Below are 248,363 nucleotides of genomic sequence, written 5' to 3'. Positions count from 1 at the left end.
AAAAAAAAAAAAAAAAGAATATCCTAGCTGGAAAGGATCTTAAAAGTTCTCTAACTCAACCTTTCCCTTCACAGAGTCAGAAAACAAAACCCAAAGAGGAACAATTATCTACCTCAAATCACTTACTTGGGGAATGAACAGATCAATGGTCAAGGCTTCCTATTTTCTAATGCAGAGTACTTTCCACCACACCAAGCAGTGGACTTGCTAATCAACACTCTCTTATTTCATGTGTCCACCTCCTAATTGTACTACTATACTATCAAGGTGGGCAATCCTGTGGAAACCCCAAGTAGGACAGGAGAAGACTTCTTCCTTCTGACTCAGAAGCCAAAATTCTCTTGGGTGAATCTAGATAAACCTGCAGCTTTTTAGGTATGACATTGGTCATAATAAGCAAAAGACTCTAACAGAGAGTTCCAGAAAGTAGCTCTGGGGTCCAATGGGTGGGGGGCAGAGGTCCTCCATCATTCCTTACACACAGCAGTTGGCCCCCAAGAGAGCAAGAACTAGACCACATCAGGGGCCCATGACCCCATGAGCCTGACGTTCTATTTCTGGGTCTAACCCATTATGAATTCTGCTGTCCAAAATCACAATGAACGTGAAGTGCCGTAGATTATGGAATACCTACCAAGTACCCCATACTGGGATTTTACACTCTTTATTTCAAATCCTCGGGACCACCCTGCATGCTAGCTCTTATTAGCCCATTTTCCGGATGAGAAAATGAAGATCCAGAGAAGTTAAATAACTTTTCCAAGGTAATAAGTAGAGAAGGCAATATTGAAACTCGTCTATCCATCTAAAGCCAAGATTTAATGCAAGGCCATATACTTTACACGACACCAGACTGCTTGCCCCCAAATCTGTCCTAAATTATTTTAAGTTTGACCTCAACTAGCCCCCAAAGAAGTTACCCAGAAAAATATGAATTTGGCTACCGCCCATACGTACAGTTTTTCCCATCTGCCACTCCAGACCAGTCTCCCAGTGGACTCCTAACGTAGCCTACATTTGCAGCCTTTTTCTGCAAGAGCTCTCTGCCCTGACTTGTTCTATTTACTAACCATTATTAAGAACTAAAAACAATATGACTTCAAGGGTACCTTTAACTCATTCATTACTAACTGGGGAGCAGGTGGGCAGATGGGGGAAGGTCCTTTTTTCTTTTCTCCTCATTGAAGAAATAACAATAAACAAGTTATATTTTCCTGGATACTCACAGAAATGTATTTGTTTTCTGTTTTTAAATGCAGAGCACAATTTTTACATAAATGAATAATTTGTTTATTTTTTCAATTTACTGTAGTATAATTTACATAGAATAAAATACACTCTGTTAGGGTGCACAATTCTGTGAATTTTGATTATATGGTTGTTATTATGGACTAAATTGGGTACCCCCAAAATTATACGTTGAAATCCTAACCCTCAATATCACTGTATTTGGAGATAAGGTCTTTCAGGAGGAAATTAGACTTAAATGAGGTTACTCAGGTGGGACTCTAATCTAATAGCACTGCTGTTCTTATAATAAGAGGAAATGGTATCAGAAGTGTGCTCACACAGAGGAAAGGCCACGTGAGGTACACAGCAAGAAGGTGGCTATCTATAAGTTAGGAGAGAGGGCCTCAGAAGAAATCAACCCTGCCAACACCTTGATCTTGAACTTCTAGCCTCCAAGAACTAAGAGAAAATACATTTCTGTACCCACCCCCCATCTGTTGTATTTTATGGCAGCTCTAGCCAACGAATACAGTTGTGTAACCACCACCATAATTGAGATATAGACTATTTCCATCATTCCAAAAAGTCCTTTAATAGTCAACCCTCTTCCCCCACCTCCAGTCCCTGGCAACTACTAATCTGATTTTTGTTCCAATAGTTTTAACTTTTCCAAAATGTCATGTAAATGGATTCAAACACTGTAGCCTTTTGAGTCTGGCTTTTTTCACCTAGCCTTATGCTTTGAGATTCATTGACTTTGTTGCGTGGAAAATCACTGCTTTTTGATGAAGATGTTTTGACAGTGTCTGACCAAGAGAAAAGAGAGAGAAGGAAGAGAAATAGAACAATGGTTCTGAGGAGTATGGTGATGTTGATCAAGAATCAGGTATTTGAGAAATGGAATGCACTCAAAATATGATGCAAATAATTACTTTGGATTTTTCCAAAATCTAGTTTAGACAAATCTCTTTCCCTTTGCTCTCTCTCCTTGGCCTTAGGTCAGAGGTGAGATAACCATCTTTCTCAGTTCCTAATATCCTGTTATCCTTAGTCTATGTGAGGCCTCACTCCTGCTTAATTTTGTTATGTCTCACAATTTATTCTTTACACCACTGCTGTTCCTGTCCCCCCAGACTCTCCCTCTTGAAGGTGTTCACTATATATGCTTAGGTGTATACAGATCTTTAAAACATATATAGTGCTGGTTCGCATATTTATGTGTTAAATACACATAAATGGTATTGAGGTAGAGAGTCTGTACTGTCTGTCTTTCACTCAGCACTCTTTTAAAGATCCATGCATGATGCATTAATGTGTAGTCCTTTGTAAACTGTAAAGAACTCTACAAATATTTACTACTACTATCTCTAGAGTTAGTAATAATAATAGTAATTTGTTCAAGAAAACTTTTTGAGCACGTAGTATGTTCTATGTACTTGGTTAAACCCTGCACATAGAGACATGATTTTTTAAAAGACACAGTTCCCTGCAGGCAAATACAGTAAATGAATAAATTGCATAATTAACTATAAAAATGTGATCATAATAATCCTAAAGCTGTAAATAACTATGTGGTATGAGAGTTTCTAATAGGAGGTCCTAACTTTATCTTGAGACTCAGGGACAGCTTCTCTGAGACAGGGACACTTGAGCCAATTTTTTGTCCCGTATGCTCAGGCTCATGAAAGACCCATTAAAAACCACATATATTGTGTATATACCAAGTGGGTTTTCCATTTTTTTTCAAAAGGGGACATTTGAACCATAACAAAAACAACAAAAATCTAGGCCTGAGCTTTGGCACATTGGGTGCAAAGACTACTTTGGAGGGATGAGTCAAACCCAGATGAGCTGGAAGCAACAGAGCTACACAGATCATTTAAAACTGGAATCAACAGTGTGAGTCAACTTCTCATTCTACGCAAGTGGATGTCAGACAGCACCCCAGCACCATCAGAAAAAGTATGAATTGGGGCGCCTGGGTGGCTCAGTCGTTAAGCGTCTGCCTTCGGCTCAGGTCATGATCCCGGGGTCCTGGGATCGAGCCCCACATTGGGCTCCCTGCTTCATGGGAAGCCTGCTTCTCCTTCTCCCACTCCCCCTGCTTGTGTTCCCTCTCTCACTTTGTCTCTCTCTGTCAAATAAATAAATAAAAAATCTTTAAAAAAAAAAGAAAAAGTATGAATTAACCTCCTCTTGCCATGCCTTGTGACTGTGGACTGTTTGTCTGCTTGGAGGGAGGAGCAGTTAGAGATAGATACTAATGGCCAGACACAAGATTGAGTCATTCATTATCCTCAGCTTTGGTACTGATGGCACCAAGAGAAAAAAAAAAAAAAATCCAAGTTCAAAATACAGGACTAATGTCCTCAGACTGACTAAACGGTTTACATTGCATTAATTTCAACATAATATAACGTAAGAAAGAGGAACAAAAGAGAAAAATGCACAACCTGAAAACAGAGCACATATCCAAGTGTGGTCTTTCAGATAGCAGGAAAATCCCAATTCTATTCCCATTAGCATCAAGAGTGGGCGTTGCCCCGTGGGTTAATGGCATACGCAAATATTTTTCCCTTTGGTGAGAAAGCCAGATAAAGATCTTGAGAACTGTCAACAGGATTTTTTTTTTTTAATGCAAGCCTATGTAAATACGGTTCTTCATTTAGAGAACATTTATGTATTTTTCTAATAATGCAGACTTATTTGAAAACAGCCTGGTTGATCCTCTCCCAATCTCCTCCTACCCCATGAACTAATCTCTTCCACATCTGCATCCTTGTGTTGGAGGAATAATATTTCATTTTAACTGCTTACTGATTTGCACGTCCTCTGGCTGAGGAAGTCTGAAATTGCAAACTGCTACTTAGGAGTCACCAAAATGCTTGATGTTTAATGGTGCCTAAAAGATGAAAGATCATGGCCTATTTCAAATGCATTTTCAGCCTCTCAGTTTGCCCTTTTGATGTATTTACATGAGTGGGGAATTAATAGCAAAAATGGGTACAAAGTGATGAAATGTATTCTTAAGCCCCAAGGAGTACACTTACATAATTATTGTTTGGTCTCACCACCTTACAGTTTGAATAGGATCCACAGTAACAAATATTTATTAAGCTTTCCTACTATACTCAAGAGAGAAACAAAATTAACAAGACTACAGAGTCACAGCTCTTAACCTCCACTCCTTAAAGGGACTTCCAGTGATGGTTTAATAACCATATTGTTATTACATACCCATACCTATGAATCCATGTGGAGGAAAATAGGGCCCAAACCTCCCATCCAATTCTCCAAAGCATCTGTGGCTTCAGGAAAGCTCAGGATCACTATTCTAGATGTGGAATAAGTCATATCTAAATATTAAATGATAAATCATTAAAGGTGAAATGGTACTTCAAAGTCATATAGTCGGACTTAGCTTTCATATGCTTATAAATGAGAACACTGAGTCATGGCAAGGAAACATGACTTGATTCTTGTGCCAGAAAGAATCAAGGAATGGGCTGCACTCTTGTTGTGGAACTAACTCTGGATAGGTAGGGTAAGCTGATGAACAGAAAAGAAATATGGAAGAAAAGGGGGAAAATTACATTTGCTTGAGACGGTCAAAAAAGACCTGATGTGGGATGTGGCCTTTGAAATAGTCTCAAATAGTACACTTTGAGAGATCTGACTGGAAAGGCCAAGGTGAGAGTAGATGGAGTATAAGCATCATCTGGAGAAGAAACAGGGAAGTTAAGTTATGGATGTGGGAGTCCAGACGTGTGCACATGTGCCTCATACAGGACGAGAAGGAGACGGGACTGGAAAGATAGGTAGGTGGTGACTCTATTGTGAGTGGCGTCAGAGACCAGATGAGAACTTATGCTCCATGCACAACCCAAGTTAAAGAATCCACAAAGTAATTGGTAATTACTTTGGTAATTACCAAAGACTCCTTTAAATGCTCATATGTACTCAACTTTGGCAAACGCTCACAGAAATTACCAGTGGGGTTATATAAATCGGTACAACCTCTCAAGGGGGGATGGTTCAGGCATCAGCAGCTAAATGCTTTGAAAAGTGCATAGCTTTTGACTGGGCAATCTTTCTTCTAGGAATTTATTCTAAGTAAATAATATTGAATGTGCCCAGAGATCTCCCTCTAAGACTACCCATCACAGTGAGTAATTAGACATTACCTGATGTCCACACTTAGGGGATAAGTTAAGTACATTATGGGCCTTCTTCTAGCTAGAAAGAAAATGATCATTAAACATCATACTACGAAGAGTAGTTAGTGAGAAAATATTCATGATTACTTGTGAAGTTTTTAAATTTGTTTTTACTATTTTGCCTTCCCTATTCAATTTTTCTCAAACAAGAACCTAGAGGTTTTGAACTTGCCTGTGTGCCTTATCTACATAGAAGTCCCCTGACCCATTTTTAGAGAAATAAAGCAAGTTGCAAAGCAGTTAAATGTACTATCATCATGACTGTAAGAAGGTATATAAATATATTTCTATAGACTGAAAGGGGATTCATCAAAAAGCTAAGAGTGGTTATCCCCAATTGTGAAGTTAACATTTAAAAATTTTTTACTTTCTGTTTTCTAGGTTTAAAAAAAAAAAACAGCTGGTGATAATATTAAAAGCAAAACAATCAGTGTCATTTTTAAGGAGGATAATCCCTCCTTAAGAGGGAGGGATTGTTTATTTTTTAGTGATTTCTGACCCTAGCAGTTCTTTCTCTTCTGTAATGCATATCAAAATGCCACCAACACTCCCTTTCTCAGATCTTCCTATCTTAATTTATTTAATTAGGGGCTTCATTTACCTCTTAGTACTTCCCCCTTCTAGAGAGCATTTCTATAAAACAGCTTTTTTAATATGAATATTCCAAAGGCTCCTACCAAACACATATCCAACACCTGCTTCCTAGGAAAGTTACTTCTGGTTTTGTCAGAAGTTCCATTGCTGACCAGAGGACGCTGAGCGAAGAGGAAGTAGGCTTGGTTCTAATCTGTGCTGACGTCCTTCCAGCCTGACTTCTCTTTACACAGGGAACGGAATGGATTATACCAGACAGCAGATCCTCATGATACCATGCTGGCAAATATTTCCTAGAGAAATCAGGGCTCTGCTACTGATTTCTAAGTTTAGAGTTTTACTTTTTTTAGTTTTTAGTTTTACTATTAGTTTTATAGTTTTACTATTACTAAGTTTTAAATAAAATTTAAAAACCAACCTGGGGACCCCTACTGACATTCTCAAAGCAAGGACGCTTAGTTGGACAAGTACCGAACTTGCAGGAGACCTGTAAGGTAATTTATATGGTTTCAGGGCCTCTTCAGAGTGAAGGGAAGCAAGAAGGAGAGTGGAAAAACAGGAGTGACCTATATGCTTGGAGACCAAGTTCTGTGGCCTCAAATTCTGAGGAAGTGGCCAGCTAGGGTACTTGAGAAAGCAGGGTGGGTGACAGCATGGGAACACAGTCTCCCATTCCCAGCCATCGCACAGGAGACTGGGATCACTGAGCAACTTACTTTTTCTCTCCAAACTTCAGCTCAACCAACTACAAAAGGAGGATATCTGATCTCACTAACCATGACCTAATGGCTTTGTCCTCACTGGGGCTTTATGTTCAAGGAAACACATAAAGAGTTGGGGGAGTAGGGTGGGGCTGGTGGAGGCAGAGGAGAACTAAATACAGCAATGACTGACGGATGCATTTTTCTTCTTAGAAAGCAAACATTGCCAGGTCACTCTCAGGTCACCCAGAGGCAGGATATAGCTGAGTGATGACGAAGCCCACTTTCCAGAACAGGATGGCCACTATGTGAGCCGAGCACTTGGAGCCAGCAGAGCTGGAACCTTCTGGTCAGATGTTTCACAGCAAATTCTTTGTGCAGTTCAGCCCCGTTAAACAGCTGACTACTTGGTCCAGCCCGTCTCCCCTCTGGACAGTGTTAGTGATCTGGGGGCCAATGTCAGAGCTCCAACTTCTCCCTCCTGGGGGTTTTCCTTCCAGCATGACCATCTACCCCAGTCTACGACCAACTTTTCTCTGCTGTTTCTATACTCAAAACGGGGCTTGCACACATGCGTGTACAGTCTGAAGTCAACGGGCTACTTTCAAACTGGTAGTTTAACAGGATGCAGCAGGATTTTTACACTACAAGGACCCAGGCTGTGTTCTGGAGAACACCTCTACTCAAGGATCTTTATACAAATTCCTTGACAAAAGGATATATGGTCAGATGTGTCTGGGGAATGCTGGGTTTGTTGCAGTGTTTACTTTAGAACTTCTCAGAGCCTTTGATAGGCATTATGAATGTTCAAGAGGATCCAGAACTCTTACATCTTTTTTTGTAGGGAATTTCATAGTAATTTCTCAGGCCACCTAGTTTAGAAAAGCTGGCAAATTCATTCATTCAACAAATGTTTACGAAGTACCTACTATGTGTCAGGCACTGTTTCAGACACAGAGAGGAAGTCTCTTTCTCAAGGTCCTTTTCAAAACATGTTTATTCTAGTGGCAAGCGCGGCTAATAAACCAATAAACAAGATAGCTTCTGTATGTAGTAAGAAACAGAGAGAGAAATAGCCGGGGCCCACATTAAGTCTTCTCCGGAGAGCTATTTGAGCTGAAACTTGACCGTAAACATGCATCAGCCACAGGAAGAGCCATGAGGAAAGCATTCTAGGCAAACAGAAGAGTAAGTGCAAAGTCCCCAAAGGCAGGAAAGACCTTGGGCTACTCCAGGACGAGACCAACTTCTGACTAGGCTGGTGGTGCTGGAGGGTAGTGAGGGATGGAAATAGTGGTAGGAAATGAGGTTGGGGAAGATGCAAGTATTGGATCACATAGGGCCTTATGAGCAACAATCAGGAATTTGGATCTTAGTCTAAGGACAGTGAGAAGCCACTGGGGGCTTTAAGCAGTGAGGTGCTGCCGAGGGAGATGGGGGAAGTAGGTGGATTAAAAATGTGTCTTGGTGGGAATACTCTTGGCTGTAATTCCCCAGACTCCATACCCTTGAATTCTAATGCCTGTTTCCCAGGCCCTCATATTCCAGCACCTGAAACTGTAATGCCAAGCCCTTAGATCCAGTGTCTGATGCCTATGACCCTGATCCCTGATATACTGAGACCTGGTGCCCCAACACAGGAGCCCTAGCACCCAGCTGCCTTGATTCTCAGACCCCAGGCCCAGCCTAAGACTGCAGGTGGGCCCAGCCCAGTGTGTGGAGAGGCCTCAATACCCGAAAGTGGAAAGTTACCCTCTGAGCTCCAGACTTGTAATGCTAACTCTTATGGCGTATCAACTTGAAACACCCCTCCCTGCCCATAACAGAAGAAAACAAGCCTGTGGTGCTCACCACCTCCTCCAAAAGAGAAAAAGGAAGGGAAGAGAAGAGAAGAAAAAAGAAAAGAAGAGAAGAAAAAAGGAAAGAAAAGAAAAGAAAGAAAAGGAAAGGGGCGCTTCGGTGGCTCAGTCGTTAAGCATCTGCCTTCGGCTCAGGTCATGGTCCCAGGGTCCTGGGATCGAGCCCCACATCAGGCTCCCTGCTCGGCAGGAAGCCTGCTTCTCCCTCTCCCACTCCCCCGCTTGTGTTCCCTCTCTCGCTGTGTCTCTCTCTGTCAAATAAATAAATAAAATCTTTAAAAAAGAAAAAAAAGAGGGAAAGAAAAAAAACAAAGAAATGTGTTTTGGTGGGAGAACCCCTGGGACTCTCCAGTTTTACTGTCTGACTTACAGGTGCCTCAGCACATTATCTGTGCTATTCTCATGTTATCTTATTATTATTATTTTTTAGATTTTATTTATTTATTTGACAGAGAGAGAGACAGCAAGAGAGGGAACACAAGCAGGGGGAGCGGGAGAGGGAGAAGCAGGCTTTCCGCGGAGCAGGGAGCCCGATGCGGGGCTCGATCCCAGGACCCTGGGATCATGACCTGAGCCGAAGGCAGACACTTAACGACTGAGCCACCCAGGCGCCCCCTCATGTTATCTTAAAGAGGTTGTGAACTTCTGTCTCCTAGCTCAACTGCAAGTTCTCTCTCTCCAAGCTATAAACAGAAAGCAAAGATATCTGGGTATCAGAAGACCCAGGTACCAAGTCTGGGCTTACACCAAGCAGCTGTGAGAGTATAGACAAGTCACTTCCCCTCTCTGGACCTCAGGCACCTTATCTGTGGAGTGAAACCAAAGGACTAAGGGATCTACTTCGAACATTCAGAGATCTACATTCTGTGCCTCTCAAGACCAGAAAGGACATAACCAGACAAATAGAGGGAAGGGAGATGGGGATTTGCCCCGCATGAGAGATAGCAAGGAAGAAAAATAAAAGGTCAAAGATTAACCTTTATGTTGGGTTTGTCAATGATTTCTTGGATATTACTCCAAAAGCACAGCAACAAAAGCAAAATTAGATAAGGACTACATCAAACAAAAAAGCTTCTACACGGCAAAGGAAATAATCAACAGAGTGAAAAAGCAACCTATAGAATGGGAAAAAACATTTGTGAACCATATATCTGATAAAGAATTAATATCTTAAATATACAAGGAACTCCTATAACTCAGTAGAAAAAATAACATATAATCCAATTTAAAAATGAGCAAAGGACTCAAATAGACATTTCTCCGAAAAAGACATACGAATGGCCAACATATATATGAATAGATGCTCAACATCACTCATCATCAGGGAAATGCAAATCAAAACCGCAATGAGGTATCACCTCACACCTGTTAGAATGGCTTTTATTTTTTGAAAAAGAGAAGTATTAGCAAGGATGTGGAGAAATTGGAGCCCTTGCACACTGTTGGTGGGAATGCAAAATGGTGCAGCTGTTATGAAAAACAACACAGAGTTTCCTCAAATAATTGAAAATTAGGACTACCATATGATCCAGCAATCCCACTTCTGGGTATTCATCCAAAGTAATTGAAGTCAGGATCTCAAAGATATAGATGTTCTCCCTTGTTCGTTGCAACATTATTCACAATAACCAAGATATGAAAACACCCTAAGAGTCCACTGACCAATGAACAGATAAAGTGTGGTATGCATGTTCAATGGAATATTATTCAGCCTTGAAATAGAAGAAGATCTTGGGATTTATGACAACATGGATGAACCTAGAAGACATTATGCTAAGTGAATTAAACCAGTCACAGAAGGATAAATATTGTGTGATCCCACATATGTGAAATGTCTAAAATAGTCTAACTCCAAGAAGCAGTGAGTACAATGGTGGTGACCAGGAGCTGAGAGGAGAGGGAAATGGGGAATTGCTGTTCAACAGGTATAATCTTTTAGTTCTATAAGATTATTAAATTCTAGAGATCTGCAGAACATAGTGCCTACATTGAATAATATTGTATCATATACTGAAACATTTGTTAAGAGAGTAGATCTCAAGTTAAGTGTTCTTACCACACATACACAAAAAATGGGCCAGGAGAAAACTTCTGGAAGTGATGGATATGTTTATTACTTTGATTGTGGTGATGGTTTCACAGAGGTATGCACATGTTTAAACCCACTAATTGTATACATTAAATATGTGTAGTTTTTTATTTTACCTTTATTTTTTTTAAAGATTTTATTTATTTATTTGACAGAGAGAGACAAAGTGAGAGAGGGAACACAAGCAGGGGGAGTGGGAGAGGGAGAAGCAGGCTTCCTGCTGAGCGGAGAGCCTGATGTGGGGCTCGATCCCAGGACCCTGGGACCATGACCTGAGCCGAAGGCAGACGCTTAACGACTGAGCCACCCAGGCGCCCCTGTGTAATTTTTTTAGAGTCAAAGATTAGATATTGTATTAGTTTCCTGCAGCTGATGTTACAAATGACCACAGACTGAGTGTCTTAGAACAACAGAAATGTATTCTTGCACATTCTGGAAACCAGAAGTCTCAAACCAAGGTGTTGGCAGGGCCGTTCCCTCCAAAGGCTCTAGAGGAGAATCCTTCCTTGTCTCCGTCAGCTTCTGGCATCTTGAGGAGGCCTTGGCTTGTGGCCATCTCATTCCAATGTCTGCCTCCCTCTGTTGTCATTTTTCCACCTCCTCTTCTGTCTCAAAACTCCCTCTGCTTCTTTCTTATAAAGATATTTGCGATCGCATTTGGAGCCCATCTGGAAAATCTAGGCTAAGCTCCTACTCTCAAGAGCCTTAACTCAATCATGTCTTTTGCCATATAAAACAATTCAGGGGCACCTGGGTGGCTCAGTCAGTTAAGAAATATGTGCTTCAGGGGCGCCTGGGTGGCTCAGTCGTTAAGCGTCTGCCTTCGGCTCAGGTCATGATTCCAGGTCCTGGGATCGAGCCCCACATCGGGCTCCCTGCTCCGCGGGAAGCCTGCTTCTCCCTCTCCCACTCCCCCTGCTTGTGTTCCCTCTCTCGCTGTCTCTCTGTCAAATAAATAAATAAAAAAAAATCTTTAAAAAAAAAAAAAAGAAAGAAATATGTGCTTCAAAGGATCCCGAGAAAGAACATATACAGTGGTATGGTCGCACACATTCTGAGTATACTGAACGTCTTCCCTTCTTTTTTCTTTTTTGGAGGAGGTGGTGAGTACCACAGGCTTGTTTTCTTCTGTTATGGGCAGGGAGGGGTGTACTGAATGTCACCAAACTGTTCACTTAAAAATGGTTAAGATGGTGAAATTGATGCCATGTATATTTCACTACAATTAAAAAAAAAAAAAAAAAGATTTGGAAACTGTGAGGTTAACTACCCCAAACCACACAGCTCTTATAAGGGGAAGCCAGGGTTTGAAACTATGTCTGACATGGAACAAATTACCATGTGGAGAAAAAAAATCAGTAGATAATGATAAAACTGATCTTCAGACAAAGCAGAAACTGCAACTGAATTAACAGTAGCTTTTGGCTCCCTGCTCAGGGGGGAGCCTGCATCTCCCTCTCCCTTGGCCTGCCATTCCCCCTGGCGTGTACGCACGTTCTCTCTCTCTCTGTCAAATAAATAGATAAAATCTTTAAAAAAATAAAAAATAAAGCGACATTCAATCTTTTACCACATAAAGTAATATTCACAGTTTCTGGGGATTCAGACATGGATGTATATTTTGGGGAGACCATCATTAAGCCTGCTACAGATATCAATTACCACTCCACCCCAAATATGCCCTCATGCTGTTTTCAGATATTCATTCTTCCTCTCCGGAATCCCCATGCCGACATGACTTCTGTCTCTTTCATTTCTCCTTCATAGAGCCCCATAAAAGACTGCATAGGGTAGGTCGTCTTATAATGAGTGCTGCTCCCACACAGAAACTTCTAGAAACCCTTCAGTAAGAGTATCCTGGGCACTTCCCTTACAACTCAAAGATTGGAAAATCAGCTAGACATCAGCTGATTTGCAAAGCAACAGAAGAATGTACTCAGCTCGGCATGAAATGATCAGGCTTTTAGTCCCTACTCTGTACCAGTCTGTTTTATGACCCTAGAGAGGCGAGTCTCTCCAGCTGTCTGGGCATTGGCTTTCTAAAGAGAGGGGCCTAGCATAGCTGGCTTCTAGAAGCTCTTATTTCTAGGGGAGGGAAAACAAATATTTTTCTCTATTCATCTCAGGTTCACTGGCTGGGGCCCTGAAAAATGGAGTGGCAAAGACAGATTAACAAGAAAAAAACATACAGCCATTTATTAGCTGTATCACACATACACTTAGGAGTACACAATGATAAGTAGCTTAAAGGGGTTGGTTAGAATTTGGCCTTATATAGGGGCACCTGGGTGGCTCAGTCGGTTAAATGTCTGCCTTTGGCTCAGGTCATGATCTCAGGGTCCTGGGATCGAGCCCCACATCGGGCTCTCCACTCAGTGGCAAGTCTGCTTCTCCCTCTCCCTCTGTGATCTCTCTTGCTTTTGCCCTCTCTCAAATAAATAAATAAAATATTTTTAAAAAAGAATTTGGGCTTATATAGCATTTAACAAAAGAACACTAAATTTGTATTGAAGTGACAAGACAAAGGAAAAGAACTTTGCGTTTTTAGGGTGGCAAATTGTAGGAAGGTAAACATGTGAGGAGAATATAAGGACTAGTTAGTAAAATTTGTTAGGTAGACTCCGCTGGTGCCGACTGGGAGCTGAGAAGAGCTTGTAGAGTTGTCTCCAGCGGCTGAGAATCATCCTGCCCTTTCCAGTAGAGGGGGAGGGCAGAAAGTTTTCCTTGTGTCTGGCTTTTCTTTTTTTTTTTTTTTTTTTTTTTTAAGATTTTATTTATTTATGTATTAGAGAGCAAGAGAGAGAGAAACAGCATGAGAGGGGAGAAGGTCAGAGGGAGAAGCAGGCTCGCCGCCGAGCTGGGAGCCCAACGTGGGACTCGATCCCAGGACTCCAGGATCATGACCTGAGCTGAAGGCAGTCACCTAACCGACTGAGCCACCCAGGCGCCCGTGTCTGGCTTTTCTTAATTACCTGCAGCTCAAAATAATCCTCACGTCAGAGTGGCATATTTTGGAGTGGCATACTCTGAATACCCTTCAAATTCAAGATTAAATATGTTCTTTCTTGGGATCCTTTGAAGCACATATTTCTTCTAAGTTACAGAAGAAAAGCATAGCCCTTTGCCCCCTCCTACCACAATTTGGAGGAAAGCATCTGCCCTAGAAAAAAGAAAAGAATTGAAGCGAGATAAAAATCTTCATTTTCCAGTCCTGATAGCCCAGATCTGAACACTTGAGGCTTTTGCAATAAGGAGGGTCAAGTTTCAAAGATCACTATCTCTGTAGTAAGCTCTATTGCTGTTTTGGAAAAAGTTAACAAGTCCTTCAGCTCACAAATGTTCTTAGGCTTAGCAGCTGTAACTGACTAGATGACTGTTTCTGTCTTCCTCCCTCATTCTGTCCTTCATGCCCCCTTCCCACATCCCAGCATATCCGAAGGAAAAGTTCTTCCCATAAGTCATTTAAAGAGGCAAGCCATCAATTAGAGACATGGTAACAGAGAATCAGAAAAGGCACAAGAAAAAAATTATCCTGTCCTCCCCATCACACTCCCTTGTGTAAATTCTAAAGGAAATAAATGAACTTCTGTAACCAGAAGAAAGTAACATTAACTAAGCACCTACTATGTATCAGACTTCCTGGTTATCTTATCCTCACAACAAGACTGTGGAATAGCTATTATCATCCCCTTTAAAAAATATGGACACGGGGCGCCTGGGTGGCTCAGTCGTTAAGCGTCTGCCTTCAGCTCAGGTCATGATCCCAGAGTCCTGGGATCGAGCCCCACATCGGGCTCCCTGCTCAGCGGGGAGCCTGCTTCTCCCTCTCCCTCGCTCCCCCTGCTTGTGTTCCTGCTCTCGCTCTCTCTCTGTCAAATAAATAAATAAAATCTTTAAAAACAAAAACAAAAACAAACAAAAAAATATGGACACAACAGCCCAAAGGGGGAAAACAACCTAAATGCCCATTGCCAGATGAGTGGATAAGCATGATGTGGTATACACACACACTGGAATATTACTGAGCCTTAAAAATGAATGAATTCTGATCTGTGATACAACATGGATGAAACATGTAGACATTATGCCTAAGACATTATGCTAAGTGAATTGAATCAGACACAAAGGGACAAATATATGATTCCACTTACACGAGGTACCTAGAATAGGCAAATTCACAGAAGGTAGAATAAAGGTTACCAAGGGCTGAGGGGAGGGTAGAATAGGGGTTATTGTTTAATGGGTATAGACTTTCTGTTTGGGATGATGAAAAAGTTCTGGAAATAGATAGTGGTATGGTCGCACACACTGTGAGTGTACTGAATGTCACCGAACTGTTCACTTAAAAATGGTTAAGATGGTGAAATTGATGCCATGTATATTTCACTACAATTAAAAAAAAAAAAAAAAAGATTTGGAAACTGTGAGGTTAACTACCCCAAACCACACAGCTCTTATAAGGGGAAGCCAGGGTTTGAAACTATGTCGGACATGTAACAAATTATCATGTGGAGAAAAAAAAATCAGTAGATAATGAGAAAACCGATCTTCAGACAAAGCAGAAACTGCAACTGAATTAACAGTAGCTTTTCAGGTCTACTCCAAGCTAATTTCCCGAGCTGCAGTTGTGTTTTTTTGGACGACCGAGTGAATGGAAAGAATGTTAACACATCACCCTTTGAATATTACCTAACCACATCCTCATTAAGTCTCTGCTGTGGATGGCCTCCTTTGTTGTGTTAGCCCCTGGTTCTACCTCTGTTTGAACTTGGAGAATAATTAAAGAATGAAAAGAAAAACAAATATGGCTCAGAAAGCCTACAAATAATGGTCTTAAGGAGAGTAAATATGGTGATTCCCTTTAGCCAGTGTCCGAGCATTTTGAGACGTCACTAAACTGTAGCTCTTAAGCTCATGTTTGTCTCCCATCCCAGGTAGCTGACACAATATCTGGCCAAGAGCAAGATTTTGAAATGTTTTTAATTAATTGAATTGAAATTTCAACCCCAAACCTGCCAGGAGACACTCTATAGGACCAGCCTAGATACTCAGTAATCCAAAGTCTCTTATGGAAATCAGTGATCTAAATTCTTTGGTGGTGGTTTTACCCCCTCTACCACCACCACCACAACAAACAGAGAATAATTCTCCTTTTTGGAACCGTGTCCTGGGAGTGTTTACCAAAGGACCACTGGAGCAGTTTTAAGTACTGTATCCTTTCCTGGTAATAATAATAGCTAATGTTGACAGCCTGACATGACGTACCTACTGAAATGATACAATATGGAATATCCAACATAACCTATGATGCATTGTATTTTTGCCTAAAATATGTATCCTGAATCTAATGAGGCCTTTAGACTTAGTTTCCAATTTATGGGAAATATACAAGGCAGAGGAATATGTTAAAATAACACCACAAAGAATTAGATAATGACAGAACGTAAGACACCCTTCAAGACAATTGGCCTTACTTTAAAACATTAGTGTCATAGAAAGTAAGAAGGGGAGGGGACTGCGGTTCTAGATTGTAAGAGACTAAAGAGAAATAAAACCAAAATACATGTGTGAGCCTTCAATGGACTCTGGTTAAAAAAAAAAAAAAAAAAAGGTATAAAATGGGCAATTAAAAATATCTGATTATGGACTGGAAGTTAGGTATTAGAGAATTATTGCCCATTTTCTTATGTGTGATCCTTCTTTTTATGGCATGCATGCTGAGGTATGTAGGGCTGGAGCATCATGATGTCAACACTTATTTTCAAAAGGTTTCACAAAAAAATATACACACAGGCACACACATGCCTATGTGTAAGCAAAACAAATATGACAAAATGTTAACAGCTGTTAGATCTGGATATTCAGTATTTGGGTGATCATTGTACTATTTTCTCAAGTTTTCCGTATATTTGAACATTTTCAAATTAAAATTTATTTTAAAAAATAAACATCAAAATTAGGGGGAAAGTTAGTGTTTATTGAGTGTGTGCTATGTGTCCAGCAATGTTCTAAGACTTTATAGTAACAGCTCATTTCATCTTCATAACAACTCTATGAGACAGGTACTAATATTCTTCTCACTTTGGTGATGAGGAAAATATTCACTTATATGGTACAAATCTCACAAGGAAAGAACATGGGGCTGTTTCAAGGCCATTTCCCAACAGGGCTGAAGTGAATTATTTCACTTACAATAAATGCCAAAAAAAAAAGACAAGAGGCAAACTTGGAATGAAAGCCCTCACATGGAATTCCAGATTATTGAGTGCTTTCCTGACCTGGGAAACTCGTGTCTTCTTCTTTTTTTTTGAATCCCTTAAATATTCATTAATGCAGCTACTGATATTGCTTCAAGCTCCATCTTTTAGGAAGTTGTGTAATAACATGACCTCAATCCTGCCAGAATTTTGTTCAGTTTTTAATTTAGGGGTTAACTCGTTCAGTTTTGAAAGCAGGAAACAGAAGCAGCCAAGCCAAGGCTGTGGCCATTTGTTTCACCGCGGCCTCAAATGGCTGTGGGTTCCTGGGCCCCTCTCTTGTGAAATGAAGAGTTTGGCCACAGAAAGCATGAGATCCTTTCCAACTGAGACTTGCTGTCACCAGAGCTTAGAATAATCAGTGTCACAACCGGTTTTATTTTGTTCAATTAGGGAATTTTTTTTAAAGAAAGTTTCTTACAGCGGGGTACATTACTTCCCTTCTACAGTTTTATGGTTCTATTTTAAAAGTGTCCCCTGTGGCCACTCCCTGACCTCTTTTTCATCCCACCAGTCCATTTATCTGATCCCCCCCTTGTGAGCTGAGGCAGGAGATTCAACGTTAAGCAGTGGGGCGTGGGATGGGTGGGGGACAGGAAGCATTTTAAATTACAAGTCTGTCCCTCTGGTTAGAAATGGTCTGGCATGCTAAGTTCAAGTCTCAATCTTCTTTACCTCCTCAACTTCATATTCCACTGAAGCGTACTACGTAACATAAACCTTCAATTACCTACAAGTTAGGAATAGTCAGATTGGTAGGTGGGTGTACAGGAATTCTGCTACAATCTGTTCAGTCTCCAAAACTCGATCAGCCAAATAGCCTATCCGTCTTCAAGTCAGAAAGAATGACCAAGCCCAACTCTTCCAAGTGGTTACAGGGAACAGGATTTTAATCTTGTAACTGAATTGTTGAAAATGGGCCCTGGGTTTGATTTCTGCAAGTTTCACGCAGGTCTCTGATGATCCTATATTGCAGTTGGAAACCTCAAGGCAAACTGCAAGGCATCTGACCTTGCCAGAACTGGGCCGTGAGAAGGACATCAAAGCAGGAGGCTAACTCCCACCCACCCTGCCCACCCTCCATCCATCCTCCTGCCACCAGCCCCACCCCAGCTCCCCGACAGAGCAGTCCCTCAACATTTTCTTACTTAGGAAAAGGTTTTTAGCAGAAATAACTTTGCGTTGTGATTGATTTTTCACCTTTATTTCACACAAACACTTTGAAAAACACTTTTTTTTTTTTTTTTTTTTAGATTTTATGTATTTATTTGACAGAGAGAGAGAGCACAAGCAGGGGGAGTGGCAGGCAGAGGGACAAACAGGCTCCCCGCTGAGCAGGGAGCCCCACGCGGGGCTTGATCCCAGGACCCCGGGATCATGACCTGAGCCGAAGGCAGACGCTTAACCGACTGAGCCCCCCAGGTGCCCCTCAAAAGCACTTTTAAATGGAGGCATTTCAAACTTTCTTTGGAAGGGATTTCAATTTAAGGTTGTCAGTTGTCTGTCCTTACTTTTTAAAATATATAGTGTATCCATCAACTTCAAGATGTAGCACTAAACCCAAGAAGCTCTCCAGGATGGAAGGAGGGCCTTCACCATCGTGTCTCACAGCCGTGGGAAACAGACCTTGCTCATTGCCAAGCACGGGTGGGAACATGGAAAGGCCTTGTTCCCCTTTGATAGTGCCATCCTTCCTCAGAGGCTGACCCCCCTCCCTTTCGCCAGAACATCCGGCACCGTATTTCTAAATCAGGACCAAAGGCAACAAAGTGTAAACTCTACATTCCATTCCTTCTGTAGGAAAGCTCTGTGAAAGTTCCCTTCTTGGAAAGGGGGAAGGTGGAGGAGTGTGCGGGCAACTGTCCCAGGAACATGTTTTCAGGGCAAATTCTCCTATCCTCCCATGGAAAGAGACTTCAAAAGGCAGCCGGTTAGAGTAATGAGCGTTGTGTCCCAAAATGGGATCCCATGTACATTCTGCTACAAAACAATTCCATTTTTAATTGACGTTGGGGGGAAATGCCTATTAATAACTCTCTTGGAGATTCACACTGTGCATTGGCATGTTAAAGCCTACTGTAAGGAAACCTATTTCTGTTTAATAATGCAAGATCTCCGAAAGCTATTTGACCATAGAGTCTTTTTTTAAATCTCCTGTATGGAACACCTATTAACATCTGTTCTGAGGAGTACAAATTGGGAAATGCTGATTTAATGGAAAATCGTGAACTTTTGTGGCAGCAAATCTAAATGGGAATCACTATCATTCCCTTGCTGTGGGGCCCTGGGAAATTTACTCGACTTCTCTGAGTCTCTGTTTGGCCATCTTTCAAAATAAGCAAATAATTCCAACCTTACAACGGTACTGAGGACGAAATAAGCAAACGTATTGCTTGGCACCTGATGGGAGCCCTAATGACACCCTGTGGAATGCAGGTTGTGGGGCACTTTCCAGATCCCCTTCTGGAATAAAGGAAAGACTTGCTTTCCCCAGTTGCTGGGAATGCTACCAGAAGACAGCTCTCAGCTCTCAGGCCCCTTCAGGAATTGTCTTGGCTGAAGAGAACCATCTGCCCAAGGACATGTCCCATCCTCAGGCAAGCTGGGCGGGGGTTCCAAAGGTCTGACTCTCTTGCCCAATTTTGGGGACCAGTCTGAAGGGCTGTGTCAGCTTCAGAGTTTCCCCCATTGGGTTGGCTAAGGCCTCCCTTGAGACTACACTGCAGTCTATCTTCTCCTTCTCCCCTCATCCTACTTCCATTTCCTCCTCTCTCCCCTCCCTTCCCCTTCACTCTTCTCCCTTCTACAGGTGTTAATCCAAGAGCACTCCCTAATAAAACTTCTGCACACAAATTTCCACCTCACAGTCCCTTTCCTGGGGACCCAGTCAGCACCACTGTGATTCCAACAGCCCACCTTCCATCAGGACTTTGATGGCAGGAAAGAGAGGCGTGCATGGCACAGAGGGCCTCAGCAGGACCCAGATTCATGCATCTAAATAAGCTCCTTAAAAGAAATGCATCTCGTGCCAAGAAAATGTCCTTTCCATAAATGACTCTGACAGGCTCCCTCAGGAAGCCAGGGGCAGATAGTAAATATTTTAGGCTTGGCAGGCCATATAGGTTATGTCGTAACTACTCAACTCTGCCACTGTAGCATGAACGCAGCCACAGACAATATGTGAGACAAATGACCATGGCTGAATTCCAATAAAAATTTACTTACAGAAACAGCGGGCTGGATATGGCCAGAGGCCATGCTTTGCCAACCCTTGCCCTAGACTCTTGCTATTCAAGGCGAGTTGGTCCTAGGATCATCAACATCACCTTGAATCCTGCTAAAAAAAACAAAAACAAAAACAAAAAAAAAACGTTGAATCTCAGGCCCAGGCTCAGAATTTCTGAATCAGAATCTGTAATTTAGCTAGAAGATCAGATGATCTCTAATATGTTTGAGTTTGAGCAGCAATGCTAGATAGTGCCCAGTACGGCAAGGTCACAGATGAGTATCACCCTGAACTGGTTAGTTTCTCTCTGTTTCATAATTACAGGGGAAAGACTGGAATCCAGCCTATACGGCCGATCTTGCCAAAGTATGTCACCTAGAGCAGGTTGGCTCCATGCACCCCTTTACTGGGCAAACCAAGTAAGTTCTGACTTTCTAACTGGAGGCCGGCAGTTAATTAATATGAAGGACACCTATTTATCAAAAGATATAATCAAGCTTATACAGAGAGAGGGGGAGTAAGAGGAAGAAACCTTCTTATCTTTGAGGGAAAGCTGAGTGAAGGAGATCATCTTGACTGTCAGACCCAAGAGCTCATCCTCCTGATTCATGCAGTCCTGTTTTTCCAGTAGAGACTCTGAAATACTGCATTAGTCAAATGATTCTGCAACATCATTTAAATGACATAAAATGTCTGCTTGTGCCTGAGCATGATTCTGAGGGCGGACTTGTGCCAGCCCATCTGTTTCTCTGGAGAATATATCCAGAATTAATTCTATTAGAAACAACAGGCTCGTTCTGGCAGGAGAGCTCTGGAAAGTGGATATAAAAGGCCTGTGTGCTAGAAGAACTGTCCTCATAAGGGACATCACCAGTATAAAGGCAGATATATCTTCTCATCCCCTCCATTTGTGCTCTGACAAACGCCCAGAGATGCTTTCTCGGCTGAACTTCACACTGTAACCTCTATAGCAGGGGTTGGCAAACTTCGTCTGTAAAGGGCCGGATAGTAAATATTTTAGGCTTTGTCAGCTCTAAGGTCTCTGTTACAACTGCTTGATTCTGCCATTGTGCACAAAAGTAGTCACAGACAATATGTAAATAAATGGGGGCGGTTTGTTTAATAAAACTGTATTTACAAAAACAAGGAAGTGAGCTGGATTTGACGTACAGATTTTAGCTGGCTGATTCCTGCTCGAGCATCTGGTCTAGATCACCACTTCTTAAATTTGAATGTGCGTGGGAATCACCAGGGTCATTTTGCTAAAATGCAGAGTCTGATTCAATAGATGGATGGACCCTTACCTTTTTAACCAGCTCCCACATAACAATGATGGTGGTGGTCTAGAACCACACTCTGAGTTGCAAGGATTGAATATAGACCAATAGTTCCCAACCTTGGATGTACCCTGGCATCACCTAGAGCACTTCCTATCTCACTCCCCCCACCCCCAAATTCTGATTTCATTGATGTGGGCTATGGCTTGAGCATCAGGATTTTTAAAAGCTCCTCAGGTAATTTTGATATGCAGCTCAAATTAAGAATAGTGCATAGCAGGTGAATGAACTGCTCAGCAGTTTCTTTGATAAACATTAAATTCACTACTCAAATTTCTTTTTTATTTATTTATTTATTTATTTATTTATTTATTTATCTATCTATTTATCTATCTATCTGAGAGAGAGGATGGGAGACAGAGAGCATAAGAGGGGGAGGATCAGAGGGAGATGCAGACTCCCCGCTGAGCAGGGAGCCTGATGTGGGACTCGATCCCGGGACTCCAGGATCATGACCTGAGCCGAAGGCAGTTGCTTAACCAACTGAGCCACCCAGGCGCCCCTCACTACTCAAATTTCTAAAAAGGCACATTTGTTCAGAGTGAAGTTATCCCTTGAGGAAAGAAAATATTTCTACCCAAGAGGAACGACACTATTATGTGTAAAGCAAACAAGTCCCCAAATTAGCTAAAAAGGATTCAATTTAGAGTCCAAATGGATGGATAAGCCTTATAGAAAGAACAAGCCCCTTTCTCTCAGATTGGGGCAAGAAGGAAAACACAAGATTTTGTGAGGGTGGAGTCTAAAAATTAGGGCATTCATGTTAACTGTTTTTTTTTTTTTTTTTAAAGATTTTATTTATTTATTTGAGAGAGAGAGAATGAGAGAGAGCACATGAGAGCGGGGAGGGTCAGAGGGAGAAGCAGACTCCCTGCCGAGCAGGGAGCCCGATGTGGGACTCGATCCAGGGGCTCCAGGATCATGACCTGAGCCGAACGCAGTCGCTTAACCAACTGAGCCACCCAGGCGCCCCATGTTAACTGTTTTATAGAAGGAGAAATAATCACCCAGCAAACACTTTCTGAGCACTTAGAGTGTCCCAGGGAAGGTCATCTGCTGAGTGTGGGGAATGGTGAGAAGGACCTGAATACTACGAAATCTCAGAATAGTTTCTAAGAACATTAGAAGAGAGGGACACCTCGGTGGCTCAGTCAGTTAAGCGTCTGCCTTTGGCTCAGGTCATGATCCCAGGGTCCTGGGATTGAGACCCTCATCGGGCTCCTTGCTCCACGGGAAGCCTGCTTCTCCCTCTCCCTCTGCTTCTGCCGCTCCCCCTGCTTGTGCTGTCTCTCTGACAAATAAATAAATAAAATCTTAAAAAAGAAAAAAGAGAACATTAGGAGAGAATGCAGAGCAGGGGACAAATAGACTTCTCAGCATTGTAATAGGCCAGCTGCGGTTAGAGACATTTTTCAGTTGAATGAAAGGAAGAATTTGCTGACAGTAAAACTGTCCAAAGTTGTCATTGGTTCCCATCAGAAATGGTGAACTCCTAGTCACTGGATGATTTCAACCACCGGCAAAATCAGCACTTTCGTCCACAAAACCTATGGATCAAGAACAACCGAGCAGGGTGTTACAAGTAATTTTGGTATTAGCTGTTAAACTGCCAACCTTTGCCAATGAATGACTTTAAAAGTACACTGTAGGATATAATCACATCTGTCTCTGTAATAACATCTGTCTTAATTATTTGCATCACCGATTCCCCTGGAATGGGAGGAAAAGGTGTGGCACAAAGTTGGCGTGCCAGGAATTGCACACAACCCACAAACGGTCTTACCTCACTGGCAGAAGTAATGTATCTCGCATGTGAGCATTATCCCTCAAGCGTGGGGCGGTGGAAAAAAAAGGGGGGGGGGGCTGCGAACTGCTTGCGACAGATGGTAACATAGCTGGCAGAGCCAAGAATTGAATTCAGGGAGGGGATGTTGAACGGAGCAACAGTTAAAAGTCCTTCCAGCTCTAAAAACTCGGTGATTCTAAGAAAACACCCAGGCTTCCATTTGTTCTTTTGGTTTGGAAAGTGAAAGTTCCATATGAGAGGGAGAATGAGTCACTGCATAAATTATTCAGGGACTGAAGTCCTTTGGGGAATTGCTCTCTGGTCTTCGAGGCAGGGATCTTCCCCCCGTATCCCAAGTCTGGGTCAAGGTTGCATTTTGATCTCTCGGATGCAGAGAAAGCCCACATATAAATAAATAGGCTTCCTCCATCTCGTATCTTCATGATTATCAAAAGCGTCACCTCGTACGTAGCTTGCAATACATTAATTTCCTTTGAGCCCAGAATTGTTGTTGCTAGTGGGAGGCAGTCAGGTATCAGCTTTCCCATGTTCCAGGTGGCGACCTTAGATAAATTGCTTTCTGCTCAGTGCCAGCCTCATCATAAGTAAAATGAGGACAATGATGTCTACCTCAGAGGGTTATTATAAGGATGTAATACGTGTCGGTTACTTAGATTAGCACCTGGCAAGTACAAAGGTTAGTACTCAGGCTATGTTAGATATTACAGAATTCCTGCCTTCTAGGAGCTGGAAGAAAGATCCATTTACATGGACACACTTTAACAACACATGCAGCCAACAAAAGAAGAACATAAAACAAAATCAAAAATGGATAGCAGGTATTTTATTACCTCTCTTTTAGAGGTTCTACCTGTTTATAAAGTAAAGAACCAACTTTTTAGCTCAGCATCAAAGTCCTTCATGATTTGATGCCAACATTTCTACACATGTAACACATTCTTCTCATTAAGTCAACAACTTACACTTGAACCAAACCAGACCACTAACTGTGGTCCCCATTGGTTCTATATCTTCCTGTCTCTGAAAACTTACTCATAATATTTACTCAACCCAGGGGCACCTGGGTAGCTGAGTCGGTTAAGCGTCTGCCTTCGGCTCAGGTCATGGTCCCAGGGTCCTGGGGTCAAGCCCCGCATTGGGCTCCCTGCTCAGTGGGGAGCCTGCTTCTCCTTCTCCCTCTGCCTGCAGCTCCCTCTGCTTGTGCTCGCTCTCTCTCTCTGTCAAATAAATGAATAAAAGCTTAAAAAAAATATTTACTCAACTTTTTATTCACCTTTGCTGGTCAGTATCTTCCCATCCTTCATCATCCAGGCTAAATACTTTCTCCATGAAAACTTTCTTTAAAACCTCCACAGACAGAATGTGTCTATCCCTCTCTGTGGTGTCTTAATGCTTTATGGCTCCATTATCATATTGGCTTAGAATTATTTTGGGATGCCCACCAGATTTTAAGTGTCTGAAAAGACAGAAATTGCTCCTTATTCATCTTTATATCCCACTCTCTGACCCAACCCCACCATTACCACCTTTGCAATATGCACCATGTGGGCCACGGTACCTTACATAATGTAGGCATTTGATGAAAGTGGTCCGGCTATGTGAATCTCTGGGATGTACGAAAGCATATACACGGAATGGAGATTGGGAAGAATTCCTAACTAGTCCAAGTGGGGCAAGAAAAAGGAGATGGCTATAACTCAGGGGCTGGGAGCACTTATTACATTTAGATGCTTAATGTCTGAGAACAAATTCTTGCATCCACTTCGTACTGTTTTTTCAGGTGCTGGCCACACCCATCCTCACTTCCAAAAGAACTGCCCCCCCACCTCACAGTCTCTGATGAAATGGTTGGTGAGTCAATTGTGTCTGTTCTACCATAGTCCATCCTCCAGCCTGTGCTGATTGGATCAAGGCAGCCAATTCATAGAAAGCCTGTTTACCTATGGTCTTAGGAGACAAATCGAGCTCAGCTAATGGCTCTTTCCACTGAGAATTTCAAACTGGGACTTGGAAATACTCAGCCAGGAGCTATAAACACCGGAGTTGCTATAATAACAACATAGCTGTATTTACTGAGCATGTACTATATGTCATCACTACGCTGGGTATTTAAGGACATTATCTTACTTCTCACAATATCCTATAAGGTTGAGGCCCCTATTTTCGAGATGAGGAAACTGGAACCAGAGAAGTTAAGTGGTGATTCAGGAGTCAAACTCCAGCAATCTGTCTCAAGAGTCTGTGCCCTTAATCTCTGTGCCAAAATGTTTGTTTCTCTAGGGCAGGGCAGGGCAGGGCAGGATGAAATGTCCTGAAGACACAGTTGGGGCATCCCTTTGAAGGTCCCAGACAAGATAAGGAGTAAGCTGAGGAAGTCAGTCTAAGGAGGAAAACACAATAAGGACAGGAGGACCAGCAAAGAGAGCTACATAAATGAAAGATCACGAAGCCACAGAAAGACCTCATTTCCTGTCAGCTGTAAAATTCCCAGGAGCTTGGCAATATTGTGTTTCCTGCCTTAGGATTTCACAAACCCAACTGCTTATGTTAAATTGACCTTTGCGTGAGCTCAATCAAGTGGGGCCTCTGTGCAATGAACAGAACCCCGTGCACTTGTTCAAAGTCTGTGTCACCCTATTGAATGTTCAGCCTGTGGACTCAGAGGTCACATTCATCGCATGGTCCCCCACCTAGCTCAGCTGCAACTCTGCAGACCCTCTTGCTCAGGGAAGAATTCCTTGCTCAGAGTCAGATTTGGTCAATAAAAATACAGGACACCCAGTTAAACTTGAATCTCAGTTAACAACGAATAATTTTTTAGCTCTGCCACCTCGATAAGGGTGTGACCTTGAACTGCTCCTTGATGTGTTTAAATCTCAACAGCTTCCTTTATTTAAAAAAATGGGTGTGGGGGAAGGGGCTGCCAATAACAAAACATTTGTCCTGCCTCCTACTTCCAGCCAAGAGTGTGGCTGCAGTTTACCTAAGATAGAGTAGGTGAAAAGGCTGTGCAAACAGGGAGCATATTTTTTTAAAGCCTGGCGTTGCTTAGGGCTTGTGTGTAAACCCTGGCTTTTATCAGTGGTGCTTCATCGGGCAGTAAAGAGAAAGGTACCTTTATCACCATGGCGTTTCTCTCACTCGTGTCTCTGTTTACAAAGTCACAGGTATTGCCAGAAAAATACATTCTTTTTTTTTCCTCGCTGTTAAAAAACAAAATTCAACTGAGGAAATTTGAAGATCAAATTGGCTTTATTATTCACGAATCGGCCAGCGTCCCATCTAGCAAATAGAAAGGAGCTCCACCAAGCTGGAGAAAAGGAAAGGCTTTTAAATGTGGAAAGGGGCCCCCAAAAGGCAATTATCAGCAAAGGATGAATTGTTTCAGGCACGGTGGCCTTCCTAAGGGGGGAATGGAAAGGGTCTATCAGCTGGTTATCTCACTCCTGCTGACCAGGTAACTCCACGTTGACTGGTTAAAGGTTACATTCCTGGAGGGTTAAAACTGCAATTAGGTTAGGTATTAAGTCTTGTTTTGCTGCAGTGGGGTTTAGCATAAATGACTCCATTTTGGGTCGGCTGCCTCCTTTTAACATCACTAATGAGTCAGCTCTGGAAGCACCAGTCTCTTTACCAGTAAGAGATCTATTTTTCCGTGGCTCTGTTTACTCATCTGCAGAGACGCTCTCCTGGGCCGGCCCCCCACAGTCTCAGCTCTGCGTCTTTCCATGTTTCTCTGCTTTGCCAAACCTTATCTTCTCTGCCAGCTTGGGCCTAGATGGCCCCCTACCCAACCCCTCAACAAGGATTGTGATTCCTCTTCAGGGGATGCTTAACTATTTGTTTGGGGAGAAACTTGCATAGCAATAAAGAGATGGGCCAGATGAATGTTAGCTTGAGAGTCCGGGCAACTGTGAGACTCCCTGAGAGAGTTAAGTTTACCAGACACAGAGGGGTTTTAAATATAGTTTAATTTTTTTTTTTTTTTTTTTTTTGGTGGATTTGTTTGTAAATGAACCATGTCTCCCTCATAAATATTACTTTGTGGGGTTTTCCCAACTTCAGAAAGGCTTAGTGTCTCATCAAAACCACAAAACTCACTAAACCATGGTCTTCCTATCTTGCAATTCATGGAGACATGACCAACATTTCCTACAAAGAAATTATGAGATAGTTGATGCTTTTGTTTTATGAAGTTATGGGGAGTGGGAAGGACCCTGGGGGGGGGGGGGAATCCTGAGATAGGGTTGCCAGATAAAATACAGAATGCTGAGCTGAATTTGAATTTCAGATAAATAATGAATAAACAACCAATATCGCATGGGACAGACTCATACTACAAAATTAGTTGTTGTTAACTGAAATCCAAATTTAACTGAACACCTTGTATTCTTATCTCCTAGATCTGACAACCCTACCCAGTTCTGGCTCTTACAACGGGTAACATTTAAATTCTCCGGTCCTCAGAATCCTCTGTAAAATGAGAAGGCTGAACAAGACGAACTCCGCCACTCAATAATTATGTGATCCTATGACTCAAATACTAATGAACAACCAAATGTGATCCTGGGTGAATTATTTCATCTCTAGGAGGGTCAATTTCCTCATCTTCAAAATGAGGATGATAAAGCCCATGTTAGAAAGACACATGCAACGGGCTCCTGCCTGTGTTAAGGACAGACAAAGCCCAACATTAGCTGAAGTGGTGAAAACAGATTTTATGCAGTAACTAATGACTAACTGATGACAGTAGGGGAAAGAGCTGAGTTCCATTCGGATTTGCAGAGGTGGCTGGGCATTTAAAGGCAGAATGTGGGGGCGGGGGGTGAGGGCCGAGGAGCCATGAAGGCTCCAGTGGAGTCAGGAAAGTGAAAAATTACCAAGGGTTGCTTAGTGTAAATGCGATTAAGCCAGCTGTGTCTGCAAGCTGGCAATTACTGGAGCGAGGATTCTATCCTCCCACAGAGACTGGGAGACAGAGGCCTTATCCTTCCTGATGATTACATTTCAAAGAAATGGCTTTCAGGTCTGGGAGAAAGACTCTCCTGAGTGTAGGAGATACCTATACATCTCAAAGGGACAGAGGACGGATTTACAATTGTAAATTTTTTTTAAGTAAATGCTCTAAGAAAGAGAGGTCAGGGGCCTGTTGTCAGGTGTCGGCTAGAACAAACAGCCAATTATTTTGACAGCCCTGAATTTTCCAGATAGGAACTCAAAAGGGGACTGGGTAGTCCCAGGGATAAGGCCTTTTAGGCTGCTAGGAGCCTTTAGAGGGTTGGTCAATCCTCTTAGTGCAGAGGTTTGAGATGACGTCTGTAGGCAGGCAAAGTTCTCTGCAATTCTCACCTTCAAAAGCACCTGGCGTAGGAACGTGTGCTTAACAAATAATCATTCATTTACTTATTCAAAATACCATAAGATCATTTGTAATCAAAATGTAGCCAACCAGAATTTCTTTTTTTACAATTTACAAAGTTTTAGTGTAGAAAAAGGAATAGGAAACTTGCTTAAAGTCTAAGGCAATTGTTGGCAGACAATAGACATGCTGCAGTTTATTTTTAAATTTTTTTAAAGATTTTATTTATTTATTTGAGAGAGAGAGAGAGAGAGAGAGAGAGCGCACAAGCGGGGGGGAGGGGTAGAGGGAGAAGCAGGCTCCCTGCAGAGCAGGGAGCTCGACATGGGGCTCAATCCCAGGGCCCCGGGATCATGACCTGAGCTAAAGGCAGATGCTTAACTGACTGAGCCACCCAGGTGCCCCTTTGCTGTACTTTAAAATGAATTTTACTTTTTCATGTCTCTTAAGACTTGTCACCAGTGTCTTTTGTTGACATGGAGTCGGCGATCTACAAGCACAAAATACACAGATTTAAATTATTCTAGAACTTAACTTGTACTGTATGTTAGCTCTCAGCTTGCCCCCCTTCGTTTAGTCCCAAACTAAGATTTCTCAGCTTCTGAATAGGTCAGGGTACTATACTGATTTAATTATATCTATAGTGCAGTAGATCTCAGCTGGGTCTGGGGAAGAGTATATGTCCTATTTTTGTTTCTCTTTTGCTCATTAGATTTCTATTTTTAAATGGTACTGAATTGTGAGTTTAATGTAATGTTCACAGAAGCAGTCATGGATGAAATTGTATTCCTCTCTGAGTTTTCAGAGTTCCTCTTTCTACAAAGAACCCTTCCGTCCTTCTTAGATGTGTTCCTTTCTCTCCACCCCCGTTGGCATGGCCTCAGTTCTGTCCTTCAATACTTCCTGCTGCATTATTCTAATCCTGTTTTAACCGGTCACTTTACTTCCAGCTTTACTCAGTGTTGGCTAGGATAACTTATATATGACAGAAGTGCAAAATTAGAGTATAAATGAGATGGAAATTCATCCCTCTTGCACTTAAAATTCTGCCTGGCATGGCAGCTCTGGACCAACGCCATCGAGGCCCAGCCTCCTAGCTTACTGCTCTGCTATGCCACATAGTCCAAATGCCTCTTTCGTGTCCACACTTCAGCCTGTGGAGACCGGGAAATTGGTAAGGGGATGGCACAGTGTACCTTTAAATGAGTAACCCAGAAATTGTACTTTCAGCTCACATCCCATTGCCTGGAACTTAGTCATATGACCCACACTTTGCTATGAGGCAAGCTAGAAAATGCAGTCTTTACTCTGGGCAGCCATGTGCCCAGCTTATAAATTGGGGTTTCCATGAGTCCAGATAAAGAGGAGGATAATCAGACTGTAGCAGCTAGACTTGTGGTGAGCGCAGCATACTGTATAGAGAAGCTGAATCCCTATGTTGTACACCTGAAACTAATGCAACATTGTGTCAACTCTATTGCAATAAAAAAATTTCTAAAATAAATAACAAAATCTTAAAAAGAAAGAGAGAGAGGGGTGCCTGGGTGGCTCAGCCGTTAAGCGTCTGCCTTCAGCTCAGGTCACGATACCAGGGTCCTGGGATCAAGCCCCACATCGGGCTCCCTGCTCGGCGGGAAGCCTGCTTCTCCCTCTCCCACTCCCCCTGCTTGTGTTCCCTCTCTCGCTGTGTCTCTCTCTGTCACATAAATAAATAAAATCTTTAAAAAAAAAGAGAGAGAAAGAAAGAGAGAGAGAGGAGAAGGCTATCTAGTGGCACTGTCCAATATGGTAGCCACTAGCCATATGTGGGGCTACTTAAATTTAAATAAATGACCATGAAATGAGAGTAAAAATGCAGTTCCTCAGATGCCCTGGCTACATTTCAAGTGCTCAACAGCCTAAGTGGCTAGCTGTTATGGTATTGGGTAGCGCAGACATAGAACACTTTTATCGTCATTGCAAATTCTCCTGGATAGAACAGATATAGACAACCATCATTCTCAGCCATACCCCTCCAAACAAATTTTATCATGAGATCTTCCTAAATATAACACTCATCACCTCATTTGTTTAAAGTTTTTCAGTGGGTCTCTACTGCTTACAGTATAAACCCCAAATCTCCTTGGCTTAGCATAACAGCACTTTATTTAATCCGAACACTTCTTGCCCCTCAACCTCTGTCTATACTTCCCCACAAATGCCTTCCACTTGTATCATGTGGAATTGCAAGTCTTCCAACATGGAATGCTTTTGCATTTGCTGTTCTCTCTCTCCTTTGAATATCAACATCTTTATTGCTTAGCTTACTTACTCTCTCTCATCTAATCACTGGGTACTAAGTCCTAGTGTCATCTCTTCTTAAACCGCCCCCCGCCCCCCGTGCACCCAGCTTCAATATCATTAGAGATTTTTATTATGTGTCCCTAAGTAATCATAAACAATATTCCATCACAGCACTTAACACAGTGAATAGTGATTTAAGATCAATTATTTTTCTTTCCCACTACCTAGAGGTTCTTTGAGGCTAGGGCATATCATACAATTTTGTATTGGCACCTCATTAGACTTTCAATAAGTGTGTGATAAATAAACATAATAACTTATTCATTATTTTCAAGTCCTTCCCTTTCCGTATCTTTTAAAGAAGGTAGATCTCCATGAAGACCCTTCGTTTTGCTTCTGTGGAGTGACTGTTGGGGTTGCTAATGACAGAAGCCAAAAAAGAAAGACCTAATTTCTTTGCATGAGAAAATGTACAGACGGACCTTCTGGGGGTGGAGGTTTTTCCCCACTGGTGTGGACAAAAATATGGTGGATGGGAAAATGGGGATGTTTGGGAGAAAAAGAAATGGCAGCTCCCATAGGATGTAGGGCATGGGAGAAACAGATGTTTAAGAGTGATACACAATGGGGGGGCACCTGGGTGGCTCAGTCATGATCCCAGGGTCCTGGGTTCGAGCCCTGAGTCCGGTTCCCTGCTCAGTGGGGATCCTGCTTCTCCCTCTCCCCCTGTCCCCCCCCAGCTTGTGCTCTTTCTCTCACTCTATCTCAAGTAAATAAATAAAATCTTAAAAAAAAAAGAGTGATACACAATGTAATTCCCTTTTCTGGATTCACAAAAACTTTAGTAACAGTCTGTGCTTTTAGAGAATCATTCAGGTTTGTGTTCCTTCCAAGTAGAAGAAATTTATACAGCAGGTGCAAGGGCTTGTCCAAGGAGGCCCAGTTGCTCTTAGTTGACAAATAAATTAATGACACTAGGTCTGGACACAATCCAATAGCAGGTGAAGTTTCAGAGCATCATCTTTCAGTGTGTGCAAGTTTAGAAATGTTCACGGGTATTCACACCAGCATACTCTGCTTTTCTCTCTTGAAGAGAAGTCATGATTCTTCATCAGCACTTTCTATCTGTCATGAACAAATAGAATACTGTGATGAGGCTCGAGCGAAAAGGAACGCTCATGGGGTCAGAAAAACTGGGCTCAAATCGTGACTTTTTCACTTACACTTACAAAATTAAGTAACTCACAAAGCCCCTCTAAGCTTTTGCTGCTTTATAAAATAGATATGACATTATCTCCCTCACAGGATGGTCTTAAGGGTAAAATGAGCTGGTACCTGTAATAGTTCTAGGACCACATTAGGCACTCAGAAAGTTGAATCTGTGTAACCATTGTACACCCTCCTTCCATGTGATCCAGTCTCTGAAAGATATCACTTTCAAATAAATACAATACAGCAGCTGAGAATAATTTTTAAAAAAGGGAGGGAGATCCTAAACTTTACTTGTTGGAAAATGTTAGAGTAACCAACTCATACTTTTAGCAAAACTTTTCACAATCCCTTTCCTGTTCTTCTCATATCCCACAATTCTCTGAACCCTCTCACTTAGCTAAACCCCTCCCCACCTCACAAAATACCTTTACCAATATTCTGCCGATGAGGGAATATTTTTCCCTCACTCAGCTTCATCATGTAAATCAATATAGCTTGTCTTCCTAAATCCTTTCTTTCTCCTGGATCTCTCTTTCTTCCTTTGTTTTCTTCAATTGTTTTCATCATGGAAGTCCAGGAGCTGGGCATAAAAGGGACAGGTATTCCTCAAAGGTCAGGTGTCTTTTGTCAATTTGGGCTGCTACCAAATATCATAGACTGGGTGGCTTATACACAATAGAAAACTTTTTTTGCCTCTAGGTCTGGAGGCTGGAAGTCCAAGATCAGAACTGCCAATATGTTTGGGTTCTGATGGGAGCTCTCTTCCAGTTGTAGACTGCCGAGTTCTCCCTGTGTCCTCACATGGTGGATGGAGCCAGGGAACTCCCTCAGGCCTCTTTTTTAAGAGACCATTAATCTCATTCATGAGGGTGTTGGTTAACCTAATCACCTCCCAGAGGCCCCATCTCCTAATACCATCACCTGGAGCATTAGGATTTCAAAAGATCAATTTGGGGGCCGGGAGGGGTCCACAAATATTCAGACCATGGCATCAGGGAATGTGGACAAAAGACTAAGTAGGAAAAGACAGCATTCCTCTCTTTGGAAAAGGCTAGGAGCATTGACATTTTAGTAATTGCTTTACTTTGTCATATTGGTAAAGAGACAGATTGGAAGCCATCACAAAATAAGACTTGAACTCAGAAGTTCAGCAACCCTCCTGAGCATCTGCTGAAATCACTGTCTTGAGCAGTTGCTACTTTCTGGTTGGGCAACAGCAGCCAGAGGACTGGGTTCCAGGTGCTTCTTAGTATGGTCAGCATCCTGTCCAGAAACTTGGTGCCCCTCAGCAAGCAGAGCAGGTGTTCTCCCAAGAGATTCCTCTGTAGCTGGCGCCCGGTCCATCACAAATTATTTCTTCTAGGCACAGGCCGTGCCCATGCAAATGTGGACCCACCATTTTGCAGAAAGAACTATGTCTTTGAGCTCAACAAGTCTCTAAAGCAGTAATTCTGCTAATGCAGAAAAACTTCCCATTTTCTTCCCCTCCCATAACACTAATCTCTTAAGTTGAATCCAGTACCTCTTTTGCAAACATATTTGGGATTTGTCCTCAGAACCAGATCCAAATGGACACCTTACTTTAAAAAAAAATGTGGCAGGTGTTTACATAATTAATTCAAAGCTGTTTCTTGTGATTTATTTTTCTAAAGATTTTATTTATTTATTTATTAGAGAGAGCAGGAGAACACAGAGGGAAAGTGAGAGGGAGAAGCAGACTCCCTGCTGAGCGGTATACGTTAACCGACTAAGCCACCCAGGCGTCCCGTCTTGTATTTTATTTTTATCTTTTGAGGATTGCTTTTACTTTTGGGGACGAGTTTTACCAACAATGAGTCTGATTTAAATTTGTGATCATATTGTTTAAATAAGCCACTTTCAGTTAATATTCCTGCATTTCTGTCGAAGAGACACTGTAGGTCAAGGATTTTATTCTATCGATTTAATCTGATTTTCATCTCACTCATTTTTTTCTCTTGGGTAAATACCATTCACATTGGTCTTTCTAAATCCAGGTGTCCTCCCACAAATTTCCCCCATACTAACCACTTCACATCTTTCAAGCCATTCTCCCCTTATAAAAGGCTGTGCCAAGTCATGCCCATCATCTCTTTCAAAATCCATCTCCAGACTTCCTTCTCTTCTGCACCATTTTCCCTAATTAGCCCCACCACATTCTGAGAGCCTCTTTTCTTTGTATATTCCTAAGTCATTGATAGAAGGTGACCTAGCATCCATTGATTCGTTGTTTTTTTAAACCTTCTTATATTATTTCATATTATTATTTTTAATCTATTTTTATTAGTTATTTCCTTTGTAACCTTTCCCACTGTCACCTGTTTATTTGCCCAGGAGCCGACAGAACAGATTAGTAAACTTTCAATCCATGCCCATATTTCTCACTTGGTGTAGAAAAAAAGTTTTTGTTTTTGTTTTAAAGAGACTTACTACTTAAAAATCCTACGGAGAGGGTACCAGTCGGTTAAACGCCTGCTTTTGGCTCAGGTCATGATCCCAGGGTGCTGTGATCCAGCCCCACACCAGGCTCAGCGAGTAGTCGGCTTCTCCTTCTGCTCCTCTGCTCCTCACCCCCACCTCGCGCGCGCGCGCGCGCGCGCATGCAAAAATAAATAAATAAAATATTTTAAAATCCTAGGGACAGGCAGTGTGTTGTACCAAATGATTGGAAGCTTTAATGTTAGACAAAGCTGAGTACAAATCCTAGATTTGCCTTTGGCAAGTTTTTAAACTTCTCAGCTTCCTTATCTGTGAAATGAGTAAGATAATGCCTGTCTCCTGGAGTTCCTGGGGAAATTAATGAAATAACCATGGAAAGCTCCTCGCAGTTGGGAGATGTTCAAGGAAAAGGAATTAGAATTCTGGTTGAAAGAATTTCCAGCTTTTCAATGCTCCACTGCATGCAGAGTGAACACTCCTAATAAGCCGGCCTAATAGCCCCTTGAGAGTCACCAGTTTGGGATGGGGGAGGATGGGTGTGGACAGTCTACCTGGAGGGGAGCACACCTAAATTCCAGGAGTGATAAGGGAAAGGATCAAGAAGCCACCCATCATTCACTTTTCTTTGAACGTCTCTTCCAGCAAGCCCTCAGGGTTTAAGTTTAGGAACAGGACCCGATTACCGATTCACCGCTACTGTTAGGTTTATTTGGAAGCTGCCTAGATAAAAAAAAAAAGGGGGGGTTGCCTGGGTGGCTCAGTCTTTAGGCGTCTGCCTTCGGCTCAGGTCATGATCCCAGGACCCTGGGATCCAGCCCCGCATTGCGCTCCCTGCTCAGCGGGAAGCCTGCTCCTCCCTCTCCCACTCCCCCTGCTTGTGTTCCCTCTCTCGCTGTGTCTCTGTCAAATAAACAAAACCTTAAAAAAAAAAAAAAGAATTGGAGGGTACAGCAATAAACAGATCCCTGTGGAGGATACCCCCATTTGTAGTTCTCATTGAATCTCAGAGTTTCTTAGTGATACCAACCTTCTCATGTGGCAGACAAGGAAAGGTTTTTAAAACTGCCCTGGAGCCTCGCACAATAGCCTAGGCGGAGCTGGCCCTCAAAATGGTGAAGGAATAAATGAACGGAGCTATGAAGAAATGAATGGTGAAGAATGAAGGAATGCCACACAGCCAGGACTAGAACGCAGACAGTTCTTCACAATTGTTCTTAAGATTCTTGGCCTATCTCCTCCTTTGCAATTTCTCTTCCTCTGGCCTCTGCCTCTTCAGTTTCCACCGTCCAACTCCACCCCTTCTAGGAGTGCTCCGCCCTCCCAGCCCTCCTCCTCTCTCATAGCCCCGCCCCATCCAACACGAGGCTCCGCCCCCTTCTCCCGGGTTCTGCGGCATGAATGGCAGCGTTGCCGCCGCGCCGCTCGGGGTGCTGATTGGCCGCCCATCTCGTGACGCGCTGGCGGCCGTGGGCGCACGCAGGCGGGCGGAGCTGGGAGGGGTGGAGCCGGACCCCGGGGCGGGGCGCGGGCGCCAGTGGGCGGAGGAGCCGGAGGCGGGAGGCGGGAGGAGCCGGGAGGCGGGAGGCGGGAGGCGCCGGGGCCGTTTAAGCGGCCTCCCTCCCGCCCCCAGCCGCCCGGTCTGGCCCCCGCCCTGTCCCGACCCCCGGCCTGGCCCACTCAACCTTGCCCCGCCGAGCGGTCCGCCGGGTACGCGGGCGGCCTCCGGAGCAGCCCAAGCCGATGAGGGCCGCGCGCCCTGCGGCCGGCGCTGACGAGACGGAGCTCCCGGCCCTCGAGGAGGAGCGGAGGATCAATGCGGTTCAAGAATCGATTCCAGCGGTGAGAGAGGGATGGCGCCCCTGCCCCACCGCCCCTGCCGGCAGCGGGTCCCAGATCCCGCTGTCCGGCGTGGATCCCGGCTCCTCACCTGGTTCCATCCCCCCCGCGGATCCCGCGCCTTGGCCCGGGACCGGCTCCCGGGGGATTCCCCGCCCTGCGGTCCCTGGGCGATCCCCCTCCTCCGAGGACCGGGATCTCGTGCGTGACCCCGCTTCCCAGACCCCGAACCCCGGGCCTGCCCTGCTTCCAGGGGATCCCATTGCTCACCCGACTTCATCCTACCGACCCCCATCCCAGCAGGGCTCGTGCCTTGCTCTGAGGACAGGAACCCCAGCCCCAGACGCCGACCCCGGTTACTCCAACCCTGGCTTTGGCCTCCACCCGTTATCCCCAGCTTGGGGGGCTCCCGGGGCGCGCGGAACAGGGGCCGAACAGCTTCTGCGCCCTGCAGCGAGATTTGTCGTAAAAGGGGGTGCTGGGCGTTTTAGTGCTTTGTGTGTGATCGGCCCTAGCAACAGGGAAACTGAGGCATGCTCCGCTGGTTTAGCCTTGCCTGGCCAGGTCCGGGCCTTGCCAGTTCTCTAAGATTGCTGGTTTAGCGTCCAAGGGCGGTGCTGTGTTGGGCACTGCGAAGGGACAAGTTAGCATTCGGGTGGTGAGAGCTGCTGTTGAGGCGCCTGTGTTAGGAAATGAGGAGGAGGAACCGAGGAGGTGCGACCGGAAGGTTGGCCGGCAGCTCATTCACGGGAGAGTGGTGGGAACGCCAGCCTAGGGAGGCACGGTGGCCTTAATCCCCTCTCGGGTCTCTGACATTTAGCAATGGATGGAGGCTGGCCCATGGTTCTGAGAGGAAGCTCTGGGCTTCCCCCCCCCCCCATTCTTCTTCGTTTAAGTGGGTGAAAGTTCATCTCCCCTGTTTAACTCTCCATCCTTTGTCTGAATCTGTCAGCCATGGCCCCATTCCCAGACCTTCACTAGCAGGCAAGCTTGGTGTGCAGTGATGGGGAATTTGAAAGAAGAAAAGGAATGCATGAAAATCTTCCAAGGAGGTTATTGTTGAGTTTTTAAACATTGCCTTTTATTTCAGAATTTCAAACTGCACTTTTTTTTCCCCTTTCCAACCCCCTAAGCCTTACGATGCCCGCTCCCCCGTTATGCTTCTCTCATTCCTCCCCCAGTCCCAAAGGGTAAAGGAGCCAAAAATGCATAGGAAGAGTTGGGGTGGGCCATGCCATTTAGAAGGGTGATGAGTTTGAAGATTTGGATTAACTTATGAATATTGCTTATCACTCAGGGTGTTGAATGCCTGGCACTCGTCTCTTGGTGGGAACATCATATCAGTGCTTCTGAAGGCAAAAAGGAACCATGATGTCTGGCTTTAGAACATGAAGTCAGGAATGAAGGTTGGAGGGGCTTTAAGGGAGAAAGTAACATACATTCAAGTATGACTGGTAAAGCCCTGTGCATGTGATTTGTTTGATTTGGTTTTACTTCTTTGAACATCTGTGCGCTTCCTGTTTTCAGAGAACAGTGGCAATATTCTGTGAAATTACCCTTCCTTGTTTGATTGAATTTGTATTTCTTTCCTATCCTTTGAATTCTCCTCTAGAAAGAAAGAAAAAAAAAAAGCCTTTTTTTTTTTTTTTTTTTGCACAAACATTAGAACAATGTTAAGAGAAGTGGAGAAAAGAAGAAACCCTTCATTTCAGATCCTACCATCTCAGCTGACTGAACTACTTTTGCTGGATGCTAATCTACCCAGTCCTTATTATCAGTGTAGTAATGTGATTTTGTATTCTACTTCATTCATTTAAAGGTGAAAAATAGAGGCATTTCTTTTGGTGTGGCACAGACTTTGTAATTTTCTCAGTGACTACACAGTATCAATGGATATTTAACATTTATTTTCTTGATGGCATCTCCACCTACCCCTGATTTTCTTTGAAGATTGAATGATCACATAATTTCTTGTTTTTCTATTACATACGGAATTGGAAAGCTATTTCTCAGGGTAAATTTGAACTTGGACATAAAGCCTGCAAATACAAATTAACTTAACAAAAAAAGTTTTTTTTGTGTATTGTACAACATAAAATGTTGGGAGTACTATTCATCTTCTCTTCAAGGCGTGTTCCTTATTTATCTTTTGAGCATTCAGAAAAGTTATAGGTAGGTAAATTACAGAGAAACCGGAGGGAGGGACATACTCTCTTTGAATGCATGTGCTACTTCTCCTGATAGATTTATCAAGACCCCCTTGAAGAGCATTTGATTGCAGTAAAAACATTTCATTAGGCCATAGTTTGTGGCTATGTCTAAATTACAAGAAATGAACACCTTGCTGGTTTGTTCATAATGGAAGTGTGGTCATTGAGGCTTTGGATAAACTTCCAGAGTTCTGCCATTTCTGCAGAGGAAGGCTGTGAAGAAATTTAGCCCATTGTCCTAAGTGGAGGGCTCTATGCATACATGGCTTCTCAAAAAGTTTAGGATGTGAAAAATGCACCTGGGACACAGAGCATATTTTCTCTTGCTTTATCTTTTCCACATCTGAGTCTCCCCCCACACCCTCCTCTCCCAGAGTCATTTTCTCCTTATCACAGCATCCCTGACTGATCAGAATAATTGCTAACATTTATTGAGTGCTTATTTGTGCCAGGCAGTGGCTGGGTATTTGTGTATTACTCATCTCATTCTTAGCTCTAACCCTGGAAGACAAATTTTTATACCCGTTTAATAGATGAGCAAATAGGGTTAGAGAATAAAAGGGAATGTGCCACAGTCACATGGCTAGGAAAGGGTAGACCCGTTTCAATTCAATTTCCTGTTCCTCGACACGGATGGAACTGGAGGGTGTTATGCTGAGCGAAATAAGTCAATCAGAGAAAGACATGTATCATATGCCCTCACTGATATGAGGAATTCTTAATCTCAGGAAACAAACTGAGGGTTGCTGGAGTGTGGGGTGGGTGGGATGGGGTGGCTGGGTGATAGACATTGGGGAGGGTATGTGCTATGGTGGGCGCTGTGAATTGTGCAAGACTGTTGAATCACAGATTTGTACCTCTGAAACAAATAATGCAATATATGTTAAGAAAAAAAAAAAAAGAAGATAGCAGGAGGGGAAGTATGAAGGTGGGCAAATCGGAGGAGAGACGATGGACTCTGAAAAACAAACTGAGGGTTCTAGAGGGGAGGGGGTGGGAGGATGGGTTAGCCTGGTGATGGGTATTAGGAGGGCACATTCTGCATGGAGCACTGGGTGTTATGCACAAACAATGAATCATGGATCACTACATCAAAAACTAATGATGTAATGTATGGTGATTAACATAACAATAAAAAAAAAAAATTTCCTGTTCCTCTCCACCACCCACGCTGCCAGTTCACCTTTGTCTGTCTCCCTGCTTACACAATATCATGTGTACAGCGCTGAGGCCGGGGACCCACAGAGCTTCTACTGTATGGTGTCGGTGCATTCTCATTTCTCCAGCCTTGCCACCTAAAATCCAAGGAAAAGGATGCTCCTTGCTTCAGCTCCAGCCCTGTGACCACTGGTTAGCTTCACACTGATTATGTGATAAAGCACCTTATTCACAAGCGTTAGGAAGTCTTCCAGGACTGCCTGTTGCCTTTTTTTTTAACATGTTCTTAGAGCATTGAATTACAGGCATGGGGGATCTTATATATATGCCTTCCCCCTTATTTGATAATTAAGTTAAATGCCGTCCACCAGTATCACCAGCTCTGGTAATGGACACTTTTCCTGAACACTATGCTCACTCATAAATTGGCTAATAATAAGGTGCTGTGTATAGGGGTTGGCTTATGTTGCTCCATCAAGTGCTGTTGAAAGAGCCCTTGGGAGGTGCCTGGGTGGCTCAGGCGTTAAGTGTCTGCCTTCAGCTCAGGTCATGATCCTAGGGTCCTGGGATCGAGCCCCGCATCGGGCTCCCTGCTTAGCGGGAAGCCTGCTTCTCCCTCTCCCACTCCCCCTGCTTGTGTTCCTTCTCTCGCTGTCTCTCTCTCTGTCAAATAAATAAAAATCTTTAAAAAAAAAAAAAAGAAAGAAAGAGCCCTTGGAATAACCATGGTCTTAGCCTTTAAGAATTTTCTTTCATGAGACTCAAGGTTCTTTTGGCCCTAAGATTGCCTATTTCTCTTTGTTACATACAGAACCTGTTGGATCCCGAGGGGAACTGATTGACAACCAGATATCTCTCGGTTAAGATAAAATAGTTAAGCAACAGGCAGAATTTCTATCTTTCTATTCATTCATTCATTCATTCATTCATTCAACACTTACTTATTAAGTTCCAGCAATAAGCTGGGTATTGTGCTTTGGATTGGAAATGAGATGGTGGACAAGAAGGCCTTTGCGGAATTCACATTACAGTAGGGAAAGATGAAATAAAAAAATACACATGTTGAAAAAAACCAGTTTTTACTAATTCTGATAAGGGCTCTGGTAGGGTGGGGAGGGCTGAAATGATATTTTAGGTAGGATGGTCAGGAAAACCTCTGAGGAGGTGATATTTGAGCTGAGCTTGACAGGTGAGGAGAGTTGAACCTCTGGAGAAGAATATTCTAGGCAGAAGTAAACAGCAAACACAAATGCCCGGAGCCAGATGAGACCTTGGTGGTTTGAGGAGCAGAAAGGAGGTGTTGTAGCTGGAGGGTGGAGAGTGAGAGGAAGGTGGCTCCCTGAGGTTGCAGAAGCGGTGGGGCCCAGCTTGTGGGCTACTTTGGGAAGCCAAAGGCAGGTTTTAAGCCAGAGTTGGGATGTGTGCTGTGATCTGGTTTTCATAGACTATTGTGGCTGCTGAATGAAGAAAAGAGTCTATATGGGGACAATCAGGGAGACCGACTGAGATTTGTATTTGTAGAGACTAGAGATGTCAATGTCTTGATGTGATGTGTAAGGTAGGGTCTGTGGAACCGTAGAGAACTAGGCTGATCTGGAATATATTTGGAAGTAGTATTGACAACACTTGTATTTAGAGAATGGGGAAGACATAGGAATCAAGGCAACTTCTGGGATTTGACCTTGGGCCTCAGAGATATGCTGGTGGGTCATAGATTTACTTTCAGAAGGCACAGTGCTTTGGGCTATCTGTTCTTTCTCTCCAGCGTTTTGAAATTTTGTCATGGGGGGTTGGGGTTTAAGAATGCTGGGTAAGGGGCGCCTGGGTGGCTCAGTCGTTAAGCGTCTGCCTTCGGCTCAGGTCATGATTCCAGGTCCTGGGATCAAGCCCCGCATCGGGCTCCCTGCTCCGCGGGAAGCCTGCTTCTCCCTCTCCCACTCCCCCTGCTTGTGTTCCCTCTCTCGCTGTGTCTCTCTCTCTGTCAAATAAATAAATAAAATCTTTAAAAAAAAAAAAGAATGCTGGGTAAGAGGGAAGCAAGAGAGAGTGTTGAAAGAGAAAGCGAGGAAATGAGTGAACAAACCTGACTAAATAATAGTTTTATTAGGGGTGCCTGGTGGCTCAGTTGGTTAGGCATTAGAGTCTTGATTTTGGCTCAGGTCATGAGATTGAGCCAGCTTCTGGCTCAGCGATGTGCATGGAGCCTGCTTAAGATTCTCTCTCCCTCTGCCCTTCCCCCATCAAAAAAATTAAATAATAGCTTTATTAAAGTGTGTTTCCCATATCCAGGACTAAATTACCTTCCCTCAAACCCTGAGAAACCTGATGGATACTCTCTTCTAGCATTGGATTACCGTTAGGGTTACTCCTTCTTAGGTAGAGGCAGCTTCCATAAATGAGTGCCGTTTTCTGTAACACTTGAGAACCTTTCTCATTCTTTTTGGGAGAAGAGAATAGAATAGGTTCATCGTGTGGAAGTAAATTTGCATTTTACTTCTGCTTTTCCATTTAGGTTTTAGGAATGATTTCTTCAGGAGGCTATGTTGGAGGCTTGATTGCATTGTAAATTTCTCAACAGAACATGTTGTGCAGTGGTTTTCACTGAGCCCCAGACGGTGATGGGCTCCTCTCAGTCTTGCTCTTCCCTTGCCTTATTGTGCAAATCTGGCTCAGGCCGTAAGAGACTACCTTAAGTCACGTAGGTGGGATATTTTTCTCTACAACTTAAGAGTTTATTTTTACTCTCAGTGATTCCAGGTGGGCAGGGACGAAGCTGTCACAAACATGGCCACCCAGCTTCTTTGCTTTTAGGAGAAAATGTGAAAGTCTATCTCTGTTGCTGTGTAATGGCTTGACTATTTTTAGATTGGGCTGCCAGAGATACAAATTGCTATTTTAGTCTTCAGCCTGGTGGTGGGTAGACAAACCCTACTTACTGCGCCCTAAACAGAACACTCTCAATTTAATCTACCCTCTACCATCTTGGAGCCTTCCTCTTTACCCTTTAAAATTCCTGATAGGGTATGCTACTAATAAGTCTGTTGTTATGTCTGGGAGTGATGAGGTAGATCCTTGAATTCTTGGGATGCTTTTAAAGGATTCTTCTCAAGAGTGCAATTATTTTCCTTTTTACTAATAAGAGCTATGTAGCAACACTCTTGTCCCTTAGGAAATTAGTAAAGTTACTTAAAGGATTAGCAGGGGAGAAAAGATTTATTTTATCTATGTGCGAGAATAGCTTGGATAAATTCTGAAGCTGTTAACTGTACGTTTCTCTTGAACAGTTTTCAAACCATCTGGCAAATTCCATTCAATAATATACATTCTGCACACTAGTTAGATAACTAACCCATTGATGGTCCAAGTGAAATATCATCACTGTCCCAAATTCATTCCCCATTGGATTTACCACCTAAACTCTGTGTATTGGGTTGACAGGAACTGCCATTTTCTCTTTATTTATTTGCTCTAAGGATAACAGACCCTTTTAATTCAGGGAGAAAATGCTAGTCTTTTGTTCCTTAGCTGGGCATTGTTTAGGATGGCTTGACCATGTTCTTCAGACCTGGCTCTGCCATTTGGTTCAGCCTGGTACCATTTTTCATCATGGTAATTAATAAGGTGTGACTGGTCAGAACTCGTTAATGGCAGATGACAAAATCTCCCCCTTTTCCCACCATCTTAAAGTAGCTCAAGCAAAAGGATAATTTATAGCACAAAGCCTGCTGACGTCTTGCACAGGAATGCAGCGGGGCCTCGGAAACCTGAGTGCTGTGGGGGCCCTTTTACCTGTTTCTCTGCATCTGCTTCTTCCGGGCAGCTGCTTTTTTATCTTCCTGGATTTACATCTCCCCTTTTCCAGAGAACAGACTAAACCAGCATCCCTCATGAAACATGGCATGGGTGTGGGTTGGGTTTTGGAGGATCCTCACCTCCCTACCAAAGTGGAAGAATGCTGTTCATATCTTCAGGTCCCATGGTATTCATGGTTTTCACTGTATTGCTATTTCCACAAAGTTGGCCCAAAGGGAAGTATGGAATATGGGTATGTGTCTATATGTATAACCGATTTTGATATTTAGATACATACACACATTTGTATGTATGTATGAATTTTATAGCCAGGGTACCAGGTACTATATATTTGGGTTTGAAAGCAAACTGTTTTAACTCAGGAAGAATCCAGGTAAAAACATACCTCTAGTTTAGGTGGCCTAGAGGCAACCAGGTATCATTTATTTAAGCTGTCTGGTGCTGGAACAGGTAATGCAATATAGGGAAACTAGTTGGACGGGCCTGCTAATTGTGGAATGTAGGGTGTAAAGATCTCCATGTATAAAGCTTTATAAATTTTGAAAGAGAAAATTGAAACCTTGCATTGTATCCCTGGCAGTTACTGGCATTTGTAAAGTTTAGAAAGATTCCCTTGCCTTTTGTCCCTGAGATTTAAGATTTGGTTGTGCCTTTTTTTATTCATATGTATTTTTTTTTTAGCATGGGGGAGTATGAGTTGAAGGGGGTGGATATGATTGATTTCTGTTTGATTTTGGTTGGTAGAGGTTTCTCTTTTGAATAAACTGAAAGAATACTTAATCCTATAAACTAGGGCATTTGCTTTTGGATCATGGCTTTTGGCTCAGTTTACACCTGTTCAGTGGCTTTGGTCTTGTTTCCGTAACTAGGTATTTCCAGCAGCTGCCTCTTCCATTAGAATAGACTAAACAATATTGGCAGCCTTCCCCATTGTTCTTTACATGCTTTGAGCTTGTCTCACGTGATGTCTTTTTGTTTGTCCAGGTTCATGAACCACCGGGCCCCAGCCAATGGCCGCTATAAACCAACCTGTTACGAACATGCTGCTAACTGTTACACACATGCAGTGAGTACGAATTTTCTGCCCTTTGTGTCCTTCCCAGAGGGCTCTGCTGGGAGGAGGGGCTGTTATCTCTAGTACCCTCGGCCCAGTTAGTTGGATATACCTAGCTCTGTGACCTCACCCACCGGGGCATCAGTGTTGGGTCATGATACCAGAAGCTGTGTGAGCACATCAAACCCTTGGAGTGCTCGGCCAGCTCTGTCCATCCTAAACTGACTTTCTCTGACAAGATCTTCTGTAGAAGAATAATAGTTAAGTACCCTAGTTATAGGAAAACCAAAAAGACAACTATTTATGAGGACTGTCACCTCTGCGATGAAGTGAATCACCTTTTCAAGACAGTCAGCTGTGTTCACGTGGCAAGGAGAGTCCACGGTGTTGTTGAAAAAGGTGTTTTTTCTTACCAACTGATCCCTTGAAAAAGGTAGCCACCCTGTCCCCACCTCCACAGCATCCACTGCTTTTCAGAGCAGATGTTATTCCACATTGTTGAAGAAAAAGCTGATTTGATCCCTAAATTCTTAGTGAACTTTTTTCTTCCTTATAAAAGCAAAACATGCTCATTATAAGAAATTTAGAAAATACTGAAGAATATATAAGAAAAACAAAACTACCCAGAAATAAATTAACGCTTTGGTGCATTTCTTCTATTTGCGTGCTGTGTTCATGAATATGTATTTTCATAGTTTTCCTATTAAGGTCGTATTATTGACATTTTCTTGTGTCATTATGAATGTCCCTTTATCTCTGGTTTCATTATTCCCTTTGAAAGTTGCATTTAGTGAGACTTAGGAGGGAAAGGAGGTAGCTGCTACATAGCTGAAGATAAGAAAAAGAGAAGGAGGCCAACTTAATCCTTTCATGAAGAGTGTTTAGCACAGGCTAATGTAATTATTTTAGACAGTACAAAACAGTGTTAGTACATATGTCATCATAATAAAATTTGTTTGAATTCTAGTTGTGCCTTTTCATGTCTTTAATCCTCTTCCCCAAAGAATAGTTACAGTGTTTTCTATAAAGAAACAATGATGCCAAATAAACCCAAATAAACTGGTTTCTAGTAGAATCCTTTATAATCTAATAGAACAATGCCATTTGGTCAGTCCTTAGCATAAATCAAACTTTATGAAGCATCTCTTTTATGTATTGTAATGGTGGACCTCAGATAATACTTATTAATACTGAAATATCATCCTAATTTATCACTGGATGTCCTTTTGTCTTGGGTGCTAAAAAGACTTTTATTTAAATAATTAATATGCTGGAATCTTGCTAAAGGGAAAAATTAGTACCTGACGTGCCTGCCCTGGATTACGTAAAAGAGCTTCAGTAATGAAATTTGGAGTAACCTCTCTAGTGGACAGTCTCCCTGGACCCATGGCTTAGATTCTGGGGACAGGAAGGATTTAGTGGAATTCTTTAGACTTGAGCTGACCCCTGTCTTTGCCTTAGTGACACACTTATGTGGAGTGAGCTTTGACCAGAGGGTCAAAATGTTTAGAGTACCAACTTGGACTAAAGAATGCATGGCCTAATTTGATTGTCTTCGATACCTATCAGAATTTCCATCTTTTATTCTGGAGCAAATATTTGATGAATTTAACAGCTAAAAGTAAAATTATTTCCAAAGATAATTGTACAGGCCCATAAGAAAAAGTTTTGTGTTTGTATGTGTATATTTAAGTCTAGGGCAGGATTAGGATATAAGGAATATAAAAGTTTGAATAATTATTTGACTTCTTCCTTCACTCATTGCTCCAATATACATCCATTATTTTTTCTATTTACCAACTACAAAACACTCATGAAAGTTACAGGTCCAGTGCCATGATAGTTTCCGTGCCACTGACCAATGAAAGTAATCAATGAAGTGTTCATTACTTAGCATTATATTGAGCACTTAAATATAATAGTTTGGCTATTGAGATGCACAGCTCACCTTTAGGAATATTATTTGCTGGAGATGGACTTGAGTGATCCCTTAATCTCTTCTGGGTATGTCATAAGTTAAGGAATACTTGTAAAAAACAAAGTTAAGGGAGAAACTGACGAAACCTCTGTGTTAATTTTTTAGAACAGAAAATGTCATCTTACTAAACTGTATCCCTGATTTTTGACTTTCAGAGAGCAGTAAAGTTTCTAAAACAGACAAAACAAAACAAAAACACTTCGAAGCATCGTCATCATTTCATTAAAGAGAGGATGCTTTAACATGAGAAAGTAGAAAGGACATAATCTCAAAATAATTAAGTTTTGTCTTACGAAAAACTTATTTTATTGTCATTAATTTTCTCATATCGTCTGGGCCAATGAAGACTTCAGCATTTGAAAATTCAATGCTGATCTTATCTAGAGATATTATATTTTATTGCAAGAGGGCAAAAGTAGGTATCGGGGAAAAAAGATAAGATTGCTAAAGTTTGCATTCTTTACCAGGTGTGCTTATTCTAATATCTAATAAAGTACTTTATTTTTCCTGAGGATGTTTATTATTATAAAATGTTTACTACTCTTCAATTTTACTGTGAACCAAAAACGTCTCTAAAAAGGTGACGTCTTCAAAAAAAAGTTTGGTAGTGGTACTCATACTCATACGACGGACATTGAAATTTGTGTCCATGTCGAGTATAAACTATGGTACAGAAAGCAAAATTCTCTGTAAGATTATGGTCTCTTAAAATTACTTGAGTAGGTGAGAATGGATTACCCTTGCTTACTTGAAAGGTGCTATTAAAAATAAATAACCCAAAAATGCTTTCACTTGGCACTAGCTCCCAAATTGGTGGAATGTATGGATCCATACTAACAATCAGAACATGGCTTGTACAGTTGATTTTTGCATATGTGGTGTATATTTTAAGTACCCACTTTAAATCACATTAGAGAAGAGGATGAAATACATTCTTACGTAATGAAATTAGGATAAAAGACATCCGCTTTGCCACAGTTGGGTCATGTTGCATCCATTACCACTTACTCGGGTACCCAGGGGTGGGCGTGCGTCCCGGGCCCTGAACAGCACTCACTGTCGCCCGTGCTGTCGCCGACCGCCGCATCCACTAGAGGCAAATGTTTAAAATGATCTTTCTAAAACTGTCCCTGGGAAACCTGTGTATTTTGAACAGAGGTCTCAGTTTCGCCAAACCCAGGGTATTTACTGTTCTTTGCCTTTCCCTCAGTTCCTCATCGTTCCGGCCATCGTGGGCAGTGCCCTCCTGCATCGGCTATCGGACGACTGCTGGGAAAAGATCACCGCGTGGATTTACGGGATGGGCCTCTGCGCCCTCTTCATCGTTTCCACAGTATTTCACATTGTGTCGTGGAAGAAGAGCCACTTAAGGTACCGTGGATGGCACGCTAGTTCACCAGATCAGAGTAGCAGACTCAGGGTAGCCTCCCCTACTGGCATGTTTCAGTCAGGTTGAAGCTACAGAGTAGATAGACATTTTCTTGCCTCATAGACTATAATGCTATGCCATTATTCAGGAAATTTCCAATGGATTGGACAGACTTAGAGGACCCCCATATGTATCTAAGAAAGCAGGCCTTTCTCAGAAGCCACCAACAAAACCACACTGCTTCCCCATGACTTATACATCATAAAATCCCGAGACCTGTCCTTTAATGTCAAGCGTAGCACACGTAAGAGCGTGGCGGCTGTGGGGAAGGGACAGAGTACGCTGAACTTGGAGTCAGCCCGGCCCTGCCACTCAGCATTATGTAAGTCACCTGACCCCATGGAGCCTCAGTTTCTTCATCACTAAAACGGGAATAATAATGCCTGACTCCCAGGGTACTGTGATAGGTGGATAAGATAATGCCTGCCAAAATGATTTGAAAATTATAAATGACCAGGACTTTGTCATGTAAGCAGGTTTGCTACAGTTTGGGTTTACTGTTTTGCAAAGTTCAGCTTTCAGAATTAGGACCTGTGTATCTATTCAAACAATTCACATATTAGCTGTCAGGTACTTTCCAACCCAAAGCAGGCCCGCTAGCCTCCCAATAAGGACATAAAAGCATTCCTCCTTTGAGTGAAAGATTAATTTGGGGGCATACAAAGGGAGAAGCACACCATTTAGTTGCTTATGGAATACATTCTGTACAACCCAAAAGCACAAAATTTCTTTTCGTAAAAGGAGGATTCAGAGCAGACTTAGAGTGTTTTAAAATAATAGAATATAGCTTTTGAGTTTACAGAATGCCCAAAAAAATCTCAAACAATTCAAACAATCTAATATTAAAAAGATGTGTTATTTAAGAACAGGGTTTGGGATTCATGAGAAGATTACTGGTCTCCTTATAAGTGGAATCATAGTTTTAGAGCAGAAAGGATCCTTCGAAGTCATCTAATTCAAACCCCTTGATTTTCACCTGGGGAAACTGAAGCTCAGATCAGTGAGACTAGCAGAGTCTGATCATTCTAAGACCTCTAACTCCCAGTCCTAGGGGTTTTTCATCCACACCCTTCTCAATACTGCTTATAGTTCCCAGCCTGCTACCTGTGCCTAGAAAGTGACTGTTCCTTGGGCCTAAAATAAAACCACAGCATTGGATCATGAGGGCTTGCTGGGGCATATTCACAAGAGAGCCTCAAAAGTACCTGTCTCCCCAGCACACACTGTCACAGAGACCAGAGGCCAGAGTACTTCATTATCTTCCTGGCACAATCCAACGCTTGTGGTTGCCTCGGCTGACTTGGCTTTGATGTCTAGATTTCTGAATCAATAAAGAGTTGTAGATGAGTCCTTCGGTATTGAGGGCCTCCCTCCCAGGGGCTGAAGAAGGTGTAATAGAAACAGGCTCTCTTGAACTTTGAAATAGCATTGCTAGAATCAAGCCACATGTGGATTTTTGCTCTGGATTAATTTTTTTTTTATATATATATATATATTTTTAAGATTTTATTTATTTATCAGAGAGAAAGAGAGACAGAGGCAGGCAGAGGGAGAAGCAGGCTCCTTGCTGAGCAAGGAGCCCGATGTGGGACTTGATCCCAGGACCCTGGGATCATGACCTGAGCCAAAGGCAGACCCTTAACCGACTGAGCCACCCAGGCATCCCTGGATTAATTTTTTTTAATATCCAAATATAGCCTTATTTAGAAGCAAGGAAATGAGCATTTATTGAGTGCCTACTGTGTGCTAGATGCTGTGCTAATGAACACATGCTCTACGTGATCTCATTGAATGCTCACACATACTGTATGATAGAATTGTTGTCATTTCTATTTCCCCTGTGAGGAAAGTGAGGGTCAGAGAAGCCGGGGTGGATTCTGAATAAAATTATAGGTCTGACTTTACCTGCTGTAACAAGTGCATAGCAGTCTAGAAAGCTGAATTAGAAAGGCTCCAGACCTGGCTAGAATTACAATCACCCAAAGAGTTAAAAAAAAAAATAAAAGATTCTCCTCTTCCCTCCACCCTGTACCCCATGTTCTAGCCATTTTAAAAATTACAATCTTCTGGATTAGAGTTTATGGCTATATTTTATAAGCTTCCCAGGTGATTGTGATATGCAGTCAAGTTTGAGAAGCATTAATCTAGTGTTTGCTTTTTTATTTTATTTTATTTTTAAAGATTTTATTTATTTATCTGAGAGAGAGAGAATGAGAGACAGCACTAGAGGGAAGGGGATCAGAAGGAGAAGCAGACCCCCCGCTGAGCAGGGAGCCCGATGTGGGACTCGATCCCAGGACTCCAGGATCATGACCTGAGCTGAAGGCAGTCGCTTAACCAACTGAGCCACCCAGGCGCCCTGTTTGCTTTTTTAGACCTGTGACCTAAATTATTTTCACGTCACTAACATATAACTAACAATAACTGTCACGAAAACATCCTTAGCTTGCTTTGGTTGACACTGTGTATGTGGTGAGGCAAAATCTAACACTAGCCCTAAACCAAACCGCAGCTATCACCCTTGAATGCTGAAAATGGATTCAAGACCTTGCAATGCATTCATACTTTTAAATCACCTCAGTAAAGGGCAGATTCTATCTAATCCGTTGGGTGACTAGACCTCAGTGAGCCAGATCTTTGTACACCTCCTGAATTTTCAGTTTTGGAAGGAGGAACCCACTTAGAAATCCAGGTGGCTACCTGCTTGCAGCAAATGCGTTTTTTTTTTTTTGGTTTTGGTTATTGCTGTTCCTAAATTAGTTTCTGAATTTCCTTTATTATAACTTATTGTATACACTAAGATATTTGAAGTGAGAGCTTCTCTGAAGACATTCTAGAAAGATGAAGAACTACTTCCTGCCCTGCATAGTGATAGGGGTTGAGGGGTGGTCTGCCCTCAAGAAATTTTCATTTTTCTATTACATAGGATCTAAAAAAAATGGAAAACATCAGCCAGACAGATTTTGTTTATTTTAACCAAAATAAATTCAGAGCTCCTGATTACTGTGGGGTTCTGCCCCTGTATCTCATACAGGGTGACTATCGTATGTGCAAGCTTAAAAATAATGTAAAGCTTTTACATGTGGCTTTGTATTATTAAAAATGGCTGTGTAAAGATTAATGGATAAAGAAGATGTGGTTTGTATATACAATGGAATATTACTCAGTCATCAGAAAAGATGAATACCTACCATTTACATTGACGTGGATGGAACTGGAGGGGATTATGCTAAGTGAAATAAGACAAGCAGAGAAAGACACTTATCATATGGTTTCACTCAAACGTGGAACATAAAGAATAGCACAGAGGACCACAGGGGAAGGGAGGGAAAACTGAACGGGAAGAAATCAGAGAGGGAGACAAACCATGAGACACTCTGGACTCCAGGAAACAAACTGAGGGTTATAGAAGGAAGAGGGGTGGGGAGAAGGGGTAGCCGGGGGATGGGTATTAAGGGGGGGCACGTGATGTGATGAGCACTGGCTGTTATATGCAACTAATGAATCATTGAACATTATATAAAAAATTAATGATGTACTACATGTTGGCTAATTGAATTTAAATAAAAAAAAATAGCTGTGTGACTTTGAAAGCCAAGTTATAACTTCCACAAGAAACTAGAACAGGAGTGGAAATTACAACATGGTGGAGTGATAACCCATGCTGCCAGTCTGAAACTTTTCTAAAGACTTTGCCTAACATGTTTTTCCCCCCACTAGGACAGTGGAGCATTGTTTTCACATGTGTGATAGAATGGTTATTTATTTCTTCATTGCTGCTTCTTACGCTCCATGGTAAGATACTGCCTTTCTATTTTTGAAGGTAGTGTGTTTTGGGATAGAATTTCTGTCCTCCTTCCTTCCCTTCCTCCTTTCCCTGCCCCATGCATATACCCCACCCCCCTCCCTCCAACACATGCATACATGTTTGTTTGTTTTTTTACTTGGGCCAGACTGCAGATTTTAAGGGAAGAATGTCACTGCTGTTCAGAATATATATCTGGCATTGGATTGTTGAAGAGGAAGTGCCAGGAACTTGTGTGTAGGTAGCACCCTCATTTTGAAATATGTCACCTTTGCCTTCCATGTTCTTTCTATATACTGCGGCTGTTCAGAATACTTGGACGTCTGACATTTAAGTGGAAATGCTGTAAATATGTGTGAGGAAAACAGGCTCACTTGGGAAATTTATCCTATTTGTCTACAATTCACCCCACAGCACAGTAGCTACTATATATGGAGTGCACTTCTCATTTCTTTAGCCGTACAAGTAAGAGAACTAATTAGTTAGCTATTTAAAACACCTAGTATTCTGGCTCAGTGGGTGGAGCCTGCAACTCTTGATCTCGGGGGGGGGGGGGGGCGCGGAGGAGGGGGTCGTGAATTTGAGCCCCATGTTGGGTGTAGAGATTACTTAAAAAAAAATGAAATACTAAAAAAAATAAAATACCTAGTATTCTATTCAATTTTTGCTCTTTCTGCCCTTTGGGTATAGGTCAGATAGAATCTTTTGTTGCCTGGAAACCTATGATTAAAGGAACATTAGATTCCCTCTATCAAGACATGGTCCAGTTTTAAACACTCAGAAATTCATTTTGTGAATTTCAACTGCAGTAGTCACTAGAAACAGCAGGCCTCTACTTTCTAACTTATGCAGCATCAGTCATTAAAAAGAAACCTAATTATCTGTTGGAGTAAAAAAGTGTCTTCTCTCCCTAATACTTGTCACTAAATTATAGCTCTGCATCATATTGGAGCAGGAACACTTACAGACTTTTGGGAAGTATTCCCTGACTTAAAATAAGGAAATAAAATTTTTAAAAGCTGAGGGATCAAATATTACAGTAAGCAACCCGTTCACATGTTGTTTTCAATAGGTAGGTGGTGCCTTTTCTGTTTGGAAATAATAATTTTGTAGTCATAGCCAATCAGAATAACATTTGGGTTTTTTTTATCATAGCTATTCTTATTATGAAATGAGTACAAATGAATTTGCAGCATCTTAAAATTCAAGCTTTACAAGAGCCCACAGTTAAATTCTGACAAAATGTCTTTCATAACATATGTTGAGCTAACTCTTCTCATGTTCTCCCTTGGCAGAGATATTGGGAATGGAGATACTTGGTCTATGTATTAGGTATCTGCTGTGGGTATGGGATCCTGATTGAGGATTCTGTTCAGGGTACTCATTAAGCTTTGTAAGCAATCTGCTCCCAAATATATTATCAGAATTAAGCTGATTTGACAGCAGTCTGCCTAATAAGGAAAGTCGGGCATCACAGGTGTGGTGGGACTCACTTCTGCATATCTCCTTTTAGCTAGTTCTATTTTTAAACCACGTTGGAACTAATTCTAAGTCTTAAAGGTCAACTAACAATTTTATCTTTGAATTATTAATTTTACCTAAATTGCCTGAATACCTCCATGGCATGTTGAATGCCTTTTCATCCTGGTTTTATGCTAGCACTTGCTTGCCCAGTTTTCAAGCCTAGAGGAAAACACAGGTCCTGTGAATTCCCTTCATTTATCACTTCTGTTCTTTTTTGTCATGTTTACATTTTTTTAGGTTAAATCTCCGTGAACTTGGACCCCTGGCATCTCATATGCGTTGGTTTATCTGGCTCATGGCAGCTGGAGGAACCATTTATGTATTTCTCTACCATGAAAAGTAAGAGAAAATAATTTACATTTGATAGTTTTAAAATTAACTACCTAAATTTTGTTGATGTTACGACACAGTTTGCTTTATATTTACACTTCAGAATAGTAGAAATACATAAATAGAATATATATTGCTTTTAACAAATCTTTGAAGCCATTTGGTGTTCATTATTAGTAGACAGATTGCTGTGGGAAGAACTAAATGGCACATGTGTGATAGGATGCATTTGAGGGACAGACCGACTGCCATTTTAGTCAGTCGGATATCACTTCACATCCTCAGGCGACTGGCCTTATCAGCAAACTAGCCTTTTCCTCTGTGATCCATACTTATCACATGAGAATAAAAACTGCTTTTTGAGCTTTCAGTGAAGATTGAAGATAATAGATAAGCACCGGAACAACACTTAACCTAGATAGGAACCCAGAAGATGTTCCAAACTAGGATTCCCTGAGAAAGGGGATATTTGGAAGAGCATCTGAACTCTTTTTTTTTTTTTTTTTTTTTTTTAAAAGATTTTATTTATTTATTTGACAGAGAGATAGAGAGAGAACAAGTAGGCAGAGAGGCAGGCAGAGGGAGAGGGAGAAGTAGGCTTCCTGCGGAGCAGGGAGCCCGATGCGGGGCTCAATCCCAGGACCCCAGGATCATGACCTGAGCCGAAGGCAGCCGCTTAACCAACTGAGCCACCCAGGCGCCCCAGAGCATCTGAACTCTTAATATCCTAACCATGGGGCACATTTTTTAACCCATTATTTATAGTCCATAGTCATAAGTATTAAGCATTATAAAAAGGAAAGCTTATTGAAATTGAGCATCACGGCTCTAGAGGAGACCTTCAAAGTCATCTATTCCAGCTTCATGCTTAAAAAAATGAGACCATTTAAGATGTGCATCAAATTAGTGATTCATCTAGAATTAGGACCCAAGAGTCCTAGTTCTTACCCCATGGCTCTTTTCATTATTTCACATGCCTGAATTTGAGAAACTCACAAGCATGAAATCATTGTCCTTGAGTACAGTTTATTAGCTTATCTATTCTCATTGGCAGAATGGCTCTAAGAATTGAACATAATTTGTGTTTATCACAAAGTATTGTTTCCTCTTTTCAGAAGAAAATGGCAGTTTTCACTAACTTATGACTTTGAAATTCACTTAAGTTGCATTCTTGACCACAATTAGCTATTCTGAGTGGTGTTACATAGTATATATATAAATCCGAGGGAACAGTTTGCTTCTTGGGCTCAAACCCCTAACTTATAGAAAGTAAAGTAAAATAGCTATCTTTTCTCCTATTCCAGGCCTCCTTTTACACCAAACCCACAAACCCATTCTTCCCCAGTTCCCTGATAAGATTACTTCATAGTGGACTCTGAGTATAAAACATGGAGAGTGAGATGTGAATGGCCCCTGGCCATTTGGTTGGGCAGTATTAGGGAGGGCCTAAATCATGCCAGGTACTATGCTAGGCCTTGCAGATACGAACATAAATGAAACTTGGCCCCTGCCTCCAAGGAACTTAGAGCCCACTTTGATTAGGCAGAAATGTGAGCTGAATCTTAGTACAGTGTATTTCTTAGCATTTTCAGACATTCTATAGCCTAATGCGATGAGCCTTTCAAGTTGGAGTTTGTGCAGATGCAAAATAAAGAGACAAACAAAACTACATGCCCTTCATTCCTTAGGGCTAACATCCCTTTGCCACTGATAAACCCGGCCCCACGCAGCATCCCTGTCTGTCTTCATAATTTCAGTTTTTTTTTTTTATCAAAGATTTTATTTATTTATTTGAGAGAGAGACAATGAGAGAGAGCACATGAGAAGGGTTAGGGTCAGAGGGAGAAGCAGACTCCCTGCCGAGCAGGGAGCCCGATGCGGGACTCGATCCAGGGACTCCAGGATCATGACCTGAGCCGAAGGCAGTGGCTTAACCAACTGAGCCACCCAGGCGCCCCCATAATTTCAGTTTCTTATAGCTGTGGATTGGAGTGGTGAGGAGGGCAAACACTCTGGAATTGGGAGGAGGAAAATGCATGGTGGATTGGATGCAGTAATAACACTTTTGGTAGCAAACATTTTCCAAGTCGCATGTGGTGTTTGATGCCATTTCAATCCTGTAAGAAATGCTAGTTCATTGTGACCCAACTATAGTATTTTAATTAGAGGCCTAGTGGTCTCCTGGGAAAATATATTCATTGGAATAGTTTAAGAGTTTGCATTTCTTTTTCAAAAAAAAAAGGTGGGGGGAGCTGGAATGGAAATTGTCATAAGTATTGTAGGAATAGATACAATTAACTGCCTTTCTATCCTGCAGGTATAAGGTGGTTGAGCTCTTTTTCTATCTCACAATGGGGTTTTCTCCAGCTTTGGTGGTGACATCAATGGTAAGAAATGGCTTCATAATTTTAACTATTTCACCTTATTTCCTTTTAAATTGCTGGGACTCTTCATTGGTCCATAGATATGATATGTAGCTTTTCTTTCTGAAGTTATGACATCTCCATTAACTCCAAAGAAAAAGTATATAAATAACAAAGTGCCTGCAATCGTTACTAGCTCCTGGTTGTAGTTTGGAGAAGTTATATACTAAGTGTATTTCTTTCCATATGATAATCTTCTCTATGTGTTGCTTTTGGATAGCCATTCTGTTCACCCCACCCCTACCCCACCCTTCTCCCAAAGAGGCATGAGGTCACCTGCAGATAAGTATTTTTGCCTGACTTGTTTAGTGTCTTAACTATAGATCCATGGAGGAGGGTAAATTTTTTTTGATGTCTTACAATGAAAAAAAAAAAAAAAACCCTATAAATTATTGACTTCTTAAATCTTAAAAATTAGAAGGACCACAAGAGGTCAGTTGTGTCAACATTTTATTTAGTATTTCCCAAAAGTCTTCACTCTTACTTTTCTTTCACTTGCTTTTAAGTCATATATATTATTTCTCTTTCTCAGGAAAGTGCTTTTTTTTTTTTTTTTTTTTTTTTTTTTTTTTTACTTTGCTTGAAAATTTCTTTTGAGGACTTTCATGGGTGGAAGTAACATTACCTATAGTAGGCAGTCAGTGTGTATGTTTTGAACTGCCTTTCAAATTGAATTGCTGTTGAGAAATCTGTGTGTATCTATCAGTGAATTTGAAAGAAAAGCATATCACTATAGCCTTGTGATCCACCCAACTGGTTACTTTGTCCCATTAGCGTATGTAGGGCCATTAGCTCCAATGTCTTAGTTCTGCATTTTTTTGGCATTAGCCACTATATTAATTAAGGAACTCATAATGTGTCTAGTTTGAATTCTTTTCTCAGTCTACAAAGGTCAGAAGAATTGTACTTATAATTTCACTCCTGTGCCTATGAGCTAAGAATGTATATAGACCCTACCTGGTCACAAAAATACCTGTAAAATGTTTAAAAGTTATAGGTTTGCTTGTTTTTTTCAGAGGCTAGGTCTTATGAGAATGTGTCAAAATATGTTTCTTTAAGGTAAGAGCTTTATGATAGCTTTAATAATTACCTAGCACCAAAAATAAATTATAGTTTAGTTGGTAAAGGCAACAGGGAAGAATGAAGGGAAGGAGGTGAATGATGGAAACAAGAAAATCTGCCGTGAAGGCCGTATAGTTAGAGGGCAATTCAGGACACCCAAAGCAACATAAGCAAGGTTTGTGTGTGTAGGTTACTAATCATTACAGTAGAACATCAAATAAATTCCCTTGGAGTATCAAAAGAGCAGGTTTATCCAGTGTTTTTACTAGCCTAAATCTTGGCATTTTCACAAGTCATACAATAGTCGGTGACTAACGTTTATGATAGTCAAAACAGGATGATCCTCACATCCTCCCCCCCCCCCGCCCCGTAGAACTTAGCACCAAGCAGGAACCTACAATTCATTTTAAATAAGAAACTATCATAAAGTTTTATAATGTCTTCGATTGGGAAAAACATAGGCTGCTATGGGAGCACATGACCCAAGCACAAAGGAAACGTTCAAGCTGATTCATAAAGACAGAAAAGAGCCTAGGGATAGGAGGGATGATGCAAGCTGTATAGGAAAGAATATAGCATGAAGGAAGGCCTGGAGAGGGGGAAAGCACTAGCACCTTTGAGAATTGAAAATAGTTCATTGTTTGGAACATGAATGTGTGTACCTGTTTGAGTATGCCTCTATGCTTGAGGTGGGTAATTACACAGATAGCATAGTCTTGTAATAAAGCTGGAGAGCTAGACAGAGACCAGATCAAAAAGAACCTCATAAGCCATCTGAACTAACAGTGTGACTTGGACACTCAAAGCTTTGATTCTGGTTGGGATATTGGGCTATCAGAGACTTATTCTTCTGCCATAAAGAATGATAAAAACTGGCAAAGTATTGGAAACAACTGTTTCTTGGCATTGGACCACAGACACAGGACTGTGTCCCTTGAGGGAATAGAAACCAAAAGATGAGCTTCAAATTGCCCCAGTTTTCTCGCTGGGGATGCTTTCCAAACTGCGACAAAATAAAGTGGAGCCAGAGAGCAGCAGTCAGGGTGGAGGAAACAGAAATCAGTATTTTAGCTACTGAGCCTGCTGCAGTTTTGGGGGAGGATTCTGGAGAAGAGGGAGCTTCACAGAGAAGTGTCTCCAGAAATCTACAAAGGGGTTTCCCTGAGTCCTTGCCCAAATACCACACTGCATCTGTGCAGGGCAAGTCTCTGCATGCCCTGGCCAAGAGTGGCTGTGGGACAGCTGTGGGATAATGGAAAGTCCAGAGGTGCCTGGTGCTGGAAGATATCAGAGGCCAACCAGCCACAGTGGAGACACCATGCTGAGCAACTCAGGTGTTCAACTGAACCTAGCAAGTCGACCTCCACACTTAGGAGAACTACTCCAGCTCTCGAGTGAGGACTACCCTGGAACTGCCATAACAAAGCCCAGAAACAAACCGGGAAAGGATAAAATTGATCCTCTGTACATAAACTGCCTACCAGAACAAAACTCAACATTATTGAAAGGAAGACAACAAAATCTATACTCTCACAGCTTGGCATCCATTTATCCAAACAAATATTACTAGATAAGCAAGAAGCAAGAAAATGTGACACTACACACCTAAGGAAACACAAGTCAATAGGAACAGATCCAAAGATGACAGAGATGTTGAAATTAGCATACAAGGCCTTTAAAACGTAATGAGTAAACAAATGCAGAATCTCAGAAAAGAAATGGAACTACAAAAAAGGAACTGAGTGGAAATTCTAGACCTGAAAACAGTATGATAACAAAAATTTTTTGAAGGGGTTAACAACAGATTGGGTACTACAGAAGAAAAGATCAATGAACTTGAAAATGCGTAGACATGCTACAGAGAGGGAGAAAATACTTGCCTTCTCTGTATGTATCTGACAAAGGACATGTATATGGACTATATAAAATACTTCAAATGAGTAATAAAGAGTCAATCCTATAAAAATGGGTAAAACACTTGAACAGACACTTCACAAAGAAAGGTACACACATATCCAATAGGCCCTTGAAAGAGCCCTCAACATCATTAGTCATCAGGAAATGAAAATCAAAACCTCAATGTGCTACCAGAATACCCTGGAGAATTATTAAAATTAAGACGGACAACACCGAATTCTGGCAAAGATGTGAAATAACTGGAACCCCAACTCATTCTTGGGGGTAGTATAATATGGCAGAACTATTTTGGAAAATTATTTAGCCATTTATTATAAAATTAAACATAAATTTATGACTCAACAGGTACTACCCAACAGAAATGAAAACATATCTACAAAAAGACCTCCATAAGCCCCAGATGGAAAGAACTGATAAATTATATTAAATAAATCAAGGGAATGCTAAGTAACAAAAAGGAATGATTGATATAGCTAAGACATGTAGGGATCTCAGAAGTATTATATTGAGCAAAAAAAGAAGCCAGGGGCGCCTGGGTGGCTCAGATGGTTAAGCGTCTGCCTTCAGCTCAGGTTGTGATACCAGGTTCCTGGGATTGAGTCCCACATCAGGCTCCCTACTCAGTGGGGAGTCTGCTTCCCCCCTCTCCCTCTGCCTCTCCCCCTGCTTGTGCACTCTCTCCCTCTCTCTCTCTCAAATGAATAAAATCTTTAAAAAAAAAAAAAACAGATACAAAAATAGACATACAGTATAATTCCATTTATGTGAGGTTCTAAAGCAGACTTAGTGTGTGGTAATAGCAGCAGTAAGAACAATGGTTGCTTTGATGGAAGAGATTGTCCAGGATTGGGAGGGGGTGTTGGGGTAGTGGTCTCTCTTGATCGGGGTATGGGTTAGATAGATGTATGCATTTATCAAGACCCATGGTGTTCACTTAATATTTATGCATTACACTCTGTAAAGTAATCATCAATTAAAAAAATGACCCATTTCCCCTCTTCCCTCCCCCTCCCCCAAAGAAGAATGTAAGTTCAGGAACCAGACCGCCTTGGTTCAAATCCTGATTCTGACACTTAAACACTATGTGGCCTTGAGCAAATTATGTAATCTCTCTGTTTAGTGTTCTCATCTATAAAGTTGGGATACTAACAGTACCTAATTTAGGGTTGTGAAGATTAAGTGAGTAAACGTATGGGTACACTTCAAACAGTGCCTGGGGATAGAATAAAAGCGTAATGACACAGGTAATGAAGAAAACAGGTTTTGTTTTAGGATTAACTATAGTCTGGTTCCCCGAAAGTTGATAAGTTAAAAGTGGTGTCTTGAGGAACTATCTGTTACCAGAATGTATATCAGAACCAACCTCTATACGTGGCTTGGTCTCTTGCTTATTGTTTTAGTGGAAAGAAAAAAAGAGTGGTATCTTTTGGGCAGTGACCAGCTCTATGGCTTTGTTCAGGTTACTTCATTCCTCTGGTTCTACTCTCTTCATCTCTAAGATAAGGAAGTTGTATTACGTTAGATGAGTGACTTTTTACCGTTTTGGGAATTATATGCCCCTTTGAGAATCTGATGAAGACCTTCTAGAAAAATGTCCCTAATGCACATACACAGAGAATTTTGTATAATAATAGATACCAGTTGTTTTGTAACCTTAAAGTAATAATAAATGTGTGGTATTTGGGGGTTTTTTGTTTGTTTTTGATAAAAGTCAGTCTGGCTGACTTTACATCTTACAAAGGTTAATAAGAAACCTGTTATCAGTTGATCTGGGTTGGCTCCTTCCCCGTCTTTTGATCTTACAAAAACCGTGGGGACTTATGTGAACTTTGAAGAAAGGACTAATCCCCACCTGTGGCCCTAGATCCTCACGCCTGGTTCTTAGCTCGTGGTTGTCTGTTGCTGCCACTGTCTAGGTGCATGGGGCTTTAAGTTGGTGGCTGCATAAGAGCTTTCCCATGCTCCCGGCTGGACCTGGCCGCAGTCCAAGGCTCCACGGCTCATGAGCGTGCAGTCGTCAGTGCCCAGGCCTCTGAGACACCCACACATGCATCCCCTTCCAAGTCCTTGCCACAGTCTGGCTTAGGTTTTCATCACCCTGCAGAACCTGAGACCTTTCTATTCCTAGTCCTCAGGAATCCGGGGGACTGACTTGTTCATCAGCCTCCTAAGCCCTGTCTCTGTTCTCTTCCCCTCATTCATACAGCCCAGTTTAATTTTGAAGATGGGTCTAGGTCTTGGAAAACCAAGAGCAGCCTAAAAATTCTCCTTTTTGTGTTAAAGCACACGTGACTTTTAACTTCCTGCTGAGCTCAGAAACGCCTAGGCGCACAGACCTAAAGGCCTGGCAACATCTAGAAGGTCAGGAAGTATGTTATCCTAACGTGCTGTCTGATCTCCGAGGTCACTTGGAGCTGTGATTTGCCCGTGTCAGCCATAAGGAGGCCATTAGCTCACACGGGCAGGGGAAGTCTCAGAAACGCAATCAGCGTAGAACAGTCGGAGGAGGATAGGCCGAGATGTCAATTATAAATGCGGTGGTGTGGGCGCGCCTTAGGATGGAAGAAAGCTCTTAAAGGAGAAGGTGAAAGCCAAAGATTGTACTTTCTTAACCTGAACTCCCGTGTCTGGGTGTGATGCAGTCGGCTTCAGCATGCCATAGATGAGCGGAGGGTGCTGCTTTTCACCGTGGGGCCTGTAACCCGACTGCTCGCGCCGGTCAAGACCGCCAACCCCCAAGGGTAATCCAGCCTGACGGATGAGAGACTTTTCAGTTTAGTTCATGTTTACAGAGCAGGATGCTGTCTGTGCGGCTCCTTCATTGTCTAGAAGATCAGCAGGCTTCGGGGGAGTTGCAATGATCTCTTTAGTTTGTCACATCGAGAGTAACATCACAACCTCTTTCTTTTTTTCCTCTGTTGACAGAATAACACTGATGGACTTCATGAACTTGCCTGTGGGGGCTTAATTTATTGCCTGGGAGTTGTGTTCTTCAAGAGTGATGGCATCATTCCCTTTGCCCATGCCATCTGGCACCTGTTTGTGGCCACGGCAGCTGCAGTGCATTACTATGCCATTTGGAAATACCTTTATCGAAGTCCTACAGACTTTATGCGGCATTTATGACCAATCTGTACTAGGTCTCGAAACCAGTATTATTTCAATTATGGCACTTGGGAGTGGGGTAAGAGCTGAAAATTGCACAGAGGAAAAAAAAAAAAAGACAACTGCACTGACTTTCTTTATATCTTTTGAATATAATTACTGTGAAAGTATAAAAGCTGTGTTCTGGAATGTTCCCCTTCACAGCAGGTAAATAAGGTAGTGAATTAATTATTCATTCCATTCCACTATCATGAAGGACTCCGGATAGACTTGGCCAACTGATGTTTACAAAACAGAATTTTGTATTTTAATTTTACAGATTTTACTACATGATTTTTCTAAATTACTAGGTCAGATTGTAAGTCAGTGCAACAACAAAGCTTCCTTTTTAAGAGAAAATTGTTTCTATCACTTTCCCATTAACTGTGTGAAGAATCATGGACAGAACTTACACTACTTTTACCATGTTTCATCTTGGCATAACATGGTTATTTTTTAAATAGAAATTTTCATTTTTTGTAAATTTTTAAAGACAACTTCATTGAAGCGCATCTCTGCGGTTCCTCATTCACGTGAATTTTGCAGCAAGCTGTCAACATTCCATAAACGAACAAACATTATACCTCTTCTGATAGTTTTCTTAAGCATAGAGAAATTGCCAATTTTTAAAAATTGCGGTTTTCCAAACTTTTCTGCCAACCTCTGACTCAACTCCATGCTGCTTTGGGCCATATACTTGACCTAGTTTGGTTTACCAGTGATGGAAAAGTATTTTGATATCATTAACTTTTTCAAAAGATGCAACTTTTTCTCTATGCCTTTGCCATGTTTTCTTCAGGATCTCTTTCAACAGTGGATGAGTATTCACATCTGTATTGTGATGGTGTTGTTGGAGTGGTCATCCACTGAAGACTCCTGAAGAGTGTTATGAATTACAGTGAACAGTATTGCCTGTCTGATGCCCCTCGGTTAAGTCATTGTCACTTAGCTTAATATTATCAGTTTGATACTCATTTTCAATTGTGGAATTAGATGCACAAATTCACATTCCTATCTTTCCCCTGTACCTCCTGATAGAGTTTTTTCTTTTCCGTAGAAGAATATTTAAAGCGTTGTTTGGCAGATAGAAACATGTATCTGTAGTTCATGGGTTGTATCCTGGCTCAGTGGAGTGGTATTTAATATATTATTTTTGGTTTTCCTTCAGTGTCTTATATTAAGATTAACATTAGTTGTTTTGTTTATTAATCTCCTACTGGTGTTTTAATAAATGAAATAACCTTGCCTTTAGATCCCTGCTGATACCGACTGCTAGATTTGGGTTTGATCAGTGGAATAGTTGGCTTGACGACACATTTAGGCTTATTCATTGAAATTTTGTACCGTTGTGGCTTTGAAAGAGGGTTTATTTTGGGTGTGCATATTTAGAACTCCCTGATTTGGGTGAATTACATGGGTATAAAGAACAGAAGAACTGGTATTTGCTGGTAAATTCTTAAATAGGCAAGGTGCCCAGTGATCACACCAACCAGAGCACCCCTATCTGCATGATTCTGAACATCCTGATGCCTGTTGTTTTGTGTATATTCTGTTTTTAATATATTAACTTTTGTGGATTCATTTAAAGTCTGCTCAAAAGTAACACTGTCGAAACCACTAAAATGTATGTAAAAAATTGTGCTGTAGACTAGAATAAAATTGTTACTTGGATTTGTTCCACTGTCTCTAAATTAGATGATTGTGAAGATGATAATGCATGTCTGAGAGCTTGAGCTCATCTAGCATTGTAATTTGTATACTAGCCTTTTTTTTCTTTTTTGGAAAGTCAGGACAGAAAGAGAAACAAATGCGCCCTGTCATCTAGAACTTTCTAGTCCACTTTTAAATAATTGAAATGTCAGAGCCAGCTCAGACATTAAAATCAGCACACGTTTTCAGTTTAAAATATGCTAGTTGGGGCCTAAAGATTGTAAATTTTATAAATGATGTATCTTTACCAAGAGAATCCTTTTGATTTAGTTTATAGACTATACCGTAGGACTGAGGTTACACAATTTTCTATTAGCAGCCAGACACACATCATATTGCAAACGAAGTGAATGTTCGATGCCTTTCTCCCCCTTTCTACAGAACAGGAAGCAGAGTCGGAGAGATCTGACTCCTTCCTCCAGAGTCAGGGAGCTGGGACAGGAGAGCAGGTCTCCATATACACAACTGCATTTTCAAAGTCAGCAATAACAAACCAATCAAACTTGAACTGAAAATTCATTTAGCATGGACGGCATTTAGAGCCTCAGTAAACCCTCAGGCAACCCTCCATCAAACCTAATTTTGAAGACCGAGTGTCTTAAAGCATTATTATTCCCTATAATTCTGTCCTCTAGTCCACCAGGGTAACCTCATCTATTTCTAGAGCATCCGCCCACTCCTGTGCTCTCACCTTCCTGATCAATATCTTCAACCTAAAACTATCTTCTAAAGACCAGACCTCTCATCAACTGCCCAGATGCCCCTTGGCACATTTCACCAGCCTGTCCCAGATTGAGTTCATTATCTTCTCTTCTTCCCCCACCACCAAGCTCATTTCTCTGAAGTTCCCTGTCTCAGTTCAGGCCATGGCCAGAGCCTCCCATCCATCCTTGATTTGTGTCACACTCAGATCCAAGCAGTCAGCCAGAGCTGTCCCCTCTGCCTCAATCACAACTTCCTGATCTGCTTGCTCACCACCCCCTCCCTCTGCAAGGCCCTGCCAAGCCCTCGCGAGCAGCCCTCAGACTGCTGTAGCCACCTCCGCTGTACCCCTGCCCCGGGTACACCCCCGGCACGAGCGCGGCCACCACACTGCAACCAGCATTATCATCCCAAAGTAGAGTCAAGCATGGCTCTCCCCTGCTTTAAAACGTCCACTGACTCTTAGCCTCTGCGACTCAGGCCAGCCCCCCGGTGTCTTCATGTGCCAACTCTCATCCTCCCTCCCAGACCAAAGCCCCACAGTGAGTTTCACAACCTCCCCCCCAACACTGTGCCCTCCTGGTGCTTTTGCAGCTGCTGTTCCTCAGCCTGGGATGCCCTTCCGCAGCCTTTCTCCTACCCTGGCCAACATTTCCTCATTCCCAACCGCCATCAGCGGCCCTCCCCTTTGACTGTATGGCACTGATAGGATGGCCCCTGTCACACTGCGTTGGGATTGAGTTTGCTACTCTGCTCCCAGGGCTGACCTCCTTCAAGGCAGGAGTGAGTCTCCTCCACCTCTGTCCTCAGCCTGTGGCAGAGCAGTGGGCTCACCGTACGAGAGGGAAGAGGGCAGGTTGGAGGAGAGAGACTGACAACGAAGTGGTCTGGACCGAGCACCTCTTGTCTGTCATGAATACTGTAGCAGGCTCTAACTGCCTGCCGGGAGCCTACTTCTAGCTTCCTTGGCCTTCCTGGCTTCCCTGACCGAGGGTCAGCTAGAACGTTCACGGCAACCACAGGAATTGTCATGGAAATCCTAGATAGTGTATCCTAAATAAGGGAAAACACCAGCCTTATTTATTGAAGCTTCCAGAGAACCAACTATCAATGATTTATAAGCCTGGAAAATTACCTACCTTACTTGCCTCGGGTCCTCTTTTTCTGAACATATTAGTAAAATAAAAAAAATAACACTCAGTTCTGCAACCCTTGAGCCTTAGTGTAGATTACACTCAAAAAGCGGCAACTTTAACATAAGGTTTAAATACTATTTTGTATATCTTTACTCCGAAAATATATAAAACACTTGGGAAAATAGAGCACAGAAAAATTTTAAATCACCCAGAGTTCATTCATCCTAATACATTTTCATGTATTTCCTGTAGATATGCCATATATGTGATTTTGTATACTGCTTTTTTCCCCCACTTATTTTATAAACATTTACAAAATATTATTACATAGTTTTCATAGCCAGAATTTTCAGTGGCTCCACCTTTTTTTCTGGACTGGAGATATGCAGCCTATTTTGCTTAATCGTTCACTTAGTTTTGGATTTTTAGGTTGCGATACCAGTGCATAGCTTTGTCCATATTTATGATTGGGTCCGTAAGGTAATGATAGTAAACAATGGAGGGCTTCCCATGTATTGGGGACTGTGCTGGTTTGTATGGATTATCTCATTAGACCTTTACAAAAATCCTTATGGGTAGATAATTTTATTATCCCCATTTTACAGATGAGAAAACACAGATGAATGAGTTTCCTTGTCCAAGGTAAGTGGCAGAACTGGATCGAACCCAGGAAGCCTGGAGTCTGTTTTCATTCTCAGGAGTGCAGTTCCTGATTAAAGGTTTATTGATGGGTCTACCCAAAGGAAGACCTCTTAAAAATAAAACTTGTACTCCAAACCTCCGCATTTTGAGTGGGTGTCTTTGGGTTGTGTCTACTCTTCTCCTATGGCAGTTAGAGGAAGAGTAGAATAGGAGTATCTCCAGATGAAACTGACCACGAAGAAGCTGGTTCCCCTCCCTCCTTGTGAAGCAAAATAAAGTTTCCCAAGAGGGCCCAAGGAATGTTTTTAGTTTAACAAGGTTAGAATGACTGTGTTCATGTTTTTCTGCTGCTTCTGCTATTTTAAACTGATAGTGCCAACATGTTCTTACGTTCTGTGCCATTCCCACCTACATCCCTGCGATGGATTGGTGATGTTATTTTTCCCAGAAACAGTGCCACTGTGTACTCCAACCACTTCGCAAGGGGAGTTAAGCTATTCTCATCAGGGGCCTGTTCAACACAACAGAACACTCTCCTTCTACACAGCTCATTATCACTCAGACTTTCACTGCAGTCAGAAGGCTTAAGCCGAAATAGACTGACCAGGCTTACTGGGGCCTTGGGAAAATATGCTTTGGAGGCTTACCTCATCTCCTCGGAGCGGTCACAGGTCTTCTTGTCATTCTGTGCCAGGCCAAACTTGGTACGCCCAATCAAATGTGTCCGTTACTGAAAAAGTCAGGAAAATGTATTGATCAAGAGGATTTGCTTCCGTTAAAATCACAAGTGTTTTCTGAAGCCCATCTGTGAGCTGTGTGTTGAGTTGGCGTGGAATCTCAGCCAGCCTATGACAGATTGGGTGAGCTTAGGCAAGTTACGGGTTACCTCTGAGCCTCAATTCCTATCTGCAAAAGGGGTATAGCACTTCCCTCATAGTGCAGTTATGAGGATTGAATAACAAACCAAAAGTGTCTAGTTTATTGCATTCTGGCATATGATTGGCACCAGATAAATGTTAGCTTCCTTCCCATATGGCCAAGCTTTTAAAATTATGGTTATAGCCCACCTGCAGAGATGTTTCATGCAAAAACAACCTGAAGGAACAGTGTAGTAGCACTCAAAAAAAAAATCTTGTGCATCTTTTAACCGTTAAAAATGGTCCCGGATCAACCTCTGGCCAAGGCTATACTAGATGTGGTCACCACAGGCTTTCTAATGATTTTGTGCCCTTTGTAGCAAATGTTCTTTAAATATTCACAGAATTTCCTGAGACAGAGGCTGAATACTGCATGGAAAATGGTGGAAAAGGAAGAAGCTGGGCAGTTGTCCTTTGGTGCCCAGATGGGAACATGCATATTCCACTTAGACCAAAGGCCTTGAGTTAATTGGACCCGCACTCTTTGGACAGCAGTTTGGTCACCATCTGCTGTTATGTGAGTGTGCCTCTTGGGAGACTCACCCACTAGACCAACCCTTAGTGGCTTATGAGAGAATTATTTCTAACTACAGTGCTGTCATGTCTTCTCCATCTCATGTCTTACCCAGTGATATTGTAGAGTCCCCTAGTCATACATTCATTTAACAGATATTTTTTGGGTATCAGGTATGTGCCATGGACTGGTCTAGACATTGGGGATGATGCTGTAATGAAAAACCAAACAAACCAAACCAAAACAACAACAACAACAAAAACAAAACAAAACCCCCTGCCTGTTGCTATGATCTCTGCCCTTCCTCCCCTCATCTGGATTCGAGGCTGGATATGTCTTTGCTGACCTGGTTTCTGGCGCTGTCCAGATGCCCATGCCTGGGGAGCTCCAGTGCAAAGTATGTGCAGACAAGGAGTAAGTATGTGTGGACCTAAATAACCAGCCTTTCACCAGACGTCCCTAACTTTGTGCACAAGTCTGCTGGCCTGCGTTCGAGTTCCCTGCCCGATGCAGCTCTTGCCTTGGAGAACACTGAAGAAACTCATCACTTAAAGGTGCCCTGTGCTAAGCTCCGCCTGAAGGACAACGCTCTATTCAGCAGCGCATTTGTTCAAACCCATCAGGTTCCTTCGAAGCAGGTGTTACCTAGCCTCCCGGGCAGGAAGCGATGAAGGAGAAACTTCTGTTTGGGCCAAGAGGTTTTCCTTTGTTTACAGTATCTGGGACGTCTGTCGTGCCTCCTCCGCCCCGTCATTCACCACAATCCTGCCGTGTGTCAATACATGTGTCAGTGGTCGGGGATATGGTACTGAGTAAGTCTCTGCCCTCCCAGGCTCCCCAATCTCCTGGGGAGGACAGACTGGAAACAAATTAACAATTATAATGCAACATAATCACCATGTTTGTATTGGATGCTATTATTGGAGGAGGAAGTAATTAACTCTCCCCACGGGGGTCAGAGTCCTCCCTACAGAGGCAGTATTTCAGCTGAGACTTGAAGGGTGAGTGAGGAATCACAGAGAGGGTAGAAGTGAGGGGGCAGTGGGTCGACACAGGGTAGGGGAAAGACAACATTCCAGGCATAGGAAGGAGCAGGTAGCGGGGGCACGTGGCGGGGGGGAGGCAGAGTAGGCTCAGGAGCAGCATGAGGTGCCCTAGGGAAATGCTGCATGGGATGTGTGGGAGGGCGGGGTGATAATATCTATTCAGTGTGGACTGAGGGTCCCGTGTGTGTGTGTGTGTGTGTGTGTGTGTGTGTGTGTGTAAGATCTTGTATGCATGTGAATTTTTCTGCAGCAAACCCTGCAGCCTAGATGTCCCAATATTCCTTGTCCCAATATTTCTGGGACACCACACCACATAACACCATAGAATTCTTATGGAAGTCAAATATTTCATGGTTCATCTGAGCTAATCCCTGTGTTACTGTATTAACATTGAAATAACGCATGGTGAGGTACATTATGAATTGGTTGGACAGATCATCCCTCATTGGGGATTATGATCCTTTCCTGTTGACATATGTAATCAAGATCTGAGGGTATTTGTGGAGACCTGGGCATCCAATTTATTCAACAAAGAATGAGCCCGTTCTATGTGCCAGATGCTGGTCCACTTGTTGGGGATACAACAGTGAACAAAACAGACACAAGTCCCTGCCTCATGGGACTGACATTCTTGGGGGGGGGGGACAGACTATAAGTAAAATGTATAAGTAAAACATATAGTATGCTTTAATAAGTGGTACGGAGAATAATCGGCAGGGAGAATGGGGCGGGCGTGTGGATGTGTACTTGTGCACTTGGGGAAGGCCGCATTGAGTAGGGAGAGGTTGTGTGAAGACCTGAGAGGGTAAGGCCCCAGGCCACAAAGACACCTGCTGGCAAAGGCATTCCTGCAGAGGCATGCGAGGCCCCTGACTTGAGTATTTTGAGTGAGTAGAGAACAGTCTTGGCTATGAGGCCAAGGGGGTAACAAGACTCTCTCTCCTTCCACCAAACTTGAGTCAGCCTCCTTGAATCTTCTGACTAGTCCCTGACTTCGGGTCTGTCCTTGACCTGTTAAGTTCAAGTTTAGCAAGTATCCTGCTGGGTCAGTTTAGGGAAAACTCCTCCACTCTCAGTAGCAAATGAAGTTCTTCATTCCCCACCATTGATGTCTTATAACCTTGGCTTTTGCCTTCAGTAAGACTCTCCCCAGCCTTATTGAAATTATTGAGGAAACAATAATTTCCTACCCACTCCTTGGCTATGAATCCCCACTTGTCCTGGTTATACTCAGAGTGGAATTGAATCTCCCCCTACTCCAAAACCCCATTGCAGTAGCCACCCCCTGAATAAAGTCTGCCTTCCCATCTTTAACAAGTGTCATGGATAACATTTTCTTTACCAGGGGTACTGAGAAGTGGGTACATGGGGCCTTGAAAGCCACTGTATGGTCCACAGGCACACGTGTGGGGTTGTTATTAGTGGTGGAATTTCTTTTGGAATCATCCATTGCTAGGTGTTAGAAAGATCCCAGCGTCTGGATTTTGAATAATGAGGAAAGTATTAGAAAGGACATGGGCAGCTTGACTTGAGTCTGTTTATTTATCTGTAAAATGCAGATGATTAAAAAGAAAATGCAGATGATGTAATAAGACTAACCTCAGAGGTTAGTGAAACACTATATAAATGTGAATTTAAAAATGAGCACCAATCTTGGGGCGCCTGGGTGACTCAGTCAGTTAAGCGTCCGACTCTTGATTTCAGCTCAGGTCATGATCTCAGGGTGGTGAGATGGAGCCCTGCACCAGGCTCCATGCTGAGTGTGGAGCCTGCTTAAGATTCTCTCTCTCCCTCTCCCTCTGCCCCTCCCCCTGCTTGTATACATGCGGAACTCTCTCTCTCTTTCTCAATCTCAAAAAAAAAAAAAAAAAAAAGAGCACCAATCTTAAAAAGTGGGCCAGTGTATTCCCAAGCAGCCGTAAATTGTCCAACTGTTTTGGAGGGGAGACTTGCTACTCCGTACCTGGGAGGGAGCTGAAGGTAGCTGCCCACCCTTCCTCTTCCCCTAACCTCTCCCTGGCTGGCCTTTACTGAGTAACCTTTAAGAGAAAGTTCCTTTGTGCAGTGTCTTCTCTCTCCGGCCCATTGGTTTAACTCGTTCATGTGGAACATCACTGGCAGGAGGCACCCTACATCTGGCTCAAGTTTCTCTTCTTCACTCATCAGATTTAGGAGCTCGAGCCAGTGAGCTCTCCACATAAAAGACTGGCTCTCCACAGATACCAAGCCCCAGTATGGTTCTTCACTGATGTGTTTTGGCGGTTGTGACCTGACAACTAGTGGAGAGGGAAGAGAGGAGCAAGTGATTTGGCTGTGCTGAGCCTTGATTTCCTCATTTTGAAAGGGAGGATTGTGCTCTCAGCCTTGAAGGGCTCAGGTGAGATTATTTGCAAAAAGTACCTAACACAGGACCCTACAGTTGGTGCTGAATAACATTCTCAGTCATTCTTCATCAGAGGTGCTCTGAAGATTGTGAAAGAGCCCTTGGCTAGAATTAGGGCAAAGGGGTGCAGGCGGATTGCTCCCCTACTCAGCTCCTTTCACCCTGTGTGAATGGTGGCCCTATTCCCATCTGAGATTCTTGCTCAAGCCCATCTGCTGCCTGGGGCTTGCCCTACCAACCCTGTCTTCCCTTGCCTTGTTTTGGGGCCTGTATCCTTCTTATCCTCTCTGAGGAACTTGATGGTACTGTCTACTCTCTCCTTCTATCTCCCCAGCCCTGGCCTCCCAGACATTGCTGCATTTGGGCCCCACCTCCCCTCCATTTCTGGCCTCTCTGAGTCTTTTTTCCTGGCTCCTCCCCCTCTACTGGCCCTTAAATATTGGTTCCCCAGGGTCCTCCTCAGCCCTCTAACCCTCAATGACCTCACCCACATGCATGGTGAGGGTCTTTAGCCCCACACTCTCCTGTCTCCCAAACCCTTAAACCCATTCGCCCATTGGCTGTTTTCACATGGATGTCCCATACCCACCTCAAAGTCAGTATTTTCAAAGCTAAATAAGTCATCTCTTCTCCCAAACCCAACGTGCCTTCTGTATTTCCGGTGTAAGCCAACAGTATGATCGTCTACACAATCACCTAAGCCAGAAACCTGGGAGTCCTTCTGGACCTCTCCCTCCCCCACACGTATCCCCTGCGTTCCGCCAGTTCGCAAATCTCATACTCCGAGCTCTGCACCTCCTCCACAGGCACCACCGGAGTTGAAGCCCTTATCCATTCTGTTCACTATGATTGCTCCCAGCAAGTCTTCTGCCATCCACCCCACTCCTTCGACCTCACACACCTCTCATCTAGTCTCTACATTTCTACCCAAGTGCTATTTCTAAAATGAGAATCTTGTCTGATTCTCCAACATAATTCCCCTTCTCTTTCAGGATAAGCTTAGTGCTGGATCTGGTACCTACTTACCTGTGTGGACTCACCTCTTCCTACTCCCAGCTACCCTCCAGCCAATCAGAAGGCCTGTCATCCCTCAAATATGCCACTGCTTTATCATGCCTCCATGCCTCTGCATATGCTGTTCCATCTTCCTGGATGCCCTCCCTGCCCTCACCTTCCTCCATCCACATTGAGCATCCCTATTTAAACTGCAAGTCCAAATTCAAGTGTTACCTCTTCCTGAAAGTCTTTCCTGACTCCGCTGGGCTTAGAAGGGGCCCCTCCTTCACATTCTCCCAAGGAATTCCACTGTGACAATTGGTAATCACACTGTATTGTGCTCATCTGTTCCCCAGCACAGCCCTCAAGGTAAGGGGGCTAATCTCTGTACTGCTGATCCTTAAGAGCTTCTTGACACATAGGAGCTACTTGGAACATGCTTATTGAATAAGTGAATGAATGAATGATTGCACGAAGACTTGATGGTCACTGGCATTGAAGGGAGCATTTGTTGACAGTGCTGAGAAGACAAGATCCTGGAGATCAGGCTGTCGGATGTGTACGGACAGCTTCACAAATGACAGCAGAGAGGGAGCCTTGAGCCAGGCTCACCTCCAGATAGCCTCCGTCCCGCCACCTAGTGTCTGTCTGGGCCACCTCTCCCTTACATCTTAACAAAGTTCAGCTTGAGCAAAACAAAATTAAGATGGTAAAACTTTTTTTTTTTTTTTTTTCATTGCAATGCTGAATGAAAATGACCCATGCTCCTTGAGATTACGGGCTCTTTGAGATTAGCACAGACGATCAAAGACTGACCCCGTCTCTTTCTTACAATACTGTTTCCTGAAGCATCAGAGCAGATGATAACACCTTACAGGGTGAAAGCTGAGTCAAACCACCCAGATCAACCAGGAAGCAGAAAGAGCACCAGTTTCCAAAGACCTGAGGTCTCATCCTGGCCGGGATCCAGCCAGGATCACTAAAGTCCTTCCAGCTTTAATTCCCAGGCTGCAGAGGACCGTGGACTGTAGCCACCCACACACCCAGGTGATTCTGAAGAATGCTCTAACAATAACATCTTCTAGCTTAAGACATTCCTCTTTGGAAGTGTCCAGGTGCCTTCACGGCTATCACCCTGCATTCCTTGTCTGTTTTCTTGGGAGGCCATTTGGTGGCAAATATTCTAATTCCTCTGTTACAATTGGAGAAAGTGAACCTCCTAGGAGTTAAATAATAACCCAAGATCACACAGTGAATTGGAGATCAAGCCAGAACATGCACCCGGGCAAAAATAACTTCCGAATGGCCACTTTACTAAGCCTTCTACGAAACATCATCTGCTCTTTATTTAAGTCTGGGGGAAAATTAAATTTGGGAAAAAAGAATAGAAGCATAATTAAAGGATCTGGCAAGAGAATCTAAAACCCAGAGGGAACAACTCATTCCTTTGTGTCTTTTTTTTTTTTTAGCTGCTTGAGCACACACATGATTTTTCTTATTCCTTATTCCCAAATGTTCTTTTTATCTTTTTTTTTTTTTTAAGTCAAATCTTAGAGCGCTGAAGCTGAGACCTTTGAGCACCTGACTTCCTTGGGGCCTGACCGTCCCTCGATTTTCCCTGCGAGGGCCTGACCGAGCACTTTGATCCTGTTCTTATCATTTTTTTTAACTTTTTATTATGGGAAATTTCATATTTACACAGAAGTACACAGCAATTCAACTCTAAACAGAAAGACACATAATGCAAAACAGGAAAACCTGAGCCTAAGGATGCATTTCCATCATAGGGAATTGTGACCCATCCTTCCCCAACTGCACGGAGTAGGATGAGCTCAGGACTTGAAGGAGAATACCCACATCCGGCTTCCCCTCCCCTGAACTGCGTGGTTGTTGGAAAGTCATGCTGAGGGTTGGTTTCTTCACTTGCAAAATAGGAATGATCAAACTAACCCCACAGAATGGCTGTGACCATGAACTGAGACAATGTCTGGGAATAGGTTTTATAAGTTATGAAATGCTCTTAAAATGTGAGGAGATCTTCTATTTCGCAGAGCTCTCGGAGCCCTGCCATGCACAGCGTGGTTCGCGTGCTCAGGAACGTAGACAGAAGGCTTGCATGACAGAGCTCTGCCATAGCCAGCCTCTGTTCAGACTTGGTCCTGAACCTTCATCTTACGTCATTTTGCTTTTCACCCACTTTACTACCAACTGTGCTACCCACCACTCGTTTTCCTCCTTCCTTTGAAGACAGTTTGCCCATCAGTCTTGTCTTCCCAATCTTTACCTCGGCTTCTCTGGTCAACTGTCCTATGTTTCCATCCAGACTGGACCAACTTGGGCTGCCTTTGTTTAGAAAGTCCTTCCTCCACGTGGCACCTGTGATCCTCTTATTCTGGTAAAATCCTGATTGGTAGCACCTACCCCCCAGCAATCAGGACTCAGGCAGGGATCAGCATGGGCTTAGGAAGGAGGACAGGGACGGAAGACCCCTTGCATCAGACTCAGCCTCTCTGCTGGAGGTCGAGGGGGGACCCGCTCTCTTTAGGAGGTAGTTTAGGGATGAGTGGTGAACAAGAGGAAATCCATGACCCAATGGAGCTTATATTCTGGGCGGGGATGGGGGGCAGGGTGCTGACTATAAATGAGTAAATATACAAATAAAATTAAAAATAATATTTTAAGATGGGAAGGAAATAATGCATAGTTAGATACTGGCAAGAGACTGGAGGTAGGAGTGGCTGATTAAGATAGGGTAGTCAAGGTCATGGGGCATGGCTGTAGTTTTGTAAGTGCCCTCCCCACCTCACCTTTTCGTGAACAAGGGAGCTAAGAGCCCCACTTGCTACCACTGGCAGCCATCCCATGCCCCGAGGGGCGCTAGTTATAGAATAAAGCCATCACTGTAGATAACAGAGCAGAAAAAGGAAAAAATTACCTCCTTGATGCTATGGGTAAGCCACTGTATTGTTGAACCCTAAAGTCCACCTGACTCTGAACCTTCCAGTTAGGTAAGCCAATAGCTTCAGACCATTTTGATTTGGTTTTTCAATGCCCAACAACCAAGAGTGTTATAACTGATGCATGCCTCTTGTGGGTTACGATCCCCACCCCAGGCAGCTCATCTATCCAGACACATATAGCTCTTCCCATGAAGATGCTGAAAAACTGAAGCTTCTCCATCTTCTTACATTTCTAGGGACACCATTACCCAGGTGAGGCACCTGTTAATGTCCCTAAAATATTAATGATACTTGACAAATGTCTGTTGAACTGAATTGATTGAATAAGCCAGAGTACTGTTTAAAAGGAGAAAAGACACAGGCAGTCCTAGTCTCCCAAAAGGCAAGGACATTCCAGAATAAAACTTCATCGTCCTTTCTAGGTCATAGAAAGCTTTCACATACCTTATACCATTTAACCTTGTACTACTCCAGGGATCATCATTTTATGAAGAAATACAGACTGAGAAAGGTCAAGTCAGGGGCATGGCAATTAGATGACAAAAGTACTCTGACTCCCAATCTCTCACTTAACCCTGGATTCGGAATTACCAAAGAGGCATACGTAGGCTTATTGACCTTAGAAAGCCTCATCTGGAGATGAGGACATGGCAAATGTGTTTGTCCAGACTCAGCCAGACACTGGAGGGGCCACATATTTGTGACAGGAATATGAGAGCCCTTTTCTGTGTTACTTCCACCAAAGCTGACTGTAAACCCTATTGACTCGTGGGACAGCAGGGTAAAATCTTATATATAGCACCTTCCTCCCATCCTTTCCCTTATCATGCTGGCAAAAAAATTATTGCACTTTTTTTTACTGTATAATTAGTATTATTTTTAAGAATTTTACTTCACTTTTAATTAACTTTTAACTTCAGAATAATTTTCGATTTACAGGAAAGTTGTGATGATGGTAGAGTTCCCATATATCCCCACACCCAGTTTCCTCTGTTAACATCTTACATTAAGATGATATACTAGTCACAATTAGTCAACCAAAATGGATAAATTATTATTAACTAAAGCCTATATTAACTCAGATTTCCTTAGCTTTTATCTAATTTCATTTATTTGTTCCAGGATCCCATCCAAGCTATATTTAGTCATCCTGTCTCCTTAGGCTCCTCTTGCCTGTAACAATTTCTCAGACTTTCCTTGACAGTTTTGAGGAGTACTAGTCAGGTATTTTGTAGAATGTTCCTCAACAAGGATTCATCTGATGTTTCTCTCATAGTTAGACTGGGGTTAAGACTTCTGGGGAGGAATAATCACAGAGGTAAAGTGCCATTCTCATTACATCACACCAAGGGTACATACAGTCAACGTGACTTATCACTATTGATGTTGACCTGGATCACCTGCCCGAGGTGCTGCTTGTCAGGTTTCTTCACTGTAGAGTTTACTCTTCTTTTTTTCCTCCGTACTATGTTCTTAGGAAGGAAGCTCACATTTATGGAGTGGAGACTTCTGTTCTACCTCCTTTAGAGCAGAATATCGAAATAAATTATCTGGAATTCTTCAGTAATATCTGGCTATTCTACTCATTTATTTATTCAGTCATTTATTTATATCAGTATAGATTCATGGATATTTATTTTATTCTTTGGGTATAAATACTATTTATTTTGTTGCTTAAATTGTTCTAGCTCTGGCCACTGGCAACTCTTTCCATTGGCTGACTGCGCTTTTTTTTTGGGGGGGGAGGAGTAGTACCAATTTTATTTCTTTCACAAATATTATTGTAGAATAATATAAATAAAACATCACAAAGTTTATACATATACACTCCTACACATCTTAACGCTTCACTTATTTTCATTTTTATATTCGCTTGCATGTCTTTAAATATGAGTTTTGAATGGTTTTAAAATTTAAATATCATAAGATTTCTTATACTGGGGGCGCCTGGGTGGCTCAGTCGTTAAGCGTCTGCCTTTGGCTCAGGTCATGATCCCAGGGTCCTGGGATCGAGCCCCGCATCGGGCTTCCTGCTTGGCGGGAAGCATGCTTCTCCCTCTCCCGCTCCCCCTGCTTGTGTTCCCTCTCTCGCTGTGTCTCTCTCTGTCAAATAAATAAATAAAATCTTTAAAAAAAAAAAAAAAGATTTCTTATACTGTATGTATATATAGTATATATAATTATATAACATCTAATGGTTGTATCATACTCTATCGCATGACCTGCCAATATTGACTGTAATTTTCTTACTTCCTAAATATCAGATTGCCGTGTTTTGTTTTTTTTTTAAAGATTTTATTTATTTATTTGACAGAGAGAGAGAGAGAGCACAAGTAGGCAGAGTGACAGGCAGATGGAGAGGGAGAAACAGGCTCTCCGCTGAGCAGGGAGCCGGATGTGGGGCTCGATCCCAAGACCCCAGGATCATGACCTGAGCCGAAAGCAGCCGCTTAACGGACTGAGCCACCTAGGCGCCCCTGCTGTGTTTTTTTTTAATTTGTGCTAAAATACACATGCATTAAATTTACCATCTTAACCATTTTTAAGTGTACAGTTTAGTAGTAGTAAGTACATTCATGTTCTAATGCAACCAGAAACCTTTTCTTTCTATTGCAAGACCAAAACCCTATACTCATTAAACAATAACTCCCCATTCCCCATACTCCTAACCCTTGGTAACCACAATTATACTTTCTGTCTCTATGAATTTGACTATTCTAGGTACCTCATGTAAGTGGGATCATATAGCATTTGGCTGACTGCGTTTTAACCCAAACATGTGGTCTTTTTTTTTTTTAAGATTTTATTTATTTATTGGAGAGAGAGAGTGCGAGATCACGAGCAGGGGGGAGGGGTAGAGGGAGAAGCAGACTCCCCACTGAGCAAGGAGCCCGACTGGGGACTCAATCCCAGGACCCTGGGAACATGACCTGAGCTTAAGGCAGACTCTTAACCGACTGAGGCGCCCTACCCAAGCATACGTTCTGATGTCTTTTTACCTAAGAGCACAAAGCAAAGAATCAGAAGAACTGAAGTTCTCCTCCCCCACCCCTGCATCTCTACCACAGATTTCTGTGTCGCTTTGGTCAGATCTCAACTTGTCTCTCTTTTTCTTCACCTGAACAGTGAAGTTAATACCATCTGCTTCCCTTCACCTCTACTGTGGCTGTGAAGCCAAAACGAAGTGATAGGCAAGGACTCTTGAAAATTTAAAACAAAACAAAGGAAAGCATGCAACTACATCACTTTAAATCTCTGCTTCCCCTCCCCATTCACATCTGTAGAGCCTTACAGTTCAAGAACTCCATCAATATTTTCCCTGGGAAAGAATGAACAAATGTGTGAATGAGAGAATGCACACATGCTTCCTGAGTTGTAACAGTGGATAAGCGATGGAAGAGAGGACGCAACCCAGGTGTGCCAAGAAAACATAGTCTCTCCACCCTCGCTCATTTCAGAGCAAGTTCACAAACCGGTCAGGTGGGCTTATGATGTGCAAACCCTGGCTTGGGAGAAGCAGGGATGCATGACACAGAACATACCATCAAGAAATTTACAATCCAGCAGGGATCCAGACATATAAACAACACAGTTATAGAGGATTCAGGGGTATCAGAAATGCATCCCTATTTTGTGATTTTCTGTAAATTGACTTCATGTCTCCATCCCCCCCCTCCTGACTGAATCTTTAGTCGATCCAATTCCAGGCTGGCTCAGTGAATTCCATGTTTTCTTCTCCTCCTTCCTGGGACTTCCTAGGGCTGTGTCTCAGTTCCCAGGGTCATGTGCTGAGTGGGGAGGAGAGGTGGGAGGAGGCATTGAATACCTGGGTGTCACCTATCACCATTATGTCCGCCTCCGCCTGATTCTCAGGTGTGCTTACCTGCGGTGTGGTTGCCTGTCCATCTGCTTCATCGTGACACAGACACTGTCAGGATCCACCTGCTGGCTATCTGTCACTGTCCGCCTTGGAGCTCAAGGGAAATCGGGAATTCTCCAACACTGCTTTGGAGCCTAGGGAACTGTGAGTGGCTGTTTCAGACACTCTCTGCTCTCAGCCTCTCGCATAATCATCCCTACCTTCCCCTCTCAGACCACAGGATATGAGGAACACCTGCACGGAGGTTCCTGCCCGGGTCCCAGGCAAGAATCAGGGAAGGGTTCCTCTACTCTTGCATCCTCATACTTTCCTGGGGACACTCTCATCCTACTCCCCTGTGAAGCTGACTCTGGGAAGGGCCCCTTCTCGGTGCACTCATCCTCTGCTTTCATTCGAACCTGCGGAGGTTCTTCCTCTTGGGAGACGGAGGTGGGCAGAAGGGAGCCTAGCTCAGCAAGTACTTTGATCTTTACAGCTCACACCTGGACTGTGATGTCAGTCGTAAGACCCAATAGCTTTACCGTGGTGTTCTTGCTTTTTAGCTCCACCCAACTCCAGAAACCTTTTATCTAGCAGCCTGTATGCAGAAAGATCACAAGAGGATAAGAGAAGACTTGGGGGGGAAAAAAGCCGGATGTAGTGGTTGAGAGTGTAAAGGAGCATTTTCTCCATCTAGGAATGGAACGTGAGGAAGAAAGCAAAACAGGGAGCAGCCTGTCCTTACCAGCAGGAACCTTGTCCATGCACTGAGTCCCCTCTTCTTATGCCTCTTTAGGCAGTGTAGACTCTTGTGTAAAGGAGGTGATCCCTCTTCTAGTCTGTGTTGGTGACCTTCTGAGATGAAATGATGATAAGCCCGTAGGTTCGCCTAACTTGTCACAGTTTACTAAGCATATTACATCCCTTAGTGCATTCGGTCAGCACAGCCCCATGAGGAGGGCAGTTGTTACCACCCCCACTAAACAGATGAGGAAACCAAGCTTCAGAGGTTAAGAGACGTGGCCTGAGCAAACCAGAGAATGCCAACAATCGCCAGAATGTACAGCCTTGTTTCTAAATCCTCTGTGAGGGGCGCCAGCAAAGGTGTGTCTCATCACCTTTGGAGAAGGAAGAAATGGGAAGGCAGAAAGCCCACCTCACTCCTAGGGCTTCAGAGACACTGCCGTGATGTGACAATGAGAACAAAACACCCAATTCAGTGTTAGCACCGTGCTGCCCCACGGAGGGGAGAGTCACAGAAACAAAGAGTACGAGTGTGGGTCCAACAAACATTTTCTGTCTGTTAGCATTGGATGATATTCCAAGTGCAAGGGATAGAAAACGAATAACAAGATTTTAGAAGTTTCTTCTCTAGTAATGAGAGATCCATGAACAAGTGAAATGCAATCTTACGTGAGTCTTAGAGATTTACACAAGAGTTTGATTCAGTTTAGAAGAGGGATTGGTCAGTCAGTCCTGGGAAGAGGTGGGAAGCTTCATAGCGGAAGTGCTTCTTGGGCTGAGTCTAAAAAGCAGGTGGGTTCTGACACATGGATGGGGAGACAGAGTAATTGAGGGAGGGGAGGTGTCATGGGAAAGGCCCCGAGGCGTGAAATGTCGTGGAATATCTTAGGAAATGCACTGCTGTGTAACTGAATCATTATGTGCAGCAAGGGATGAAGATGGGGTATACTGATGAACTTGAGAGAAGCTAGTTCATAGAGGGCCTGGGAAGCCATACTCCCCAGTATTTGGTCCTCTAAACCCTGCTGACCAATATGGTAGCTACTAGCCACATGAGAGTATAGAGCATTTGAAATGTGGCTAGAGTGACTAAGCAATTTAATGTTTAATTTTCGTTCATTTAAACTTAAAAACGGATTCAATTCCGTGACTGGGAAACTTTTAAGTATGTTTGGAACAACGTGGGTAAGTACATGTGTCCTTTCGACTCCATTGTAAATTGTCTGAAATCTAAATATAAGTCAAGCATTTCCAAGGAAAATTTGACATCTGGAATTGAGATACATAAGTGTAAAAATATACACCAGATTTCAGAGATTGGCATGCAAAAAGAATGTAAAATATATCATTAATGATTTTTATATTGGTGACAGATCGCAATAATATTTTTGATATATTGGGTTCAGTAACAGTGTTCAAATTAATTTCACTTTTTTTTTTACTTTTAAAATTTTCCAGGAGCCACATAAAAAGATTACATATGTGGCCCACACTATATTTTTAGTAGACAGTGCTGCTTAAGCATTGGGGGAACATTGGAGAATTTTATGTAGGGCAGAGACATGGTCAGATTTGCATTTAGAGGGAACATTCTGGTAAGAAAGGGGAGGATAGTGTGGAGGGATTTAAGAGTAGAGAAAGGTGCACTTGGTTAGGAAATTATTGCAGTAAAAGTTTCAGGATTGGGGTAATCAGACAGATATTATGGAAGGTCAATTTAGAGCAGGTGTCAGAATCACCTGGGGGGCTTGTTAAACCACAGATTGTGGGTCCCACTCCCAAAGAGGCTGAACTAGGGTGGAGTCCAAGTATTTTTGTTTCTAACTAGTTTCAGCTGCTGCTGCTGGTGATCTGGAGACCTTACTCCGAGAACCTCTCCCCTACATGACTTGGCCACCATTAGGATATATGAAGAGAGGGAGAGAGAAAAGTCTATGAAGACTTGCAGATTCATGTTATGGTGGTCTGGGTGGACAGGGACTAGAAGAGGAGAAGCTGACTTGGGACAAATGGGATGGGTTTTGTCTGGAATCTCTTGAGTTTGAGATATCTCATGGGTAGTTGGATATATGTATAGGTCTGAAACTCAGGAAAGAGATTGAGCTATAATTAAAGATTTGAAGTCACCAGAGTTGAGTTGGCAGGTAAGGCCCTAAGCATGAGTGAGATTGCCTAGAGAGACAGAGAGGCATGAGAAGACAAGAGACCCAAGAGTAGATTCCTATAGTTGAAGCTGTGTTTTGATCAAAATCATCAGTGTTCAACAGGAGAGACGATGGACTCTGAAAAACAAACTGAGGGTTCTAGAGGGGAGGGGGATGGGGGGATGGGTTAGCCTGGTGATGGGTATTAAAGAGGGCACGTTCTGCATGGAGCACTGGGTGTTATGCACAAACAATGAATCATGGAACACTACATCAAAAACTAATGATGTAATGTATGGTGATTAACATAACAAAAAAATTTTTAAAAAATCATCAGTGTTCAAGAAAAACAAGATAGGCAGGAATATGCACTTGTCATTTTTAACTCTATGTTCTTGCGTTCGATCACAGTGACCCAGACTTAAGGAACAGATTCATAGGGCTTTAAAATCTAATCAAAGGTTAGCTATGCTCCACCACTGACATGACAGAAGTTAAGGAAAGTCTTTTATTTATGAATCTGATCATTAATAAAATAGTCTTGGCTGACCAGCAGAACCTTCCTAAGCTTTAGCTTTGTTGTTTGTTTATCTATAAAACTGGGATACTGATACCTCTCTCACAGAGTTTCGGGGGGAAGGGAATAATGCGTGTTAAGCACAGCCCCCAGCTGACACACAGGAGCGTCTCAGGAAGGATAATCATCATCATTGCTGTGAGACCACCTTCCAGGTGAGGCAGCTTCGCTAACTGATCCTTCATGGATAGAAACTCATTTCACATGGAATCTCACCCAATGCAGAGAGAGCCATTTCGAGTCAACAACAGCAGTGAGCATTTCAGGATGGGAATTATTGCAATTTTAAAGTTCAGAGGGAAGGAAAACCAATTCTTTTTTTTTTTTTTAAAGATTTTATTTATTTATTTATTTATTAGAGAGCGAGCGAGAGAGAAACAGCATGAGAGGGGGGAGGGTCAGAGGGAGAAGCAGGCTCCCCGCTGAGCCGGGAGCCCGATGTGGGGCTCGATCCCAGGACTCCGGGATCATGACCTGAGCCGAAGGCAGTCGCTCAACCGACTGAGCCACCCAGGCGCCCCAGGAAAACCAATTCTTTAGAGCAAATGTGTGTGGTCCATTGCTACACTGTGTTTTTACAACAAATGAAATGAAATGGAAAGTAGCCTTCCTCTGTACCAGGCAGGCTGGACATATTATCCCATTTAATCTATCAACATAATATCTTTAAATAAGTCTCCAGTGAATGGCTCCACGCGTCTCGTAGCAGGAGGAAGAGGAGCTGGGTCCCTGTGGTCCCAGCACACTGCCGAGGCAATCAAACGCTGGGTCCCTGCAAGGTGGCTCGTTGTCATTATTCAGAGCCGCAGATGGGCGGCTGCAGTCTGACCTGACAGGCAGGCCACACCTGTGTAGACAAGTGCAGCCTTTCTTTTGGTCATTTAAGCCATTTTCCCCATCTCCCTCTCCTGTTCTCATTTTCTTTGGGAGCCACAGCACTTCCTTTGATTTGCCTGCTGTGTTTCCTCACACAAAACCCTTCGTCTGAGAGAGAAAGTCGTCCTCATATTACCTTTAATCTGAATATCAATCTGAGCATCTTAAACCAGAGAGCCTTATCTAGTCCAGCTGCTTTGATTGAGATACGGTCTGGAAAGAAGTAAAATAGAGTTTGTGGGGCTTGCCTGACATCTCTCTGAGCCCTCTTGTACTTTTCTTTCCAGAGAATTCTCACCTCTCCCAGGTCCTGGTGTGCTGATGAAATAGACATTCTGTTTTGTTTCTGTTGGGCACAGAGTGAAGTCCAAATGCATTTCCTAATGGTTTGTTTTCCAGCTGGGCTGAACAGAATCAAAGCCACAAACCACCAGTGAGGGCCCAAGACGTCTAAATGGATGGGGAAGCCATTTAAAATGCTAGAAAAAATAAAAATAAAATCAGAGGCTGGTGGGATTCTCTGTAGTTATTTTACTGAGTAGGAGGAGATTGTTTTTTATACGCATATAAAAGTATATCATTAGCCAATTATATTACAGTGAGGTATTTACCAATCAGCAATGCTTCTCCTGTTTTTTTTCTAAATAAAGCGTATCTGTACATCCCCTCGTCTAACCCACCCCTTCCTCCTTCCCTCCCTCCTCCCCCTGCCACCAAGAACTTCCACTAAGTGATCAGCAAACTCATCTGTATCTTCAAACACATCTTCGAGTATTTCCAACACCCACTTGCCTTAGTTGAAACCCAAGGTGACTGTGTGCCCCCTTCCTCTCTCATAGCTCAGGATCCAATGGAAGGATAATGGTCCTCCTTGTTTGCCATTGCTACTTCCAGACGATTATTCCCCTGCCCTCTTATGAAAACAAATTAAACCCAAAACACACAACAGCGCAACAAACCCAGCTCCTTCGAAGCTCATGCTATCCTACATTACTCCCTACTCCCCTGCTTTGGTTGTCATTTGCCCTCCTTCACTGAAGACTTTAGGACCTGATTCACGGTCATTGTCTCCTGTGATCAATGCCATCAAGCGTAATAACTTGTATCTGCAGGGAGGCTGCTCAGCCAACGCCTTGCACATCAACTCAGTGAACTTCTCAACTGTACCTCCACCCACGTGCCCATGATCCTGCCCCGGACACTGTCAAACAGCTGCAGCCCTTCCAAAACTCATGGTTTTGCAAATCCAATTTCTAGGCCTCTGACCTAGGAGTCCAACCACTTACTTTTTTCTTTTGTTCATTGGCCCTCTCTTGACATCACTTACCTCTTTATGGCTTCTATTTCATGATTTATCAATGTCATCACTTTTCTCTCTTCATCACACCCGTCTCACAGACTGAACAGTTTCCGACCCCAGTGCCCCCAAGAAAGGCCATGGGAAACCACAACGTGGAGCAAACTGCTGTCACTCTAAATGAATAACTCACTGCGAATGGGTGCACTGTGATGCCTCAGATTCCCAATGTCTCTCTCTATATCTGGTAAGCTTGATCTCCCCTTCTCTCCCCAAATTTCCTATTCTTGTCTTTCACTTTATGGTTAAAGTAAAAGCCATCATGTGGAAGGGCTGCTGCCAGTTCGGTACACACGCTTGTGTCAGCCTCAGTCTTTGCTTCCACTCTTGGTTCAACGGAGCAAGTGTCCTACTCCTCTGCAAGGCCGATCTCTTCATGTGCATCTGGGTTTCTCTCTCTCAAAGGCAATAGCCCTATTATTGCACATCATTACCTGCCCCTTCTTAATTTGATCCATCCCGTCTACACACAAACATGGTGCAAAAGCTTTCATCTTAAAAACTTTACAAACTAGCAAAACTACTCTGATGATCCCACATCCCTGTAGAACTCCACCCTATTCTCTTGATTCCTCACGCTTCCTTCAGACACACTATCTCCACTTCTCTTCACATTCGCTCGTGCTTTACTCTTGTGCCCATTCTGATCTGGTGTCTCCCCTTACCACTCCAAAATGGCTCCTCTCAAAGTCCCTAAGGACTTCTGTCTTCATGCTGCTCTGATTGCTCCTGAGGGGTGCAGCGCAGTCCAGCCTTCCTGAACCCCAGAGTTGACTGGGATCGAAGGAGAGTTCTTCTTGGCTTTCTCTTTCCCTGGTTTTCCCTGTTAAATTTCTGCCTGCTCTGCCATTTTGCTTGTATCATGCAGATGGATACCAGTCTCCTTTTGCTTTCCACAAAGATAGCCATTATTTTCAACAATGCTCATCGTCATGGAGTTTTCCATACTTTATTCCAAATAAAGTCAGTCCCCTAAGGCAGAGCTGTGGAACTTTTCCTCCGTAGGGTGTGCTTTTCCCACTAGGCAGAACCCCTCTACTACTGCACTGGAGCTGGGTCAGAGACCCTCTTTCCCTAGGATGACGTCCTGCTCTATGAGGGGGTACTAGGGGAAGGGGAACCCTTTGTCTTCTCAGCTTGCCCTTCCCAGCATGGAATTTCTGCCCTGCAAGGAAGCTAGAGTGGAGGCAAACAGGGCCCCAGTACCACTGACTTACCATGACTGGAGCAGAGCTTCTGCCCTACCAGGGGCTAGATGAAGAAAAGGAGACTAGATAAAGGAGACCCAGTCCTCTTGGTATGCCTATCTAGAATAGAACTTCCACAAAATGGGGCTGGGAACTGAGAAACACCAGCATCCTGCCCCTTCAGAAGTCAAACCACCGCCCCAGACTAGGGTCTAAGGGACATTGGAGCCCTGTGGCTGCACATGACCCAGGTAGAGCTTCCATAACATGGGGCTAGTGGGGAGGACAAGGGAGCAGAACAAGCCTCAGATGCCACAGACTTGCGCTGTTCTTAATTGAGATTTTATAGATTTTCCTGAAAGAAGGTTTTCTTTTGCTGTATGCCCTTGGGACACTTTCCAGAGACTTTAAGTGATGGCTATTTAAAATAATTTTCTCAGTTAAATTTTTATTTTGCTGGGTAGAAAGTCTTCCAAGTTTATTACTCCATTATTCCAGAAGTCCCATCTTTTAACTCATCTTTGTATACCCACCACAGTGTCTCTGGGCATGTTAGCATCGGGGCTAACAGCACAAACTCCTTTTAAAAAAAATTACTCACCTGCTTAAAAAAAAAAAATCTCACTTTTGCTAATGCAATTGGAAATAAGACTTTGAGATATTTCAATGTATTTCCAATTTTCATTGAATGCAGCATTTCAGAAGTTCAGATATTTCTTAAGATTCTTGAAAATACTGGTGCTGTCAAGTCCAAGTTCCTCATACGGGAATTTAATGTGGGCTGTAATCTTTTTGTGAGAATCCTAATCAACTGATGGCCTCTAGGCTGAATATCTAAAGTAATTTGGGGGGCCTGATAGCCTAACCAACTCTCTAACCTGCCTGGATTCAAGTCTCTGTTCTGCCACTTGTTAGCTATGTTACTTAGAACAGGTTGTAAAACTCATAGTAGCTCCCTAAGAGGATTGTGGTGGGATAAATGGATTAATGCATGGGAAATAGTTGGCTCAGAGTTAGGCCCCCCCGCGGAAGGACAGCTCTCCGTTCATCTTGGTAACCGCTGCATGGTGACAGATTGCCACAAGGGGGCATCAAGAGCCAGGTGTAACGATGAAGTGCTCCAGGGATCTTTGGTTAGGTCATCCCCATGGTTATATTTGTAGGCCGACCGGAACTAGATATCTTTCCAGACAACAGAAGATAGAAGTTGGAGGCACTTCCTAAACATCACCATACTATTTTCCACCGAAGACAGGAATTCAAGACCCTTCCTAAACATCACTAGGTCATTCCCCCAACTTGAAGCTTTATTGTAGAGACACAGGAAGTATGCTGTCAGGAGAAGAGTCTCATTTGATTTACAAGGTACTCTTCCTGTGTGCAAGGTAGGGTTCTAGGAGATGGGAGGATGCAGAGGTTCCCTTCAGGAACAATCATAGGTACAAAGTTGGTATTTACTTACTGAGTATGCGCCATGCATCAAGGATCCTAACAGCATAAGGCATCATCCCATTCCTTTCATTCTGATTGAAGAGGGCCCCAGAGGCTCAGCCAGGGGTTTGACCTTTGCTCAGAGGATGACAAAAAGTCAATCGATATTCTGGAGCAAGGAGGAGGGAACTTAATGAAGAAGGTACTTAGCATGATTTATTCAGAGTGGAGTGCAGGAAAGAAGAGTGAAAGAAAAAGGCAGAGATGCCCTCTGGCAAGATTGCAATAGACCAGTGCAAAGCCAAACTTGATGAAAGCAAAAGCTCTTAATAAAACTAAATTTCAGGAGAAACCCTAATAGTTAAGAAAATAAAAATGAAGCTGAACCATGAAACAGTGACTGAAACTGGTGGAAACAGGATCTTCACCGGCTAGACCTCTCTCTCACCTTCTTAGAGCTCCCCAAATGGCGAATTGGATATAGGTTTTCAAAACCAAATGAAATGTTGGAAGAGCCTTGGGTGTATCTCTGTGGAACACAACTTGAAAACAACTGCAACTGTCCAAACAGTAAAGTGGACGGATGAAGACACAGGAGAAAGGATGACTTGAGGATGGAGGGAGGTGGGGCAGAAAGATAACTCAAAACCTGACACCAAGCTGCACCCCACTCCCCTCCCCCCCCCACTGTGTCTTCACTCCATCCCAGCTGCATCCTCTGCCCTCTGTCCTCCTCCTCCTTGCTTCACTTCTGCTTTCCTTCACATTCTGTCCAGCGCCTTACACTAGTGTACGTCCAGGGTCTGAGCCCCACTTTGCACATTAATCTTGGTTCTCATCCTTGGTTACAATTCACATTTGCCTCTCCCTTCCCGGAGACAACCTAGCCTGAGCCAGGCTTATCAATGGGAGCCCTGGCCTGGACCCAGCAGGCCACCATTCTTGCCAGCTGCTGTGGAAATTAGGAAGAAGAATGAAGGGGACCTAGCAACAGAGCATGTATGGAGGCAGAACTGATAAAGGAAGGGAAGAAAGGGAAAAGGGTCATTAATAAGCTAATATTTATGAAGTGGTGTCAGTGTACCAGGCACATTGCTAAGATGTTTTATACACGTTATCTTAGTAATATGCCCATGTTTGTATATAATATACATAGTTGTATCTTCATATATTATATATATTTATACTTATATAAATCCATGGGCAGTGGGTGGGAATAGGTAAGATGCCACAAAGCACACTGTTGCCGATGAAGATGCAGCCATCTTTCCTGAATAAATACTCTTTGGATTGTTGCAAGACTTTGGTTACTTTCCAGAGTTTGGAAAATGTTGATTCTGATCATTTTTGCCAGTGTTCTCGTTGCTTTTGTGGAAAGGTGAATTTTCAGAAGTCTTTGCTCTGTTGTATGCAAACTGGAGCCCCCGGGGCAATGCTTCCCAGGCCCCTGCATCCCACTGCTCACTCGCCCTTGGTTTGTCGTCCTCAGAACCCTGAGTCTTTTTCATGAACTGCTGGCTACTCCTTCCTGTATCTGATTGTTTTCAAGTAGGTGTAAGGCTTTTCATTTTCACTAATTAAATTTCATTTTCTTGATTTTTGTTGTTGTTCCAAGATGTCAAATAATTTGGAATCCTGGCATCAGTAAGTATGCTTTTGTTTGTTTCATTGGAGTCATAGACAACATTACTGGCCCAAGTCTGAGCATAGACCAGCGTTCTGGGGCTCTGCCGGGTATCCCCTCCGGGGGACATTTAGTCCATTAACTAGTTTGGGCACTTTTATTTCCAAACTGCGTCTGTAGCATTCCAAAATCTACCAGTAAGACACCTTTTTCTAAAAAGGAAAGTTGGTGGGGCACCTGGGTGGCTCAGTCGTTAAGCGTCTGCCTTCGGCTCGGGTCATGATCCCAGGGTTCTGGGATCGAGCCCCGCATCGGGCTCCCTGCACTGCGGGAGGCCTGCTTCTCCCTCTCCCACTCCCCCTGCTTGTGTTCCCTCTCTCGCTGTCTGTCTCTGTCAAATAAATAAATCTTTAAAAAAATAATAAAAATAATAAAAAGGAAAGTTGGTTAATTTTACTTGATTTATTCACAGCGAATTTTCCCAACTCCTATTATTCACTATTTCTTTACTGTTCACACATCATTTGCTTCTAAAGAATGTTATACTTATTGAAGTACCAAGGATCCATCATTGCCCCTTTTGGAAAAGCGAGGCAACATTTGATCTATCAAATTTCTGGCCACTTTCCATCCACTCCACACATTTCTCAAAGGACAATTGCAATTGTGTGAGAATTAATTGGCAGCCTTCACTGTCTTGTCCCTGGTGACTGCGGGGCCAGGAAGAGCACAGCCTGGGGGGAGCCAGCTTAGGGGCAGGGGCTGTTCCCCTATGGGCAGCCCAGGCAGCTAATGGATAACTCTAGGCGTGATGTGGGAAATCGTCAACACCAGAGTTCCAAATTGCACTCGGAGGGCAGTGGTGTGGTTCGGGGCTGGCTTTTTTGGTGATCCATGACAGCGCCATGTCAATAATTAGTGAACTAGGGAGAAGAATCCAGCATTCCCCACTCCCTGGGAGAGGGGGCTGGTGGGAGCAATAGGGGCTCATAAGGCCCAACTGAGCTGACTGAAACTCAGGGCTAGAGCCTCAGACATAGTGTCCAGGGCAGGAGGCCCCTACCGTGAATTGGGCCAACAGTGTGGGCACACAGAGGTCAACGGCCCTAGTAGTCCCCACTGCTGACATGTTTGCTGCCTGTCCCCACAAATGCCTCAATATGGAGTGGGGCACATTCCCGATTCCAGCTGTGAGGGGCTGGAGAAGGCCAGAGCCACCAAGGAATGCGACTTTTCAGAGTTTGCACGGGACAGTGGAAATAAAGGCCCAGACAGGCTAAGCAAATGGCGGTCCAACCACTTGGCAAATTACTTATTACTGTGAGTTTCAATTTTCTCACTTATGCAATTAAGCCCTCAGCGCACTAGAGCCCCGGTAAACTGTACTTGGGAATTTTCACTATGCAGGTAGGTTTCTTTCTCGGAGCAGTTCCCCATCCCTACTGCCAGATGGCGCCTGGGAGCAGGGCCGCCGTTTCCAAAGGCTTTTCTTTCCACCCGTTGGGCGCTAGGTAGTTCGTGATCTTCCTCGCTGTCAGTGCTCAGGCTGGCATTTAAAATCCGGTGCTGCACACAGACTTTGTGCTTTTGATCCATCTGCTCCATGAAGAGCTGTGAAACTCAGAAATACCTACTTCTAGCCAGACATCCATTGCTCCAATAGGATTTGTCAGTTGATAAGCCTTTGTGATATAACCAGGCAATGGGGACACTCAGAACAAGTCAAACATTTCATTAGGAATCCGATTTTTTTTTTTTTTTCTTTGCATGCTTATCTCTGTTGTAAGTTAGAGAATCTGGAAAGAGTGCAGAGACTCAAAGTTCAGGCCTCGTAGGTTTGAATCTCAGTATGCTGAGCAACTTTGAGCAAATGATTTGATCTTTCTGAATCCTACTTTCTTTACCTGTAAATAGTTGTGATAAGAGTAGCTGCGTCATAGGGTTGTCATGAGAATAAATGAGATAATATGTGTAGGACATGGCATGAAATCAGGTACAGAGCTAGTGCTCACTAAGTATAAGCAATTATATGTCAAGAGCATGAGCTTTGAAGTCAGTTAGATAAGGATTTGACTCCTAGTTCTTTGATTCAAAAGTTGCATGGTCTTGAATAAGTTATGCAAACTCTGAGCTCCTTGACAGTTGCCTTGAAAGTTGCAAGATTATTATGGGGTACCTGGGTGGCTCAGTCGTTAAGCGTCTGCCTTCGGCTCAGGTCATGATCCCAGGGTCCTGGGATCGAGCCCTGCATCGGGCTCCCTGCTCCACAGGAAGCCTGCTCCTCCCTCTCCCACTCCCCCTGCTTGTGTTCCCTCTCTCGCTGTGTCTCTCTCTGTCAAATAAATAAAATCTTAAAAAAAAAGATTATTATGAAAATTACAGAGCTATATAGACAACGCCTTTTACTTTTTATTTGCATCATGACCCATTTCAGACAGGATTTGAGTTTCCCCACACAAAGCAAAAAGTAACCCAATGACTTTTTTTAAGCAGATAATACAATCAGGGTGAAGAAAAAGCAAGGATAGGAAACACGAGGGAAAACAAGAGATAAGGCTGGCCACCCTGATCACATCCTAAGAGCATCCATGTATCCTCGCTAGTGATGAACGGGTCACAAATGTGGCTTTGGGCTTCTTAGCATCCAAAGCAATAAAGAAAGGAAATATGGTTAGTTAAATGATTCAGAGTGCCAAGATAAATGCAGAGGAGTTCTGAAGAAGAATCTCAGCTATTCCTAGTTCTGAGACTGAAGAGGCTGTAAGTAGCACATGGTGGATACACAATAGATATATAAATGTTAGCTGTCCTCATCTTCAAGCACAGAGGAAAAAGTGAGTCTAGGGATAAAAGCAACATGGAAGAGGTAACTTCTGAGCTGAATAGAACTGAATACAAATTTGCCAGGTGTGGGAGGGGGGTGGGCGGGGAGGGCTGGAGAAGGGAGGGAGTCCCCCGTAAAGGGAGAGTGTGACAGTGGCAGGATCACCCCCACCCATCACTGTAGCTCGAAAGCCAGGGACTCACATGATGTCACATCGGGTGGAGAGGAAGCTCCCATCAGACTGACAGGCACAGGGACTTGTGGTTTGAAAAGCCGGGAAGGAGAGAGGAGGCTTGGGAGCTCAAGCACAGCTGTTTTGGCTTAGAGTCTCTCCCTACTGGACATCTGGTGTTTAATGACAGTTCTCAGAAGGAAGTAAGTTCTCTTTTTTTGAGTGTGTTTTGTTTGGTTCTGTTGTGCTGTGGACCCAGCCTTATGGCTCTTGAAGGAAGAAAACAGCCAGGATGGTTACAGGGAATGTTACTTTTTTCGCCAGGTCTTCTCAGCCGCTCCGAGCAGGGCTGGAGGCTTCTGTGACTTTCTGAGTCAGAGAGGGTTTTTGGACTGTAAAGACCCACAGATTTGTATGGAAATTGTATTCCCATTCTTCCTCTTCTCCCACCACACTCTCAGCTCCTTCTTCCTTCTTCATGTCTTCCAACACATTCTCTGACTCTGTCTCTCTGTCTGTCTCTCACTAAGCGGGAGGGGGTGAGATAAACCTGCAGAAATCTGTGTTTCCTTCTGTGTTAGCCACCCAGAGGAGCCTCCAAATCCCTGCATCCCCTTGGGACTTTGTCCCTAATAAATCTATATACAAAGACAGAGCTTCCTGCTTCGAGGTGTTTGTACCCAGGAGGTTGAAAATGAGCTAATTAGTGCTTACGATTAAGTTTGGATCCCTAAACACACAGTTGGTATGACTGCCCCGTTCTCGCTGACAACTGAGTTGTCACTAACTTTCAGGACTTAAATACCCTTTAGACTCTTCCTGGCCCGCCCAGAGGAGGCAGAGCGTGATCCCTGCAGCCCAGCTTCGTATCTCTGCAATCATCTGTTTTCTAAGAATTCTCCCCAGGCCCAGTTCTTGGTATGCTTCTGATTATTATCTTTGCAGCCTCAGTGTGACGACTGTGACAGAGTCCCCATGTTAGCTGGCCCTGCCCAGGTATGGCGGAAGGGACACAGACTGGGAAAGTCAGACATCCAGGTCCCAGGTATGGATTTTTCTGGGTCCATGGCTGCCATTATTTTCTCAAAAGGGTCTGTGACTCACGAAGGCTAAGAATCCCTGGGCTTGTTGATTTATAAATTCTTAGAATCCAACAAAGAGCAATTCTTCGGCTCTGTGCTTCTGGGAAATGTCATATATTGGGTAGTTCAGCAAATGTCTGCTGACTGCGCACTGCATACCAGCTCTTTGACATGGTGTAAGGGTGTGAAAGGAGATAAGACCGCTTCCAAGGGGACCCCTGTCCCGTGGGGAGACCCACCCACAAACAAAGAATCATGCTAAGATGTCTGAAAGGTAATGATGGAGAGGCACACAGGACACTTGAGAAACACAGAGCATCCAGAAGTGACGGCACCTTTTCCTCCTCACCTCCCAAGAGCACGTGAACTGCTGAGAAGAGTTTTGGGGGTTGGAGGAACTTCCCTTCAGGTTTCCAAAGTGGAGGGCATGCTCCCACCCAGTCCTTCTGCAGGCTCCAGGCTCCTGCTGACCCTCTCCCTCCTGACGGTCTCTGCATAGATTCTCTGTCCTTGTGCTGCCAACAAGGTCACTGAGCTCAAGTGGAAATGGGCCTCCTCCTCCTCCTTGAGTGTAACCTTTCCTATGCATGCCTCAGAAGCCCCATTCCCTGCAGGAACCCCAAGACCTTGCCAGCCCCTCTTTTCCTGCCCTTCCTGGCCTCTCTTGGCCCCTTTCATGTCCAACACTCCAGGACACCAAACCTTGAGTACACTGACAAGGGTGCTGTCCCACCAGCATGTTATTCTTGTTCCCGTGTAGACCTTAGCAGCTCCCAGCGACCTTATGGCTCTGTAGGAAGCACTATTAAATGTTAAATCCATTTAAAAAAGAAAAGCAGAGAGGCGCCTGGGTGGCTCAGTCGGTTAAGTGTCTGCCTTTGGCTCAGGTCATGATCCCAGGGTCCTGGGATCGAACCCCGAGTCTGGCTCCCTGCTCAACGGGGAGTCTGCTTCTCCCTCTGCCCCCCCCCCCCCTCCCCCCCCCCCCCCACACTCATGCTCGCTCTGTGTGTCTCTCTCTCAAATAAATAAAATCTAAAGGAAGGAAGGCAAGAAGGCAAGCAAGCAAGCAAAGCAAGAATATTTATGTTGGCACACAGTGGGTCAGAGGGACAGACGCTGCTGTAAGCCCGGTTCTAGTCCCAATTCCCTTACTCACCATCTGGATGCAAGCATTTCCATAGAGTTGCTACCCATACTCCGGGCTACCATCACCTCTGCCCTCAACTATTCCACTTAACTCACATATAGGTCCAATAATTCACTCCCCATATGGCAGCCAGAGGGATCTTTTTCAAATGTAAATCAGAACATACCACTCCCCTGCTACAGCTTTCCAAATATTTTCACAGCTCTCAGAATAAAATCCAAACTCCTTGCCAGGTCCTGTAACACCTTCCATGATCTGGCATCTGCCTACCTCTCTAGCCGTGTCCGGGGCCCTTCTCCTCACTCACTAAGCTCGCTGATCTTCTGTCTGTCTCCACATCATAGTCAGTTCTGCCTCAGGACCTTTGCATGTGCCATTTTTGTTGACTGAACTTCTCTTCCCCCCAGGAAGAGCCTAGGTATGGCATTTTCCCCCTTTGATTCAGATCTCAGCTGAAAAGGCACTTTTTTTGTGAGAGGTCCTCCCTGAGGACCTCATCTAAAGTTTCCCCACCCTGCCCCCAGCATGGCCTTTTCATTCTGCTTTTACTCTCTTCATGGTATTTACTATAATCTGAAATTATCTTGTTTATTTGTTTATTGTTTGTTTCCCCTGACCCACTAAGGAGCCTTGTCTATCTCTTTCACTGGGGTATTCCTAGCATCTAGAATATGGTATGGCCCATAATATTCAAATATTTGTTGAATAATTGAATGAGTAATGATGGTAAAGCCATTTAATATATTTGAGCCCCAAATCCCTGGCTACATATCTGATCTTTTATGATCTTTAGAAAACTCTCTTTGGTAGACATTATTGTAGCCACTTTATAGTTGAGGAAATAGAAAGTCAGATGGGTTATATCATTTGCCTAAAATCGTAACTGTGTCCTAAAAGTTTACCCCCTTTGAGATACCAATAAAAATTTGGGGAAGAAAAATTCTCCCTATTCTTCCACACTTTAAGTTCCACCAAAAAGTTATCCATCCATTGTGGAATGGAATAATATGCTACTATCTGGTCCACTCCAAAGCAAGGTCTGTGGCCGAGATAGCCCAGCGGGGTGACAGACTCTATTCTTACACATAATTCTTCTGTATGTGATTCATTCTGAGCACGTCTACTACATTCAGTCATTCATTTATTTAAACATTGATTCATCACATATGTATGGCTAAAAGCCAGCACTAAATAGGTATATGGTAGCTCTAGGCAGGAACTCCTAATTCATGCTAAGTGCACATCCTGGTCTCCCCTAGAAATAGATGGTCCCCAATAGGATCTGTTGGCTAAATTGTAATTCTTTTGACTAAGATGAAGCTTATAAAATGCTTATTAACCAGAGTTCTGGCATAGAGTAGGCACGCGGAATGTTAGTAATGATGACGATGATAGTAGAACCTGGACCTCCTTTCTCAGCCAGGCTGCCTAGAAGGAGAGGAAGATATTAAATATTCCTTTGGCATGTTTTCCCCTTCCAGACCCATCCCATTAGAAAATCCAGTGCACGTGACTTCCATTTCTTTTTCCTAAATCCACAGCCTGTATTAGCAACTGAAAGTAATAAGCATAATTTAAATGCTATGTCTTTCCTAATTAAAATCCATCCAGAAGGGGATGCCAGAGTTATTTTAGTCCATGTGGCAGAGGAAGTTCCATTATATTAATCCAGGCTTCTCCACAGAGTCCAAGGGCAGACGTGTCCATGTGTGCGTACTTGTAGCATAAGTTTGGGGGTGCTACCAAGAATGCATAGTTGGCCCTGAACAGGTTGTGATATGAATTTTCAGAGGAAGCTGTTGATGGAGCCACTGGGACTTGCTTCCTGAGGCTCTTGAGGCTGGTGAGTAAGTCTGGAGTCTGTCTTGGCCCTGTCAGTGGTTCTGAAGAAACACCCTGGAATGGCTTCTCCATGAGGAGATGCTGTCCCAGCTCTCCCCTCGGAGGCTCCACATGCTTGGCGGCTCTCCTTGGAAACACTGGTTGCCAGAGCAGCTGTGTCAGCCCGGCTTCCCCAGAAAAGACAGGAAAGCAAACAGGGAGCCCTCGGCTAACCCAAGGGCCTCTTTTCAGGGGGCAACTCCCAAGAGCAAACCGCACCAGAAACCAAGTCCAGAGAGAAAGGCAATGACAATGGAAAAAGAAGGAGGAAGGGAAAAGGAGGCAGAGAAACTAGGAAGGGCAAGGTTTTGCTTTTCAAGGGCAGGAGGTTGTCTCTGTGTGGGAGGAGAGTTGGCTGCAGTATGAAGACAGTTTGGGGCATGCTTTTCATTTTCAGAGGATTCTTATTTTCCGTCACCTGGCCTGGAGCCTTTGCTGTAACTGCTCATGGTTTTGAAATACATCTCAGTGTATGTTCTCGTATTGATAAACCTGTTTTCTTCCTAGCAGCCCTTTGGCCTCAGTGCCACTGGAGGGGGGAGTTGGTTACAGGCCTGAGATGGGGGTGTTTCTGCTCCACAAATCAAGGTCTAACCCTGGGGTGTTGAGGGTAGGAGGGGTGAAAAATGTTTAGCATGAATTTAGAAGCACTGCAATGAGAAAATATAACTTACCCCTGGGAAATGTAAATGTCTTAGATAGCCCCTGATCGGCCCAGAATGCACCCAGCATGGCACTGGGGCTGAGGAAGGTGTCCAGGTAAGGGGGCCAGAGGTCCGACTTGCAGAGACTTTCAGACTCCAGCTCGGTGCCCGCAACAGACCTGAGAGTTCCTGAAAGGAATGAAGGACCTAAGTAGATCTAGATGGTAGATAAGATGGCTGCAGGGAGTGGGGACCAAACACAAAGCTCCAAAGGACAAGGGGGGACTCTTTCCCAGGCAAATACCCAGTAACAGTCCAGAACAGCCCACAGATCAGTGGCGACTTGTGGCCAACTCGGGGAACTGAGACTACCCCCCCCATTACCGTAGGGCTCCTAAGTTCCGTCCTGACCCAGACACAATCTGGAGAAAGAGAAGAAGGTGGAGAGATATCTTGAGGGAAACTGCCCTGGACATTTCTATCTTGAATTGATTGAATTCTTAACCCAAAAAGATCAAGTTGAATGGAAAAGGAGGTTTTAAATGGGAAAAGAAGAAATTACATTTAATTGGCCAATTAAGTTTTCTGGGGACTCAAATAAAGATGAAATCAATTATAGATCCTTTTAAGAGCTGCATTTTTTTTCCCCCACCACTGAATTGCAGTGTAAAAATTTTGACCTCTTTATAATAATGACCTCACACAACCACAAATAGATTTAGAGCATACAAGTTATTTTCACGTACATTATCTTTTTTGAACCTCACATCAAAACAAAAGAGATGTTCTTATTCCAACTTTACAGATGCAGAAAACAGAGGCTCAGCGATGCTAGGAGGCTTGTCCAAGTTCAACAACATAGAGGAGGGCCTCTTCCACGCCCATTTCAACTACAAGCTGCAGATTCTCAGTCTAAATAGTGGTTTGCAACCGGGGCCATTTCTGGAGACAATTTTGGTGGTCACGCGTTGGGGTGGGGGGCTGGGGGAGTGCTACCGACATCTGGAGGGGAGAGGCCAGGGGTGATGTGGCACATCCTACGATGTACAGGGTGGCCCTCACAGGAAAGAATTTTCTGGCCTAAAATATCAGTAGTGTGGAGGTGGAGAAACCCTCTCACACAGGGGATTCCAAGGGAGGATATTGTATCTCTCCTTTCACATCATAAAAATGGACAAGGACCCAGAGCCAAGGCGATTACAATTAAATAGGGAAGACACAACTGATAAACCTTAAATGGCCAGAAACATAGCCTCATAGGAGCTTCATCTCCAAGATACTGTGAGGGATGGGTGAGGCAAGTCTTGTTGGAGAATTGAGAGGAAATTGTGTTCACCATGGGGGGAGGGGTGCAGGGAGAGGGGGCGGGGGGGCAGAGGAGGGGGTGGGGGAGCACCCAGGGATGTACTCGGAATGGATCATGTTTAGCCTCCTTTCCTCTGTACAACACAATTATTTTAAAACCAATGATAATGGCAGAAAACTGTGAAATTTTTCTCTCCTTGAACGTCATACACATAATCATGTCAATAACAACAAAAATATAGGGCAAAAGGAGAATAGTATCAGATTAATACTTTTAAAAATTATATTGAGGTATTTTCTTGTAAAGGAAAAAAGCATACACCTGCATATTCTGTCTGTTGCAATTAATGAAGAATAATATTACAAATTCTGTTTGTCCCTTAACTTCTGTAAATTTGTCGGTGATTTTGTCAAGATTAGTCTTTGCAAATTCATGTTCAGTAGCTGGATTTGTCAGGGCTATTTTCTTCACTCCCAGTTGATCAAACAATTTTTTTTTTTTTCAAGATTTTATTTATTTATTTGAGAGAGAGAGAGAGAGCACATGAGAGGGGGGAGGGTCAGAGGGAGAAGCAGACTCCCTGCCGAGCCCGGAGCCCGATGCGGGACTCGATTCCAGGACTCCAGGATCATGACCTGAGTCGAAGGCAGTCGCTTAACCAACTGAGTCACCCAGGCACCCCACCCTTTTTTTTTTTTTTGGCCAATTTTAATTCCGAAACTTTCTTTCACACAAAGTAACAGTTTTACAAACAGGAATTTTACTATCTTCATCGGGGCAAGTTTGGCAGAGATACATGAAATATCTCACTTCTCAGTAAATTCCAGAAATTGCAGTACTTTCCACGTTTTTGTTTCCCTTCAGGATTTATCTAACAGCGTTCCAAAGTCTCCACAGTCAAAAATTTCCACTAAAATACCTTCAGCAGAAAATCCATCATAATTCCTATTGTATTTGGTAAAAACTGAAAATTTTTCTACCATAAAAACAGAGAACATTGACATTATCATTTTAAAAATCACCTCAGGGGCGCCTAGGTGGCTCAGTTGGTTAAATGTCTGCCTTCAGCTCAGGTCATGATCCCCAGGGTCCTGGGATCGAGCCCCGCATCCAGCTCCCCACTCACGGGGAGTCTCTTCTCCCTCTGCCCCTCCCCTCCGCTCATACTCTTTCTCTCTGGCTCTCTCTCTCTCAAATAAATAAATAAAATCTTTTAAAAAATAAAATAAAATCACTTCAAACAATGTACCCCATATTGTCTACACCCAGGGCTAATCCATCCTGCTCAAAGCCTCCCATCCAGTCCTTGGTAAGCATCTGTCCATGGATGCATCATTTAGGGAAAGGATCAATGTGGTAAGGTAGTCTTCATGGAATCACAGTGTTCTGAGATCAGATCTTTTTTTTCTTTTAAATTTTGTGGGTTTTTCCTTTTTTTAACTCTACACAAAGAATATAAAAATATAGAAATGCAGGGGCACCTGGGTGGCTCAGTTGGTTAAGCATCCGTCGTCAGGTCATGATCTCAGGGTTGTGAGATTGAGCCCCGAGTGGGGCTCTGTGCTCAGAGCGGAGTCTACTTGGGATTCTCTGCCTCTCTCTCTCCCTCTCCCTCTGCCCCTCCCCTGTTCACATGTGGCTGTGCGCTTGCACGCTTTCTCTCTCAAATAAATAAAATCTTTTAAAACATACAGGAATGCATTCAAGAATTTGTTAGAATTAAGTTTGGTTGCAATCCATAACCTAATCTCTGCCCTGAAAGATGCTGACATCTTAAGTTGTGCACAAAGATATCATCATAGGGAGTTAGTCATCACAAGAGATGGGTGGATGGAGAGCTTGGGTTAGAACTGGGGTGGGGTTCAGAGGAGGGAGTGGGTGCTTCCTACCAGGAGCCTAGAGATTTCATGGGAAAAGTGACATGTCAAGTTGTCTTGAAGAATGGGTAGCATTTGGACACTTAAAAACCTGTAAGACGGTACGCTGAGGGAGTCAGGCTCTTCATGCCTCCACTTATCCATTAGCAAAGCAAGGATCAGATCATCTTTGCCCCTTGGGTCCACATGGAAAACAGCAAAAGAGAGACAGGGTGTTTGCTCTGTTGAAGGAGGGGTCGTTATACTTGTATTTCACTGTGTGTGACATTCAGCAAGTCACTTTCCTTCCCTGGACAATGTTCTTGTCTGAAAAATGAAAAGGATTTGCCAGACGAAATATCTCTAAGGCATCCTCTGACTCAGACATTACTGTGTGATCCTAAAAGTGCCTTGGGGTGGATTTCTGCCAATGGGAACAGGGCTTCCTGTTCACACAGACACGTTGGTGAATGGGGATTGCTTAAGAGAGTCAGCCTTGGTGTTTGCAAGTCACAGTCAGGGGGCCGGGAAGTCTGGGCTTCTCCTGTCCCGTCCAGCTGCCTGGAGCCTTGAATCTCCACCCTTGATTTTCCTACGGTCTTTCGCACCTGGCTTCCACATCCACCCACTCACACCCCCCCTCCACTACCACACCCAGGAGGGAGAGAGGGGGAGGGGCAAGGTAGGAAGAGCATGGCCGTCTTGGTGCACAAATAGCTCCAATCCAGGCTTCCCACTGAGAACTGTGAGACCAAGGGAAGGCTCATCTTTCTGCTCCCCCACCACCTCTCTGCTTTTAAGTTGCTTTTCCTCTATTTTGGAGATTCATCTTCTTTCAGAGGGAAGAAAGGCACTTTGGTCTTTTAAGGGTAACTTTTCATGAGGCTTTGGTATGCGTCCACATCCCTCAGTAGTTCTGGGGAAGCAGCAGGGGGCCGGGGAAGCTGAAAGGAGGGTGAAGAGATTTCTACAAGGCCTCCTGCCCCGACAGGAAGTAGGGGGGGTGGAGGACAGGGAGGGGCATCTTTGGGCTGTCTCGGGAGCCTTGTCAAAGGACACTCATTTGCTGGCCTTCAAAGCTATGAGCAGAAGAGATAGGAAGAGGAGAATAAGGTTATAGGTGGGGAAGATTCTTTTTAGGAAAGGCAGTCCTATCTCAGATGAAAATCCGCGGGGTCCTGGTTTCTCCCTCACCAATCGTGACCTTTGATCTCAGAGGTGGTGGGTGGAGAAGCACCAGGGTGCAGGCTGGGGAGTCAGCCGCCTGGCCAAGGCATTTATTATTTTCTTATTTATTCAGAATTCATTACTTAGAGCTGAGGAAGTTGGGGTGTGTTTGTAGGGCACTGAAGAGACGCAGGCGGTGGGCCGAGGTCAGCACATGCCCCCTGAGGGAATGGAGGGACGTCAAAATATGCTTTGCAGCACAGATTGCCCCCTGCTGTCTGAATTTGGACAAGACTTGCTCTGGCTAGCCCTCAGTTTCCTCATTTATTCTACCCTGAGCACCTTGCGGGGTTGCTGAAAGGGCTGAGGTGAGGAACAGGTGAGGGAACATTCCACTGTGCAAGGGTGTTCAGGCATGGCGGGATCCTTATCCCGTGGGAGGGAGTCCTTTCCCTTCCCGGAGTGTGTCCTCCTCCAGTGAGAACGTTCATGAGGACGTCTTTCCTTCCTCTAGAGCGCCTCTCAAGCCTCCGGACGCTGCCCGAGGGACAGGACAGGAAGGAAACATGGATTGTAGCTGCACCCTGGGGACTCCTGCTGGAAGCCCATCTTCACTAACCCCCAGGAAAACCTCACAGTCCCCAACCGGCTCTTCACATCCTGGGATTTCTTTTCAGTCGTGGCTTCAGAATTTCTAGCTGGAAGTGGTTTGGGGGCTGTAATCTATCTGGGTGGTAGGGTTGCATCTAGAAGAACTTGAAGCCATGTGAGTAAAGTAAGCATCCTGGGGTTATGTAAGCACATGCAAATTTGGGGAGGCTTTCACAAATTAGTGATTATGGGGTTCGAAAGTCCATGATGCTCCTCCACTCTATCAGTTTATCTCTGAGTGACGTTTAAAGATGGATGGGATATGGTTCTTAGGCGCAAGGCTGATGTTATTGCACAAGCAGTAGACAGAAGTTTGCAAACCTAGGGTGGACTCCAGTCTCTACCAACAAATGTCCCATTCCTCATCTTAAAATAAGGGTAGTAGATGTGAATTCCCCGAGATTCCTTTCTCAGTCCACTCCCTCTCCTGTATATGTCAGGGTGGAAACCTTACAAGGAAATCTAACCTCAGGGATTAGAGTGCCAAATGCCTCAGCATGTTGTGTTATTCATTTGACTTTCAAAGGCCGGAGAGAGGACATGACTCCTGGGCCACTCCCAGGAGCTTATTTATCTCCTGCAAGGTCAAGGTAGAAGGGGGGGGGAGGGGTTAGGCAGTGTGAGGGAACGAACTAATACTTGTTGAGTATCTAATATTCCAGGTTGCTAGGTGCTTTATATGTTATTGTGTTTAATGCAACCAATATTGAGATGGCATTAAATGACCCCGAGGCTCAGAAAGACTAAGTATAACGTTACCAGCTAAAAAGGGCTTCTCCGTAGTGAGTGCTCGATGAGTATTTGTTTCTTGAATAAATGAATGCCAGGGCTTGAACCCAGGTTTGACTTAGCTCCAAAACCTGTACTATTTCCAGGCTGCATCCTCAAGCCCAACTTAGAGAGGAACATAGTGACTGACCTGCAAACACTTCACATCTCTGGTGAGCTTGGTCTAAAAAGACAGCATTTAGAGGCGCCTGGGTGGCTCAGTCGGTTAAGCGTCTGCCTTCGGCTCAGGTCATGATCCCGGGGTCCTGGAATCGAGTCTCGCGTCGGGGTCCCTGCTCAGCAGGAAGTCTGCTTCTCCCTCTGCCACTCCCCCTGCTCATGCTCTCTCTCTCTCTCTCAAATAAATAAATTTAAAAAAAGACGGCATTTAGGAGAAACTCTTCTGAGACCTTGCACCAAACCACCAGCAATGACTAGTGCTCCTGCCACGCTAACGAAGCAGTCTGCAAAGCACTTTGGTTGATTCCAACCAAAGGAAATTTTAAAAAGCCAGCGTCTTGTGGGACCCATGGTTGCAAGAAACAGAAGCCTACTCAAATTAGCCCAATAAAAGGTGTGGTGGTGGTGGTGGTGTAAGTATTTATAATTCTGGAGATCACACTGAATCCAAGGGAGGCTGAACGATTAAACATCAAGGAGGGCAGGAATCAGAGAGGCCCAAGGACTTTGTAGGATTGCAAAGACTTTTACTCATTTGCATGCCCTCCTCCACTGATTTATTCAGTCCCTCCAGGGTCGTTTGGAGGAGGGTTTTGCAAACTGCAGCACACACAGGCATCACCTGGAGATCTTGTTAAAATGCCGATTCTGATTTGGTAAGTCTGGGGTGGGACCCGACAGTCCACGTTTCTAAAGGCTCCCAGGTGATGCTGCTGCTCATGTATGGCCCACACTTTGAGCGTAGCAAGAACTTAGGTCACGGAGCCACAAGCTGCAGTTGGAATCACCTGAGAGATTTTTTTTAACCTTGACGCCTGAATTCCACCCTCCCCAGCAGATTCTGATACAATCGGTTTGAAGTATGACCTGAGAATTAGGATTTTTTTAAGCCCCCCAGGTGATTCAAATGAGCAGCAAAGTGTGATTTGATGAGGCCGCTTCTCGCCTGCGCAGGCAGCTGTGGGTGGATACGGGGCTTATAAAGTGCAAGCATGTCAGCCACGCTCGGGACTGTATAGGGCCAATGGGCAAGGATCAGCACATCCGGAACAGGAAATGACTTGGAGTCCGAAAAGCGTGAGTATAAATTCTGGCATTCCCGTTTTCTAATTGGATGCTCTGCTCCAGAAAGTCTGGGTTCAGAACTCTTTAAGCTCTAGAGTGATTTTTATTTTTTTTTCAAGTGAAAAGTGGAAGCTATGCTTTCTGATCCACATCCCCCTCAGGGTCTTTTGAGGCTCAGTGCAGTGTTGTTCAACCAGGGGGCACAGGGGAGAATAAACTGGAGAGAGGTTTGGGGGCGCCTGGGTGGCTCAGTCATTAAGCGTCTGCCTTCGGCTCAGGTCATGATCCCAGGGTCCTGGGATCGAGCCCCGCATCGGGCTCCCTGATCCGTGGGAAGCCTGCTTCTCCCTCTCCCACTCCCCCTGCTTGTGTTCCCTCTCTCGATGTGTCTCTCTCTGTCAAATAAATAAATACAAAAAACAAAAACAAAAAACTGGGAGAGCTTTCTAAGGAGGACAGGCTGGCCTTCCACGCAGAATTCTGCAAGTTTCAGGGTGGTGCAGGCGTAGGTATTTTTACAAGCTCCCCCGGATGATCCTTCTGTGCATCCCTGGCTGTGAACCATTGATCAACTGAAATCATGTCATGAAACCTTCGAGCTGTCCTTGACTCTTCTACCAAACCCCATGGATTCCAGCTCCCTAAATAGCTCTTGAATCTATCCATCCATCTCATCCCTAGAGCCTTGTTCAGAGACTAATGTAGAAAGTTCCCTCAGCCTCCAACTCTTCCTAATTCCCTGCAATCCATCTTCCGAGTAGCTGCCAGGATCATCTTTCTAATACAGGAACTGCTTATGTCATTCTCCTGATCAGGATAAAGTCCAAAGGCCTTAAAGTGGTGTGCAAGGACATTCATGGTCTGGCCATACCTCATTTCCTGTCCCTCTCCCCCTCATACCTCACACTCCAACAGTCCTATCACTCCCAGGAGAGTTCTGTTCTCTCAACCTCTGTGCTGCTACTTGGAATGTCCCTCCCCATCTTTTCCTGACAAACTCCTGCTTTTCCTCCCTGCTCCATCGTCCCCTTCCCTGCAGAGCTCTCCCACACCCATCCTGCTCACCATCAGAGGTGGACGGAGGCTTAGGGCCACTTCTGTTTTATGAATCTTAAGGTATATTTCGAAAGATGAAGAAGTGCCCAAAGAAAGTTATTCAAAAAGTTATTCTATCTCTGTGAATATATATTCATTTAGTGACAAATCAAACATCTTAACTTGAGGCCCTTCAAAAATGTAAGACATGGCCGAATGACCAGAATGAAAATGCATCCACTAAAATACACAATATAGGGTCCGACTGTGTTGTAGCACATCACCTGTGAAATCAAATCAAGCAATATTTATTAAGAATCACTATGATTATTACAAAAAGCAAGTATTTGTTGAATTCCTATTACACTCTGAGCACATTCTCACTTAATCCTAGTAACAACCCTACAAGGAGAGGACTGTGATGCCCATTTTACAGATAAAACTCAGGGTGACTTGGTGAATTGTCCATGTCACACGGATGGTGAGTAATGGATCTGGGATTCCAGTCCAGGCTCGCCTGGCCCCTGCTCACCGTCCCAACCACGGCAACTGCCTTCTGCCTTTGCTGAGCACTGAACTGAAACCGTGGAGTGGAGTGGAGTGGTGTAGAACACAAACACTTTCTGCCTGGGTTTAAATTCTGCTGACTTCCTTTCTTGAGCCTGTTCTTCATCTGCAAAACAGGGATAATAATACTACCTATTTCATAGCATAAGGATTAAATGAGATGTGGCAGGTTGAGGGTTTAGGACTCAGTGATTGACAGCTTTTCCTATTGTTTCCTAGCACTGAGCCAGGCTTTGCAGGATGAAAAGGAGCTCGAGAGAGGGGCCTTTGGACCCAAGTCCTCACTGACTCAAAGCCCAGAGAGGCAGAGGAATCTTGCCACTGTCTTCACTCGGGTCTTTCTTCTCTAAAAGGTCCTTTTGATTTATTAGCAAGAAGCCATCTCCCGACTACAAAGGCAAGATTTCAATAATTCTCACCCAGTTCCTGGCTAAAGATGCCCAAAGAGATTTCTAAGCCAGTGATTTTCAAAGAGGGAACTTAATTCAAATGCTTTGAAGAGGGGGGCTTGATGGTTGGGCACTTTGTTATATTTTAAGTATGAATGGACGAGCCATCCCACATGGGCAGCATGTGATGGGCCCCAGGAACTGGGCACTTGTGAATGACGGGGCTTCCTATCAATTCCTGCCATGTTAGAGGCCAAAGCCTCTCCAGGCATGGGGAGGCAGTCCTCTCCCCTAAGAGATGTGAATGCCAAATATAAAATTGGTCACCCAAAGAGAATCTTAAGGTCATTGTGCCTACTCCCTGTGCCTACTCCCCTGAGAGAGGACAAAGGTGTTTGATGATGAAAGTAGAGGGCGCCTGGGTGGCTCAGTCGGTTAAGCATCTGCCTTCGGCTCAGGTCATGATCCCAGGGTCCTGGGATCAAGTCCCGCATTGGGCTCTCTGCTCAGCAGGAAGCCTGCTTCTCCCTCTGCCTCTGCCTCTATCCCTCCTCCCCCGCCCCCCGCCGCTACTATGCACACGTGCACTCTCTCTAATAAAAATCTTAAAAAAAGTAGAGCTGAACCCTCACTTGTAACTGCTCGATCTAAGTGGGAAGTGCCGCGGAGTGGACGGTCGCCCACCGACCTGTGTCCAAAGCAGTGGTCTCTCAGGGACGTCAGAATGTGAAGCCCCGTCTGTGCAGCCTCCCCCTCATTCCCACACCTCCAGCTACCTGCTCCTTCTTCCGAGCAGGAGAATTGTTTCCCGTCCTCTTGGAAGGAACAAATGGTCTGAGAGAGTGAATTGGGAAAATTGCTCCCGGCCCACACTCCCCTCCCCGAGCCCCCATGGCAGATACTGTTGAGGGCCTATTATGGGCCAGACACTATGCATTTGTTATGAAGTCATCCCTGCAACCCTCAGAGGTGGGGATTATACTTTCATTTCACAGATGAGGAGATTTGGGTTAAAAAATGCTTAGTGCTGCGCAAGGTCATATGCCTGCTAAGTGACAGATTTGGATCACCGAGTTCCTCACCACAGAGTCCCCTCCTCTCATGCCCAAGATGCTGAGCTCCTTGGCCTGGGCTGCAGCCCACGCAGGGCCAGTGTGTGGAGCTCCCCAGGTGAGTCTGACGGGCTGCCAGGGCCGGGCACCACCGCACTGCGTCAGCCCTGCTAGAAATCCGTAAATGGGGTTTTTATTCCATCTTGCATCACAGGTTCCCTGGGGGAGTGGGGAAAACTGTGACTCTCCCCTATAGAAAAATGTTTATACACAAAAAGTTGCATACAATTTCTGGTAATTATGGAAATTCTGAAGCTTCTGCATGGATCCCCCAAGAGTCATGGACTCAAATTAAGGTCAAGTCTGTAAATCCTTGCTTCCAACTCCTTGGCCAAAACATGGGAGTTAGCTGGAAGCCCTTAAACAATTCATTTTCTTCCTACTGACTCAGAGTTGCTGGATCTGTAGTCCTGGGATATGTTCCCAGTCGATTCTCATACATCCAACCAATCTTTGGACTGGTTTTGGGGAAGCAGCTCTCTAAATGATGCCCATCCAATGGACCAGAATTCATTTCTGTCACCTCTACCCATATAATGTTAGAAAGTTGCTTAACCTCCCAAACCTTCTCTTTTCTCTTCCATAAAATGGGAATAACAATAGCCCCCACCTCATAGAGTTGATATGGGATTAAATCAAATATTCCATGTAAGTGTTTATCATAGTGCCTGGCACAGAAGTACTGAATAAATAGTAATGTATCACTGATTACATAGTAGTATTATTTATCATCAATGTAAGTAATCTCTGTAAATGGTCTCTTGGTGATAGGATTGGGAACAGAATCGAATTTCTAGTAGACTGTCAACAAAAATACATGAAAGAAAGGAAAAAATTCAAAGTTTATTAAGCATTAAGATTAACAGACAGATAAAGGTTTGGACTTAACAGCATAAACACCACAAATATCATGGTGTACAATTAAACTGACCTCACGTGAATTTGTACCTGTTTAACAGATGCAACGTTTGTGGTGTTGCCAAAAGGATAATGGTTATGGTTATTGTTACGTTTGGTAAGGTGCTCCCAAATTAAAGATGTTATGATTTGACTTAAATATTCACACACACACACACACACACACAGTCCTCTACACACACTTGGCCCTCTCCAAAATGTACTGATTTCAGTTGCCAAGTCCAATTCAATCAAGATCTAGGATAAGGTTTTGCTCAATTTTAAAATGACATTATTAATTGTAGAGAAAACCTGAAGGAGACCGTGGCCTTTCCAGGGAGGCCCAGGAGCCCTCGGCATGAAGCTAGCACCCCGGGAGCAGAAGAGGTCTACCACATACATGGTCTCCCATCACCTGCAGCTTGCTGACCCCAGGTTAAATCCCAGCCTCTGCACTCCACTCAGGCAAGCAGGCCAAGCCAGCCTGCTTTGGGATTACTCTGATTAACTCTCCTAAAATGTGAGTTTTCCTAAAAGGAACATTGGGGGGGGGGGATTAGATAAACTACCAGAAAAAAACCAAGCAGAACTCTGCATATTATGGAATGCCTGTCATTTTACCCCGGAGGAGGGGTGGGGTGGGGAGAGGGGCTCCGCCTAGAATTCTTTTTGACTCTTCCAAAATCAGACCCAAGACCTTTTAAATGCATGCTTAGAATTATTGTGTGTTCCCTCACAAAACCGGTGACGATTCACGGGAGGAACCTGTGCGTTATCTAGTACAGCACCCTAGCCACACAAATCCGCTCCGCACTCTCCAGGAACCAGCGGTCATTCTGCTTTGTGGGATGTCAGCACTGGAAGATGAAAGGCCCATCCCAGCCTCGCCCATTGGGTGTTTTGAACGGTCAGAAGGTGGCCAGTGTCTCAAAAGGAGGAAATGATCACGACAGCCCTCACAACCCCTCCCTATAGCCTCAAGGGGCCTGAGCAGCAGGCCAGGCCAGGCTGATGGGTTTTCACCTTCCTCTGCAAGTCTAGTCCACAGGAACGACAGCATGACCTTGTCAGGCAGTCCTGGGCCACTCCTTCCAAATTGTGTGTAAATGATGTTGGCATGATTTGATTTGGATTCATTTTTAATGGCCAAGTAATTAATCTCCGAAAGATACTTAGGATGAAAAGGTGAAAAATGACAACAGGACTTTTAATAGCTGCAGTCTGCAGAACTCATTTGACCCTGGTTGATCCGGAGTCATTCCAGATTGGGCCATGACTTCCCACGCCATTTAGCAGAACTGCCTTATTTACTAATTGCCCTAGAAAGAAAGCAGGGAGTCCAGGAATGAGTGTTCGTGTGTGTGTGGTGACAATGACCTACACAGAGGGCACGCATACAGACTCAAATTTCTTAAATTTTAAGACGAGGTAGGTTTTCTGAAACCTCTCCTGGCACACCAAAGGATGAGTTTTATTATGATTTTTTTATTTCTTCCGCAGAGAACATTTGCGATCCTCATTTGATACAAACCACCTAACTCCAAGAACGACCAGTGCTCAGAGTTTCCTCAGCTACCCTTTCACACAGCAGCGCACTTGGACGGTCCATGGTGCATCGCTTCTCCACTTAAAGAAGATACTGCTTGTCTTTGTTTTAGTAATGACTGCCACTTAATAATTCCGTGGCCATTGGTCTTTTTACCTATAAAAACGCCAACTTTGCGTGTCCACCTGTGTCTCTTACTGAATACCGCTCATTCAGTTCTGCTTCAGAACTTGGCCAAAGGTCTTACTTATTTCACTAGTTGTATACCTGAACAATGCATTTTGATTCTAATGCTCTCCCACTTCCTACCGTCATCCGTGGCTCGGGACAAAAAGAATACCTAGTAGGAATATCCTACTGGTCAGGTTTCCCAAGACTAGGACACTATGACAGAAGCTTTGCGGGTGGACTGACCAGGAGACCACCAGATCATTAAAGAATTACGTACTCTGGAGGCAGGAGACTAGAAAATCCCATTGATGAAAGGGTGTTTTAATCTAGCACAAATTGTTTCTTTGCAATAACAGCAGAATCTCTTGACATTACACAACTTTGTGAAACAAAAGAACAATCATCTTTAAAGTCAAAACACCTATCAAATTAGAAACCATACACATAACACCGATATCAACCTCATATTGCATAAGACGCACGTGCCCACAGAGGAGAACAGAATTGTTTGGGGTGCTTGCAGTGATATTTCATTCCAGGAACTCATAACTTTGAAGTGAACATTTTCGTGGCAGATGCTTTTCCTAAAAAAACACTGTATCATCCAATAAATATTTGACTAACATCCACTTTGTGCTTTTGGGTGACGTTAACTGACTTCTTTCTGAGACCTAATGGGAAACAAGAAAGCTCCTTCTATATTTTAGAGCGGGATTTGTCACACCAAGCTTCGATACTGTCATAAAATTTTAATTTAAAGCAAAAAACATGCTGATGTATCAGTGATAGGCTTAAAATATTAAAGACTTCAAAAACCCCCAAGCGCTTCTTCTCTGTACAACATTGATGAATATATATCTTTGCTATATAATTTTAAAACATGGAATAGTTTTCCTTTTCTCTTTGCTATATATAATATATGTCTTCCAAAATACATCGTCAGTATTTATATCTGAAAAATACTGTACAAAAAAGAACTTCCTATAATTACTCTGTATAAACATTAAACAATTTAATAATCTCTCCTTTTGGTCTATAGTAAACATTTAAATTGATTGGATTAACCACAGTTTGTGACAACACCATCCTCTTCTGAGATACACCAGTGTCTTTTACATTCATTTTTCAGAAGTCCACTTTCTAAGAGCACATACGTTCAAAAAGCAAACAGAAAATAAGAAACATAAGCTCCAGAATCATTAATTTATGAAGCATCCAAAAACGACACCACTAGGATAAAGGGTCTTACAAAACATCAACTTATTAACTTATTAATGATTTTTAAAAACAGCAAGGTATAATTCACAAAAATATATATATTACAAAAAAATGGGGAAAACTGAATCTTAAGTAATTGTTTTGAGTATCAAGAGGGATATGGAAAAAGGTAACTAGAAAAGTGGGAGGGTGGGGGGACCGGAGAGGGGAGAAAACAAAACCAAACATATCAATGTCAAAAGCTGTTCCAAGATGTAATTTTTTTTGGCTCCTACACTGATAAATTAACCCCTCGTTCTGAGACCTGGCATTTCCCTCTGCTTCCCTGTCCTGGGGATGTTCTGGGCATGCTCAAATGCATTACTGTAATTTTTGTGTTTTAAAAGACAGTGAAATTCTTAGGGAACATATCCTATGTCCACTAGTAATACTCAGGCAGCATGCTCTAGCGTACAATAGGATTATTGCTTTAGGTACAGACAGTGCAAAAACACACTCTGTGTTCTAGAATAGTACTCTTACTTATCTGGGGTTGGTAGAATTAAAAGGAAACTTAGTAGATAGCAGTAAGTAAATATGGGATCTAATAAATCTAAACAGCACTTTAAATTTGAAGACAATTATCACCAAAACTGAAAATATGAGGAAAGCAACCTATAACTGAGAGAGAGAGAGCTGCAGTGTAGTGCTAAGTGATTTCTGTGCACCTTATTAGCATGGTAACTTACAGATTAAACAGAAACAAGAGCTCGTAGTCTTGACAACTGAGATCTACTAGTTTACCAGGGCCCCGCTTGGTGAAGCCGGGCGGAGGGTCCTGGAAGAGTAGGCGGGAGCCACCGGGGAGCGACGCCGGAAGGGGCAGGAGTGGAGAAGGAGGGAGGGGCAGGAGACCCCACGGTGGGGGGGAGGGTCCCCGCAGTCCAGTAAAAACATGGCACCTTTCTTTTTCGGAACTGAAAGACGATGAGAGGGCTACCTTAACATGGCAAGTGCACAGGCACGCGCGCGCCGCAGACCGTACGGGAGCACAAGCACGCGCGCGCGCACACGCACACCAGAATGTGAGTCAGATGTGTTTATGCCTCTGGTAAAGTGCTGATGTCAGAAAGGTTGCTTCGGGTGTGGTGCTATCAGGCGGGAAACACACTGTCCATCTATTCGAAAGCCACCCACAAACCCGCCATCCTACAGGGGCCCGTGCCGGGCCTCGTACTTGGCAAGTATGTTCTTGCATTTGCCCAGCTCCTTCCGCAAGTCAGCCACCTCCTGGCGCAGGGCCGAGTTCTCCTTCTCCAGGAAGGACGCCCGGATTGCGATCTGGTTCTCCTTCAGCCGCCGGGCGTCGCGGGAGCGCTTAGCTGCCATGTTGTTCTTCCTGCGCCGGGCCCAGTACTTGTCGTCCTGCTCATTAGTCACAGGGGGACAGAAACAAGACGTTAGATTTCAGCCGCGGAGGGGCTCGGGGTGGCGCCCGGGCACCAGGGACCCAGGCATCTCACCTCGCGTCTCCTTCCCCGACCGTCTGCGCACGTCTGTCTGACACCACGGCCCGTGCGCCGCGGCCGCCCTCCCGCAGCAAGGACGCACCTGTCACAGCGCGCCCCTCCTTCCTCTCTGCCCGCAGAGTACGTGCCGACCAGGGTACCCCAGAGGCTGCATAAAAGCAAGTAGCTCACTTCACACCCTAAACTACCTTCAGATCTCTCTGCGTTCTTTGATGAAAATGTTATTTTAAGAACCCTTTCCTTCCATGGGTGCTCGTATGCGTGTTGGTAGAAGTCCACACGATATTGTTGCAAGGCAACTTGGCAATATCTATCAACTGTTGAAATGCACCACCACTGATGGAGAACTCCCCTTCTAGGATCTCAGCCTCCTCCCATCTGCACGGGTGTGCACACAGACACGGGCACAGAATTTTTACTGTGGCATTGTTTCTAATAGAAAGAGCTAGGGGAAACTAATCGGTAGGAGATTTAATAACTACATGATGATGGAATCATACAAAAGGATACTCTGCAGCTGTTACAAATAATGATCCAGCTGAACCAAAAAGATGTTCATGATATACCACTACGCGGGTGGAAACAACAGCAATTTGCTGATAAATATGTATGGCTTCATCCCACTTTGGTTGAAAAATCATAATATTGTACATTCATAGAAAGAGGCCCAGAAGGATTTATACCAAGCTATTGAACGTGGTGCCTCTACAAGGGGAATTGGAGGAGGGACGCCAAGGAGAGAGGTAGGATCTTTCACCTTTTCTATCTTTCTGATGTATGTCTTGGTAATTAAAAACAGAAATTAAACACACACACACACACACACACACACAAACTTCCACCTGCCACTGATCAATATCCTCATATTGGTGGCTAGCATTTAAATAATTTACTCCTAATCTCCTGTTTAACTCTGCTCTAGGCCTTAATTCTCCTGGGTACTACTTAAATGGGCATCGTGTGCTGTCCCCCTCATCATTGCTCCCCCGCCAAAAGAAAGGAAAACTTTCTGAGGAAGACTAAGAAATGCAAGTCTTCTTTTAGGCCTTACCAATTCATCTATTGTGCCACCTGGTGTGTTTTGCAACCCTTTCTTTTCAAGGACTTGCAACAGCAAATCCCTCCATCGTAGCGAGGCTAATGCTTGCAGTTAATGCAGTTAGCAGTTACTGGTCACCCAGAATACGTGGGCTGAGGCCAGTGCTTACCCTCCCCCAGGATTGCAAGGGGCAGTTGGCACTGGAAGAGGTCACATGGGTTGGGACCCAGGCTGCAAGGAAGGCCCAAGGTCAGTGGTGCACCCCACACCCGCCCATTACCCTCGGCAAACGTGTGCCCTGCACAGAGACAGGAAGTGTGAGAGAGTGCGCGCGTGCGCAGACACCTTCTGCCCGCCATTCACCCCATTCACAGTCTGGTAACCGGTTCCTTATTTATAAAGCATGCCCAGCCTTCTACACATTTCATAATAATATGTAACAAAGTGAAAAAGTGATCTTCCCAATAGCTGGCACTAGCATCCTTCTTTCAGAGAAGAAGGCTGTGCTTTGAAGAATAGCTGGATACAATGTCCACAACAGCCAAACTGTGAAAAGAGCCAAGATGTCCATCGACAGATGAATGGATAAAGAAGATGTGGTATATATATACAATGGAATATTATGCAGCCATCAAAAGGAATGAGATCTTGCCATTTGCAACGACGTGGATGGAACTGGAGGGTATTATGCTGAGTGAAATAAGTCAAACAGAGAAAGACATGTATCATATGACCTCACTGATATGAGGAATTCTTTTTTTTTTTTTTTAAGATTTTTATTTATTTATTTGACAGAGAGAGACACAGCGAGAGAGGGAACACAAGCAGGGGGAGTGGGAGAGGGAGAAGCAGGCTTCCCGCTGAGCCACCGGGGAGCGACGCCGGAAGGGGCAGGAGTGGAGAAGGAGGGAGCCCCAATGCGGGGCTCGATCCCAGGACCCTGGGATCATGACCTGAGCTGAAGGCAGACACTTAACGACTGAGCCACCCAGGCGCCCCGATATGAGGAATTCTTAATCTCAGGAAACAAACTGAGGGTTGCTGGAGTGGGGGTGGGTGGGACGCATGGGGTAACTGGGTGATAGACACTGGGGAGGGTATGTGCTATGGTGAGTGCTGTGAAGTGTGCAAGACTGTTGAATCACAGATCTGTACCTCTGAAGCAAATAATGCAATATATGTTAATAAGAAAAAAAAAAGAAGATAGCAGGAGGGGAAGAATGAAGGGGAGGAAATCAAGGGGGAGACGAACCATGAGAGACTATGGACTCTGAAAAACAAACTGAGGGTTCTAGAGGGGAGGGGGGTGGGAGGATGGGTTAGCCTGGTGATGGGTATTGAGGAGGGCATGTTCTGCATGGAGCACTGGGTGTTATGCACAAACAATGAATCATGGAACACTACATCAAAAACTAACGATGTAATGTATGGTGATTAACATAAGATTAAAAAAAAAAGAATAGCTGGATACGTCAGCTCAGGGCAGGTGTGCTGCGGCCATTGGTGGGATTTGTCGTCTGTGCTTGAGAAAAGGGGGAGAGGCCAGGCTAGCTGGATGGAGCGAGCTGGGAGGAATGAAAAGAGAGTCAAATGACTCCACAGAGGTAGGAGGACCTAAGGGCATATTAGCAACCATGAAACCTCCAGTTCTGATGGCAGTTGTTTGGTTATTTTGATGTAAGCCCCAATTCCAACACCCCCTCAAGAGTCTCGGTAAATCTACCACAGTCCATGTTCCTTGGGTGTGTGGTTTCCAAGATCATTCAAAAGAGGAGCTGACTTAGGAGGTATCAGAACCTGACCCAAGGGACCAGGAGCCTAGGAGGTAAAGGAGCGCATGATAACAAGCCCCTGAGAGATGGCAGAGGCTGGGGGCAAGGTAGAGGGAAGGGAAGGGGGGTGTACTGCATAGGCCCTGGACTTAAGAGGTGTGTGACTGGGTGTTAAGACCAGGGGAGTCAGCAGCTGACCTCAGGGTAACAACCAACTTTTCTGTCTCTTAGAGCTCTTCTCACTTCTAAGATGTTTTCATTTCCCAGCCTCACCTGTCCATACAAGCAGGGGAGCTAGGAAAGGTGTAGAATGGGGACCATCTCAGGTGGGAGGGGAGCTGGGAGGAGGGGTGGAGCTGAGAACGCGGAAGGCAAGAATGGATGATGGAAGGAGGACTGCCCTGGACCAGAAAAGCCGCTTGCCTCCCTTTGTTACCACACAATGGTTGGGGGAGGGGGAAGCAGGCTGTTGAGGGGGGCTGACAAATCCGGCACTACATTCCTGTCCTCTTCTCCTCTATTCTCAGGAACAGGGGCCATCTGGCCATCTGGTTACCCCACCCAGCAAGGGCCCACCCAGTCCTGCCCCATCATCTTCCTCAAGATCTCACATCGGACACTGCCTCCCCCCGCCAGCCCCCTCCTGACAAGTCAGCGATCCTTTTTTCTTACGAGACTAGAAGTTCCTTGAGAGTAGGAACAGTGTCCGTTCTGGCTCACTTCTGTATATCCCTAGGGCTTGGAACACACGAGCGTTTGAAAAATATTTGTCAGGTGAACAGATGAACAGTTAAAAGCATGAAGACATCAAGGTGATTAAACTGATTCTCAGCGAGGAATCCCAAGACCAACACTGCTTACTTCTCCCAGGAGATGTGTGCTAAGCCCAACGAATGGTGCCAGGGAGGGTTCCCACAGCTGTGGGGAAGACCGTTTACTGATGGGGCCATTTCGCTTGACTGGTTTGCTCGCCCAATGCTAGGGGCCGCAAATACCTCTCCCACCCACCTCCAGCTCAGTCCTCTCTGCCAGAAGTAGAATTGTGTTACAGCGCTGCTTCTCATTTCCACATGAGATCATGGCCTGTGGCCTGAGGCTTCCCTCATAACTGCAGAAATCCAAGGACACTTGGCAGGAGAATGGTCCTGCCTGCTACCCACCTGCCAGGGGAGAAGGTCAGGCCCGGCCGTGACAGCAATACCATGCATAGTTCCAGCACAGTTTTCCCAAGGCCTCTGGGTCGCCAGGCTGACCTGGATTATTCAGTAAGCCTGCTCTTTGCTTTGAACTCGTAAATCTGGAGACCCTGGGAAGGTCTGGCTGCAAGTTAGAGCTACTGCTCAGGATCATCCTTCCAAACTGCTCTCTGTTCAAAAGCAGACACATGCTGCATGGCTCCTCAGTTGAGTTGAAGAGACGAGCTCTAAGACACAAGCAGGATCAGATGGCTAAGAGAAGGAAAAGCGTCCAGTTGAGAGACTCAGCTGCCCAGGGCCTGATCTCCTGGCTCTTTCTTACCCTCTCGTAGTCTGACCATCAGTTCCCAGACTTGTTTAGGTTTCATGGTGTGTCTACTGTGAACTTTACTCTTCGGATTCTTAGGGGACAGCTACTGGTTTGTCACCCAAGGGCCCCTCTTGTGGCTCTTGGCAGGGCCAACATGCTGCAGTGACATTTCTGGAAACTGGAAGACTCGGGGACCAGGCCTTCCACGAACCAGCAGAGTTCACCTTACTTCGCCTCTCTCCCTGCTCCATTTCCTCAACTGCAAAACGGTAATTTTGGTCTAAGGAACTCCTGAGGTCCCTTTCAGCCCTGACATTTGATGAGTCCGCCTCACTCAAGATAATCTCGTACGTAGATAACAGCAGCGATTTCAATCTGCTGATTTCCTTTTCCCCCAGTGCTCTTCCTAGATAGTACAAACAGGTAACCGGTCTAAATCGGTTCCAAGACCATGTCCCAAACTCGCATGTGCCCAGCCTACAAGTGACTCTCCATCCACACCACAGTTAGTTTTGAGAAATGGGGGGGGTCAGAAGCTGGAAAAAGCTAATTATGCCCGGTTTCAAGGCCTCGAATGTATACAATCACATCTCTATTGTCCATATGATTGGAAGGAACCATAAACACAAAAAATTCTAAGCCATGGCTAATCAAAAATGCTTCTATTTTGGGATTAGTGGACATGGCATAATTTTGGAAAGAATCCTCTTCCTAATTATTGTTAAATGTGTCAGATTAATTTTGTTTCAAGTTGTATCAGACTTTGTAAGGTAAATCTATTTTCCTTTATAAATAATATGTCCCCTCAACGTAGCAGAAGAGAAACAACCTGGAATTAACCTTTTGTTGCGATATTCAAGTGATCATTATTTAAGACACAGCATAAACATTACATATAAATATGTAAGGGAACCCACCAGCTTCCTTAAGAAAATCCCACCTACGTCACCCGAGGGTGGAGAGAGGTCCTATCTCTTGTTGTTACTCCCTGGGGCCTATAAGGCAAAGGAAGCAACTGATTATCAATAAATTCCCCAAGGTAAGGTAACCCTTGAAGGACTTTGCAGTCCAGATGTCCTTTGCAAATAATTTCCTTTCTCTCTCCAACCCTGAAAGATTTTGGTTTTATTTTATTGGGGTTTCCTAGGCTTCCCTGCAGATAGTAGCAGGTTCGTTTCCTTCGTGGATTATAAATCACTCCAACATTTTATTTCTTCTCCTTATTTCTGTGCTATATCAAGACATGAAAGGCATATTTCAGAAGACACCCAGGGAGGAAGCAACTTGCCTACAGTCACATGCCAAGAAATAGGATCAGAAATTACAAGGCCTTTGTTCACTGGCTTGTGTGATCTTCCTGGAGGTCACGCTTTTAAGCTGCCTCTTGATCCCACCCTCCATGTGCCCAAAGCCTGATGACCAGTTCCAATTTACCTTCAGATCATCGGGGATGAAGACTTTGCGTGCTTTCTTGATCATGGGCTGTGGCTTCAGTTCTTCCTCAGAGAACTTGCGTTTGCGAGGGTCAAACATTTCCTGGCCAGGGATGCTGGAGAGGGCAAGGTCTGCCGGGTCTGGCTCATAACCCACCGGGACCTGGATGGTGTCAGGATCGATGGGACTCGGTGTATTGCGGTTTGCTGGCAGCAGCTGACCTGGAACAAGGCAGGAGCTTTCATTCAGCAACACCACTGCAGCCCCGTTAGACAACTACTTGATGATACTCCAGGATGAGTGGCAAGAGTCTTCGACTTCCTGTGTGACTAACAGTGCTTATTTTATTCATCCTCACCATGTTACTAAGAACACAGCAGGCTGATGACTTTAACTCATGTCAGATCAGGCAAAACAAAGACCCACACGCATGTTTGCAAACTAAATAAAAAATTACATGCATTTGTTCTTTCCGGTAACACATTCATGGAGCACCAACTATGTGCCAGGCACTCTGATTTTTACCTTTAAGGTGTTTTCCAGGCGAGTCAAGGAATCAGACCCATAACGAGCCCATTGGGATACAGTGAAGGGGCGGGGACAGAAGTAAACCTCCCGTGCTTCCGGAGCGTGGGGGACAGTAGGAGGTTCGGGACACTTTCTAGAGGTGACGCTTGGTGTAGCTGCGACTTGAGACAAACAGTGATTAGCAAAAAAGGTAATCCAGGGACAAAAACAAGCCAGGGGGCTCTCTCTTCGAGGGGCCACGGTAGCCTTGGGTAGCTATAGCACTGGACGGAGTGGAGAGAGGCATAATGCAGGAGATGTGGTCAGGAGGGTGCGCAGTGGGGACGCCACCAGGCCCTGAGTGTCACGGAAGGACCCTGCGCTCCGAAGGGACAAGCAGAGCTCAAGTTGGGAAAGCGGGCTCGGGCAGCGTGAGGAATGGACTGAAGGAGGCACGGCGGGAGACAGAGCTGGCTTCCAGGCTGCTGTGATGACCCCGGCGGCGACAGTGGGAAGAGGGTGGGTTCAGGAAGTATTTCACAAATTAGAAAGGACACGTCGGGGAGGACCGGGCTCCCCCGTGAGGGTTCTGCAGGCCCAACCACCGAAACGCACAAACGTCGTCCCCCCGAACGACGGTGAAAGTGAACTTAGTAACAGCCCGCGATGTTTACGTGGGCGGCTCTGAATCTTAACTTCTAATTCCCTCCTAATTTTACAATTGCTCCCTTCACACCCAGAGAATAAACGAGAGGAGACCGCCTGGCGGTGTCTGGCTGCAAGCTGCACCCCTCACTGCTGATGGCTGGACGGCGTGTGAAACGTCCTTCAGGCTTCATTAAAACCTACCCCAGGCCGGAGCGCGAAGCCCCGACTCCCATTCTAGCTGAACTGCAAAACCACGCTCATCTGTTTTCTGGAAAGGCCTGGTGGGGAGCCTGCAAAATGAATGTTCGGGGTGACCTCTGAGGTCCTCACTCCGCTTTGAGCTCTCTTTGTATCCTGCTTGCCAAAGACGAAGAGCTGGGCCCCCGAGGCATTGGCAGAGGACAGAGATTTCTCATTAGCCGAGCTGCAGCTCAGCACCGGCTTCTAGACACTGCTGGGGTCGGTACTGGATGGTGTCAAGCTAGATCTGATCTTGTGCCTCCTGACGTTGCCTCAGACAATGAGCCATATCTGAGTCAAACGGGGATTTTATTTTCCCTTTAGAAATTCTCTTTGAACTTAGTAACAAAGCTCCCCAATGCCCTATCGCTCCCGGCACCGTCCACCACCACCTCCCCCACAACCTAGACACACGCCCAGACATATGCACCCTCTCCTACCCTCTGGAAGCATCTCGTAATTAATATTTCCCAAACCTAATTGCTCCAAGTTACTTCAGAATTCTGTTATGATGTTATATTGCAGTGTTCTCCTTTATTGCTTTATAAATGTTAAGCTTCACACACACACACACACACACACACCTACACACCCCTCCTCTACTGGACAACATGGCCTTTCATGTTTTATCTACTTTATGCCCAGCCCACTCCTCGCCATGGTACCCACTTCAGAGGTCAGCATCTACAAAGAGTATTCCTCATTTTAACGGTGGCCCTCTGAGACACTGGGCTCTGACATTCATTCGTGGACATTCTAACAATAACACTGCACATTCAGGCAGAACCTTTCTTGGCATTCTTTCTCTCCAGCCCTTTCTTCCATGGAAGTAGGTCAGGCCTACCTGCAGAATGCAGAAAACTTAACGGGACCATAGATGAGGTCAGTGGCTTCCCCAGGGTCACACAGCAAATGGCAACAGATCCAGGTGAACCTGAGAAACACAACCAGGTCCTCTTTCTCCCCAGAGATACCCTCATGCCATCTTGTTCATCTATATTTTCTAAGGAGTTGACTCTGCTGGACTCACTTTCCCTCCCTTTATTCCAAAATGTCAACAGTGCCATTGGGTCAATGGAAAGGAGGATCTTTATTATTTTGTCCTATTTTTGTGGATTTTCAAAATTTTAATGGAAGAATTTTCAACCTAAGAATGTATCACTATATAAACTTTGTAAATTACCAAAGATGTTCATTGCAATATTTCAACAAATGCAGAAATGTGTCAAGAAGTGCTCCTCTCCCCTGTCCCCAGTCCATCTTGCCTCTCTTCCCAGAGGTGACTGCCCTTAACTGCTTGATGTGAACCTTAGGTGCAGACACATAAATGATTTAACTCAAATAGGATTATACTACTCACATATCTTAAATTACTTTTTCAATATATGATATACAATTTCCCATGTTAGTACAGATAGAACTACTTTGTTCTTTTTTAAAGGGTGAGTAGTACTGAGGCACCTGGGTGGCTCAGTCGGTTAAGTGTCTGCCTTCAGCTCAGGTCATGATCTCAGGGTCCTAGAATTGAGCCCCACATCGGGCTCCCCGCTCAGCAGGGAGTCTAATTCTCCTTCTCCCTCCGTGATCTCTCTCTCTTGCTTTCTCTCTCTCTCTCATAAGTAAATAAAATCTTTTTTTTTGAAAAATTTTAAAAATTTTATTTGAGAAAGAGAGAGAGAGAGAGAGCGTGCATGTGCAAGAGAGAGAGAGAGAAGGATGAGCAGGGTGAGGGGCAGAGAGAGAAGCAGACTCCCTACCAAGCAGGGAGCCCGATGTGGGACTTGATCACAGGACTCCGGGATCATGACCTGAGCCGAAGGGAGACGCTTAACCGCCTGAGCCACCCAGGCGCCCAATAAATAAAATCTTAAAAAAAAAAAAAAAAAAAAAAAAAAGCGTGAGTAGTATTTACCCACTCATTCCCAACTGATGGATTTTTAGGTATTTTTGGAGAAGAGATTCCTAGAAGTGGGGCTGCTCATCCAAAAGGTATGTACATTTTATATTTATAACTGTACTGCTAAACTGTCATTTCTATTTATACTTGTACCAACATTTATGAATGCATTTCTGCACAATATTAATTTTTAAAATGTTGTCAATCTGATAGATACAAATATCACTATTGTTTTAATTTGCATTTCCCTTATTACTAGTGAGACTGAACATCTCAACTATTTATCAAGTATTTATTTCTTCTGCTATGCACCACCTCTTCCTGTCTTTTGCTCCCTTTTAAATGGATTTTGTTGCTTACTCATTTGTAAGAACTCTTTATAGATTGGATATAATCCTTTCATCTGATTTATCTATAGAAAATATTTTCTCCCAGACTATTGTTTGTTTTCTAACTTTGCTTATAGAGTTTTCAACTATTGGCAAGACCTTACATTGTAATGTAGTAATATCTTGAAATCTTCTCCTTTTTGGCTTCTAACTTCTTTATCTTCTACCCAAAAATTATATTATATATGCACACATATGTATACATCTCTCTATATATACACATATATGTATGTATATATATATATATATTACTCTATACTTTTCTCTAATACAACTATAATGGATTTGTATTTTTAAAATTGCAAGTCACCTAGGATTTAGTTTTGTGTATAATATAAGCAAGGAATTTTAATGTTTTCTAAATGTCTTAATATAATAATATCAGTAAGGCTTGATATTTGACAAGGCAAGTTCTGCACCCCTTACTGTTCTTTTTTGGAAAATTTTCTTTGGTATTTTTTTTCTTTCTAAATAAAGTTTCCTTTTTGCTTTTTTAAGATTTTATTTATTTATTCGTCAGAGAGAGAACACAAGCAGGGGAAGCATCAGGTAGAGGGAGAAGCAGGCTCCCCGCTGAGCAAGGAGCCCGATGTGGGGCTCGATCCCAGGACCCTGGGATCATGACCTGAGCTAAAGGCAGACGCTTAACTGACTGAGCCACCCAGGCATCCCTGAAAAATTTTCTTTGGTGTTCTTATATTCTTCAAGATGAAGTCCAGAATATACCAATTAAGTTATAAAGTTATTATTGAGATTTTTGTGGGGTTCTTTTTTGAGATTTTTGAATGAAGACTGCATGAAAGCTATGAGTCAATTTGGGGACAAGTGAGGTCTTTAAAATATTGAGTATACCCATAGTATAACTGTCCATTTTTATTTATTTATTTTTTGGTCTTTTTCTTATACCTAGCAGTTAAGGCTTACAGTTTTCTTCATTTTATTTTTTTATTTTTATTTATTTATTTTTTTTTAAAAGATTTTACTTATTTATTTGACAGAGAGAGACACAGTGAGAGAGGGAACACAAGCAGGGGGAGTGGGAGAGGGAGAAGCAGGCTTCCCGCGGAGCAGGGAGCCCGATGCGGGGCTCGATCCCAGGACCCTGGGATCATGACCTGAGTCGAAGCCAGACGCTTAATGACTGAGCCACCCAGGCGCCCCAGTTTTCTTCATTTTAACTATTCATATTTATTGCTAGGTATATCTCTTAAACGTTTTATAGTAGTTGTTCCTAGTGTAAATTTTGGTTTACAACTATTGGCAATAGTTGTAATTGGTTATTGCTGGGGTTGAGGAAACTACTGGTTTTAAAACACTGGGTTTATATCCAGCCCCTTTTACTCTCTAATTAGTCCTAATTGCTCTAGCACTGTCAACTTGGTTTTCTAAGAGAAAACTAACATAATCTTATCTTCTGCCTCTGGGGACAATTGTTGCTTCCTTTCCGTGTTGATAATTCCTACTTTCATAAAACCTCACTGCATTAGCTAGGCTCTGCAAGACAAGGAGGAGTAACATGGGTAAAGACTAGAGATTGTGTCTTATCCCAGCCTTTAATGGAAGAAGTTTTTAATACTTCCTAGTAAGTGTTCAAGTATGAAGGTTTGTTTTCTAGCATCCTAATAGGTGCAGTTTGACAAACTAAGGCAGTTCCAACATATTGTACTGAGAGTTCTTTCTTTCTTTTTTTTTTAAATCAGAAACGGTGCATTACATTTCCTCAAATGCCTTTTTAGAATCTGTTGAGATGATCGTGTGGTTTTCTCCCATATTTGTTAAGTCTGAGCCTGGGGTTTCTCAAAGGCTTGCTTTGAAAGATCCGGGCTACACAAGATCAACCCCATGCTGTAGACTCTGCAGTTTGCAGACACACTGTTTTCTTTTTTTAAAAACATCTTGATGAAAGTCACTTCCAAAAGGGCCAGGGAGGATTTCTGGAGGAAAGCGTGGAACAAAAGAACTGAAATCTGGAAGAAGATGAGAAATTACCTTCAAACACAGAACTGGCCTCCACTTTTGTCACGAATTAACCATGACTAAACCTCCAAATAGGATAACCGAAGATCAGCGATTTCTTATATACTTCAACAAGAAGTTAGCATCTTGTGTCCAATTAGCTGACTGGCTAGAAGTCACCGGTGAACGGGGACAGCAACAATCTGTGTCCTGTGTCCTTATCTCTTTTCAAGTCAATGGTTTGTTTACGCTATGGCTTCGTCAAAGCAGTAATAAGTCAAAGCTGTAGTTGCTGTTTCATCCTCAAGGCTAATTGCAACACCTCCAACCTTTTGGTTGTGCTTCTTGTTCAGGCAGTTAAGTAAACAAAACCTTAGATCTGTAGCAGTAATGTCAGGACAGATAATACTCCAGTGTTTATCACTGGCGAGCATTATTCTCTATAAAGGATGGCCGAGCAAAGAGAAAGTAATCTGGTTTTGGCTGAAGTATTCTCTATTAGCACTGACAGGTGAACTTCCTCGTGATTCGAAGACGGTTCCCAGATCTTGGTCCAAGCTCTTTCTCTCCTCCCCATAACCAGTTTGTGGTCCATTGGCTTGCCATCACCTCTGGACCCTGGATGGCCATAAGTCGATTTGAAATAGCACCATTTACCCTCTTTGCACCCACTGCTTTCAGAAGAAAACTGCCATCGGGGGTCACAGCCTATTCTGCTACAAAACACCGCTGCTTCTGAGAATCCCTTCCATTACAGGGAGCCAATTAACTTAGAAGAACGTAGTAACACTAGCGAGTCCCTAAAGAGTGCTCACGATATGTACAGGGATTAAATAAAAATCTCACAAGTACCTCCTCCGAAGGATATGGGCTTTGTGGACCCCGAGGCCAATTAGCCTGTCTCCGTTCTGACGGCAGGAACCTCTTCTCTTGTTCACCAAGCAAGTCTGCAAAAGCAGCTGCATCCTAAGAGTCAGAGGCCTCCCCCTTCCCTCTACCCATGTTCTGTTCCATGTGGCTTTGCAGTTCCAGGCAGAGTCTATTTCCCCACGCCTTGAATCTGGGCTGGTACTGTGACTTGCTCTGGCCAACAGAGTGTGGCAGATGTGACAGTGTCAGCTCTGAGGCTGGACCGAAAGAGACTGTGCCTGCCACGGCTGCTCTCCAGCTCTCTGTCACCCCCGAGACCTGCTCGGTCCAGCCTACTGGGGAGTGAGGGGCACGTGGGCACGTGGAACAGGCCAGTCTAGGTCAGCTCCCTCGAGGTGCGAGTCCAGCCCTGCTCAGCAGAGCCACCCGACTGACCCATAGCATTTCCAGGTAAGTAAACAATAAGCGTTCGTTTGTGCATGTGACTACTTGGTAGATAGAATCATGAGAACAGATGAGTGATCCACGAGGCTGAGCTACTGCCTACAGGGAGCTGCTTATACAGTAACACTAATAGCTTGGCAGGGTTGTCGACGTCCAGGGTAGTGGTTAAAGTGTGAAGGGAGTCACACTTGGGGTTGAGTTGATTCTGCCACCAGTGTGTTATAAACTTGGGGACCAGAAAGAAATACCCCCCCATTTCCTAATAAGGTCTGTTTTAAGGAACGAGAACTCTTGGTGCCCCGCCCTCCCCTTTCTTTAATTTCCTTCTCTGAGTTTCGGTTTCTTCATCTGCAGATGAAGATTACTATGCCAGCCTCATAGGGTCGTGTGAAAAATGAATGAGATAATGTATATATAAAGTGTTTCACACAATGCATAGTACCTGGAAAGTACTCAATAAATGATCTAGATATATGCACAATTACACAATATAGATACTATCATCACAAATACTTAAAACAATGAAAGACTGTGCCCCCCTTGTCCAAGCCCCCCCAGCCTCCCCCGAACTACTGCCACATCCCCCTAACGGCTCTTCTGCCTCCCATTCGTGTCTCCACAATGCACTCTCCACGCAGCTACCAGAAGGTATTCTAAAAATGCAGACCCATGCAGGGCACTCCCCCATACCAAAACCCTCCAAAGGCTTTCCATCACCACATATGATAACATTCAAGACTCCCCCTCACTCAATATGCTTAGCCATGCTGGCCTTCTCTCTGCTCCTCACATACCCCAAGCAGGACCCCACCCGGGCCTGTGTGCTCAGCCTTCTCTCCCCATAAACCCTTTTTCCCCTGCTCTCCGCCTGCCCAGGCCTTTTGCGTCATTTAGACACCAGCTTGCGGCGTCTCCTTGATCCTGTGACTTGCCCCCGCACTCCGCCTTCCCGACCACCCATGTGATCACCTTTACAATAGTCATCTCCACCCAAAACCGTCTTTTGTATTTGCTCGACGTGTGTTGACTGCCTCCCTCCACCTGCATGGAAGCTCCATGGGCCGGGGACCCTGTGTTATTTGCTGCTGCAGACCCAGTTTCTATATGGAGCCTGCATGGAGGCGGCACTCGGTACACACCATTGAGTAACCAGAAATAAATACTCCCAGATCCTAACAAGGACTGTGTCGGGAAACAGGGACTATTTTCTCTTTTTTATTATATTTTGCAAATTGTCTATAATGAGCACCTTTCATTTTCAAGGTCAGAAACTAAAACATTACTTTGTAAAGAATGGGCTCGGCTTCACTTTGCACATAATACTTCCAGGCGCCCATGTGAAATGTGGTCAAGAGAAGACCACTCAAGTCCCTAGAAAAGAAGAAGAGGAAGGAGAGGAGGAGAAAGAGCAGACCCAAGAGAGACAGGAGAACCAGGCGGAGGAAGAACAGAGAGAACGAGAAGGAGGAGTCAAGAAACTAAAGCAGGAACACAGGATGAAAGGAGAAGTGGAAGAAGGGAGGGAGGGAGGGAATGTAGAAGGACAGAAGGGCTTAGAAAGGAAGAGAAGGGAGAGAGAAAGAAAGAGGATGGGAAAGAAAAGGGTCAGCTGAAGACTAACATGGGAAATGTCCTTCTGGATCCCGGCTGCTGGGACTCGGACATGATGCTGACACTCTTTAAGTGTCCTGAGCCTTACACGGCAGACACACGGACGTGAGGCAAAAACGAATCTCTCTCTCACTTTGTGTCAGATTCAGACAAGGTTCCCAGTAAGTACCGCTCATGGCTGCTGAACAGGTGCACCCAAAGGCCCACCACAGAGATGGCTTTCATCTAAGCAGCTCTTCGCCCACGACTCCCTCCATGCAGTAGGACCATCAACAGAAATCTGGGTTAGGCTTGATGCTGAAAGGCCAGCTCGGTCCCTTACGTGCGACCATCAGTGCCCATGTCGTGCCATCCCATGGGCTGGCAGGCGGGCACGCCCCACCCACTGGGTGATCAGTCTCAGTCACACAGATGGCTGACTGGGTGGGGCCCTCACCCCCCAGCAGGCCCCTCTGACGGGCCGCCTCATCTAATCCTCACAATGGCTGTGTGAACGTGGAATTATTAGTAAGTAATTATTAGTATCATCCTTTTCCAGATGTGGAAGCAGTTTAAGACAAGCTCAGAAATGCTAAATAATTTGTCAAAGGTTGCCCAACTAGCAGATGAAACAGGGACTCACCTCCCCATTTTTCTGACTCTGAAGCCCAAGTTTTTATTGTTGTTGTTGTTGTTGTTTTGTTTTTAAAAAGATTTTAGAGAGGGGCAGAGGGAGAGAGAATCTCAAGCAGACTCCGCACTGCGTGCAGAGCCTGACACGGTGCTCGATCTCACGACCCTGAGATCGTGACCTGAGCCAAAATCAAGTGTTGGATGCTCAACCTACTGAGCCACCCAGGCGCCCCTGAAAAATCGAGTTTTTAATTGTGCAAATACCCCGGAAGTGGAGGCCAGAGAGCAGAGTCCCGCATCAGTGGAAACGAGGGACTCTGTGCTTCCGGAGTGAGAGTCCCGCATCGGGACCTGGGCTAGGAGCCTCATGTACAACATGCTACTGAACCATCAGCCCCCTGCCCCACGGGCAGATCATGTCCCACATTTTATGGATGAGGAAACGTTTGGTCAGAGAGGTGAAACCACGTGCATCAAGTCGCACAGCTAAAGATCTGGTGGGGGGGCAGGGTCGGGTGTCCCCTCAATCCACGGCCCATGCTGTGTTCCTCTTGGAGGAGCGGGAGGGGATGGGGAGGACCCCGCAGGTTCCCTTCTCTCAAGCCCAGCATGGGCACGCAGCAGATGGACCCCCAAAGAGGTGGGAAGAGCCCATGGACAAGGGCCCCCAGGAAGTTATGGGCAGCCAGCCACTGATTTCCTCTCCCTCTGTTCCTTCTTCTCTCCCCTCCCTCCCTCTCCTCCACCACCCAGTTCCCCTGACTGGCTGAGGGCATGTCTGCCTTTGACATCTCCACTGCCGGCCACAGGCTCAGGGCTCCTGTGCACACGACGTCTCGCTCACTGGCATCTTTAACGAGCTCTGGGACAGCCAAAGACCGTGCCTCATGACGAGAAAGGTGAGCATCCCTGGCAGAGAGGGTGCTAGTATATTGTTGTGTGGATATGAAGTTGGCTTCAAAGGTCGCTTCATGGGGGAGGCGTGTTCTACCTCTATGCCCTTCAATGATCACTATGCCCATGAGGGCTTGGTCTGGGTTTGGGCACAGAGAGACAGCTGGGACTCTGTTCTGAGGCTCAGCTCCGCCTTCATCCCTCTGCTTTGACCCGTCCTGCGAGACGGCGCGGTTCACCCGAAAGCTCAGACACACTTGGACGCATCATGGTGTTGCCCCTAAATGGCTCCACGGCCTGGGGCTGTCGTGTGGCAGGCAGAGTCTTGTTCCCTCATCTGCCAAGTGGGGCCGGACGGGGTGGGCGCCGGGGCCAGGAAGGCGAGCCCCGCAGCGGGCGTGGGGTCCACGCGTCCCTCCCACACGCTCCCCAGCACCTGTTCTCCCGTAGCTGCAGCCCCAGAGCCTGTGGCCCCCCCACGTGACCCCACGTCCAGGACAAGCACTTTGCCCTGGGATTGTGCATCAGGACCCGAAATGGCCCTGACTCGACTCGGCAGCTCCTAACTTGGCAGGAGCTGGGACCGGATTAACAGGGCCTCTCGTTCCGAGGCTGTTTATCATCACACTTCTTGCCAACCGTGTCAGCAAGAAAGCTGCCTCCTTGAACCGACTGAAAGGTGAAGCCAGAGGAGCTCATAACCACAGCCTGTCGCAAGCCAGTCAAACAGCGCGCAGAACAGACGTTCCCGCTAGCGGTCAGGGCACAAGTGGGCCCACCAGCCTTCTCGCCATGGCCCCTGAGGCCCGGCACCCTCCATCTCCTCCCCTGCGGGCCAAGGGCCTCTCCCCATCGCTGCCACAGCACCCCAGGGTGTAGAGGAGTCAAAGATGGGCCAGAAATGAACTCAGGGCCAAAGACTGAGGCCCAAGTGAGGCGCCTCTCAGATCGGGCAACCCTGGACCCTGCGGTGGGTATGGAGGGTCGTGAACAGGGAACAAGAGGCCCTATCCTCCTCCCACACACTCATGCCCCACCCCACCCCACCCCACCCCAAAGCTACAGTGCTACGGTGGGAAAATATCGGGCCCCCTCTGCCCATGCCGGGAATGCACGGTGCACTGAACACCCAGGAACTGGAAGGTGAAATCCCAGCCGCCTCTGGCTAGCTCCAAGTCTTCAAGTTGTCTTGTGCTCCAGCTCTCCCTACTGAAGGAGGGGAGGCCCAATCCCTCCCGAAAGCTGCCACGGGGACGGTGGGAGTGGCCAAGAATGACCACTTCAAGCCTCCCTGCAACTCCACGCCCCAGGAGACAAGCAACAGGAGACACGTGGAGAGGACCAAGTGGATACTGACATCCAGTGTCAGACCCCTGCCATGGGGTGCACGGTGGGGATGCCATCCAGACCCACCACTTTCCACAGATGAGTGGCTGACGGGGAGCAGCTCCCGCTTGCACTTACGGCTGCATCTGGACCCAGGTCAGCAGCACATTGCGTCTCTACGGCCTCATTCCACCCTCCTGACAGTCCTGGGAAGTAGGTAGGACCAATGGGCATATTTTCCAATGGAGAAAGTGAGCCACTAAGCAATTTCCCTCGGTCCCCGTAGGACGGGGCTACTTTCTGATCAAGCAGAGAAAAAAGCTCTCCCAACCTGGAGTCTATTTTCAGAGGCTCTTTCCATTTTTAATGACAACACGCACCACTAGAATCAGCACCACCTAGGTCCCTGGAGTCCCTTTAATTGTCTGAGTTGGTGAAAATGTGCAGGCCTAGTCATTTGAAACCGGCAGTTTTCAAAGTGCTGCCATGGCGAGTTATTAAACTGTCTATTCTCCTTTGGGCTACGTTAAATTTTTTGTTTGGATTTAGGGGAGGGAGTGAAACAGTGAACCAGATAAGGGGCGAGGCTTGCCGACGCTCCCTGAGAACCCATGAACCTGCGCCAAACAAACGGCCCCACTCTCCCAGAACAACACCCTTCCTTCTCTCCCCAACCCCCAACCCAAACCAAACAAACATAGGAAGAAAAACAGGATTGTTCTAAAGCCCGAGTTTCCGGATGAACATGAATAGGATTCAGGTGTGTCTGTGGTTCTGCAGCTTCTCAAGGAGATTCACAAAATTCTTTCCTGTGCAAGACTCCAAGCTGAGCACCCAAAAGTAAACATGCGTTTCCAGAGCCTCCTTGCCGTGGCCCGGGGCCAGGGCTCTGTGTGGCTGTCTCCTGCCAAAGTTCACAGAGTCCTGGCCTGATCTGGGCGTCACTGCACATTGGCCCCCAGCCTCACTTTTACCTCCTGGCCAGGGTGTTTAGACCAAACCCATCCTCCAAGCTCCCAGGGACCATCAGCCTCTCATGCCTGCCAACTGTCCATTTCTCCAACCCATCAGGCTTCAAATATTAACCACACACCTCCCACGTGGGAGGGAGAAGTGAGCCATGGATCTGGATCCAAGGAGTCCATCGCTTATGGAAACCTTGGGGAGATTCCCTGGGCTTCCCTTTGACCCCCCATTAAATAACAGGATGTGAGGCTGGAATGACAGCAAAGGCTCATTCCGGCTCTGGCAATAAATTATCCCTGCAGCTCATGGGAGGTTTTCCCTTGCGATTTAGATCCCTGTTTGGGGCCAGGTTCAGGCCATTCTATGGAGGACTCGGACAACTGCAATACCTTCCTCACTGGTCTCTCTGCCACCTGCAATCCCGTCGGCCAACACGGCCACCAGGTTACTCTTCCCTGAACATCTCCAGGGTCAAAGGCAGCCAATGGCTCCCCACTGCCTCCCAGTTTAACCGCAGACAACCAAGGACCTCCTGACTCAGGCACATGGCCCTCACCGTGGAGTCTCTGCTCAGACCAAGCTGCTCTGCCTGGCTTCTCGGACATCCTTGCTTCACGTCCTCTCTACCCCTACCTGTCCCGCCACCTATCCAGGTTGAATTCAGGCCCTCCTCCTGCTGATTGCCCCAGTGTTGGTGGCAAATTTTAACTTCCCTCGCACTTAGTGTCTAGATCATATTGCACGAAGCACAGGCAAACCTAGAATTTTGACCAGATTAAGTCACTCTGCAACTTCTAAGCAATTACCTATTCTCAGATTGGATTGGAAATCTTTTCCGGGAAAGGCCTTGCCAATGCCTTTTGCATAAAAGATGATCAGCAAAGGCTTGCTGATTAAAACATTCATTTGTGGGGGTGCCTGGGTGGCTCAGCGTCCGACTCTTGATTTCAGCTCGGGTCATGACCTCAGGGTCCTGGGATCGAGCCCCGTGTCGGGCTCCAGGCTCAGCAGCAGAGAGGTGGCTTTGAGGTTCTCCCTCCCTCTCCCTCTGCCCCTCCCCCCATGCTCTCTTTCTCTCTAAAATAAATAAGTCAATCTTTAAAAGAAAAACAGAAAACATTCATTTGTGTAACAAACATTCACTGAACACCTACTATGCACTAAACTCTGAGAATTTATAAATAAAACCCAACCCCTGGGAGCACAGAGACTGGAGGTAGAAACAGTGAGCAAGCGGACGGTTAGAATACAAGTGCTAAGTGCTCTGAGAGAGCCTTGCCCAGGGAACCAAAGGTTGGAGTTCAAAGGTTGATCATTAATCCAGATCCCTGCAGAGACTGCAGGGACATCAGGAATAGCTTCTCTGATGGAGCTGGCATCTTGGTGGACTCCCGAAACTGGCCACACAAGTCAAGGCACAAGGGGTGGCCAAGGCAGAGGGAACAGAATATGTGAAGGCATGAAGATGTGAGGAAATTCATGGGCCAGTCAGGGAACTAAACGGTTGGCATGGCGGGAGCTCAGAGGGCAGAGAGGGGTAGAAAGAGTGGAGACCAAAGACTGGCTTCAGGTGCTCAGATCTTATCCTCAAGGGAATGGGAGCAATGGATGAAATATTGCTGTGGCACCCAAGTGGATGAGGGATCAGAGGGGAGAATGGAAATGAGGGTCCCCCCCCCAAAATGGCAGAAGACCAGGTAGGTGCAAGAGTTACTGATGAGGTGGGTTCACTGTGAGCCAGCTCGATATGGGGAAAAGAGAAGGAGAGAGCAAGATAAACTTGTAGGTTTCTGGCCTGGACAGCAGGAAAGGAGGTGGTAAAAACTCACTGAAAACAGGGAATACAGTGGAGTGAGCACATCAGAAGGAAAAGACGGTGTCTGGTTGTGGGCCCATCGAGTCTGGGGTGCTGGTGCTTTCCAGATGAAGAAGCTGGAACACATGGATCTCAGCTTTGTCTAGCCTTCAGGAGAGCAACCCGAACGACACATACAGACTTAATAACCTTGAAATCCCCCCAGGAGAGGACACAGAGCATGAAGAAAAGCAGAGAAAAAAGATCCTAGGGGAACACTGACATTTTAGGGACATGTAGGGCCAGGGAGAAAAGCACTCCATGGAGGATACTTCGGAAAGGCCAGAGACAGAGGAGGTAAACTAGTTCTTGGACAAGCTGGTGAAATGGGACTGACCAAAAAGATGGTTCTCCTAATTATATTGTTAATCCCTGATGGGCAGTCACTGTGCCTCCTAATCAAGGAGCTACATTATTACCTCCATTAAACAAATGAGAAACAATACAACAAGACAGATCAAGTAATTTACTCAAGGTCAAATAGTTGGAAGAGCCTACATTCAAATCAGGGCTAGCTCCAAGGCCCTCACGTTCTTTCTACATGTCCACCAGCACCCACACACATCCACCCGCAAAACTGGGGCCAAAGGCTGGCGTCCAACAATTTCCTTCAGGCAACACTCCCGGGCCCCCTGCATGTGGCAGGGATCCTACGGTTCTGACACGGATCTTGGGATGTCAGGTGTCTACTTTCCAATCTCTGCGGGGGTATTTTGTGAGGGGTGCTTGCAAGGGTGTTCCTATGCTGAACAACCCAGCCTAACAGAGGTGTATTTCCCTTTGCTGTGTGTCCATTACACCTACTGCCTGACGTTCCCACAACAGCTTTTTATTTTTGTATTCTTGGTCTGGCAAGCTTATGTTGGGAGGGCATGAGCAGTGGAGGTAGGGAGGATGGTGGATGAGAATGCCTGGAGGGATCCCCTCTCTAGCCCACAGTCTGAGATGTCCATACCACAGGCTGGGTGTATAACATGGAACAGGGATATTTTCTTTCTCCTTATTAGTTAATGATAATTCTGAAAGGTTGCGAAATAATAGGCAATAGGAACTGCTGGGGGGGGCGGGGCGGGGAGGGTTATGCTAAGTCAGGGATGTGGATTCTTGGGGGAAAAAAAAGTCAACTTAATTCCATGGAGTCAGCTGTTATCTAAACAAAATGGATGTTGTACCCTGAGCATCTCATTTGGGGTGAGGTGAGCAATCCCCTAATCGTGCCAGCCCTTGTAATTGCTGCCCGGGTGGGGGGCAGGGGGCACTTCAGCTTCATATAAGTATTCACTGCACAAGTCTGGTCGTTGCCCGAATGGCACACACCTTTGTGATGAGGTGCCATGGAAGGAATTACATTATAAAGAAGTGACAGCTCAGTCTCAGTCATTTAGGCAGAGGGAAAGGGAAAGCTATGGAGTAAAATATACAGTTTACAGCAGTCTCCTGAATTTTACATTCAAGTGCAAGCCAAGGCTTGGGAAAAGGCATATACTCAGGTTTTCTTAAGTAAATTCAAGTCCCACCTAGGGGGGAAAAAAAAGCCAAACAGCCACTGATTCACATGAGGAATAAAAGTGGAGGGGTTTATTAAATTTAGTTCTTACCACCATGTTGGTGGGGGGGAGGGGGAGACACAGTAAATTTTCACCCAATTTTAAGCCTGCGGTAAGTCAGCCTATAGTCCTACAGTTCCTTAACATACACTACCATAATATCCTAGACCAGACAGTTTCTGAGAAATGTGTGGTTTCAGAAAAACTGAAAAATTTCCACCTTGCACAAAGGGTTTGTAGCCAAGCTAAACCCATCTGGCTCCTGCCTAATGTGGTCTATGGAGAAATCAGTACAGGACAAAAATCTGCCTTTACATTTCTCATGGGGTGAGATCTGTGTGCCTCTTGGGTAAACAGAAACTAGACACCAAGTCATTGCCAAACACTTTCTCCTTTAGTTCCTCAAGCCAGCACCCACTGGGACCAGGCATGTGAAGGGAAGTCCCACCAGAGTCTAAGTGGACCAAGAATATCCCATTAGCTCTGAAATCCTTGGCTGTTCCAATGTGTTGACAACTCAGCTCAGATTTCCTAACACAAGACTCCCTTCACAGAAGGCAGGTCTTACCTAGTCATCAGGGTGAGTTGGTTGACAAGCACACCAACTATAAGGAGATGTTGGGCAAATGACAAGTGGGAAGGGCAGGAGTCAGTACTGCTGTTAGATGAAGACAAATGGTCCTCGGGTGGGTGGCGGTGTGAGGGGTGAAGGTGTAACTCGGCTTCCTAAAGCCACACAGCAAGGGACACGGCCTCTGGCAGCCGCTCAGTGGACAGGCACAGAGAAGACGATGGCAAGGCATGGCCTCAAGGGGGAGGAGAAAAAACTGAATATTGGTGAGTTTTTTTTTTCTGAAACAGGCTACGAAAGAAGGTCAATAACTGGAATAATTCCTTAAGATGGGTAATTCTTAAAACCAGTCTCCTGGAGAAGAAATGTCTATTCTCATTCTCTCTCTCTCTCTCTCTCTTCCTCCCCCTCGCCCTCCCCCCTTCAATCTTTTGAAGCTAACTAAGCAAGAGAAAGGAGACAATTTAATTCCCAGAGCTGGCAAGCCATGTACCAGCCTGGGGACTTTTCATACTGAAATCAGAGAAGCAAGTATTGACTTTTAATATGCACAAACTCTACCTACTTGTGATAGAATCTGAGGCCACACCAAAAGGAATGAAATGATTATTTCTTAAAGGCCTATAAAAAGAAGAAATGGGTTATGGCTAAATAATTAAAGAATAGTGAGAAAAGTATCAAGGTGTTCCTAGGTGTTCACTCTCTGACTCTAGTAACTTGAATCCTACACTATTTTAATACAGATTCATTTAATGTTTATATCTGTCTAAATAAAGATCTCTGGTTCAACAGCAACTTCAGAGAAGATGGATGGTTCTATTTCTCCAATCGACCAACCACATTAAGGCAAGTCTTGCTGTATGGATCTGAAAGGGCATGACCAAGGCATCATCATTTAGGAGCACGGTCACTTTAAATTTTACCCCCTCTAGGTAAGGCCATAGTTCCCAATCCTGGCTAGGGACCATATTCATTCACCTGGGGAGCTTTTAAAAAATACAGATGCTCAGCACCCCTCCCATTTCAGTCAGAAGCTCTGAAAAGGGGACCTGGGCTCTGTAGTTTTGTTCTGTTTCATTTGTTTTGTTTTGTTTTAATGAAAGAGGAAATAGTCTTCTCACATACTTTTGGTGGGAGTATGAACTAGAACAATTCCTTTGGGTCCTATACACTTTGATCAAGCAATTCCACATCTAGGAATTTAAACTTTAGATATGCCACCCAAACATACAAAAAAAAAAAAAAAAAAATGGCAACCAGGGATGAAAACAAGCTAAATAAATTATGGCATATATCCTGACAATGGGATTCCATTAGCTAGTGGGTCTATATATTCTATTGTGGAAAGACACCCAAAAGGTATTAAAAAGGGGAAGTTGCATAACATTATGGATAGTACACATACACTATGTGTAGTATGCGCATTTTTTTTTTTAGAGAGAGAGAGAGTGCACATGCACATGTGTGTGAGCTGGTGGTGGGGAGGTGATGGACAGAGGGAGAGGGAGGGGTGGAGAATCTTAAGCAGGCTCCATGCCTAGCATGGAGCCGGAGGCGGGGCTCCATCTCACGACCCTTGACCCTGAGATCGCGACCTGAGCCAAAATCAAGAGTCAGACCCTTAACCGACCGAGCCACCCAGGCGCCCCAGTATGCACGCTATTCTATGTATATAGTATTTGTACATACATGTATTTCCATAGTCCCATACACACACGTACACGTGCTTATAAACACAAAGAAAATGGAAGAGTGTCCAAGAAACTGTTGACACTTAAATCTGGGAATGAGATGTAAGAACTCAAGCTGTACACTTGTACAGTTCTGACTTAATTTTACGACGATCATGTATTACTTTTGTAATTCCATATTTTAAAAGAAATTGTTTCAAAGAGCTCCACTGGCAACTCTCACATGGGGCCAAGGTTGAGAACCAATGGTCTAGGGGAAATAGCCCCTGTGGATGTAAGGAGATCAGACACTCAAGCTTCTTAAGGAAACCCACCGCCCACACAAGCGGGAGTGTGCACACCATGTCATACTTCTGACTTGCCAGAAGATGGCGCTCTAGAGGCAATCATCTAGCTCTTCAGTCAAAACTTGTCAAAACCAATTTTTCATTAACTGCAGTCTTTTTACTACTCCAAGGACGATTTTATGTGTGCCCAAAGCATTCTTTGCTGCTGCTTCCATAAACAGAGGTTTACCCATATTTATGTCACATGTATTTTTTTTTTTTATAGAAATCCACGGGCTGTTCAATAGATTCAAATACAACATTGGGGAGATGTTTTCCTGAAAGGAACTGGCATATTCCTCGCTCAGACCACCCCCTCCTCCTCCACACTGTTTCCCTGTTGTCTTTGCTCTGGTTTACTCATCTCCTTATCTTATTCCAGAGTCAATGCCACAAAGGCAGGCGGTAATCAGCCATGTGGGGCATGTGTCCTTCTAAATCTATCCACACCTTTGGCCCAGAAAGTATGGGCCACAGGGCAGCCCAGGGCAAGTGCCACGAGTTTTTCTGCCCTCCCACTAACACTGATTTTCTGGAAGTGGGTGTGTTGCCACAGCAACTGTCAAATCACATCAATTATGCCGCCTCTAACCTCCCAACAGCTTCTTTAAACATACCACGCTTGAGACACGTGGCTGGAAGTGCCGAGCACCAGGCCCCTCACCGTACAGCAAAGTTGCCTTTCTCTGGGTTGGAGGGAGTTAGCCCCTTTGTGGATTAACTACCATATACATTCATTTTATTCTCTCCCCCCCCCTTTTTTTTATTCCAGTTCAGTGTTACCACATAACTCTATGATCTGAATTGTTTCCAGTGCACTTTTTTTCTCTGCATATTTAATAGAGACTAATTCTTAACATCAGTCAAGAAAAACTCAATGAGTCACTTAAATGTATCCTTCCTATTAACATAATTTTTGCTCATTCTTCAAGACACAATCAAAGATTATCTCTGATATTCCCTCTACACCTCATTCGGAGCTGACCACTCTTGCCTCAAGAGTTTCTCAAGTTCAAGGGCCAGTATCTTTCTTCTCTTTGAATCCCCAACACCTAGTTCAGTGCCTGGTAAGCAGTTGGCTCTCAGTATATATCTGGTAAGAAAATGGGTAAATGCACTCCAAAACAAATGTTCATTTGCTTGTGGTTCTCCATTAATTTTTATTATGTTACTGTTATTAAGTAACAGGGATAATGATGTGATGACCGGGTATCAGACTTGCAATTAAGGCTTAAACAACACATTACGAATCCCTTTTAAGAGGAAGAATACAGAAAGTTCATTCCTAAGACTTTTATACCATCTTCTTTTTCATTCTTGTTTTTTTTTTTTTCTGATCCAAGAAGTGCATTGAAAGGGAGGCTTCTCCATATGGGGAGAAGCAACGAAGCCCCAAAGAAGGAAGCGACCACATTCCTGGAGTCCTCAGCAGGCAGCCTGACATCTGGTCCGCACTCGGGGAAAAGAGGCCACATCCTCACATGGAGATCTATTTTTGCATTCCGAACTGCTGATGCTTCACTCATACAAGTCGCCTCACACACAGGAAGGGGAAGGGAACCGACATTTACCAAGTGCCGGCTGCACACGTTCTGCCGCTTCCCTCACACACACAGCCCTCCAGGAGCTGTCAGCCCCATGGGCGGAGTCTGCAAGGAGCACCCACCAAGCATGCTTCTGAGAGGCACACGGAGGGGAACACGGAGCAGGCACTTCCAACTGCTTCCATTCATCCGGCCGACGGCAAAGGCAGAGCCGATGCCCAGCATCTCCACGTACCCATGCATGCTCCCCCACCCAGGACTCCTCCAGCTGGCGGACTCGGGAAATCCAGGGGTCTCCCTGTGGCACTGGAGCAGGTCAGCGGAGGCTGGGCCCGAGAAGGCTGAATCCTGTCTTGACTTACACAAACTGTGCTGTGGGCTGAGCTCAGAGGCAGTAAATGTTCCTATTACCCCACTAGTGCATCCCTGTATCTTCCTGGATTTGCGTGTTTATCATTTCATGGTGTTTCACATTTAAAACTATCTTGGAAGTCACGGTGGATTTGAGAATCATACAAAAGCGCAGAAATCATTTTTCAGTTAAATCCTTCCTGATTTATCAGTAAAGCCTGTCTTTTGAAAACCAGCCTCTCTGTGTCCTTTAAAATCAGACTCCCTGGGAATTCGTTGAGAACTGAGGACCGCCACAGACACGCGCTCGGGTCAGATTGAGGCGGCTCCTTCGGTCTGCATCCCTTGCACATCTAGCTTCCCGGGTCGCATGAGTCACTGTTTTGTACCACGGACAGAGGTGTTCAGACGTTCCAGGACTTCTGCCTTCCACAGGCCAAATGCCTTCTAGACTAGAAGCAGTGGCGGATTCTGGCGTCTGACTGCGGGGCCTCATGTTCCAGCCCTGAGTCCACTGAGCATGCTCCCTTCAGCATGTATTTGATTCCCTGGGCCTGTTTTCTCACCTGTGAAAGGATGCTGGGAGTGCCTACCGAGTACTAATAATAGTAGTGCCCAGAGGTTGTTTTGAGTTTTAATGAGATCATACACGTAAACCACCTAGCCTAGTGCCCAGACCGTAGTAAGTGCAAAAGAAGGGTGAGCTAGTCTGTGTCTTTTCTACCCATCCTGTCTGATGGAAGCTCTATGTTCAGAGAAAAACTGGTCCCCACTGCCGACTGATCCTCAGGATCTCATCAGTCAGGAGAAAAAGAGCAGAGGGACAAGCAGGAACCCCGGGTCCTTGGGGCAAGCCAGCATCACAATGCACTCCTGGAGTCCTCAGGCTGCACCAAGCCCTTCTTTTAATGTCGGTTTTGTGTATTTGTCTGCTTGTCTTCAGCTTGGAGGGAGGAAGGTATGTGCCCCCAGGGTTAAAGGATGCTCCTTTTACATTCAAAGGGAGACGTCCAGAAGGGCCTAAGGAAGAGCCGTTGTCGGCCCTCCGACAAGGGGCAACCCAAGCAAAGGCAGCATTCGGCTGAACTAGCCTGGCCTTTATTTCTAGACTAAAAACAGGCTCATTTATTAATATCATGGGAGCAAGGTGCTAGGAGGGAGTTAAGACCTGAGGAAACAGACTTGGAATGATTTCAGGGCTGCTTCAGGAGTTAATACATTTCTCTTTTTTAAAAAGTTCCCCAAGACCACCACGCGATCTGTAATGTTTAAATTCATAGACGACTGTGTACATACATTTGCATCTGAATATCTAAGGTCAATATGTCCAATTGTTAATTCTGGGAGACGGAAGGAAGGGCGCCTGCTATGTACTATTTTTTTGTATTTTAAAACTTTTTTCAAAATAGCGTTTCCAGTACCTCGGTTGCTTGAATAATTCTCTGCACTCTTCTAACCACAGACCTTTGCCACCTCACCGTGGTGGGAGGGCTGTGCTTTTCCCCAGCATACTGCTAAGCTGAGGCACAGTAAAGTGAGGAGCCACGGCACCTGCGGGAAGGCTCCAGCATCTCTGGGCATCGCTAGAAGGTTCAGGCTCTATTTCCTGCACAGAGCATGTGGGGCACTTAGAATGGATTCTGCAGAGACAACGCTGAGGACATCACAAATGCAGCTCTTGACCTATTGCTGCGGGGGGGCGGGGGACAGCAGGCCCACAGCAGGCCCCTGAGTGCGGGGCTGCAGGCCTTCAGGGCAGGGACCCGGGAAGCCCCCCTCCTCTTCAGCAGGGCATGTCTGGGCCTCAGCACCCCAACCCCAGCGGGCATGGGCAGAAGCACCCTTCTGTAAACCAACCAAATCCTACACTCAGAGAAGTCACCCCCCAAGGGCCACACACCAAGGGGCATCCTCCCAGGTCTATGAACCAAAGAAAAGTAAGTTGGTGCTTTTAAAAAATAAACGTCCCTCTGCACCTCTCCCTTCCCCCAACCCAACATGGAATTCCTCTACTTACCCAGCTAAAATCCCAATCAAGAACCTGTTGGATGAGTTTTAAGAACCTTTACAGGTGATCTGGGAACATGCAGGCTGGAGCTGGCACCTTCCAACTCCGTCTGTCACCGAGGGAGGGAAAATTGGGGGGTCAATATCCACTTTTATTTGTGAGCATCAAAATGCTCTTGTCTGAAAACACTCTTCATCCTTGCCTATTAAAGAATCAATTGGAAAACAGCAAAATGTTCACGCAGAAGAGCAGCTCACTGGAGCCTTCTGAGGAGCTCGGGGGCTCTCGCCGTGTCAGCAGGGGTTTGCGTCTGCACCTTGCCTCCTCCGAGACCACCCTGGCTCAGCTCTGTCCCAGAGGAGCTCATCAGGCCATCCTCACCCTTTGCAAAGACAATTTTGCCAGCACCCCTGAAGATAGAAAAGTTGGCGCAAATTCTCTTTTAAAACCACTTATGATGAGGGGCACCTGGGTGGCTCAGTCGTTAAGCGTCTGCCTTCGGCTCAGGTCATGATCCCAGGGTCCTGGGATCGAGCCCCTCATCGGGCTCCCTGCTCCACGGGAAGTCTGCTTCTCCCTCTCCCACTCCCCCTGCTTGTGTTCCCTCTCTCGCTATGTCTCTCTCTGTCAAATAAATAAAAATAAAATCTTTAAAAAAAACCCCACTTATAATGAAAGTAATGTCTTTGTTATTCCAACAAATGTTTCCTGAATGCCAGCTATGGTCTAAAGCATGTGTTTGGGCGCTGCGGATAAAGCCTCGTCCCTACCTCTGAGAAACTCCGAGTCAGGTGCAGTTAACAAGCACCTACCACGTACATGCAGAAGTGCTCTGGGAGACGAGTATAGGTTTCAACACACCTTCACGGACTTCATTGTATGCAAAATGAAAAAAAAAAAAATCCTGCAGGATTAAAATACTCACATTGGTATGAGGATAGGCCAGACTCAAGACCAACAACGTAACTTACTGATTTTCAAACAGTGCAGGTATAGTCCATTCTGAGTGATAACTGCTCTGCCATTATAACACATGAAGAAATGCACTGTGCGTTGCCTCCGTTAATTATAAAAAGAAATTACATTCCCTGAACACTTCCCCAAGTGAGGGCAAGGGGTAGAGGCCTGGAGGAGGCGCCTGGCTGGGTGGCAAGTGACAACTAGCCAGGGCTTACACATTTACCATGGCCAACATACCAAGCAGAGAATCCGCACGAGCAATGGACTACTGACACCTGATGCTGACTACAGGCCATCTCTATCATCTGCTAGAGCTGCCGTCGGTCGGTCGAGAAGGAAAATGCGATTAAAAAACACCTGTCTGGCTTATAAGGGGAAGGAGAACAAAGCTTCAAATAAACTTCTGAACCTCAACCCTTTCTCAGTACTTTCAGGAGACCTCTTTGAAACGGCAGGGCGACCGCCATCTCCCCAGTAACCTTCTCTAACCTCACCTGGAATGACTAATGTGATTGCAACAGTGTTACTCTGTCAAGTAGCACTCGCTCCACCCCCCACTGAGCTGATGCATCTACCAGCCGTGTGAGAACTTGGCATTACCTTTAAAGCTAATTACCAGCAGGTTTTTGCGACAGGTGGAATGCGTTTCTGTCACTTCCCTTCTGCAGAGTAAGCAAAGGCGTCACCAGGTGACCGGTGGGAGGCTGCAGCCTGGTCCCCGAGGTTCTGGGCGAACGAGGGGGCTTCCCATTGGTGGCCTGTCCTATGAAACAGCAGCCTGGCAGAGGCACCCTGCTGGAAAAAGGTCCTTTAAATCTTGCTTCACTGTGGCTTGGCTGGATGGGACTGACAGTAACAGTCCAAAGCCGAAAACACCAGAACCAGAATAAGGCTCAGCACTTGGGAAATCCCTGCGGAATTTATGGCTTGGCATGACGGGGAAGGAGGAGTTTTACTTCCAGTCATTTGTTACAAGAGGGGTCTATTTCATTGAAAGAAGAGAAGTTAGTCTTATTCCCATAAATCTCTGCTTTTGAATCATTTTGATCTTTCCTAAGGAGGGTTTAAAATCCCAGACGCAATGTTATCTTCAAACCCAAGTCAGGCACCAGGCAGTCACCTAGAATAACTGAGCATGAGGGGATACCAAAAGAAGTATATTCTATTACCTCTCTCTTCCGATACCTCTTTTTGAAATTAGATCTATGTTTTCCTGAAGGAAAAATGATCAGCTTGGTCCCTGAGAAAAGGAAGATGGAGATAGGACCAGAGGTGAAGTGGGGTGGGGGGGAGGGGGGAGGTGGGTATTACAAAACGGTGAAGTACAAGGGGCGGGGGGAATAAATAAAAAGAGACCAGGGAGGGAAAACTGAATGGAAGAGGTCCATTTGTTTATTTTCACAGTGTTTGCCATTCCGGGAGGCTTGCTGAAGTTCCTGCCTTCAGTGGCTGGCCCTGGACCAACATCTGAAAGTCTTAGATCTTTGGAAAGAAAGATTTGGACAACAAAGCTGTTTTATCTGGGAGGGTAACTAGTTTACTCAAGAGTTCCAGGACTTTGGTTTTGATGTTATTACCTTGGCCTAAGCTTCTCTGTCCCAGGTGGTCCTGGCTGTGTTTACTGATTTAGCAAGGGAAACAAAAGATCCCGGGAGGGAGGGGGGCGTCTCTCAGGCCCAGCTTCCACATTTGGCTGTAGGGCCTCATTACCTGGGCACCCCGAAGATGGCAAAGATGGGGAAGAGTCAAATATTTTTTAAAGGTCCTATCTCTCTCCACTCATAGGAGGGAAACAACACTTCTCTAACTTACTCCCCAAATAGACCCTGCCGAGGATGTTCTGCCAAGGAGTGATGCGAAAGTGTGTTCCAAAGTGAAATGTAAGCTTGGCCCGGTGCCCAGCTCGCGACTGTATTTTGCACAGAGAGCTGCAGCCTGATGGTACTGAAGGAGCACATTTCCCTCCACGTGACTGCAAGAGCCAGGCAGCCCAAGCAGATTTCTTTGTGTTAATAAAATGTGATCTCTAGACAGTACACACCAGCAGCCCTGGGAAAACGTGAGCCAGGGAGAAGGACCCAGGGAAAACCACGCGCGGTCCTGGCTGCAAAGGGACGGCAGTTGCCGGCAAACTCACTGGCGTCAAGGCGAGGCCTTCCAGGCCTGCAAGTGCAAACGGAGAGCAGAGTCCGGGAGGAAAAGACCTGTCAGGTGCTCAGGGGAATGCTGCTAGAGAAATAAAAATAATCCATGGAATCCCATCAAACATGATCCCATGCAAATGTTTCTTGGTAGTCCTTCGTGGACACCTTCTCAAGATTTGGAGTAGACCTGGCATTCTGGGCACCTCGCCCCAAAACTGAGACTACCCCAAATATGGCAGTTTGACTCCTAGGTTCAATTGTATATATTCTGATCTGGTGTAAGGGATGGTAAACACACATATTTCTATTCCCTCACCCCACAGGGGCCCAGCAAATGCAGTCAACTTTCTATGAACACAGGCAACCACGGGGAGGGAATCATAAGCAACCAAAACAATCACCGTGGGAAGGCCTGGACCATGAAGAGCTTGCTTCTGTGGCCAACTCCTGCCTCGTTACCGCTGTGGCCTTGTCCTCCTCTGACCCCGGGAGGGAACCACTACTCAGGGCCTCAAGCCTGTCAAGCTGTATCTTTGGGGGGGAGGTTCACAGGCTGAGGAGGAAAAGGGGGGATTAGCCACCCCTGCTCACTGAGCCTCCTTTTAACACAGCAGATCACAATCTCCGGGATTTTCCAATTCACTATGCCCTCTGGCCAACTTGATCTTCCCAATGTGGAGAGTGTGTGGGGGCTGGAGGTACCAGGGGTGAGTGTCAAGACCCCAGGGAGCTTCTGAACCTCTCAGGGACGACGTTGGAGATGGCAGGACTTTATGGGCCAGTGGGTTCCTCTGGTTGAAGGGAGTAGAAAGTCCTAGAAGACACTGCGCCTCTGCTCTCCTCCCCTGCAGCAGCCCAGCCCCCCAGGCTCCTTGACCACGGGCAGGCAATCAGCCATAACCAGCTAATTATGAAGCAGCGAAGTTGATGAGCACCTCCCAGGCCCAGGTGAGCCTTCACCTTGGTTAATCTGCAAACCAGTTAATCGGCCTCAGGATAATTGAAAGTTAATCGTATGCAGAACTCAAGTGCAGTCATTGGAAACAGCAAGAAACCACAGTAGCAGAGGAAGCCAGGTCCACTCTCTGCGAACTCTCTTGGTCCGCTCTCTAGATTCTCCGCAGACAATGTTTAACCTCAGGGCCACCACCCCCCTGCCTCACACACTCCCGGACCCACCCCTTGCCACACAGTAACCTTGATCCCAGGGAGCACATTGTAAGTTCTCAATAAAATGTGACCACTATTATTCCACTGGCACAGTGCATGGATCTCAAGCTAGGAGACATCTGGCTGGCTATGGGAGGCATACTGGGAGAGCTGTGAGCAGCATCACAGGTTCAAACATCACCAGGAAAGCAGATCCACAGCACAGACACATAAAGCTCATTCTAAAACGGAAGAGAAACAAACTTTAGAATATCGGTTCCATCAGCATGGATAACGGAAGGTCATCCCAAGCCCAAGCAGACTGGTAAATTCTCCAATGCCTTCTTCAAGAAGGTGGCGGCACAAGAATCACAGTGTGGGGGCACTGAGGGGCCCAGCCTCCCGTTCATCCAAGGTCCAGGTTTTCCAGGGAATCTGCAGCCATGACTGCTGGCCACACCTGCCAGTCTCGGTGGTTTGTGGTGGCCTTTGCTGAAGCAGTGAGCACCCACCCAAGCCTTTGCTGAAGCAGTGAGCACCCACCCAAGCCTGACCTCCACTGCAGTGTCCACTGGAACCTGATGGGGATTGTTGCTTTTACAACTTCTCTCCACCTTGCAACTCCTGCCCTGTGATCACGGTGCAGAATCAAGAGACTTCCCTTCTTCCGTTCTATCAAGCTCCCCAGAAGCAGCCTCCCGCAGAGCACAAAATAGTATGTGCCAGGGGCTCGGAATAACACCTTTCCAGAACACCAGAAACCGCACTGGCCCGAGTCCTTGATCTTCTGCCCAAAGGAGGGACAAGTACTGAAGGATCTTTCCAACCTGCTGTCAGGGCAGCAGATACCTGGCACAAATACTGTCCCACCTATGCCCATGGCAGACATCCTTAATTCATCACAGGACTCTTTCCACTGAGCCCGGCCCAGGCTTCAGTCTTCCAACATGACGTTCCAGGCACCTAGCAGTGCACTGCAGCCAGCTGGGAGCTGCAGCCTGCTGCCATGGTGAGGGGTGGGGGGTGGGCGGCCACAAACCTGAATCCAGACATGCAGGGGAGCAAGCCGGAAGCAGAGAGGGCCACTGCCCTCCTAGAGAAGTTGCCATCAAAAGAGCGAGCTGTGGGCCTTGGGGTTTTCCTTTTCTCCCCCCCCCCCCAAAAAAAAATAATTTTTTTGGCTAATAAACCACTGCTAAAAAATCCAGCTCCTGGAGCAGTAATTCCAGCCAGATAACCCGCTTTCAGGGTTACTCAGGAATGGTGACTACCACAGAGAAGCCAGGAGTCCCCATTCAGAACAAAGGCCATTTTTAAGGAAGAAACTAGCTTTTAATGCTGTTTTTTTTTTTTTTTTTAAGATTTTATTTATTTATTTGACAGAGAGAGACACAGAGAGGGAACACAAGCAGGGGGAGTGGGAGAGCGAGAAGCAGGCTTCCCGCGGAATAGGGAGCCCGACACGGGGCTCGATCCCAGGACCCTGAGATCATGACCTGAGCCGAAGGCAGATGCTTAACGACTGAGCCACCCAGGCGCCCCAATGCTGTTATTTTTTCCAAAGGTGTCAAATGTCTTTTGCTTTTCAGCTTTAGCGTTTAAACTCCATTCTTTATGAGTGGCAGAAGGTCAGATTCTTAATCCATCTCCTTGCTTGGGAGCAATACCATCACTCCAAGAGGCTCTGCATTTTTTGCACCAAAATTTGAATGTTAGTCTTCCAGCTCATAGTAGCCTTAGAACAGAGTCACAGAGCTAAAAATAGCAGCCGTGTTTTACAGATAAGAAAATGGAGTCCTTGAGAGATTCAGTGACCAGGGACACATAACCCAATCCTGGCAAACTAGCTCTAGAACCTCAACTTGGCTGACTCCAAATTCAGTGCTCTTTGTAAATGGCCTACCTCCAAATTGCTGCTACATGTTTTCTCTTTTTTAAGATTTTATTTATTTATTTGAGAGAGAGAGAGATAGCACGAGCGGGGGAAGGGGCAGAGGGACAAGCAGACTCCCCACTGATCAGGAAACCCGACATGGGGCTTGATCCTGGGACCCTGAGATCATGGCCTGAGCCAAAGTCAGATGCTCAACTGACTGAGCCACCCAGGTACCCCATCCCCTCTTGCCACCTAAAACCCAAATGGAAATAAGAATGCTAACCCAATGTACACTTTAATTTGAATTTACTTTGGTCAATTTTCTAATTGGCTAACTTATATTTATGACATACTTGTAAATTAGAAGGATGTAGATTATTCTCATCTTACAGATGAAGAAGTAAAACCCCAGAGAGGTTGACAACTTCCTTAAGACATGTGATAGCACAGCTGGGATTATAAAGTAGATCTTAGTGTACCTAAAGAAGCATCATGAGGCTTTGCAAAGACTCAGCCTGACAACACAGAAATCTGGGAGAGTCCAAACACTGAACTACAAGTACCTTTTAGAAAGTAATCTTTAAATACCAGATTCTCGGGGCACCTGGGTGGCTCAGTTGGTTAAGCATCTGCCTTCGGCTCAGGTCACGATCTCAGGGTCCTGGGATGCAGCCCCATGTCAGGCTCTCTGCTCAGTGGGGAGTCTGCTTCTCCCTCTCTCTCTCCCTCTGTGCTCTCCCTTCTCTCTCTCTCAAATAAATATTTAAAAATAAATACATAAATAAATACCGGATTCTCACTCTGAATTAAAACTGAGTGACAACTGTGAACAGGCACAATCTCAGGTCCCCTCACTGATTAGCCCATTTAATGTAATTTAACCCCATGACCATCCTGTGATTGGCCGCCACGTTCCAGGTGAGGAAAGGTGGGGAAGGGGCTCATAATTTAAGTGACCTGCCCAAGGTATCATGGGTTCTCAGGAGACCTCAACTCCAAATCCAATTTAGTTTAGTGCCTAGAGGGTCCAACCATGACATGCTTGTGCTATTAGGACTGTGTTTCTTTGAATATCTTTATCAAAGCTTGTTATTTCTGCCTCAAAGATGATTTCATCCTGATCTCCATGGTTTTTGGCCACCGAGACATGCCCAAATTTATTTTTAAGCTGCCTGTAATCAGAGTGGAAGGGCTGATGAAGAAAAGAGAAAACGTACTTCGGCGACGTAGCCACAATATGCAATCCTCTTGGGAGCAGACTAAACTCCAGGAACCAACATCATTTCTAATATGAGCTGATTTCCTACAACCCCTTCCATTAAGTGCTTAGCACCATCCTGGCTTTAACACATAATGGGTATTGCTATGATTTCATATGCATTTAGCTGATTTAAACTTAGGAGCATTGTGCCCACTCCTTTATGAAAGAGCAGAGATATTTCATTAGATGTAAAAATATGCTCAGGGAGCTCTAGCTGGAATCCAGAGGGGGAAATCTTGCCTAGTTTGATGTACTTTGTTAATCTTAAGACAGGACTATTGTACCTTGAAAAGCTTTATCCTGCCACACCCATATGTACAGTACACAAAGTACTATAGCAAGACCTATGCCAAGAACTCCACATCTCTAATCTGGTTGAAAAACAAAGTCATATCAGGTTAATCCCAATTCTTAATCAACTTCTCGTCATCTCCTTTGTGTAAAAAACTATTTTCATACTTTTCTTCCAAATAATCTACTTTGGTTTTCTCAATTTCCTCACGTTCCCATTCCACTTCAACAGAAGGGTCCATTTTTCCTATCTGGAGACCTCCCTGCCACTTTTCCACCTTGTAGGGGGAGTTAAGAAGAAAGTGTCTAAGAGGTTTACACTAGGGGGAGCAGAAGGCCAGGGAGCTGGCTACCACTGGGGACCTGCTGTCCTACCTCTCCCCACCCAACCGCCCATCACCAACAACTAGGGGGGCTGCTAGTTCTCCATCCCATGACCCTAAGGTGTCACCAAAGAGAAAAAAGAAGAAACCCAACTCACAAATTTTATAGCATGTTGGAAAGGCTTGAGAGTCCCCAGAGAAATGTATATAAGTTCCATTTCTCCCTTCCCCCTCCCACGCTCTTTCAAACACAGAGTCAGAGGCTGGTAGGGGGACGGAGATGAAAGACACAGGCTGGCCTGTGGAGCATACATCTCCTAGCAGAGCCACCCAAGAAAGCAGGTGGTTACACTGTTACAGGACCACAACCAGGGTTTCCAGGTGGAGTAGATCTTTCCACAGAAGTCGATACACAGGATGCTCAGCTGCTCTGCCTCCTCATTACTCTTTCTTCCCTACCAACGAGGGGGACACAGAAGGTGGGAGAGCCGTTTCCAGGCCATCAGTGCTGTAGCACGAGACGCCCTCCTACTTAAGTGTCCACGTGATGACGATGGAGGCAGAGGAAGAGGAGAATACAGATCCCAGTGATGAAAGCTACCACTTCTGTACTGAGCACTGTTCAAGTGCTTTGCAGGTACCACCCCATTTACTCCTCCAGGAATCCTCTGGAGCAGGTATGATCTCCCCCACGTTCAGAGCAAAAAACAAAGGCAGAAGTATTACAGAGCCGAGATCTAAGTTCAGGCCAGAGGTTTAACCCCCATGTTATTGGATGCAGAGAAGGGGAAGAATGAGAGGAAGTTGCTCCAATAGATGATTATTTCATTAGTCGAATTCAAGAAGAAAAAAAAAAAACAAAAACACTACCCTTGGGGATTGGTCTAGGACATCGTAGATGGTAGGTAAATGAACAAAAATGCTCTTTTGGTTCCATACACTTACTGTATAGGAAAATTTAAGTTTATGAATATAAAAGGTAAGTGTGATGGAGCAGATGGGGGAGGGAGGCAGACAGAGAGAAGCTGCAACAATTTGGTGGGAACGCCAATCTATACTGCCTCAAATGTCCAAAGGACAGACATTCTCCTGCCACTCACTGATACACACTGTGATTGTGAACATCAATTTATATACACACACGGGTAAGGTCTTTAAAGACAAGTTTGTACTCAAATAAGTTAAATGTGCCTAAGATTATATTTGCATAATTAATCTGCTTGGTGATATCTTTCTTCATAAAGAAGATGTAAATTTCAGCTTCATCAATTAAAGGTCAAATGATCACAAAATCTGAATCAATGTAACATGACTATCAGGAAAGCTGAAGGGTAGGAAGAGAAACAGAATTAAATAAATCCAAATTGCTTCTTCACACCTAGTTTTAGGAGTAGTGAAATTTCATTCATCTTCAAACTTGTAAGGAATCTAGTAACTAAATGCTACTAAATGGCCTGTTCTGTTTGAGTAAATTTCACTTACAGTGCTAAAAAATAACTTATTTTTTGACACGGATGTAGATATTATTTTAAAAATCATTCAGGTGGTTACTGGTCATTTGAAATAAATATATGCTAGATTCTACCAGGAAAAAAGACACTTACTTCCCCTGGGAAAGTGTCTTAATATAAAGAAATCAACTGTAATGAAATAAAATCTATGAAATTCTTACGAAGTCAGTTTCATAAATTTATCCTCAGAAAGTTTATCAACAAGGATTTTACTTCACTCTTTACACATTCTAGATCATCACTCTTTCCTCTCTAAATCTTTCAGTGGCCTTTGGTCTCTTAAAAGCAATATTATTTTGACTGGATCTGAGATCCCCATCCTATTTTTAAACTTTTCTCTAGTAAAAGCCTCCCTAATCTCCTTAGTGATACTAACTAATGAAACCCACAGCATAATGAATCCATTCTAAGGTGAACTGAGTGTTCTGTTTAATCCTCAGGGCAGATGGAGTTTAACTGTTTGCCACTCTCCTTTAGAAGTACTGGGTGGCTCCGTTGTTAAGCATCTGCCTTCAGCTCTGGTCATGATCTCAGGGTCCTGGGATCGAGCCCCACATCCGGCTCTCTGCTCGGCGGGAAGCCTGCTTCTCCCTCTCCCGCTCCCCCTGCTTGTGTTCCCTCTCTCGCTGTCAAATAAATAAATAAATAATCTTTAAAAAAAAAATAGAAGTACTCTTCATATCTTGGGGTATTGAGATCTCTGATCTGGGTAATCTGATTACTGCATATCTAGATGATCTTGTTCATCTGGTTTACAGCATGGATTTCCATTGGTCAGGGCCCGGTGGCATCCTTCCCCAAACAAACCTTCCCTTTTCCCATTCAATTCAATTCAATTCGAGAGGCATTTATCGTGCATGAATGGACAGCCTCGCTTCTTAACTCTTTCCATTAAGAGCAGAAGCACTTACAGAGCAGCAAAGAGACTTTCCTTCTCTGCTCTGCTGTCCAGGCCTGGATTCCATAGCAAAGACATCAAATCAGACTGTTAAACCCAGAGCTAATTAGAAAAGAAAGCATTGCTCTTCCCCACTCAAGGAGTTTTCTGCCAAAGCACTTATTTTTGCTGATCCATTTATGCAATCCCACTTTCTAAGAGAACATTTTGTCACAGATGATTTAGTGTTGTAGCTCCCCGGAGCATCTTTCAGTAGCAAGCGCTCATTGTTTTTAGGAATCTGTGGTCTCCCAGGCAAGATTTGAGAGGGGAAGAGGTTTTATTAGCCACAAGCCATCTCTCATTATAAGACCCCAAATTCCAAAGCATTCTTCCAAAAATCATTAATGAAAAAAAAAAATCCCAGATTATACTTCTAAAAACAAAAGTTTCGGGAACCTCGTGTGACAGTGGAATGGTGTGATTTTTCAGGACATAAAGTGAGACTGGATTCCCATCCTGAGCTGGATGGGTAGGGAGCTGAGGCAGTAAGGATATTTGTTAAAGTCAGAAGAGAAAGAAAACAAACATTTTAGGAATTTCCACCTTCAGTCATGGAGTGTGTATCCACCAGAAGCCAATTTCACAGAAATGAGTACTGTATGGTTTTCCCCCAACAGACCCTCAATTCTGCCAACACTCCCGTAATTGTCTACTGTACATAGCTGGAGGTGAAACTGCACACATTGAATGCTATTTTTAAGTTAACTGGTTTGGGTGAGGGCAACTCCTCCAGCTTTCTGTCATCTTGGTCTGATACCAGAGTACACTTCAGGGGGATGCGGGCAAGTCACCTCATGCACGTGCCATTTGGCGTCCCCATCCCATTCCCCAGACCCTGTCCCCACAACACACACAAAGCCCCTTTCCTCTAGCAGCATTTCCGAAGCAACACACACACACACACACACACACCCCACATCCACCGTATCTAAGCATGATGTGCAATTAATTCCGGTTTCAGGGAAGAAGGAAGCCACAAATACAAGGTCAGGACTCAAGAATGCAAAACTATAATGATTCCTTTGTCTCTCAGGAGTAAAATTAATCAGCTGGCCAGAAACTTGGCTAAGTATTTTTAGTTGGATATTACTGCTGCAGGTAATCCTTATAATCAAGCACGATTTGTACCACTGAGGCATTCAGGTCTTCTATCTTTTTCTCACATACACATACACACACAGAACAACAACAACAAAACCACACTCAGAAGTCAGTTCAATACACTTGTTTGCAAACCTAGTAAGCTTATAAAATAGAGGCATTTAAAAGTGATGAATGTTAATGGGTTGGGCTTATTAAAATCTATTTTTCTACTCCTATGAGACCAGGCCTGCTTTTGGACTTTTAAATTCTGAACCATTCAAATCCCTCCAACTATTTCCTTGCCAAAGAGTGTTTCCCCCAATCGCTAAAATCATAAAGCCCAAAATGATGGGCTTTATAAGTGAAACCTAAACCCTGTGTTTTTGAATTACTTTCTCTAGATCATTAGAACATTGTGTTTGCAAAAGCTGTTTGATGTTCAAGGGAGAGTATTTATTTTCAAAATAATAATAATAAGGAAGTCCCAGTTTGCCAGAGGAAACTATTGTGAAGTATCTAAAAATGTTTCAGATCCAACCTTGAACCCAAGTGGAAACAGCCGCATGCTACTTCCCTCCTCGCAAACCTTCAGTGGCTCCCCACTGCCTACTGGATAGAGTTCAAGCTCCACAGCCAGGCATTCATGAAGCTGCCAGCCTGCCTGGCACCGGCCTCTCCAGACTCCTCTCCCTGACTCCTTCATACGAATTTCCTGCCACCAGCCGAACTGGATCTACACCTTGTTCCCTCAACACCCCGCGGGCCTTCCTGTCTCTCCCACTCTGCCATTCTGGCGCTCCGCCTCTCATTCCCAGACCCAACACAGGGGCCAGCGCTTCCAAGAGGACTCACCTCGGGCTCTCGTACCCCCCTCCCCCCCACCCTGGGGCAGTGGCTGCTTCCTGTGAGGTCTGGCGGTTTCCTATTGTCTGCACTGCTCCCTTATTTATCTTTAAGCATTTTACTCACTTTCTTGATCACTCTTCCACCTCCTCTTTTCAGTAGATTTATTGGAGGCCTCTCTGTCCCCATCATTTGGCACCAAGGACATGCTACTCTGTCCCGTCGCTCACCCTTTTACCTCAAAGTTCTATCTTCCCTACTAAATTGCCATCTCTTTGAGACCAGAAGCCAAGCTGTACCCTTGTCTGTCCTCCCCAGGGCACACCACAAAGTGAAAGCTGATGCTATTTCTGGGGACAAGCCACACTGCTCCTAAAACTTCCTCTGTCACTCCCTAACCTTCACATCACTGACAAGAGAAAAGTAAGAGAACTGACTCATGCGTGGTAAGGCTGGCCCCCTGTGGGCCAGGGGCCATGCTGGACCCTTTGTACATTACCTTTAGAAAGCTCACAGAGGGGTGCCTGGGTGGCTCAGTCATTAAGCGTCTGCCTTCGGCTCAGGTCATGATCCCAGGGTCCTGGGATCGAGCCCCGCATCAGGCTCCTTGCTCAGCGGGAAGCCTGCTTCTCCCTCTCCCACTCCCCCTGCTTGTGTTCCCTCTCTCACTGTGTCGCTCTCTGTCAAATAAATAAATAAAATCTTAAAAAAAAAAAAAAAAGCTCACAGAAACCGAAAAAAGATATTACCTTGTAGATGAGAAAAGAAAGGTACGGGAAGAGTAAGGATTTATCCATTATAGGACCATTTGGGGGAGAGATGAATTATTACTCTGGAATGCTTATGCAAAGTCTTGCTTATAAGCAGGAGGGTGAACTAGACCTCTCTCCTCCTCCAGCACTGTGATATGCCTTACGGCTTCTTTACCCCTGAGGTCCTTATATTGCCTTCAAGTAGAAATACTAATGCCTATTATTAAAAATTCAATGGTAACATCGATTGATTGATTTGCTAGCAAATATGTCAGGGAGAAACCTTCTAATCAGGAACTTCTATGAACTGCATTTTGTTTGTTTTAGTTTTTAATCTCACGAGCAAGGAGGAATGATGACAGGTTGCAGTTAGCTACCCCAGGTTACCTAAAACTCAGAAGCTAAGAGGGGCAAGCAAGACTGGGCAGAGGAGAAATCCAAATTCCTCGACCAGAGGCCTTAATGGGCTAGGAAAGGCAGCGTATGCAGACTCACCAGGAGACCAATGCTAGGTCCTCCCGGGAGAAAGATCAGAGATGGTAATGAGGACGCCACTCACAGGCAGTTACAAACTGTTATTGAGCTCTTATTGTGTACCAGGCACTGTGCCAACTACTCGATAGGCACCGGCTCACGGGACCTTCCCCAATCCCATGAGGCAGATCCAGTGATTATTTCCAAGGTTCCAAATGGGAAATCAGAAGCAGATCATGTAAATGACCTGCCTGAGATCCTGAGCAAGCACGAGTCAGGATTCACACCCAGGTTGGTTGGTTTGTTGGATCTTAAGCTCTAAGCCATTGCTCTATGGCCCATGCAGAGCTGCCTCAGACATAGGGCCATTCTGATGGGTGCTGTGAACAGGGGTGGGGGTCAGGGGGGTGCACCAAGCATCTAGGTCTTCAGGAAATTTAGGTTCATTCCAAAACAATGGTTTAGGGGCTTTTGGGTCAAGACATTTGCTGGAGGAGTATCAAATATATACTAAGTGAAAGATATTCTCAACCATCTCCATTAAGGAATCAAATGCAGACCCTGTCCCTCCCTGTCCCTCCCTCACGTGTTCCTTCCCAGTGTTTTTTTAATCCTGTGACTTCCCCTGCTACTTCCCTCTTCCCTCCATTTTCAATGCTGAGACATAAAAAATGACTCGACTCCCGGGGAAGAGTGATCAGTGCGGTTGCAGGGGAGGTTCCAGAGGAGCCTAATAAATCACTGCTGTCTTCTCATCCTCTGGCTTTCTACACTAGGATGTTATCAAAGCTTTTTGCTTCCCACCTTGCCCACCCCTTTCTTTCTCCTCCACCTAGTTCTGTCTTCATCTTGCTATTTTTCTAGTCTGGTAGGCACAGTGCTCAACTGGAAAGACTCTGCCAAGACCCTTGGCAGGAGCCGGCCTCCAGGAATCCTGCCCGCCGCAGTGGTGCAGCGAAGACAGGACCTCTGGGCAGACAGGCGCAGGAGAGAGGGCCGAGTCTGGGGTCTGGCTACAGAGCTGGGCAGAGCAGGTTTCCCTGGCATATGAACGGCCCTACAGGGCTCAGCTTTCTCATGCCAGGGTCAGGATTACAATTTCTTGCTGGCACTTGCTGTAGCTCGCCTGGGAAGAGAAGCAAGGGCTGGGGTGGGGGACGGAAGCAAGCCAACACACCACCCGGAGTTGGGCAAGCTCAACAGGGCACTGCCACGTGCCTGAAGCACACGGTCACACAGGCAGGCGGCCAGGGTTGCAGGGCTCGCACGAGAGCCAGGGGGTGGGGGGGTGGGGAGTAGGAGGGGGGCTGGGCACCAAGCCGGTAGCTCTTTCCACACTGGCAGAACAAGAGCTGCTAACCCAGAAGTGACGCTGCTGGGTTAACACTAGGAAGTCACTTGTCCTAACCCAGAATGAAGGAGCAAAGTCAAGCAGGCTACACAGAAGAAGGATTGGGCATGCTGGAGGGGAGAAAAAAAAAAGAAAAAAGCATGTCCTATTTTTGCAGAGAGAAAGGGACTGGATGAAACAAATCCCTAAATGGAAAACGGGGGTTGGGAATACAGTCTAGTTCTTTCCCTACCCCCATGCCGCTGACATCAGAACAGCAGCTCCAGGCCCGGAGTATCCATGTGCCACACACCATGCCGAACTGTCAGGTGCCACCCCACGGAACGCTGCCAAACCCCACGGGAGGGGGGCTATTTGTCATCTCCCTGCTATTGAGAGTAACCTGAGGCTTAAAGAGGTATGGAAATCGACACAAAGTTGCCCAGCAGGCCCATGCGGGTCCAGGACGGGAACCCAAGCCCCCAGGTCCAGAGCTTAAGCTCTTCACCGCCGCCCCGCTTTCCACACCCACCTGAAAATCCCTCTTGCCAGAAGACTAGGAACTCCTGTCCTGGGAATGTCACAACAGGTCAAAGCTAAGAGAAAAGGACAAGCCTGTCCTCTACAGGGTATGGTGGGGAAGAATCACTCTAACAAGAAACAGAAAAATGTCTGACTGCCTCCAGAAGAAAGCTGACTCTCTCCCCTTCATGATGTCCTTGATCCCAATGAATGCAAAACACTTCCAAGCGACTTGAGGCGCAGTGCACAGCAACTATCAATCACGATGCTCCCAACCTGCAGACATATCAATGTGCTGGATGGGAAAATATAGAACTGCACGCCCTTAAGAGGAGGGAGAAACTGAAGCTTCACCTCATGATGTGGAGAAACGCAAGAGCATCCCGTTGCCTGGGCAGGACCTCCCACGAGCCCAGACCCACCAGCACAGAACTCCTGTCCGTCATTACTCAGATCCCACAGCCAGCATGTTCCTTCCACGCCAAAACCGTGTCAGGAAGGAAGGTCAGCAGAAACAGAACACAAATGCCATCTTGCAAAGGTACCACGGGTTCTCCCCCACCTCCTCACTCTTCTTTTGCCACCCACTTATGCCCTCCTCTTCCCACACACCGCCTGCCGCATGGAAGGGTTTTCACTTCACTCCGTAACCAGGCTTCATCATGACCCGGTCTCTGTGCTCACAACTAGAAAGACAGCCTTCTTAATTCTCAGCTGAATATGGGTCTAACTGTGGTAGGACACCCCCAAGCTATTCAAAGAAAAACCACCAGAGGAAACGATTTCAAATCTGGCTTTACAAGCATGTGATTTAAAAATAACTCTGCCTTTGTCTGCTACAGATGACTTTCCCTAAAGGGACTGCTGTCCTTAAAGCAATCGCTCAATTCTCTGGGCAAACAGATTCTTATTTTTCCAGCACCCAGCGCATACCTCCAGGAGAGCACTCCCGGGTACCATCTCTGATAGCAACTGAAAGGCAAACATCGAAGCGGTCAGGATGACTCCCTCCATCTCCGCGGACCTGAGACCACCAGGAATGCGGTACCTTGGACACCAGAGAAGACGGTGCAGGTGGCTACAGCATCCAGCAACCACCGTCATCAAGATGTCAGCCCAGAAAGCTGAGCCATCACCCCATAGCCATGGGAGGTTTCAAAGGATCCCTGAGTTACTTCTTCAAGGAAAACTGTATTTCTTCGGATATTTGATTTATTCTTTGATTAGACAGCTAGACAGAGGAATAAGGATGGGGGGCATAAAACAGGAAAGGGGGTTGGGGGGCCATCATGGTAAGTGGTTAAGAGAATTTGTAAGAACGCTCACCTTATCGTTCCAAGACACACTTGGGGTAGACCTAGAAATGCATTAGTTGTCAGCTTATGGCTTAATTTCCTTTCAGCCTGACAGGTGGCACTAATGACACCAGGCTACTGAGCATAACTCAAAAGATGCATGCTGAGTAAATACAGGAAAACAAATGTTTAATAGAATTGCTTTGCAATTATCTCCCGATTCGCTGGACATCAGACTTTTATCAACTAACAGCATATAACCATGCTCTTATTAGCATGATATTTCTTCTTGGCAACCTAATGTCACCTGACCTTCTCAAAAGTTTTGCCAGAAAGAATTACAGGAGACAAAAAGCATCCATGTGCATGTGACAGGATCCTGAGTTATGCCCAGATTTTGCTGTCCAAATTGAAAGTCTCTATCAGTAGTTCTCAACAGGGGTGATTTTGCCCCCCCACCCCCACCCCGGGGACAGTTGGCAGTGACAGGAGACATTTTTACTTGTCACAGGGTGGGAGGTGTGGTGGGGGGGGTGACTGGCTTCTAAGGGCTAGGAGCCAGGGATGCTGCTGAACATCCTACAAGGCACAGGACAGTGGCCCACAGCGAAGACTTTTGTGAAACCTCAACAGTGCCAAGGTTGAGAAATCTTGATCTAGACTGAAATGATACAGCTCCCAGAATGCTCAAGGCTACACATGTGCTCTTCCCTTCTGAAGACTTCTTTTCCTCAAGGTTAACTTGGTATTTCTGTTCTGGTCACGACTGGGATTGCATGGAACGATCAAGAACCTTCTTCCTTTTCAGCTTTGTTTGGGACATACCATCTGTCCATCATGTCCACATCCCTTAGACATTTATTTTGCATTATAAACTTTGTAATGACCAACATGGTAGGAGTTGTTATGGCAGAGTGTTATTGTCTCTGTACTTGGCATTTGAAGAAGACCTTTAGCTTCCCCCCCTCCCTTCTTGTTAGGATTAGTGAGTTTTCAATTCAAAGATTATTTTGAAGTATGTTTCCATTACCAAAAAAAGACACTTAAATGAAGAGCTTATTTCTAGATTCCAGTGCCCCCTTTGATCCTAGTACCTAACAAAATGATTTCTGCTGAAACTCAGGAGTTCTTTGTCACAGATTACAAATCTGATTGGGGCACCCCAAGTTTTTTTGGTTTTGTTTTGTTTTTTATTTTTTTATTCTTGGGCAGCTTTATTTTTTTCCTCCCAAATATTATATTTAATATTGCTACATTTTTGTATTTTTTAAATTCAATTAATTAATATATATTATTAGTTTCAGAAGTAGAGGTCAGTGATTCATCAGTCTTATATACTACCCAGTGCCCATTACATCATGTGCCCTCCTTAATGCCCATTACCCAGTCGCCCCATCCCCCCACCCCCTCCCCTCCAGCAACCCTCAGTTTATTTCCTATGATTAAGAGTCTCTGTTGGTTTATCTCCCTCTCTGATTTCGTCTTGTTTTATTTTTCCCTCTGTTCCCCTATGATCCTCTGTTCTGTTTCTTAAATTCCACATACGAGTGAGATCATATGATAATTGTCTTTCTCTGATTGACTTATTTTGCTTAGCATAACACCCTCTAGTTCCATCCACATCATTACAAATGGCAAGATCTCATTTTTTTGATGCCTGAGTAGTATTCCATTGTATATACATACCACATCTTCTTTATCCACTCATCTGTCAATGGACATCTGGGCTCTTTCCACAGTTTGGCTATTGTGGACATTGCTGCTATAAACATTGGGGCACCCCAAGTTTTTGAAAGTCATTGATTAGTACTTATTCTAACAAGCTCTGACAAATGGCTTCTAAGGAAGCCTCCAAATCTCAAACCCTGATTCTTGATTCTCAGTAGGAACAAAGATGTGGGGACTCAATATTTACATGCCTTTTGGGAAAAAATACATATTTCTAACCAGGCACACATCTTGTATTTGCCAGGGAATGGAGAAATACCCGTCAACTGAGTATCCGTGTTAAGGCTGGAACACACCCATCCAGTAACTATTGGCCAAAATCTCTTGATACTTCTTTCCAGAAGGGGGGAGGGTTATATACTGTTCCTAAGTATTTTAAGAAGGTATTTCAGAAGACAGGATTGAAATCAATGATAAAAGCTGACACAGGTACAACAATGACAACTGCTCTCATTACCAGAACATCTACTGCCAGTCATTGGACCCTTTATATATATATTACATATAACGTTCACATTAACCCAATCCCATAAAAACTATACCTTTCTATACAAAGGTAAACTGAAGCTCTGAGAGGTTACATCACTTCCTAAAGCTACAAGGTGGTTAAGTCTCATTCTGCAGAGCAGAGTGACTGAGATACGAGGGCACCTTCTCACTGGGGCTCCAGCCCCTTCTCCCTGGTTTCAATGGTTATTTCACTGATCATCTGTTCCTGGGAAGAAACAAAACCATGGCACTGTCCATTCCAAGGAATAAGGGCTTGGGGTCACACCAAGGAGTATATTCCCCAGCTTCTGCAGCCTCCTGGGGTGGGCAGAGGTTAAGACTTAATTCTATTCCAGCCAGTGGCCTTGAGTTATCACTCAAAGTAGGTTTTGGAGAAGGGGGCCAGCACAGAAAGACCTGACCTCCAGTACTAATATTTCAAGGCAGGGGTGTTCTCTTCCTCCTTTGAATCATTTCCTTCCATTTTAATCTCACTCTGCATGTCAAAGAAATTCTTCACGAGGCAAGGACACGGAGTTCAGGAATGATCTCCAGCACAAGTCCTCCATTGTCCTGCTTTCTGTGTCCCCTGCAGCAAAGGCCCTCAGCTCAGTGACCTTCCTGACAATTTATCTGGCTGAATCTTTGTTCCTGGTTACCTGTGCACGTGAAATGTGCTTTCTTCCTGTTCATTTTGCACCAGAGTGTTAACGGCATAAAAGCCAGGGCTGAGCCACCTCAACCTGTGTATATATCTGAGCACTGAGCAGTGGGTTTTGAAGTCCTGGACATTTTGGGTGATGTTTCTACGTAGTATTTCAACACCGCTTACGGCCGACCTTGCAGGCTTTGACATACATGGATTAAGTGTGATGAACAGATGAAAATGAAAAAAAAAAAAGATACTGGAAGAACAATTTGGTTTATAGGAATAATGCAGTTCTGGCCCTGAAAAGGCTAAACCATGCTTAACAGTGAGAGGTGGTTTTAGATTCAATTTCTCAATCAAGGAGAATGCAAGAGGAAAAGGATGAAAAAGTGATCAGCCCCATACCCCTAACTCATATTTTTTTTCCCCTTCAGGTGAGAGAAAATGAATGTAGGTGAACCACACACAGCCTTGGAGAGAGTCTACTCACATCTTTCAGCAAGATCCTATATCTATGTATTTGGGGAAGGGGGGCAAGGGGCAGGAGAGGGGATGGGTGCCTACAGTCTCCAAACCATTCACTGTAGGCTGGTGTTTCTTAAACTGCAGTCCTTGGATCAGCTGCATCAGTATCCCCCGGGGTTCAAAATGCATATTCCTGGGCCCTTACCCTAGCCCTGAAAAATCAGAATTTCTAGGGGTGGGTCCATAGAATCTGCAATTAGCTGACTCTCCCAGACATATGGATGCTCACTGATGTGGGACGATCAGGGCCGTGAGTGAAATACAAGCTTCCTCTTTCAGAGCCAGCCCTTCTCCCTGATTGTGAAGATATTTGTGCCCCCCCCCCACCCCGCCCTGTCCCTCCCTTTCACCCTCTTCCCCATCTGAAAGGAGAATCTTTTCAGAATTTACCTGGTCTGATGGGGCTCTGCATGCAGTTCGGGGACGGGATGCCAGGGTGAATGGGTGCAGAGGCCCGACTGCTGAGGTCCATGACGGAGGGGGCCGCAGAGGAAGCCGGCTGCAGCCCAGGAGGGTGAGGGCTGTGGTCATGCTGGGACGGGCTGGGGGGAATGCCATTTTCCGACAAAAACTCCTCCAGGTCCATGTATTCCAACTGGAAAGTATCTCCGTCATAAGGAAGGGTTTTGTCCCATAAGGTGGGTCCCAAGAACGCCGACTGGGGGACCGTCGGGCTATTACTCTCATCATCCAGCTTCTTTTCCTTGTCTTTATCTTTACTAAATGCTGCAGAAAAGGGGGAAAGTTGGACTTTAAAAAAGAAAAAAAAAGTGTCACTTTTTTAATCACCCCTCCTGGCCTCTGCTACAAAACACCTCATTCAAAATGTTCTCACAAACACCAGGGTTCTTCTCTGGCTGCTGGCTTTTGTGGATCTAGAGTTAAAAGTTCAGACAGGACATGGATCTCTGCCTGTTTTTCAACATCTTCCTATTTACTTTGGAAAGAAAGCCCCAGTCCTTGGGACAGGGCTACTGGCTGATCTAGGATATAAACAAGGGAATGCAGTTTTCAAGTACATGATTTGAGGAGACAAATAATTTACATCTACAGTGAGAAAGTAACACCTGCAGTTACATACAATTGCTGTGATTTTTAAAAAAACAGCCAATAACCAGGCATGATTTCTCCTCCAGGAAATTCATTACAGTAACAACATGAGGTCATTCAGACTTAGCCAGTGAGCTGGGGATTCTAATTTTGGTAAAGCAGGGACTCTCCACCCTCCTTTGAAACCATGCTTTGAGCACTTACTATATACCTGATACTTTCCATATATTATCTCCAAAAATCTCATATTGACCTGCAAATAGCTATTAACCCCATTTATAATGAAGACATAAGAGGCCCTAAAACCTGAAGGAACTTGACCAATGCCTCACGCTGGCGGAGGAGAAAAACTGAGAACTTCCTGAGCCCACATATGTTTGTTTAGAAAGCCGCTGAGGCACCTTGTATTTTACAAAAGGAGGGTTTCTTTTTTTTTTTAATTTTTTTTTCCCTCCTCTTCCCCAAAGGCTTAAGTATGATCCAATTCACAAAAATTACACATGTATGCAATCTGTCAAAAGCACAGCTATGGGAAAGGTGATTACATACCCTCGACGGAGGTATGCAGCTATGTCCTACCTGGAAGTACCGCTCACCCCAGGTCGTCTTTAAACCCTGCTCTGGATTTTGCCCATTCTAGTACTCAGGCGCGGGTGGAATCTGGGATTAGGGAATCTGGCTTCTGAGTTTCTTCCTCAGAGAAACACAGCCTCCGCTGCCATCCATTCTAATCCTCTAGTCTCATCTCCTGAGAATTTGACTTAAAACACCCACAGATGCAAAAGACTGCAGGCAGCACCTCCCTCCCAAGTGCTACTCCTTAAAGGAGAGTTAAAAGGGAAGCTATACTTTGCAGAAGGCGAACCAAACCCCTCAACTCTTGCAATGCAACAGGTTGTCCCCCTGCTAGGAGAGAAGATGAGAGTACTCCCAAGCTATTTGTAGCCAAATGATCTTTCAAGACTTTTACACTCTAAGCCGCACGGTCCGCATTGGCTACTGTGACATCGAAGGCATGAAACGGCATCAGCCCAAATGACAAAACCCTGGCGGCACCAGCTCGGTTCGGCGCCTCCTCGCCCGACCCCTCCTCTCCCGCTCCAGCCAAGGTTGCCTGGGGGAGGTTTGGGACTTACCAAGAAAGGGATCAAGCCAGAGGAGGCTCCTGCGCGGTTACACGTGAGCCTACTCCGCTCTCCCCTCCCACCAGGAAAAGTGCACGGGGAAAGTGTCAGAGCTGGAGGCGTGCACAGCTTCCCGCCCAGAGACCACTCCCCCCGCCAGCCCCAGCCCCCACCCCGCTTTTTTGAATTACCCCTGGCAGGGAGAGCATGAGGCCCCGCTCACCCCCCCAGAGTTCCGGATGCCAACTAACACCCAAACCAGCGGCCCCCCCCCACCCCCCGGGCCCCCCGCCGCCCCCCCCCCCCCCCCCCCCAACAGAACCAGGCCCTCTGGTTTCTCCTCCCCAGCCCGGGAAGCTCTGCCCTCGCGCAGGCGGTTTCACTCTGCGTGCGGGGAAGCCTCAATCTAGGGAACACTGACCTGTCAAGTTATGACTCCCACCTGCGCCGCAGGACCGGGACCCAGAGAACCTGGGTCGGTCCCAGCACTATTTTAAACGTTGCTCAGTGAGGGGATTCCCCCCACCTCTTTTGGGGGGGTGATGGGTGAGCTCTTCAAATTTCAACAAAGCAGGGACAGGGTGCCAGGGGACAGGGAGGGAGGGGATGGATGCTCCAGCAGGGTTGCCCAGCCAAGGAAGGGGACCCCAGGAGCGTCGTTCCTTCCCAGAGCGGGGCAGCCAGGAAGGCAGCGCTCACCGTCTTCGTGATGAAGGGGGAGCTTCAGCGGATTCTCCAACAAGGACCTGAGCACGCCGTAGGGAGGCGGAATAAAGGTGGGATTCAAGGGGAGCGGTCGGGACATTTTCTCCATCGCGATGCACTCAAATTTTTTTCTTAGAAAAAAAAAGCCCAACCGCCCCCCAAAATGTTGCTGAGCTTTTTCCTCCGTCCTTTGCCAAAAGTACTCGCTTTCAAGGCGGTGGGGACAAGAAAAAAATTACTTATATCTTTATAAATACATCTGCATAAGAAAATAAAAACAAAAAACTTTCGGGTTCCCAGTGCAGATGGTCCCCGGAGAGCGCGCCAAGTGCCCGCGGGCTCCTCGGCGACGTGCAGGATGCTCTCACCTGCCTCGAACCCCTCGTCCTGCAAAATGTTCAAAATTGCGAAAAAGAAAGAAAAAATATGCAGATGGCTGCAGAAGGGCGTAAGGCACCGCGCCGGCCCGGCCCCCACGCGCCAGCACCCGAGGCTGGGCGCCGTCCCACCCCACCCCCCTCCCCGCGCCGGCGGCCGCTGTTCCCCCGCGCTCCGCGGCCCCGCAGCGCCGGGCTCAGCGCATCCGGCCGCCCATGTGCCGCGGCCCTGACAAGAGTGACGTCAGGGCCCGCACCGCGCGCCGATAGGCGTGCAGGGGCGGAGCCACGCGCGGCACCGCCCGCCTGCCCCACCCGCCCCGCCCGCCCCGCCGCCACGTGTTTAGCGTCGTCGCGCGCGCGGATTTTCCAGGACCTTGCAGAGCGGGCCCGCCGTAGAGACAGGTGCTAGATCCCCTGGATCACCGACCTGGGCTGAGAGCTCAACTTTTTCAGAGTAGGAAGAGGAATGAGGAATTTTTTTCAGTAGTTTTCAACCTGGGAATAATCTGGGGAGTTAAAAACAAAAACAAAAACCCAGATGCCCAGGCAGCAACCCAGATCAATTAAATCAGACCTCTGGGCTGACATCCAGGCATCATTAGTTTTTAAAGTTCCCAGGGGTGGTTCCAATGAGCAGCAAGTTTGAGAATGTCTGGTTTAGATCGAATGGAAGGTAAATGCTCTTCTAAATATTTCTCCTGGCCACAGCCAAGCTTAGCACTCTCTCTTGCCCCATTCCCCAAACTACTGAAAAATAACGACTTGCTAGAATTTCTGATGAGATACACAAGTAGCGTGAAGAGGGGAGTGACAGAGGGAGCGCCATCAGCGGTTTCCCACGCTGTCAGGAGGGCATTCAGAGGGATACACATTTGCCTGGGATTGAATGAGGGCAGAGGAGACACACACACACACACACACACACACACACACACACACTAAATGGAGTTTCAGAAATATTTGCTGTAGAAGAGTACAGATGACTGTGCGCTGGTCAGGTTACAAGGTTTGCACAGTAATTATAATAATTTTGTGAAGTATTCCTTAAGAAGGGTCTCGGTCTTCACTGCCATAACAGCGGGGTCAACACCTGGCCCTGAGGGTTGGCGCCCGCGGTGCTCGCGGTGGTGGGAGCCTTCTCCCCACGTGGGGTGGCCAGTGGCCTCAGGCCTGGAGATTTCCAGGCGGGCAGGCAGGCTCTTCCCCTCTCTCCCCACATCTCCACGCTAAGATCAGGGTAGCATGATCTGGGGAAGGGTCTGCAAGAAGGAATAGGCACAAATTAAAGAAAATGTTCTTTCAGTGAGACATGAAGGCTTTCATCAGGGCTGTCTCTGAGGTGGGATATGGTGGAGTCTTGATGGATTCTACTTCCCTGAAACTCACCCCAGGAGAGAAGTGTAAGAGAGAAGGCACCTGAAAGCCAGGAGACCAGGAGGGCCACAAATGGGCACCAGGCAGGGTGACTTCTAGCAAATACCTTCCCCTCTGAGCTGGGCTGTGATGAAGTGACCTCTACAGTTCTCTTCACTCTAAAATTATAATTAAAAAGTAACATTCTGAGATAGTGTGATGATGTTTCAAATTTCAGCCAAATTCTGAAAACATCAGACTTTTAGCTAATGCCACCTACATTTGCTGAGTACCAACTGTATGCCAAGGACTATGCTGGGACTGGGGAGAAAAAGATGTGTAAGACATAATTCTAATGTCATAGGTTACAGCCTGACATATGCAAACATTATAATATAGTCTTAAAAGAGTAAAAATGCGTAGATGAAGGTGACACAGGTCCTTATCTAATATAAAAGAGGGATTCCAAAGAAGGTGTCTGAGCTGGGCACGGAGCTAAAGATCGTTCATCAATTTCCCAAATCCCTCAATTCTACTATACTGTTTGTCACAAAAGAAAGGACTCTTCCACCATCATTTCAGAGAGGAAGAGGCTGTTTCCCTGCCTTCATTCCCCTACCTACCTGTAAACTCTTAACTAGGATAGCTGAGAGCATCCTCTCAGACTGGTCAGAAACAGATTATAGATTCCAGGTGCACAAAAGGGTAACAGTCCACTAGCATTCCCCGGCACATCCAAAATGCTCCACCTGCTCATGGTTTTTTTGCACTTCCTCACTTTCCCATGGAACCCCTGTCAGTTCAAGTGATCTGGTTTCCCAGAGCGATCTTTTCCTTACCACTAATGTTAGGAGAAAGCCTAACATTGTGGCTTGAAATTAGATTTCTCATGGCAAATGGATACACTGTCATCCTGGTTGATCAAACAGTCTCTTGGGAATTTGGTTCATATAATTCAGTTCCTCTGATCAACTCTGGATCATGGGCCACATTGAGGACCAGCCCCTGAGACCAGGATGTTAAGGATGCACAGTATTTGTACATGCAGAAGTCAGAGGGATGGGAATAGGAAAAAAGGAACTCCAGAAGAGAATGGCATGGGGAAAGATACGGAGAAAGGAAATTGGCAGACACAATTTGTGAACATGTTTTCATTTCTCTTGCATAAACAAATAAGAGTGGAATTGCTATAACACGGGGTAGAGATATGTTTGACTTTAAAAGAAACTGCAGCACTGGGTGTTATACAAAAACAATGGATCGTGGATCACCACATCAAAAACTAATGATGTATATTGTATAGTGACTAACATAATAAAATTAAAAAACAAAACAAAACCAAACAAAAAAATAAAAGAAACTGCAGAACAGTTCTGTTTTCTGTATTAGGTGAATTCTGCATTGCCAGCAGCAGCCAAGAGTTCTGGTTGCTCTGGATTCTCACCAACATTTGGTGGTGTCAGTTTCTTAAAATTTTAGTCATGTTAAATGGGTGGATAGCAATGTCTCACTGTGCTTTTAAGTTGAATTTTCCTGATAACAAATGATGTTAACCACTTTTTCATGTGCTCATTAGTCATTGTGTATCTCCCTTTGCAAAGTATCTATTCAAGCTTCTGGCCCATTTTAAAATTGGATTGTTTGTCTTGTTTTTATTGATTTTAAGAGTTCTTTACATATTTGGTATAGAAGTTCCCTTGCCAGATACATGTGTTGTGCATATTTTCTTCCAGTCTGTGGCTTGCCCATTAATGTTTTAACATTGTCTTTCCATGAGCAGAAGTTTTTAATTTTGATGAAGTTCAATTTACCAACTTGTTTTTTATGATTATTACTTTCTGTGAACTAAGAAACCTTTGACCACTTAGAGTCTTGGAGATATTTTCCTCTAAAACTTTTATAGTTTAAAGCTTTTCCATTTAGGTCTATGCGCTGTCTCAAATTAATTTTGTATATAGTATTGAGGTAGGGGTTGAAGGTTTTTTTGTTTTTTTTTTTTCATTTGCCTCATGGGGACTTCCAATTGTTCTAGCAGCAATTGTTGAAAAGATGTTCATTTCCCCCTTGAATTATTTGGTGCCTTTATACAACTGTATAAGTGTGGGTGGTCAAAACCATTTTTTTAAAGATTTTATTTATTTATTTGTCAGAGAGAGAGAGAACACACAAGCAGGGGGAGCGGCAGGCAGAGGGAGAAGCAGGCTCCCCACTGAGCAGGGAGCCCGATGTGGGACTCAATCCCAGGACCCTGGGATCAGGACCTGAGCCGAAGGCAGACGCTTAACCATCTGACCCACCCAGGCGTCTCCGGTCAAAACCTTTGACCTCAAGGGACAAAATATTCAAGGATAGAATAATGTTATTTGTAAGTTTCCTAGGCTCTGATTGTTATCAAGCAACAGAACAAAGTTCATCAAAGTTCATGGCTAAAATAAATGGCTTGCTTTCAATGGCTCATTTGGTTTGTTACAAGACCTTCTACAAAGTTGTCCACATTAACCTAAGTAAAAGCCTGAAGGCAGAAGCAATGGCCAACTTGTTTTTTTATGTACATGAGCAAATATTCATCTCTTGGAGGCTCCTGTTTACCACTATCAATATTTCAGTGCTTTAAAAAAAAAGTAAAAATAAAATCCTTTGTTGGAAAAAGCCAAACAAATAAATATTATACAAAGAACATTTGACAAGTCAGTGGAAAACTCTTCAAGGAGGGAAGGATAGTAGAGGCTTCTGAGGTGTGAAACTGTTCTAAAAATAGGAATGATCATAGAAGAAGGGTTTCTCAGAATCAACTTCTTAAAAGATGCCAGCACAGCCTGACTCTGCTCTGAAGCTCTGGAAATCGGCTTCTGCCCAGCCAGTGGTTTCCACCTGTGCAGTCATTTCAGGATTTTGAGTAGTGAGGTTGGGTAAGGAAGTCTTTCTTGCAGCCCCGTGGGTGCAGGTGTGAGGTGCCCATTGTTGGCCCCAGCTCCGCAGGTCCGCAGGTCTGCAGAAAGAGCTTATTTGAGGTGTAAGCAGGGTCTGTGTTTCAGATTCCCAACGGGTGTGAAACCTTGCTGAGCGTACAATGCCTGCCACTGTACCCGACCAGGGGCTGGCAGCCTGGGGTGGAAAGAGCCCAACTTTGTGGTTATGAAGGGCTTTATACACCAGCGAGCCAAACCTCTAGATGAACCTGTTTATCTCGTTGCCAGAAAGGGCACTTTGTCCAGGGAATTAATTCAGAAGCGAAAGGCATCACATGGGAGTTCAGCTGGATATGCCTAACCTAGCTCGTCCTCCTCCTTCCTGAAACCTCTAACCCAGCTAAAACACTGAAAAGGAAAATTATATTGCACTGGCTTAATTCCTGGAGACCCTCAAATCCATTTGCTTGAGACAGGAATATGCAAACCGGAAACAAACACGTATTGGGAATGCTAAGCTCTCCTCCGAAGGATGACTCATGTCGAAGACCATGGCTAGGCTTTCCTACCTTTTCTCTGAATCCTGTGGTGCTCTAGTAAATTCCAGTGAGAAAGACTAAGACAGACATAAGAGGCAGTAAGCCAAGGGTGTGTGTTTGAGAGTCAGAGCCTTTATGTAAATGGGATAGGAAGGTAGGAGGAGGAAAATGGTGTGGAAGAGAAAGAAAGAAAAGAATATATGTGGTAAAAGGTGAGAAAAAGATCAGTGCTGTGCTTTGCAATGGAATGGTTTAGGGCCAGACATACCTAGGTATTTACTCCTCCTCCTACTAAAATAATAACCACAACAGTATGAAGAGAAGAAGTCACATTTATTGTGTGCCTAACTGGGTTCTGGCACAGCATTAAACACTTTTAATATATTATCTCATTTATAACTCTCAACGATGGTATAGGGTATGTAGCATTATTATCCCCATTCTACAGATGAGGACAGTGAGGGTCAGAGAAATTAGTGACATGACATGGTCCTATGGCTAGCTAATACATGGAGAAGCTATGCGTTGAAAACAGCTCTGCTTAACTCTGAAGCTTGTGCTCTTAACCTGGATATCGTAAATGAATGGCAAACATCCATCCAATAAACTCACCAGGCTTCCAACTGGTTCAAATTCTGCCCCTGTCCTGTAACCTTGGATAACCCCTCTGATCTCAACTTTCTTTGTGTGAAATAGAAACTAAGGCCTGTGTTTCCCAGCTCGCACAGTGGCTAGGGGGACTAAACGAGATCATGCATCTGGAGGTGCTTGGTAAATTGTGAAGGGCTAAGCAAATGTGATGACTTGTTAATTGGGGCATATTTGCATTTTCTGGAGATGCTCCCACCTGAGTCTGCATCTCTGTGTAGTCTGATCTTAGAGGCTACTTTCCATCCAAACACATGTGTCCTTTTTTCTTCACCTCTTTCTCCCTCCCACCAGGGCAGACACCTTCTACTGCTCTTAGGATCCAAAAGAAATATGAGTTTGAGGTTCAGTGGGAAAACAAAATATAGCAGATTCCAAATAGCCCCTTGGGCAGAGTAGGGAAGCGAAGCCCATTTCCTTTATCTTCCTAAGGGATGAGAGGAATAGAAATTTGTGGATTAATTAACAAGTGAAAATTATGTCAAATCAAAGAAATATTGCTAAAGTTAGAAACAGTTGGGCTACAGAGGCATGCAATCACCGTGACTCAGAATTTAGTATTGCTCAGGATCCAGGGTTGATCAAGTTTAGCAAAATTGGCTTATATCAACCACACTCTAAAATATAATTTCCCAGCTACATGTTAGGCTCTTTAGGTGCAACAGAAATATAAGACTAGATGCCCTGAGGTGATGGATTTCTTGTTCGGCTAATCTGCTAGGAGCATGCATGTGCTCATGGACCAAGTACAAGCATCCTGCTGACCCAGGGAGAATTGGAGCAATGGCCTCTCATCATGCCGGGATATAGGACCAGCTTCCCTCCATCCATTGTGCCTTCATCCCAAGACAGAGGTTCTGATTTGTAGACATTGTCACCATCCTAAATGGAGCTCTTGCATTGGGCAGACTTTCAGGGAGCCATCTCATAAGTGATTGGCCAACCAAATGCCTATAAATGGGTGTCTTCGTCCGGACGTTGGTAATTGGTCCAATTACTAGAGGCCAAGGCAATTGCTTTAACTCAAATGGCACAAACCATATGCAACCAGATTAATTTGGCGTGGCTTTCCTTTAGAAAGCAGCTCCGGGCATGTCGGTTATGTTTGAACTTCAAGCAGTACTTAAAAACTGGTGTCAGCTGGACAGTGTGCTTCCTGCCCTGTAGGGACACTCTCTATGGGAGCGTTTTGCTGAGCATGGAATCAGAGTGAGGCAAGCAAGTTGGATGGCCTTGAAGACATCAGGCAGTGTCGGCCAGGTGCACAGGGCCTTGCTGTCACTTCTTCCCAATTGAGTAACCGAGTGCATGTGGACATTTCCATCATGGGGACTCACAGCCAGGGTGAGAAGAGCAGGAGGAAGCATCCTGAAGGATCTATTCATTATGTCTGGGAGGCATCACATCTGCTGGGTTTTCCAGGCACTAGAGGCAGTAATTCCTGACGCTTTGGATTCTGCATTTACTAGGCCCCAAGCACGCTATTCCTCATCTGTTAATTCTTTCTTTTTCTTTTTCTTTCTTTCTTTCTTTCTTTCTTCTTTCTTTTTCTTTCTTTCTTTCTTTCTCTTTCTTTTTCTTTCTTTCTTTCTTTCTTTCTTTCTTTCTTTCTTTCTTTCTTTCTTCTTTCTTTCTTTCTTTTTCTTTCTTCCCTCCCCTCCCCTCCCCTCTCCTTTCCTTTCCTTTCCTTCCTTGTGGTCAGGCATAGAACATTAAGATTGAGCTTAGCAGGTCTGCCTTCCTGAGACAGTACCCTAATCTCTTCCCCTCAATGCACAAAACACTACTGGAAGGCTCTTCTGGGCCAAGTACTGTGCTGGATGCTGAGGAGTAAAGCAAAGAAGAGAAGTATGGAGTCAGGTGGGGAGACAGCTGCTTAACCAGATGCCTATCTCCGTGCGATATGTATAATTGATAGATAAAAAGGGAGCACGAACAGGGAAGTGATAACCTGTGTTGGAGGGGCTCAGGGAAATCTTCACAGAGGGGCCTCAAGGAAGGTTCTGTAGATAGAAGTAGCTCAGGGAGGAGGGGAATGCCAGGTGCAGGGGACACAGGCACGGTAGAGCACGGTCTGAACCACAGGCTGTTCAGTTGCTGGAATGCAAAGTTGACAGAGGAAGAATGAGCTTTCTTCTAGTTCTTCTCTAGCAGAAGGCATGACTGGGCCAGGCATCAGGCTACCTGCTTTGTGTGCACCACGGCAGCCTAGTGTCGGAACAGCCCTGTCAGACAGGTGTTAATACTTCCCAGTGATGAAGATCCTTGGTTGTGTCCTAAACTACAGTCACGCTGCCCCAGGCAAATGGGAGTGGGATGGGGGTTGGAAGTCTTTTCATGGTCTCATGCTTTCTTTGTGCTGACTTCATTCTCTCCCTGCAGACTGGCTTCTTCTCTACACTGGGGCCGTGACTTCCAGCAGCTCAGGGCATTCATGTCTTTTTAGTTTTCCTCCATTAGAGAGGGACAGAGCCTCTGAGTTTTAGCTCCAGAAATCCAGGAGAAGGTCTCTGATGGGCCCAGCTTAGATCAGCTGCCCACTCTTGGATTGAGTCACAGTGGCTTGTAGCTGGTAAGAGCGTGGCCACTCCAGCTGGGATCAAATGGTTGGAGTGGAAGGAAGAGTGATTGCCAAGAGGAGGGGATCTTTGGTGGACAACATCACAAATGCCCACTGCATTCTTCATTTTATAGATGAGGATATTGAAGCTTTGAGAGGTTGAGCAACACGTTGAGATCACACAGCTTATAAGCAGCAGAAACTGGGAACCAATCTAAGTCTCTCTCTGTGGTTCTCAAACAGAGAGCATTTGGCCCCCTCCCATAGGGTACATATGGCAATGTCTGAAGATATTTCTTTTTTTTTTTTTTTTAATTTATTTATTTGACAGAGAGATAGCACAAGTAGGCAGAGCGGCAGGCAGAGGGAAAGGGAGAAGCAGGCTCTCTGCTGAGCAGGGAGCCCGATGTGGGGCTTGATCTCAGGATCCCGGGATCATGACCTGAGCCAAAGGCAGACGCTTAACCGACTGAGCCACCCAGGCGCCCCACTGGAGATATTTCTATTTGTCAGAACTTTGGGGGTCTGGGGGTGGAGCTGCTTTTGGCATCAAGTGGGTAGAGGCCAGGGATGCTGCTAAAATTCTACAATTCACAGGACAGCCCCCAACAAGGAATTAATCTGGCTCAAAAATGTCAATAGTGCTGAGTTCCAGAAACCTTGGTCTATCTGAATACCAAGCCACCGCTACCCTACAACTGCTCCCCTCTCCTAAAGGGCCCTGGTTGGTCTCCTCCCCACATATTTACAGATCATCTGTTTGGGTATTACAACCTCATCTTATGTTTTGATTCTTATGTTTCCCAGTCACAAACTAGCTACCTTGCTTCCAGGTGCTGGGTTCCACTCCCACCAACCACCTATAAATGCTAGCTAAATGCAAAACAATGCACAAATTGAACTCAGACCCTTTTAAGTATTTTATCCAAATGAAAGCTGATAGTCTAATAAAACGCCTTCAAACTATGAGGATAATATCCTCTCTCCACCCAGAACAGTTTTTCCATGAGGACAACTGGATTTCCAATGAGGTGAACATATTCTTTCATCTCTCCTCTCAGTTGTTTTTGGCCAAGGATAAGAGTGCAATCTGGGGCCACGGAAAGGTTCTTTTGGCGACAGAGTTGGTGAATTTGCTGGTGTTTTGTGCTCTTTTAGGTGATGGTCAGTCGGGCATGGCCACAGGAGGAGACAAAAGAGAGGCTCAGGACAACAAGTTTATTATACTCACAGGTCCTAGAAACCAGACTCAGGGCATACCACGCAGGGAAGCACCAGCACTGGGCAGAGGGAGAAGGGCAGCGGCAAGGGGAGAGCCAAGGCCATGGCCTTTGTTGGAGTTTACACAGGAAGGCAAGGCAGGGCAGGGTGAAGAGATTAGGATTAGTTAGTTTGAATAGTTCTGGGGATCCCTAGTTGCCCAGCACCTGACTCTGGGATGATTAAAGAACTTCAGGTCTGGGGCACTTAGGTGGCTCAGTTGGTTAAGCGTCTGTCGTCGGCTCAGGTCATGATCTCAGGGTCCTGGGATCGAGTCCCACATCAGGCTCCCTGCTCGGAGGGGAGTCTGCTTCTCCCTCTCCCACTCCCTCTCCCACTGCTCATGCTAGCTTGCTCTCTAAGTATTTAAAAAAAAAAAAGAACTTCAGGTTTTCAGGCTGGATAGAGGAAGAATGGCTCTGGATTGGTTCGTTTGCATATCAAAGGCATACTCCCAGCTGTGTCTTTTGCTACATTTAAGAACTGGTTAGCCCCGAAGGGCACAGCCTCTCACCCTATTCCAGCCATAAAAATGTTAAGATGTCAAGGCATCATAATATAGAGGAAAATAAAAATAAAAATAATATGGACTAGCTAGTACAATTTTCTAACTCAGCCAAGTAATCGTAGATGCCACAAGCCCTGCAGTAAGTCCCAAATATCTAAGACTCTAATTCTCTTTGCAATATAACCCTAATTTTAATTCCTCTTTCTTCCTACCCTCAAATAAACCACTCATCTTTTTGTATTACCTCCCTCCCGTAATGGTACCAATTTACCCAATCACTAAGTTAAAAGCTGCAGAATTGACCCTCTTGTCTTCCTTATCCTCCAATTTGGCTTTTTGAGAACAAAATGCAGTTCTTAAAGCCAGATCCTAACTATTTCTCAGAAATACCTTCTCCCTTGGGGCATCTGGGTGGCTCAGTTGGTGAAATGTCTAACTCTTGGTTTTAGCTCATCATCTTTAGCTCATCTCAGGGTCTTAAGATCAAGCCCCGAGTCAGGCATCAGGCTTTGTGCTAGGCCTGGAGCCTGCTTAAGATTCCCTCTCTCCCCCTCTCCCTCTGCCCCTCCTCCACGCCGCCCCTATGCTCACTCTCTGTCTCAAAAAAGAAAAAAGAAATACCCCCTTCCTTCGGTCCCCTACGCCATGGCCTTTAAGTGAAGACTTTTTCAGCTCTCCCTTAGAAAATCCCAATGGCCTATTTACTACTCTCCTAGCACTTTCCCTGTACATTCCCAACCCAAAATAATCATCCACTGAAATCGTCTCTTAAAAGTACTGATTTTATTTTTTCTTGCTTATGAGCCATCAGTGTCTCCATGCTACACGTAGAATGAATCGCAAACTTCTTATGGTGCAGGAGACCCATTCCAGTTGAGTCCCAATCTCCAGACTCAGGTCAGGCTCCGGCCCACCCCCTTCCCTACACCCCTACCGTGGCCCCACTGGGAGGAAGCAGCACGTGGTATATAGGTGAGCAGCTCTGGAATAAGACCCCTACTGGAGTTCAAATTCTGGCTCCACCATCTGTTAGCTGGGTGACTTGGGGCAAGTCACTAGGCTTCTTGGTGCTTCAGTTTCCCCAACAGTAAGATGAGAATTGCAACTGTACCAACCTCACAGGCGGGGATTAGGTGCGTTAACACACACAAAGACCTTAGACTCGTGCCTGGCACAAAGTATGAACTCAGTAAATCAGAGTAGTCATGCTTTCATACGTCATGCTCGCTTCCTTTCTTCACGTGATGAACGCCTACTCAAATTTCTAGGCTCAGCTTAGCTGTCACTCCTTGCTGAAACCTTCCCAAAGACCCCAGAAAAAGTTAGTCCTTCTTTGGATTCCTGAAACCCTTGTTTACATGTCCATCACCCCCACTGCCCCTCTAGGGTATGGCTCTTTCCTCTTGACATTCATCACTGTAACACCGTACTACTACCTAGAAGACACTCAATAACTGGGTGCATAAATATATAGATTTCATGGGAACAAGACCAAAACATAGAGTCAGCTGCCTGGGTCACTTAAACGTGCTCATCAGTTTTCCCAAGCATTGTTTCCTCTAACACTCACATTTCAATTATTCTTACATGCCTACTTCAGAAGGAGTGAGAAATATCATTTACAGAGTTCAGTAGCTTGGTCCTTTCTCCTTTGCCTGTCAGCTTTTATACCAAAATGAATGTTAGTCATGTTTGTTATCGATGCTACCAGATTCTCCATTACCTCTCCAGCTTGGGTTTCTGTTTACCTGCCCTGAATAAACCCTGACCCTTCAGCTCTCCTTCCTCATTCGTTTCTGCACACACTGATTCAGAAGGTTTCCCATCCAGTGAAACCTGCCACCATGTTTTTAGGCTTGCGCATCCAGTTGCTATGCAGTCAGTGCTTAAGTAATTATAAGTCTCCAATAACTAGTAATCTGAGTACTTCATACAATTGTCTAATAATCCTGTGTTCTTTGCTAAGGAAATGGCAGGCAGCCTATGGGATTTCCTTTTTTTTTTTTTTCTAATTGAAAAAAAATCTTGAAATATTGGGCTATTGGGGCTATTTTTGTCCTGGATGACAGAAGCCACACTCAGTCGTTCTTATCAGTAGCTGTCAAACTTTATAGACCGAAGTTCAGAGGAGTTGGTTAGAATGCAGATTCCCAGGCCTGCGGCTAAGGCTCTGCTTTCAGTAGACTGGGTTGGTGCCTAAGCATCCCATTTTGACAAGGTATCAGTTTCCTAGGGCTGCCCTAACAAATTACAGTAAACTTGGTGCCTGGAAACAACAGAAATTTTCTCTCACAGTTCTGGAGGCCAAAGATCAAGGTATTGGCAGAGCCATGGTTCCTCCAAAGGCCCTTGGGAAGACTCCTTCCTTGCCTCTTCTGGCTTGTGCAGGCTCAGACTTTCCTTGCCTTGTGGCTACATCACCCCCATCTCTGCCTCCTTTGCCTGTCTGTGTGTCTCAAATATTCCTCTACTTTCTCTTATAAAGACACCAGTCATTGGATTTAAAACCATCCTAAGTATAGGGGGATTTCATTTAGAGATCCTTAATTTAATCTGCAAAGATCCTATTTCCAAATAAGGCCCCATTCACTGGTTAGGACTTGGGGACATATCTTTTTGGGGGTACGAAATTCAACCTGCTACAGAAAAATTATTCTGATGTGTGGAGTTCTGGGATCATACGGTAAACAATGCTACCCTGGATCAGTTTTAGAGTTTATCTTGACATTAATTCTCACAATATCTTGACAGTGCTACAACAGGGATACCAGAGAGTTGAAAAAAATAAGCAATAAAAGAACGAATGCTCTCCCCCCTGACAGAGCACATCTTCCCTTGAGCATTGCTATGGTGGTGGAGAAGGAAGGGGAGGAAAAGCAGGACTATTCCATATTGTGTATGTTTTCTCTCCCTCTTAAAGCAAAGTTATAGGCTCAGACATTGCCTCTTCATCAAATGTGCTGAGCCTGCTGCTTGAAACACAAATATTAAATATATGAATGAATGAACAAACACACAAAAGAATGGATGTATTTCCTTTTCTTTCAACTCATTCAGCTGAAAAAAAATAATCAACCCTTCCTCCCTATAATCCTTATCCTGGTTTTCTCCTCTCTATAGCTTATCAGTATAATCTTACCTTTGAGATAAGAATCCTCCTCTTTCTCTTCCTGTGTGTTAGTCACCTTCCCCATCCTGTTTCAAACCAAAGAAGTCTTGAAAACAAAGGATCTACGATAATACCTGCTTTTTCTGCTAAAGTATGGGTGTCTTCATTTCACGGTTACAATCTGCCTTGTCTACAAGGGTCTCGTCTCCTTTATCATATGTTCACTTCTTGTACACCTAATCCTGCAACTATCAGTTACAAATCCCTTAGCTGGTGCCCCCTCTTTAGACAAGATGCATTTCACCTTTTATACGGACCTCAATCCCTTCTCCTCTGTGCAGTTTCCGGGTCCTAGAACCTTTCCAGAAGCTGTGACCTTCTTTGACATTGGGATCAGGGCCAATGGGTTCCATCTCAGAGCTCTGCCTCCCTCTCCTTACTCCATTCTCAGATATTATCCCAATAGCAAAGTCTGGCCAGAAGTACCTCTTTACTGGTGTCCGCCTCTCCCACCCTTGGACCCCTGCTATTCATTCTCCCCTAATGAATCCAGTTCATGCAATGATCTGAATGAATCTCACAAATACAATGTGGATAAAGCCAAAGAGAGCAGCCCCCCAAGAGTATGTCATCTGTATAAAGTTTCTATGGGTTTAAAAGCCAGTTAAGTAGTGTCTACCCTTGGGGGTGTGTGTGGGGTTAGCAATTGGCTGTCCAAAAAAGAAAGCCATGTTTTACAGTATTGGCTGATTTCTCTGATGTAAATACTCTTATTTTGGCCATTCTCAGGCTACTCATGTGATGTCAGTTAATACAGAGTTGGGGTGGGCTGTGCCGTAGCACATTATCTGGGATTTCCACTAGACACATACAATAATAGATACATGTAATGTCAAGAGCATAAATAATAATAAAATGTAGAATATTTAGGAAGTGGTGAATTTTGAATATTTATTACATTTTTGTATGTGTACCAAACGATCTTTCCAGCACCTCACTCACATACAAATTTGAAAGCCCCAACAGCTAATGTTACCTGAGAAAACAGGATTAAAATAACTTAAAATGTTCAATTACACTCTTGATTTCCATCATCCTCAAACTCTCCTAGTCTAGTCTATATTTATTTAACTTGTCAACATATACCTAGTGAGCTATGTTCCAAGCACTTTTTTTTCTTTTTGACAGTTCTAGTGAAGTGTAACTGAAATACAATAAACTACACATGATTAAGTATGCAATCTAATAAGTTTTGACATCTATATACACCCATGAAACCATCACCACAATCAAGATAATGAGCGTATTCACCGTCCCCAAAATTTCCCCGTGCCCCTTGGTGACCCTTCCCTACCCTCCTCCATCTCCAGGCCACACTGATCTGCTTTCTGTCACTATACATTTGTTTATATTTCCTAGAAGTTCGTGCCTTTGCTTTTAAAATAACTTATTTAAATGCAAATTTATATAAATTTTTTAAAAAAACAGTGGCTGTGTTTAACAACCAGCTCATAAATTCCTGAAAATTTAATCATCACTGGGGCTCCTGGGTGGCATTGTTGGTTAAGAATCTGACTCTTGGTTTTGGCTCAGGTGGTGATCTCAGGGTCCTGAGATAGACTCCCACCCCCCCACCCCCCGCATAGGGGCTCAGTGGAGAGTCTGCTTAAGACTTCTCCCTCTGTCCCTACCCCCCACTCTCTCTCTCTCAAATAAATAAATAAATCTTTAAAACAATTTGATCATCAGCACTTGCAGGACTTTAGGAGCATGACAGGACATAAGACAGGGGTGCGTAAGTGAATGGAACAAAATGGAGGGGAGATTCTGGGCTTGGGGTGACGTTTTGTTTCTGGATGCTGGTTAAATAGTGATCTCTACATTGTTAAAAATGTATTGAGCCAAACATTTAAATATGTGGACTTTTCTGAATATATGTTATACATCAATAAAATTTACCCCAAAAAAGCACTAGGATTAAAAATGGATAGGGATATTGGGTCACTTTTCTTCCCTATTTAGAATCCTTCTCTGGCTCTCTGCGGCCTTACAGTTAAAAATCTAAGCCCCCTGTCACAGCTTTTCAAGGCCTGCCCCACAAATTCTGGTCCCTGATTGTATTTCCAGCTTCGCTGACTCAGGCCTCAGTTCCTCAAACCTGCCCAGTTCTTTCCTGCCTCGGGGCCTTTACACATGCCTTTCCTGTTGCCTGGTGCTCTTCCCGCCACTTTCCCTAGAACTCCCACCTCCTTTGCAGCCCATCTTGCTCAGCCTAAATAGCTACCCGCCTTCAAGTTGAGCTGCTCTTTTTCTCAAAAGCTTTCTTTCCAAATAATTTTTTTTTTTAAAGATTTTATTTATTTATTTGACAGAGACAGAGACAGCGAGAGCAGGAACACAAGCAGGAGGAGTGGGAGAGGGAGAAGCAGGCTTCCTGCTGAGCAGGGAGCCCGATGTGGGACTCGATCCCAGGACTCTGGGATCATGACCTGAGCCGAAGGCAGCCGCTTAACGACTGAGCCACCCAGGCGCCCTCTTTCCAAATAATTTTAAAACTGTGTAATTGTTTGTTTATGGCCAGCTTCCCCCCCCCCCCCCCCCACCCAGTGTAAGCTCGGTGAGGCCAGATATCCTATGCATCTTGTTCATTGGTGTGACCCAGGCACCTAGATCATGCTCAATAAATGTTGAGTGAACGAAGCAGTTAACCCCCGCCTTCCTTGGGGAATGCAGGCAGGCTGTGGCCCCTGGGATGTGTGTGGACCTAAGTAATGGGAGCAGAGAAATTGGCCTAATAAGCTGATTGTGAAGCATCTGGGGTCATTCCTCAGTGGCTGCAGGTTCCACATCCTTCCATTTTCAGATGAGGAGATAGAGTTCAAAGTGGCCAAGGTCATGAAAACTCCCTTCTCCTGACTCCTAATCCCAAGATCATCCCTCTTTCTCACATGTTGGAAGCTCAGGGTAGGGTGTGGGGTTGGGGGCAGGGCTGAGGAGGAACAAGAGTTTTTAACACACACAGACATGGAAGAGAATCTGGCTTTATTTCTAACTGCTTCGTTCAGCATTCTTAGACAAACAGCCAAACCCCCCAAGCCTCAGTGTTCTCATCAATAAAATGGGATGAGACTGAGCCACCCAGGCTCCCTCTTTGCAAATAATTTTAAAACTGTGTAATTGTTTGTTTATGGCCAGCTACCCCCCCCCCCCCCCCCCCCCCCCAGTGTAAGCTCGGTGAGGCCAGATATCCTATGCATCTTGTTCATTGGTGTGACCCAGGCACACTGGGTCACATCACGACATCACGACAGTTTCTAGGGCTCTTGTGAGGAATGAAAGAAACAGTGTATGTAAAGCACCCATCTCATTATTAGTATTTGGTAGAAACCCCATTGGTAGCCTTTTCCATCCTGTGGCAGCAGCCGGTGGGGGCTGAGCATGCATTCCCAATCATGGCTCTGACTGTTGCCCAGTTTAATTAATGTCCTGGCAGTGGGTTGATATTCACAGGCCTTAACGGACTAAGACCAGAGCGGTGCTTACACACTGAGCTTCTGCCGCTGAATATCTAAGGAATCCATTCCTGAGGTTCTCAGAGAAGAGAAAACCCAGGCACAGATCTGACGACAAGCTATCCATAACAGTGAAAAGGCAAGAAATCCATGCCTCACTTTCCCAAAGAAACGGAAACCTTTTAATGTCAAAAACATAACAGCTCCTGACATACATGTGTAGTGATACTATCCTCTTAAGAACCACCTTTTCTAATTACAGGTATTTAATTTCCCATGAAAATTCAGTCACACTGACCTTAGGGCCTCCAGGCATGAAAAGGAGGTGCTGAGTGAAGGGGACGGGGAAAGGCACTGATATATTTTTAGTATATACCTTGTTCCAAACACTGTGCTACGTGTTAGTCTCCCTAGGAGATAGGCATACTCTCCTTCATATTAAGAAGTTCACATTTAAGTGTGAAAGGAAATATATCAGTTAGGCAGGATCTAAGATGCTGTAGCAAAGAGACCCCAAAAGTAGAGAGGTTTCAATAGGTTAGAGTGTATGTCTCGCTCATAGACCTGTCCATATGTAGGCAGCATCAAGAGGATGCAGCAGAGGGAGCAGGCATTGTGGATTCAGAAACAGGAGCATCTTGAGGCGCCTGGGTGGCTCAGTCGTTAAGCGTCTGCCTTCGGCTCAGGTCATGGTCCCAGGGTCCTGGGATCGAGTCCTGCATTGGGCTCCCTGCTCGGTGGGAAGCCTGCTTCTCCCTCTCCCACTCCCCCTGCTTGTGTTCCTGTTCTTGTTATCTCTCTCTGTCAAATAAATAAATAAAATCTTTTTTTTTTTTAAAGATTTATTTATTTATTTATTTATTTGACATAGAGAGAGAGAGAGAGACAGAGTGAGCACAAGCAGGGGGAGTGGCAGGCAGAGGCAGAGGGAGAAGCAGGCTCCCCACGGAGAAGGGGGAGCCCGATGTGGGACTCGATCCCAGGACCCTGGGATCATGACCTGAGCCGAAGGCAGTCGCTTAACCAACTGAGCCACCCAGGCACCCAATAAATAAAATCTTAAAAAAAAAAAAAGGGAGCATCTTTTCTTTTAATGGAATGGTCCAGCAGTACCACACATCATTTCTGCTGACATCTCTGAATAGCCATGATTTAGATAATACAGAAGTTCCTCTCTCATGTAACAGTCTGAGGGTAAGCAGTCCAAGGCCCTCCAGAGTGTCAGAAACCATCTTTCTTGTTATTCCGCCACCGCCCAGAGTTTGCTGTCTTCTCCGTGCTGGAAGGTAGCTCACCACTACACGGGTCCATGTGCCAGCCAACAGAACTAGGAGAAATAAGAAGGAAAGGACAACTCTTTTCCTCCTAAGGGCACAAGCTAGAAAGTGTTCACGTCACTTCCGCTTGGCCAGGATTTGATCACCTGGTCAAACGGGCTGCAAGGGAAGCTGGGAAATGTCCTTCACTAAAACTGGGTAATTTTATTAGTGGAGAAAGAGGAAATAAATGGTTTCTGGTAGGAAGTAACTCTTTTTGTCATAGAACGCCAGTGTAGAGATCTGTGCAAGCCAATGACAGCATATGACTACATTTTCAGAAGTTATTCTGGACACTAGAGGACAGCAGACTGGGAGGACACAAGTGGAAGAAAGGGAAACCAGTGGAGAGATAAAGGTAGCCTGGTCCAGGGTGGTAGCAGTCGAGGTGCTGAGAAGTGATCTGACTCAAGATACATTTTGAAATCACTCTCAGAAACCCTCAGCAGGATTTCCTAAGGGGTTAAATGTGCCATGTGACAAAAAGGAGCTGAGGCTCTTTGGGTGAAAGGTTTCTTCGAGTCCTTCCGGGTTCAGCTCAAACACTGAAGTTGTCCTTGATCCACTGCTTTGTGGTGGTCACACTGTCACATCATCCTGGTTTTTCTTCGTAAAACATATCTCCATCTGAAATGATGTTGTTTAATTATTTTCTGCCTCCTCGCACTAAAAAGCATGCTCCATGGAGCAGAAACTTTGTCCATCCTCTTCATTACTCTATTGTTGGCATCTGGAAAATGCCTGGCTGGCACATAGGAATATGAAGAGTGGTGGCCTGGGGCATCTGGGTGGCTCAGTCCGTTGAGTGTCTGACTCTTGATTTCAGCTCAGGTCCTGATCTCAGGGTTGTGGGATCAAGCCCTGCATTGGGCATCACGCTCAGCACAGAGTCTGCTTGAGATCCCTCTTTCCCTCTCCCTCCGCTCCTCCCCTTGCTCTCTCTCTAAATAAATAAAATCTTCAAAAGAAAAAAAAAGACTGGTAGCCAACATTTATTTAATATTTGTTGAATGGATGAGTAAGTTATGATGGTGTTTTTTAAGACAACAGAATAAAAAGAAAAATTAAATAGCAAGAAAATGAAATAATAGAAGCCAGAAATTTATACACTGAAGAGTCTACAATATTCTTTTAAAATGATTAAATACTGACCAGTGTTGTCCATAATCTTTAAGGACTTGCTATTCCAAAGTTTTTACAGTCTGCAAGCACCCTAGCAGGAGAGTCAGATCACTTTTTTTTTTTTTTAAAGATTCTGTTTATTTGTCAGAGAGAGAGAGAACGTGCACAAACAGGCGAAGGGGCAGGGAGAGCAGGCAGAGGGAGAAGCAGGCTCCCCACTGAGCAGGGAGCCCGATGTGGGACTCGATCCCAGGACCCTGGGATCATGACCTGAGCTGAAGGCAGATGCTTAACCGACTGAGCCACCCACGTGTCCCGAGAGTCAGATTACTTTATTTATTTATTTATTTTTAAGATTTTATTTATTTATTTGAGAGAGAGAATGAGAGACAGAGAGCATGAGAGGGAGGAGGGTCAGAGGGAGAAGCAGACTCCCTGCCGAGCAGGGAGCCCGATGCGGGACTCGATCCTGGGACTCCAGGATCATGACCTGAGCCGAAGGCAGTCGCTTAACCAACTGAGCCACCCAGGTGCCCGAGTCAGATTACTTTAAAAGAAGAAATAATCAGGCGGATCTCAACACTTCCCTTCAGCCCAATAGATTAAAAAAAAAAAAAAAAAAGCAATCTCCAGAGACTTAAGGGGAAAAAGGCATGATTCAAGAATTCTAAAAAAATCAAGATGTCATTTAAATATGAAGAACTCTGAGAATATATCACCCATATATCAGGGCGACTGAGCATGATTAGAATAAAGTATTTATTACAGGGGGGATGTTGAAACATATAAGGATTATCGGTGAGCACCGAAATATATTCAACATAATGTGAATTTTTAAATAATTATGGTCATAAGACACGTTACAACTGTGTATAAAAGCTACAAAATATAAAATAATAGAATATTGATGGGGCAGCTTTAACAGATACAAATTAATAGTGGTTTAAATAAGATAGATGCTTATTCCCAACCCCACCTCAAACAGTCTGATTGTAAATAGTCCAAGGCTGATCTGGGGCCCGAGGAATCAGGACCATGTCCTCTCTCTTGTTACTCCCCATTCTCTAGATGGTGGCCCTCTTTGGCTTGGTTGAGTATGGCTCACCACCATGTCCATTCAGTCTATATTCTCGCAGCAAGAAAGGTTAAAAGAGGAAAGATGAGCAGGGGATGCACTCATTTCTTCTGCGGGCATCCAATTAGTTGACCACCTAGCAGCAAGGGAGGCTGGGGAATGTAGTCTCTAGCTGGGGTTACATGTCCACCTAAAGCTTCTATGATTATAGAAGTAGAGAAAGATGTGTGTGGGGAAGGGAGAAACTGAGGATGAAATGAAATGATGTAACAGGACACATGTTTAATATTTACACTGGATACAGTAGGTATCCAGTAATTATTAGGCATTCTTTTTAAATGAAAATAATCTTACTTTTTCTTATAAAATGATACATGTTGGTTAGAAAGTCTTCAAACAATATAAAAGAACACACAAAAGAGTATAGTTCACTCTCACCCCTACCTTCAGAGATAACCACTGCTAACACTTCATCTGTATTTGATCATTTATCAAGTGTTTCTTTGAATCCATCCCAATACATACTTTTTTTTTTTAGTTTCTATTTTGTTTATTTCTTCTCTAATCTTTATTATTTCCTTCCTTCTACTGGTTTGGGGTTTTGTTAGTTCTCCTTTTTCTAGCTCCTTTGGGTGTAAGGTTAGGGATATATTGTTATTTTTATAAATGTTTGCTGGAGCGGAGGTAGGTGAGGGGATGGGGTAACAGGGTGATGGGCATTATGGAGGGCACTTGATGTAATGAGCACTGGGTGTTACATGCAACTAATGAATCACTGAACTCTACCCCTGCAACTAATAATACACTATATGTTAATTAATTAAATTTAAATTTAAAAAATATAAATGTTTCAACACTTTAAAAAAGAACATGTATTTTCTATTTACAGGGTAAATCATTGATAATTATGTATGTTATTTCAACCATATTATGTTCTACATTTTTCTATTATGTTATTTGGTGCAAAAAGATTTATGATAGTTATACTTCATGGTAGTTATACTTTGCCTTGATTTTGAATGTCTGATATTAACATCACAACCCTTCCTTCCTTTCTGCTTCCACTTTCCTAGACAATCAGGTTGATACAAGAATTTGCCCCAAGCAAGTTCAGGATTTTAAGAGGTTAATTTTTTAATTTTTTAATTTTTTTAAAGATGTTATATTTATTTGAGAAAGAGAGAGAGAGAGTGAGCAGATGAGCACAAGTAGGGGGAGGCAGAGGGAGAAGCAGACTCCCCGCCAAGCAGGGAGCCAACACTGGGCTTGATCTCAAGACCCTGGGATCATGACCTGAGCTGAAGGCAGATGCTTAACCGACTGAGCCACCCAGGTGCCCCAGTTAATTTTTTTTTTAAAGGCTCAGTTTTTCTTCTCCCCTTCCCTCACAACAACTAAGGGACAGTTTACAGCCACCTGCTCTGTACTTTACTAATCTTAGATTCTGTAAGAATTGAGGTCTTGTAAATACTACTATACTGTTTGAATCCAGTTCCCCCATACTGAAAAAGATGGTGCCAAATTGTAGCAGCGGGTCAACTCCAGGGAGTATGAGTTTTCACTATTTTTCAAGGAAAGCTATTAATTCACAGCTAATGTGCAGTTCAAAGGAAGTTGAAGGGCTTCTTTCTTTTTTCCCCTTGAGAAAATCACATACACCTTAGTATTTGTACACATTTTGTGCTTCATCTATAGAGAGGTAACTACTTCCAAGTTGGCATATTCTTATTTACCAACGGGCAAATTAGAGCTTTCTAAATTTACTCTAATTCCTTTTGAGTTCTCTCATTAAGAGGAAACTATGAAGAAAAACCAAATTCTTGCTTATTGCACCTATTTTTATTCCTAAGGAGATAATAATGACGATGTCAGGAACCACTTGCGGATGGCTATTATATTACACGCACCATCTTTACTCCGATCCTCAGAGCAACCAGCTCCACGAGTGTGACTTCCACCCTCTACAGGTCAGGGTCCTGAAGCTCAGAAGGGGTAACAAGTAGTTATACGTGTCAACCAGTTGCGGCAAGAGTTGCTGGGGGTTGAGCCAGTTCTGCTCGACTCCACAATATCTGCTTATTCCACTCCTCCAAGAACTGGACTTGTGGAGGAAGCAGGAAATTCTTTGTTTTTCTATGTTTTGAGTAACGTTTCCTCTTTTACTCTCTTTGGATGTTCCTTCCTGGTGACCAGTGAGAACAAATTCCATATGCAGCTACGGAGATGCAAATGTGAAGGAGTGGAAGCCTAGAACCTGTTTAATTTACAGTTCAGCAAACACACGTAACTCCCTTGCATAAACCCTCCAGGAGTGTTAATGGAATCAAACCTCCTGTTATGTTAGTGCTGTAATTCCAGAATGTACCTCAGTGATTTAACAAAGAACACAGATACCGAATATTACTCTCAATCTATTGCCGGTGCCATACAAAATTTTATTGTTGTTTAGAGGACATTGGCTCTGTAGCAAAACATTCTACCTAGTTTCAGAAATAACTGCAATCAGAATGGCAAAATAAGTAAAATTTTATGAATTACTTAGATTTTTTTTTTTTTTTTTTGCACAGCCAACTAAAACATTTAGAAATTTTGGAAAAAAGAGGTGCCCCTCCTGATTGCAGATATATTTTCATTAATGGGAGCTGTATCTGTAATACAAGGTGTTTTAGTACCATTGGCTAAAAGGACCCGGCAATGGGAAGGAGGTAAGGATTTGGCCCAAACCTGCAGCTCAGAGCTGGTGGTACATGACATGACACCTGCAGAACTTTCCACACATTCAGGCCCTTCTCCAGACTCACGGATTCAAAATGTTGAGAAGTGGAATCACAGGCATGTGTATTTTTAAAAAGGTGATTTTGATGTGTGTTGCTGGTTAAGAAGCTCTGGGCTGGAGCATGGCTTCCCTGGGCCAGCACCCTGAGTAGCAATGATGCAAAAATGGTGGTTTCCACTACCCAAACTTCCTCTTCCCTCCTGTAAAATCAATCAATCAATCAATCAATCAAAGAATTGTTCAGTGAAATAAACATGGGCAGATATTCAAAGATGGCAGATATGAATCATCTCATTCTCAGAGAAATGCACCTTTTTTTCTGCTGTGAATACCTGACGTTTCCTAGCCACTTGTATGCTGGGGTTTCATAGCCACTTATATGCTGGGAAAGAGTTTTTGAGAACAATACACTTTTTACTAGCAAAGCCCAACAAAGAAACTAGAACACTTTCTTTTCATCCAATCATATGATGAGTAGACAGAAACGACTTAGAAATCATGGAATCCAACAGTTTCATTTGACATGTGAAGAAACAGCCCCAAGCAGGGAAGTGACTTCTTTCATGTCATACAGCTTTTCCCTACAGCACAAACCATGCATCTCAGGGACCTACCTAGGAATGCAAACCAAGCTGTCCATTCTTTTTTGGAAACTTGCCTTACTGACATTAGAAAGAACACAAACAGCTGCTCAACCATGTCTAGAAAGGAGATTCTACTCTCTGATAAAGCACCAACGCTTTAACCAAGAAGTGTTAAGGGAGAAAAGAAAAGTCAGCCTGAAACAGTTTCCTTAGAAAAGTTACCCATCTCCCCAAAGAGTAAAACAACCAAAGCTACCTTAACATTTGCTTTCCTGTCATCAATGTGAATTGTTCTTTGAGGACAGATATTTAAAGGCAGACTTAGCCAGAACTTCATTGTGTGCTGTTCTCTGGATATATACTTGCTCTTCCAAACTCAGCCTCTCTCCTTTCCTCAGCCCCCACACACAAACACACACACACACACACACACACACCCTAAACAGAAACCTTAGAGATGGGAACTAGAATAAGGGAGAGGATCTGATTTTAAATAATCCATATAATATCATTAATTGTGCCCCTCACCCCATTCATATCATGAAGTCCTAGTCCCCAGTACCTCAGAATGTGACTATATTTGAAAAGAGGATCTTTAAAGAGGTAACTTAGTTAAAATAGGGTTATTAGGGTGAGTCCTAATCCAATATGGATGGTGTCCCTATAAGAAAAGGAAATTAGAACACAGATGCACACAAAGGGAAGCCCACGCGAAAACAGCGGGAGAAGGTGACAAGTCAAGGATAAAGGTCTCAGAGGAAACCAACCTTGCCAACACTGTGATCTCAGACTTCTAGCCTCCAGAACTGTGAACAAATAAATTTCTTTTCTTTCAGATACCCAGTCTTACCACCCAATGGTATTTTGTTATGGCAGTCCTAGAAAATGAATACTCTGAATCACTGTATTCATCTGCCATGGAGATTAGATTTAATCCCATGCTCATAACGGAATGCCAGTGTCATCATTTTGACCCTTGAGTTAAAATGAGGACCTGGGCTTGGTATCAGTTACGGTGCTGGCAAACAAGAGAAAACCGAACTCCAGTAACTGAAATAACAGACAGGATGTATTTGTCTCAAACAAGTGAAATGTTCAGAGGTAGCTCGAGCTGCAGGAACAGCTGGATCAGGGTGTGGCCTCTTCTGCCCCTCCTTGTTTATCAGGCCTGTGGTTGGGTTGGCTCCCCTCAAGGTGGAAAGATGATGTCAGTAGGTATACACACTTCTTCACCCCCATCCAAGAAGGAAGAATGGCATCCCATAACCACTGAAACACGTCCAGGCTTCCTCTGATTGAACCAGTCATTGTTACACTAGTATCAACAACAAACGTTCATTGAGCACTAAATACGTGCCAGACACTCTTCTAACTGAATTTGCTTTTGGTGAATTAACTCCAGTAATCCTCATAAAAAGAGCAAAGGTAATACCCTGATTTGTTAATTCAATTGAGGTCAACCCCTGCAGCTGAGGAGAGGTAAGCCCCCTGCTCCTAAAGTACACGGTTATTACACAACGTGCTGAATGCATATTAAGGAAGCCCCACAGGATGAAGAAAGCCACATCTCTGGAAAATTATAACTGCACCATGCTTCACTTATCCTTCATGACCTAGCTTAATACAGGCAAAAAGCAAGATCCTCTCTGTTTTCATTGTCCATATGACCTAAATTACCCTTTTCCTCCATGTTCTTCTGAAGGTCACAGGATTGTTGTCTCCTTGCAGGTACAGATGCAACAGAGACCAAGTTCAGAAGCACGCGGGTTTCTGGAGATTTGTTCCCAAACACATCACCAGCAGTGGCCTCCTGGGTCTAATCTGGGCGTCTCTGAATCTGCTGCTCTTGTGACATTTGTGTGGAAGCCTCTTGGCTTGTTCTGACTTGTGTGGAGCTACCTTCTCTGTTACTCTTGATTCACAGTAAGAAAGGAGCAATCAGAGACAGGCATTTGGTGCTGCTTTAGTTTGTCTCCCTCCTATCCTTCCAACCCCAACCTTGTACCTGCTGGGTGGTTCCCTGTAAAGGATTAAATGCACTGGTCTGATAGTTTCCATTTTTTAAAACTTGAATTCAATTTGAATTTTATCATGGGTCACAAAACCCAGAAATGCATGTTTTCTGATTTATGGCATTCTACTAAATCAGGTGTTAATCTCATCAGGCTTCACTGATTTGAAATAAATAATGGGCCACTTAACTGCCCGAATGCTAAAATATTTCAATGCTACCTTGGCACAACTTAGTGCAACTTTTTGGGAACATAACTTGATGACGCTTTATCAAAAGTTACCAAATATTTGTATCTTTTATATAGTCATCCCACTCCTGGGACTTACTTAAAAGTGGACGGGTAAAAGCATTATGCGCAACTATGTTCATTAAAGACTGGCCTAGAATAACATAAATGGAAACAGTACACATTCTAACCACATGCACGGCTAAGACAATTATAGTAAAGGGCTCCTTGAGGGAAATATTATGTAACTATTAGTAGTTTCCTTTGTTTGGAACCCTTTTCCACCCCCTCTGCCTTACTTTCCTGCCAGCTAACTCCCACCTAGCCTTCAAGACTCAGGGTACCCACCCCATACTTGGGGCCCCTCCTCCTCCGTGCTTATGTAACACCTGGGCACACCTCTGTGAAAGGATTTCTAGCCCAGCCCATTGATTGTGCTTGTCAGTCTCCCCCACTGATTGCAACTCATTGAGGCGGAGTCTGTCCTTTGTGCAACAAGTTAAAAACCAGAAGGGGCGGGGGCAAGAAATATTATTTCTAATACAGAAAACTCAGGCTTCAGCGGATTTCAGTCTGCCTTCCTACCGACCCCACCCCTGCCCCTAAACATCCAGCCCCAACAGCACCACGGTCACCTCTTCAGTCTCTTGTGGAAGGTGAGAAATCTGCTTAAAAGCCCTCTAGGGGGAGTGTCTTTTGGGGAGCAGTGGGCAGGAGTTGCGAAATGGGGGGCCTATGGAATATTCCTGCAAAACGCCAGGAACCGCTAACATTCTTTCACATTTCCTTCCACGAAGTTTGTTTCTATGAATGTCTGAGTTACCTTATATACAAATGGGGACTGCAAACGGTCGGGGTGATTCGGTTTACACAGAAACGGGCCGCGCGTTCCCTCCTTTCAGGCAGCACTGCTTCAAAGAGCAGGAAAGGGGGCTCGGCCCAGTGCCGGTGTCAGGGACTTGAGGTCGCTTTCCTCTCCCATCTTCTCCAGCCGGACTCCGGAGGCTCCGCGCCGCGCTCCCTTTTGCCCGCCCGACTTCTGAGCGGAGCGCTCCGAAGGGAGGAGAACCGGCGAATCCTCGCGGGCTCCGGGCGCTCGCGGACCCGGGCCCGCCCCCACCCGCGCCCGGCCCCGTCACGTTGGCTGCAGAGCGCATCCCGGCTGCGCCCCGGCGGGGAGGCGCCGGGGGTAGCTAAGGGGAGCAGGTCACGTGAGAGGAGGAGTCTGACCTACTTTCCCTCGCGGCAGGCGCATGCGTACCTGCGGGGTGCACGCCTGCCGGGAGGCTCACGTGGAATCGCACGTGCCGGGTGCTCCCCGCCCAGGGCCCGGGGCGGGGCGCGCGCAGGGCGGGGCCGCGTGGGGAGGCGGGGTGGGGCTGCGCGACCCACCCGCCTGCCGGGCGGGCGCCGGGGTCGAGCGTGCGCCGGGGTCGAGCGTGCGCCGGGGTCGAGCGTGCGGATCCCGCAGCCCTCGCCCTTATACTCGCAGCTTTGGAGCGCTGTTTCGGCGCCCCGGGGGGCTTCCCACGAATTCATCGAATTCAGTATTACTGAACGCAAAAATTAAAAGAGTTCCTGCACATAAGCCCTTTGAATCAGCAATTCCACGACTGGGAATTTGTCCTACAGATGGGCTCCCACTTCTGTGAAATGTCGCTCCAGAAGGATAATCGTTACATCACTGTTTGATATCACACGCGATGGGAAACAGTCTGTCCAACAATAAAACTGGTCAAATTCATGGGAACATAAATTATGATTGGGCGTATTTGGAATTCTCTGCAGCTGTTAAAAAGAAATGGACAGCTCAATAGACATTGATATGGAGAGACCTCTAAGATCCATTCGGTGATCCAAGAAAATTTAAATGGAGCAGAACAGCGTGTATGGGATGCTGACATCTGTATGAACAAATACACATATATGTTTGTAAATGTATAGAATAGCTCTGGAAATATGCATAAGAAAAGGAAGGTATGTTGGATGACTGAGGAGTCGGGGGGAGGAAAGAGATTGTACACTTACACACTTTTGGAACCTTTACATTTTGTACCCTGTATGCTTAATTTATTTTTAAATACAAATTTTAAAAACGAAGAGTTATTTAGCACTGACTCTGTGCTGGGCATCAGGTTTGATGTAAATCATTTCCTTCTAGAAAGTTTGTCACATATAGTATCTGCAGCATTTCCTATTCTGTTCAGCTTGTATCTTAATGTTTCAGGCTTTCTGATCAACTCTGATAAGAGATTTTTTTAACTTCCAAGATGAACAACCCAACAAGTCCTCTATGTGGTTAAGATACTCTCCAAGTTCTATCTCTTCAAGGAAGACATCTTAATTAAGGGACTCTCAGCAACAAACATTTGTACAATAAAGCCTACACAACATTATTGCATTGGTAATTACCCTTAGCTCTCCCAATTACTCTGTTTGTATTGCAACTATTACTGTCATTGTAGTTATTATGTATGTATCAGTTATAATATATTTGATTGCAAGTAACAGAAAATCGAACTAAGCGGCTTGAACAGAAAGTTCCTTTAATTGAAGTCCAGGGTAGGGTGGACTTCAGGAACAGTTTGATTCAGCAGCTAAACAATGTCATGAGGACTTGGTTTATCTCCATTCCTCTGCCATGCCTTTCTTTCGTGGTGTCAACTTCATCTAAAGCTTTGGGAAGGTCTCACTTGGTGAAAATGCTTCTTTCCTAGAGGCAGTAGCAAACATCTCATAATTCATTGGCCTGAGTTGGATCAAGTACTCATACCCGAACCAGTAAGTTGGGGAGAACTAGAAAAAACAAACAAACTGGGTTTGGATGTTGAGGAAGCGATGATGATGCCCCTCACATCACTTCTACTATCACTGCTATCACTATTACAGTTGACCCTTGAGCAACACAGGGGTTGGGGACACTGGCTCTCCGTACAGTCCAAGATCCACGTATGACTCTTAACTACTAATAGCCTACTGTTTACCAGAAGTCTTACCAATAATACAGTTGATTAACACAAACTTTGTATGCTATATGTATTATATACTCTATTCTTACAATAAAGTAAACTAGAGAAAAGAAAATGTTAAGAAAGTCATAAGGAAGAATACATTTACAGTACTGTATTGAATTTACCAGAAAAAAAAAAATTCAAGTATAAATGAACCTACACAGTTCAAACCTGTGTTGTTCAAGGGTCAACTGTATTTCCCCCCTTCCCAGGTATGGATTGGGTGATAGTTCTTGGCTTGCCCCATATTATGCAGTAAGTGCATGTGCATTTTCCCTATATACCTTCCCAGTGAGGGAGTAAAAGCATCAATGAATTAGGGGAAATCTATCTCCACTACTAGGAAAACAACTTGAGTTATGGTGAGTGATAAAATTATGTCACTTTGGCAGGATCATATAAAGGAAGTATACAACCACCACACTTATGTGCTATTTCTTTATCCACCCCTCCAGTAAGTATCAGACGCCTACTGTATACATATGGACACACATGGCCTCTTGGAGAAAAACAGAAGACATTCACCACCAAGACCCTGGCCCCAGAAGGAATACAGTCAAGTCAGGCAGATAAGATAGACGCTTGGAAAATGTTAAAATAATGATATGAGACAGCATGCAATTAAGTGCCTACGTAGACGATAATGCAGTGTGGCAGGTATTCACAGCAGAGGGAGACCACATAGGCAGAGATTGGTGGAACAAGATAGCAAATAGAAGAGGGCCTTGACAGAATGCTCAGATTAGGTAAGATAAACAGGGGAGAAGAGAAGGGCTGTAGAGATGGTCAGACACTATCTGAGCTAAGGCGTGGAAGTCAAAACGAATCTAGTATTCTCAAGATCAGAGACCAGGGGGCGCCTGGGTGGCTCAGTCGTTGGGCGTCTGCCTTCGGCTCAGGTCATGATCCCAGGGTCCTGGGATTGAGCCCCGCGCATCGCATCGAGTTCCCCACTCAGCAGGAAGCCTGCTTCTCCCTCTCCCATTCCCCCTGCTTGTGTTCCCTCTCTCGCTGTGTCTCTCTCTGTCAAATAAATAAATAAAATCTTAAAAAAAAAAAAAAAAAAGATCAGAGACCAGACTTACTGGCACGGGGTTTTTGTGTTGAAGAGGAGTGAGAGATGATGTTGGAAATGTAAGGAACCCTGTGCCCCAGGTTTGTATCCCTTGTGCATAGAGAGGCAGAGTAATTATTTAAACTGCACTGACTCTTGCTCCCACCTGCTCATCCTTTCCAAAGCTCATCCAGTTATATGAGAGAGTACTCAAGGGTCTTCCGCATGCGATCACACATCAGTCAGCCAATTACAGCCACCCTATGGCATCTGCCAGGTTCCCCCTGTCCTGCTCTGGTCCCCCTCCTATCATCCTTTCCCAGGAAAGAGGGATGAAAGGTGGCTCACCACCACTTGACTGGTTATATGGGGAAGGGAGAGAGGAGTCAAGAGCGATTCCAAAAGTACACACCGTGTCTATTGCACTCTATGTCCGCGGGGTACACATCACACACAGAGCATGCCCGTCACTGGCATGTTTGTACCGTAAGGGGAAGGATCTCCTCCAGCACACTGGGTGTTCAGATACTCCACAACTGTCAACTCAAGATCAAGGCGTACTCCCCAGGGCAGAATCTGGACTAGCATGAGGCAAATGAAGCCTCAGTTGCAAAATTTGAGGGGGCACCTACTCTTGGATCTCACAAGAGCAACTCTACGGGAATGGCATGCCATTGTCTTTGTTTTGTGGTCTGGAGAGGCCAAAACTAGAAACCTCAAAGTGTCCATCTGAGACTTTTAGACACATAGCATTTTAAGGAAGGTTTAACAGTTGTTAGTGACAGATGTTGATTTTGAATGACACCCATATATTTGTCTGTTTTTTTCTCTATTTCTTTCTTGTGAAAGTCTTTTTTTTTCTCATTCTTTTTTCCTAAAGCCCAAATCACTACAGACTTTGAATTACAAGCTAGATGTGCGAATTTATATGGAAATATAAGTCGTATGTTCATCTGATAATTGAACATACATGCATGAAGAGCCTGCAGGGATAGAGAAGGGATGCATTAGTTGGGACTATGAAGAAAATAAACAAAAATCAGTGGAAGGCTTGCTTTCCAGGAAATCTCAGCCTATTAGGGGAGAGGGTCTATAAGGACAAGACAAGCTTGTCAACAAATAACGGTAGTAAACAAGTATAAAAGTTTATTAGGATTGGGAGAACTTAAGAGTGAATAGGGGACAAATGCTGCACATCTCTGGTGAGCTTGGTCTAAAAAGACAGCATTTAGAGGCGCCCGGGTGGCTCAGTCGGTTAAGCATCTGCCTTCGGCTCAGGTCATGATCCCAGGATCCTGGGATCGAGTCCCACATCGGGCTCCCTGCTCAGCAGAGAATCTGCTACTCCCTTGGCCTGCTGCTCCCCCTGCTTGTGCTCGCTCTCTCTCTGACAAATAAACAAATAAAATCTTAAAAAAAGAGAGAGAAAGTGAATGGCCATCTCTACCATAGTGGGCAGTGTGTGGGAGATAAGAAGAAGTCAAGAAAGGGCGTCAGGTAGGATGTGATATCTGACACAGGTCTTCAGAGGTCAGACCCCTAATAAGCCAAGCATTGTGTTAAGCAGTTGGGGTAGGGAATGGAGAGTTATTAAATCTCAGATATTAAAAAAAAAACTTACAGTCCTCTTGGGGACAGGCCCGAAGACAGAAAATTGCAAAAGTCCTGAGAAGTGATCAACAAGGATTTCTGCCCAGTGTGTTGAAGGGACAGGAGAAAGGGCCAGGTGCCTGATGTGTGGGGACTGGGAGACAAGTTGGGGTGTGACAAAGCTACCCATTCTCCTGGTATAGACAGCTTAAAGATTACTGAGCAGGCTTGAGCATATTTGCATAAGGAACCGAGTTTTCAAGGGCTGGAAACTCCCGTTTTCTTTCCCTTTCGATGTTCAACACTGCAAATTCTGATGCCTGAGATAGTGCTGACTGATACTAGGGGATACAAAAGGACAGCAAAATGTCACAGTGATGGAGAGGTGGTGTGGTTGGTGATAGGGTCCTGAGGGTCAAATTGAGGATGACGCATGTGTTCAAGGCTCAGCCATCTTATCACCAAGGGAATATTGACTTAGAAGAATAAAGAAGTATTTCTTGCTCATACTACATATCCGTTGCAGGTTGGCATGGACTCTGCTCCATCTTGTCATTGTTCTTTGGGGACTGAGATAGAAAGAACAGCCATTATGTGAAAAATTGCTCGTCTTGGCATAGGGAAAACAGAACTCTGCTGGCTCCTGCATCAGCAATGTTCCAACAAATATTCCAGCAGCGAGGAGCTGGCCATTGCTTCCAGTCCCAGCCCATTGGCCAGAATTAGTCACGTGGTCCCACCCAACCACAAATAGTTGAGCGAGCGCAATTCCAGCTGGTGCCAGGAAGGTAAGGGAGTTGGAATATTTGCAAATAACTACTATGCGTGTGGCACCCTTTTCCTTGAGCTGGCTTGCCAAATTCAGGCTCCAACGGGCAAACTGGAAATACTAGGAATGATATTGATGGTAAGAATAATAATAAATAATATTTCTCGAGTGCTTGGTACTCTATTAGAATCGAGGTAGACACTAGTCTAAGCACTTTCCCTGTAATAATTTAATTCTCCCAACAAGCTAGAATCACAGGAAAGGTAATCCTAGGGCAGGGAAGAATAACCTCTCAGCAGCAAGTGTAACCTTAGAGTCATATAGATTTTTTATTATTAACAGTAAAATGAATCTATTTTATAAACCAGGTCTATGAAGTGGGACATATTGATTTCATATATTTCATCTATCATCTATCTATCTATCTATCTCTCTATTTTCACTTTGTAAAGGATGGATTCAGTGTGTAACAAAACCAGGGAAGTGTAAATTCAAGAGCATGAATAAATGAACTAGGCACTATTTCTTGTACCCCATTGTCCACAGTAATAATAGTTACTTTATCAGTTCATGCACAACATTTTATTACAGGCTATCCTTATCCCCAGCAACCACAGGCTCCTGGAGGGAAACAGTGATTAGGATGCTTTCCTCCATATTGGCTCAGGGAGCATCCCTAGAGGGGCCAAGTCAAGAGTGCTTACTGTGAGATACTGTTTGCAGAATTCTAACCCAAGAGACACCTGGAAAAGGTGTGTGTGTGTGTGTGTGTGTGTGTGTGTGTGTGTGTGTGTGTGTGAGAGAGAGAGAGAGACAGAGGAAGAGAGACAGAGGGAGATCAGGCATGCTTCTGTATCTCTAAGTGTGTTTTCTTTTTATGTCTGCATAGTTTGAATGTTGGTGTTCCCCCAAATTCATAGGTTGAAATCCTATCCTCCCCAAAATTGTATTAAGAAGTGGACCTTTGAAAGGTGCTTTGGTCATGAGAATGGAGTCCTCAGGAATGGGATTAGTGCCTTTTAAGAGAGGCTCCAGAGAGATCCCTAGCCCCTTTTACTGTGTGAGGACACAGCGAGAAGGCACCTGCTCTGAACAGGAAGGGGATCCTCACCAGAAGGCCACCATGCTGTCACCTTGATCTTGGACTTGCCAGCCTCTAGCACTGTAAGCAATAAATTTCTGTTGTTTATAAGCCACCCCGTCTGTGCTGTTTTTCTAGAGCAGACTAAGACAATGCCTAACTATTTATAAGCAGCTTATTGAGAGTCTCCCCTTTTTATTTTCTCTATTTTCACAGCCCCCAAAGGAAATTACTTACCAAATATTTCCGAGCAATTGCTGCTGATTTGGGAAAAATGTTTTATGAATTGCATGCAAAAATGGTAAAATAATAATAGCTAACATCTGAGAGCTTATTATATGCCAGGCACCATGCTAACTACTCTATGTGCAATCTTTTTTTAAAATTGAGATGTTTATTTATTTTTCCCTTAAAAATTTTTAATTTAAGTTCTAGTTAGTTAACATAAAGTGTAATATTAGTTTCAGGAGTAGAATACAGTGGTTTATCACTGATATACAACACCCAGTGCTTATCATAACAAGTGCCCTCCTTAATGCCCATCACCCATCTAGCCCATCCCCCACCCACCGCCCTCCATCTACCCTTAGTTTGTTCTCTATTATTAAGAGTCTCTATGGTTTGTTTCCCTCTCTCTTTTTCTCCCCCTCCCATATCTTCCTCTGTGTTGTTTCTTAAATTCCACATATGAGTGAAATCATATGGTATTTGCCTTTCTCTGACTTATTTCGCTTAGCATGATACACTCTAGCTCCATCCATGTTGTTGCAAATGGCAAGATTTCATTCTTTTTTTAATGGCTGAGTAATATTGTATATATATACTACAACCTCTTTATCCATTCATCAGTTGATGAACATTCAGGCTCTTTCCACAGTTTGACTATTGTTGATAAAGCTGCTATAAACATTGGGGTGCATGTACCCCTTCAAATCTGTACTTTTGTATCCTTTGGGTAAGTATCTAGTAGTGCAATTGCTGGATCATAGGTTAGTTCTATTTTTAACCTTTTGAGGACCCTCCATACAGTTTTCCAGAGTGGCTGCACCGGTTTGCATTCCCATCAACAGTGCAAGAGGGTTCCCCTTTCTCCACATCCTCACCAACACCTGTTGTTTCTTGTGCTGTTAATTTTAGCCGTTCTGACAAGTCTGAGGTGGTATCTCAGGTTTTGACTTGTTCTACGTGCATCCTTACTCATCCTCCAAAGAACCCTATGAGGTGAGTAATGCTATCCACTCACGTTGACAAAGGAGGAACTGAGGAACAGAGAAGTTACAGTACTGGTTACCAGAACCAGGGTCTTACTGACTGCAGAGCCCACACTTAGGAACTCTCTACCAGCCTGCCTTCGCAAGCCTTCCTTTTGTCCACCTGAGTCTGGCACTGTGTTCTAACCCTGACCTACCTTTACAGCTTATTGTCCTCTACTTAGACTTCCTGCTGCTGGCTCTTCTGCTGTTTTCCAAACACCTCCAGGTTGATTCTCCTGACTTTTCACTCATGGCTCATTCTGTCCTCTCTGCCTGGTTGGGATACAGAGATGAATAAGATACTATCCCTGCTCCTGAGTATCTTGCAGCATGGTGACAAGGTAGGCATATAAACAAATCGTTTAGATGCAAAGCGGGGTAGAACCTGATGCTTTATCAGAGGAGGCATAGAAGGGGACTCGTACTTACTGAGAGTCATCGGATGTGATGGAGAAACAATAGCTTTGATCCAGCCGCAGCGCTAGGTAGTGAAAATGGAGGGATTAATAAAACAGGGTCCTGCCCTTAAGCAGCCCCACAACCAGTAAGGCCTGGGATGTTGGTATGTAGTCTGTCTGTGCACACGGGGGATCACGTCCCTGGGTGGACCTCAGGTTCTTCTCCTCCACCCCCCTTTGCTGCCCTCAGCTCCCCTCCATGTTGGGCTATCACCGTATCCACATTATGGGATCAGAAACTCAGATTAGGAGGACTCCTCAGTGACTGTCTCTCTTCAGTGGTTTTCAGATTGTCCTGCACGGCCCTTTGAGGTTCCCAGGGGCTCCAACAGAGGCAGGTGGAGGTGAGTCAGTGGGACAAAGAGAAATCCACAGGAAAGATTAAGCCACATCCCTTTTAATTTCAATGAGGACAGCTCTGTTTTTATTTATTTGTGTTCATTTTCACATAAGATCTCACTTAAAGGGTTAGGAAGCTGGAAGAGGTTTGGGGGGCATTGATTTTATTTCTACACAGAAGAAATCGGGAAGAAAGGGGCTCTTCAACAGATCAGAGTCAGAGAAAGCTAAGACGAGAGCCTGGGCTTTCAACTTTGGGACCACGGCACTTCCCACTGGGCCACACTGCCTCACTGTGCAGAGGGGTACGTCTGCAGGGGGCCCCCAGCTTCTCCCTAAAGTGATTGGAGACAGGTCCTATGAGGGGTTCACTTTGGGGATGGAATGGAGAAGTGTGGAAGAGCTTTGTTTGTGGCTACTGCTTAGAACCTCTCCCTGCCTGCAGGTCAAGGTGGTGTTAAGTTCTCATGTAGAACACAAGAGTGTGCTAGAAAAGAATCCAGAAATGGGAAGGTGGCAGGAATTAGTGTGTTTTGAAAGAGAGATTGCTTAAGAAGTGTCCCAGGAAAAACTGAAGTAAGCAGCTTTTCCCTGGGCACCAGGAACTCAGGTAGCTTGTAGGATAATAATGCATCCTTCGTTTGTTTGCCGACTGCCCGTGGGGGAAATAAAAGTAAATCAGCCATTGGCCATGCCATAAAGAAGCCTACAGGCCAGGGGGGAAGTTAAGGCATTTGCATTTCTCAGTATAACAGGAGGCGGAAGGAAACAATGCCATAAGAGATAGTAGAATGGGTGCCCTGTGGGCTAGACATTTGTGAAGGGGAAATCACTGGCACTTCCTGGTGCAGGGCTGCTTTGAGCTGGCCCTTGAAGCCAAGTAAGCCATCACGAGATGGGAAAGAGTACTCCATCCAGAGGACACAGCAGGAGACAAGGCACAGAGGCAGGTCCTCACTACGTCCGTATGGGGAGTGGGGATACTTTAGTCTGTCTTGCTTATACACTCTGAAAGGTGGTTTTGGAACTCTTTCCCATTCTTTCCAGAACTTGAGGGGATGTCCTCAGGTGGCCCTATTTCCTGGAATGCTAAGTGGGCCATAGCTGACATAGTAGCTTTTGGAGGATTTCGATTTTGGTGCATTATGAGAGGAAGCCAGGATGGAGGAGAGACAGCCCAATTCCAGGTGATAGAACAGCTCATCTTGTCCATTCCTTCTCAGAGGGAGAAGGTGAGAGCTGATGATCTGTGGGGCCCAGCAATGAGTCTGGAAAGGTGGCAGGCAAACGGAATTGCCTAAGAACTCTGTCCCCACGTCTAACTTCAGCAAGCAGCTTGGAAACCACCCTGGAATCACCAGGAGTTACTAGCCTTCTTCAGCCAGTTTGAGAACAGTGTTTATGGTTCCTTTGGCACTTCCCCAGGCCAGCCACCTGACAGAACTCACATAGGGGAGAGGGGAGAAGGAATAGGGGAGAGAGGATGAAGCAAGGCAAATGGAGGGCTCCTTCCTCTACCCTAGAGAGAGGGTAGAAACGTGTCAAAGGTGGGGAGTGTGTGACCAGGTGGACAAGGGTCTTCATCCAGAGAGCCTCAAGCTAGAGACACAGCTAAGTGGACATCTTTTGGGGCCAATTGTGATAATTTATGGTTTCCTTTTAAAAAACATCTAAATTAGCATGGAGTTATACATAATATTTTTTTAACGTTCAAAACCAAAAATCCCCTCTCTGTACTTTTAAAAAGTTCTCACATGCATTCTTCAATGAACCTGCTACAGAGTAATATTCATTCTCATGATCAAAACACCTTAATAGGGGCGCCTGGGTGGCTGAGTTGGTTAAGCGACTGCCTTCAGCTCAGGTCGTGATCCTGGAGTCCCGAGATCGAGTCCGACATTGGGCTTCCTGCTCTGCAGGGAGTCTGCTTCTCCCTCTGACCCTCCCCTCTCTCATGCTCTCTCTCTCTCATTCTCTCTCTCTCTCAAATAAATAAATAAAAATCTTTAAAAAAAAAACCTTAATATAAAGTACAAAAAGGTAGCAGTAAAGTATGAATCAATGTCATAAACACACACACACATATATAGACACACACACAGAAGATGAAAGAATGGAAAAAAAAGAATGAAGATACATATACCTTTATGCTTACCTGTCTTCTCCAAATTTTCTGCATTGAGCATATCTCTGTATTCAGCTAAGTTTTACTTTTGTAAAACCAAGGAAATTCCTTCCCTTCTTCTTCCCTGGGAATAAAGGGGAAACATTCATTCATAGGACATGGTTTCAAGTCTGTCCACCTTTATTTCTCAAGATACACCAGCCTGTTCAATACATAGAAGCAGGTCCTATCTCAAGATGTGGTGTGACTATCACAGAGCAGGCAGAGAACATCAACAACCTCTCTAACTTCTGGCACCATGAATATGGCATGATGACTCAAGTTTACGTTGGTGTTTTGTTAACCTGTCTCATGGTGAGACCATTTGTGTTGTACTTCTAGCAAACCAAGGGCCCACATTTTCCTCATGTGTACCAAGATTGGTGAATGCTTCAAGCATTCTGTCCTTAAGCTACCTGTGGTCAGAGAAGGTGCTCGTATGGGTCCTGGAGACTGGGCTCAAAGGTGCTAGAGTATAAACCAGATGGGGTCAAAGCAGGGGAAATGGGATTATAGTAGCAGAGGGGAGCTCATGGTCATAGCCAAAGGGCAAGCGTTCGGCCAATGTCAAGAAATGGAGCAAGGCATCAGGAGCTTTGGTAACAGACTGGGTCAAAAAATGAATTAGCTTTGACCTTGGGAAATAGGACTCTAGACTTGTGCTCTTGGAAGATGTCAGGGACTGAGTTTTCCAGGATATTCACTGTGCAGCTTGGGAATGGTTTGGTCGATTTAAAGGAATTTAGTTGGATGGAATATGTGATTAATATGCTGAACCCAAGTTCAGCGTGCCTTGATACTTATCTCTACTAAATTCAGTCTTGCTGAATTTGGTCCATTTTTACAGCTCAATAAGAAATTTGTGGGACCTGATTCTGTCACCCATGTGTTAGTTCTTATTTCTAGCTCTGTCTGTGATCCACAGATTTGATCATTGTGTATTCCAGGTATTCATACCAAATCCATTGAAATCCATCACCAAAGACCCCTGCTGCATCCTCTGGGGATTGCCATTCAGTCATAGGCCAACTTCCCACCACTTCCCTTCTTGTCTCTGAGGATAACGTGAGAGACCCCATGAAATCCTTTATTGTAGAACATTTCCCCAGATCCATCAGTTTAATGACCCTAACCAAAAAAGACATGACATGAATTTGACAAGACTTGTTCTAGTGAGCAGATTATATCTTGTCTTAGCATTTTCCCCTCCAGGTTAAGTAAGCCCAGGGGTTCTAATCTTTTCCTGATACCAGAAAGGAGAATAATGAATTGCAATAAATAGAGTGACAATAAGCTAGATTCATCTCCAGTTGGGTGATATACAAATTTCCATTCCCAGATATATTCATTCCCATATATTTTTATTGTTGTCTAGAGTCACTTTGCCTGAAGATTCCAGCTGTCTGGATATCCAGGCACATACCCACAAAATAACCTTATCATGGTACCAGATCTGGTCTGGGGCCCAGTAATTAGCTTTGTTGGTCTAGACTCTTTGATCAGTCCTCAAGAATTAAACAGATCCAGGAAACCCTACCCATGACAAACATACATTCATTCAACTAATTCATTTATTCATTTGAAAAAAAAAATGCTTCTTTTGTATCTACTTGGTGATTGGCACACTGGTTCTGAACACTGGGATACAGCAGCAAAGAAGATAAAGTCTCTGTCCTCATAGTGTTACCTCAGTGGGAAGAGGCAGATAATAAATAAGTAGGCAAATAAATAAAAAATGGAATTTTAAATAGCTGTAAATATCATGAAAAAAATAATGCATGGGGGATAAAGAATGATGACCCTGTGGCTGATGGACAACTGATCATATTAATATATTCATGTGTAATATGGATTTCCTTTCTTGTGGCCAGTGCTTGTGTCCTCACTCCTGGGCTTTAGTTTTTACTTACAGAGGGCAGGAAAGCTAATTGGAATGCATGGTAATTTGGAAATCAAGGAAAGCTAGAAGGATGGTAGGAAAGCCAAAAGGATGGTAGCTTGTCCTGTTGTGTTGAAACCTCTAGTAGACCCAGTGGAATGGTAGGAAATGAAATATGGAAGAAAGAACACTACATAACTGTGGTTCAGCAAGAAAAAAAAAATGTAAACCTAAGCTCAAATGACATGTTACAGACATGATCTGATGTAGCCTCTCTCTTTACTTCACCTCCTAATCCCAAGCTAAAAGTGATGAAGACAATGAGTGTGCAGTTCTGGGCTCTTCTGACTTGACAACTCCCTCACTCTGTTTTTATTGGAATGTCACTTGAAAAGAAAAGGAAGGCATTGGAGACCTGTTCACTCATGCCAACATGTATTTATCATCTCCTTTATAGCCTGCGTTGTGCTTTTTGGCTAATATAGCAAGTAAAAAGCAAAGAAACTTCAGCTGAGTCTGATTTATCAATTTCCATCTTGAAGCCTTCACCAGCCTCAAAGAAGTCTGGGTTAGCTAAGAATAAAAAATAATAAGCTACAATTTTTAAGCATTTTCTCTGTGCTGGTGTTATCCTACATGGTGTACATGGACACATCTCTTTAAATTCAACAAGACAATCAGTGGTGTACTAGTTAAGATGGCTAACTGCTGTATCAAATATGTCTCCAAAGGAATAATGATTTACCCAATAGAATTTAATTTTTTATCATACATATAATCTAAGGTGGTTCCAGGTAGGTAAAGGACCTCTGCTCCACACAGTCACTCAGGTATCCAGGATGTTAGAGGCTCTACCACATCTAACCAGTGGGAAAGTAAAGAGGATGGAAGTTTGAATATAGGAAGTTTTTAATGGGTCAGGCCTGGAGGAATTGCAGGCTAGAAGTTAGTCATATACTACTGGCTAGAAGTTAGTCAATGGCCACCCCTCAAAGTTTAGGAGAGGTTGGGAAATGTAGTCTCACCATATTCCCAGGAAGAAAGAACAACAAGGAACTGTTAATATTAGCTTGATTTTACATATGAAGAAACCAAGGCTCAGAAAATTTAAGTATCTTGTTCCAGACAGTAATTAAGTAAGTAAATAAGCAAGTAGGTAGGTAAGCTAGGGTCCCGGTGTTCCAACCAGGTTAATCCAACTCTAGAGACATTCTTAACAAATGCACTGTGTGGTTCCTTGAAGGATATGCAGACTGTGGTTAATCTTCCAGATGTACAGCCTCTCTCCCCTGGGTAGGACTGAGCACACAATGCCAGGTTTTGCCTCTCTGATCCTCATTTATCTACACTTTTTTGACTGACTGACCCCCTTCTATCGCCACAGCCTTCCTTTGCATGGATTAATATCTATTAGTCTGGGATCAACTTAGCTTTTCCCTTTGTCCAGGAAAATTTTCCATATCATATTTCTGCATTGATTTTGCTGACAAACTCAGAATTCTCAGGTGTATTTCATTATTTCTTCCACTCAGATGATTCTGCCTTTAGTCAATAAAGTCACTGCAGAGGATTAGGCTATTTCTAGGCATCATTTTTACACCCAGGCATTCGAGACCGTCATGCCAGCTTCCTCTTTTGTTGTCACTACCATAGGATGTCCTATTTGCAGCTGTTACTCCTCTGAGGTTCCTGAATAACCTGGTTCTGCTTGACTATCTTTAGTCAGCTTTACTGACCTCATGAGCACCCTCTCATCACAGGGGTGAGCTAGTCAATGACAGTGCAAAGGATCAAAATTTCACAAAGGTTTATGATGATTTAGGCCCTGCCCCACCTGTATTGCAACATCTTTCTCAATTCCTTCCCAGTTCTGAGTGTTTTCAAGATAGGAGGAATAAGCCTGACTTTTGACACCAGTTCAGAGGTGCTTGTCATCAGGAGACCAGATGTTCTAGCCTCCCCATCTCAGGGAATGATGCTCAAAAGCACAAGTGTCTTGGGACACCTGAGTGGCACAGTTGGTTAAGCTTACGACTATTTAGGCTCAGGTTGTGATCTCGGGGTCATGAGATCAAGTCCCGTGTCAGGCTCCATGCTCAGCAGGGAGTCTGCTTGAGATTCTCTCTCCTTCCCCCCTTTGCCCCTCCCATTTGTGCTCTCTCTCTCTCAAATAAATAAATCTTAAAAAAAACCAAAAAACCAGAACCACAAATGTCTTTAACCATGAGAAGAATATGTAACTACAAGGTAAAATTACAGTTCTATCTATATTTTGATCAGAAAATCCTTTGAGAAGAAAGGGAATGCTGGTTGTTCCTGCAATGCAGCATTTTAGGGAAGGTTAAAGCATTATCCTGAAGAGAAAGTGTAAAGAAATTAACTGGATACCTTTTCCCTTTAAGCTGGAGACCCATTATAGTTTACCCCAATTCTGTTTAAGTACTCCCATTTTCAAAGCTCTGTAAATAGTAAATACATTGTGTAGGATGGGAAGTATAAAAGTCATCTTGTCACTCTTTTCTAAAATTGTGAATAGGTTCCTTACTATTCAGCTAGGGGGAAAAGTATGCAAAACATACAAAATGCACCCTCTATTTATTATTTTGACCATGAACTTCACTGTGCATTGCCTATAAAGTTTTATAATATGAATATTCAACTCTGTAGGTTGACTGTAATATAATCAATATGACTGACCAATTTGGGCTGACAAAATTCCATTTTCATAATGACCCCTACCCCTCTTGGGAAAAAGTGGTGAGAAATGGAATGGACAAGTAGGTTTGTGTGACATGGAGATTAAAACATTTGAGAAAGGTAAGTAGGGGGAAAATGTCTGGGTGAAAAGGAAGTTCATCCCCAGGTGGAAAGACAGGAAGGTTCTGAGATGCTGGGTAGCCACTGGTGGGAATGAATGCTTTTGAGCGTGAGCCTCAAGGTGCCACCCCAGATGTTTCTCTGCATCTGAGGAGATTATCAGAAGTTTATTGGAAAAGGAAGATAATTAGAACATTGGATTATGTGCTCCACGAAGTCAGTGACCATCATTGTCTTATTCTCCACTGTGCCCCCAGATTCAAGTCCAATGCCAGGCATGTGGGTAGCTGCTAATCAAATATTTGTTGAATACATGTTGAGTGAATGAATGAATGAAAATGACAAGAGCCAGGCTACTCTTTGGGGTTGCTTGTAAAGAAGTTATAATATTGCTGGGGAGAGAACCTTCCCCTATGTCCTTGGCAGTGGGAAGGCCAACCTAGGGTAATGACAGCCCTGAGGTTAAGAATGCAGTAGAGGTGGCCAAGAAGAGATCTGATGGTCGAGGCCACCACATGGCAGACTAAGGTCACAGCATGACAGAATGACGGGCCAGCAGCAAGAAGCAAATGAGTGAACCCTATCCCTCCCCGGACCTTCCAGGGGAAGGCAGGAGACCAGAGAATTTAGGGACCAATGATTCTACTGGGGACGCGATATCAAACCACTGTGGATGACTGCTTGTACCCACAGCAATGACTATACTTCTCTCCCCTTATCTTCTCCCTGGTTTCTGCTTTGCTCCCTCAATGCTAATGTGAAAAATGAAAGTAAGTTTATATATTTTTTTAAAAAATATTTCTCTCTGAAACTTAAGCCTAATTCTGCTTTGTGGAATAAGAACCTTAAATAAATCTAGTTTCTTTCCTACACATTAGTCCTTCAAACAGAGAATGTATGACAGGAAAAAAAAAATTCCACTTTCCTTTTATGTCAGAAAGATCCAGAGATTATTTCTCCCTACTTATATTGTGTTTGTGGGAGAATTTCAAGTTATACCTTCTAGTCTCTCTTCACCTTCTTGAGGCTCAGAGGAGAATTTAATTAAGACACCTCAAATTGAATAGTGAACAGAGATGGGAACTTGTTCTCCCCAGTTCACTTTTCTGACAATTGCAAAGTCATTTCAGGTTGGAGGCATAGTAATCTGGCTTTTGTTGTTGTTGTTGTTGTTGTTGTTACAAGGCTAAAGTGTGTTCACTGTCCAATATGTAGGGCCCATGAGGATAGAATTTCTTTCTTTGTCATCCATTACACATTGTCAAATTTATAAAATTAAAACTACGTGGAAACAAATAACTTTCTGAATGCTTAAGTCTGGTTCTGATCCCATCAATAGTTCCCTCTGGGTAAGACTGCCTTTATTTGCACCCTTTATTCCTGGGGGTACTTGTGATATAGGAGAGCAAAGATCTGGAAGAAATCTCCCCCAGCTGACCTCCATCAGTTCAGCTCACTTAGAAGTGCACTTGTTGGTAATTAAGGGACATGTATATGTCTGCTGCAGAGTCTCTTTCCCCACCCTTCGGCTCAGGAAACTGTAGAGTGGCTGGCTTCCTTCTTGTTGGCTCTGAGCAGAGAGGAAGTGGGTGTACATGTGGTGACTTTTGTTAGATAACTGGAGATTGGAAACACATCCATTACAGATTAAAACTTAGAAATATTAACTAAGGTTTGGTTCCCTCCTTCCCACCAGGATCCTATCTACATTGACTTTGTATCAGGTGCTTCAGAGAACACTGTTGGAAGGGAGACTTAGAAAGAATAGAGGCAAATTCTTTCTTTCCTTGCTTAAAAAAAAAAAAGTTCCAAATAGACTCTTGAAACTCAGAGCAGAGGCACTATTCTTAAAATCTAAGGCCTTTTATTTTTGCAGGGGAGGCATAAGATGAGGTGGTGTTTCATTTTGTTTTGTTTTTAAAGGCTAAAACTCTGAAGGAAGCCAGATAAAGAGTTAATTCCCTCTAAAACTTTCTTTCTTTTTTTTTTTTTTTTTAAAGATTTTATCCATTTATTTGACAGAGACACAGCTTGAGAGGGAACACAAGCAGGGGGAGTGGGAGAGGGAGAAGCAGGCCCCCCGCCGAGCAGGGAGCCCAATGCGGGGCTCGATCCCAGGACCCTGCTTTGCTCCCTCATGACCTGAGCTGAAGGCAGTCGCTTAACCATCTGAGCCACCCAGGCGCCCCCCCTCTATAACTTTCTATAGAAAAAGGTGATGGCCTGGGTGAAGAGGAGCTTCAGGTAAGGATAAAGGAGCCTAGCTGCCAGTTGGTCCCAGAGATGGGTCTGGCCCTTTCCCTCTGCCCCTGAATCAGCCTGGAACAGACCCATGATAGCAGAACAGAGCCCAGAAAGAGCAGGGAACATTCGGGAAGAGGAGATCTGTATTTTGCTCCCTAGATAAAGTCTGAGTGGGGAGTAGTGCTTCAGAGAAGTCTTTTATACCCACTTTGGAAAGTAGTTTACAGCATAAATGGGGATGGGGCGGGTGTCAGGGGAGAGGGCTGGAGATAGCGTGCCCCACCCCCCACCCCCAACAGGCACTCAGGACACCTGAGAGGCACAGGAGAGTAGCCCAAAGTTCCACATGCCCCTTAGAGGGACACAGCGTGGCTGACAGAGGATGGCTTACAGGACGAGCCTGGCCATGAGAGTGAGGAGGATGACCTCTGTGCATCTGTCCTCTGGAGACAAAGCACAGTGAACCATATACACTGGTGGGTACAGAAGAGACCCAGGGTAGTGACCAGAGTGTATACAAGGTGCATTCACCCCAACAAATTCCATCAGATATGGGAGGCAAGCTGTAGACCAGACATTGCATCCCACCGAAGTTCCCCTCAAAGTTAGATGCCATGTTGGTGGTGGGATGAGCAGAACAGGGATTAAATCTTAGCCTAAAGTGCCTGGAAAGAAAATTACTTAACTAATTGACTGATTTATCTGATTTAATAGCTTATGTGTTCTATATCAGACAGAATGAAGGCTCTGGCTAGGTATTAAACAAGTCAGAGAAAAATTTTACAATGTTATATTCTTTGTGTCCATTGAGTTTTATGGCCTGATGATTAATACTCACTATTTAAATGAGGGCTCTTGGGGGGCAAAAGGCCTGCTCAGAAACTGATTACTCTTAATCTCCTTTATAGGTTTTTTAATAGGGGCATGATTTGCACTTTCCTAATTTGCTTGACCCCCTTCATGATTTTTTCTTTTTTTCTTGTTTACAGTAACTCTCATGTTGAACAACAGCATTTGAATGATGTAACAGAAAACAACCTGATTCTGTTCTAAGGACTGCTCCTGCAAACCCATTTGAAGGGTGAATTATTTCCTAGTCTCGTGGATGCAATCTGAGATGGGACCTATGACATTTCAGGCTTCTCTGTGATAATTAAAAAGTCTTTGGTCACTTTAGTCCTCAGAACAAGCGAATATTCAAAAACCAATTTGATGTAATTAAAAATTTGAAAAAAATCAAGTTAGATCCTTATTTTATAGTTACCAGCAGATGAATTTTTATATAGATAAAATATTTTTTAAAAATTTAAACACCAGAATAAAGCATTGGCAGATAGTAAACTAATTTGGGATAGATGAGGACTGCAAGCATAAAAGCCAACAGGAGAGGTCACTGAAAAAGATGGTTATATCTGGCTACCGAAAAATGTAAGTCCTTTGTCACCAACACCAAAAACAAAATGTAAAGGTGTCTGACAAACTGGAAAACCCCTTTACAAACAGAATGAAGGATGAATAGCCCTAAATTAAAAAAGGAAACAATTCTAGTTATACAAACACTAACACTGGTATAAAAGTGTGCAAAGGACACACATAAATTGGCATGATTGAAAGGAATGATGCTCAAGGCTGATGAGGGTGGGGTGAAATCTTGGCCCATGTCCCCTCTCATGGGAGTCACACAGTAACAAATATCGTGGGGGAGACATTTCACAAGAAGTATCCCACGAGCTTTAAAATGAGCACTTCTTTGACTACGAAAATTCCATTTCTAAGAATCTAAAGAGATATAGGATTCCAAATTTATATTTAAACATCGTTACTGCTCATACATGACTTAGGATGGTGACCCACTTGAAATGGTACCTATCAGCAGTGATAAGTTCTCTTCAATGAATGATGATGTATGTCTAATCTATGATGGGTAGTATGTAGCCATGTTAAAAAATCCTCTTTTAAAATAGCATTCCGTGGCAGGAGCAATAATGATGATATAAGATTAAGTGGAAAAGAGCAGGATACAAATTACTGCACGATGTGTGATACCAATTTTACTACATACATGTGTGTTTATGGGTTTGTGTGTATCTTCATAGAAAGATTCTAGAAGAAAACGCATGGAATGTACACAACATCCATGTATATTTTAAGTGAGGAAAAGGAAATCTACCTATCAAGAATTAATCTTTTGCTCCTTATCTTTCTAATTTTATAATTTTGTAATCTGATGAAAACATTATAAATTGGCACATCAAGCAAAACCATAATCTTATTTTTGGCATTTATGATTTTTCCTTTGAATCCTGTCAAAGAAAGGAATGCAGGACTTTCAGATGGCAACTTGCCAACATCACAGATCGGGATTTTAATGAATTCCCTCCTTCTGAGGCCTAATTTAAGTCCAATTTAAAGTAAACAAAACAAACATATTACTCCATGAAGGGGAATGAGCACTTCTTTGTTGTGCAGGCTTTGAATTTGAATCTTTTTATAAAATGAACAATAGAGCAAAAAATTAGCTTAATAAGCTAGATTTCTCCTCTGATCAGGCTTTTCTCATTAAAGGTTTAATAACATAGAATGTCATTAGAAAATGTAGGTTTGTCAGTGATTCAGTTTTCTTCTGCCTGAATGTTGACCAGTGAAGATTCTAGATGCAGGGGTCAGCATGTTTGGGAGATAATCTGTGGTTCATCGGTGACCTCAACCCTTTTCATCTCACATCTTTCTTCCCTAACAAACACACATGCACACCTCCCCCCCACACGTACACCCTAACTTTTTTTTTTTGGTGAACCTACCCACCACCGGCGAGCAGTCTAGACTTCACATTCAGCCTGCCTCTTAATGATGCTCTGAATCCCACAAAATGAAAAGCCTATGACTGATACCAAGATGAGAATCCTCTTGGAAGAGGGGAACACATGGCGGGATGGATGGCGATGTTCTCAGCAAGCCAAAACCATCTTTCAGCCTATGACATGACCTGCAGGACAACACTGATGTAATGTGCTTTGTCTGTCTTAGTCCATTTGAGCTACTATAACAAAAATGCCATAAGCTAGGTGGCTTATAAACAACAAACATTTATTTCTCACAGTTCTAGAGGCTGGGAAGTCTAAGGTCATGGCAATGGCCACTGATCCAGTGTCTGGTGAGGACTTACTGTCTTCACAGGGTGGCAGTGATGAGGGAGTTCTCTGAGGTCTGTTTTATAAGTGTACTAATCCCATGCATGGGGGCTCCACTCTCATAACCTAAGCACCTCCTAAAGGCCCATCTCCTAATTACCATCCCATGGGAGTGGGTAGGATTTTGGCATAGGACTTGGGGGTGGGGGACACAACTATTCACTCTGTAGCACTGTCCAAGGCATCAGCAGCAGGCGGGAAGGAGCCTAGACCAGCTGATCACAGATTCCAGGCTGCTCACTTTCTTACTAAGAACAGTGGACCACTGTTTAAAAACAACTGGCCCTGACGAGCAAGATGTGTGCTCGCCATATTTGTTTCACTGAGCTTTCACCTCACCCTGTGAGGTAAGTGTTTTTGTCCCAAATAGGCAGATGAGCAAAGGTCCAGAGAAGCTTACCTGCCTGCTCACCTTGTTTGTTTGGGTCTTTTACTCCTCAGCTCAGGCCCTTCTTCCACCACTGCTCCTCTCTCAGCTAAGAGGACAGCCCCGGATAGGCCTCGGCTGGGTCTGGACATGAGGTGGCAGCCGTGCCGTGCTTCCAGCACAGCCCTTGACAGAGAAGACCCGAACCTCTCCAGTCCTCCTCTCTACCCAGACAAACTGTTAGAAAGAACTTCATTTCTAGGGCATTTGTTCTTTGGTGTATCATTGGGTCTCCTCACATAGTCACTGTCTGTTGAGAGTTGAAAATAAATAGAATTATTTTCCTTCAAAACCTTCAGCCTTCTCTTTCTTCTTGATAGCTCTTCATCCCTCCCCTTTTAAAGATTTATTTACTTTTTTGAGAGAGAGGGAGAGAGAGGGCCTGCACGAGCGGCGGGAGGGGCAGAGGGAGAGGGAGAGAAAGAGTCCTAAGCAGACTCCCAGCTGAGCGCGGAGCCCAACTGGGGGCTTGATCCCATGACCCTGAGGTCATGACCTGAGCCGAAATCAAGAGTCGGATGCTTAACTGACTGAGCCACCCAGGCACCCCCTCCCCTTTTATAATATGACTTAAAATCACTAACATCTAATAACTAAAACTCATTTACACAGATATACTACCTCTCTCAGGCCTATTTTGTTTTCAAGACTCATGTAATTAATTGTGGAGGAACAAACTTTATCCACTCTACAAAAAATTTGTAGATCACAAATCACCATGGATATCTTCTTCTCCCTTCTTTCCCTTTCTATTCCTTTTCCTTCCTCTCTCCCTCCCTCTCTCCTTCCCTCTTTTTCTTTCCCTTCCTTCCCCCCTTCCCTCCGTCTCTCCTTCCTTCCTTCTATCCATTCATCAAGAGGGTGACTATAGGGGCGCCTGGGTGGCTCAGTCGTTAAGCATCTGCCTTCGGCTCAGGTCATGATCCCAGGGTCCTGGGATCCAGCCCCGCATTGGGCTCCCTGCTCCACGGGAGGCCTGCTTCTCCCTCTCCCACTCCCCCTGCTTGTGTTCCCTCTCTCGCTGGGTCTCTGTCAAATAAAATCAAAAAAAAAAAAAAAAAAAAGAGGGTGACTATACAGTCTTGTTTTCCCAGAACAGTCTTGATTTTCACATGTACTAGTGTAACTATGACTATCACCTACTTTCACTATCAGAGATGTCCTGGTGTGAGTGACAAATTATATGATTTCTCAATCCAGTCAACAAGCATTTGTTGAGCATCTAATACACGATCTACTACACATAGGACACTGCTGGGTGCTAAAGAACAAAGAGGCAGTTCTCAGGCTGCAGTTAAGTCAACCAACATTGAGTGTTTCTTACCTGTGACCCTGCTAAGTGCTACGAAGGATGAGGACATACCAGGAGAATCGCCATGGGTTTCCAGGGGCAGACTACACTGGTTTCTAAGCCCAGCACAGTTTAGAACTTCGGCCAAGTTTGCCTCAAAGAGTCTCAGTTTCTTTATCTATCAAAAGGGCATAGTCATGGGGCTGTGGAGAGGATTAAAACAGATAATGCTAATAAAGCATCTAGCACACAGCCTGGTACTTTGAGACTTAAAAATGGCAGATATTATCAATATTTTATTATTATTACTATCATTACTATTTTATTGTTTTTATAATTATAAAAGAATTGCATGCTTACTGTAAGCAAAGTCAACAACACAAGAAATATAGAGTGAAAAGCAAAAGTTACTCTCACATTGCTCCCCAATTCCACTGTAAAGTCGATCGGTGTTCAGTTTGTGGGTATCCTTCTTCATCTTGTTCCATCATAAACAAACTACATATATATCTTTCTGCGTGAAGCAGAGGGGCATGTGTGGTATAAATGTGACAGGATGCTAAATGGGATATTTCTTATTATTTTGGATTTGCAGTTAATGCACTAAAGATGAAGACAATAGGTATACGTGACCCATTTTTTTTTTTTTTTTTTAAAGATTTTATTTATTTATTTGACAGAGAGACAGCGAGAGCAGGAACACAAGCAGGGGGAGTGGGAGAGGGAGAAGCAGGCTTCCCACTGAGCAGGGAGCCCGATGTGGGACTCGATCCCAGGACCCTGGGATCATGACCTGAGCTGAAGGCAGACGCTTAACGACTGAGCCACCCAGGCGCCCCGTGACCCATATTCTAAAGAGAAGCACAATACCCACTCACACAGGATTTACTGAAACTAAGCAAAATGAGACCAGTGACATCACCATTAAGCTTATGTAAAAGCAGCTGGAAATTAATTTGAAAGTAATTTATAGGAGTAGAGAGAGAGAGAGAGAGAGAGGTCTTTGGTTTTTCTCCTTTATTTCAGGCCCAGTAAGGAGACCCCCTACATGAATGGCTCATATGGATGAGAAAGGAAACAGGTCTGACTCCCAGGTTCAATGCATGCAGAGCTGGATAGTTGGTAAGGGCTCTGACGTGAAGCAAGGCTGGAGGGCTCCGAGGAGAGCCTGCAGTGCGTCCGCAGAAGTTTGGGATGTGTATGCACACAGTGACTGGTGACTACTTTCCTCCAGGAGAAGTCTGAGGAGGGCAGGAGGCTGTCTGCGGCTGCCTGGGATGGCACAGCCCGGAGAGGGTCAATAGTCTGGAGAGTTGTACGTGGTGGGGCAAGAAAGTGTGAGCTTCGCAAATGGAGAATCACTAGACTGGAGCCTTCTCCAAAGGGTGGTCTGTTGGGGAGCAGGGACCCCAGAAGTAAGAGGTTGTGGGTACAAGGTTATAGGAGGACAGGTGGAGAGTGACTCCTTTAGGTTATGTTGAGTTTTCCCATCAGTGCTTCTTTTTTTTTTTTTTAAATATTTTATTTATTTATTTGACAGAGAGAGAGAGAGCAAGAGAGGGGACACAAGCAGGGGGAGTGGGAGAGGGAGAAGAAGGCTTCCCGTTGAGCAGGGAGCCAGACATGGGGCTTGATCCCAGGACCCTGGGATCATGACCTGAGCCAAAGGAAAATGCTTAATGACTGAGCCACCCAGGGGCCCCTCCATCAGTGTTTCTGAAGAACTCCCAGATATACCTCCATAAGAGAGCTACATGAGACAGCCTGCCTTGACAGAGGTCATTGACATAGGATTATCACAGCAGTGGCCACATAGGATGTTTGGCTCTTTCCTTTAAAACCGCCTTTTCGGGGCACCTGGGTGGCTCAGTGGTTAAGCGTCTGCCTTCAGCTCAGGTCATGATCCCAGAGTCCTGGGATCAAGCCCTGCATTGGGCCCCCTGCTCAGCGGGAAGCCTGCTTCTCCCTCTCCCACTCCCCGTGCTTGTGTTCCCTCTCTCGCTGTATCTCTCTCTGTCAAATAAATAAATAAAATCTTAAATAAATAAATAAATAAATAAAACCGCCTTTTCCATGCCATCAGTAAGGGTGGAGAAAAGGAAGAAACAGTACAAGAATAGACATTCCCCCCTCCTCTTTGCCATTACTGGTCTCCAAACTATGGTTAGGACTGTACTGGTAGAGGGGAGAAGTTTGGAATTGGATGTGACATTGAAGTTTTGCTTCAGGCTGGCTATATTTTCTAATATCTTCCAGTGATCAGAAAGGAGGTTATGGGGCTGCCTGTCTTAGTTATATGACTGGGAAGGGGTTCATGGAAACAAAAGCATAGCCATTTTCTGCTGGTTACTGAGTTCAACTCACATAATAAGCCAGTCACACACATGCGCACCAATACACCCACATGATATATGTAATAACCACAGCAGTAGAGTTTTTTAAAAAGACATCAAACCATAAAATTTTTATAACTCGCTTTCCTCACTAATCAATATATAGTCTATTATAGTAAGTCTAGAACTGCCTTGTACTTTTAAATAGATTTATAGTATGCTATTTAATGTATGCACAAAAATTTAATTAACCATTCCTTTACATGGGGGACATTTAGATAGTTTCCAATTTTATACCACTAGAAATAATGCTTCAGTGTATTTCTTTTTATCCAAGTGCCAATATTTCTGTAGAGGAGATTCCTAGAAGTGAAATGATATGCATATTTTGAAGTTTGGTAAATACTGCCAAATTGTCTTCCATAAAATTTGCATCAATTTATCTTCCCACCAAGAGTACATAAGAGCTCCTATCTCCTCACACCCTTGCCAAGAATGTATATAAATATTTGTTAATTTGAAAGACTAAAAAACTATCTTATTATTATTTTGTTTTTAGATTTTTTTAATGTAGTGAGGTTGGGCATCTTCAAATAGGTTTTTAAGTTTTTGCTTTTATATAAATTGTCTATTCACCTTGCACACTTTTCTATTGGATAAGTTATCTTTTTGTTGACAATGTTAGAGTTTTTTCTCCATCTCTCTATCTCTGTAATTCTCTCTATGTACATGTATACACGCAGGCTGAAGAAATATATATATGACCGATATATCTGTCTCTCTCTGAATCTCCCCATGTCTATACACATAAATGTCTGTCATTTATATCTTTCCCAGTTTATTGCTTACCTGTTTATAACCTCTTAACACTGCTTATGTTATCTTTTGCCCTACAAAAGTTTTATTTAATGTAGACTATCTTTAATTTGTTTTTACTTGTTTGTTAACCTAGGAAAGATTTCTTTAATCTACTTCAATATTATGACTGTTTGATTCTTTAGATCTTTAATTCATCTGGCATTAATTTTAAATGAGGTCAAATGCCTCCTTTATATATAATACATAATAAATACATAATATATCCAACAATTTTATTTTTTCCTTTATATGAATCCATTTGTCTATTCTTATCTCAGCCATCATACAGTTTTATTACTAAAACTTTATAGCATAAAGACAAATTTTCCCTGCTTAAAAAAAACGTTCCTTGGCTATTTTCTTGCATTTACTCTTCTGGGTAAAGTTTAAGATTTATCCAGTGAAACTCCATCCTTCCATACAAATACTAAAGCAGGATTCTACTTCTGGCAGTGCTACACTAACTTGTTTCAAACAAATCCTTTCATTAGGAATGACTGGAAAGGCTAGACAAAGTATTTTTTTAAATCTCTTTGAAAGTATTGGAAAATCACCAAAATTGCAAGATATATAAATGTAGATGTAGATATAAATAGACATATTTTGGAAAATTATATATATGTGTGTGTGTTACCTTTTTGAAGGTATTGGAGAGATACCAAAGCATTAAGTATTTGAGAGGTCAAGAACTGAGAGAAAGGGGAATCCACAGAATTGAGTCCAACTGGTGTCAATTGGTGGCTGAGAGATTGATTTCTTTGTTCTGATTCCTATGAAGGAGGTGCTGCCAAAAACTGAGTACAGGGTCCATCAAGGAGGACTGGCCCTGGTAGATAGATAGCTAAGATTCCAGTTGGAATCCCTGAAAAGTTATATTTTAGGAGTAAATGTAGCCTGAGATAGACTAATCCTAGCTCTCGCAGAGTGAAGCCCAGCTATAAGGGATTCAGGTGATTAAGGTGATCTACATCTATTGTAACTGTTTTCACAAGTAAAATCAAATCTTTTTGAGGAAGATTACACCTTTTGAAGTCCTGAATTATCTCCATAATTTTTTCACACACAATATTTAGAATTAAATAAAAAAATAACAAGTCAGGCAAAGAGAGAATAATTAACAAAAAAGAATCAAATAAAAAATAAGAAATAGAAATAGACCCACTGATGATCTAGATGTTGGAGTTATCAGGTACAAACTTTAAATTAACTATGATTAATATGTTCAAGAAATGGGATGATAAAATAGAGAATTTCAGCTGGAAACTAGAGACTATGAAAAAGAAGCAAATATAAACTGTGGAAATGTACAATAAAGTAACTGAAATTAAGAACTAAATAACTTAACATCAGATTAGCCCCAGGTAAAGAGCAAATTAGTGAACAGGAAGACAGGTCAGAAGAAAATATCCAGAATAACACAAGGAGAGAATAGCATTAAAAATGGGAGCATATAGGGACATGGAGTAAAGCTCAACATATATATATATAGCTGGAGTCTTAGAAAGAAAGGAAAGAGAATATGGGCAGAAGCATATTTGAAGAGATGTTGACTGAAATTTTCCAAAAATGACCAAAAAATCAAATCACATTTTCAAGAAATACTATAAACTCTAATCATAATAAGTAGCAAACAATCCCTCCTCACATCTATAGACAACTTAGTAACACTGATAAAAACCAAAGACAAAGAGAAATATTAAAACCAGTCAAAGAAAGAAAGAAAATGACTGCCTTCAAAAAAGACACAACAAAGATTTAGGGCTGACTTCCTAATAGAAAAAATGGGAGACAAAAGATAATGGAATAATATCACCTAAATTTGAAACGTATATTGTAGCAGCCTTTTCTTGAATACCACTAGTGAGTTCATCAAATAGCCAGATCCATTTGGGGATACATGTGACCGATAGAAATTTCTTTCTTAGCTTGTGCTAAAATATATCTGCCTATAATTTCCACTGTTCTAGTTTTATCCAGAGAATTTGGAATTTCAGAAAATTTGGAGCTAATTTTTCCTCTATTTGGTTGGGAAGGATAATTCTCAAAACCTTCTGGAGCTTAAGAAACATTTTCAAACTTACCTAAGTTCTCCTACCATCCATCCTTTCTACAACCACTAAGCATCTATTATGTACCTGTCAACTCTTAACTGATGTGAATACGATGATAACCAGGACACATTCACTCTTAGGAGTTCCTAATTTGGAGGGTGGGAAAGATGGTAGACAGTAATTGCAACACTGTGTGATAATTTCAATTATAGGAGTGAGTACAAGATGCCACAAGAATATATAGCAGGGGCAACTAACTCAACATAAAGAAAGAGGACATCACTCTGAAGGAACTGATACCTGAGATGAGACAGGAGCTATATATTTTTCTTTTTGAATGGAAATGCAAACTAGGTATTCTAGATGTACAGAACCATACATGCAAAAGCATAAGAAAGTGAAAGAACGTGCCATCTGGTCTGTCTTATTCTCACCTACAGCAGATGAGCTCCTTCCTGAAGTCAGCAAATACAATTTCCAGTAGCTCCAGAATTGCATTGTTCCAGTTTAGCAAACTCAGTGGAAAGAAGCTTCTTCCTATGGTCCATTTATCACTTTTCAGAGATGAATGCTTCTTGACCTTGCTTGGCTCTTATGCCCACCCTCTGGACCATTTAGATTCAGTGGAGGAATGCAGTACCAGGATTGCACAACCTTGAAGCATGATTAGAAAAGAATCAATTGTTTCCAGCTCCAGTGGAATTACATGGAGTAGGGGATGGGTTGGATCCCAAGGGATAAGATGGTGGTCAGAAAAAAGGAACGCTAATAGGATACAACAATACATTACAATGATCATCCACCACAACCAAGTGGGATTTATCCCCTGGATGCTAGGGTGGTTCAACATTCGCAAATCAATGTGATAGAACACATTAATAAGAGGAGGGAGAAGAACCATATGGTCCTCTCAATTGATGCAGAAAAAGCATTTGACAAAACACAGCATCCTTTCCTGATTAAAACTTTTCAGAGTATAGGGATAGAGGGAACATTCCTCAAGTTCATAAAATCCATCTATGAAAAACCCACAGTGAGTATCATCCTCAATGGGGAAAAGCAGAGAGCCTTTCCCTTAAGATCAGGAACACGACAAGGATGCCCCCTCTCACCACTATTGTTCAACATAGTACTAGAAGTCCTAGCAACAGCAATCAGACAACAAAAAGAAATAAAAGGTATTCAAATTGGCAAAAAAGAAGTCAAACTCTCTCTTTTCACAGATGACATACTTTATGTGGACAACCCAAAAGCCTCCACCCCCAAATTACTAGAACTCATACAGTAATTCAGTAATGTGGCAGGATACAAAATCAATGCACAGAAATCAGTTGCTTTCTTATACACTAACAACGCAACTGTAGAAAGAGAAATTAGAGAAACGATTCCATTTACAATAGCATCAAAAACCATAAGATACCTCAGAATAAACCTAACCAAAGAGGTAAAGGATCTATACTCTAGGAACTACAGAACACTCATGAAAGAAAGTGAAGAAGACACAAAAAGATGGAAAAACATGCCATGCTCATGGATTGGAAGAATAAACATTGTTAAAATGTCTATGCTACCCAGAGCAATCTATACCTTCAATGCCATCCCGATCAAAATTCCAATGACATTTTTCAAAGTGCTGGAACAAACAATCCTAAAATGTGTATGGAATCAGAAAAGACCCTGAATTGCCAAGGAAATGTTGAAAAAGAAAAACAAAGCTGGGGGCATCACGTTGCCCGATTTCAAGCTATATTACAAAGCAGTGATCACCAAGACAGCATGGTACTGGCACAAAAACAGATATATAGACCAATGGAACAGAACAGAGAGCCCAGATATGGACCCTCAACTCTATGGCCAAATAATCTTCGACAAAGCAGGAGAAAATATGCAATGGAAAAAAGACAGTCTCTTCAATAAATGGTGCTGGGAAAATTGGACAGCCACATGCAGAAGAATGAAACTCAACCATTCTCTAACACCATACACAAAGATAAACTCAAAATGGATGAAAGACCTAAATGTGAGACAGGAATCCATCAAAATCCTAGAGGAGAACATTGGCAATAACCTCTTTGACATCGGCCACAGCAACTTCTTTCAAGATACGTCTCCAAAAGCTAGTGAAACAAGAGCAAAAATGAAGTTTTGGGACTTCATCAAGATAAAAATCTTCTGCACAGCAAAGGAAACAGTCAACAAAACAAAGAGGCAACCCACGGAATGGGAGAAGATATTTGCAAATGACACTACAGCTAAAGGGCTGGTATCCAAGATCTATAAAGAACTTCTCAAACTCAACACCTAAAAAACAAATAATCAAGTCAAAAAGTCAAAAAATGGGCAGAAGACATGAACAGACACTTCTCCGAACAAGACATACAAATGGCTAACAGACACATGAAAAAATGTTCATCATCATTAGCCATCAGGGAAATTCAAATCAAAATCACACTGAGATACCACCTTACACCAGTTAGAATGGCAAAAATTGACAAGGCGAGAAACAACAAATGTTGGAGAGGTTGTGGAGAAAGGGGAACCCTCTTACACTGTTGGTGGGAATGCAAGTTGGTACAGCCAGTTTGGAAAACAGTGTGGAGGTGCCTCAAAAAATTAAAAATAGAGCTACCCTATGACCCAGCAATTGCACTCCTGGGTATTTACCTCAAAGACACAGATGTAGTGAAAAGAAGGGCCATATGCACCCCAATGTTCATAGCAGCAATGTCTGCAATAGCCAAACTGTGGAAAGAGGCGAGATGCCCTTCAACAGATGAATGGATAAAGAAGATGTGGTCCATATATACAATGGAATATTACTCAGCCATCAGAAAGGATGAATACTCAACTTTTACATCAACATGGATGGGACTGGAGGAGATTATGCTAAGTGAAATAAGTCAAGCAGAGAAAGTCGACTATCATATGGTTTCACTTATTTGTGGAACATAAGGAATAGCATGGAGGACATTAGGAGAAGGAAGGGAAAAATGAAGGGGGGAATCGGAGGGAGAGATGAACCATGAGAGACTATGGACTCTGAGAAACAAACTGAGGGTTTTAGAGGGGAGGGGGGTGGGGAGATGGGTTAGCCCGGTGATGCGTATTAAGGAGGGCACGTACTGCATGGAGCACTGGGTGTTATACGAAAACAATGAATCGTGGATCACCACATCAAAAACTAATGATGTATTGTATGGTGACTAACATAACATAATTAAAAAAAAAAAAAGAAAGAAGCAATGCTTATTACATTCTCTCAGCCTAAACAGCAGGGGTTATCCACAACCCTATTCTCAAGAGTTTTTTTGTGTGTTGCTATGGAAAGAGCATGGAATTTGGAGTCTGGACTCTTGGCCAGGTTCACTACCTTTGTCATGCTGAACAAGTCACTCTTTAAACTTCAACTTCTGTGTTTATAAAAATATGTGCAATGTCAGACTGGCTATATTCCCGAAAAATTGAAATGAGATCATCCATGTATAAGCACCCACCACAAGTCCTGATACGCAATACCTATTTAGATTTCTTTTGCTTTTTTCTTGGGCTCTCAGGTATCTAAGAGACCAGGGCCAGGGGTGAGAATTGTATATATATGGATCAGATATTCCCAAGAGTTGAAGAACCACAACAGCAGACTGTGGAAAGGCCTGTGTTGGGGGAGAGAGGAGCAGAGATCTGGGTCATGGTGGAGAAGAGGATTTGTGTCTGGAGCATGGAGTATCTCAGCTTTTGAGTTGACTCTGTCATCATTTGTGTGTGTGTGTCCAACCATATCTGTGTGTCTTACTTGTATTAGACAAGTTCAAGATAAATGATTGCCACTGGTTGAAAATGACACTGAAGAATGAGGGCCAAGAGAAAAAGAGACACATCTTGCTTCGACAAGGTTCGTGTAATTCTCCCTCCATGCGGAGTGTTTACCGTGTATGCTAATTATCCTGCAGCATAACAAGAACTCGGAACATTAGGACATATGCTTCAGATTAGGTTTGTTGCAAGTCCCGTGTGGTCACAGCAGTCAACAATGTCCATGAAGACCCAGCCTTGCTGGGTTGGGGCTCTTGCAGCGTGGCTATCCGCTCAAAAGTTTAAAAGAGAAAGAAAAACTGCTGATAGAGCAAATACAGACAGAGCAGATCTCCTAGTGAGGCTTATCTTGGTCTTCCCTGTTTTTGCTGTGAATATTTCCCTCATTATGACCTTAGCAGTGACATCCTGATTGGCCTTCTTCTTGCCTGGAATATGTTCAAATTTCCTAGGCATGCTGAGAACAGAATTGGAAGTTGATGGTAATGAGAAATGCTGTAATTACAAGGCATCTTAATATTGAAAAAGAAAATGGATCTTTAAATTTATTTTCATTAATAACACAGGACGCTGGCATCCTGGAACATAGCTCCCCTCTCCTCTCTCCTCCTCTTCCTCTCCCTGCCCTCCTTTCTTCACCCCTCCCCCTCCCTCTCTTCTTTCCCTCTTTTTCTTAATTTTGATCTTTATTGTTTGAATAAAACATAATAATAATACAAAATCATAATTTTATTTTATTTTTTTAAAAGATTTTTTATTTATTCATTTTGAGAGAGGGAGAGGGAGAAGCAGACTTCCTGCTGAGCTGGGAGCCCGACGTGGGGCTCCATCCCAGGACCCTGGGATCATGACCTGAGCCGAAGGCAGACTCTTAACGATCTGAGCCACGCAGGGGCCCCCAAAATCATAATTTTAAAATGAACATTTATTATACAAATAAAACAGTACCATCATTATGTAAAAATAATAATAATAAAGTGTAGCTGCCTTTAAAAATTGCTCTTGTAATTACCATTTTAACCCCAGTGTGACTGGGAGGGAAAGCTTATTTCTGCAGCCGCAGCTTACACGCTGCCATGGTAACATCTGGGCTGCAAGTGAACAGTGAAGCTTGTCATAAAAATCAACTTTGGCAGGGGGAAATGACAGTGAATGGAACAATTTTAACTATGGGGGTACTTCCATTAGACAAAGTATATGTACAACTGTCTCCAGAGAAAAAAATATTGGAGAGTCTCCTCTCTGGGACCATCCTTAATAAGGTGGAGAGCAGTGGACCATTGAGTTAGAGACACAGAGCGCAGCCTCTGTTTACTTAGCCTTTTCCACTGTCTTTTTTTAAATGGTTTTGTTTTTGTTTTTAACATATGCATTATGTTTGTTAATTGTTAAAAGTATGTGCTGAAACTGCTCCTAGAAAATGGATTTTTCTCCAGCAAGTTAATTTAGCTGTACATTCAATTAAATTTGAAATCAAACTATATTTCTCCCTCAGGGTAGATTCCTCTGAAAATCATCTCCAGACTTTGGCAGGAGTAACTTGACTGCAAGATGGAGAGAATAACGAGGCTGGGAGGAGAGTGGGGGGAGGAAAGACCAGTAAATTAAGTACCTGTTGACCCGAGTTTGAGTCCTAGTTCTGTCCCTTATTAATTTGTGATCTTGGGCAACTAAGAAGATACAGAAGCTCTGTGTTTCATTTTTCTCCTCTAATATAGGGAAGACAATAATGGTAAAGGTACAAGCAAGTGCTTTGTAAGTTACAAAGTGCTATATAAATGGCAGTTATCATTATGGGAGTTAATTCCCCTTGAAAGTTTTAACTTTCTCTTTACGAGAAAGGCCCTTCTTTAGGAAGACCTCCTAAGATAGTTTCATTAGCTATGACTGAGAAAAGAAAAATGTCCTTTCCGTTGTAAAGCATGGTTTGGTCACATTGTTAATTCATTAATTCACATTCATTCATTCATGAATTCAGACATTCACTCATTCATTCTTACAGATGTCTGACATTTATTGAAATGCTAGTAAATAAAAGGCACTGTGCTAGGCAGTGGAGATATGACGAACAAGAATAACTTAAGCTCTGGATTTTTGGATCTTTCTTTATACTGGGAGATAAAGGCAAAACAAGTACATGAATTAAACTAAATTACAAACTATCGTAAGTGCTACAAAGAAACCAAGAAGGGAATTAGAGAGGTTTTACAATAGGAGGAAAATGGGGCTAAATAAATATGATCAAAGAAGGACTACCACAGGAATTAAAGTTCTGAAGGACAGAGGTAGGGGAGGTATTCAGGAGAAACAGCACGTGCAAAGGCCCAGGGGTAGAGAAGAATTTGGCTTACTGAGAGAGACCTGAAATTAGGCCAGTGTGTCTGGATCATGTAAGCCAAGGGGAGACAGGGTCAAAATGAGTGTGGAGACACAGCTAAACTCAGGAATTTTGTTCTGTGTGAGATGGAAAACCATTAAAAAGGTTTTCAACAATGGAGGACACAAGTAGCTTCTTGGGCTATTTTATTATGAGTCTTTTTGAGTTAGAATTCTAGTTATTTTGCCAAGTACCTTAGCATACTTAAACATACAAGTACAAAACAAATTCTGGTTATCAGCGCTAAGGGAAATCTGAAGATTAGTCTGAGTTCATTTTTCTATTACCTTAGACATGTAAGTTGAAAACAGGAGTTGGTTTTATTAGTGGAAGGTAACTCCATCTTCCATTTGTGGTATGATGGCAAACTTACGATTTTGATGGTCTTTAGAACTGAGGAACAGGAAAGAACAGACTGAGGCTTTTCATCAGGAAGGCATGCATATAATAAACTGAAATTCTTTGAACTTAACTGCATCTAGGGAAAAAACACATTGTTAGAGGACTTTGTTAGCTTCCTATAAGTTTTTTTTTTCCCCCTAAGACATTCGAGAATTCACAGAGTACGATTTTCAGCAAGAATATGAATAAAAGTTTCTGTTTTGTTGTGCTTTCTGTTTTAGAATTTTTGTTCTGGGCAGAATCCTGTCACTGAGCAAGAAATGCTAATTGGACATTTGATTCATCTGGACAGCTGTGAATGGAATTTTTGCTAACCAGCAGCAGATGTAGACCTAAAACAGCATGGCAAATGGCCATTGGCATAGATGTGATGTTAGCTGCATGGTGCCCATGCTCCAATCCACAAGCATTCAGTCTTTTTTTTCCTTGAAAGATTTTTTATTAAATATTTCTGTAAATTAATCTTATTGGTTGTAAAGAGCCAACCCAATTCATTGGCATGGGAAGAGAGAATCTGTCACAGTCTTTTTTTTTTTTTTAATTTTATTTTATTATGTTAGGGTAATCACCATACATTACATCATTAGTTTTTGATGTAGTGTTCCATGATTCATTGTTTGCGTGTAACACCCAGTGCTCCATTCAATATGTGCCCTCCTTAATACCCATCACCAGGCTAACCCATCCCCCCACCCCCCTCCCCTCTAGAACCCTCAGTTTGTTTCTCAAAGTCCATAGTCTCTCATGGTTTGTCTCCCCTTCCGATTTCCCCCTCTTCATTTTTCCCTTCCTTCTATCTTCTTCTTTTTTTTTTTTTAACATATAGTGTATTATTTGTTTCAGAGTTTATTAGTACTCCAAGGAGTGGATCGGTGAAGTTAGATGGGAAATAGTTGCTTTCCAGTTGAAAACACTGAACAGATGCTGGCATTATTAACAGAACGTTGCCTACTTGCAGCTCAGTCCTGGATGGAGCTGTCTGCCACTTGGTCTCCAAGTAATACCCTTTAGTTTATTTAGGGATAAATGCCTTTGGAAATGAACCACCCCAAAACAGGAATTCAGTACATTCAGAAGATGATACTGATCTTTCTTTTTTTCTTTTTCTTTGGATATTGGTCTTTCTTGTTTGCTTTTTTCTTTTTTTCTTGTTTGCTTTGAAGTCTGATGAACTGGTGAACTGATTTTATATCAGATGCTGGTTTATTTAAGGAGTTACAATTAACCAGGAGTGAATCCTGAAAAATCACTCATGGAATTTACTATAAAGAAACAAAAAAACATGGCTTCTGTCTCCAGAGATTTTGATTTCAAAATTCTTCCTTGATGATTTTGATATGCACCCCTCGTTGAGACTCTCATCAAAATAAGACTTTTAAAAAAGTTTAAGATCTCTATCATTAGCTCAACGTGTTGTCTATGAACAGTCACACCACACTCATGCATTATATAGTTCCTATAACTAAAGAATGAGTTGAGAGGAAATCAGAGGTGTGGCATTCCCAAATCCAGCTGGCCTGCGATCCTCCCTACACTGTCCTAGCCTGAATTTCTAAAAGAAATCAGGTCAACTTTTCCAATGTAGGTTCCCCGGCCTTGGTTCCCACTGTGTGAAACTGTGCCCCACTCTCCCTCTCATTCTGTGTAAAATAAAAGATTTTCATTGGTCTCTTTCATTTTGGGGGGAAACCACATTTTCCTATGGCCACTTACATCTTTGGAAGGTTGCCCTCTATGAAGAGCTTCAGACGATCTATATGGCAGTTTTCTTGCACATTAGAAACTGTACAAAACACGGGGGTTTTATTTTGTCTTGAATCACGCCCTTCTCTCCCTACCTGCCAAGAGATTCTGGTTTTATTGGTTGGGCCTGAGGTGTTTAGCTGTTTTAATGTTTTAATAGCTTTCCGGATGATTTTAAACTCTTTTTTTTTTTTAAAGATTTTATTTATTTATTTGACAGAGAGAGAGACACAGCGAGAGAGGGAACACAAGCAGGGGGAATGGGAGAGGGAGAAGCAGGCTTCCTGCTGAGCAGGGCGCCCGATGCAGGGCTCAATCCCAGGACCCTGAGATCATGACCTGAGCCGAAGGCAGACGCTTAACAATTGAGCCACCCAGGCGCCCCCCAGATGATTTTAATATGCAGCCAGATTTAAGAACCACTGGTTCAGAGTATCCTAGTTTGGCATCCACAGGTCTAAGGATCTGCCTCATTATATGAAGAACCATCAATAAAGAAAATCATTGGCTGGATTTATTATAAACATGCTGGGATGTGTGCACATTTTCATTATAACCTTATTATGGCTTGGCTATTTATACACCAACATGCAGATCCAACTGAGTTGTCCAACATTTACAGAATGGGACATGTTCTAGGGAGTGGCACATGGTAGGCAGGGATCGGTCATGGTGGGCCTTATCTGCTATCCTGCATTTTGATCTATAGGCAATGGAGAACCATTGAAGGGGAGAAAGAAGCAGACTTATCATGTATCATCTTACAAAATGCAAGTCATCGTGACTGACCATCTGTCCATAGGCACCAATCACATCACCCCTGAGCCAACCCATAATGAGGGATTCAGGCAAGAGACAATCTACTTAAGAAAATGCAAACCATCCATTTATCCATTTATTCACTGAACAAACATTTATTGAACACCTACTATGTGCCAAGCACTAGGGATACAGGATTTCTCAACCTTGGCACTGTTGACATTTTGGACATAGGATATTGGGGGCAAGGAAGGGGCAGCTGTCCTGTGCACTACAGGATGTTTGACAGCATCCTTGTCCTCTACACACCAGATGCCAATAGCACCTTCCACCTTCCACCATGCTTACCCCAAGCTGTGACAACTGAAATCCCCACTGGCTGAGAACCACTGGCATACAGGGATGAATAAAGCATACCCCCTGTCCTTCAGAAGTTTATAGTCTAACCTGGCAAAGAAAAGATGGGCATTAAAAAAGCATAATGAAGGGTAAAAGTATCATACAAACTGTTAAGAGAGCTAATATAGAAGGGAAAAATATCTCCATTTAGGGTAAGCAAAGAAGCCTTCATGGAACTGAAGAGGCTTTTAAACTGAGCTTCAAAGATGTTCTGGATGCATGAAGGTGAATTGGAAAAGCTGACACTCAGAAGAACCCCTCAGCTCCACAGTCCCATTTAAGGCACTCTTTTGGCATAAGTCACCATATGCGTATTAGCTGATTTGGATCCTATTAATTGGACCAAGGTGGGCACCTAATCAATGTATAGGCTGATTGATGAACCATAAAGTGGCTTGCCAGAAATGATCTAATTGTGTGCTTTCCACCAGATTTTAACTTTTCTCATCCATTTTTCCCTCCAGCTTGATTTTAAGGTGATATGCACAAGTATGACTACTTAATGTTCAGGTTTCATTTTGATTGGTTGATACTTGGGCTACACAGGTCATTATATACCATGAATATACCCCTGACCTCTCCACCCAAGGACATTGTTCAGATTGTATTCTATGGGAATGGTGCCCCTAGAGTTGTGAAAGTCACCTTGCTTCTATGCACTCTCTCCCAGCAATATGTGAGGCAGATTAGAAGACTGAAAGCCTGACATTTCTCTGCTAGACAAGGTTTATGTACAGCCAAGTCTCTTGTCTCTTGTTCTCTTGACCTCCAACCTGCCTGACCTTGTGATGGGTGCTTGTACGCTCTGTCTCTATCTCTACCAGTAGAGTGAGTTAGTTCAGAGATGGTGGTGAGAGACCCCACAGCGTTTTCCAGTCTAGCCATGAGCAGATTGGGTCCATGAATAAAGTGGATATTTCAATCTCTGCTTCTCCTTGTGTATATTCTTTAAGACTTAGAAGAGCAGGGGCAAGGAATTAGATGCTTTGCACTGAACTTGTGTTCGGATTAGGTTTCCATGGAGTCATGTAGGAGCTTTAGAGTCAGCAACGTGGGACAAGGGATAGGTCACATAGGAGGAGCTCCAGATTCCTGGCTGTCACTCTGTTCCCTTGACCTGGAATAGTTTATCTATCATCTATCTATCTATCTATCTATCTATCTATCTATCTATCTATCATCTATCTATCTATCTACCTATCTATCCATCATCTATCTGTCTCCTGGGTAAGATGCAACTTGGAATAAATCAAATAAGAATTTCTACTGTTTAAAGAAAGTTTCATAAGTGCTGATACAATGGTTTTATTGTACTGCCTCAACTTCTCATTTTGTCATCAAGACTACTCTTCTAAGAACCAGCCTGCCTGGGCTCATACCCCAGCTCTATCACCTCTTGTGTGATTTGGGGCAAGGTGTAATCTCTCTATGCCTCATCCTTCATCTCTAGAGTGGGGACCACAGTGTCAGCCTCATGGGGTTGCTGTTAGGGTTCAATGCAGGCATATATGTAAGGCATTCAGGAGGGTGCCTGGCACTTTGGGAGCATCATGCCAGAGGAAGCACTGACACAGCACCATTTCCCAAAAGCAGTGGGTCTCCCTTTTCTCTCAAATTCCTCCTCTGTTGGCTGCTTGTGCCTGGATTTCTCTAATTGGGACAACTAAAAAACACCATTCAATTGTCAATGCTTTTCTTCCTGAGAATGGTGAGGCCTTAGTGCTTGCCTGTCATACACACTTGCTGTAGGGATTAATTAGGCCCTTTCCCGAGATCAAATCTTGGTGTAGGTGAAGGGGGGTGAGGGAGGAGGCCCAGGAAGAAGAGAAGGGGGCCTCCAAAGCCAAGTTTCTATTTCTCCCATTTTTCCAAGTGATAATTTCAAGTCCTCCAGCTTAGAAACTTGTTCTTTTCTCTCCATCCTTTAGGTCATTCATATCACCAAATTGCAGATGGCTTTAGTATGGCTCTCAGAGCCACCTCTTCCTTCCCATTGGTCTTTTACCAGCCGAGTGCAGGCCGTCATCATCTCCCTTTTGGACTGAGGTGCTCACCAGGCTCCCCACTGGGTTTCTTAAATTTGGGCTTGTCCTTCTCTAAACCATGATAGACATCACTGATAGGTTCTGTGGCTGGCTGTTCTCTCAAACTGTACTCAAGAATTAGACAACCCACACTTTTTTTGGCCTGGCTTAAAATCCTCACAGTTAGGCTCATTATTCAACATTATCTCTGATTCCTGTGCACATGATCCCTTCATCTACTCTGGTCACCCCCCTTCTCCCTCTTTTACTCTTCCTTCCCTGCAAGGTCCCTGTTTCCTTACATTGCTCATGGAGTCAATGTCTTCTAAGCTTACTCCCTGCTCAACAATCTAGGATTCATGCTAGATTCTCAGACTGAAATGCCTTCTTCAAAATATATCCCACCCGTCTTTGAATACCCATCTCAAAACACCAGCCCTCTATGTAGCTTTCATGAGTGCTCCAGGCTAAATTCACATTTCTCTTTTCTGAGTGTTTGCTGGCACTCAAATTTTTCTTAGGTCTTTCGTGCATTTGTATAGTGGTTAAGTACATGGTATTTGCAGTCAGACAGATGTGACTCCAGGTTTGAAATCTGGCTCTACCAATTATTATCTGAGTAAATTAACTTCTCTTGGTGTCAGTTTCCTTATTAGAGAGGCTGTTTCGGCACAGTGACATAAGACACAGAATCAGGGGTCACACTGTTTGGGCTTGGATCCTGGTTTCATCACACACTAGCTGGGTATGCTGGAAAGTAAGTTAACCTCTCCAAGCCTGAATATCTTCATCCATAAAATGGGCATATTAACAGTAGAAACTTCAGAGGATGATCGTGAGGATTAAATGAGGTAATCCAAATAAAGTGTTTAGCAAATTCCTGGAAATGCTTATTAAAATGGGGACCAATCTCTCTTGGGAAGAGTGATTCTTCCCCTCTTCAGGTATTTCTTTCCATGCAGAAGGAGCTCAAATGGAGTAAGGCCCTAGTTTCCTTCCTCCCTCTACTTGTCATACCTTGGAGGGGGAGTGTAGAGTGGAGCAATGGAGTTAAGTGACTTGATTGACACATTTGTGAAGAACAAGTACATTATGCTTGGCTCAGCTCCTCCCTTGCTTCCTCTTGGGAGTGGGTTGCCCACATGAATTATGTCTACTCTGTTGCTCCCTGCCATACATTTTACAGAGGATTGCCTCTCCATTAGGAGGTCTGCCGTTGTCCAGAGATACCTTGTGTGAGTTTATTTACTTCTGCAGTACTGAAAAATCCAATCATCTGCAAATATATGCTCTATCGATAATAAAGATGATATGTTTGGTATCTTTGTCTTTTTTTCAATTCATTCAGAATTCAGGGAGACAGAATATTCCTTATTGGATTCAATAACACCTATTTCTTTTGGTTTTGGTGATGCTTAAATTATATAATGCATAAAACTGTACACTAGGGTTTGTATAAATTGGAATTCCTTACTTATGTAGAACAGGAATCTATTGAAAGGCCATAAGATTACTCACATAATCAATAAGAACTATACTCAGAAAGGACAGGAGATAAAGAAGCTCTGGCAAGAACCAATGGAGAATTGTCTTGGGGCACTGCTACCCAGAATGCCAGTTCCAATTACTTTCAGTCTTCTTGTTACTCTGCTCAAAGTTCAAATTCCAGGGAGAGAGTCTCTGATTCATTTGGGTTAGGTCATATGTTCACCCCATAACAGTGAAGCAAGGCATTGTGACTGGGAACCCCATCAGACAGTGACCAATGGGTCATATTGCCCCCATCCTCTCAGTCACAAAATGGGGAACGAATGCTAGATGACAAAATCAAACAAATATACTAATAATTAGCCCCTACCATTAATAAACATGAATGTAATTATTCTCTCATCAATTCCCTAAGTAGATTTAATGTGTCCTAGAGAGAAATAACTATATCTTACACTTCTTTCCATACTTCACAGCATTAAACATAGTTTCTTTCCATTCTTACATCCAAGAGCACATCTTGATTTACCCTAAATATCTCCACATCCTATTCCTTGATGCCATGGGTTTTTTTGGGTTTTTTTTGTTTTGGTTTTTGCCCCAAACCATTTTATATCTCATTTCTAGGCAGGCCATCCTGAAGCATAGTCTCTTCTGAGCACACTGGGGCAGTTAGTGAGTATATATTGATTGATGAATTATGAAGATGAATTGTCATTGCCTATTATATTGAAAGGCAGCATGTTGAGTAGGCCTTTGCTCAGAAGGCAGAACACAATGTGAGCCATTACTTTTCACTGTTAACTCAAGGATGTGGTTTGATGGTCAAGCACAAGAGAGAGGATAATAGAGTCAGAGAGTCAGAGACTGAGATAGACCCAGAAAGAGACAGAAGAGACCAAGACAAGAATAAGGACTGAGGTAGATGAACTATAGTTTTCCATGGCCCCAGATGGGTCAAAGGAGAATAGTTATTGTTTAGGTAAAAGTTGTTGAGAGACAACCGCTTGGTATTTTGAGAAAGATGGATGGTCCACTGTCATAACCCTTCAAGATAATTCCTTCTGAAAATTACAGACCATGATTATCTTTCATGGTGAAGAGTGCCCTTTCCCCAGTAGCATCAGCATTATGGAGACTGCTGGAAGTATAGAAGCTCAGGCCTCACCCCAGACTTATGAATCCTATTCTGCATTTTGACTCCCAGGTGGCTCACATGCACATTATAGTAGCCCTGGGGTATTCAGAGATCATTAGAGGGGAGACTTGGTTTTGACTATTCCCTTCACCACTCTCCAGCATGTGACACTAGAAATGACTTATTCCTCCTGAGTCTCAGCTTCCTTACCTGTATAGTGGAAAGGACATATCTGCACTCATTGTTTTTAGGGCTTCTTGGACATAACAAATGCAATTTGAATGTGCAGGTACTTTGAAAACTGGAAAGGGCCCTGGAAATGGAAGCTCTCCAGTCACTTACTCTATGTGGCTGGGGAGGGGACAATGACCTTCCTCCTGGCTATCACTTGTGAGTTTAACTTTACCGCTATATTCTTTCTTTCTAGCTCTGAGTAAACTCTAACATGTGTGAAGATGTGAACAAGTCAGCAGATGATGCATTTATTTTTGAACACGTTAATTTCTTTATCAGCTCTATTTATTTTCTGAGGGCATCACTGTATTACATTAATGCTTCAAGTTGTTAACAATACCAGCTGCCACTGCGGGCATCACTTATATTCACAGCGTAAAAGCCCAAGGGGTAGCATGGAAATTGCCATCCAAACCCCAGTGCTGGATTCCCTCCTTGGCATGCTTTGCATCTCCCCTTAGGAGAGCAGAGCTACCATTCCCTCCTCTGTTTTCAAAGCTTTTTATTTGTGATAGGATTTGGCTTCTCTGCAGTTTATTTCATTCTTCTCTAGTGGATTTTAAGGCCTTGGGGGAGCAGAGACTCTTCATAGTTTCTTTCTTATCTCTGTTTCCTCAAGGCTTAGCACATAGTAGGGATGCAAGAAATATCTGCGTAATTCGAGTGGTGGAGGAAAATATAAAACCTACCATTTTATCTTTATTCATTCATTTGTTCTCAACATCAGCAGAACTTTCAGGTAAGTGATCTTTGACTGTATAGACTAGATCTTGTGCTCCCACATGCTTTCATAGCACACTTCAAAATGCTCATCACTCATATATGCATGCATCTTCAATGAATGTCTCTCCTGACAGTTTGTGAACTCTCTGATAGCAGGGATCATCTCTTATTCCTCCCCATATCCTCAGGGCCCAGAACAATATTTATCACATAGTAGGTGTTCAATAAATATCTGTAGAATTAAAATGAGTGGTTTGACATCGATTCCAATTTCTGAAGATTTCTACTGCAATACTGTGATTTATAAGAAATATATATTTGGTCATTCATATGACCAATATATCTCTTTTCTTGGTTGTTCTATCTAGTAAGTAAAATGTTTCTCTGAGTTCTGTGACCTGCTCTAGCAAATTAATCAAACCCGAGGCGGGGCTTTGGGAACCTTTGATTTACAGCAGATTTACAGAAGCATAGATAATGACCTGAGCTAGTGACTGACATCTGGAATGTGAGGGGGTGTGGGACAGGGGCAGTTTTGTGGGACTGAGCCCTCAACCTGTGGAATCTGGTGCTATTTCTGGGTAGAGAGTGTCAGAATTGAGTTGAATTAGAAAACACCCAAGTGGCATCCAGAGAACTACTTGGTGCTGTCTGGGAAAGCTTGCCCCACTTTCCACATTGGAATTGGGTCTAGAGCCCTAATTTACCTACCTTTGCTGCTCCTTTCCACAACCAATTTATTTCAACAGTAAACCTTTCCCAGTTGGAAATCGGGCCAATTTCTTCCCAATTTAAGAAGTTTCCCTATCAGTTCTCCCCTCGCCACCCCTCACCACTGGCCTACTGCCTGGAGAGAAGGAAAGTAACATTTATTGAATGCCTACTTTCAAAAATATGTGACAAGTGTTACTATCTCTACTTTTCTAGTGACAAAAAATGATGCCCAGAAGGTAAGTGGCATGACCAAGGTCCCAGAGCTACTAAAAGGCAGGATTTCAACCTGCATCTAACTGAATTTATAGTCACTCCTTCCACAGAATGACATTTGCCTGTGTAGGGGATGGAAGATTCTTACATATTTTCTCTCTGGCATCTGTTCTTCAAGGTAGCAACTTTGTCTGAATAGGGCCGCAGAACTAACTGGTCAAAGTTTGAGAAGAGTGATATTCTGAATTTAATTCCTTGTATAGATTTATTTTAACACGAGTCACTTTGTAACTCAACCTTCACTCTTCCACACCAAGCGATCTCTTTCCAGCTGGGGCATGTAACTTGACCGTGGTTCATTCCATCTTTCTCAGATCTAGGGCAGTGATGGCCAGCCTGTTTCTTGTAGATGCTTGCTGGCTGATCCTTTCATTGGTGGTAGGAACTGGGTTAAGGCTCAATGTAAGTTCTGATGCAAGTGTGTTTGGATTGTCAAGAAATATATATGTCCCTCTCTCTAGCCTAGAGCCTGTTCAAGTCACATACTTCATAAAGTCTAAAGAAGAAAATGGTCATCAGTATAATTACTGTTTGGCTGTAGACCCACCAATAACCATTATTTAAAAATATATATTCTCATAACTTATACTTTATTTAATCTACTACTTAATGTTGTAACTGATTTTTTGAAGCATTCTTTCAACATCTGTTCACCAAATACATATTCAATGCCTATCTTACACCAGGCACTTCATGAAGTACTGAGAATGGCAGGGAGAGAAATCATGGGTCCTGGCCTCAAGTATAATTCATTCCCACAAAGAGTGCTCACATCTGCCTGATGGACTCAAGGGAGGTTTTCCAGAGGAGGAGGCTTTGATGGAGACTGGATCGAGGGAATGAACATGTCTGGAGGCAGTCAGGTGGTAACTGAGAAAAGGATGTTGTATGGTAAGGTCACAGTCCCTAAGAATGAATGTAAAAACAACAAATTCTATAGTCCAATCATCTCTGCCCATGAACTATTATTTAATGGCTTTAAGATAAAAAGGATTTTTTTTTAAAAGAAGAGAAAAGGAGCATCTGAAAACATTCAAGGTCACAGTTGTGCTCTGAGCACATTCTAATAGGTTTTTCCTGTCCTTATGTGGTCATTTTGATAGAAAAGAACTCTGCATTTCAATTGCCAGAAAAGAGCCATCAGGCTGAGCAAAGAGAGAAGCCCTTCATGGGGTCCTTTAAAATCCGGTGTGGCTGCAGTGCTCTTGATGGAGACAAATGGGACAATCTGGTCACTGACAATGGAGTGGCAACTGTGATAAAGGGCCCTTCTGTTAATGGCAGTGTCCTCTCCAACCAAGCCACAGGGCGCTCTAGAAAAATGCGTGTGCCTTCCGGCCCCATGCATTTTTTTTTCTCTTGAGAGAGAGAAACAATTTCATCATACAGCTGAGGGGACTTGGGTCAAAGTTACATTGGGGGCTCTGGTAAGACTTGATGAGTAGATGGGCAGCTTATTTTAAATGGTGGCTCACCATATGACTCATTCATCGCTGTCTCATAACCCAGAAAGCATCTAGTCTAAACTCTTTTTAGAAAAATGCAACCCAGAATGGTCCAGCAATTTACCCAAAGTCATACAGCTGATTAGCACCAGGTCTCTATTAATCCAGTGTGATCTTATAATTAAGTACTGACCTGCCTTATTCAACATAAGTTATTTCATTAATAATCATTTACTGAATGCTTCTGGTATGCTAAACACCTCATTAAGCCATTGATTATTTTCAATGGAGAGGCAGCATCCAGTTGTGAAGCAATGCTCACTGCTTTTGGGCCTTGGACTAGTTGCATAATCTCTCTAAAGCCTCAGTTTTTCCATCTGCAAAATGGAGGAGATAATAATAGTCACTGTTGCCAGGACATCATGAAGGTTAAGTGAGATAATGCATTTAGAGATCAGCACGGTATCTGGCCGACTTAATACTGGGGTCACTGTGATTTAATCCTTCTGGGCTCTTCTGCCAGAGCAAAGATCTTTACTCTAATTATTATTTCTGCCTGCCCTAAAGGTGGTTATGAAAGGTTTATTTTCTCTGTGTTGCTTCCATTCTAAGCCCCTCTAAATCCCCGACTGACAACTCTGGAGGGCTGAAGCTTATCTCCTTCACAGCCATCCCCTTCTCTAGATAGCTCCTTCCTCCTCCTCCAGGTTCTTGGCAGCCTCCAGGGGAGGCCACATTCAGATGTGTTCTCTCAATACACCCTCATACCCTTGGGAGGGAGCTTTGTCAATGGTATGTCCCCATCTCCTGAATCCATTCTTAGAGGAACAGGGGCCAGCCCCTGATGGAATATCATCCATCTCTGAGCCCAGCCAGGTTTGGGTTGGCTCACAAGATCTGGGACTTGTCTTAGTCTCTGACATTCTAAGAAAGGGTTCCATGGAGCCCTGGAGTTAAAAAAACACACACATAATAAGCAGCGCTGCACATCAGCCTTTTTGGCAAGAATCAAGGGAAGAGAACAGCTCAGCACATACTTGGCTGTGCACACTCTTAACGGCATAATTGAGTTTTCCTGGTTCCTTTGGAAGCTTGATCACCTCTAATGTAACGAGTCATCTTCTCGGCAAGGTTTTTGCACATGCATGAACACCCTGCTTCTCTGGTCTCCTTTTGCAAATCATCCTCCCTGTGAGTGAGCATGCAACCTACTTTTGTGCACAGCTAGTTGGAGGGAATGCTGGCCATTCCAGTGTGCATTAATGATGGCAATACATTTCCGAGGGAGGCAGAAACTTCAGCAGAGGTCTGGAACAGATTTGCGAAATGCTCTATCTGCATAAGGCAGCCCTCATCCATCAGTGAATTCCTTAGCCCCACAGCTTGTGAGGCTCATTTGAATGGTTACCTTTTGTGGTTTCTTTGTCCCTTTTAATTTGAGGAATGAGCTTTTAATTTTGGATCTCTTAAGGAAATTTTGGAGCATCTTGTCTTATTCTTTTTGTCATCTGGGAAAATGAGGATGTAGCTTTCAAGTGGGGCAAGAGGAATGACTGTAGAAAAAGACTTTTTTTTTTTTTTTTTGGTTGGTAGGGGGAGACTTACATCACATCCATTTGCCATTTTAAACTTAGTGACAACTGGTCCTCAGAGAGGTTAATTGATTGGCAGATCACAAGGACCTTGTGTATTTCTCCCCAGGTTAATCTGCCTCCAAAGACCATGCATACAACAGGGATAAAATGATTTCGTCATTTTATTACCTCTTCTCCAATTCAGGAGTTCATTTTTTATCCTCAAATTAGCCTTCTCACACTTCTTTCTGTGTTCTTTTGATGTAAACATCATGCATCTTTTGGGATCTGGGACACTGCATATTTTTCCCATTTAAATTCCAGAAAGGATATATTTTCCTTATATACTTAGCTTTTTTCCAACACTACATGGTTTGATTTACTAAACAAAACCACCCAAGTTTCTTCTAATTTGATTTGTGTTGAAATTATTTATACAGTGGAGCAATTAATTCTTAAAATCTCTTTTCCCTGCTGTTAGCTTGAAATATAGCTAGAGAGTTTCTTTCCACATACTGTTATTATCCTGAAAATTCCTATTTGTGGCATTTAGTACCTAAAGGCATTTGTCCCAAACTACTCGTTTATTTCATATTTTTGGTCATAAATTCATTTATGTTTTAGTGTCAGTAATAATTTGAGAGGCACTTATAAATAAGTACTTGTACAATAGCAATAGGACCTCTGTTTAATAGAGAACGTGTGCAACGGGGTTGGCCTACATAATTTTGCAGTTTGGGAAGCTGCAAATTGTTGTCCGTCGCTGGGGCTCTGGATTCATGGGTGGAGCCAGCAGATGACAAAGCAGTCTGGATTTATCCTGAAGGTGATGGTACATCATAGGGTGTTTCATCCCTAAGTATGATTTTTGCTGTGGATTTTTTGTATAGGTGTCCTTTGTAAGATTAAGAAAGTTCCTTTCTATTTGGGGCTTGTCATAAGATTTTAAAATCATAGAATGGACCTCCCCCTGCTCATGCTCTCTCTCACTCACTCTCTTTCAAATAAATAAATAAAATCTTTTTAAAAAATCATAGAATGGAGATGACTTCTATTAAATGCTTTTTCTCCATTAAGATGAAAATATAATAACTAGCCTTTATTTTGTTAATGTGGTGAGTTAATTGTTCAAGTTTTTCAACACTAAACCAATCTTGCTTTCTCAGAATAAATCTTTCTTGGTCATAATACATTAAACCTTTTTAAACACTGCTGTATTTGATTTCCTAATATGTTGTTTATGGTTTTTGCATCTTTATGACTGAGATGATCCTGTCCTGTTCACTTCTTGTAATGTCCATGTCAGATTTTGGCGTAACAGTTTTGTTGGCCTCATAAAATAAGTTTGGGAGTTTTCCATTTTATGCTGTTCTCTGAAGCAGTTTGTATATAATTGGCTATGTCTTCTTTATTTTTTTTTTTTAAGATTTTATTTATTTATTTGACAGAGAGAGACACAGTGAGAGAGGGAACACAAGCAGGGGGAGTGGGAGAGGGAGAAGCAGGCTTCCTACAGAGCAGAGAGCCCGATGCGGGGCTCGATCCCAGGACGCTGGGATCATGACCTGAGCCGAAGGCAGATGCTTAAGGAATGAGCCACCCAGGCACCTCGGCTATGTCTTCTTTAAATGTTCGGTAGACTACACTAATGAAGCCATTTGGCACTGAGTTTTCTTTGTGGAAATTTTAAAATTATGGATTCAATTTCTTTGATGTTATAGGATGATTCATATATTCCATTTTTCCCATGTTAGTTTTAATAAATTGTATTTTTAATGTTAATTTTTCTATTTTATCAAAGTCTAAAATTTAATGACCTGAATTGTTTATAATATTCTCTTGTTATCTTTTTAGTATCTGTAAGATCTATAATGATTTTTCCTTTTTTCTTACCAAAATAGCTTATTTTTCTTCTGTTTTCTCTTGATTAGTCTTGCTAGATAGTTACTTTTATTATTAGCTAGTCAATTTTATTACTCTTTTCAAAAGATCAACTTTGGTCTTTGCTGATTTTATTATAAGCTTGTTCTCTCTTTCCTTAATTTCTGCTTCTACTATTTTTTTTCCTTTATTCCATTTTCTTTGGAACTTGCTCTTCTATTTCTAATTTCTTGAGATGATTGCTTGACTCATCATTTTCTGTCTTTCTACTTTTATAATACATACATTTAAAGGTAGATATTTCCTGTTAGATGCATCCTATAAGTATTTTTATGCACTGTTTTCTTGATCTTTTAGTTTAAAATATTTTCTAATTCTAAAATTTTGATTTTGGGGTGCTTGGGTGGCTCCAGATGGTTAAGCATCTGCCTTTGGCTCAGATCATGATCTCCAGGTCCTGGGCTAGAGCCCCACGTAGGGCTCCCGGCTCAGCGGGGAGTCTGCTTCTCCCTCTGCCTCTCCCCCTGCTCATGCTCTCTCTCTGCATCTCTCTGTCTCAAATGAATAAATAAAATCTTTAAAAATAAGTAAATAAAATTTTGATTTCTTCCTTTGAACAATGAGTTATTTAGAAGGGTATTCCTTAATTTTCAAACACAGGGGAATTTGTAGTTTTTTGGTCTTTGATTCTTAACTTAATTGCACTGTGGTCTAAAAATATATTCTGTATGATTTCAATTCTTTGATATTGGTTAAGACTTGTTTTATGACCAATGATACAGTTAACCTTTTAGCCACTTCATATGTATTTGGAAAGAATGTGTATACACTACAATTATTGAGTAGAATGTCCTTAAGTTACAATTAGATTATGTTTACCAATTTGTTGTTCAGATGTCCATACCTTCACTGATTGTTTTTGACTACTTATACTGTTATTGAAAGAAGTATGATTAAAAACTCCTAAGATATTAGATTTGCCTATTTCTCCTTTTAGTTCCATCAGTTATTGCTTTATATATATTTGGCCTATGTTATTTGGTGCATATAAATGTGTAACTGCCACATCTACCTAGCAAATGAAAGCTTTTTCTTTTTTTATCATGAAGCTTATTTTTTATTCATTTGTAATGCTTTTGGCCTCTAAATGTGCTTTTTTCTGATATTAATTCAACGACTATAGCTTTTTTTCAATTATTCTCCTCCTGGCATATCCTTTTTCATCCTTTCACTTAAAAAATTTTAAGTAAGGGGCGCCTGGGTGGCTCAGTCATTAAGCATCTGCCTTCGGCTCGGGTCATGGTCCCAGGATCCTGGGATCGAGCTCTGCATCGGGCTCCCTGCTCCACAGGGAGCCTGCTTCTCTCTCTCCCACTCCCCCTGCTTGTGTTCCCTCTCTCGCTGTCTCTCTCTCTGTCAAATAAATAAATAAATAAAATCTTAAAAAAAAAATATAAAAAAATTTTAAGTAAAATTTACACCACATCTTTATCCATTCATCAGTCAATGGATATTTGGGCTCTTTCCATAGTTTGACTATTGTTGATAATGCTGACATAAACATCGGGGTGGGCACCTGGGTGGCTCGTCGGTTAAGCGTCTGCCTTTGGCTCAGGTCATGATCTCCAGGTCCTGGGATCGAGCCCCACGTTAGGCTTTCTGCTCAGCAGAGTGTCTGCTTCTCCCCCGCACTCTCCCTCTGTATTCTCCCCCCCTCTCTCTCAAATAAATAAATAAAATCTTTAAAAAAATCAGGGTGCATGTACCCCTTCAAATTAGTATTTTTGTATTCCTTAGGTAAATACCTAGTAGTGCAATTGCTGGTTGTAGGGTAGTTCTATTTTTAACTTTCTGAGGACCTTCCATATTATTTTTCAGAGTGGCTGCATCAGTTTGCATTCCCACCAACAGTGCAAGAGGGTTCCCCCTTCATTTCTTTCTTTGCATCCTTACCTACACCTGTTGTTTCTTGTGTTGTTGATTTTAGCTATTCTGACAGGTGTGAGATGGTATCTCATTGCGGTTTTGATTTGTATTTCCCTGATGATGAATGATGTTGAGTATCTTTTCATGTGTCTGTTGGCCATCTGTATGTCTTCTTTGGAAAAATGTCCATTCATGTCTTCTGCCCATTTTTTAATTAGATTATTTGTTTTGGGGGTGTTTTATAAATTCTTTATATATTTTGGATACTAACCCTTTATCAGATATGTCATTTACAAATATCTTCTTCCATTCTGTAGTCACTCTTTTACTTTTTACATCCTTTTACAATATCTCCATGTTTTAGATGACTCTTGTGAACAGTTAATAGTTGAGCTTTGTTTTATTATAAAGCCTGAAAATCTCTGCCTTTAATTGGAACATTTGGTCCGTTAACATTTAGTTTATCACTGATATCTTTGGTTTGAAGCTCTCATTTTACTGTAAGCTCTCTGTTTATGCCAACCAATGTATATTCTTATATTTCGTATTTCTTGTCTTCTTTTATATTGATTGAATTTTTTCATTGTTTCATTTTCCCTCTCTTGTAGCTTGGTAGTTATATACTTGTACTAATCTTTTTGTGGTATCTTAGTGAGTTTTGCCTACTCTAACAAAATACCATAAACTGGATGGCTTATCAACAATAGAAATTTATTTCTCACAGTTCTGGAGGCCGGAAGACATAGATCACGGTGTCAGCGTGGTTGGATTCTGCTGAGAGACCTCTTCTGGGTTGCAGATGGCCAACTTCTCTCCATATCCTTACATGGTGATAAGAAAGAGAGAGAAAAAGAAACTCTCTCATGACCCTTAGAAGGGCACTGATCTCATTCATGATGGCTCTACTCATCGCCTCAATTGATCCTAATTACCTCCCAAAGTCTCCACCTCCCAACAATCACATTGGGGAGTAGGGATTCAACATAAGAATTTTGGGTGGACACATTCACTCTAGAGATTGGCTGCCCTAAATAGTACAACATGCATCTATATCCTAGCAAAGGTTATAGGTAAAATACTTTTTACCTTTTTACCTTCTTTCTATACAGTGCAAGGACCTCAGAATATTTGAACTCTACCCTTTAATTCATATACTATTGTTGCTGCATATCAATAAATTTACAGATACTTTAAATTACCAGACACAATTATTATTGCTTTATGCAGCCAATATCCACTGAACTCTAATCACATATTTACTCTTTTAATTGATCTATATTCTTCCCTTCATCTCTCAGCTTCCACCTGGGATAATTTCTTTTCTCCTAAAAAACTTCATTTGTTATGGATCTGCTGAGTTCTATTTTTGTCTGAAAATATTTTCATTTCACCTTTATTCTCAAGGGCTATTATTGCTGGGTATTCTAAAGTGCCAAGGTGTTTGTAGAAATAATTCTATTGTCTTCTCTTTCATTATTTCTGTTGAGACAGTAATAAGTCTCTCTCTTTTTCCTGTCTGCTTTTAATATTTTCTTTTTGTCTTTGGTCATCAGCAGTTTTACTATGATGTGTCTAGGTGTGGGTTTCTTTTGTTTATCTTGCTTGGGATTTGTAAGAATTCTTGAATTTATGACTTAATGTCTTTTGTCAGTTTTAAAAAAAATCAACCAATATATCTTCAAATAGTTCTTCTTCCCCATTCTTCCTATAGTCTCACTCTGAGCTCATTACACATATGTTAGCCTTTTTTAGTGTATTTCTTCTTTTTTAAGGATTTATTTATTTTTTGAGAGAGAGAGAACACGGGGGTGAGGAGCAGAGGGAGAGGGAGAGAGAAACTCAAGCAGACTCCATGCTGAGCGTGAAGCCCAACGTGTGGCTCAATCTCATGACCCTGAGATCAGGACCTGAGCTGAAGCCAAGAGTCAGATGCTTAACCAACTGTGCCACCCAGGCACCCCTTCAGTGTATTTTGTATGCCCTTAAGTCTCCTATATTTTTATCCTTTTGTTCCTTCTTGCATAGTTCTGGATATTTTCTTCTATCTACATTGACCACTGCACTAATTTCTCATTTTAACATAGACACCTCTGTTTTTCCTACAATAGAATACAATTCAATTTCAGGCTTTATTAAACAATTTTTCTACCTATAACCACGACTATATTTTAAGATGGGTGGTTTTTTTAAAAAATATTTAATTTATTTATTTGACAGAGAGAGACACAGCGATAGACAGAGCACAAGCAGGGGGAGTGGGAGAGGGAGAAGCAGGCCTCCCGTGGAGCAGGGAGCCCGATGCGGGGCTCGATCCCAGGACCCTGGGATCATGACCTGAGCCGAAGGCAGACGCTTAACTGCTGAGCCACCCAGGTGCCCCAAGATGGGTGGTTATTGATAGCATGAAGACTTTTTCAAACTATTGAGCACCTGGATAGATTTGGATATTCAAGAAGGGGAGAAAAACGGAATAGCTCCACAAAATGAGACAGGAATTTGGAGTTTTATGTGGCCACATTGACGGAGGAGGTGAGGAGAAATAAGGGGAAAGGTTAAGAAAGAGATGCCAGTGTGATAGAGGTTATGAGCTTAGCGGTGGCCAACTGGAACCCCTGCCCACACCATCTACACCACCGCCCAATCGTCAGTAAAATTGAATAAACTCAACTTTTATAGCAGCAAACAAAACATGGATTATTTTGTGTCATTTGACATGAGGTAGGATGAAGGTTTGGAATAGAAAGAAACCCAGAAGAGAGGTCTGGAGTTCCACAGGCTGTCTGGCGCAGCTTATGTATCCATCATGACCTCTGGGTTACAAGAAGAACAGTCTCTCCTGTCTGAAGTCTCTTTGTTAGAAACTCCCTTCAGTGTAAATGAGGGCCAACCCTGTGTTTCTCTGTGATGATAGAGGCTTTCCTCTCATATCACATTACCATTCCCACCCCAGTCATAGTAAGGTGTTACAGTTTAAAATGACAGAAAGCACAGTGACCTAAGGGAACTGTGTTCTGTCTCAAATGGTTGTAGGACTGGTTGACTTACCTTTGGGGTCTCTGTTTCTTCATCTCTAAAATGGAGTTGTAGGGGCACCTGGGTGGCTCAGTAGGTTAAGTGTCTGCCTTCGGCTCAAGTCATGATCCCAGGATCCTGGGATTGAGCCCCATGTAGGGCTTCCTGGTTAGTGGGGAGTCTGCTTCTCCCCCTCTCTCTGCCCCTCCCCCTGCTTGTGCTCTCTCTCTCTCTCTCTCATGCCCTCTCTCTCTCAAATAAATAAAATATTTAAATAAAATAAAATAAAATGGAGTTGTATTGGATCATGGTTTGCAATCAACCTCTGAGGAATCTTTTGTTAAAATGAAATCTTAAATGGAAGGAAGCATGCATACATAAAGTGAACAAAATGAACTCTAGTTGAAGTAGAAGAGTGGGCAGGGGTGGAAATCTCACCTGAACATCTCTTCCTCACTTTACAACCCCTACGGAGGCTTAGTAGAGTATTGTTTGATAACCAGTAGGCTTGATGGTTGCTTCAGCTCTAGCTATCTCCTTACACAGAAAAGAATGAATGCCACCTTTCAGTCAACTAAAAGCAATAGTAATTAAAGGAAAGATTACTTTTTGAGGTGGGAGATGGAGAGTGGAAAGGAGGCCCACATTTACGGAGGCCTTATTAAGTGCCAGACACAAAGCTAAGAACCTTCCTGGGACACCTGGGTGGCTCAGTCAGTTAAGCATCTGCCTTCGGCTCAGGTCATGATCCCAGGGTCCTGGGATGGAGCCCTGTGTCGGGCTCCCTGCTCAGCGGGGAGTCTCCTTCTCCTGCTCCCTCTGCCCCTCCCCCCAGCTCATGCTCTGTATTTTCTCCCTCTCTCTCAAATAAATAAATAAAATCTTAAAAACAAAAAAAAAAAAACCAAAAAGAACTTTCCTAAGGGCTATGTGGAGTTGGTTTTATGCCCAATGGAAGGAGCACCTGAAGCTCAGAAATGAGTACGTAGCTCAAGGTAACATTGTTAACATGTGGCAGGGCTGCATTCCAAGCTAAGCTCTTTCTGATCCCACCATCAGACATGGAGGTGATGGGGGGAAGCAGGCATCTAAGTAAGTTTGGGTCCAGGAAAGTGCCATGGGACATTTTGGATGGAGATACATATATATATACATATCTTTCTGCTTTCAGATTTAAACTTTTCTCTTTTATTTAGTGTGATATAGGAGATTCTGATAAGATGCTTCAAGCAAGGATGTGCCTTTTAATTCATGGTCTAAACTTTTCCCTGCTTGGTTACCTACACTCACAGCCCTAGCCTAGAGGGCTGGCAAGACACTGTTAATGAGCTCCCCCTCCTTTTTTTTAGTGCTCTAGGGATCAATATGTGGCACTGTCTTATTTCTGAATTACTAACATTCATTCCCATCTTTTCCCAAGAGTTTTAGGGGAAACAGTCCCATTGGTTAGAACCCTTGGTGTGAATTAAATGCACAAGATGTTGAACAATTTTTGGAGGGAAGAAAAAATTACATGTGGCTTCTGATTTCATTATCATTATGCTAATGACTGTATTTGGTTTTGAGGCAATGTGATACAGTGGCTAGACAGACATAGAATGCCAAGTTCACAGCAATAACAATAGCAACAATATTGCTAACAAAGCAGCATTTAGTAAGGGCTACCGAAAATTTTTGTGTCAACTTGACTGGACCACAGAGTGCTCAGCTATTTGGTTAAACATTATTTCTGGGTGTGTCTGTGGGGGCATTTCTGGATGAGATTACCCTTTGAATTGGTAGGCTGAGTAAAACAAACTGACCTCAGCAATGTGGGTGTGTCCCATTCAATCTATTGAAAACTTGCACAGAATACATGGCTGAGTAGGAAAGAATTTTTTCCCTTTACCTGTTTTCCAGCCAGGACATCGGCTTTCTCTTGCAGTTGGACTGAACCTGGCCCTCCTGGTTCTCAGATGTTTGGACTCAGACTGGAACTACACGTCCGGCTCTCCTGAGTTTCCAGCTTGCAGATGGACGGACTTCTCAGCCTCCATAATTGCTTGAGCCAATTTCTTATCATTAATCATATATATGCAAATATGTGATATACATGTATCTCCTATGGATTTGTTTCTCTTGGAGAACCCCAATACAGTGAGTGATGACTGTATCACAGGAACTGTACTAACATGCCGCACGTAACATCATATTCAATATGATCCTCCTCAATCTTATAAATTTGGTCTGATTATTTCCGTTCTGCAGATGAGGCTCACAGCAGTTCAATAACTTCAACAAGGCCATATAGCCTAAGGGGGGGGGGCAGTGAATTTATCTGAATTTATGTGTTAAGTGGGGATAATGATGCCCACCTCGAAAGACTATCAGGGGGATTCATTGAGGGGATAGGTATGAATTATTTGGAACAGGGTAGAATGCATGGTAGGGACTCAGAAATAGCAGCTTTTGCTATCTCATTTTTTTGTGTTACACAATTCAGAGGATTTGCAGCTCGTGAAATAGATGTAATTCCTCCAATGTAATATATCAGTAAAATCTGAATTTGATCATTTGTTCATCTCCATTAAGTTCCAATGATATTTCATGTTATCCTGGGGAAAGATGTGATTACTGTGACATTTAAAATTCTGTACAGCCCAGGGAGAGGGAGGAGGCACACTCCTGGAAACAAGGGAAAATCCTGGGTACACTGTCATTAGACAACTCCAGCCTGCCGTACTTTAGGAAGCTGAGCAGCTGCAAAGGTCACCAGGAGGTGCTTTGTTTCCCAAAAGGTGTTTGGTATTTACTTTCACTCAAGGATGTTCCTTCTGCTCTGATAACAATTGTCATCTTCCATTACAATAAAAGATGTCAGAGGGATTTTTACAGACATATGGCATTAATTTAGATTTCCCTCTGCGGTCATAAGAGGGTTTGCAAAAATGAAAACAAAACAAAACAAAGCCCCGCTCAGCCACTCATCCATTCATATTTATAGGACAGGGGTCATGTGCCACACAGCCAGGAGGACAGCATCTCCCTTTCAAAATCCATGGAATGCGCACGGTCTTTTCAGGGTGCTGGGTCCGGTGGTGCTTCATTCTCCATTTCCTCTCCGGTCTTTCGGAAGCGGGTCAGAGGGCTGCACAGATTTCCTCGGAAAATGTAACCATATCAGCCACATTTTCATTTCATCCAAACATTGCTTGGGACTTTGCCGGTGCTTTCTAGCTGCCAGAGCCTGGTCATGTCCATCCACGGCTTGCCACAATCCAGTGAGGTAGGCTGGGCAGGTTTGCCTATTTCCGTCATTAGGGGTGAGGGAATTGAAGCTCAGAGATTTGGAGACAGTTCGCCAGGGGCTCAGCCACAGAAGGGGCCAGTCTGTGAAAACTCCTCCGTTCTTATTCCTTGCCCAACTGTCCTTCACACCTTGGAGAGCCTTAAAACAATCTGACAATGCTGTTACCTTGCTTAGAATCTTTCCATTCCTCACCCTTATTTTTTTTTTAATTTTTTATTGTTATGTTAATCCCTATACATTACATCATTAGTTTAAGATGTAGTGTCCCATGATTCATTGTTTGTGCATAACACCCAGTGCTCCATGCAGAACGTGCCCTCTTTAATACCCATCACCAGGCTAACCCATCCTCCCACCCCCTCTAGAACCCTCAGTTTGTTTCTCAGAGTCCATCGTCTCTCATGGTTTGTCTCCCCCTCTGATTTCCCCCCCTTCATTCTTCCCCTCCTGCTACCTTCTTCTTCTTCTTTTTTTTTTCTTAACATATATTGCTGTATTTGTTTCAGAGGTACAGATCTGAGATTCAACAGTCTTGCACAATTCACAGCGCTCACCATAGCACATACCCTCCCCAATGTCTATCACCCAGTCACCCCATCGCCCCCCCCCCCCCCCCCCACTCCAGCAACCCTCAGTTTGTTTCCTGAGATTAAGAATTCCTCCTATCAGCCTCACCCTTATTTTTAGGATCATGTCCAAACTTCTTAACATGCTTATAAGGTCTTTTGAGATCTGGCCATGCTCACTTCTTTAGACTTATTTCAGGCCATTCCCATTGCCCCTACCCTGGGGGTTGCCTATCCCCTGCCCCCTGCAAACTATGCTCTGGCCATATTGAACCCCACTATATCACACTCTCTATTCATCTCCCTGCCATTACTTAGGAAGCTCTCTTACCTTCCTCCTCACCCATATACCTGGCTAATACTTACAAATTATCTAAATCTCCTTTTATTTTTTTTCCTTTTAATTTTTTTTATTGTTATGTTAATCCCCATACATTACATCATTAGTTTTAGATACAGTGTTCCATGATTCATTGTTTGTGCATAACACCCAGTGCTCCATGCAGAACGTGCCCTCCTCAATACCCATCACCAGGCTAACCCATCCTCCCA

General features: G+C 43.8%; 3 protein-coding genes across 6 annotated transcripts in view; 1 reads left to right on the top strand and 2 right to left on the bottom strand.

The window, feature by feature from the left end:
• The first annotated feature begins 36,210 nt into the window (after window positions 1-36,210).
• MMD (monocyte to macrophage differentiation associated) lies at window positions 36,211-111,706 on the top strand. 3 transcript variants are annotated; one of them, XR_004302357.1, is made up of 8 exons: window positions 36,211-36,467; window positions 44,630-44,711; window positions 47,888-48,048; window positions 51,827-51,901; window positions 53,673-53,774; window positions 56,083-56,152; window positions 108,168-108,382; window positions 109,363-111,706. XR_004302357.1 is itself a non-coding variant. In XM_032429172.1 (7 exons), the coding sequence occupies exons 1-7, from the start codon at window positions 36,442-36,444 to the stop codon at window positions 108,222-108,224; spliced, it is 573 nt and encodes a 190-aa protein (XP_032285063.1). In that variant the 5' UTR covers window positions 36,211-36,441; the 3' UTR covers window positions 108,225-109,770. The 3 variants fall into 3 exon arrangements, 2 of the variants coding, with proteins under 2 accessions (XP_032285063.1, XP_032285062.1); XM_032429172.1 differs by having other exon boundaries at window positions 108,168-109,770; XM_032429171.1 differs by lacking the exons at window positions 108,168-108,382; window positions 109,363-111,706 and adding an exon at window positions 62,093-63,989.
• HLF (HLF transcription factor, PAR bZIP family member) lies at window positions 109,870-163,835 on the bottom strand. Of its 2 annotated transcripts, none has more exons than XM_032429169.1 (4): window positions 163,328-163,835; window positions 160,845-161,180; window positions 118,057-118,277; window positions 109,870-112,204 (listed from the first exon to the last, which is right to left on the bottom strand). In XM_032429169.1, the coding sequence occupies exons 1-4, from the start codon at window positions 163,440-163,442 to the stop codon at window positions 111,986-111,988; spliced, it is 891 nt and encodes a 296-aa protein (XP_032285060.1). In that variant the 5' UTR covers window positions 163,443-163,835; the 3' UTR covers window positions 109,870-111,985. The 2 variants fall into 2 exon arrangements, with proteins under 2 accessions (XP_032285060.1, XP_032285061.1); XM_032429170.1 differs by having other exon boundaries at window positions 109,870-112,201.
• A 60,509-nt stretch (window positions 163,836-224,344) lies between these two features.
• STXBP4 (syntaxin binding protein 4) overlaps window positions 224,345-248,363 on the bottom strand; it is a 222,109-nt gene continuing 198,090 nt past the window's right edge. The window contains exon 17 of the mRNA XM_032429269.1: window positions 224,345-224,699. Within this exon, the coding sequence (XP_032285160.1) occupies window positions 224,690-224,699 (10 nt within the window). The 3' untranslated portion in view covers window positions 224,345-224,689. The remainder of the gene's footprint in view (window positions 224,700-248,363) is intronic.

Source organism: Phoca vitulina, unplaced genomic scaffold (genome assembly GCF_004348235.1).
Source record: "Phoca vitulina isolate PV1807 unplaced genomic scaffold, GSC_HSeal_1.0 scaffold40, whole genome shotgun sequence".
NCBI lineage: Eukaryota > Metazoa > Chordata > Mammalia > Carnivora > Phocidae > Phoca > Phoca vitulina.
Note: the sequence above shows the minus strand (reverse complement) of the source record. Positions and strands in the feature narration are given on the sequence as shown.

Excerpts from the sequence above, each read along its gene's own strand:
- HLF (XM_032429169.1), bottom strand. The coding sequence starts at position 163,442 with ATGGAGAAAATGTCCCGACCGCTCCCCTTGAATCCCACCTTTATTCCG. Across the intron at positions 118,278-160,844 it reads GCAGAGCCCCATCAGACCAG|GTCAGCTGCTGCCAGCAAAC; the intron begins GTAAATTCTGAA and ends GCCTTGTTCCAG. Across the intron at positions 112,205-118,056 it reads TCATCCCCGATGATCTGAAG|CAGGACGACAAGTACTGGGC; the intron begins GTAAATTGGAAC and ends GTGACTAATGAG.
- MMD (XM_032429171.1), top strand. The coding sequence starts at position 36,442 with ATGCGGTTCAAGAATCGATTCCAGCG. Across the intron at positions 44,712-47,887 it reads CTAACTGTTACACACATGCA|TTCCTCATCGTTCCGGCCAT; the intron begins GTGAGTACGAAT and ends CCTTTCCCTCAG. Across the intron at positions 51,902-53,672 it reads GCTGCTTCTTACGCTCCATG|GTTAAATCTCCGTGAACTTG; the intron begins GTAAGATACTGC and ends ACATTTTTTTAG.